This window comes from Xyrauchen texanus, chromosome 44, assembly GCF_025860055.1.
Source record: "Xyrauchen texanus isolate HMW12.3.18 chromosome 44, RBS_HiC_50CHRs, whole genome shotgun sequence".
NCBI classification, from domain to species: domain Eukaryota; kingdom Metazoa; phylum Chordata; class Actinopteri; order Cypriniformes; family Catostomidae; genus Xyrauchen; species Xyrauchen texanus.
The window spans coordinates 2,840,404-3,123,213 of record NC_068319.1 but is presented as its reverse complement, the minus strand read 5'-3'; the positions used below and the strand labels follow the sequence as shown (position 1 = coordinate 3,123,213).

Genomic DNA, 282,810 nt, shown 5'->3' with positions numbered 1-282,810 from the left:
GTTTGCTCTCGGTGGGGCACGTGGTGAGTGGTGCGTTGATGCCGCGGTGGATGGCATGAAGCCTCCACATGTGCTATGTCTCCGAGGCAACGCGCTCAACAAGACACGTGTTAAGATGTGTAGATTGATGGTCTCTGACGCAGAGGCAGATGGGTTTTCGTCCACCGCCATCCGGATTGAGGCGAGTCACTACGTGACCACGAGCACATTGGGAATTGGGCATTCCAAATTGGGTGAAAAAGGGGAAAAAATGATGACTAAATTAACAACTTGTGTAAAAATGAACACTGGCATGCATCATTGAAATGCAATAGTTTTCATTTACCGATTCCATTGTAGAAATAAAAATGTCACAGTTAACCATAATTACTTTAATCCATGAGTGAAAGTGTCCAATAACTGGGCTGTTACTGTGTAAGAAACGAATTAAGAGAGTAGTATTCGGCTGGTCATGTGATCATAACATGGCAGCCGCCATGACGGGACCCTCTCCATGTAGAATAAAACTGCTTTTAGAAGGTCACTGATTTGAATGTTTTCATCTCATATATACATACTGTATATTTCAAAGTTGCTATTCAGTTCATTTGTCGTGAAAGTTTTTAATGAGGAAAATAAGTATTGAGTGCACCTTTAAATGAATAAATAGTTTTTTTTTTTTTTTTTTTATATATCATATTCCTGTTGCTACCATTATAGCACCAAGCCATGACAGCTAGGGCATTACCATGATTTCAACACAGTAAAGGAGATTTTAGAAATTCCACCTCACATAGGCACCTAACAACACCACTTAACCATGGTAAAATCACTGTAATAGCCTCTAATAGCACCTCATCTTTACCTCGCGTGACCCTTGTGGACATTGTATTTTGGCTTCGCTATATGCAACGGATAATTTAAATTAATTTATATCGACTGATCTCAGATCAGGAGCCTCAGTGCTGTCAGTAAAGAGTTAAACTTTCAAGGTACAGAGTCATGTGGCCGAACAACATGGCGCTGACCACAGCGGAGTTTGTCTTTGGGAAAACCGCCAACAAAACTACATCTGGTAAGAAACCGGATTAAGTTTTTACATCGAAACCTGTTTGAGTCAAATGATAAGAGACTCTAGCTTCATCTGATATGCCTAATTCTTTATTTGAGCAATGTATTGCGAAATGGCACGCTGCTAAACACAAGGTACACGGTGTATTTCAGCGCATCTTTTCCTTAGATGTCCTATCTTTATTGTGCATTATCACATTGAGAATAAATGGATGCATCTAAAAGCTGAAAATGTTGCTTTCAGAGGTTTTTTTATAGAGTTATGATGAAAATAAGATGCATTTTAAACTGTTCTGAGACCAGTGAAGACAGACCACACACTGGAAGTTAAGCCATTCACTAAATAGGGAGCAAGGGAGCATCCTATATCTTTCTATGCAAGTGTATTCAATCCAAACTTCCCATCAAAAGTTCAGTTTCAGGCTGCAGATGATGTTTGGATCACTCAATATGTTTGACAGACATGAGACAATGATAATCAGCACATAGATTCACTATATTATAATGTATCATTTTATTTTAACATGGTTGGCAGTGATTGGATGATACTTTGAATCTGAATTAATTATGCTAATTTATTATGTAATATCTGTAACATCTCAAAAACATGAATAACCAACACTCCTGGAATTTTTCTGGGGTCTCAAGAGGTTTATAGTTTCTCTTTTACAAAAAATAAATACTGTGACAGTCCCATAGTAGAAGGTACTCTTAAAGGGTTTCTTGCAACCGGGCCCACATGCCATGGTGTTTACATGGTACTCTGAGGTACTTTAAAGAATAAAATGGTCTTATTATCAAGGTCGTGTTCAAAAACAACGCTACTGCCTTGGTACCATGTCCAACAACATAGTTTTTTAAATATTTAATCATGTTTAAAATGTTGCAAATTCATGTAGCTAATGAGAATCCCTGAAATGATCACATCACATTATCACATTTATTTTGAGCCCCGTTGTACCCCTTCAAAACCAGCATACGTCGAGTGTTTGAAAGAGAAACGGCTCTCCAACTGTGGCACAATACATGCTCCAAGAACCCTCACAGTCTTCAGGATCATTCCACTTTCACATCCATACATTAGTCGGAATACCGGATTGCCATAGCAACAGCTCCCTCAGCACTTGGGGATGGGGGAGGTGGGCTGCAATAAAAAGGTGCTGCCACTGATTTCTACCATCTCCCGAAACATGCCCATTTATTCAGACAGGACAAATTTCAGCGAGCTCAATTTAACCCCACCCTTCCTCACTCTGTCCCTCCACCCAACTGTGATATGACTGGAGGCTGTTTGGGCAGGAGCAGGTTTTTGCTATTGCATAAGGAATGCGACTGAATTTGTTGCATTGCTGGTTTGTGGAGTCCAGAGAGGATTCATTAGTGTTGCTCGAACCGCATTACCTGTGATTACATTGCACTGCGCTTATTCCGATATTGAACCACAGCAAATGGAGCATTATATTGAACAGATTCAGTGAATGACACTCTTAGAGGGAATGGCATGATTGGATTGCACTGGACAGGAGAGCGGTGCATGCTTTAGTGAGACCATTAGTACTGCTACCCTCATTTCTAATGAGCTTAGAGATTATGGGCTTTAAGGTGTAGTTCATCATCATGACAACGTGCCAAGAATACTTTACACTTGCACACTGAGTCCGAGGTGCCAAATGCATGTAAAGATATATGTCATGGTACTGTACATTTAATATACAGTCTATACCAAGTTATTTACCTGGTACTCCAAAGTAATTTAAATAAATACAAACATTTAAAAAATACAATGGGTCAATGATGTGAAGCTCATTTTTTGTCCAGATCTATTAAATTATTTCAAATACAATTTGCACAAAATTTAAATACATATCTTCTATGTTGAGCATATTTTCAATTTCTGAGTTCAAAATCATTTTGATATTTTTTTCTGGGATTTAAACATAAAAATGTTGGGGTGTTACCGCCCGGAGATAGTAAAGAAAATCTAAGTACTATTAAAAGCTAAACAATTTTACTTTGTTTAATTATTTTCTTAAATAAGCAGTAACAAAAATAGTATTTTTATATATATATATATATATAAATAAACTTTTGTCCACCAAATAAAATGTATGTGGTAAAACCAATATACAAGTAGACATTTTATTATGAAAAATGTTTCTTAACTTTTTTTTCCCCAATTAGTGACTCGCCTCAATTCGGGTGGCGGAGGACGAATCTCAGTTTCCTCCAAGTCTGAGACCGTCAATCTGTGCATCTTATCACGTGGCTTGTTGAGCGTGTTACTGCGGAGACGTAGCGCATGTGGAGGCTTCATGCTCTCCACGGCATCCACGCGCCCCACCGAAAGCAATCCCCATTATAGCGACCCCAAGGAGGTTACCCCATGTGACTCTACCCTCCCTAGCAACCGGGACAATTTGGTTGCTTAGGAGACCTGACTGGAGTCACTCAGCATGCCCTGGATTCGAATTCGTGAATCCAGGTGTGATAGTCAGCGTAAATACTCGCTTAGATACCCAGACCCCCAGTATGACTGTGAAGTTCTAAAAATAACAAAAAACATTATTTTGTCATATCATTAAATATTAATATTTTGACATTTTATTGAAAAGTACATTTAGTTCAGGTCATATGGAGTAACTTTTTAGAAATGAATTGAATACACATGAGTACACTCGTGTATTCAAGGATCAAGTATTTGAATACATTTTACTTGGTTACACCACATGACACTTTTAAAGTCATTAAATACCCGAATTCCATGGTTTAAATAGTCACATACACATCCTTACAATAATGTGAACGAAGTGAAATGGAGTGGTGGTGGTGTAGTGGTCTAAGCACATAACTGGTAACCTGGTAATCAGGTAGGACGCTGGTTCGATCCCCACAGCCTCCACCATTGTGTCCTTGAGCAAGACACTTAACTCCAGGTTGCTCTGGGGGGATTGTCCCTGTAATAAGTGCACTGTAAGTCGCTTTGGATAAAAGCGTCTGCCAAATGTATAAATTAATTGAAAATGTAAAGTTAAAAAGTAAAGATCAAATAGATATATTTACAATATTGCAATGCTAAAAAAAAAAAAAAAAGTAGTTTATTTAAAAATTATCTTTGAAAACAACTTAAATGAACATGTAAAAATTGCACATTTACAAGACAGGAAACACAACATCACAAAAGTGATAAACTGAAGTATATAGGATGGATGGGGTAAGATATGAAGGCACTAAAGAAGACTGTTCCTCTGTGCAAATATCTATTATTTTAGTGCAAAGTTCCAGTCCAAATATCTATTATTTTAGTGCAAAGTTCCAGTCCAAATATCTATTATTTTAGTGCAAAGTTCCAGTCCAATATCTATATTTTAGTGCAAAGTTCCAGTCCAAATATCTATTATTTTAGTGCAAAGTTCCAGTCCAATATCTATTATTTTAGTGCAAAGTTCCAGTCCAAATATCTATTATTTTAGTGCAAAGTTCCAGTCCAAAATCTATTATTTTAGTGCAGTTCCAGTCCAAATATCTATTATTTTAGTGCAAAGTTCCAGTCCAATGTCTATTATTTTAGTGCAAAGTTCCAGTCCAAATATCTATTATTTTAGTGCAAAGTTCCAGTCCAATATCTATATTTTAGTGCAAAGTTCCAGTCCAAAATCTATTATTTTAGTTCAAAGTTCCAGTCCAAATATCTATTATTTTAGTGCAAAGTTCCAGTCCAATATCTACTATTTTAGTGCAAAGTTCCAGTCCAATATCTATTATTTTAGTACAAAGTTCCAGTCCAATATCTATTATTTTAGTGCAAAGTTCCAGTCCAAATATCTATTATTTTAGTGCAAAGTTCCAGTCCAAATATCTATTATTTTAGTGCAAAGTTCCAGTCCAAATATCTATTATTTTAGTGCAAAGTTCCAGTCCAAATATCTATATTTTAGTGCAAAGTTCCAGTCCAATATCTATTATTTTAGTGCAAAGTTCCAGTCCAAATATCTATTATTTTAGTGCAAACTTCCAGTCCAATATCTATATTTTAGTGCAAACTTCCAGTCCAAATATCTATTATTTTAGTGCAAAGTTCCAGTCCAAATATCTATTATTTTAGTGCAAAGTTCCAGTCCAAATATCTATTATTTTAGTGCAAAGTTCCAGTCCAAATATCTATTATTTTAGTGCAAAGTTCCAGTCCAAAATCTATTATTTTAGTGCAGTTCCAGTCCAAATATCTATTATTTTAGTGCAAAGTTCCAGTCCAATATCTATTATTTTAGTGCAAAGTTCCAGTCCAAATATCTATTATTTTAGTGCAAAGTTCCAGTCCAAATATCTATTATTTTAGTGCAAAGTTCCAGTCCAAAATCTATTATTTTAGTGCAAAGTTCCAGTCCAAATATCTATTATTTTAGTGCAAAGTTCCAGTCCAATATCTATTATTTTAGTGCAAAGTTCCAGTCCAAATATCTATTATTTTAGTGCAAAGTTCCAGTCCAATATCTATATTTTAGTGCAAAGTTCCAGTCCAAATATCTATTATTTTAGTGCAAGTTCCAGTCCAAATATCTATTATTTTAGTGCAAAGTTCCAGTCCAAATATCTATTATTTTAGTGCAAAGTTCCAGTCCAAAATCTATTATTTTAGTGCAAGTTCCAGTCCAAATATCTATTATTTTAGTGCAAAGTTCCAGTCCAAATATCTATTATTTTAGTGCAAGTTCCAGTCCAAATATCTATTATTTTAGTGCAAAGTTCCAGTCCAAATATCTATTATTTTAGTGCAAAGTTCCAGTCCAAATATCTATTATTTTAGTGCAAAGTTCCAGTCCAAATATCTATTATTTTAGTGCAAAGTTCCAGTCCAAATATCTATTATTTTAGTGCAAAGTTCCAGTCCAAATATCTATTATTTTAGTGCAAAGTTCCAGTCCAAATATCTATTATTTTAGTGCAAAGTTCCAGTCCAAATATCTATTATTTTAGTGCAAAGTTCCAGTCCAAATATCTATTATTTTAGTGCAAAGTTCCAGTCCAAATATCTATTATTTTAGTGCAAAGTTCCAGTCCAAATATCTATTATTTTAGTGCAAAGTTCCAGTCCAAATATCTATTATTTTAGTGCAAAGTTCCAGTCCAAATATCTATTATTTTAGTACAAAGTTCCAGTCCAAATATCTATTATTTTAGTGCAAAGTTCCAGTCCAAATATCTATTATTTTAGTGCAAAGTTCCAGTCCAAATATCTATTATTTTAGTACAAAGTTCCAGTCCAAATATCTATTATTTTAGTGCAAAGTTCCAGTCCAAATATCTATTATTTTAGTACAAAGTTCCAGTCCAAATATCTATTATTTTAGTACAAAGTTCCAGTCCAAATATCTATTATTTTAGTGCAAAGTTCCAGTCCAAATATCTATTATTTTAGTACAAAGTTCCAGTCCAAATATCTATTATTTTAGTGCAAAGTTCCAGTCCAAATATCTATTATTTTAGTGCAAAGTTCCAGTCCAAATATCTATTATTTTAGTACAAAGTTCCAGTCCAAATATCTATTATTTTAGTACAAAGTTCCAGTCCAAATATCTATTATTTTAGTACAAAGTTCCAGTCCAAATATCTATTATTTTAGTGCAAAGTTCCAGTCCAAATATCTATTATTTTAGTACAAAGTTCCAGTCCAAATATCTATTATTTTAGTGCAAAGTTCCAGTCCAATATCTATTATTTTAGTACAAAGTTCCAGTCCAAATATCTATTATTTTAGTACAAAGTTCCAGTCCAAATATCTATTATTTTAGTGCAAAGTTCCAGTCCAATATCTATTATTTTAGTACAAAGTTCCAGTCCAAATATCTATTATTTTAGTGCAAAGTTCCAGTCCAATATCTATTATTTTAGTACAAAGTTCCAGTCTGTCTATTCTGTTTCTTAAAGTATTTGAAACTTGAAAATGTTTAATACAAAATATAATAATTTTTTTCACATTAACATTATATTTACCCAGCAAGATCAGAAATTCAAGTATTTCAGTTGCTCTTGAAAAACAGGATATCTTGTAAAACAGTGGGAGGAATATGATCCATTTTATATTTTTACTAACAGCCACTTATGCACCCTAACATTAAAGGAATATTCTGGGTTCAATACAAGTTAAGCTCAATCGACAGCATTTGTGGCATAATATTGATTAACACAAATATTTTGACTCATCCCTCATTTTCTTTTTAAAAAAAAAAGTACAAATCAATGTTACAGTGAGACACTTACTATGGAAGTTTTAAACATTAAACATTTTTAAACATAGGAACATTTAAAGTTCATTAAAAAATATATATATAATTGAGAAAATGTAGTTTCAGCACATATATGTTGCAATTGCATTCAGCCATTCAAGACATTTAAGCCAACAAAAAATGATTCCTGTGCAAAATAATAATATCCAGGTCATGGTGAGTAAAGGGGACAATGGTGTGTTAGGACCTGGCTCATCCCAGTATTACCGTAGTATTATAATCAGAAGCTGCTACAGACCTCATTGTATCCTCTTAAGCAAGGAAGGAGGACAAGGGGGTGGCAAGTGTGATTTTCATCGCATAACCCCTGCAACACAAACACACAAAGAGAATGCAACATGACAGTGATGAATCGGTCCAAAGCGGCGCCTGAATTTAGATGCGCTGATGCCATGTGTGCGTTGGGGTCGGTTTAATGTTCGATCCTCATTGAATCTGCATATATATGGCAAAGGGGCCTGGCCCACGTGACCCATTAATGTTAGTCAAATGCAGTCGACAGCTTTTGATTTAAAAAAAATCGTACCGTGGGGGCAGGTAAATTCAGTGCATTTTAAAACATGTCTGTCTGATAAAATCACCTTTAAAATGATGTTAAAATACTATTTAATTCTCCTTTCTCCAGTTTTCTTCTGACGGGTCACGGCACCAATTTTTTGCATCTTTCAAATCAACTGTATGTTTGAATTACCCAGGCTAGCATCATTATGTTTAAGAATAATAAAAGAGGAAAAAAAGGCACCAGAATTTCACATCAAACCTTCCTTTCTTACATCTTTTGTGGCCCTGGTCCCTTCAAGCCCAGGCGAAGGAGCCCATTATGTGTTGCCCTAAAGCCTGTTTTGTATAGCACCATGGCACAGTGTAAATAAAGAGCGGGGGGACGGGGTGGAGGTCCGGTCTTTCTCTCCCTCTCTCTCTCTGAGGGGCTGCTGTACTGTTCAGTATGAAAGGATCAAGATGCTAAACTCTAGCAGTGCCCACCACCTGTAGGGCCGTTTCTTTTGGGCCCGTCAGCCTGGCAGACTGTGCCATTACATTCAGCCCAGTGAAAGAAAGAAAGAAAGAAATAAAGAGAAGAATAGATTCAATTCTGCTGGACAGACTCACATGTATCCCCCCCTTCCTCCCACTCTGTCCTGCATTAATCCAGGGTTCGAGGGGCAGCTGCTGTGGTCATGAGGGAGACACCTGGTGCAACACTTTATGTAAACCAACGACAAAAAAGGGTGAAAAGCATTCAAAGAGTGTTGGGCAAACATTTTAAGATATTGCATCCAATTAAATCAAATACAGCTACTTTGACTAAATATGTGAATAAGTTAAAGTACACATAAAAGTAACTATAAACTAGATTTATATGTTTTCTTATGAAAATATGAGTGGTGCTTGCCAAACCTGTGGCCACGATGCAAGGGTGTTGTTGGTCATTGCAAGGGCACGGCTATGTGATTGCTAATGCTTTGTCCACAGTAATCATTTAAATTAGCAAACTCTGTTTTGCAGTTTGCAGTAACGAGTGCATTTTTGAAACAGTCCATTTTCGGTGATGGAAAATGGTTTTCCAGTGACGATGAGAGGTGTAAACGTAGCGAAATCAAACATAAACACATTAGTATGGCCTAAGATGTTATGAATGTTTTAAGCTTGTTGCTATGTGGTTGCAAGTGTGTTCTGAGTGGTTACTAGGTGGATACTTACTGGCTCAAATCACAAGAGTTTATTTTAACCCGGTCAACTAATAACAAGTTGCAAAAATTATTACGGGAAATCGTAAGATATCTACAGAAACCAGATCCTGCAACAGAATAAATAAAAAAAAAGAAATTATATCTATAAAAGTCGTAATTTCAAGATATGAAGTAAAAACTGCGGTATATAAAGTCGAAATTGCAAGATATAAAAGTAAAAACTGCGAGATATGAACTTGCAATTGTCAAAAATAAAGTTGAAATTGAGAGACAAAGTTGAAAGTGCGAGAAATACAATTTAAATTATGGGACATAAAGTCGAAATTGCAAGAAAGTTGAAATTGCTAGACATAACATTGAAATTGTGAGAATACAATTTTAATTGCGCGACAGTCGAAATTGCGAGAAATAAAATTTAAATTGCGAGACAAAGTTGAAATTGTGAGAGTCAAAATTGCGAGACAATGTTTAAATTGTGAGAAATACAATTTAAATTGAGACAAAGTTGAAATTGCGAGAAATAAAATTAGAAAAATAAAATTAGAATTGCAAGACAGTCAAAATTGCAAGACAATGTTTAAATTGCGAGAAATACAATTTAAATTGAGACAAAGTTGAAATTGCTAGACATAACGTTGAAATTGCGAGAAATACAATTAAAATTGTGAGACAGTCGAAATCGCAAGACAATGTTTAAATTGCAAGAAATACAAATTTAATTTGATACAAAGTTGAAATTGTGAGAAAAAGTAAAAATTGCGAGAAAAAGTTAAAATTGCAAGACAAAGTCAAAATTCCAAGCTAAAGATTCACAATTGCAAGAAATAGACGAAATTGCGAGAAATAAAGTAGACGTTGTGAGATATAAACTCCCAATTGTAAACTAAAGGCCTGAATTTGCTATTGAGAGTTTATATCTTATAATTTCGGATCACAATCGTGACTTATAAAACACACAATTAGTACTATTAAAATCACAAATGCGATAAAATAAATGTATAATAATAGTTTAACCCCTAACCACAACCTAAACAGAACCGAACTGAATAGGGAAATAACATCAGGATTTGGGACGAGATGAGGGAAGCCTATGACTGGATATCGACGTTTGTATCGCAGAAATAAATCTCAAACAAATAACTAAATTAGTTTACAAGCGTTTCCCTTCTTACAATGATGTGTTGGATAAAATCTGAATGCCTGTATCGTTTCGATTGCTGCCAATGGGAATAAAAGTATTTTTATAAGAGCCAAATCGTACGATATTTTACGATTTAACCAACTCGTACAAAATATTTTGAGTTGTCATGAGACTATGTTTCACCCCCAAGTCTCAATGATATTCGGGTCTCTAGACAAAGCTCAGGTGCCTCCGTCAATGCAAGTCTATGGGATTTTTTTGGCCCAATTGACCCGTATCACCTGCAAACTGCAAGGCACACATCGCAACAAGCCACAAAATGTCAGTACTTTAAGTACAAAAATGTAATACTTCAGAGTTAGGGATAGTAATACTGACGTTTGCCTTAGAAAACACCCCTAAAAACGTTGAGAGCAAAATTTAAAATACGAATTTGTATCATGCAGCAGATGCCACAACCATGGGCATTAGATGCTGAATGGCCTTTCATGCATTTAAGTGTTTGCTGCAAGATCTGCATATGATTTTGCCTCTTCACAGATGTGTCTATAGTTAATCTATACTTAGCAGACGGGGGAGCGGGGGGAGACGGCATCAACATACAACTCATTGTGCCTGAAACTGACCCCATTCAGGGTCATTTGGCATGTGACACCACTTGAGGCGGGGCTTAATAGCCCCCGTAGAATCAACCACACAAGGGCTATAAAAATGCCAACCCTCTTTTCCCTCGAGGTAGGGAGGGGCATGCTGGCCTCTTGACATACACTGGCAAGCCTGGGGGTGAACAAAAGGAGGGCCGTTCTAAATGGCCCCGCAAATGTGGAGCAGAGGGCCAGGCAGAGGGGAAAGAAAAGGGCTGGTGAAGGAGCCAGTGGCCACCTCTGATTGGTGAAGCTCTGAAGGGGCTCCCAGATGGCAGACGGACCCCTTGTGCCACGACCGGTTAGAGCCAAGCTGTGGGGGTGGGGGGTTCCTTCTCACCCGCCCGCCATTAATCATCGGTGACCCCCGGGCTCTCAAACGCAACACGTCCTGCAGCGTTTAGCCTAAATGTTGGACTGCATGATGGGCTTTCCACAAAGCAAAATGCATTTGGTTTAATGTAACTAGATTCAGTTCGTTTTAACTAGGCATTGTGCTAAAGAGCATAAAAATCATTCAAATAAGTAGTTTTTTTATGCTAGTGCTATCCTAAACATTGGCAAAATTCACTTTCTAGCAGATATTTGCATTAAAATGTATTATTCAGTCTGATTTAATGAAAATTACATAATGTCAAATTTTGCAAAATGATATTACGTGGCTTCTTGCATGTATGGCAGCAGTTCAGAGGTGAAATGTCCATTGTGTGGCACCAAAAACGATTCAATTTTCTCCTAAACAGATGAATTTTATCAACAAAACTGACCTCCCTTCCCTAAACTTTAAACCCAACCGATAGTGTAAAACAAACATACAAACAAAAAAAGCTCATTTAAGGTGAACAACAATTGCGTTTAAGCATCCATGCAATTCTGTGGTGCTTCTAAAGCCCCTTTCTCACATACAGACTTTTCCCCAAAATTTACTGCAATTTTCAGGTCAGAGGTCAACCCTCTTAAATACTGGTAAATTTTGCTCTGGCAGTTTCCCTTAATGAGAAGTTGTATCATCACCTATAAAGTAACTGAATACATGTAACGGAATATGTATTTAAAATACAAAATATTAGTAACTGTATTCCATTACAGTTACAATTTAAATAATTGATAATTAGAATACAGTTACATTCAAAAAGTATAACTGAAGAGATTCTTTGCATTTTATTGTCATGTTATAGACATTCATCCATATAAACGATGTGATCAAAAGTGCGTTTGAACATCGTTGAAACACTTTCTGATGATGTGTTACATTCATACGAGCAGACAGAGAAGTACGTTTGAAGTAAGTTTGGAGCAGAAGAAATAGAAATAAACCTTGTGTAATTTGTTAGCTTTATGCTAAGCTAAAATGCTATTTCTAGCCATTTTACATGCACATTTTACCAGACACGTTCATATTTTCTTTATCAAGATCGTAATTTATTTTTTCTAGTAAGCCCTTTGAAATTAGGGCAACGAAAGTATTCTTGATGATAATTTTTGTATTGTTTTCCTGTAAAAATATCTAAAAATCCACATTTTCCTGGACAACAATTTTCCTGATGGCATGTGTGAAAGGGGCTCAAGACACTTTCGGCTCACATGTCAGCTCGCGCTCTTCAGGACTCAAATACCACCTTTACAAAAAACTAAGCTTGGTGCAAATTTGCCACTTGTTATTTTCATATGCAAATGAGCTTTTGATTCACAGAAAATGTTTGCAGCTCTTCGCCAGTAGTGGTGAACCTCCGGCAAACCTTTTGCAACTATGGACAAGTTGCCGTAAGTTTGCCGCAAATCTCATTTACTTGTAAAAATTATCAATGGCAAATTTGCCATAAACTCTCAATTTTCACAAGGGCGGTCCAATCAGTTGTTTGAGCAAGCTTGTAAATATAGTTGGTTATGTAATGCAAATATAAAAATTAGGGCTGTCGATTTAAAGCGTTAATTCAGTGCAATTAATTTGACAAAAAATAACGCAATTAATCGCACCATAATAAGGAAGATTCCTGAGAAATGCTAGCTTGTAGTACCACCCGTTTACTCCAGAGGGCAGTAAGTGAAATTTCAGCTGTGTGAGCAACACACAGTTTATACAGTGAACAAAACACAAACATGCGTTTGCATTTATTGCAAGTCATAAGATTGCATTGTTTGAGGAACAGCAAAAAGTACGTATTTATAACTGAACCTGCCGCTTTATTCGTGATTTGTGTGAAAGAAGTTGTTGTTGCAGAGCTTATGTTCATTTCACCAAGAAACTGCCATGATACGTGCAATAAACCTTGTAAAAATAATTTTGCTAAAATGTTGGTATTGTAACGGGATTCTATGACACCAGGATGCAAATATTGATGAAACAGATTTTTGTCCAATCAAATGCTCTCTGGAATAAGACTGTCCCTCCCCCTAAAAACACCTGTAACTGTCTAGCATGAATTTTTCCAAGGAACACAAAAGAATAAAAGTAAACTATGTTAGGCAGATGATGTTAGGGACTGTTCCCATTCACTCTGATTGTGTATATGTATATATATATATATATATGTATATATATATATATATATATATATATATATAAAGAGCATTATTGAAATTTCCCTTTTGACAAATTTAGACAGTTCAAGCAGGTTAGGAACAACAAGAGTAAATGACGACAGCATGTACATTTTAGTCTGAACACATTTAAACTCAACTAACTGGTTTGAGTTTATATAATAACAGAAATCCATGGAGAAGAAAACAAAAAATTAGCAATTTAATGTGGATGCACACAATAAAAGACAAGAGAAAACGGCTTGTTTTGATCAAGATTTTAATGAAAAGGTTCTAAAATGAGTTCTCGTAGCTGTACATTAAGACCGTGAATGTAAGATGAGCTCTGTACACAGTGTTTTATTCACATGACACAGAATTTGAGCTGCATGCCGCATGTAGCTCTGACCTGAATACAAGCTCTTTGAGGAGTTGGAATGTGAAACCGCGGTGTTGTCTGCGAGCCGTGTTCAAGGCTGACCACAAAACACACAACAATTATTTGAACTAATAATCAACAAAAAGAGTGACTCGTCTTTATACACATGAGCACTAAACTTCTAAATGTCTTAAAATACTGACAAAGCTGTGAGAATAAATATTTATGTATACATGTATGTATGAAGTTGTTGGAATGCTTATTATGACCAAAATATGGATTCTGAAGGGGTTTGAATAGGCTAGCATGACTAGCGCTAGTAGAGCGTTTCAATGTGACATGGCATACAAGTAAAAGCATATGGAAAAATGCCCACCTGCTATGCACATGCTTGCAAATCTGGCTTTGGTTTAGTTAGTTTGATTTGGTAACTTGAGGTCCCACTGAATGATTTCTTACCAGTTATATTGACGAAGGCAATGTTCTGAATCATAATACTCTACGGGATATGTAGAGTAATCAGACAAAACTTAACATTAGCAGCAAACAAGTGTGAGGTGTTGTATATTCGGTCGTTAATCTTTGAGTTTACTTAACCCTTGTGCGTCAATAAAAAAAAGTTACTCGGAGGTCTTTTGAGGACAGAAATGTCCACGTCAAAAAACTGACATAAAAATATTATTTTCCACTTTTACAGACTTAACCATCATCAGCCTGGATCATAACTATCAAATATTCAGTTTCAGGATTTTAACCCTTTAAATGCCAGTTTGTTTACATAATGCCACTGTTGCTCTCTCGCTCTCTCTCTCTGCTGCATTTATTCAATTGGCCTGCATAAAATAGGGTAAAAGCATGTATTTGCTCCATAGGCTAAACATGAGAATAATGGTGCCATCTAGTGGAAAATATTAAAACTGTAAATTGTGAAGCCAGAGCTCCAGAATGAAAGCATAATATCATATAATTCATGATTTTATGCTTTAATGGCACTGGTATCAAATATTTCAGTTTTAATGGGTTTCAATGGGGACATTTTTGTCCTGAAGGTCCCGAGTGTAAATATTCTGTGTACGCAGAGTATTATAGGAACTGAGGTTGAAATATCAAAATTCCCCTAAAATACACACCTTTGGCTAAATGTATGCCTTGGCATTAACACAGCCAAACTGAAAAAGACAAAAATGTCCCGAAGGTCACACAAGGGTTAAAGCTTCGCAGCTGAAGTAAACATTTTCAATTTAAAACAACTGATAAAAGGTGCATCGCCTAGATCTACAGGTCATCAGAGTGAATGTTGAAAGTGCATTTTTATAAAGCTTAAAGATATTTGATCTAATAGTTACAAGACATGGATATACGTATTGTTCGATTTTGAAACCCTTTGGCTCTCTTGGGCATTAGATAAACTCCCCCAAAGAAAAAAAATCTGAATTGGACAGCCTTGAATAATAATAGCACGTGACAACACAGCAGCCGTCGGTACAGAAAAACATAACCTTGAATGCCTTTGACACAATTCTAAACGACACCTTCCTGTATCAGCAGGCAGAGGCGTACAGACACACAGATCATTTAAAATCAACAAACAGACTTTTCAAAGTGTCCAAGACAAGAAAAACGCACGATTGAGAGCATATGCATGCTTTGAGCGAGTGAAGATTACAAAACCATGTTTATTATGACGGACACTTCATGGGAGAAATACATTCCTCATGTCTATATCTTCACAGGTTTGAAAATGTTCTAAGCTTTGTGTCATTTATTTTTATTTACCGCTCGGCTTACTACAACAGAATAAACTCAGACCCTGAAAACACCTCGTCTCACCCAAAGTGAAGTCTTTAAAAAGTGAAAACAGGATCAAACAAATAAATACATTCATCACTGACAATAGACATTTGATATAAAAAGTGAACACTGTCAGTAAGTGTTTGCACCAATGACGAGAGAGGAGAGGCCAGTCGCTTTTTGAACTTCTTTTGTGGACAAATTAAAAACAAAAAAGACAAAAAAAGGAAAACAAAAAACAAAGGGAGATTAATCTCTCGAAAAAAAGAACATAAAATATATTTATTTATATATACTATATATGCAGCAAGTCCTAAAAAGTTACTTTGAGGTAAATGTGTACGTAGTTAATCATGCGTATTTACATATTTAAAAACAAAAAAGCAGCAGATTCATACAAATACTGATTTCAATGACGATATGATTTTCATAAGGGATGTCTCGGCACATTTTAAAGGGCCAATCGTAAAGCGAGTGGTCAAACCTATAATGTAGCAGCCAAATCGAAGCATTTAGCTACGTTCGCAGGGTAAGACACTAATACAATTCGTTTAAAACTGGTGACCTACACAGAAGCACATTTAAACTGGCCTCCCCTCACCTGAGGTCTGCAACTGTAAGAGTTTATGTAAACAATGAGATATTATACACAAGTATCTTTATGTCAGACAAGCTGTCAATCAATCAATCATTCAAAATGTGCTTTGGTTTAGAAAATAGTCTGAAAATTTGGGTATGAGCTTTTATCTTATGCGTTTATACATTTTGCACTTACTAGAATTTTTTACAAACAAAAAAAAGAACAACTTAAAAGTGAAAGTTTTCCATGTACATTCCATGTTTTTTTTTTTCTTTTTTTTGTGTGAAGGCGTTTTGAAATGGGAACACACTCGTAAAATTTATTTTGTAGGAAACTAGTGTTTTGCTTTTCATTCATTAAAATACAGAAATTGACACAGTATTGACAGTCTTACAAATGTAGATGAAAGCTCCACATTTCAAAATATGCAGAACTATCCCTGAAGATTTGAAGTAGAAACATTATTGTCACAGTATGAAACTTTTTGCCATCCTTTTCAACTCTCCCAGTTCTGTTCAGCTATAGTCACAAACGCTGGAATCGACAATAGAGCATCTTATCATCCCAAGACATCGGTTCTTATAAGTTGTTCTAATGAAGTACTTGTAAATTAGCAAGATATCAATGGGAATCGTTTCCTGGAATCCTATTTAGTACATCAAAAGTGATAAAAATAGTCTTCCTGAGTTGAGGGGTGTATCAATGCCAGAGCGCACTTATCATTAGACTGTAACAAACAAACTCTGAACACTTTAATATCCAAAAGAAAATTAAGACTTATTGGTGACCAGAGGTCAACCAAAAGTGGATTTTGTGGATACCGATAACTAAAGGTGGTGGGAAAGGCTGACAAATGGCTGATAAAAATGTGATTTATAGAATGTCAAAAATTTTTCTTATTTTTTGTACAACGGCGGTCACATAAAATCCCATATTGTTCAAACAAAACCCCAATAATAACGAGCCATCCATCTTGAACCGCTTATCTGGAGTCGGGTCACGGAGGCAGCAGCTCCAGCAGGGGGCCCCAAACGTCCCTATCCCGAGCCACATTAACCAGCTCTGACTGGGGGACCCTGAGGCGTTCCCAGACCAGTGTGGAGATGGATCTTCCGAGGCCTCCTCCCAGCTGGACGTGCCTGAAACACCTCCCTAGGGAGGCGCCCAAACCACCTCAACTGGCTCCGTTCGACGCAAAGGAGCAGCGGCTCTACTCCGAGCTCCTCACGGATGTCTGAGCTCCTCACCCTATCTCTAAGGAAGAAGCCCGCCACCCTGCTGAGGAAATCCATTTCGGCCGCTTGTACTCGCGACCTAGTTCTTTCGGTTATGACCCAGCCTTTATGACCATAGGTGAGGGTAGGAACGAAAATTGACTGGTAGATCGAGAGCTTTGCCTTCCGGCTCAGCTCTCTTTTCGTGACAACGGTGCGATAGAGCGAGTGCAATACCGCCCCCGCTGCCCCGATTCTCCGGCCACCTCCCGCTCCATTGTCCCCTCACTCGTGAACAAGACCCAGAGGTACTTGAACTCCTTCACTTGGGGCAATACCTCCTTCCCAACCCAGAGTACGCACTCCATCGGTTTTCCAATAATAACCACACAAACAAAAAAGAAAAAAACATTTGGTGCATAACGCCAGAATTTAAAGTATAAACAAGCTCAAAACACAATGGGGGCTCTTATTTTGAAAATCCAAAATGATAAAAAAAAGATTATATATCAGCAACTATCGGCACAGATTTTTGCCGATAACCGATAGTTCCAAAAAGCAACTATTTGCACCGACTAATCGGTAAAACCGATATATATCGTTCTAACTCCATTGGTGACCATTCACTTAAAGTTAAATATGATTGGCTATTTTGGTTTCCTTTGGTGCGCAACACTGTAATGAAACATCTCTAATCAATAACAAATATTTTGACCACTTTTGTACATGTGGCAATCAGCAATATTTCGTAGAAGTGGAATCAGGTGAAAAAGCACAGTACAAATGTCTCCAGTGTTTTGACTTTATATATATATATATATATATATATATATATATAAACTAATAACATATAAACTAACTGAGACTAATTTAAAGTAAAAGGAGAATAATAATAATAAAAAAATAAAAACAAAACATTTAAAATCGGATTCCAGGAAAAAGTGTAAACAATGCTCCATTTAACATGACTATAGCTTCACCCCGAAGTTCATTGTTAGCGAACCCAAACACAGGACTTTATAGAAAAACAAAACAAAACAAAAAAGGAATGCCATTAAGACTTTAACATTAAGAAGGCTAAGATTTACAAATGGAATGTGATACACTTGGATTGGCGAAAATAACGTCATCTGTAACTAATGAAATGAAGATGGCAGCAAGGAATTTCAGCACCGAACGATAAATACATACATCAGCGTTTACCTAACACTGACAATGTAACATTCACCCATCACAACTACCAGCATTTTTAATAACCTAAAAAATTTTTCTCAACATGCAAACTTTACATAATACCAATATCTTGAATGAATAAATGATAATTTTTTTTTATGCGATGCCATGTGACAGCATCATTTTACAACAAGGTTTTTTTGGGGTTCTAATGGATACAAAGCAATCCAGTGCATTATTTCCTCATTCAGTAAGCTTTCCAAGTATGGTCGACATGTAACACAATAAGCTATAACACCTGCTACTCGTAATTATTGTTTTCTCTTGGTCTGAACTAAAATTAATTAGTCCTTCTGAAGTTCTTCAAAGTCCCTCTGCAGACAAAGAAACAGAAAGACGCTATTGAGAAACTATTGTAAACTTCGAAAAACGGAAAGCCACCGGCCCACCAGAAGTAAGTTCATTGGTTTTCTTTAAAGTAAATGTCAAGTACAAACTAACGCCTCAATACATTGCTCTCTGTCAAGAGCTAAAAGACAAAAATTACATCCTTACCTCCTGCAATGTAATCTAAAACCTTTGGTAGGGATATTCTACAGGAAACATCTGTTGGTAAGCCATTCTCCCCAATATTACAATTTCTCTTTGGATTTCTCTGACATAAAATTTTTCAATACCTTAAATACATATGCCCAAATAAGCTAAATTCTATGTTAATGCTTTCAAAATTTAAAACCTTTGTTGATGGGTACGTTACAACTACTTTGAAAGCCTCAGCAAACTTTATACATCTATATTCAGAGACCTCCATATGTCCAATGAATGTATTGTTCTCAAGAATTAAGAGGTAGCAATGTGACAAGACCATACAGGCTTGCCTTTCTTTTAGTGAAGGGAAAAACGTAACTAAACAAAGTGTAAATTAACATCACCAACAGAATTTTGAAGATAAACATCACTAAAATGAATGCCACCCGACCCATCACTACAACCAACCCAACCCTCTCTGATCCCAAAAGAAATATCAAAAGAACTTCCAGTTAAAACATTCACAGAAGCTTATCAATAAGTTATCTAAAGACAATCTAAAAACAAGTACCTTTAAGTTTGGCTTTTCTTTGAGAGTAAACCTCTATATCCTATGACCGTAAACGAAGTGGCTTAAAAGGACGCCCATGGCCTTTCGTCACCACGTTGCCTTTGGCTTACGTCCAGATGTAGGTGGGACACAGCAAGGTTACACCAGTCTCAAAAGCTCCAATATCTCTGTTGATGATCCACAGAAGCTCACGTAACAGTCCAAAACTTAAAGATAGTTTCCCAGCTACAGCCAGAATAAGCCAATGGGTACGAGGTACAGAGTAGGCATATTGGGAAATGTTTGGTTGCATATACAAAGCTTTCATGAAATACCACACAAATGATTACAGACAAGCTATCTCGCAAGTCTCACAAGACTATTTTTGAGATCCTTAGAGACACTTCAAAGAATTTTAAACACTTGAATTCACAATACATTGATGCGCACAGAATAACTTGGCCGTTGCCTAAACTTGTTGAGAGTTCTACATAATATATACCACCAGAACTCTCTGCTCAGGCCATGAGCGATATTCTTTAAACAACCAAGAATGGTAAGACAATCATGACAGACCACATAGACTTGAGACTTATAAAAGCAACGCATAGATTGCTGTGGTTGACAGTGGTCAAAACATCCCATGGAATCATACAATAGCATCAGTATCCCAGTTTTACATTCACAGCTAAATTAAAACAAAAATAAAAAGCCTATCAAATCATACCGATTGTTTTGATCTTTTAATCCATTGTTGGGGCTCCTTGTTTGAATGGCTCCTCTAGTCTAGTTAACAACAGATGAGAATCCAGCTTTGGGTTATCTGTTCCTTACAGTGTACTTCAAAGGAAGAGGTGTGCGTGGTCTCTTTTTGCTGAGGGTCTCCTTTTCAAGGTGTCTTTGGCTTATGATGGGGAGGTATGCATTCGTAGGTGGCTAATGAGGTTACGCTGCTGGGTAAACTTGCCCCCACATAGCTGACATTCGTACGGCTTCTCACCTGAGTGGACCCGCATGTGCTCTGTGAGCCGGTATTGCCGGGTAAAGCGCATGCCACACTCATCGCAGGCGAAGGGCTTCAGCCCCAGATGGCTGCGCATGTGGCGCGTCATAGTGCCACGCTGGGTGAACATCTTGCCGCAGATATTGCAGGGGAAGGGACGGGTGAGCCAGTGGGTCTTCTCGTGTTGACGGAGAGTGGCAGGATCTTTGTAGCTCTTGTTGCAGACAGAGCAGCTGAAGCGACGCGACTCGGTGCCGTGGACATGTGTTATTTGCGAAGACAAGTCTTCCGCTTCTATTTCATCTTCCTTTGGATAGGAGTCATCATCCTCCTCTTTGATGTACAGCTCTTCCTCTGTATGGGTCTCCACATGGGAATTGAGCTCCTCAGAGCTTGGGAACCCCTTACCACAGGGTATACAAACGTAAAGGTTGTCACCGAGGGCAGGCTCGAAACCTTCCTGGCGATAGACGTAATTGGCACTATTCCGCCCACCTTCGCTCCCACTTTGTCCACTCTCTTCACTGTGCTCTTGCCCATTTTCTAAACCATCTTCCTCATCTTTGCACTGGAAGGACATCTCGGAGTTGCCATTTCCACCAGGGAGTCTTTCACCAGCCACATTTAATCTTTTGGCAACTCCATTGAGTAAAGGCCCTCGATCCGGGTCTTCACCTTTTTTGCCTTCACTCTTGGGTTTCCGCCTCTGCCGTGCAACCTGACGGGAACTTTTCTGCTGGTCCCTGTCCGGAAGTGGTTGGCTCTCTTCACGTTCTCCTCCACCAAGCTCCATGGGTTCTCCACCAGTGAGGTTCTGTGTGTTGGTGTTCTCATCGAATGAGGCACTGTTGGCTGTGGATTCTGAGGCAGACTGAGGTGATTCTTGTGGGATACTGCTGGGACTTACTTCTTCGGTGGCTGTGCTCCCTGAGGGGCTTTTCTTGGAAAGGTCCAGGCCAAGTTCCTGCATGCCACAACTGCTGTTACCATTGCTTCCATTTTTACTCGTAGAGGGACTGAGCGAATTTGCAGAGTTTCTCACAAAAATCTCATCCTCAGACAACTCATCTTTGAGTAGCTCCTTGTGCTCCTTTGTCTTCTCATTGTCCTTTAACCCAGACATTTGGTTTAGAGTTACAGGAGTAGAGGACAACCTTTGGTTCCTAGAAGTTCTTCCATTGGTAGGAGTTGTGGGTTTATTAAGAAGGGATCTTCCATTGCGCTTAAGCTCCTTTCTGCAGAGAGCAGCCAGGTCATGAAGTTGGAGGTAGCTTGCTGCTGTGAGAAGGGCATTGAAATTGTGGTCACTGAACTGATCAGAGGACAAAAGCTTTCCAGTGTAAATGAAGTCTAGAACCTGCCGGAAAACCGACGGGTTGACCATGTCCGTGTCGAGGTTAATCAAGTTGTCATGAAGAATAAGGGATTTGAAATAAATACTGCTGGCGGCCAGGATGTTCTTGTGTGCCCGAAAAAGGGCATTTTCTACAACTATGATCACATCACACAGATAACCTTTGGCTCTTTGTTGGTTCAGCTGCAGCAGCAATTGTTTGGCATGATTTGGCAATTCCATTTCCAACTTCTTTTTCTTCACCTAAAAACCTAAAAAAAATAAAAATAAATAAAAAAATCAGTTAGTCATTGTTGAAAATAAAATTCACGGTTTTATAACCTGTAAACACTTACTAGAAAGGTCACATTTAACTGGCACAGAGTAGTTGCATGTGTTTAATGTCTATTGCAGAAAGCTGCCAGGCTACTGAGGCCCTAACCCTGCCCCCACCTCTAATCCTAACAAAATTGGACATGTTGCCTGCAAGGCACAACCTAAAACACCTTTCAGGTATCTGCATGTTTCTTGATGTGTTTAGAAGGTAAACCTCTGGTTACAAAAGTCTTGCAAGTCACACACAACACCGTGTTTATTTGGTGTGCCACAGAAACCACACCTATCCCTACCCCTAAACCAAACCCTAACCTGACGAAACCTTAATAACAGCAAATTGCTCTCTCAGGAGACAACGCAACCAGAGGGTTCACTTCAAGACGTAACCATGTTCTGCTGACACTTTTTCGTCTTCCTAAACAACTCTGCTGCCCCAAACAGCTTTGGGGGATCCGTGACTCTAACGTGACTCTACAGCAGGTTGATGAGTGTACATAATAAGTGAATGTTCTTTGGACAATTTGGAGTATGAGGCAAGTTCATGTAAGATTGTTTATTTCATCAGTCAAATTACAAGACATTTATGTAGTTATGTGAATAAAATGACTCCTCCTTGGGCACTCATTGACTAGAGTCTTCATCTTATGCAAGCATACATTTTAAACATTTGTCCAAAATACTATTAATTTCTTTTTGGATTAACAAGAATGTAAATGGTATACTTTTAATTGAAATCTACTCTGTTTTCGATGTATTCTTATCCATTTACTATAGCATCAATTCACATTGAATATATTCAACCAGAATAGGGTCCACAATGGTCTAAAATAAATCCTTAAAGTATTCCATGGCCTTAATTTAAAATCCAAGCACAAACCGGCACTGCAACCACTAGATGCCTGCTGTCAGAGCATGCTTGTAAAAAAATAAAATAAAAGAGAACTGAACCTCTATTGCTGGAACCTAAATGCTGGCCTCATATTCTGATTCAAGTGTATACAAATTTTCAGCTTAAAGCAGAGAAGGGAAGAAAGGCTTGAACAGTAACACAATTTCTTTTCTTTTATGGGCGTCCACAATGGCTTAACGTTCCTGCCAGCAGTCATTAATGCCAGCCTCCAGGGTCAGACCCTTTGTTGTGACATGGGGGTTGGGTGAAAAAGGCTAGTGGACTTTACCGGCTGGCTTGTGTGATGGACAGCTTGAAACCAGAGCTGGGTAAACACCATGGGTGTGGTGGGAATCAGGTAAATCAGCACCCTTTCCAGTGGTTGAACAGGTCCCAACTTGCATCTTTGTAATGCAGCAAAGAAGACTTCTGCCATTCAACGAGACTTTATCTAACAAGAAATTATATGACTAAACACATCTTTACATTCGCATGTAATGTTGTGATTGCTCAATGACCCATTTGTGAATGTTTGTAACAAGAAAGAGCAAAGGTGGAGTCCTGTCATTGCAGTATACCGAACTTCAAGCTACTCACGTTAATGCAAATGGTTATCCTTGTATATTAAGATCCACTGAAATCAATAAATGGCACAGATTTAAATTGAAGCCATATTTTCAGGGACCAAAATAGCAATTAGTGGTGTAACTCGGATGTTTCATCAAGATACGAAGATCACATGTAAAATTCAAATGGGTCGCATGTGCAACAATATTGATGGAAGACAGAATTAATCGCGCATGTGAGCTGCTCTGCATTTGTCATTTTAAGGAGCACCCGGTTGACGCGCACGCATGGATAGCAGAGTGCAATTTGGCTTTACAGACCCTTGCACAACCTTGTCCCACATGAAGAGCATATTTAGCGCTCATAAAGTGAAATTAATGTAATAAGGTTGCTTCATCGCCTGACGGAAATGCGTATAAGGTGCATCTTAAAAATAAATGTCTATATCGATATTTACGCATTGCATCGATAACATTGGATAGTTGGTTATTGGATCGATGCATTGATCCAGATCAATGGATCGTTACACCCCTAATAACAATATTTCCATAGTCATCTGAAAATGATATATATGATGCAATAGGGAGAGGTCAGGGAGAGTTGAGAAACTCCTCATTATCATAAAAAACAGATCCATTTTTGTATCAACTACAATGAATTTTTTTATCAGCTGTTGCAAAGACATCTAACACACATGAACTATTTATAGCCAGTTCATGACTGGTGTGTGCAACTGAGCCAAAACCAATAATGGGGTCAGAATACCGCTCAGTCAGCAGAATGATGAGCTCAAGACTACTTGACTCTGGAAAGTGTGTGATAAATAAACATGGAATGAGATATTTCACTAGATATTTAATTTCTACCAACACAGCAATGCAATTAAAAATGGCACAGAATGCACAGCTAAGAAAGGCTCATTTACACACTCATGTGCTCGTGCGCGCGCACACACACAAATAAATATCAAGTAACCATTGACAGCTAACCCTCCAATGAATGGTATCCACTACAACTGACAGATCTTCACAAGCTGAAGAAAAGAAAATTAGGGTGTAATGTTACATCAGAACCTCTATGGGCGATTACCATGGGCCTTTAATTCTATATGACTGTCCAAGTCTTTGTTTATGCTTGTTTTATGAGAACATAAATTCAACATGGTTGATGAAACTGGTGATGCACCAAGTAACTCTAGAATATTTAACATTATCTTCTAATGGATGGATGTTTAAAACGTTGTAAAAAACACTGGAAATGATCATTTTCAATGACAACATTAAGGAAAACTAAACATGCAGGTTAATTAATTTACTTAAGAGAAAATTATTATTTTTTAACATCATTCACCTAGTCATGCAAACATTGCTCACATTTACATTCTGAACAAATTTTACCGTGAAAAGTTAAATGTTCTTAGACTTAGTTTCAATTACGATTTTGGCATCGTAATTAGCATGGTGACAGATGATAATAGATTTTGTTTGATTAATAATTTTTTTAAAAAGGCTTCTCTACTTTTCATTCACCAGTAATAGGGCTGCGATTATTTTGAAAAATATTGCAATTTGAACAGCAGTTATGGGGAAAAAAGGTCATGTTTTTTAAATTCACACACAAATAAATAATATAAACACTGTCTTCATATTCAATTTGTACCCATCCACCGGGTACCTGTTTTTGTCCATTTTGTGATGGTGTTTCAGGCCACTGATCATCATCATTATTAGTTTATATAACCCAGTCAACATGAATATTAAGCTCCAATTTTCCTTTCATCTAATCGTCCGATGCCAACAACACCACAGTGACTGCTCGAATCTCTGCCTGACTGGCAGACATCTTGGCCTGGATGAAGGAACACCACCTGCATCTTAACCCAGCCAAGAACGAACTTCGTCTTTCCAGCCAGCCCTGCTGTTGAACACAACGTCACCGTGCAGCAGGGTGCAACTACAGTAACGCCTTCCAAAACGGTCAGGAATCTAGGGGTAACCATCGATTATAAACTACATTTCATGGACCACATCTCAAACACCGTAAGATCATGTAGATTTACACTCTACAATATTAGGAAGACCCTTCCTCTCTGAACATGCCACACAACTGCTCGTTCAGTCACTTGTCATAACTAGACTGGACTACTGTAACGCTCTCATTGCAGAACTCCCTGCATGCACAATTAGACCCCTGCAAATGATCCAGAATGCAGCAGCACGTGCAGTCTTTAATAAACCAAAGAGAGCACATGTTACATCACTCCTTGTCTCTCTCCACTGGCTGCCTGTTGATGCATGTATTAAATTCAAGGCTCTGATGCTGGCATACAGAACAGTCCTATAATAATTTCTGCAGAGCTACACGCCCACCAGAAGCCTGCGGTCGGCTAAGGAACGTCTCCTTGTTGTACCAACACAAAGAGGCACCAAAACACTTTCACAGACTTTTGGCTTCATCACACCACGTTGGTGGAATGACCTTCCCAACTCCATCTGTGAAGCTGACTCACTTTCTGGCTTCAAAATATGGCTAAAAACACATCTACTGAAAATCTGATGCTAGTGCAACTTTGTAGTATGGCACTTTTCGTATCACTGTCTCCTTTTGTAAGTCGCTTTAGATAAAAGCATCTGCCAAATGAATAAATGTCAATGGAATTGAACTCTGAGCACTTCTGTTACTGTGAGTGAGCATGAGATGTTGTGCCGCCCTAACCTGTAACATAAAAACCATTATGCCCAGCCCTAAAACTAAACCCCATTAGCAGGATGCCATCTCCCAAGGAGTATTTATAGGCCTCAAGCACATCTAGTACCCTTAAAGAACTGTATAGAGTAAATAAACCATTTATATTAGGGCAAACTTTTATTGCACCTTAAACCTGCTTCCCCTAAAAAAAAAAAAAAGAAACAAAAATGGAGAAAACACACAAAAAGACAAAAACACTTGAAAAAATGCATTTATCTAAGGGTTCAACAGAAGTCTTGATAAGATGCTGCTGGTCTGCCAATCACTTTCCAGACATTTTGACCTCGCCTCAAAAATGACTCCTCCTGACACGGAGATGAAACAAACTGCTCTAATCAGAGAGATTGTTGTCTGAAAAAGTCAAAGTGCAAGAGGGGCCGGTAACAACACGGGTCAACAAGTCTAGCAAGGAGTATACTTAACCTCATATACAAGCTTATCCAGTGGCACGGATCCCTGGGGCCCAGATTTTAGTGCCTTAATGCTGTACAAAACCCAACAAACTTGTCTTGTTCTTATGAAAAAGTGCATTGGTGAAACAAAATATTATGGTGGATTTTTATGGGCAGGAAAAGGACCACAACATCAAGATATATAGCATAATGTTTGCGTAAAAGATTCAAGGTGACTTCTCGAAATAGTGAGTATCTGGGAATTGGGACCATGTGATCTTAGTTATAATGACATCAGGTGAGTTAACATGATCAGAGACACTTCCATAGACTGTGCCTACACACATTAAGATCTAAGTGTTTACTGTAACCACCCACTAGCCTCTGGAGATCTCGGTTAAACCTGGAAGCCAGAAGAACCTGATGCAACAACCTAAACCAAGAACTCTGATAACTCAGTATACATGAAGAATTCAAGGCCTTGGCTCAGTGCACATGTCCACTTTATTCAATGTTATGCCCTATTTGTGCTAAAAGATGTTTTCTTTTTATTCCAATCAAAAACTAAATTAAAATCAGTGTGCAAACCAAGGTACTAGTCTGGATAGCAGTGTGTGAAATGATCAGGGCTGGATTGGTAATCTGGTATACATTTTCCAGGTGGGCCGACGCACTTTGGGGCTTATCGGGGGCGGACTGGCCATCGGGATAACCGGGCGGGCAGGTGGGCCAGCCGCGTTATGCTGAACAGGCCACAAAACGGCGCCGCAATATACTGAAAAGGACAGCGAAAACAACCCATTATACTTATGCAAGATGCATATGGAAGATGGGACTTGATTTTATCAATTGATTCAGTTACTGAAAAGTGGGTGTTACATACTAGAATGAAGCCAGGTGGTTGAATGGGAGGGGTTAAAAAATTATATAATAATAAGCCAAAAATAAGTAATTTCAACGGCCGGCGCACACACACACGGAACATTTATTCATAAAGTAAATAGGGTAAATTTTGATTTTATGTTGACTAAAATTTTAATTTCAACTAAACTTACACTATTGATTATTGAAATACACTCTTTGAAATCAGCGTCAGATTTCGGACATTTGTCCAGTGTTGCCCAGATACAGTTACTGTATTTTGTGAATAAACTAAAAGATGATTTGGGTTCACATTCACATCATGTGATGTTGAACCTGGATGTAAAGTTCAGAAAGAAGACCCAATAACCCATAACATTTATCCCATTCTAAAGGCTGAAACCTTTACAAAGTATGTGGACGTAGATGCGAGTGCTTGACCTCTGGTCCGGTTGAACATGCTTAATGTGCGTTCTTCCATTACCGTGGCAAGAACAAACCTCAGTACTGAAGGGAGCGATAGAGTTACCTTGAAACATCTGTCCCATTAAACTGGATGCGTTATTCTGGTAATTGCTATAAAAATACGGACTTTAACTTACTTGCGCAGCAATATTCTGTTCGAACTGTTAATCCATTACAATAGCAGTTGACACTAATGTCGCTATAGCGCCCCTTGCGTCAACGTTGCATAGTTGAATTAAGTTATGATTTGCGGTTTGACACATTTCAGAATGCAATGACGTGTGAAATCAAGCTTGCATTGCAAGATCCGTCTTAACTTCTGCTTTAAGCGAACCCAAGATCACAAAACATAAAATGCTTCACATAACAGAGCAGCCATATCACAAATTCATTAATCACTTTGAGACCAGATTGAGCAACCCACGAATAACCGTTAATAGATAAAATCACTTTTAAACTCTCCAACACAATCAAATAATATCTGCTAAGTTTTACTTCTTGTTTTGGCATTTTAGAGGGGTCTCGTCAACAAATAGGCCAAGTGTGTTGGACAGGATTTCAGACAATGCCTTCAAGCAACACGCACACAGTGCATGCATGCAGACATAGGAATGCACGCCAAAACACGCCTAAGAAGATTAAACTAAATCAAATTAAAAATCAACCTATATTCTGGTCAAGAACAGCAATAAGCTCATGTGGAATAATTTTGTCAATCTACAAAACAAGGTTTACAGCCTTTAACATTTTCTTGTTAAAAACATGAAGGGAATTCGACGTGTAGCTAGTCTGACATACTTTCCCATCATTAGTTCAAAGTTCCAGCCAGACAAGTACAGATGGCATGAATAGATGAACAGATAAAGCCATCATAAACATTGTCAATTTAAAGGGATAGTCCACCCAAAAATACCAATTCTCTCATTATTCACTTACTCTGACGCCATCCCAGATGTGTATGACTGTCTTTCTTCAGCAAAACAAAAATGAAGAGTTTTAGAAGATAGAGCTCTGTCAGGTCCTTATAATAGAAGTACATGCGTGCCAGCACTTTGACGGTACAGAAGTCATATTTAGGCAGCATAAAAGTAATCCACATGACTCCAGTCGGTCAATGAATGTCTTCTGAAGTGAATTGATAGGTTTATAGCAGGTCCATATCTAAAGCTTTAACTTAACGGCTGTGGCTCAGGTGGTAGAGCGGATCGGCTGCTAATCGTAGGGTTGGCGGTTCGATTCCCGGCCTACATGACTCCACATGCCGAAGTGTCCTTGGGCAAGACTCTGAACCACAAATTGCTCCCAATGGTAGGCTAGCACCCTGCATGGCAGCTCTGCTGTCATTGGTGTGTGAATGAGTCACAGTGTAAAGCGCTATATAAGTGCAGACCATTTACCATTTTAAATTTCCGCTTCCATCCAGGGCTCCGATGCGGTTTCAAATGGCCAAACCCTCATGTTCGTTCTTCTGTTGTAAAGAGGGGGTGCTTCGAATTCTCGCGTGAACTTGTCGATGCACTTACGTCCCGCTTTATGTCAGCTGCTGGCAGAAATGCTTTTTAAAAGTTAATAACGTTTTAATTATTGATTTATTTTTTACAAAAACTTATTGATTTGCTTCAGAAGACATTCACTGATCGACTGGAGTCATGTGGATTACTTTTATGTTGCCTAAATACACTGATCAGCCACAACATTAAAACCACTGACAGGTGAAGTGAATAATATTTATTATATCATTACAATGGCACCTGTCAAGGGGTGAGATATATTAGATTCTAACATTTCATGTGTTGGAAGCAGGAAAAATGGGCAAGCGTAAGGATCGGAGCGACTTTGACAAGTGGTCCAAGGAAATACAACCGGTGAACCGGCGACAGGGTAATGGCGCCCAAGGCTCATTGATGTGTGTGGGCAGCGAAGGCTAGCCCGTCTGGTCCGATCCCACAGAAGAGCTACTGTGGCACAAATTTCTGATTTAATGCTGGCCATGATAGAAAGGATCGCAGCTTGCAGCATATGGGGCTGTGTAGCCGGAGACCGGTCAGAGTGCCCATACAGACCCCTGTCCACCGCCGAAAGAGCCTAAAATGGGCACATGAGCATCAGAACTGGACCATGGAGCAATGGAAGAAGGTGGCCTGGTCTGATGAATCATGTTTTCTTTTAGATCATGTGGACAGCTGGGTGCATATGCGTCGTTTACATGGGGAAGAGATGGCAGCAGGATGCACTACGGGAAGAAGGCAGGCCGGCGGAGGCAGTGTGATGCTCTGGGCAATGTTCTGCTGGGAAACCTTGGGTCCTGGCATTCATGTGGATGTTACTTTGACACGTACCACCTACATAAAGATTGTTGCCGACCACGTACACCCCTTCATGGCAACAGTATTCCCTGATGGCAGTCGCCTCTTTCAGCAGGATACTGCGCCCTGCCACACTGCACACATTGTTTAGGAATGGTTTGAGGAACATGATGAAGAGTTCAAGGTGTTGACTTGTCCTCCAAATTCCCAAGATCTCAATCCAATTGAGCATCTATGGGATGTGCTGGACCAACAATCCGATCCATGGAGACCCCACCACGCAACTTACAGGACTTAAAGGATCTGCTTGGTGCCAGATACCACAGGACACCTTCAGAGGTCATGTGGTGTCCATGCCTCGATGGGTCAGAGCTGTTTTGGCGGCACAAGTGGGACCTACATGATATTAGGCAGGTGGGTTTAATGTTGTGGCTGATCGGTGTGTTTGACTTCTGGACGGTCAAAATGCTCGCACCCTTGTACTTCCATTATAAGAACCTAACAGAGCACAATCTTCTTCTAAAAATCGTAATTGGTGTTCTGCTGAAGAAAGACAGTCACACATCTGGAATGACATCGGTGTAAGTGAATGAGAGATTTTGTATTTTTGCGTGAACTATTCCTTTAAATGAATGAATGGGCATAGATTTTGTTCCACTGAAAGTGAAACTCTCATTCAATGAAGTGCCAAATTAGGTTAAGATCAAAATCTAAACCCACTTCATGACTAATAATGAAACTCTCTCAATGGTAATGACTTTATATATACTGTCTTAAAGGGAAGTCCCCGCCCCATTCACTCAACAGACCTGATCATCTGCATTATTCAAAGCAGAAACCAAGAGCTTCCTTTCATCCTCATATTGATTGGATTTTAACATGAATGCCACTTACATCTGTTAAACTTCTTTTCATTCTCAGTTTCTTTGACTCAACTCCAATACCTTCGCGATGGACAGCAAAACAATTATGACAGGGCCAGTCTGAGCTCGCTGAGAAATTCAAAGTTAAGCCACTCTGGACCATGAACGTAAACAACAGCACCTCACGAATCACTACCAACAGAACCATCCTTGATAGCACACGTCTATTAGATGTGTGCGTTTACATCTGTATGACGTATTTTTTAGGTTGCATGCTAATCTGCAATATGTCTGTTTGTAAAGCTGATCTTTAGCAGATGTTACACAGACATTTCTGAGATGTGTGTGAGCTATCTGGGATGTTTCTGGTTTGCTTCCCATCATAAACATTCATTAACACAGCATGCACAAGAGTAGAGATAGACTAATGTTTTTAAAAGTGCAACCATTTAAATCAGAAAAATAACTTTGCATAAATATAATGGCATACATGTTATTTTTTTAAATGTATCAGAGAAGTTAAACACAAAAAATGTACGCATGAGCTTTGATGTACCACGTAGTGTTCCAGTATACAAATTCTAGTATGCCTCTTTCAAGCAAGCTTTCACCCAGAAAGGGAGATACTTTAATAAGATGGCACAGATCAACCCAGCAACCACTGTAAAACAAGCCCCCTCCCCCAGTCCATTAAAATGGATGAGATAAGGTTCCTTAGGTAACGTCTTCAAAGATATAAAGGAGGCAAAATCATTTAATAGAAGAATCGTGCATCATTAAAATGCAATGCAAACCAAGACAACAGATGCATTAAAACACCAACAACCCTAAATCTGTCATAATGCAAAACCAAAGAAACCAAACGTTTACTTTTAACAACAAATGCAACAATCAACACCCTAATAAAGAAACACACACAAACCTCACAATCACTCAACCAGTGTTGCTTCATAATGCAACAAAGTCATAATCGAGTCTATGATGTGAATGTACAACAACCACATAAACACAGCAGAAGACTCAGATTCTCATTTCTCACTCTTAAATAGTGATTTGCGTCCATGCATTTAGTGAAACAAACATTGAAAAGCTCAACTCTTTATTATAATATAATATTGCACGCATTTATGCAATGCACAAATATTATATACGAGTATAATAATTGTTAAAAGGTGAAACGCACACAGGGAGGGGGTGAAACCAGAGTGCCGTCCACATGAGTATTGAATGAACCTTTAAACTAAAGTATAAACATACACTAAACATTTATTTCATGTCTTTCAAGATTGCATTCGAATATTGCATGCGCCACATATAAGTAGGCACGAGCCTTTTTGATAAAACACACACATGCCCCTGCCAGGCTGCGCTCGCGCTGTGTGTGTGTGCATTAAAAGCCACAGTGGGCACGCGATAAAAGCAATATGTTTGAGCAATCACTGTTTCTTTAAAAATACAAGAAACTTGATCGCAAATTCGCCCGTTCATGCGTCACTAACGAGCGTTTAAGGCGAAATGTAAAAAGCAAATGTAAATATATATGGTAGCTCTACCTTGATGCATCGACAGAAGCTCTTCAAACAGCCATCCTGTTTTCACATCTCACAGCTTTCCAAACGCCATCTTGCCTTGCGAGCTCGTGTGACGTGAGAAATCCTCACCCCTGACCCACATTTGAATAAGAGGCAGTAAAGAGAGGGGGAGAGATGGTGAAATGCCCTGCCTCTGCCAGCCAGACTCGCTCATTTGCTTAAGCATCTGCCCTGGGCTGGTGAGATGGTGTAACGTGCCATGACCTGCTGCTGCCAGATTTGCAGGACAAATGCGCCCTGTGTGGGAGTCTGTCATGTGCTTCATCACGTTGTTGGGCTTCTCAGATGTCGTATGCATGGCTCATTAGTGCAAAAAAAAACATTTAATTCTGATATCAATCATTGATTTTGGTGCATATGCATGAATTCCTTATATTTGGTGTAATTGATCAAATGCCATACAGATGTGGACTTGGATTATACTTTCAAAATATCATTTCAGAATGATCTTCCTTATTGAATTGACTTCATTTGTGGCTACCATATATTCAACTATTAACTGGAAATGTAAAAAGTTATTTTCTAGTATGTGCAGCTATACGTATAAAATCTAAATCGAAATGGATTTATTTGTATTACAAACACTACTTCGAATAGTTTTTTCCTGATAAAAGTAATAAAATATCATGCTTCAGAACAAGGCTGATTTTTGAATGCATTGTATTCATTTGTAAGTGCATATTAAAAATTGTTTGATTTTTTTCCCCCTGAGATGAAATAACAATACTGACTTTTTCCCATACCATTAAAAAGCTTAATGTTAAAACCACTTAGACAACATATGCTGAAACCACACCAACGAAGTGTCACTCCACACCAGACATTGTCTTACTCTTAAGTATGTTCCCTGTGGGTTTGATGGACCAACAAGAAAAGCATGTTTGTAAAGGTACTTCTTGGACTATATGTTAACCTATACACTCTCTGGTGTTACAGTGGATGAAGTGAAGCAAGGTTAAAATGTGGAATGCGTTTAGAAAGAAGAAATAAGTGTAGAACAGGGAAAGTTGTATTTATGTGATTTAACATATATATTAATCTTGCATACTTCTCTATATTATAATTATTTGACTTGAAGGCACATTTAAGTTAATTAATTATACATGCATACTTTGCAACAGACATGTGTAGCCTAAAATAACCAGAAAAGCCTTGCGATCAAGGTGATCAACACAGTGAAGCAGAACCTTGAGTTTGAATTATAATGTGCAGCACAACCAAAGTGCTCTTACGCCTCACAGTGGAAGAATTTATGAATTATATTTTCTGTGTTAGAAGTTTCATTTATCTTTTTTATATTGGAGTTGATTATTTGTAACATGTTATATAATATATATATATATATATATATATATATATATATATATATATATATATATATATATATATATATATATTCTTTTTTGTAAACTGACATGTCTGATTTAATATTATTTGCTCTCAATATTATACATACATTTCCAGCCTGGTGGCCAAAAGTTTGGAATAATGTTCAGATTTTGCTCTTATGGAGAGAAATTGGTACTTTTATTCACCAAAGTGGCATTCAACTGATAACAATGTATAGTCAGGACATTAATAACATGAACAATTACTATTAAAATTTGAATAAAATGTTCAGAACTTATTAAACTACTTCAAAGAGATCTCATTAAAAAAATCCTCCATGTGCAGCAATGACAGCTTTGCAGATCCTTGTTATTCTAGCTGCCAGTTTTTCCAGATACTCAGGTGACCTTTCACCCCACACTTCCTGTAGCACATGACCTTTCACCCCACACTTCCTGTAGCACATGACCTTTCACCCCACACTTCCTGTAGCACTTGCCATAGATGTGTCTGTGTTGTCGGGCACTTCTCACACACCTTACAGTCTAACTGATCCCACAAAAGCTCAATCAATAAGATCCATAACACTCTTTTCCAATTATCTGTTGTCCAATGTCTGTATTTCTTTGCCCACTTGAAACTTTTCTTTTTGTTTTTCTGTTTCAAAAGTGTATTTTTCTTTGCAGTTCGTCCCATAAGTCCTCCCGAGTCTTCTCTTTACTGTTGTACATGAAACTGGTGTTTAGCGGGTAGAATTCAATGAAGCTGTCAGCGGAGGACATGTGAGGCGTCTATTTCTCAAACTAGAGACTCTGATGTACTTATCCTCTTGTTTAGTTGCACATCTGGTCTTCCACATCTCTGTAGAAGACTGTAGTTACACCTTTGTATGAAACCTGCAGTTTTTTGGCAATTTCAAGCATTGTATAGCCTTCATTCCTCAAAACAAAGATTGACTGACGAGTTTCTAGAGAAAGCGGTTTCTTTTTTGCCATTTTTTACCTAATATTGACCTTAAGACATGCCAGTCTATTCTTCTTCTTCTGTGGATTTACTGGTAGGTTACAAACCAACTAAAAAGTTGCATACTGCCACCTACTGTGCTGGAGTGTGACAAGGATGGAATACAAGGAAGATTTTCTATATTCTACATTTCAAACCAGTTTTTCTCAGGAACCTCATTATCGCCATTATTGTTCTACCCGTTTCTGGTCCAATACTTAAAATGTGGCATATAGATACAATCCTGACACATATTACATAAACCCGTGTTGTGTTTGCCCATGATGTGAAGTGTTGAGTTAAGTTTAGTGTGACCCATTCTTAATCTTGTAAACATGATATATTCCTTTCTATTTACGTTATGACTCATTTGACTTCATTTTATGTTACTTTGTATTTTATGGAAATGTCTGCCTTTCTGACATGTGTCCCAGTACTTCTGCCATTTAATACAACATGCTTGTTGAATCAGACACTTTCCTTCTACCCTACTTAAATGGACTGTTAAGTTACAGTAATGTTATCCAAATTAAGTGCTTCTTTAGCCATTTTGTCTTCTTTTTAATTTCTTTGCACCCCAATGTGTGCTGGAACCACAGAAAGTGTACTAAAACTCTTATATGCCTTAGTCTGTGTAACATAACCATTACTATCAATATATCACTTCGACATGACTGGAATGTTTGAAGGCTTGAAAGTGATGCTATTGAGTCCGAGCAAATTCAATCTTGCATTTCAGACTCTGTCATCACTTCCTCAACCCATCCAAGTGCCATTTGTATGGCGGCTAACTCTGCAGTGTACACTGAAGTTGCATCAGTCCATCTCCCTGTTTCCACTTTTACATTTTGGGACATAAAATGCTGCACCTGATCGCCCTGTATCAGGGTTTTTTGATCCATCGGTGTATACAGGAGTAAATGCATAATGAGCAGTATTAATATGTTTTAATGTTATAGATTTAATATCCCTTCCACTCTTTCCTTTTTGGATCCTGTCATGTAATGCAAAGTCAATTTGTGGTTCACTAATTAACCACGGGGGTACTGGAGATATTGCAACAGTTGGTCCAAATACTCTTGAGTCCAATTTCTTTTCACATCTCCTTAGATTTCCATGCAAATCCTGATGATCTAAATGAACCAGCTCCTAAAATGCATCTTAATGCTCTAGCTTGTATAACATCCAGTTTCTTGAGCAACGATTGGGATGCAGACTCATACACTATACATCTATAGGAATTATTACAGCCTGTTTACATTCCCTTGGCAATCTACCTTCCACCCACACCTTATTAAATAGATCCAATCCTGCTTTATGCAACACTTCATCAGCATATTTCAACATAATGTAACACACTCTATCTTTTCCTGGGGCCGTATAGCCAACCTGTTTTTCCGTTTGTGTGTAGCTTGAACCTGCGACCATTCCTTGCCATCTATGAATGAGGAATCATCTTCCCCATCCATACTTCCTGTATCCATCCTCTTCAGTCACAGCACAGCCGTTGCTATCCTGCCAAATCACAATACGCAGTGTCCAAACATCAAGCATGCCAGTTTATTCCATACTGTGGCAATTCAAAAACAAACACAAAGACAACATTAAGCTTAATTTAACGAACCAAATAGCTTTCAACTGTGTTTGATATAATGGCAAGTGATTTTCTAGTATTAAATGATCAATTTAGCAAGATTACTCAAGGATAAGGTCTTGGAGTGATGCTGCTTTCTAGATTTGATAAAAAATGACTTTTTTCAAATAGTGATGGTGACGTTTTTTTACATCAGTAATGTCCTGACTATACTATATTATCCATATATGCTAGGAAATCAGAAAGCAGTGCAATTGTATACATTTTGTGATGGTATCTCTGTAAGAACCTATTCAATCACTTAGTTATGCTTGTCAATACTGTATATTAAATATAAAATATGCTTATGTCAATATCTCTGGCAGTGTCACTTTCAAAAAGGCTGCCACTATACACCATAGTGTACAACAACATCAATTATAATTAATGACAAATCATAATCATAATCACAATAACAACAACAACAATAATAATCATAATTACAAATAATAATATCAATAACAACAATAACAACAACAACAATGATAAAAATAACAACTACAGCAATAATAATTACCAATAACAACAACAACAACAATAATTACAAATAATAATAATAATAATAACAATAATAGTATCAATAACAACAATAACAATAACAACAATAAAACATTACAATAATTAGAATAACAATAACAATAATAATAATAATAATGTAATAATAATAATAATTATTATTATTTTAATGTTTATTTTTTTTAAAAATTGTTGTATGTGCAGTGTGATATTAATAAAAAAAAAAGACATGTATTTTTTTGAAAATTATTACATTTTCCCATATTTATTTCGAGGCTGTCACTAATTCAAGATGTGGTTGGAATAAGACAATTAAACTAGACGTTTTTAGAATCCACCATTCAATAGTTTGACATTAAATATTCTCATAATTTATGAATTTATCAGAAGCGATTCGAAGTAAATTCAGTGAGCGGTGCATTGTGGGTAACAGCAAATCCAGGATGGCGGCGAGCAGGCGACTGCACAAGGTAAATATCAGATTTTATTCTTATTAAATCAAGATTTTACTCGTTTTACCGTCGTAAACATACGCGTTACAGACTTAAATAACTGTCGGACGGAAAGATGAAACTTTTAATCACTCTTGTGTGAAATCAGAATTATGAGGAAGACGCTAACTAGCCTAGCTTTAGTTCAAATACTCACAAGGAATTAAAATAAAACAGTCAAATAAAGTAAACAGTGTCCTTATTTAGTCTAATTAATCACGTCGTTTCGGACGTCTATTAAAGAGTGTTCACGATGTATGTTTGATAGATGAGATCTTTGCGTTTACTAACTAAGAGCTAGATAAATAAAATAATCGTTTTAGAGATTAATGACTAATAATTAGTTTAATATGACAGATGGAGGCCTGGATGATCATAATGTTTAAGTTAAATGATGGTATTATCAGTAATGGGATTAAATAGACAACCAGGAAGTATGCATGTTGTCTTTGTTTAAAGAGTTTGAGTTCAATTAAATATGTTATTTGTTAAATTAAGTTATGTTACTATGATAAATACATTAATTCTTTCAGTTTTGTGAGATTATATTAGTTATATTTCAGACTCTTGGGCTTGTCAACCCTGAAGTTAAAAAATTATCTTAATACATTTTGAATGAAAATGACTTGAATGTATACAATGTAAATGTAACTATAGAGTTCTGATGTGTTATTTTGTGTTAATGTATTGAAAGTACTGCACGTCATGATCAGTAAAAATGAAAGCCCAGGTAGTTTCATTCTCATTTGTTTTCTCACATTTGAGGAGTGTCAGATTTCTTGAAGGGTCATATTCTATTTTTCAGGAACTTGATGAAATTCGCAAATCTGGAATGAAGAATTTCCGCAATATTCAGGTGGATGAGTCAAACATTCTGACTTGGCAAGGACTCATCGTTCCTGTAAGTATGCAAACATGTTGAATGCAAAGGTCTTTCTCAAGTTGAATTAAAGGTGCTGTAAATAATTTTTTTTGGCACAATAGCAATCAATAGAATCACCCTTTTTTTTTTCTTCTTTTTTTAACCAATCAGAAAAGCTCTCAGGATGTGAATAATTTTTCTATTTTCATTCTGTCAAGTTTGTTGGAAGTTAGCAAGAAACATAGAATTTGCGTGGAGCACTTTTTTTCTCCCAAATTTGGAACGCCAAATTCCCAATGTGCTCTAGGTCCTCGTGGTGGCATAGTGACTCGCCTCAATCTGAGTGGTGGAGGAGAAATCTCAGTTGCCTCCACGTCTGAGACGTCAATCCGCGCATCTTATCACGTGGCTTGTTGAGCGTGTTACCAAGACCTAGCGTGTGTGGAAGGTTCACGCTATTCTCCGTGGCATCCACACACAACTCACCACATTATAGCTACAATGAGGAGGTTACCCCATGTGACTCTACCCTCTTTAGCTACTGGGCCAATTTGGTTGCTTAGGAGACCTGACTGGAGTCACTCAGCATGCCCTGGATTCGAACTCGCGACTCCATGGGTGATAGTCAGCACTAATACTCGTTAAGCTACACAGGCCCCCCGTTTAGAGCGCTTTTAACCAGATTGTTGATTATGTTTGTGGGTTGTATTTGCTACAATCTTGGTTCTATGCTAGCAACCACCCAGCAATGCCCTAGCGACCACACAGAACTCCTAGAACTGAGGCAAAAACTGTTTTAATCTACCCTGTTTTTCATTTTCAGGACAACCCTCCATACGATAAAGGTGCATTCCGTATTGAGATCACATTCCCTGCAGAATATCCATTTAAACCTCCTAAGATCACATTTAAGACAAAGATCTATCACCCAAACATCGATGAGAAGGGTCAAGTGTGCCTGCCGGTCATAAGCGCTGAGAACTGGAAACCTGCAACCAAAACTGACCAAGGTACAGCGCTGCTTCTGACATATTAAAGAAACTTCATCATCAAAATTCTGCCATCCTTTACTCATGTTGTTCCAAACCCATATGACTTTTCTTTTGTCCGTGAAACACATAGGGATATTTTTGGCAGAATGTGTAGTCTAATAGGGCTGGGGGATATGCAAAAGTATTTTCACAATATTTTATAGACAAAATATCTCAAAATATTAACATCAACCCACCTGCCGAGGGTCATGGGGGAATATTTTTTCTTTATTGATTTTGCTTTAAAAATTTTATTCATTTATTTAAACACGAAAAACGTAAACAGAAGATATTTTTTTTTTACTTTCTCCCCTTTTCTCCCCAATTTGGAATTAACAATGCGCTCTAAGTGGTTTTGGAACAGCATGAGGCTGACTTAATGACAGCGTTTTTATTGTTAGGTGAGCTATTCTAAACTATATTTTGATTTTGCCCCCTCTGAACAGTTATCCAGTCACTCATTGCCCTCGTCAACGACCCCCAACCAGAGCACCCGTTGAGGGGCGACCTAGCAGAAGAATATTCAAAAGATCGTAAAAGATTTTTTAAGAACGCAGAAGAGTTTACAAAGAAACATGGTGAGAAGCGGCCAGTGGAGTGATATCACATGGGCGTGTCTCCCTCGTTTCTTCTTTGCCCACTCCTCTAAAACGTCTCCCCCAATCTGAGTCCCCGCCAGCCAGCGTGCCCTCTCTGTCACCCTGCATTGAGCCCGTTGAGCCCATCGTCCCTTCGGCAGAAAGACTTTTGGGTGTTGATTGGCTGGTGTAATGTGTGTAAATGAGAACTTAATAAAAGTGGTAAGATGTGGGGGCGGGGCTAAGAGAGTGCAAGGTTGTTTCTTTTAATTTCTTCTTAAATTGCACAGAGATGTGTTCAAGTCTTGCAATCTGCTGTGCGATTGAATCTTGACTGTTTTCATAGCAGAGTACTACAGAGTATAATGTTAAGTCATTTCACTTTCACATTTATGACAAAGTAAAATCCAATAGTTCATTGTATAAAAACACAATACATCAATGTTCTAAAGGTGAGTTTCTTTAACTGTATATTTCATCTTTTTTTGTTGTTGTTTTTGCTTAGGTTGCACTGTTTTCTCTGGAGTGAGTTTTCATGTTCGGCATAATCTCAGTTTGTAACTAGTTAAATCACAGCTTAGTTACTGTCACCAACATAATGTTTATGATGTCATAAAAAGGAAAGCAAAAATTACCTTTATGTGTGTGACTGAAACTATGTATGTTTTTAAATGCATTCACAAATGGTGATACTTTTTTGGAAAATCACAAAGTGTTAGGAGTCTTTAAAAAACAAAAAAATAGTACACATTTCTGCCCAGTTGACTCTCAAAGATGGGCAATAATGGAACAGTTGTGGTCTGAAGTTCCCCTTTATAACTAACTATGGGGTAGTACCAGGCCACAACTGAAGATGGCATTGTAAAATAGTCTTGACACACCCGATACTAATGCTAATTCATTAGTATGTAAATGCAATAGTATATGAATGTATTAATCATTCAGTACCGTGGTATTGCCATCTTTTAACCACTGTACCATGGTACATCAACAGAACTATTTGTTAGGGTTCCAGGGACCCAAAGTACTGGATTTTTATATTTTACTTTTAAATGTGGGTGTTGAGCCAGTTAATATTAAAGTAATACAGTAGTGTCATTGTTTATATTTAAAATTACCCTGTGCACTCTGATAACTCCAAAATCAAACAACATTTAAATAGAAAAATGCAGTAGAAGAAAAAAATATATGTTTTAGGATTTTTTAGGTAAATTGATGAATTTGTGAAAGGTTTATTCAAATTCCCTTTAGGAAAAGTTATCGTGATGACCGTTGTTTCCACCAAAGTGCACTAGTTAATAAGCTGCTTTGTTGTCATAATAAAAATCTGAAAGGCTGGTTAACACTGGAGATCCCATTTTAATATATGATTTTGCCATAGCAACACTAACTGAGATGTTTTGATTGAAACTACAGTCGCATGTCTTATTTTTGGTACATTTTTGTTTTTGTTACCACAAGTGTTGGTTTGCACACAAGTTAAACTATTCTAGTTTTAACATGCCATTGGTACTAATTATTGCACAATTTACAGCTGTAGCCTTTGCCCATAGTAATCAGTGTTGCTATTTAGTTCTATATTCTCTTACAAAAAAGTACAGTGATGGCTGGATGGTACAGTGATGGTGTCAGATGAATATCATGACATTACCATGGTATATGTTCACATTTGTATTTTATTTATGTATCAAACGTAACCTCTTGAATTACCCATCTCTATTCTATTTCAGTGTCTTGTGCATCCAACACAATGACAAAGCAGCTTACACTTTACAACCGATTGCACAGTCATTTACCGTTCTGGTTCCTGTAGCCCATCCTTAACCCACTTCTCTCTTAAGTATAGAACCAAGATTAGCATGATGAGATCCCGCACTAAGTAGCTCTAAATGGGGAAATTAGCCCTACTGGATTAGACTGTCTAATGCTGAGATGCCAGTGTCTGGCATTAAGGTAAATTCATTACAATTTAAACCATCATGGAAAAGGGGGCTCGGTCAAAAGACATTTCAACATAAGATCTGGACTAATGGAACAGCCGACTGTTTCTGCATGGTATACAAATGTGCTTTTAAAACGTTCCACAATGTTAAGTATTTTTATTTAACAAGATTGTTATTTTAATTGACTCAAACTCCTTCATCTCCTATATGTTATTTAAATTAAAAATTCTGTTGTACTTGCATGGAATGATAGGGACTGACTGCCCCGTATACCAAAATATGCAGTGAAAGTGAAGGAGGACCGAGACTAATATTTTGCCGAAGATCTCCTTTGGGGTTCCATGGAAGAAAGTCATACCGGGTTGAATTTCCCTTTTTGAATGAACTAACTTAATGAATGAACTTTAAGGAATTTTCTGGGTAAAATACAACTTAAGCTTTATTCGCATTTATTCGATTACCAGAGAAATAAATAGATTCTTACCTGAGTTTGACTTCCAGTGTTGGCACATGATTGTCGATGTTGATTTTACAAACTAGTAATAAGTCAAAATAATTTCCTGTGACATTCCACAAATGCTGTCAATATACCTTAAGATGTATTTTACCCAGAACATTCCTATAAGAACTTGGCAAGTATGAAATGTAAAACAAGACAGTCTTGGTTTGGCTGACCAGATAAGCGCTTGGACCATGTGTCTTGCCACTGGCTTCCTAGAAGCCTGGCTCAGTGTTGTTATGATAAACCCATTACTGTCTGTGATGGTAGAGAAGCTGTTTCTCTTTTGTTATTGGTACCCTGCAGGTAAATACCTTGAAAGAGTAAAATGCTTCTGACAGCAAAATAAGGCGATACCTTGAATAAAATAGCATGCACATATACTTAATTACTTTTGGACTTTGAACTTTCAAACATTTGGCTTAGTGGTTGGACAGGAATGAGGAACCATTTGTAGTTTTAGTGTTCATTTTATTGAGCTTTGTGTTTACATAAGACCTTCTGTTTTTGGGATTGGTGGAAGGCGTCTCCATGCTTAACTGCTGTACTGGGTCCAGTCTTTAGCAGAGGAGCGTTGCTCACTTCCTGAACTGTTGGACGGGTGCAGGGATCTTGATATCCTGGCCCTTCTCCAATCTCTTCTCACATTCGATGAGGTAGTTGACACCATCAATTACACACTGCACCAGTTCCACCTAGTAAAGAAAAGCAGGCTCACACCAGAGTTTGAAAATAGCATGCAGAGGAGACTGAAACATTACGTTTTTGAATGACCTACCTCAGATTTTCCCAGGCGGTCAAGGTTTGAGATGTCAAAGATGTCGCCCACAGCAGCGGTGTCCACTCCACCAGTGCCACGCTTCTGCAACCGCAAGTTATCCAGGATCTTGCCAAACCGAGGGTCCTACAGGCAATGATTTGGATTAAACATCCATTTCAACATCCGTTACACACTTTAGATACCTTAGGGACATTGGTGGAATTGCTGCCTGTTGCTTCATTATTTTACCATAGTTACATTTCTTTCTTTCTGAAAGCTTTGAATGAAAAGAGAAGGCTAATTGTGGTAACCTTGCTGAGCTTTGGCAAGCGGACATGCACTCCAGCTCTGAGACCGGTACCCAGATTTGATGGGCAGGTCAGGATGTAGCCAAGATGTTCATTCCACATGAACTCCCAGCCTCTCTCCTGAATCAGTTGTTCCACCTGTCCAACAGAGAGATAGCCAACAGATGGAAGAAATCAACTTTACAGGACAGATTATCCTTTATAAATAAGCTTTATGAACACTCAACAGTTTGGGTGTTGCTTGGTTAATGGACAGGTGTGTTGTTACCTGTTTGAGACCTCGGCAGAACCTCTCAAACACGCTCTTCATATTGCCACCCTTCTCCATGGAGATGACACGGGTGTGGTCTTCTTCATTGACCCATATTAAGAAGGTCTTCTCGTTGTTGTGCCTTGAAAATGATTGCATGTTTAAATTATGAGAATTTCTTGCTAAAAACCCATTTCCATGTTATGTGGGAACCATAAGCATGGATAATACACTGGATCATTTTTGTATTATCACCCATACCAGCAAGTCCCTTTCTCATATTAGTATCTTGGTTTAGTATCCTATGCCATGCATTCAGGCTAACGTTGCATTTAGTTCTTGACTGTGCACATGTGAGAATTTTTATAATGTTCTTGGGTCTTGTTAGCAACACAAATGTTAATTAAGACATGCTAAGAACTTCCTAGAACCATACCAGATGCCTCTTGCATCTGGCCAGTCACGGGCCATAAACGCACAAGTCAACAAAGGGGACACAGGTTTGTCAAACAGGAAGTGGTCCTAAGAAATAAATAAAGAAAAGAAGAGTAGGTGGAAGAATGGTGGAGGATGGTGGAGAACTGCAGATAAGGGGAAGACCAGAAGAAGGTTGGTACATTACAAACCCAATCAATAAAACACTCCAAAGATATGAGGATGGTCTGGAACTAAAGAGTGAGGTCTGATTGGGTGTACAAGTGTTGTAGCTCATTCTCTTTCCCTCTTGTCTTACCAGATCCCACGAGCATCAGGCCAGTCCCTGGCCATCCCAGCTGCAGTGAGCAGGGTAGACACAGGCTTGTCAAAGAGAAAATGTTCCTAAGCCATGCCAGCATGAAAGGGAGGGTTAAGATTCATCATGTCATCATTTGGCAAATGTTTAACCGATAGCCATGTCATGGTCTAAAACAGGGTGTCCGACTCTGCTACTGGAGGGCCACTGTCCGGCAGAGTTTAGTTTCAAACCTTGCTCCAACCAAAAATGCCTACATTTTCAAGTAATTCTGAAGACCAAGATTTGCTGAATCAGATACAGTATGTTTGATAAGGGTTGAAGCTAAACTCAGCAGGACTGTGAGCCTCCAGTTTGGCACCCAAGGTCTAGAACCAAAATATCAAAATATATAAAGCAACTCACATCGATGAGTCTCTGCTGCTCATTTTCAGTCATTTCAGTGAGGCTGTAGTAACGCCCAGTAAGATCTCCTTTTAGTCCAGCCAAGGCTTGGTTCACCACCCTCTCCACCTCACGACGCTCGGAGCGGCTGCAGGCGGGGGGCAGACTGAGGCCACGGATGCTGCGGCCAGTGCGCACGCGGGAGGACAGGACGTAGCGCTCGTCAAACATGCCTGATGTGATCTGTGATTAAGATCAAGCAGGAAATGGAACTTTCATAATATTTCACTTTAAAAAAAAAAAAGGTTGAGAAAAAAACAGTCATTTACCTTGGAGGCATCAAGGTCAGTTGGATGCTTCATGGTTTTTGGGTCATAGCCGTTGTGTCTGTCCTTGATTACTGGATCAAAGATTTCAGCAAACAACTGCAAAATAAATGGTGTTGCCTCATAATAATTGACATTCTGATATTTTCTCATGGTATTTTCTTGAAATAAGGCTGAGGCAAAACCAGACCCATACTGAAAAAAAACACCTTAGACCAGCACAGATTTCCATGCTGGTCCAAGCTGTTTAATACTGGTTAACGCTGGTCAGGTGCTGTTCTGGCTTTGTGGACCAACGTAGTCATGCTGTTGACCAGTGAAGCTGGTTGACCAAGGGACTTTTGCTTGCAAAACTAGTTAAGAAGCCTAATGGCATCATCAGCATTACATGATGGGGACTAGCATCCAAAACACATTTGGCACTTTTCCACCATCAGGCAGAATGGTTCTTGTTGTGGACCTATTTTTTTCTGCTGTGGTGCTGCGAAAGAAGGATTAGAATGGATTGAATGGGCAAGTGACCAATCACCAATGGGCACGTCACTACAGGCGTACCACCAGCATGGTTTTCTGTCCTGAGCAGGGTTACTAATTCCAGGCGGAGAACAGTTTGTAATCAAACCATACCAAACGGTGCTCAAGTAGAAATGGTACTGGAACCTGCTCAGAATCATTCAGACCGATGATGGAAAAGTTCATAATGTATGCTGGTAATCTGATGTGGTGAACTTTTGTGGAGAGACACAACTGTCTTAAAGAAGAGAAAGCTCAAATGTCAAATTAAAAATGTACATTTACATAGTATGAATGTATTGCTGTACCTCATAGCTCTCCTCATCACCAGCAACCATCCCCACTGTCTTGATGAAGGGATGACCGGGGTTGTCTACACCAGTCTGGATGCACTGGTCAAGAGTCCAGTTGTTTGGGGTGACCTTGTCCCTCAGCTTGGCATAGATGGCAGGGGTCAGTGCACCGGCCATACAGTTGTTGTGCTTGCGAAGGTCAGGAAAGTCAGCACTGTTGGGAAAAACAGTAGCCTATTACATCCCCAGTCAGGTTCTGTTATTAGGTTAGACCCTTTAAAGTTGGTGGACAAAAGAAGAATGATGTCCACATTGTCCTCCATGAGCTGCTTGTTGGAATGAGGAGCACATTCTGTAGTAGGCTGATCCAACCTCTGTGCAACAGGGAGCTCTACAGGTCATTTGTGCCTAATGCAATTAGACTGTACAGATTATCCACTACAATTATGGGCATAATCGTTATTGACTTTGAATGGTGACTGGCTGATTAGAAAAAGTGTGGTTAATGAATGGATATTGGATTAGGATGTTGGTCTTGGATCTACCGAAAGGGTGTTCATTGACAGCAACAAAAAAGTGACTGGAAGTCATTCATTTTAAAATGAAAGTTAAGGATTTGAGGTGACAGAGTTTTGGCGAAGTGACAAAGTTTAGCAGAGTTGGACTTCATGATCATGCATAGAGGCACGATGCAGGTACTACCATAGGTGTGTAGACAGTGAAGATAATGTGATCCTATAATGTGTACAGCAACTTGGCGACTTCAACCAATTTAATCGCTCAGGGTGAACAGCCCTTCAAAAACCAACTGTGGTTAAGACTCTGAGAGACATAATTAGATATATAAAGAGGTGTGGATTTGGGTGAGAATGTTGCCACATAAAAAAAGGGAAATGCTACCATTTCGCAGTCAGCTCTGTCAAGGAGCTTAAACCTCAGACTGCTGATCTGATCTGATCTTTGGCATCTATCAGTGTGAGAGAGTGTAAAAGATGTGACGTGCAGGACAGGACATAAGCTACTTAAGTTTCATGTTCCTACACTTTTACCTTTCACTCAGTTACGGTGTGACACTTCAACATCATGACATATGACCTATGTGAGTGATGGTGGCGTAGTGGGCTAAAGCACATAAGCTTAAGCACATAACTGTTAATCAGAAGGTCGCTGGTTCGATCCCCACAGCCACCACCATTGTGTCCTTGAGTAAGGCACTTAACTCCAGTTTGCTCTGGGGGGATTGTCCCTGTAATAAGTGCACTGTAAGTCGCTTTGGATAAAAGCATCTGCCAAATGCATAAAATGTCAAATGACCTCTATTGAACAGGTGCCCCTGATGCAATAAAATCATAGTTGCACCCTTCTTAGTATATTTGATGAATGCAAAAAACATTATTAGCTTCTCATGTTAAAGCAAATGATAGTCTCCCAAACAAAGAGTATTGCATGGAATATCATCTATAGGTTGTAACTGATTGTATCTCTCTGGTGGGTACCTGGGAGGGTAGAGTTTCCTTCTCTGCTCTGCGGAGATAGTGCCATTGTAACTCATCAAGTAACCGGTAGCCATGGCGCCAGCCCCTAGACTTGCCATGAGTAAGCCAGTTGTTCGGCCCGAGAACATCTTGGTGAATGAGCTTGCCATCTTCACACCGTTTCTGATTACAAAATCCAGATGGAGTCAGCACTGGTAGAAGAGGGTGGAAAGGTTTTCACAGACTTACTTGAATGTCACTGTGAGTATCTAACAATCTTCATCCTAGAGTTGACAGATGGTCACCTAAGCTGAAAAGTGTCCCCTGATCTAAGATGGCAGCTTACTTGCTTTTGACTAGTCACCTTATTGAGACATTGGTTTACTAACTATAACACCAGTGTCCTTCTCAGTTCCTTGACATAAAAATAAGGAATATCTGTGCATGAACCCTCGTGAGTTTATGGAGTTATACAGTAGGTGTTCATGACCTTAGGAGACAGTTCTCATCTTCAGGATTTGTCCTTCACAGGCTTCTAAAGGACATTTTGGGAGAAACCGTCATATTCCTGAGACTTTTCTCAAGTATTTGTAGGCAAACCAAGTCCTTCTGTCAACCTTTGCAAAAGTAGAAAAAAGCTCAACTGTAAACGCAATACTGTGGTTTGAAATCCCTAAATTGCAAAAAAGATGAGAACAAAGACCAGGGTCATAACCACCATAGACACTGAGGAGGACACGTCCCCATAAAATCAAGCATTGGTTGATCAGTGACAGATTCTTAAACATTTACAAACTTGAACATTTCATTACATCCTTGATGATAGCAACCCTTACGACTGTGTAATCATGACTCTGTGAAAGTGTAATTAATAGACTCGCAAACTGCACAGACTGTTTGGAACTAAGCCCCAACTGGCACCAGTCTACCCTTGGACCTTGTGCTCAGCTGTGACATTCTGAACCGGTCACAAGAGTACATGAGACCTGGCTAGAATCTGGCCGCCTCATTGAGGCTTTCACCTCAATGATTTGCCTGTAATATTTCTAGAATGCTGTCAAATAAGATTCTACAACTCTAATGACCTTAAAGACACCTCCGAATTACCTACCAAATGATGCTTGTTGAAATATAAACCAGTGATTTATATGTGCAGTATCTGAAATAAATTTGAAAGCAATTCAAAAAATAAACAAGTAAATATTAACACATACCTAAATCACATTTGATAGTTTATATAGACTTTTCTACAAACAGTTTGTCTAATGTTACAGATGGAAATTATTTCTTACCAGTCAATGGAATTCCTTAATCTTCAATTTTCCTTTGTTCTCTCAAGAAAAACATTTACATTCAAGCTCAGATTAGTGATATTTATGAATTAGAGGGGTGAGAGAAGATAGTTTTACCTGTAGAGTGTCCGGAGTTACTGTAGGCTGTGTCAGGACATACACAGTCTGTGAGTAAAGCTGATGCTCCTCTCTGCCTCTCTGGATATGGGATTAGAAGCCAGCCTGATGGCCAATCCTCTTCCATTTAAGTGGCAGGTCATAACCAATGTTTGTCGTCCAGCTTACCCTTGAGACCTGTTTCCACAGTCCAGCATTCTGCACTGCACGCACTGGTCTTAAATACAGTCAGCTCTTTAAAACTTAATCTTAATGTCTATCCTCTGCCTTGGTTTATGTGCCCTCAGCTCATCTACACTAACCAGATGGTTAGCTAGCCAGACAGACAGACAGACAGACAGACAAACAAACAGACAGACAGCTAGACAGACAGACAGAAAAAACAGACAGACAGCTAGACAGACAGACAAACAAACAAACAAACAGAAAGACAGACAAATAGACAGCCAGCTAGCCAGACAGACAGACTGACAGCTAGACAGACAAACAGACAGCTAGACAGACAGACAGACAAACAGACAGCCAGACAGACAAACAAACAAACAAACAGACAGACAGACAGCTAGAAAGACAGACAGACAGACAAATAGACAGCCAGCTAGCCAGACAGACATACTGACAGCTAGACAGACAAACAGAAAGACAAACAAACAGACAGACAAACAAACAGACAGCTAGACAGACAGACAGACATCCAGCTAGCCAGACAGACAGTCTGACAGCCAGACAGACAGATAGACAAACAAACAGCTAGACAGACAGACAGACAAACAGACAGACAGCCAGCCAGCCAGCCAGCCAGACAAACAGATAAACAGACAGACAGACAGACAAACAAACAGACAGACAGACAGACAGAAAGACAGACAAACAGACAGACAAACAAACAGACAGACAGCTAGACAGACAAACAGACAGCCAGGCAGACAAACAAACAAACAGACAGCTAGACAGACAGCTAGACAGACAGACAGACATACAAACAGATAGCCAGACAAACAGATAGCTAGACAGACAGCCAGACAGACAAACAAACAAACAGACAGCTAGACAGACAGACAGACAGACAGACAGATAGCCAGACAAACAGATAGCTAGACAGACAGACATCCAGCTAGCCAGACAGACATACAGACAAACAAACAGCTAGACAGACAGACAAACAGCCAGCCAGCCAGCCAGCCAGACAGACAGACAGACAGACAGACAGACAGACAGACAGACAGACAGACAGATAGATAGATAGATAGATAGATAGATAGATAGATAGATAGATAGATAGATAGATAGATAGATAGATAGATAGATAGATAACACAAAGTTTTATTTCACATTTTATTTAAACAGCTAATTCATGGATGGATGGACGTTTGTGGCAGTGGCTTATAAAGAAAATGTACGTATTCATTTCTTAAAGATGAAAGTCCACCAGGAACTGATGTTTTATGAATCTAAAGCATTATTTAAACAACAGTTTTTTCACTAACTACAGTTTCCATGTCAAATAAATAAATGTATAAAAAACTAAATGAATAGGGCACTGTACATATTCAGTTGTTCTTATGTAAATGTTTGTATTAACCAAACAATAATGTATCTTTGTACACAAAAAACATCAACTGACAAACATATTATATAAATACTGTCATGATACTCTGCTGGGCAGAGTATTTTTTCTGAAAACAACCAAAAGTTGTAAACTGGGAATAAATTATTCCCTGTTTAAACACAAAAATTTAAAATATTTAGCAAATATATTTTTTTTCTTGAAGTCAGTTCATACATTATATTCAATGCAGATTCATGCAAACATGCCAAAAAACGTCAAATATTTCTGCAAACTTAAACATGCTTAACGAGCAAATGCAATTTCATGGCAAAATACAGCTGACCTGCTGTTCAGAGTGCATACTAGTTTAAACCCTTGAATTAAAACCAAGTTTTAACAAAGAAATGAAGTAAAAGAATGTATTTTTAAGTAAACAGTAAAGTGCTTGGTTGAGCTCATCTCAACAGATATTATTTGACAGATAATTTATCTCCGGTATATGGAGGTATTGTCCTGATTGTCATTTCCTGGCCAACATTTCCTTGGCCATTTTAAAATGGAGAGATGATCGGGATACATGTTTGTCAAAATAGGAACAGTATCTAATAAAGTCAGCCCCATTGAACATCCATCAGGACATAATGTACAACTGAATGCATACAAAACCACTTTAATACGATTCTTATTTTACCAAAGGAATGACTGTCTTCTAAAGTCAGTAAGGTAAAAACATTTCCAAAAACTATCAAATTTATATTCAAATGTATCATGCTAGAAAAAAATGCACTATGAAATATCGCAACTGTACATAATATTTACAAAAAGGCACATTTAAACCTGAGTTTACAACTCATAATACCAGAATTATATCAAAAAGTGTCCATTTCGATGACAAATCTTCCCATTCTCTACACAGAATATATATATATATATATATATATATATATATATATACTAAAATGGAAAGATGTTGAATCGATATAAGGATATCTTGTTGTTTCCGTACTGGATGGTAATTTCATCATATTTATCTTACGTTCAGATGTATGTATGGATCTTTTATTTGCTATAAATAGCTTCTTACTTGATATCTGACTTTGCATTTGAGTCCAGTGTAAACATAATTATTTAGTTGGCAGGGGGAATTCTTGGCTCAATCTTCAGAGATAATTCATAAAGTGTGTCTTCATCCATTACAAGAGTTTTGTCGAGAAGGAACTGTGTTACCTGCGAGAAAATGACAAAAAGGTGAACTGGTTTTCACACTTGATTTAATTGCCTAATCCGAATTCGAGGAGTATGATGCCAACATCTCTTCTCACATGGCGTTATTTGTCTCCGAATTGCTGTATATTTGCGTCATTAATGTGAGTGGTGCCGTTAGCACCAGTGGTAGCTGTTTTCCGCTATCAACAGTTTTCCTGAGCAATCACTGGGCGGCGCCACAATGATTCTGATTGCCGCTGGACTGATTTCTGGTTCCGGTCTCCATAACTAGCCATGTAAAAACTACTGAAACAAGCGATCCAGATGGAGAACAACAACCATTACAAGTGTTAGTTGGAGTAAAAGTGAGATCAAGCTCAACTTCTGCAGTTGTTGACTGTCATAGCAACTTGAAGTAGTTAATGATATCAACGTTACCAAACCTCGGGCCATCATCTACCCAACTCTGACGGGTGAGGCACTGTCAAAACTCTGGAGCCCGGAAAACACAAACATGCTTCTGTTATGAATCGTGGAACATTTTCGTGTTCAGAAAAAAAGTGGATGGCTAGATAACCACACATCAACAACAATTTACTTGCACGAATTAAGCTGGATTGCTTTCCTACCAATTGCGATCTGTTGTATAGTCCACATAAAAATTAGACTCTTGTTTTCAAGCAGACTCGGGTGAGGACTTGGGTTCAGTGACTTGGTTTAGAAAACACTTTTTACAGCAACCAAAGATGTCAATTGAACTTTGGTTCACACTAAGTTTTTTGTGTGAAAATGCCATTAAAGCCATTTCCACCTCTTCCAAAAAGTAACTGTACCTCATTCATGGAACTTTCATAACTATACGAGTACATTCAGAGTCATTTGCACGTTTGAAGATTCACAAACACTTCGTCCTCCCCAGATTTGTTAGTAAAATGTATATTATTGAATTACAAACCTTCGTAACGGGGCGTGTGCACGTTTATTCACAATGATCATAATCCATGGCCATGAAAACGCCATATAAGGAATGCACCAGACTCTAAAATCTGGTGGAACAGTAATTAAATCATTTTTATGAATGTGAAATTTATGAAATCAATTTATGAAAGTGCATTCACATCGTAAATGATTACCAAGCTTCACAGAGTTCACAGCGCATCGCCAGCATTATTTGTGTAACTTCCCGGGTAAATCGTGATGGTAATCGTGATATACACTGTTCATGCATCTGGAAGAATCTTCAGAGAAATTGAAGAAAAAATGCCTTAAGAATGTCTTTGACCGAAACGCTGTATGGTATTACCGATTTGCAAGCTATACAACAGTGTGCGCGCTTTTTCTATTTTTTACCCATTTTATTGTGTATGCACTCACCCACGATGTGTTTTTTATGGGTTTAACAGCATTAGCATTGACCATACGTTATCAGCTGTTTAAGCAATTTACCGATGCCTAAATTATGACACAATATAGCTCATATCAAATAAAAAAAACTGTCCAACCAGTCACTTTAGAGGACATTAATTGTTTCAAGAAAAATGCAAACTGCATCTTTCCATGAAACTTTTGCCCCATGTCAAGCACATCTGATAGAGCTGGAATTTAACATTTTTTTTTTTTTTTTTTTGTACTAATTAATTTTTTTAAGGTTACCTTAATTTTACCTTAATCTTAATTTTAAGTAACTTTTTTCATTACTTATTTAGTTTCACTTTACTCAAAATGTAGTCATGGCAGTTTGCACAGGTATAAATAACGTTTTGAAAATACAAAAATTTTCATGAGTCTGAGAATTTACGTCAAAGTGGCTTTATGAACAATTTGCTCAAAAATGAGTTCTGCTTGTGCTTCATGAATGAGGCCCATTATACGTAGAGAACATACCTTGGGTTGCAGCTCGATCCTGTACGGTGCTTGCTGAAACTGACGGATCTCTCTTATTATGTGTGAAATCTGTGAATAAAGTAGCAAATTATGTTGTTACATTGAAAACATGTTAAAGGCTTTCAAAGCTTCATGATTACCAAATTTGAGCCATGTCTTCAAAATCCTCAAAGTGAAATTCTACAAAATGCCATACTTCAAGAAATTGGTTAATTAGAATAGGTTTAAGGTATCAGACGTTTACCATCCTCATTTTAGAGAAGTTGACGAGACCCTCCTCCGTGAAGTTAGGCGTTCCTTCCTCAATAAATGCCAAATCCGTCAGATACATCCCCAGATATGGTACACATGGAGGGTTACAGCTGCGGATTACACATGACCCCAAGTATAAAATGACAGGATATGTTTTCTCTATATTTTGAGTAAAACTAATAAACGCAACCTTACTTTTTCAGAGTTTCTCTCAGATTTTTAAACCTCCCTTCAGATGAAACGATCTTCTGTAGTCTGTCCATGAGCGCTTTGGTCTGAAAGCAAACACATATTAATTTCCTGTGTTGAATTATTTCTTATTGAAGCAGGAAGATGCTACTTGGTGGCAAGTGGTATTTTAGAGAGCATTTGATTTAAAACTCTAATTTTAGGTCATTTGGGTCCTTCAAGCGTAAGCTGGCATCCAAACTCACCTGTTTGCAGACCTTGACCCATGTTTTCTTTAACCTGTAGATGGCACTGCGGTTCAGAGCAGACGTGATCTCCAACACTCCATTGTAGTTGTTGAGACAGCGACATATATCTGCGACTGCGAGCCACTTCTCAATGGAGCTGGCCCTGGAGCTTACGTCTGAATGGGCCATGATTTCAGACGCTACCAGGTTACTCATCTGTTGGGAGAACAGCGAAAGAGTCTTGGGAATGCATGATAATGTGATGATTTTTTTGTTTGTTTTCAACACCATTTAAACATTTAGACAAACTTGAAAGTATTGATTTCTCCTGATCTTAAAACCTTTTGATCTAAAGGCTTAAATCAGGGTTCCCACCATTTTTGACCACTTCAATGATATTCCATGGTCTTTCCAGACATCCATGGACTGCTGGATACAATTGATCCCAATTTGGAATGCCTGATTCCCACTACTAAGTAGGTCCTCGTGGTGGTGCGGTTTCTCGCCTCAATCCGGGTGGTGGAGGACAAGTCTCAGTTGCTGAGACCGTCAATCCGCGCATCTTATCACGTGACTCGTTGTGCATGACATCGTGGAGACTCACAGCATGTGGAGGCTCATGCTACTCTCCACTATCCACACACAACTCACCACATGCCCCATTGAGAGCAAGAACCACTAATCACCACCACAAGGAGGTTACCCCATGTTACTCTACCCTCCCTAGCAACCGGGCCAATTTGGTTGCTTAGGAGACCAATAGGTATATTGTTGTTTATAATTTTTGCCCACATCATTGAAGTGTTGACTGGTCTTCATGATGTACGGTGTCCTTTCATTTTTGTCGAACTTCATCCAGCCTTGACCAAAAAACTCCCTAAAAAGTCAAAGGTTTGATTTATGAAAACATAGTCTTTTTCCAAATATTACTCAATAATACTAATAGCAATCAAAAATGGCCACTGGCAAGAAATCAGTTGTACTGCTCTACTCTAAAGTTACTATTTAGTTTTTACTCATAGACACTCACTCGTATGGAATATTCCGGAACACTATATGGTCCAGTAGGGTGATTTGTTCTGCAAGCTCAATGGCAGAGAGCGACTCAAAGCATTCAACCTTCGGACACTCAGACTAAATAAACACACAGAATTAAACAGAGGTGGAAGGAATACATCCATTCACAGGAACTTGAACCAAAGACACTCACCATTTGGATAATGTCCTCAATCTTGAGTTGTGAGTCGTCTTGTTCCTCTTGTGAAAGAGCACTTAAGGAAAAAGTTGAATATTATTAAAGGAATAGAATCCCCCAAAAATGAAAATTGTCATTCACTTATTTTCCCAACACAAAAAGCGGATGTTGACAATCAGCTCCAAGAAGGACAAAAAATTACCATTAAAGGATCATAATATCTTGTGAATCGTACGCTATATTCCAAGTCTTCTTAAGCCATACGAGAGCTTTGTATGGGAAATATGCTGCCTTGGAGTTTTGAGTGAAGGTAAACTTACATTTTTCCCTTTCATTTGAGAACCAAATCTAGCAAGTCAATGACTTGTGCTTTGTGAGCACATGAATGCAGTCTGATTGATTTCGTAACAACTTTCTCATCTCAAGTGCTTTGAGAGCTGTGTTCTTCACCTCAGTATGTTGGCGGTGGCCTTCCTCTCTTGAGGCAGCAGATCAGGGTCTCTCAGCACTTCCTCAAGCAGAGCGATCACGGCCGATGTCAGTTCTGCGTTCATCTCGAAGTCCTGCAAAGCACATACAAACACATGGAGTGGAAATTACTGGACATAAAACAGGGTGGTGTGGTGCCTTAAGTTCAGGGCTGATCACTGGAAGGTTGCAGTTTCGATTCCCACAAGGTCCAAGCCACTTAATCCAAGGTTGCTAATTTACCCACTCAGTTTTACTTGCCGTCCAGTCGTCCAGAATATTAGTGGACTAATCTGCGGATCAATGCTAACCAAATGTAAATGACTCCGGTCTTTCAATTCCAACACAACAGCATATGAGTGCAGATGATTCATTCATATCTCCATCGACAGACTGCATGTTCATTAACGGGGCAAAAATCAACCCACTTGCTGAACCTTGATTAGTTTCCATTGGTTCAGAAGAATTTTGGCTTGTGTATGAGCACACTAAATCAGTGTTTCTCAAACTTTTTTCAATACAGCGCAACAGTCAGGTTCTTAATGTAAAATCCCATTCACTTTCTCAATAAGCGAATTGATTCATGAACTTGTAAACTTGTGAAGACAGGCCTACCATGAACTTTAAGGTAGTTAATCTATGGTCTATGCTTCTGCTGAAGCCATAAGTCTGCATTATTTCAACTTCATTTAAAAAAATAAATAAAAATGTTATAGTGGAATTTGTGCTGAAGAACTACACTACCCATGATCCTATAGAGAAAAGATGGCAAGCAAAGTGCAGCAAAAGTGCTCTGCGCTGACTGCCCACTCCCAGTGATGCAATTCATTCACTATCCCTACTCTCTCAAACTACTTATATAATTGTATATATCTGAATATTTTCCAACATAATTCATTTGCATTGATTTATACTTATAATGAACTACTTTAACTTAATAGTATAATTTTTTTCCGCCGTTTTAACTTGATCATGTCACTCACAATGCTTCATGGGTGATTCACCTCAATCCGGGTGGCGGAGGACAAATCTCAGTTGCCTCCGCTTCTGAGACAGTCAATTGGCGCATCTTATCATGTGACTCGTTGTGCATGACACCGCGGAGACTCGCAGCATGTGGAGGCTCATGCTACTCTCCACGATCCACACACAACTCACCACACGCCCCATTGAGAGAGAGAACCACTAATGATGGAGTTTTTTGTCAGCCTCACAAACTGCTTGGAATCCCTCGAGCACCAAAGTTTGAGGACCACTGCTCTAAATGAACTCAGATCATCTCATATTTATTGTATTTTCACAACAAATTAACCTCAAATTTCTTTCAGAAATGCATTGCAGATGAAATGATGGAAAAGTTTTGTCTATCTGAGATGAGTGGCATCACATTTAAGGCTGTAGTAGTACAATGTGCCATCCCACCCTGCAGCTGACATGCGTGGACACTGGAGCTCACAGCACGGCACACTTGGGGGTTCGGTGACATTTCAGCGCAGTCACTACGGTGCACAATGAACGACTGAAGCGCAAAGCAGGTCTGACAAAGGCCACGCTGTGGAGGTGTGAGATCACATCATCTGAGCTGTTTATCTAAAACAATTATTTTCGTCTGTTGGGTCACAGGTCTGTTCCGATAGGGTCGCGAACAGCAGGCAAAAACCAAGGGTGGAAATGATACAGGTCACACAAACCTGAGAGTGTTTGGAAACCCAGTGCCGCAGAACATTCAGGACTCTGTTAGTGGCGGCTCTGCGAATGAGGAACTCTTTATCGTATGATTTCTCCAGGTTGGTAAAACCTGAATAAAGGAAAGTAGGAGAAAGTTGTGAGCGTAGATGTGACGTTCTTCTCAGAGCGATGTCATGACTGAACACAGACACCATAGGAGATCTGTTTCAGTGGCGAGGGCAGCTGTCTGACCCAATCAGTGTCGTCTAACCTTGCAGGCTGCTGTGTCCAGCTGCTGCTGCTGTGGCGATGGCAAACGCAGACGCTGGGGACACGGCGCAGCGGGAATTCTCCGGAGACTGACCTGTTAGGACACAATGAGAGAGATGAGCGTAAATGAGTTGACTCACAAAGAAAGTTCCCTCAATGACATTAGCATTAGCATAGACATCTACCAACTGCGTAAATATTTAAAGGGGTCATATCATGGAAAACAGAGACTAATTATCACAACCATGAGCTCATTTACAAATTGACATCGGCCTTTTTAATAAAAAAAATTAAAAGCAAACATTCACACACACATAGCTACCTACATATGAATCAAATGCTAATGAAAAAAGTTCTGATGAAGAACAATGTGAACTGTGCTGGTATGCCGAGGTTAGCCAATTGAAATAGAGGTAATATACAAATCTACCTTAGCAAAAACAGATTGTGGACTACAACTACAATTGTTTAGGTGCAAGCAAACTTGACTGACATTTTCAGTGGAGTTCGTGAAAAATATAAAATGCTACAAACGTGTAAAATCTATTAAAAACGAGAGAGCTCGTACCTGCAAGCTGTCGGTAGCGAAGGTGTCGAGGGGTGGATGGGGACCGGCATGGTGACATGTCTGCAGAATCACTCGATGCAGGCGTCTCAGGAATAAACTTGTCCAGTGATATTGAGTCCAGTACAGCTGCCAGGAAGATAATATAATATTATTATTTGGGTACAAATAATACAGTATGGAATTATTATTAATAATCCATCCTTCCATCCATCTATCCATCCATCCATCCATCTTATTCATCCATCTATCCATCCATCCATCTTATTCATCCATCCATCCATCCATCCATCCATCCATCTTATTCATCCTTCTATCCATCCATCCATCCATCCATTCATCCATCCATCCATCTTATTCATCCATATATCCATCCATCCATCTTATTCATCCATCTATCCATCCATCTTATTCATCCATCTATCCATCCATCCATCTTATTCATCCATCTTATTCATCCATCTTATTCATCCATCCATCCATCCATCCATCCATCCATCCATCTTATTCATCCATCTCATCCATCCATCTTATTCATCCATCTATCTATCCATCCATCCATCCATCTTATTCATCCATCTATCCATCCATCCATCCATCCATCTTATTCATCCATCCATCCATCTTATTCATCCATCTATCCATCCATCTTATTCATCCATCTATCTATCTATCCATCCATCCATCTTATTCATCCATATCATCCATCCATCCATCCATCCATCCATCCATCCATCTTATTCATCCATCTATCCATCCATCTTATTCATCCATCTATCTATCTATCCATCCATCCATCTTATTCATCCATCTATCTATCCATCCATCCATCCATCTTATTCATCCATCTATCCATCCATCCATCCATCTTATTCATCCATCTATCCATCCATCCATCCATCTTATTCATTCATCCATCCATCCATCATCCATCTTATTCATCCATCTATCCATCCATCCATCCATCCATCCATCTTATTCATCAATCTATCCATCCATCCATCTTATTCATCCATCCATCCATGCATCATCCATCTTATTCATCCATCTATCCATCCATCCGTCTATCCATCTATCCATATTATTCCATCCATATTATTCATCTATCCTTCCTTCCATCCATCCATCTATATTATTCATCCATCTATCCATCCATCCATCTATCCATATTATTCATCTATCCATCAATATTATTCATCCATCCATCATCTATCTATCCATATTATCCATCTATCCATCAGTATTATTTATCCATCCATCCATCCATATAATTTATCCATCTATTCATATTATTCATCCATCCATCAATCAATCTATCTATTCATCCATCCATCATCCATATTATCTATCTATCTATCTATCTATATTACCCATCCATCCATCCATCAATCTATCTATTCATCCATCCATCCATCTATCTATATTCATTCATCCATCCATCAATCTATCTATCAGTATTATTTATCCATCCATCCTTCCATTTATATTATTCATCATCCATCCATATACACATGATATTCATTCATCTATTCATCCACCAATCTATCCATCTATCCTTATTATGGATCCTTCCTTCCATTCATCCAACCATCTATCTATCTGATATGAACAGCTTAAACAGGCAGATTGAAAGAGAATCTGTGAAAATTGATTGAATTCAAGCCTATTAGATCTATTAGTCTGATCAGAACTGAAGCTCTAAAGACCTCCCATCCCATGTTTAATGACAGGGTCAAATGAAGCTCATACAGTCATACCAATTGGCTTCCAGAATAAATTCTCTCTATCCATTGGTAGAGCATTAAGTATTTTGAGACTCATTTCAAAATACAACAGAAACAAAAATTAAAATGTATCTCACTTCACTGTCTGTTACATCTGTGAAATAATAAGTTATTGCAACTTATCTGAATAATAACACATCCAGTCAAATGGCCCATACTTTTGAAGGTAACTCTATCGCCCCCTTGAGAACTGTAACACAGTACTCACAGAACATGTTTAGCATGTTCAACCTGACCATACGTTAGCAAAAGCCACACATCTGCATAAATGTACTTTGTAAAATATGTTTCTGATGTTAAGCTCACCTCGTCGAATACTCCGTCTCAGCTTTCCACAGAAGGCATCTAGACGTGGCAGCTCCCCGCCCTCCTCTGGGGTTGTGGGGCCGGGTTCGGGGGAGCTAGGTCCTCGGCTGAGGTCCAGCGGAGCTTTGGTGCACGTGGGAGGCGGCGAGGAGACGAGAGGGTTGTAGGTGGACGTGGGACTGCTGGCTGCAGAGGATGTGGATGGCGACAGGTCCAAAACTCCACCCTTACAGCTCACAGGGGAACTGAGGGACAGTTTGCGGGAGTGGATGGGGGAAGACGTGCGAGACGGGATGGAGATGGGCGGAGGGGACGAGAACTTGCGCGACAGCCGAGGGGATTTGTTGTTGAGGTGCTCTCCACTCCAGGGGCCTTGATTAGTGGCAAAGAAAACCTCGAGGGACCTAAGCGGTTAATGCAAGACAGAAAGTGAATAAATGAATATCAAGACCTCATGTGCCCTTCTAGAAATACAAATGTATGCTTAAAAAAGCACATTAAACTTCACAGAAAGCCCTGCCTCAGGACTTCCCGTGTCTGAACAGTCAGTAAGCACTGGCCGCATAATATATCTACCGCTTTATTAAAGATACAGCAAATCTACACCATTTTCCTGATTGTCTCGTTTCAAATTTGTCATGTTTACAGCACATCAGTACCATGAGCTCATTAACATATGACAAGCTCAGATTTGCATATTAACACCTAACATTATTACTCATTTCACATGAGAAGAGGTTCACCAATCACACACAAAACTCTTAAAGGTATAGTTCCCCCAAAAATGGGTCTTTTGTGATCTATGGAAGTCATACAGGTTTTGAAGAACATGAGTGTGAGTAAATAATGACCAGAATTATCGCTTTTGGGAGAACTATCCCTTTAAGAAAACAGCATGTTTAAAAAGGGTCATGAAGAGGGTGGAAAGTGTTCATGAAAAACTAATTTGCGAAACAAACTTTGACTAACATTATTAGTGGACTTCTGGGGAATAAAACATTCGACCTAAAATTAAAAAAAGAATTTCGAAAGTGCAGAATATGACCCCCTTTAAGCATGTAAAACAAAGGAAAAAGGTAGAGACGAGTGATGAGTTACTTGGACTGGTCCAGCGCAAGCCTTTTGATCTTCAGACTGTAATCTGGACAGATGGACATTATGGACAAACGATCAGATGAATGATACTGAACCCTGTAATCACAGTGACGGAGAGGACAGGAGGATTGTGGGAAGTACAGGACAGAGGGAAGAGAGTGAGGGTGAGTGCTGTGCGCCACATTTAGTGTAAATAAAAATAGTAAATAAAAGCAGGGCATATAGGCCGAAACTAGATTAATTTCCTTCCACATGTGTAATTATTTAGATTTGGTCATAAATGGCTCTGATCCATAACTAGAAATATACAATATAAACTAGAACATAGAGAGAGTCCTCAATTCATTTGATTCAATCAATATGTAAACTGAATCTATACATGCATCTCAATCACAATGACAATTGTTATGGATGGGTGATATGTCCATTAAAACGCTAAACCTTGTGTGTACAGTTTCTAATGCATTTGTTTATGTTTGGATTAAAATGACAATAAATACATAATTTTTCCTTTTAAATGATAGGCACCCCTTTACCTTTAAAATGCATGTCACCTTTGACCTTTCTCAGTAGTTTTTTTTAATCACTTTTTGGTCAAATGTTATATATTGTGATATGATTAGGAGTTTCTTCAACTTTAGGCACTAAAGGAGATCACACATGCCCAGCGCTATATACGGGTCTAAACGGGGTTTAAAATGTTTTGTGATCGGGTCACAAAAACCATGTGACTGCATCACATTTGAGGTGCAAACGCTAATCTGTCCAGTATGTGTCCCGGCCTCAGTGAAGCTCCACCCCTCACCTGTCAATCAACCGCTGTGCTAAAACAAGACTTTAAACTTTGCCGTTTACGAGCGGCTTTAAAAGAAAATAAACATCCCATCTGAAAAAGTTAAAAAGCAGACATATACACAATAACAAGAGCTTCACGGATCTTCTTCAGCGTGTCCGGTTTCAAAACAGACGAGAAGCACGAACACATGAAGCTCCTTTAATACATGTAATCCACTACAATAACAGATAATTACGCGTTGCGTTTGTGCTTGGATTAAATTTCAACCGCATCTGGGAGAAACAGCGCATCATTGTTTTCATGCTTTCTTTGTCTTTTCTGACTTTCTTGCGCTTTATTATCATGCAGTAACACACTGACATGATTGATGTATGTCATCATGAGACCCTCCCCTCCAAATCTGATCACAAGTGGTCACTGGAGACGCATGTAAGTGACCAGGTGTAAACAGTGAAGTGTATCACCTGACCACATGTGATCAGATCACCTGAGACGCATCGTAACACCAGGTGGAAACGGGGCCTATTAAGTAAAATCTTGTTCAAATATATTTCACACTCTCACTAGTTTGTTTATTTAATTTGACTATTAACAATGTTCAGCAATGTATGTACATGCATCACAGGAGATTAAATTGTTGAAATTCATAGCTAACCATTTCTGTATCCTAAATGCACACAAATATATAATATTTTCACACTTTTTGTGTAATCTGGCAAAATTACAGCTTGACTGGAAATGACCTGTCACATATTTCATCTCAAGCATGCTCTTCATGACACTTTTGTCCACTTGTTTAACAAGAACATTAACTTTTGAAAAAACGTTATGAGGGGCGACATTTTTGGTGTGTGGAAATGACACTACAGCGGTGGAGAAAAGTCATAATTAATTTTTTATTTAATAGAAATAATTTTCACACAAATATTGAAATCATTTATGTTTATTTCACTGTTTGTTTAGATGATCGTAATTTTAATAATTAAAAAATTATAATGGATTTTCATAGTATGTCTGGGTCTAAAGGCCAAACAGTGAAACAGTGAAATCTGTACATATAAGGCATTTGAAAAGTAACAAATATAGATGAACCAGACCTTCCAGAAACCTTCCAATTCAGTTTTAATGACATTTTCATATAACGAAAAGTAAAAGTTAAGAAAATCTGCGCGTTTTAATAAAAATCAACCCTAGAGACATGAAAGTGCCTGAAGGTGAAGAAACTCCCATGTACTGTATATACAGTATATACTTATATGTGTGAGAGAGGAATAGAGAGTCATTTAAAAATATATATATATATATATAGTTAATGACCACATATCGTAATATACATTTTGATTGCTTATATGGCCCAACCCTAATGACTGGTATATTAGGCAATGAAGAATTGGTTTCAAATGATTGACAACCAAACAGTATCAATCACAGTAACAGAAACGATTAACTTTTGCATTTCCAAATCCAAATCCAGATGAAACTGCTGCCGTGACAGAAACCGGATGTGTGCGCTCTCACCTGACAGGTATAGATGTGAAGGGTTTCTTGTAGATGTCGGCCAGTTTGTCCATCACCACAGAAGAGGCGGTAAAGATTCGGTAGGTGTGCAGAAAGGTGTTGAGGAAGTCTATGGACAGGAAGCGCAGGTCCGTCAGTCTCTCCAGAAGTCTCTCCACACTGGCGTAACGGATCTGCGGTACCTTGCAAGAGTTGAGGGTCTTACTAAAACAGATGTCCACGTCGTCTTTGTGCAGTCGAGCATCAGACCTGCAGATCATATTTATGGGCAAATAGTTTACGTGTTTATGTGGGAATGTGGTGTAAGAACAAAGTTGATCGAATGCCATTGAAATTGAATCTAAAGTCTGGACTGATCGTGTCTTACTTGATCATGTGCGGCACAGTGACTTTGGAGTTGTCTTCAAAAACGCTGGTCATCAAGCCGTTGCAGCGAATGTTGTCAATGCACTGTGTAAACAAATAAATACATATTAAAATGTCTTCATTCTCTATACAATGTACTATGTAAAAGGAGCAAGTTTGGGCAAACTAGGCGTGCACGATATATTATTGATTGTATGAGCCAATATTAGTGTTTTTAATTATCATCATTAGGCTGATATAGCATGACTTATGTTTTCCAATTAAAATATTTGGCACTTTTTATACAAAAGTATCAAACCATTGCTCGTCTTTACTGTATGTTGTAATGTTTTGATGCATGATTTCACTTGTAAAGCATGTACAATTATAGTGTGGAGTTTGTTGTAGTGTGAATGCTGATTTTAACCTTGTGAGGCACAATACTATTATATTCATTAACATTAATAAATGCATTCCTAAATATTTACTGTGCATTATCACATGGTCATAAAAAGCTGAAAAATTTTGCTTTCAGAGGTTTTATATGGAGTTAGGATGAAAATGAGGTGCATTTCAAACTGTTCTGAGACCAGTGCAGATAGACAGCACACTGGAGGTTAAGTCATGCACTAAATAGGGAGCAAGGGAGCATCCTATAGCTCTCTATAACTGTTCTGAGACCAGTGCAGACAGACAGCACACTGGAGGTTAAGTCATGCACTAAATAGGGAGCAAGGGAGCATCCTATAGCTCTCTATAACTGTTCTGAGACCAGTGCAGACAGACAGCACACTAGTGGTTAAGTCATGCACTAAATAGGGAGCAAGGGAGCATCCTATAGCTCTCTATGCAGAGAGTTTAGGAGTGAAGTGCGTTCACTCCTAAAATCTGATCAAAAGTTCAGTTTCAGGCTGCAGATGATGTTTGGATCACTCAACATGTTTGACACACATGGGACGATGATCGTCAGTACATAGATTCACTATTTTTAATGTAGGATTTTATTTTAACATGGTTGCCAGTGATTGGATGATACTTTGAATCAGAATTAATTATGCTAATTTCTGATGTATCGTCTCAAAAACATGAATAACAAACACTCCTGGAAATACACCAAAAATCTGAATTTCTATAGCTTTGTATTATTTAAAATGTCACAACTTAGTCTCGCTGTCCACATATGTGGACGTCCATTTTCAGAAAAATGATTTGCTCTGGAATTATTATTTTTTTGCATGTTTATTAGGTGCTACTAGTTACAAACTAAAAAGGGAAATGGAAAAATGCACGCATCAGTCACGCTCGAGTCTCAGGAGGTTAAAGTTAAAAAAAAATATGAATATAACAAAATACAATAACAGGCTTTCAGTATCAGGAAAAAGTTCTGATATTGGTGCATCCCTAGAGAAAACTAAATATAGTATGCAAAATCCTTTCTAGTAAAGTCAGTAAAAATCTACTTATGTCTATGCAAATATTATGAAAACTTCATGTATGTTGCTTTCTATCTGAAAACCCTCTTAAACAAGAGGGCGTATGAACGACTCCACAAATGTCCCTAGAGTCTCCACCACGTACACCGTGACAAAACAAATGTTTGCCCTTTTTTGCTTGTTGTTGCCATCTTGGGCATCTTAAAATCACTGTCTGAAACTCTCCCTGAGCAATATATGTCATGTATATATGTGTGTTTTCACCTGGCTGATGTCGCTGGTCCAGGCAGCTTTCTCCTGTCGAGACGGCGCGAGTAGCACGACTGAAAACGGCGGCCCATCGGCAGGTTCAACCACGATTTTGAACTCCAAATGGTTGAATCCTTGACCAGCAGCATTATCTGAAGAGTGCAAGAACAGAGCAATTTATATCGAACGGATTGTCTACGTTAAAATTTATTTAACAATATTTATTATTAAACAAGCAGCCTATTGAAACTTAATGGAGTATTCTGGGTTCAATACAAGTTGAGCTCAATCGACAGCATTTGTGGCTTAATGTTGATTATCACAAAAAGTAATTCTGACTCGTCCCTCCTTTTCTTTAAACAAAGCTAAAATCTAGGTTACAGTGAGGCACTGTCAATGGGGCCAATTTTGGAGGGTTTAAAGACAGAAATGTGGAGCTTATAGTGTTATAAAAGCACTTACAATAATTCTCCTGTTAAAACTTGTGTATTTTTTTGAGCTGTAAAATCATTTTAGGGTTTTAGAGTTTGTTGACATTACATCGTTATGGCAACAAAGTTGTAAAATTGGCTATAACTTTACAAAGAACAGGTTGCATTGTATAGGCGAGTATTTTAATGTTTACCGATTGGCGCCAGGACTGGCCTGGTAATCAGGTGTACTAGGCATTTTCCCGGTGGGCCGACTCATTTTGGGGCCGATCAGGGGTGGACTGGCCATCGGGAGAACCGAGCGGGCCAGTTGGTCGGCTGCAAAATGGGCCGAATGGGCCGCGATAAGCTAAAATGAGCCACCACATTATGCAGAACGGACCACAAAATGGTGCAGCGATATGCAGAAAAGGACAGCGAACACCCCCGCTCAACGTTTGGGCCAGTTGCTATGTAAAATCCTGGGCCGATTTCTCTTCCCAGTCCAGCCCTGATTGGCCCCATATCTTAACAAATGTTTCTATTCTTATTGTGTGCGATTCAGCCATTCACATTGATTCATAATCTTTCATCAGAATGGAATAACTTTCTCTACCTCTAAAATGACTTTCAATGCCGTGTGGGCGATGAGAGATATATTAACCAATAATATCATAGCCTAACTTTTCCATCCAATCAAATATCTCTCTGAGATTATTTTTCCATCCAATCAAATATCTCTCTACATTAGTTCCGGTATTCCCAATTTGGATTGCCTAAGTCCTCGTGGCAGCGTAGTGACTCAGTGCCTCAATCCGGTTGGTGGAGGACGATTCCCAGTTGCCTCCTTGTATGAGACTGTCAATCCGTGCATCTTATCACGTGACTTGTTGAGCACGTTACCGCGGAGACATAGCACGTGTGGAGGCTTCACGCTATTCTCCGCGGCATCCATGCTCAACTCGCCACATGCCCCACCGAGAGCGAACCACATTAAAGCGACCACGAGGAGGTTACCCCATGTGACTCTACCCTCCCTACCAACCGGACCAGTTTGGTTGCTTAGGATTGACCTGGCTGGAGTCACTCAGCACACCCTGGATTCGATCTAGCGAACTCTAGGGGTGATAACCAGCAGCTTTACTCGCTGAGCTACCCAGACCCCCAATAAAATTTTATTAAGCTTTATGGGTGTTTCTTCAACTGTCTTATTAAAACATTTTTACACTCACACTAATTTTGGAAAAATGTGTCTATTAACAATGTCCAACATTGTCTGTACATGCATCACTTTTCCATGAAAATTCCCAGCACTGTGTCATTTCCGGCACATCTCCAATTCTGTATTGTGTTTAACAGAATTCTGTGCTGGACATGATGCTGATGGAAATGACATTTAAAAAAATAAATTGATAGAAATAATTTTTACACAACAAATATTGACAATTTTTATGTTCATTTGACTCTTTGTTTAGATGATCATTTTTATGATGGATTTTTTAGAGTTTAATTTTCAAAGTCTGGATCTGGGACATCGCTAAAACAGTGAAATCTCTACATGAAAGGCATTTAAAAAGTGACAAAAATAAATGATGAAGGCCTCTTCAAACCTTTCCAGTTCAGCTGTAATGAGACACTCGCAGAACAAAAAGAAAAAAGTTGAAATCTCTTCGTTTTAATAAAATCAACGCTTAAAGAATTTACGAGTTAAAGAATCACCCGTATAAACTGTTGGTCTGATGTCACACTTACAGTCTTCATCATTAGTGTCGAGCTCTTCGATGAGCGTGCACTCAATCAGAGATAACGTGCCTCCTTGCTGTTGTTCAGAAGGAATGCAGGTACATCATTATTAAGCAATAAAGTTCAATTCCATGAAGTGTTGATGAAAAAAACAACTATTGTGTATCTAGTCAGAGCAAACAGTTAAAGGAATAGCTCACCCATGTAGGAAAATGTCAACATTTACACATAATAACCAGATATCATTTTCTTTCTGATATGAAACAAAAAGGAACATTTTTATTCACAGAAAATCTTCACATATTCTGCCGATCATCTCATTTTCATCTATGGGTGCATTATTTCTTTAAGAAATACAAACACATATTTTATTGTTATTTTTGGTTGACTCACTTTGAGCAGGTGCAGTTTCCCACCGGAGGTGCGTGTGCAGATGAGGAAGTGTTTGGTGAACAGAAAACACTGCCGTTCACCCTCTTTCCTGAGAGACAGCGAACCCAGACGCACTTTACTGAGTTTACCCTTCTCCACAGATGGTATCTGAATCAGAGAACCTACAGGAGAACCACACACACATTAGACACTCATTACAGAGAGGAAACAGAACATTAGAGATCACGGAGGGGTCGCTGCCAGCCGCTGAGAGCCAGAGGAGCCGCGGCCATCCATCGAAGAAGGGGAGTAGTGGTTCCATCAGCCAGAAGACTCGCTGCAGTCCGTCAGGGGAGGAGCCAGCTGGCATCCGCCAGAGGGTGGAGGAGTGTTTGAGGACGGGGCGACACTGCCTCACTCTGTCCCTCTCACCTTTCCCTCCCCTCATCTCTCCCAGGGCTCCATAAAGGCGGGAAAGTCATGACTGGTAAGACTACACCCCCCACCTCCAGGAAGGGAGGGAGGGGATGGGAGTGTGTCTTCCAGGGGTTTCCCCAACCTGAGTCGGGTGATGGAGGAGTGTGACGAGGAGGAGGGCCTGAATCGGGCTAATCATCCGGGAGGCAGGTGAGGCAGAGGTGCCAGTTCGAGAGAGAGAGAGAGAGAGAGAGAGAGAGAGAGAGAGAGACGCACTTGGAAATAAAAAAATAAAAGAATAAAAAAACGACCCCCCCTGACCATTAAAAATTACTTTCATTAGTGCAACCCAGTATAATCAGGTTTACTCAGTAATATTACTGAAGCAAAACCACATAATGTACATTTCTGTTAAATGATTTTGAAAAAAGGATTGTATAAATAAATGATGGGTTCCTTTAGGGCAGGGGTGGGGAACGTCAGGCCTCAGGGCCGTATAAGGCCCGCGAGATCATTTTACCCGGCCCGCGAATCCATTTGAGAAATAATTTGAAAAGCAAAAAAATGGCCTTGATTCAACTAACCTGAAATACAAATTCCTTTCAAATAAAGTTTAAAATAATTTTAAATGATAACAACACAAAATATTGTATAATAGACAAAGCTTTTTGGTGTTTTTGGTGTGTAAGCATGTAATGGAATGCGTAAATTAATTTCAACCCACAATCAGAAATTGCAAGCAATTGTATGGCCCGCAAATAATTTCGTAAATACTCAAATGGCCCTTAATGGAAAAAAGGTTCCCCACCCCTGCTTTAGGGAATGCATATATTGATCAAACACATATCTTGAATGCATAATAAGTCATTTTGCATACAGTTGTGATATATATATATATGTCACCTGAAAACAATGTGTTCTGCAACTTAAGCAACTGCAGCTTCATGTGACAGTACTGAATTACTGTATGTGTCTCACCCTGTCGTACAAATGTCTGACTGGTGTCCAGTAGAATATCACATCCCTCCACGATCATTCGCTCAATCGCAAGATTCTTACGAATATTTTCAGTGTCACTCACTTCATCATGCATCATTCTGAGAATAAATAAACAAGCATTAAACATCAGTCTCATCTCAATAAATCATCAAGATATTATACATGTCGTTTCTGTGTATTTTTAGGTGATTACTTAAAATGCATATGAGACAATATTTTACAGTGACTTGTTCTAGATTTGAAAGCAAGTGTGAGCATTGTCTCGGTTGCATGCATGTTAATAATGAAACTCAAAAGCCTTGTTTGCATTTAAAAGCATCAGTGTTTCTATAGAGAACGCGCTCACACACTGAACACTGCGTTTGATATCAGGGTATCAGCTGTTTAGTGGCTGAAATCAAAAACGAGTTTTACAATGTATTGCTTCAATTATAGAAATAAGATGGTCGCAACCTTTTGGTTTTCTTAGAAATCTTATCACAGAATATATAATGCTCGGTCTGGTTTCTGGTTTTGTGGTCTTTACTCACTTGGACAGTTCCTCCAGTTTGGATTTGGCGAATTCCAGACTCTTGCGCTCCACGTGTTCGTAAGGCGTGTGGGCCAAAAGCTCATGAAGGGTGATGATGTAACGAGGGATCTGGATGACAATTATGATTAAAAAGATATTCTAAAAACTCTAGGTTTGTCTGGAGTAGTATGCTATCATACTTTAATTATTACTGTACATTTGTCGAAATGATTAGGCTGTGCACTATGCTTTTATGAACAAAGTCTGTCTCTGATTTTATTCCTTTAAATACACTCTCATCATTGAAAGGTCAGAGGTCATTTGTTCACCTGAAACATGGGGTAGGTGAGGAAGGTTTCCAGCATTCTGCTTTCACATGCAGCGTTTGCTTCATACTGCTTCAGAAGTTTGTCAAAGTCTCGGTTCTGTTTACAGTTCGCCAAAACCTGCAAACTGTACTGATGGTTGCGCACAAACTCTTGGTAAATGTTCAGCATCGGCAGCAAGATGTCGAAGAGATCCGCTGGAAAATGACAGTTCGGTTATCAGGCATTGATCTTAAATTGACTGATATGTTTGAACTGATAAAGGCATGTAGTTCATAGTGCACATCAGCATTTGGTGGAAGTAAAACTACACATTTTATTTGTCTCGGACAGCATTGGGAAAATGCTTACCTAAAACTAATGTTGGCCAGTTGGCTATCCGCGCCTTCAAGCCTTGATGGAATATCTCATGGAGAAACATTATTGTCTCGCTTGGAAATAAAGACAAATGCAAAAGAAAACACTGATGAATGAAGGAATTAAATGAGAGAAATGGATGGTGAGCATCTCAAGTTAACAATTTCTGTAAAAAGGTTCCGAAAAAGTTCAGAAAAGCCTCATAAGCTTCCGGTAGCTGCGGATTAGACCTTCACAACGTTCAGGAGGAATTTGTGATCATTCGTCCTTACAGAACTGCTCCAGCTCAGACATATTTTTAGGATGTCTGGTGTGAACGTCTCTCTTGAGGTCATTCCACAGCATCTCTATTAGGTTAAGATCTGGGCTCTGACTGGGCCACACAAAATTGAATACATTTTTTTTTAAGACATTCTGTAGTGGATTTAGTTCGATGTTTAGGATCATTGTCCTGCTGCATCACCCAACTTCTACTGAGCTTCAGCTGGCGCACAGACACCCTGACATTATCCTGTAGGATATCTTGATAAATTTGAGAATCAATTTTTCCCTCGATAATGGCAAGCGGTCCAGGCCCCATTGCAGCACAACAGCCCCAAATCATGATGCTCCCTCTACCATACTTCGCCTTTGGGATGATGTTTTAATGTTGGTATGCGGTGCCCTTTTTATGCCATACGTAGTGCTGTGTGTTCTTCCCAAACAATTCAACCTTAGTTTCATCAGTGCACAAAACATCTTTCAAGTAGCATTTTGGAGTGTCAAGGTGGTCTTTGGCAAATTTAAGGCACACAGCAATGTTTTTTTTGGAAAGCAGCCGCTTCCTTCGTGATGTCCTGGCATGAACACCATGCCTGTTTAATGTTTTCCATGTAGTAGACTCAGAACAGAGATGTTAACCAGTTCCACTGATTCATTCAAGTCTTTATCTGTCATTCTAGCGTTCTTTTGTACCTCATTGAGCATTCTGCGGTGTTCCCTTTGAGTCATCTTGGCTGGACGGCCACTTCTAGTGAGACTACCTATAGTACTAATCACTAAATCAGTACTAAATCATCTCCATTTATAGACAGTTTGTCTAACTGTGGACAGATGAATATTAAAGCTCTTCGAGATCCCTGTGTAACCCTTTCCAGCTTTATGCAAAGCAACAGTTCTTGATCGTAGGTCTTCTGAGATCTCTTTCTTGCGAGGCATGGTCCACGTCAGCAGATGCTTCTTGTGAATATCAAACTCAAAATGTTTGAGTGGTTTTAATAGGTCAAAGTAGCTCTAACCCACACCTCCAATCTCGTTTCATTAATTGGATGCCAGGTTTGCCAACTCTTTGTTTGAATGATGTATTCAATATGTACAAGGACAGTACAATAATTTGTGTGTTATTTGTTCAAACAGATTGTGTTTGTTCAATGTTGTAACATAGATAAAGTTCAAAAGCAGATTTTAAGACAAATTTATACATACATGCACGTAATTCCAAAGGGTTCACATACTTTTTCTTGCCATTGTAGACAGACAGACAGGCAGACAGATAGACAGACAGACAGACAGACTGACAGATAGACAGACAGACAGACAGACAGGCAGACAGATAGATAGACAGATAGATAGACAGACAGACAGATAGATAGATAGATAGATAGATAGATAGACAGACAGACAGGCAGACAGACAGATAGACAGATAGATAGACAGACAGACAGACAGACAGATAGATAGATAGATAGATAGACAGATAGATAGACAGACAGACAGACAAACAGATAGACAGACAGACAGATAGATAGACAGATAGACAGACAGATAGATAGACAGACAGACAGACAGACAGGCAGACAGATAGATAGACAGATAGATAGACAGATAGATAGACAGACAGACAGATAGATAGATAGATAGATAGACAGACAGACAGACAGACAAACAGACAGACAGACAGACGATAGATGATAGATGGACAGACAGATAGATAGACAGACAGATAGATAGATGGACAGACAGACAGAAAAACAGACAGACGATAGATGGATAGATGGACAGACAGACAGACAGACAGACAAACAGACGATAGATGGATAGATGGACAGACAGACAGACAGACAGACAAACAGACAGACAGACAGACGATAGATGGATAGATGGACAGACAGATAGATAGACAGACAGATAGATAGAAAGACAGACAGACAGACAGACAGACAGACAGACAGACAAACAGACAGACGATAGATGGATAGATGGACAGACAGACAGACAGACAGACAAACAGACAGACAGACAGACGATAGATGGACAGACAGACAGACAGACAGACAGACAAACAGACAGACAGACAGACGATAGATGGATAGATGGACAGACAGACAGACAGACAGACAGACAAACAGACAGACAGACAGACGATAGATGGATAGATGGACAGACAGACAGACAGACAGACAGACAGACAATTAATAGATTGATAGATTTTATTTACTTATTGGTGCTGCTGCACTCTTGCCAAGCTTCTATTGTAAGTGTATTAATATAATATACAGTAAATATAAATGTACAGTATTCTTCATAAACGCATGAAATATACCTATTAAGGAAGATACTGCTGACATCATCGTGACTGATGGGGGGCTTTTTGGAACTGGCTGCCATTCGGAGTGGCCGCAGAAAGCAGTTGACCAGGATGGACAGTTGGAGAACATACTCAGTCTCAGCCTCCACCATGTTAAAGACAATCTGGTTTCTCTTTCTCATGCTCTCGGCATGAGGGGAGCAGATGTAGTCCTGCACGATAATCTTCCACTTCCTCCTACAGAGCCAACCACGCATGAAGCTCTGCACCTGCAAGAAAACATGTGAGGAGATTCTCATATGGATGCGGTTACAATGGACAAAATCTAACGTGGACACAAAAATACCATTTATTGACAATAAATTTGCTTGCAATGAATTGAAGATGTATTTTAGACAATATTTACTCAAAATTCAGTCATGAATATCAAAACAGAACTGAAACTGAAAATGTGCATAATCCATTGACAAATAAAGGGGTGTACAGACTAAACGTGTTCTTGTGATTAAAAAAAACACTAGGGTCAAAATCAATGTGGACGGACGACAAAACATGATTGGTGTGAACGGTCCCTTAAGATTAGAAATTAAGAGGACTTTAAAACTGGTTTTTTATAGAAATAAAGGAGGCACATACCATCTTGATTTTCTTGATGTCTGAGTCTTCTTCCTCTTGATTGGACTGATAGGGTAACATTCGCTCTTTTGTTTTGTTCAGAACAACAATCTATCAGAACATGACATAGTTAACCTATATAGTGCATTGTAGGAGAAGTCACGAGATGCACATGAAGATGATCTGACCTCTGCTTTGAGTCTCTCAATCTCTGTGTCCTGGTCTTCCAGTTGCAGCCGCAGCTGATTCGCTGCCACCTTCTCCGTCTCCATGATCTGCACCAGGTGAATGTACTTCTGCATGAGAACTTCACGCTCGATGATGAGATCTGAATAGCTGCCAATGACAGAAGATGACAATAACAAAACAGACACATTTACAAAGAGAAGGATATAGGTAAAAATGATCGAACACTAGAGAGATAGATTTGGCCTGCTCCTCAGTGCATATGGACTACTTTTATGATATTTCTATGGTGATTTTTTTGGTAATTTTTGGACCCTGACAGCCCCAGTTTCTATTTATTGTCATTGTATTGAAAGGAGCACTTTGAACTTTCTCCTTTTGTGTTTTACGGTAGAAAAAAGTAGTCATATGGGTTTGGATTGATACAAGGGTGAGTAAATAATGACAGAATTAAACTTTCTGGGTGAGCTATCCCTTTTAGTGTAAGACACTGAGAGTTACATTGATCTTGCTTTTACCAGGCTCCCGTTCTTTACATCAAATCCATGATAAATACTGTCCGTGCTGTCATAACAGAGCTTTCAGTTAAAGCCGGTTTAGTTAAGCCATCACTGAGGTCCTGATCTCTGAACCGCACTCAAATCTGTGACATAATATTCAAACACTGTGCAAGCGTGTGACCCGAGTATGAACTTCTTAAGTGCTGGAAATTACTGAGAGTAGATATACAGAATGTGAAAACAGTGGGATTTGTGCAAAATTCCAAACTGCTGGAATTCTCACTCTGCCCTATGACTCAAAGTTGATATCAAGCCTCATCAAACTAATCAATTAAGTTGCTGGATGAACAGCGTGCTTTAAAATATGGCACAAGCCATTTCTATATTGTTTCTATGGTTTAGGGTTTGTTAAAATCCCCGACTCTTTTAAGTATGAGCAATAGTAGAAGTGACGCCTTCCTCAGCAAACACCACTAAGTAGAAATAAAGGAGTCAATTGTTGACATGCAGTAAGAGAATAGAGAAGTAAAATGAATGTGAATAGCAGAGCTCAGATCATTTAAATGCAAACTTCGCTTTCTTTGCAAATCTGAGCAGAGTTTGAGACATTGTGGAGATCTCTTCTGAAAATCTAGAGGAGACACGTGTGAGAATATTGGGGTCATTTGTTCGGGAGAAACATCTGAGAATCTGGAAACTTAAGGGTTAAGTGTGTGATGTATGCACCGCTAGCGTCACCCAACAAAATTGGAAAAATAATGACAGGCTGTTCGGAATCCTCAAACAAACAAGCAAACTAATTTACAAACTAAACAAGTTAACTAAACGAACGAACTAGCTAACTAACAAGCAAATTCAGCTCACTAAACTAGCTAACTTACAAAGTTACAACGTAACAAATAAACTAACTATGAACTAATTAACAGACTTACAAATATACTTAACTAAACAAGTTGAACAAACTAGTTAACTAATTAACAAACTAACTAAACTGACTAACTTACAAAGTTACAACGTAACAAATAAACTAACTATAATTAAACTAACAAATAAATTCAACTAAACAAGCTGCACGAACTGACTAACTAACAAACTAACTAATTAACTCACTAAATTAGCTAACCTAAAAAGTAACAATTAACTAATAAACTAACTATAAACTAATTAACAAACTAACATTAAACTATACAAGTTAAACGAGCAAATGAATGAACAAAAAACTAACAAACAAATAAACAAACAATCTAACTAACTAGCAAATTAACAGACTCACTAAACTAACTAACTTTCAAATAAACTAATAAAATAAACAAAATAATTATCCAACCAACTAAATAAACTAACAAACTAAAACTAACAACTAAACAAACTAAACAAAATAATTAATTAACAAACTAACTAACAAATAAACTAATTAAACAAATTAACCAACCAACTAACTAACTAAACAAACTAATTAAGAAACGAAACAAACCAACTAACTCGCTGACAAACTAACAAACTAAAACTAACAAATAAACAAACTAATAAAAATAATTAACTAACAAACTAATTAACAAACTAACTAACAAATAAACTAATTAAACTAATTAACCAACTAACTAACTAACTAAACAAACTAATTAAGAAACTAAACAAACCAACTAACATGAACAAACTAAACAAAATAATTAACAAATAAACGAATTAAACAAACTAACCAACTAACTAACTGACTGACTAACGGACTGACTAACTAACCAACCAACCAACCAACCAACCAACCAACCAACCAACCAACTAACTAACTAACTAACTAACTAACTAACTAACTAACTAACTAACTAACGGACTAACAGACTGACTGACTGACTAACCAACCAACTAACTAACTAACGGACTGACTGACTAACTAACTAACTAAACAAACTAATTAAGAAACTAAACAAACCAACTAACTCACTGACAAACAAATAAACTAAAATGAACAAAATAAACAAAATAATTAAAAAATAAATGAATTTAACCAACTAACTGACTGACTAACTAACCAACTAACTAACTGACTGACTGACTAACGGACTGACTAACCAACCAACCAACCAACCAACCAACTAATTAACAAACTAACTAACTAACTAACTAACTGACTGACTAACTAATGGACTGACTGACTGACTAACCAACCAACTAACTAAATAACTAACTAACTAACGGACTGACTGACTGACTAACTAACTAACTAAACCAACTAACTCACTGACAAACTAACAAACTAAAACTAACAAAATGAGTTAACAAACTTAGAAACCAACTAACTAACTAACTAATGGACTGACTGACTGACTGACTGACTGACTGACTAACTAATGGACTGACTGACTGACTGACTGACTAACTAATGGACTGACTGACTGACTGACTGACTGACTGACTAACCAACCAACTAACTAACTAACTAACTAACGGACTGACTGACTAACTAACTAACGGACTGACTGACTGACTGACTGACTAACTAATGGACTGACTGACTGACTAACCAACCAACTAACTAACTAACGGACTGACTGACTGACTGACTAACTAACGGACTGACTGACTGACTAACGGACTGACTGACTAACTAACTAACGGACTGACTGACTGACTAACTAACGGACTGACTGACTGACTGACTGACTAACTAACGGACTGACTGACTAACTAACTAACGGACTGACTGACTGACTGACTGACTAACTAATGGACTGACTGACTGACTAACTAACTAACTAACTAACTAACGGACTAACTCACTGACAAACTAACAAACTAAAACTAACAAACTGAGTTAACAAACTTAGAAACCAACTAACTAACTAACAAAACAAACTAACTAAATCATGCATCTTTTGAAAGTCTTGATTTGTGCACACATTGTAAAACACTGAAGTTAATATACTGTTGTGGTTTATTGCTGTACCTGCCCTGCTGAAGTGCCTCCACCCACTCGCTGCAGTCGGCATCCTCCTCCGTGCGCAGTTCCAGAGGCTTCTGTCCATCATGGCCAAAAATCACCTGAAAATAATGCTAAATAAGACAAGAAATTATACATTAGAGAGTGTAGGTCATCAATCAAAATTAAGTATCACATTCAGCCGATGGTGGGGCAGAATTAAAACAGTTCTGACCTAAATACAGACGCTCCCTGCGGCCACTGGCATAAACTAGCATGCGCTTATTAAAATTAAGTGACTAAAACGAAATGAAGTGCTACAGAGTTATTTTGCCCTAAAATCACACAGAAAGATATGACTGTCTCTATTGTGTCTGGTAGGGGAGAAAATAAATCTATTTTGGATTAAAGAAAATTGGTGCAAAAATCAATGTAAAGAGACCAAGAGACTTTTTGTTACTATTAAAGGAAGTAAAAGAAATATTACCATGGTGTATAAACACTTATACTGTATGTGTGTATATATATATATATATATAATAAAAGTAAATGGAAATTTCATTTTGGTGAGATTCACTACTAAATAAGCGCTGGTGCATGGAAATTAAGAGTGTAAAAAGGATGTAGGCTTAAGGGCTCGTCTGTGTATTCCTGATGCATGGCTGTGTGTGTGTGTGTGTGTGTGTGTGTGTGTGTGTGTGTGTGTGTGTGTGTGTGTGTGTGTGATTATGTAACCACAGAGCTTCTCCTCTCTGTGTTTAATGCACTGTCCTCAGCCGCAGGCCATGTTTAAACCGACAGATAACAATAGACATGACCGTCCCACAAATATTTCTAAATCGGTTTCATTTTCACCGACCCACAAAACTATAATCAAAACTACCACATCCATCGATTCTGTCAGTGTTGCCATGTGCGCTTTTTATGAGTGACTTTGGGCTTGTTTTTTTGCGTATTAGTCACATATACAGTATATATATATATATATATAGGGCAGTCATGGGTTGCGTTTTTATACAGTATATAATAAATATATATATATATATATATATATTTTTAAAGGCTATAACAACTGAAAAGACAATATTTTGCAGCAAGTTGCAATTTAGCTTTGTTTTATGTTTTATGAAATCTTTAATTTTGCTTTGAGGAAACTAATAGGGGTTGCTCATTTTTATTTATTTTTGGTGAGGCAAGTCATTTACTTGGGACTGTATATGACTTCTTTTCCTTGCAAGATCTGGCAACAATGTTTTCCATGATAATTTACAATAACATAGAAGTGTAAGATTCAACACTTCTATCTGCTTTCTTTGCATAATCTTTCACGTAGCGTAGTTTGTTTTCCCGGTGTGCATGTGTTTTCTTGGTTTACGCACACAAATGCACCCAGATCGTCCTTCTGAAGTGATGCACTGTAGACTTTTATCCAAACGACCCCGTCTAAGAGAAACACACTGCCACTGGCACTACTATTCTTAGATGGACAATCCTCTATTGTGCAACAGAAGAGCACTCACAAATGTGTGCAAACCGTTTATGGTCAGCAGAGCTCATGAAATTGCAGTTTTCACTGAAAGCTCTTTCTCCAGATGGGCTACATCTGCAAAATCCACGAACTAATAGGACAAAATATTGTAAAGTCAACATGAAACGGCTTTCACACCCATTTCACTTTCATAATATGATGCATTTCTAAATTGTGCATGATATAACAAGGGAGAAAAAGTAGGCTGGGACTTGTTTTTATCCATTAAGAGTTGACTGGATTATGAAAAGTGGGCGTTCCTTATCAGAATGGAGTCAGGTGGTTAAACGGGAGGGGTTGAAAACATTTGAGAGATTTGTTCCGATTTGTTCTTTTTGGCATAATTTTTACAGTAAATATTTTTAGTAAAAACACTTTTTACACCAATTGGCAACAGATGCACGTAATTTATTGGTTTTGAGTGAGTTATTAAACCATTGATGAAGTACATGACCAAAATGACTCTAATTTTACTTTAATTAATAATAAAAGTAATTAATAATAAAATTAGCAGGTCTACAAATCTACTTAGAGACTTCAGCAGTGTTTAAGCATCACAGGGCCGTTTGTAGGCATAGGCAAACTATGCGGTCATCTAGGGCGCCACCCAGGGCTGGACTGGTAATCTGGCATTCCGGGCATTTTCCTGGTGGGCCAACACACTTTTGGGACAATCAGGGGCGTAATGTCCATCCGGAGAACCGAGCAGGCTGGTGGTTCAGCCACGAAACGTGCCGAATGTGCCGCGATAAGCAACAATGAGCCGTCGCGGTATACAGAATGGACCACAAAACGGCGCCACGATTTGCTGAAAAGGACAGCGAAGCCAGTTGCCATGTAAAATCACGGGACGATTTCTCTTCCCTGGCACCACAAAGGGCTGGACTGGTAATCTGGCATACCGGGCATTTTCCCGGTGGGCCGATGCACTTTGGGGCTGATCAGAGGCGGACTGGCCATCGAGAGAACCGAGCGGGCTGGTGGGTCAGCCACAAAACGGGCCGAATGGGCCGTGATAATCTAAAATGAGCCGCTGCGTTATGCAGAATGGACCACAAAACAGCGCAGCAATATTCAGAAAAGGACAGTGAAGTTGTCAGTTGCTAAGTAAAGATGGTATGTAAAATCCCAGGCCGATTTCTCTTCCCAGTCCAGCCCTGGCGCCACCTGCTGGGAGGTCGCCAAAGGAGAGGCCTCTGCCATACCCCCAACGGTATTCAGATCTTGCATAGGGTGCCAGAATAGTCTGAAATGGTACTGAAGCATCATAAGCGTCTTCCCCACAAATGACAAAGCAAATCTATCATTTGGTGAACTGTTGTGCATGACTACCAAGCTATACAAAAGGCCAACTATATTAGCCTAAAAAAATGATACGTTTCAATTACACCCTGATGTCATTATGATGTCATCATCAGTCACTTTTACTCATAATTTATCCAGCCCCTTTCTCTGCATGTTAAACGAGATTACAGAACTAAACCAATGACTCTCCTCCTCCTCTTTTTCAGTCAGTCAACAGACACTGATCCTCACTTGGTCATGAATCATCTCATTGAAACTCAAATGACCGACTAATTCATTGAAGGGGTGTTTTAGTGTGTCAAACCAATGATATGCTCCATCACAGCCTGCACTTGAATGCTATTGGCTCGTGCTATAGTCAGTCTTTACAAGTGGGAAAAGCCACCAAAGCACTCTTTTATACTCATTTAGAACAAAGTGCACTGATGCTTCATGCACAAAAAGACAAGATACTGTACATGCATTAACAAAGTACATAGCGTCAATTTTGATTTCATGTTGACGTTGAACTCCAGGCTCTTGTTGAAAGTCAGCTGATTCGCTAGCAGGCTGCTGGTATACATTGCGTAACATTTTAAAGCAAGTACTTTAAGCATAATACAGTGGCACTTCAACACGACATCAAACCTGATTTCCATAGTTACACAAGTCATCAGCTCGATGGCTCTGTCGAACATATTTAATTTGCATCTCAATCTTTATCAGGTACATTCAAAGAGGCAGATTATCTCTGCACGGCCCAAACCGTAGACAGAATAAAAATCATCAATCAGATAATGGAGTTATAAGCACTAATAATGCATTTGCAGAAACATAGCAACTAGAAACTAGAAAGTACAATCACATTTTAAAAATATTACAATAATTAATTGTAAATGCATTCTCAACTAAAAGCAGCCATTACATACAGAAGTTTTTTGCACCAATAAATGAGTGTTTTATAAAAATGCAGGTTACTTTGCACATCACAAAAACCTGCTTATTTAAGTTAGCCCTGAAATCATAGCACAACCCGGCTTCTTCTTTATAATTCTGTAGGAGCACATTGAAACTCTATGATGTTTTGCATTGTTTGAAGTGTCCAATACATCATACGGCCGAGAAAGAGACACTGTAATGGTGCAAAGAGGCGTCTGATCCACGTCAAATGCTACTACAATATATGTCAATATCATTAACAGTAATTCTAAACTTTGCGAATGATGTTGATCATCTCCTATCAAGGCCACATGTCAAGGTCTGGGTAGATTAGATGGTAAAAGAACAATCAGTTCTCATAGACATTGTGTTGAATGCAGGAGAAATGGTCAGGAGTAAAGACCTGAGCGACTTTGACATGGGCCAGATTGTTATGGCATCTCTGAAACGGCAAGGCTTGTGGGGTGCTCCCGGTCAGCAGTGGTCAGAGGAGGAACAAACCACAAACCGGCGACAGGGTGTTGGGCGCTCAAGGCACATCGATGCACGAGGGCAACGAAGAATATCCAGTCTGGTCCGAACTGACAGAAGGTCTACTGTGGCACAAGCCACAGAACATTTTAATCATCGGTACGGGTGGAATGCGTCACAGTACACAGTGCATTTCACCCTGCTGAGTCTGGGACTGTGTAGCCACAGACCGGTCAGAGTGCCCAAGATGACTCCTGTCCACCAATGAAAGTGCCTACAATGGGCACACGAATGTCAGAACTGGACCTTGGAGCAGTGGAAGAAGATCGCCTGGTCCCGATGAGTCCAGTTTTCTTTTACATCACGTGGACGGCCGTGCTTACCTGGGGTAGTGATGGCAACAGGGTGCATTATGAGAAGACGACAAGCCGGTTGGAGGAGTGTGATACACTGGGAAATGTTCTGCTGGGAAACCCTGGGTCTGGACTTTCATGGGGACGTCAATTTGGCACATGCCACCTACCTAAACGTAGTTGCAGACCAGGTACACCCCTTCATGGCAATGGTAATCCCTGATGGCAGTGGCCTCTTTCAGCAGGATAATGCGCCCTGCCACGCTGCACACATTGTTCAGGAATGGTTTGAGGAACATGATGAAGAGTTCAAGGTGTTGCCCTGGCCTCCCAATTCCCCAGATCTCAATCCGACTGAGCATCTGTGGGATGTGCTGGAACAACAATCCGATCCAAGGAGACCCCACCTCGCAACTTACAGGACATGAAAGATCTGCTGCTAATGTCTTGGTGCCAGATACCACAGGACACCTTTCAGGGGTTTTGTAGAGTTAATGCCTCAGCACGTCGGCACTGTTTTGGCGGTACGTAGAGGGCCAACAGCATATTAGGCAGGTGGTCATAATGTTTTGGCTCATCAGTGTATGTGCAATATATAATGTAATTTCTTATTTGCTTCTTTTGATTTTGAAGTAAATATGACCAGGACATTTTCTCGACACAGATTTCATGGCACATTATATTTGTGGCCACATCAGTATCGGCCAATGATTGTGAAATATTAATGGTATTTAATGATACTGCATAATTCGAAGAATCTCATGAAACCTGTCAAGAACATGTCTGGATCATATTTCAACTCAAAAGAAATAAATCAGAAATTATATTTTTTTCTAAAAGAATATTACCATTTAAGGACCATTAAGATTTTAAGACAATTGTAATTTAATTACAATAAAGCACATTTTCCCTACAATTCTCATATATTTCAGTAACAAGAGTAAAAAAAACAAACAAACTCAAAAACCTTTTCACACATTACAGAAAAAAGAGTTTGTGGTTTAAATGTGCTTCATTGTCATAAAATTATGTCACATTTAAAAAGTCTAAATTGCCCTAAATATAGGCTTTATTTCCTTTGTTTAAAACATAATTATGTACTTGGACACAGGGGCGAAAATTTCATCAAAATGTTGGGGGGACAATAAACGTAACAATTCTCAAGAGAAGGGGTTTTTGTTGTTGCCCCATTTGCATTTGTATTATTTTATTTCTTAAACAATTATTTTAAGAATATATCATTATATTATTTACAATACACATATTTTAATGATATTTTGGGGGACAACCCTCAGATAGGTGGGGGTCCTGACCCCCCCGACCCCCCTGCAATTTCCGCCTATGCTTGGACAGTTACAATGTTACACATCGGACACACATTACATTTTACTGACAGATTCTCCATCATATAATGTGTGAATGTTCTGTAACATTAGTAACACTTCAGCCTGCAGCGGTGCACACATGAGCGTGTTTGTACAGAATGTGTTTTTGAGTGACAGCATGTGTTTGCTCAAAGCCAATGCTTGATAATCTCAGAGATGTGTGTGTGTGTGTGTGTGTGAAGGGGGAGGGGAGAAATGTACAGCCACATCTGCTATAACATACAGAGGAGATTGTTTGTGTGTGTGTGTGTGTGTGTGTGTGTGTATGTGTGTGTGTGTGTGTGTGTGTGTGTGTGTGTGTGTGTGTGTGTGTGTGTGTGTGTGTAGACAAGCCAAACTGTTACAAACATGTTTAAGGCACAAGGTTATATAAGACCATCTAAAGGAGAGTGTACCAAAACCTGTCAACAACATGAGTGGGTCATATTTTACCCCAAAATAAAACATATTTTTTTCAGTGAGACACTTACAATGGGGGCCAATCCGTAAAAGTTCAAATACTCACTGTTTCAAATGTATAGCCACAAGACATAAACAATATGCGTGTTTACATGATTTTACTGTGATAAAATCACTTAATAACCTTTTCTGTGGAAAGTTATATCCAATATTAAAACTTAATTTTCATGACAATGTAACGCTGGTAAATCCCTTATTTTATTGCACTAAAATCATATTTATATGTATAATGTTTACGTTTTTGTGGCTACACTTTTGAAACAGAGCGTATTTTAATACTTATGAATCGGCCCCATTAACTTCCATTGTAAGTGCCTTCCTATAACTGTGATGTTTACTTATTCAAAAATAAACATGGGGAATTATTAGTTGTGGTAATTAACATTATGCTTAAATTGCTGTCGATTAAGGTAACTTTTTATATCATGACATTATTTTTTATAATGATATTATAAAATTCACATTAACGAATGCATCTAGATGTTTTACTTGGAGTTAGAGTTTACTAAAGAGTTTCTCGGTACTACAAAACAATAATATTTACTGTATGAAATGTAAAAGATAACTGTACATAATATACAATATATTTTTTAATCATCATAAATTAACAGCACTACACTAATACTATAAATACTTCACTACTTAAAATATAATGATTTTAGGGGAAATGTGCTTCATTGTCATGAAAATTATGCACAAAATCTTTAGCATCCTAAAATTAGGTTTCATGGGTTTTTAACTTCTTTTTTTCTTTTGCTTTTTGTTTTTTTGTGGCTGAAATATGACCAGGACATGTTCATGGTTTCGTGAGATTCACCTTTAGACTGATCAGGCTGCAGCTGGGAACTGCAGACCGATTTTGCTCATAAGTACAGTCATGAAACTCTTAGGCGCAACAGACAACAGGCCTTAATCTGGACAAATCTGGAGTGCTGGTGTACTGACAAGGGGCTTTCATGTCTCGTGTGGTCCGGGGATCAGAATATATATCTGCTTCATACGCAGAAGATCAGAGCATATAATCTGCAAGATGCTTCTTACACGAGCCGTGACTGCAGGGCATGTTGGTATATTGCTCAGAATGGCATGTGCTTCCTCTTAGTGCTTTTTATTTACTGTAAATAAAAATATTTTTAAATAATAGCTGTTGATTTAATGGCTTGTTGTTTATGTTAGAAACAGTGACTCAAAATGTACTGCAAGTCACAGTTAAAGGACTATTTTGAGTTTAAAGTCAATCGACAGCATTTGTGGCATCATGTTGATTACCAAGATAATTAATTTCGACTCGTCCCTCCTTTTATTTGAAAAAGCACAAATCTGGGTTACAGTGAGACACTTACAATGGAAGTCAATGGGGCTAATTCGAAAACATTAAGATATTCACTTTTTTAAAAGTATAGCCGTAAGAGGTAAACAATGTGTGTGTTAACGTGATTTTTAGTGTGATAAAATCGCTTAATAACCATTTCGGTGTAGTCACATCCAGTTTTAGAACTGACGACATACACCTTAAAATAAACAAATAAAACAGAAGAATTAATGTGTGTTTTCATAAAATTATAAGCTTCACATTTCTGCTTTAAACCCTCCAAAAATGGTCCCCATTCACTTCCGTTGTTCATTGTTTACAAATGCAAATGTCTTTAAATATGAATAATTAATCATTTAACATATGTTGCCAGTGTTAGATATTTGGTGATACTGCAAAGACAAAGCAGCCTCTGATAATTTGATTACTTTTAAAAGGGGTTTTACTTTATGCAGGACACTTATTATCTTATCCAAGTACAATATATAAGATTTTATGGCTTGGTAGAACATAATTACACCAACATGTACTGTGTTAAAAGTGACACATAAACACAAACACGTGGTACAGAAAACAACTAACCCCTTCATATTTACAAACTGGCACGCTCTTTGATCGTAACATTAATGAGCAACTAATTAGTATGCATAGATGCAACTCTGGTCAGACTCATACCTGCTGTTTATCTGAACTCTCTTTCCCGATGGTGGAGACTTTTGGAGCTTGAATCCTCTCGCAGGTGCATCCCTCCAGTAGATAAATCCCTGATGGTCTGGCGCTCTGCTCGTTCTCAAAGTAAAACAGCACATTCTGGTAAAGCGCGAAGTATTTCTCGTTCCAGCGGCTGTTTTCTGCGGCTTTTTTACTCAAGATTCCGCGCTTGACGCCTTCTTTACGCGCAACCATGGACAGATAGAGCGCGTGTCCTTCATTATAGCGCACGCTCTTCTGCATCTTACAGTCCTGCTTCTCACAATGAACACATCATCATCATCTTCATCATCCTCACACTCTGACGACACCTCCAGCAGCCAGAGATGATCTAAAGTTCAATCCAAACCGCTGATGCTGCGCGTAAAGGAGATTCCAGACGCGCATGACGCGTAATTACGCACAGAGAGGAAGGAGCGCACGTCCAAAAAAGCGTCCCTAACAAACAAAAATACAGTTCAAAAAGTAAGAGACAGAAAATGTCGATAATAATATATATATATATATGCCCCCAACTGCGCGAAGCGACGTAAACAAAAATAGAGCCAGTGAACAGACGGTACAACAGAATCACGTCCGAGATCAGCGATAATCGGCTTTCACATTAACTTAAAGAGACAGATCTATTTACCTTCACGGTCTCTGTTTACCACCACAGTATGAAGCTAAAACTCTTTAAACACACAATAAAAAAGTAAAAAATATATATAATATTTGATGGCCATTTACGTCTTTTATGTACCAAAATATTTAGTTTAATACTGCTGTTCTTTGCTAAGTTTTAGACACGGTTTTATAAATTGATGACGTTACTAGTTTTATTATTTGTTCTTAAAGGGACAGTACACCCCAAAATGACATTTCTCTCATCATTTACTCACCCTCATGCCATCCCAGATGTGTGACTTTCTTTCTTCTCCTGAACACAAATTAAGGTTTTTAGAAGAATATTTCAGCTCTGTAGGTCCATACAATGCAAGTGAGTGGTGGAAAGAACTTTGAAGCTCAAAAAAGCACATAAAGGCAGCTTAAAAGTAATCCACAGGACTCCAGTGGTTTAATTAATATCTTCAGAAGCGATATGATAGGTGTGGGTGAGAAACAGATTGATATTTAAGTCCTTTTTTTCCTCTAACCCTGCGTCCGAATATCCATCCTTCCCTACTATATAGTATGCCCAAAACAGTATGCCAGTGGAGTACTATGTCCGAATCCATAGTATTCATTAGACAGTAAGTGAGAAATGCACAGAAGACCTACTACTTCTGGCGGGAATCTGAAGTGTGGATCGGTTGAACACTTTCCTATCCCACAATGCATCGGGAGCTGAGGAGACCTCACGTTCAAATGCTGTATTTAAAACAAACGGCGGAGAACCACGGTGCTGTATACACAAAGAATGTTGCTCACTGTGCTTAAATGGCGTTGTTTAACAGAACTTGCATGGATTATTTTCACGGTTGTTGTTATCACGTCATATATTCTAGTCACAGGACCGTGCGTATGTTCTCGTATGTTCCCGTATGTCCGATTTCCAGTCATATTGCCTCTTGCATATCTAAAGAGCGTACTGTTTTACCGGTCAAGAAGTGCGTTTCTCATCAAATAAATTACGTACTATGACAGTACACGGTTTCGGACAAAGGATATATCTCCACTTTCACATTCTTCTTTTGTTTTTGGCGATTCGCATTTTATGTGCATATTGCCACCTGTTGGGCACGGAGGATAATTTTTTAGTAAAAAAGGACTGAAATACTAATCTGTTTCTCACCAACACCTATCATATCGCCTTTGAAGACATGGACATATTTAAGTCCTTTGTACTAAAAAAATTATCCTACAAGCTCAGAAGGTGGCGATATGTTGCGCTTATGGGTTGCTGTGGCTCAGTTGGTAGAGCGGGTCGGCCACTAGTCGCAGGGTTGATGGTTCGAATCCCGGCCCACATGACTCCACATGCTGAAGTGTCCTTGGGCAAGACACTGAACCCCAAGTTGCTCCCAATGGCAGGCTAGCACCTTACATGGCAGCTCTGCCACCATTGGTGTATGAATGTGTGTGTGATGGGTGAATGAGTCACAGTGGAAAGCGCTTTGAATACCATTAAGGTTTAAAAAGGCGTTATATGAGTGCATTTACCATTTATGTACTAAAAATGTGAATCACCCAAAAAAAAAAGCCAAAAAAAAAAAAAAACATAAGAATGTGGAAGTGAAAGTGGAGATTAAAGCAGCGGATGGTTCATTTAAATGAACTAGCCTAGAAAACGATTCGCCTGTTCATCTGAGTTCCATTTTTGTATAAAAATATTCAATTAAATGTGGCTGTTCTTCACCATGTTTTCAGCTCATTTAAAGTAGGGTGAGTAATTACCATATAAATACATGCTATTTACTGTATATAAATATGTGGTATATACCATATAAAACAGAGTGCCACATAAATACCATATAAGGTACTACAAATAATGCTATGGTAAAACCACGGTACATGACCAACAAAATTCATGGCACAATCCCTCTGTGAAACGCTTGTGTCAGGATGTCCCAGAGGAGTTAAAGACTGCGATAGTTCAACCACTTCTGAAGAAACCTTCATTAGACCCTTTGGTGACAAATAACTATACAGCACTAGCGACGCAAATGTCGGAGGTAGTAAAGTATAACAATATTTAAAAAATTTCAGTCAGGTTTTATAGAAAATCACAGTCCAGAAACTGCCCATCTTAGGGTGACAAATGACTTATTGAAGGCAGAGGATGCTGAAGAGTGCTCCAATTTAGTGTTGCTTGATTTAACTGCAGCGTTTGATACATTAAAGAGAAGGGTGGGAATATCTGGGGTGGCTTTAGACTGATTCGTTTCATATTTGTCGGGAAATTTGTGGTGTCTTCTGGAGATGAGATGTCCTCCTGTTCAACTATAAATTGTGGTGTTCCGCAAGGATCCGTGTTAGGGCCAGTTTAGTTTTTTCGATATACTGTATGTCTCCTCTTGGTTCTGTGATTCAAAAATACAACATTAATTTGCATTTCTATGCAGATGACCTACAGTTATATTTGTTGTTGAATCTGTCTAGTTTAAATGTTCTTCAAAAGTGTATAGTAGATATAAAATAATTGGATGTGATGTAATTTTCTGCAGTTAAATTCAGATAAAACAGAGGTTGTCTTAATCGGTCAGGGTTTAACATAAAAATCTGATTGAGTCAGCACTTAATCAGGTGGTCCCAAAAATATTCAGGAGGTGGTGAGAAATTTGGGCATCACAAAAAAATGTGGCGACCCATGTTTCCTCATAGGGTAAGAGCGGCATACTCATAAATCTGTAAAATAGGGATAGTATGGCAATCTGTTTCTTGATGTTTTGTTTTCATACACATGCAAATTGAACATCAATTACATTGGAGTCAATCCTATTTCCACTACAGTTACAATTTAAATAGTTGATAATCAGAATACAGTTACTTTTAAAAAGTATTTTCATTACTGAAGAGATTATTTTGCATTGTATAGCTTTTGAACAGAGGTGAAACACTTTCTTGATGCGTTTCATTCATACAAGTTCACAACTGTTGTGAGTGAAAAGGTGTGATTAATGATCTTTCACTTTTATCCAAAGCGACTTACAGTTCACTTATTACAGGGACAATCCCCCCAGAGCAACCTGAAGTTAAGTGCCTTGCTCAAGGACACAATGGTGGTGGCGATCAAACCAGCAACCTTCTGATTACCAGCTATATGATTTAGCCCACTACACCACCACCACTCACTGGACAGATGAAACATAAACCCAATAATTTCACAATTGCATGCCTTGTCAATGTTTTTTATGCAGTTAGGTTATTTTTACAAGAAAGGCTAACCAAAGTAGCCTTTAGCATTGAACAGAGAGCTACAGATAATATATTTTCTACCTCATTCTATGAACAGAATCCACATAGGATCAGAAAAGGATGTTTTTGTGTTCACTCTGGGGGGATTTGAAAGTATGTTTGGAGCAGCAGAAATAGTTAACCTTGTGTAAATTGTCATGTGAACATTTAGCATCATGCTAAGCTAAACTAAGCTATATTTCTTGCATTTACATTCATCTGTTATCAGTTGCGATTATATATTATAATGAATAACAAAAATGCACATTGGAGCATAACTTTTTTCTCTAGTAAGACCTTTGATTTTAGAGCAAAGATGTACTGCAAAAATCTTACTCGTAATGAGAATTAAATATTGTTTTTCTGTAAAAGTATTAATTTATTAAAAGTATTAAAAGTTGATTAATTTACTTAAAAACTGCATCAGATATTTAGGAGATTCAGAAGTGAATTTTCTTTATTTCAAAAAACTTCCCAGTGCTGAAGAAGTAATCCAAAGTATTTGGATTACATTACTGACCTTGAGTAATATAATGGAATATGTTACAAATTACATTATACAGCATGTAATACTTTTTGAAAGTAACCTTCCCAAACATGCACATATTCTTATAAAACATTAAAAATCTAGCTCCTTCATAAACTCCTATTGCTTAGTCTCAAGTCACTGAAATATCGTCACATGATCCCACATATAAAGTTTGAATTAAATGAGAGCATTTATTTGTGATTAATAAATGGGGCATGTATCACAGCCTTTTAAAGTAACAAAAGAACATATTCTCTTCACAACTGGGGTTTTACGTGCTATTATTATGAAGTATCATGAAATCCAGAAAGTTTAGATTAAATAAATGAATACATTAAAAGTAAATATTGCATTTACCATGCCCTCAACCAAAATTAGAAGTGTTAAAATTGCTCATGGAGCGCCCTCTTGTGGCATTAAACAATCATTCATTAAAAAGTGAAAAAAATGGTCATAATGTGGATTTCACACGTGTGTCTGTCATTTGTCATGAAAATCAATCTATGAGCAGACAGTGTCTGAGTGCATATAAAGCATTCACTAATGCCAGAAAGTTGAATAGTTGCCATGGCAATCACTAAACAATTAGACTGTCCACTGTGATGATGCAGGCTCATGGTTAACTGTCATGTGTGTAAAGCAGCCATACATATATATATATATATATATATATATATATATACAGTGAGGAAAATAAGTATTTGAACACCCTGCTATTTTGCAAGTTCTCCCACTTGGAAATCATGGAGGGGTCTGAAATTGTCATCGTAGGTGCATGTTCACTGTGAGAGACATAATCTAAAAAAAAATCCAGAAATCACAATGTATGATTTTTTAACTATTTATTTGTATGATACAGCTGCAAATAAGTATTTGAACACCTGAGAAAATCAATGTTAATATTTGGTACAGTAGCCTTTGTTTGCAATTACAGAGGTCAAACGTTTCCTGTAGTTTTTCACCAGGTTTGCACACACTGCAGGAGGGATTTTGGCCCACTCCTCCACACAGATCTTCTTTAGATCAGTCAGGTTTCTGGGCTGTCGCTGAGAAACACGGAGTTTGAGCTCCCTCCAAAGATTCTCTATTGGGTTTAGGTCTGGAGACTGGCTAGGCCACGCCAGAACCTTGATATGCTTCTTACAGAGCCACTCCTTGGTTATCCTGGCTGTCTGCTTCGGTCATTGTCATGTTGGAAGACCCAGCCTCGACCCATCTTCAATGCTCTAACTGAGGGAAGGAGGTTGTTCCCCAAAATCTCGCAATACATGGCCCGGTCATCCTCTCCTTAATACAGTGCAGTCAGCCCTGTCCCATGTGCAGAAAAACACCCCTAAAGCATGATGCTACCACCCCCATGCTTCACAGTAGGGATGGTGTTCTTGGGATGGTACTCATCATTCTTCTTCCTCCAAACACGGTTAGTGGAATTATGACCAAAAAGTTCTATTTTGGTCTCATCTGACCACATGACTTTCTCCCATGACTCCTCTGGATCATCCAAATGGTCATTGGCAAACTTAAGACGGGCCTTGACATGTGCTGGTTTAAGCAGGGGAACCTTCCGTGCCATGCATGATTTCAAACCATGACGTCTTAGTGTATTACCAACAGTAACCTTGGAAACGGTGGTCCCAGCTCTTTTCAGGTCATTGACCAGCTCCTCCGTGTAGTTCTGGGCTGATTTCTCACCTTTCTTAGGATCATTGAGACCCCACGAGGTGAGATCTTGCATGGAGCCCCAGTCCGAGGGAGATTGACAGTCATGTTTAGCTTCTTCCATTTTCTAATGATTGCTCCAACAGTGGACCTTTTTTCACCAAGCTGCTTGGCAATTTCCCCGTAGCCCTTTCCAGCCTTGTGGAGGTGTACAATTTTGTCTCTAGTGTCTTTGGACAGCTCTTTGGTCTTGGCCATGTTAGTAGTTGGATTCTTACTGATTGTATGGGGTGGACAGGTGTCTTTATGCAGCTAACGACCTCAAACAGGTGCATCTAATTTAGGATAATAAATGGAGTGGAGGTGGACATTTTAAAGGCAGACTAACAGGTCTTTGAGGGTCAGAATTCTAGCTGATAGACAGGTGTTCAAATACTTATTTGCAGCTGTATCATACAAATAAATAGTTAAAAAATCATACATTGTGATTTCTGGATTTTTGTTTTTAGATTATGTCTCTCACAGTGGACATGCTCCTACGATGACAATTTCAGACCCCTCCATGATTTCTAAGTGGGAGAACTTGCAAAATAGCAGGGTGTTCAAATACTTATTTTCCTCACTGTATATACTGTATATATATATATATATATATATATATATATGGCATAGAACAATGAAATAGAGAAGACTGATATGAAAATTAGATATTTTGCTTCTGAAAACACACCCAAAAAAATTTGAGCATATTCTTTAAATTTTTTATTTTATTTCACTTTGTTACACTTGTTGCATTCCGGTCAAAAATGACCGCCCATTTGAAATCAATGGATTAGACAAAAAAATACAGAAATATGAAGCGTTCAGGAGCATCTCAGTCCAATAGATGAGCATATATGTGGATGTGTGTTGGCACACATAATGTTCTCAGGCACGTGCGCGCGTGCACACACACACACACACACACACACACACTTTGTTGAGCGCCCTTTTGTGCATCGTCATTCCATTTACTCTTTGAGGAATATTTAAAGATCTACTATTCATATTATGTTGTGTTTGGGCTAATTTGAATCGGGATAGTCTGCTGTAAGTAACAATATGTCATTGTCTATGTTATATGTATGTTTCAGAAAGTAATAAGGAAACATTTGACAAAAAGACACTCCTGTTTATTATATTTGTGTGTGTCTGTTGGAATTTCATACACTAAAACTCACTGCAGTTTGGCCTCGGCGTGAAACACATTTGCTCATTGCATTCTACAGATTGAGACCTTTCCAACAATATATAACACATGGCTCTCTCATCTTCTTATGGTTTTACCAACTCTGAATATAATTGTTGTGATGACAAATTTGCATATTATGAGAACGAAACAGCCAATTAAAAAGCATCATTTAAGAGTTGGTAGGACGTTTAGCTATATGCATTATAAAGTCCAGAGTCTAAGCTTTAAAATGACAAGCGATCATTAATTATGTAAATATTATTTGTTTTGTTTTCAGCATGGAGTCCCTGAGATATTTAAAATCACAGATGAGTTGCTTGTAACTACATAGTTAATGTTACTTAAAACATTAAGTTCAGTTTACTTGAACAAAACCAGTATGTTTACTTAGAAAAAGCATGCAAACCGGTTGCCTTGAAAAATCAAAGTAAGGTCAACTATTTAGATTTTACAACAGAGTATTAAGCATTCAGGGGGGGAAACGTGATTAATGGTCATTAAAATTATGTCAATAATGCTTATCATCAATATTTATTCTTATAATTATTACTATAATACTTATTTCTTTCTTTTGATTTTGAGTTGAAACGTGACGGAAATGTTCTTGATAAGTTTTATGAAACTCTCCAATTTAAAGTATGCTGGTGATATATTTATAGTCTTGTGACTGGACCCTCTTAAAACAATCAGATATTTTAATTATTACTTCAGCGATCTCTCAAATGCTTTAAAATTGTTTGCATAAGAATACATTCTCTCAACCCTGTATAGGGTCCAAACGTGCATCTGAAGTTCTTCAGAGTCAAGGTTAGTTAGAATATTTATTATTATTTTCTCTCCCTCTCTCTCTTCTGCATTCCCTCAGCTTCTGCAGGTTTTCCCAAGGATGCCAAGACCAGGAGGATGCTGTTGAGAAGGCACTCTATGCAAACCGTGCAGCTCAAACGACTGGTCACCGATCATTAAATGGTTGTTTCTAACAGACTAATTCATCGTCTGAGATTCTGAACAAATAACATTATCTTGTGTCCAGGGCTGGATTGGTAATCTGGCATACCGGGTATTTTCCCGGTGGGACGACGCACTTTGGGGCCGATCAGGGGCGGACTGGCGGGCTGATTGGTCGGCCACAAAATGGGCCGAATGGGCTACAATGAGCCGCCGCTTTATGCAGAATGGACCACAAAACTGTGCCTGCCGTATGCAGAAAAGGACAGTGAACACCGTCCCACTCAATTTTTGGGCCAGTTGCTATGTAAAATCCCAGGTTGATTTCTCTTCCCAGTCCAGCCCTGCTTGTGTCTAGTCTAAAAGGCGGTGTTGGTGGCGGCGTAGTGGGCTAAAGCACATAACTGGTAAGCAGAAGGTTGCCGGTTTGATCCCCACAGCCACCACCATTGTGTCCTTGAGTAAGACACTTAACTCCAGGTTGCTCCGGGGGGATTGTCCCTGTAATAATTGCACTGTAAGTCACTTTGGATAAAAGCATAAATGTAAAATGTCCATGAGACCATGCTTCAGTTATGCATCAGTGGAGACAACTTCCTCTAGAAACAAACCGAACGTTGACTAAACGGCAATGACAAGTCAAAATAAACAATTTCACAGGTGGTTGATCTAATAATGGCAACGAAAAATGGCTTGCCACCATACATTTGTAGAGGACATACCTTTGCTTGTAATTTGTGCTTGATGTAAAAAATTAAAACAACCATTATTATGGTTCAACAACCAACAGGAAAGTGTTTATACAGTTTTGGTACATTTGCTACGGAAACGCAATCATTAACATCCTCCAAAACAACAACATAAATAAAATAATAATGTTAAGAAAGTAGCATGACAATGATTACGCATATTTATACAAATTTTATTCTACATGAGATACATATTAGAAATGAATGTTGTTTGAAGAATATACTTCGGTCCCATACCAGATTATTCATCAAATAAATCTGGTTTTCATGAATAAATAGATATACATTATGCAAACTGGTACATTTTAAGAGCTTTATGTAAAGCATAGAAATACTTTAATTGTAATGATTTTAATCAATAACAGTGAGAAAATAATTTAAATTCCAAAAAATTCCACTAAGCCCAAATACACGGGAGCAGATCTGAGATGCCTATAAACTCATTTCAAATACATTTAAATCACAATCATCTGTATTTTATGCACATGTGTATTTGTTACGCATTTGTATTTGGTCTGTAAAAGTGTAGAAGCCTTCGGGTTATTTAAATATGCAAGACAAAATATCAAATAAACGGAGTCATCACTGTTTATATTGTTTTATCACTATTATGAACAAAAATGAAATCAAAATAATGAACAATCACTTGTCCTGTCTTTTGTTTCACGAACAACAGTAAAAGTGCACTTTCTAAATTAATGAATTTAATTTAGATTTTCGTTGAGCAGCACATGAAAATTTATGATTTTAGAAACCATAATTCACCTGAAAGAAAAAAAAAAAAAAGAGACTTTCATTTTTAAGCCGATTTACAATTGGAGAACCGCACAATTATGGACTAGGGACACAAAAAGGTTAACCTTATGACCTTTTATTGCATTTAGAAAACTGCTACTTAAGTTCAGCAATATCATCCAGCATAGGAAGGTGTTCTGGATTCTGTCAAACTCATTTAAAGTGACAGATATTTAGATACTTTAATGCTTGGAGTATGGTGTAGATATTTGACTGCCTCATTAATTGGCTTGACCAAATTTTTGTAATATTATTATAATAATTATAATATTATTAATAACACTAATAAAAAAAATTAAGTGTTCAGATGTGTTGAGAAAATTATTTTTCATTCCACGTTGTTCACTTTCAAGGCACATAAGATTTTTCAATACCTTGAAAATAATATACTACGCTTATTTGTAGTGTTAATATATGGCTGGTTTTCATTTTTCCCCCCCAGTAAAATGAACTAACGGGTCACTCACATATATATTTTGCTGAAAGTAAAACAAAGTTTATTTTAGGCCCATAAAGATTTTGCATTGTGCCATTTAAACCCCCAAATTCTCATTAAATTATCAGAAAATCATCCTGTTTGCACACAAAGACAAATACATACAATTGAACTTTACAAATGTACTTTCAAATTTAAATATGTAATCTTTTTTCCACATTAGAGTAATGAGAATATAGGGGTGCACAAGTACTGTATCAATACAAAAAATAATAATAATAGTGGACTGAAAATGCAAAATTTAATTTCATAATGGTGTCGTTTGATTTTGGGGTGAAATATGACCAGGATTGTTCTCGACAACATCCAGGTAATAAATGCAGAAGCATGTGAATAAATATATTAATGTTAATGCAGAACGGTCATCATATTCTGTACTATTTATTTATTTTTCGTTGTTGTTCGTTTCTTAATATGCGGTTTGAAACTAACAACCGACAATCTTTCCAGACGCATGATATCGAGATATGCGCTCGAATGAGCTGCAGATTAAAATCAACGGTTGTGGGCTATAATTGAAGACATTTAGCAAAAATTAATTTCAAAAGCCCTATCAAAAATATCACTTTTAGTCACCATGTGGAACTGTTCCAAAAATAGAATTTAAGCTTAATAAAAGCTTAATCGAATTAGCAGATCTATATGATTTAAACAATCAATCCAAGGTCTGTCCTACCCTCAATATGCTTGACAAACCGAGACAAATTACCAACCATAGGACGCTGTACTTAGAAAGTACAAGACTCAGTACACAAACTCTTCATATGGATCCATCAGCCCATATGAAGCGACTTCATATGGTAACAATAAATGATGACTGATGGACAAAAAGCACCGCAGATTTGCGATTCCTGCTCAGGATAAACAGACATATGCACAGTGCATCACAAGCTCTGATGTGCTGCGTGTGCAATCAAGTAATTATTATAATTCTTAGTATATCTGACATCACCATTTGTGTTCAAACTTACATTCATCGACCAGCATCCGACTAACAGATACCTGCAACACAACTGAAGATGTTCTTGTGTCTTTCACGGATTGTTTTTACACCGATTCAAGACCTCTGCTTTAATCTAAAGTACCAGGATCTCTACAACGTTTCCACTTCAGTGAAGTGCCTTTTTATTTCCTTTAAAATGCATCAAACGGTCCTAACACAGATAGATGATCAGATATGGGACTGTCTCTTCTCATCTGCAATTCATTGGCTTCGATCAAAAATGTCCCATTGGCTGCCTCCAGAAAAAGTTTATAAGTCACCAGCTTCAAATGCTCTGAGTGATGTAGAAGAAGAACTCCATGTCCATGGCCTGGTGGGGGACACAGGAGCTTCCTCCGTGGATGACAGGAATCAGGGCCCCGTCCAGATCATTCATATACTTCTGAGGCAGGAGGCAGCCACCAGAACCAGCCTGGTACTCAACCTACAAAACACAATGACAAATGGGTTATGAATATATTTTATTAATGAGTATGTAATCTATATAACAGCATTTGGGTGGTAAATATCAAAAAGTAATGATGCTACTAACTTAACATTTTTCAGTAGCATTATTACACTAACAAGCTTTTTTTCCGATAAACCCTGTGTGACCCTTTAGATTCGCTATACACGACACTATAAACCGATTGAATATTGTTCACAAGACTCTAGAATGTCATTTAAGGGTTAAACTTCTAGTGCACCGAATCATGTGACAGAACAGCATGCCGTTGATTTCCGTGAAGCGCTCCTGACAAAAGTGTCTCTAGTAAGAAACCTCATTACAATTTTTTCAATGAAACCTGTTTGGCTATAAAGAGTGGCATCTCTATTTTTGTTTGAGATGCCGTTTTTAAAATTTCATTCATTTTTCGCATATCAGTGCGCTGAACGATTTTGGGACATTATTCTATCAAAAGTTGAAAAAACATGTTTCTGCAGTATATTTACTGTATATTATCACATTGAGAATCAATGGATGCATCCAAAAGCTGATAAATGTTGCTTTCAGAGGCTTTATATGGATTAGGATGATAATAAGGTGCATTTCAAACTGTTCTGAGACCAGTGCAGACAGACAGCACACTGGAGGTTAAGTCATGCACTAAATAGGGAGCAAGGGAGCATCCTATAGCTCTCCTATAACTGTTCTGAGACCAGTGCAGACAGACAGCACACTGGAGGTTAAGTCATGCACTAAATAGGGAGCAAAGGAGCATCCTATAGCTCTCCTATAACTGTTCTGAGACCAGTGCAGACAGACAGCACACTGGAGGTTAAGTCATTCACTAAATAGGGAGCAAGGGAGCATCCTATAGCTCTCTATGCAGTTAAGTGCGTTCACTCCTAAAATCTGATCATAAGTTCAGTTTCAGGCTGCAGATGATGTTTGGATCACTCAACATGTTTGACACACATGGGGCGATGATCATCAGTACATAGATTCAACATTTATTATGGATCATTTTATTTGAACATGGTTGCCAGTGATTGGATGATACTTTGAATCAGAATTAATTATGCTAATTTCTGATGTATTGTCTGTAAGGTCTCAAAAACAGGAATAACCAACACTCCTGGAAATACAATAAATAATTTGATGAGAAAAAAATATATATTTTGATCTAATTTCTAAAGCTTGGTATAATTTAAAATGTAAAAAAAAAAAACAGAACTTTTTTGTAAAAATATTTGCTTTAGAAATTTATTTTCTTTGTTTATTAAGGGCTACTAGTTATAAATAAAAAAAGGGAAATGGAAAATGCACACAGTAGTAACACTCGGATATCAGGAGGTTAAGTCTTCGTGGTGTGGTGACTCTCCGGGTGGCGGAGGACGAATTTCAGTTGCCTCCACGACTGAGACTGTCAATCTGCGCATCTATCACGTGGCTTGTTGAGCACCTTGCCACGGAGATATAGCACGCGTGGAGGCTTCACGCCATCCACTGCAGCATCCACGCTCAACTCACCACGCACCCCACCGAGAGCGAGAACCACATTATAGCGACCACGAGGAGGTTACCCCGTGTGACTCTACCCTCCCTAGCAACCGGGCCAATTTGGTTGCTTAGGAGACCCGGCTGTAGTCACTCAGGACGATATTTCAAATTTTAATAATAAAATATTACGATTTTTGGTGTTTAATGCCTAATGTTCATCAAGATCCTGACTGTTTTTTTTTTTTTCTTCAATTTTTGGAATGTCCAAATCACAAATGACACACCAAGTCCTCGTGATGATGCAGTGATTCGCCTCAGTCTGGGTGGCACAGGACGGATCCCAGAGACGGATCGCGGCAACCATGCCCAACACACCATATGCCCCACCGAGAGCGAACCACATTACAGCGAACACAAGGAGGTTACCCCGTGTGAATCAAAACAGGCCAATTTGGTTGCCTAGGAGACCCGGCTGGAGTCACTCAGCACACCCTGGGATTCGAACCAGCGAACTGGGGTGGTAGCAGCATCTTTACCACTGAGCTACCCTGGTCCCCGATCACAAAGTCTTGTTTTTAAAGAAAATAAATACTTTGATAGTTATACAAGTAATTAGATGCTGCCTTCTTAAACTAATAATTACTATTTGAGTAACTTGTAATGTACCTACATTTTAAAATAAGTTGCTTGAATACAGTTTAAAGGCCACTAGTGACACCAAACCAAATTGCAATCAATTTTCAAATGAAAAAATGAAATCAGATTCGCAGGGTCCCTAAGCAGTGTTCACTGCTCCCTATACCCTGAAAACAGGATCCCTGTTGAAGTTCACTTCACTTGACAAAATTAGTTCATTTGGAATACCCTGCAATGTCATCAAACACAGACAAAGCTTGAGTCACATAGGTTGAGTTTCAAATTCTGCTCGAATACACTTCTGTAAATGCATGAGGTGAATTAAGCAGAATAAAAACGAATCTCAAACTCCTTTTGTTTATTTTGGAGTTTACATCATCCAAACATCCTGTAGTGCTCTGATAGTTCGCAATGACTGGTGGGTCTCCACTTCCTGTAATGTAGCGATGTTCCCTTGAACTGAACAGTCGATTAGAACGCACCTTTTGTCTTAGAAAAACGGGTAGGCACGCCCCAAACTCACATCATGGGTGGAGCCAGTGTTGTAATGTCTGGCAAAGACTGGCAGGATAAATAGACTGCACACTACAATGTAGTTTCACTTATTTAGATTAGCCAAAAATAACTACCATGTCCGAGTCGGTGGAGACTCTGAGCGCAAGAGCGTTGATTCCATTGGCCATGAGCACAGAGAGGTGTGGACAGAGAGCTGCACAGCTGGCAGTGGCGATCTCTCTCTGGAATTGAGCGGATGACGTGAGAACAGCAGACAGAGAGATGTTTGAGGACTTCAGCAGATAGAAGACCTGATGAGAGAGACACAGGATATGATCACTGACACTGAAGAACAATATGCGCATCCCTCATTGTGTCTTATGACACGAACAGCATAGGGGACCCACCTCAGTACACCTGATAATTCTGCCATCCATCTCAAACTCAGAATCCTGCTGGATCTTTACACTGGATACACCCTCTAGAGATCTGCCATCTACTGGACTGGTGATGCTGCAAACGTGTGTAAACAAACACAACATCAGCAAAAGTTTGCAGTCAAATGTTCACTTTTTCTCATTTGTCACTATTTTGATGGGGTGTTTTTAATTGCACAAGACAAAAGTAATAACTAGTCCGCTCTGACCGATTCAGACAGCGAGTTAGGCCAAAGTATACTGTGGTCAGATGCGGATGCTCGTACAGGACATCATCAGCAGAGTGCTCGAGAATTAAACATGCACACCCCGATGTTTCTAACTGCCCATACTTCAAAATTAATTACTGGGTCCATAATTTGGCAACACTCACAACTGCCCCAAAGAAACGCTAGAAGATGATAGCCACTAAACAACAGTAGACAAAGATGGAAACAACAACCGTGGATGTGCACGTCAAGAGCACGTGTGTGAGGAGATCTGGAGATACCTGCATTTGTATAACTCCAGTCTGAAGGAGTGTCAGGTGTTTAGCAGCATTGTAAAGAAAACCTTTCACATTTTTTAATGATATAGATCATAACTAGTTATGGAGAGACTCTCCACCTAAGAAACTGCTTGAAAAAAAAAAATCTTTTTTTTCTTATTTGATATTATATGTCTCTGTGTACACATAAGGTAGCTCTGAAAAACTGCTTTTGTGTTGTTCCCAATCATGTCAACTGTATCTGTGTTGATACGACAAAGCAATCAAAAGCTATGGCATTACAAATATATTTTACTGTCCAAAAGCCTCTCCAAACAAATAAAACATAATAATTGCACATAAGAACTAATTATCAATGCAAACACAACAATGACTGAAGGTTTTCATAGCATGCAGACATGATTTTAGTCATGAGATTTCACAGAATGGAGTTTAATTCTGTGCCATTTGAGTCGTCATTGAATCTGTGTCATGTATTTGGCGCCATCTCCTGGTGGCCATATGTAACATTGTGCTTCATGTGGATTATATAATGATCTATACATCAGATTACCTTGTGTGTGAGCTCATTTGAAAGATAATCACCTCCTCTAAGTAATGTTATGTGAGATTTTATGTTCCGTTTATTTTTCGTGAAATTATAAGCAAAAACGTGGCATATAAGCAACACCAACATAATTGTCAAAGACATATACTTCGCTGTTAATTGCTATATTTTTGTCTAAGTATTCAGAGTATTTGGCTGGTTGTATTCTACTATTTGAGAGCTTTCAAACAACATATGACACATGGCTATTTGATGAGTTTGATGTTTTTATTGATTGCAATAATATGTACTGTGCAATTTGTTTTAATATATTATCAAAACAGAACACTGCTGAATTGATATTTGTAAAGTAGAGCTTCTAAGGTTTCAAACGATACAAGTTTTGTGTTGGTCAAGACTGTAGTTATAAATATTTTTAAAGTAGTTTTTTTCTCGCGGACCCGCGCGCGGCCTTAAAGGGTTACTCTACATATCTTACTGCATTTAACAATAGTGCTTTATCATGCTGTGCATTTATAATTCAGCACAGTTTGAATGTATAACACTTCCATGAGAAAGTGTCTGATCAATATTTAGTACCCAGTGTTGAAGGGTGCTGTCCAGTCGACCCAGCGTACATTCACATTTTCCCGTGTCTCTTCAGAATCCACCTTTCCACAAGGGATCTTGAAGTCTGTCTGGTCTCGGAGCGACTGCCGCAAGCCCTCCATGGTCGCGGGAGGAATCTGCACCATTAACCCATCTAGATAAAGAGAAAACATGATTATGCAATAGTTTCAAAAGCTCCCTAAGAGAAGCTGAGAAACATTGAAAGTATTACCCTCCACGATGCTTGATTTGGCAATAAATCCTGATGAAGCTTTCAAAGCACCATTAAACACCACAAAACTTGCTCCAGTCACTGCAAGAGAAATATGGGGTCAGGCCAAACACACATCCACTGATGTATCACCTTTACAGCAAATGAGAACGGTTTCTCAGACAAAGTTCAGACTCTCAGTTCTAAATAACAATGACATTTGTGACTCTCCATCGGAAATGTATTTGGATCTAGATGACATGCCTCTCCTGGTCTTTCCTGGAATACTGTTGGCTTGTGTCTGGTAGCTTCCGTCCTCATTCTGCATGCAAACCAGATGAGAATCTGCCTCTGTACTGAAACAGGCACCAAAACTAATCACGTGCTCGTTGGAGGAGTTCACCACTTTCAACATCTGCAACAGACAGACAACAAAACAACAATCGACTAGATTTGTATTTCCGAAGAAAACATCAATGCTTGCCAAGCAGCAAAAGAAGTGTAATAGCTGTACATAAAATTAAAAAAGATAAATGTATATTGAGATTTTGGAGTAATAAATTAGTATTTGGAAGTAATATGCAATATCAAATGGAAAAGCTCAAGAAAGGCCAGATCAGAATTAAAGGAATATTCCAGGTTCAATAATAGTTAATCTCAATCAACAGCCTTTGTGGCACAATGTTATTTACCACAGAAAATAATGAATAGTCTCTCATTTAACTCCTGACACCGGTGTGACTCCCGTCTGCATTTTCCATTTCCCTTTTTGATTTTGTGAGACTTAGTTGTGGCATTTTAAATAATGCTAAGCTATAGAAAGTCCGTTTTCTAGAATTTATTTTTTTTTGAGTGTTGGCTATTCATGTTTTTGCGATGTTACAGTCAATACAGTAGTTTTGGAACAATAATACTTGGAAAACCAAGATTATGGCAACAAAATCTCAATGTTCTTTCTTTGCACTGTCAAACAAACAAGTGATAGTGCTGAAGCATTTTACGAATCAGAATTAATTCTGATTCAAAGTTATGTCCAGCATCATTCAATCACTGGCAACCATGTTAAAATCAAATTATACATTATAAATTCTGAATTCATGTACTGATGATCATCGTCCCATGTGTGTCAAACATGTTGAGTGATCCAAACATCATCTGCAGCCTGAAACTGAACTTTTGATAGGAAGTTTGGATTGAATGCACCAAGCTTCATAGGAAAGCTATAGGATGAACCATTGCTCCCCATTTAGTGAATGACTTAACCTCCAGTGTGCAGTCTGTCTGCACTGGTCTCAGAACAGTTCAAAATGCACCTTATTTTCATCCCAACCCCATATAAAGCCTCTGAAAGTTAAATTTTTCTCTCTCAATGTGTAAATGCACAGTAAATATAGGATTTTATATATAGCGCTATTGTACAATATAGTGTACACTGTTTAACAGTGTATTGCAAAACGCCACATCACTCACATTTTTTAAATGGCATATTGGATGAAGCTAGAGATCTTCTGACTCAAACAGGTTTGGAAGTAAAAACTTAAAATCAGGTTTCTTACCAGATGTATTTTTGTTGCCGATTCTCCAAAAGACAAACTCTGCTGTGATCAGTGCCATGTTGTTTTGTCACGACTGCGTCAAAAGTTTAAAAAGACAGCCCAGAGTGTCCTGAACTGGGATCAGTCAGTTTAAATGAAATTAAATTATACGTTGCGTATCGAGAAGCCAAAATAAGACGTCCACGCATGTAGACGCGGGGTCACAAGGGGTTGGAAAAAAAAACGACTATGGAAATGAATGGGGCCAGTCCATAAATGTTAAAATACTTAGTTTCAAAAGTATAGCCACAAGATGTAAACATCTTAACATGATTTTAGTGTGATCAAATTTTAGCTATACTTTTAAAACAGTGTGTATTTTAACGTTTATGGACTGGCCCTATTCACTTTTTTGTAAGTGCATCACAGTAACTGGTATTTTTGCATCAAATTTTTTTTTGTTTTAAATAAGAGGAATGGGCCATAATAATTTTTTTTGTGGTAATCAATATTATGCTACAAATGCTGTTGATTGAGTTTAAATAGTATCAAACCCAGACCACAAGTATGTTAATAGTACAACATACACCAATCAGCCACAACATTAAAACCACCTGCCTAATATTGTGTAGGTCCCCAACAAAAATCCATGCGATTATCTAATCAGCCAATCGTGTGGCAGCAGTGCATAAAATCATGCAGATACGGGTCAGGAGCTTCAGTTAATGTTCACAACAACCATCAGAATGGGGAAAAAATATGATCTCAGTTGATATGGACCGTGGCATGATTGTTGGTGCCAGATGGGCTGGTTTGCGTATTTCTGTGACAGTTTCTAGAATTTACTCCGAATGTTGCCAAAAACAAAAAACATCCAGTGAGCGGCAGTTCTGTGGATGGAAACACCTTGTTGATGAGAGAGGTCAACAGAGAATGGTCAGACTAGTTTGAACTGACAAAGTCTACGAGTAACTCAGATAACCACTCTGTACAATTGTGCTGAGAAGAACATCATCTCAGAGGATTGGCGCTGTTTTGGTGGCATGAGGGGAACCTTTACAATATTAGGCAGGTGGTTTTAATGTTGTGTCTGATCAGTGTAAGTACACATAAGTTCGATTTTTTTTTACGCCAAACACCCTACCAGTGAAGTCATTGAGAGATTTAGTTGTTTTTACTTAAATGTTACATGTTCATAAAACCCAAAAAACACAGCATACTTAAAATTACCTAAAGACAATTTTATCTACAAAAAGAATGAAGTCTGTGTCTGTAAAAATGAAATGCAGGAAATTGTTGAAAGGAAAATATCTTTGAAGAATTGAGCCTGACTGCTGCAATATACCAGTATAACTGACCTCATTAAACCTGGTCTTGGGAATGTCAATATAGCTGTTGCCCATCTCCATGTGTACTCTCAGACTGTCCACCACTGGTAAACTGTACTGGTAGTTCCTCAGGTCCTGTGACAAAATCAACACAATGCAAGAATAAAGGTGATTACAAATGATATGTGATTTAAAAGCAAAGCATGTTCAAGTTTAGCTTTAGACTAAAATGGATTTGCAAAGGAGAATCACCTGTTAGGAGACAATTTAGTTAAGAATTTAACCTTATCTGCAACAGATAGCTCCAACACATTTCCACGTCTGTGAAAAGGAAAGTGGCCATGAAAGTAAAAGTACTTAAAAGGATAAAATGAACTGAAATGGAGATCAAAGGCGGCAGACTCAGACCAGAAGTAAACTGAGATCTCAGGCTTGAGTCTTGAGCACTCTCTAATCTCTTTCCTCAACTGTCCTGAGCTGAACCCAAGATGTCTGCTGAGACAGGCAGGAAAACAGATTAACCAAACCACCTTCCTTTCTAAAAGAACACAGCTGTATCTACTAATAATGTGGTAATTCCTGCCGTGCTATTCTCTTAAAATGTTTAATTAAGACCATAATATTTCTAAATCCTACTTCCACTGAAAACAAAATCCAAAACTTTTCAATGATACCACGACAAACTTAAATTAAATTAGACATCAACCCATATGAAAGGGTGAATTAGTATCTGGTGTGAACACATGGTGGTTTCTTAACGTGTCAAAGTTCATATGAAGTGCGAACACGTACAGTGAGCAGATTCATGATGGTGTGTCCCGTCTCTTTAAATACTGACTCACGGAAACGCACGCTCACCAGTGGGCAGGGATAAACTGTAAAGAATAAACAACAGATTAGGGATGGGTGTTGATATAGATTCCAGTTCACAAGCTCTAGATTACAAATTTGATTTGGATTCATTTTGATAAATTATTTTATTTATAATGTCCATTTGGCTTACGAATGAAGAAATGATCTCTCAGCTTTTGCTGTTAATTATAGAGGGGACCTTCTACCTTTATACATTATGAATATATTAACTCATTTTGTTAGTTATTTATAAATAGTTACATTATAGCTTTTTAAAAATGTACAAATTCCATGTAGACTATCAGTCATCCATTGGTCTGCATATAAAGGTGCTACTAGCGATGTTTTCATGGAAAGGTGTGCAACATATTTTACTATTCTCTGAAAGATATTAATGAAATAAGAGACCCGAGATCTCACACTGGTCTCATCGTCTCTGTAAACAGCAGACAAAAATATGTCTTCGGGCCGCGGTCAATGATGCTTTCTGCATCTCATAGAATTGTAGTTGCGGCAAATTATTGAGGCTTAATGCCAATTTTACAACATGTTGCTTATAAGAGTTGTCAGTTGAGGGCGCTGTTTTTCTGCTGTTGTTTTAACAACCATTGCTGCACAATGTCAGTCTCATTTGGTATCTTTGGAGTGCTGGTTTTGGGGAAAGGGGGCGTGGCTAATCCAAAAGCTCAGTTTGACAGCTTGTGGAAGTTCTACAACGGCTGAAATTGCTTACAGCACCTTTGATTTGAGACATTTTGTATTTTTTGGTCTTACTAGGTGGGGACATCTGTACATGAAAATATATGCTTGTTTAAATCTATTCATTTCAAAGACTAGTACCGGAGTTACACATCAATCTGTGCATTCTCATTCAAAATGATGTAATAAAATGTTCTCTCTTATATTCACAAATGATTATGATTGGTCAATCTGGTCCATCTCTGCCTGCGCCGAGAAAAATAACATGTAGTACGTGACCACACACTTGTAAATGTTTGCTTCAGCAGTGGTCTGAATGACAACGGTGTGCAATAAGGAGCCGTTCACAAGCGCATTTGTCTATGACGTTTCTGAATTGTTTTTCTATGCAACTACGCATTAGACACACGTCTTCGGCCGTTGCAGCATGTCTTGTTTACGCAAATTATTTTAGTTGCGGTGACAGGTTAACAAGAACGTACATTTACACAAACGTATCTCTGGACACTTTCATTCTGATCGATTTATTGCATTGCATCTAGCTTTTTAAGCGCAAGAACACATTCAGTCTGAGTGGCCCCTCTAAGAAACTATAATATGCATTAAGTTAACTGTATAGTTAATAAAAGTTTTAGCTTGGACCATGGTAGTTTAGCGAGTTTTGCCGCTGACTACCACCCCTGGAGTCGTGAGTTTGAATCCAGGGCATGCTGAATGACTCCAGCCAGGTCTCCTAAGCAACCAAATTGGCCTGGTTGCTAGGGATAGTTCATAGGGATTCTCGCTTTCGGTAGGGTGTGTGGCGAGTTGTGCGTGGATGCGCGCTACGTCTCAGACATGGATTGACGGTCTCAGGATGCAACGGAGATTCGTCCTCCGCCAACCGGATTGAGGCGAGTCACTACGCCACCACGACGACTTGGCGCGTATTGGGAATTGAGTATTCCAAATTGGGGAGAAAAAAAACTTTATAGCTTTTTCCTTTTCTATGGAGGTTATACATATTAATTAAATGGGACAATACAAGCATTTCCATTGCAATGAAGGTTCTACTGAGGTTCTTCATGTTCTGACGAGGGCTCACCGTTGTATTGCGCCCCCATTGCAAGCAGCAGTCGAAGGGGAAACACTTTGGCCCAGGGCACTTCGAGCTTCTGAATCAGAACCCCACAGAGGAAAGAGACCTCTGGCAGAGCCAGACCATCCACCGGTTGGAAACTGGGAGAGAAGAACACCACGCCGCCGTGATCTTTACTGCCCAGAAAACTGTCAGTGAACGTCACATTGCTAAGGTGCTCGATGAATTTCCCTGTGGTGAAAAAAACAAAAAGACAAGCGCCACATTAAAACAACTAAACTACTTCATATCTAATGTTTTGTGATCTTGTTAAACAAATTGCAAGATTATCATCGAACATTTTTAGTTTTGTGGTGTCATTTGTTCAATTTATTATCAATGGGGTGATATCGTGAAAAACAAGATTTTTCTTGCTTACTTTAAATAAACATTTGATGTACTTTGTACTGGTGCAATCTCTTAGTACACACTCCTTAGTGTATCTTTAGCTATATAAATGGCCATGAAATACTAAATTCAAAATGTTTTTTTTGTATGAGAAACCTTGCCTAACATTACTATCAAGAAAATATGGGGAAAAAGTATAAAATTGCCATTTCCAGGTTTTGGAATGTGGAAGTAGACTATAGCAGAGTAAACAAACACCTATAATAGGAATGGGAGACTACAGCAAATATTATTTTAGGGAACAGCTGAATTTGTACAGATGCTTCAAAGTTAAATTCAAGGAATTTCAAGCACATTTTTATTTGTTTTCAAGGACTATGATCATGATGTCATTAAAACAAATTATTTTTGTTAATTTTAAGTAACAATATCTAATTCATTCATTGCATTTTTACAGTACAACATCTCTCAATGAGCATCTTTAACTACATGTTCTCACAGTAACGATTCTTGGTTCATTCATGATGGAATTGATGTAGTGTGCTCCCTTAAAACGCACTTTGCTTTTCAACAGAAAGCAGTAGTCCATATGATTCAAGTGCTGCGTTTCAAGTTTTCTAAATTCACAACAGATTTACGTTAGGAACTGACCCAAATTCCAAATGGGTCATTCTCAAAGGTAAACTTGAGTCTCATGTTTTGACACTAGAGAAAATATAGGATAAGGCCACTTAGAGGTTCCAGATGTTCCCTTCTGAAAAATAACAGACTGAAGACACAGAACAAAATGTATGGGATGTATTAGCCACACCTTGGTAGATGATATGGATTTAAGTGAGAACAAACTCAAATTCGGCAGTTGTATCTGCAGGACAACTCAGCTTGTTATCTCTGATAATAAAGTCCATCTTCTGACATCAAAACTCCAAGTCTTTGAGAGTGATTTTTCACAAAATATTAGTTAAAATGTGAATGAACAACTGCTGGGAAAAATCACTATATGCGCATTTCAGCAGCCTCTGAACTTTGGCCATAAAAATTATTTTCCACAACTTTTTGGTTTATAAAAAACAAACATAAAAAAGTGAAACATTCTTTATTATTTAAATTATTGAAATTATTTAAATTAATAATAATAATTTTGTTTTGCTTTTTTGTAGACTTGTTCGGCCTTGAACTAATGCTTGTATTAAAAATAAGTACAAAATAAATACAAATAACTTTCCATGTCATAGAAATAGTGTACCAGATGAAGGGGACAAGTATTTTTATCAGGCAATTGACCATTTCAAATAATCCTTCATTGATCAGCATTAAAATCTCATTTTACATCTCATATAATGTTTTCACTCTAGAATGTAATTTTTAATTAAAACTGATAGTTGCAAGGATTCATACTTGTTAAATCCACCACAGCAGTATCTATAAAATATTATATATTTTTTGGACCATTCTGAACAGCGCTGCCAAAAGTAACAAGTGCCGCGTGACAGCACAGTCCATGCATTGCCTTCAGCAGTGGTCTGGTGGCCTGTCGTTGCGTTTTTCCGAAAATACAAATACATTTCATTTATTAAATGATTTAAGCAACATATTTTAAGATTTTCTGTAATTGAAGAACTTTAAGCACCTCTAAGTAAAAATGGCTATTTTCAAAGGTTTTCCAGGAGTTACATTTGAAAAAGCTAAATTCAAGTACTTCAAGCACCTTGTCCGAACCTGTAGAGAGTCCATACAGCTTCTGTAAAAGACTATGTCAGTTTTGAATAACGTACCTTTCTGTGCATCCTGGTATATACTAACATACAGATTGACTACATCTTTAGGCAGACTGTTTTCTTCTGGGAGACACTCAATTATAAACACCAGTTCCTTCTGTCCAACTCCCTGAAGACCATTAGAACTCAAGCACCAGCACCTTTGCCCATAATCTACAACACCAACAAAAGAGACGAAGAGAGCAATGATGTTTGTCAAAGAACAGGTGGCATATCCTCTCATATTTGAACTATTTTCAGATGGTGATCTTAAAACATACATGTGACGAGCTTGATGTTCATCAGTAAATTGGCATTGAGCACAAAGGTCAAAGGTCGTGGGCCTCCCTCCTCCAATAGCAGCAATATCTGGCAAACAGCGGGACGTTCCTCAACTAATAAATCTGTGATGAAATCCAGAGAAAATCATTTATTATTAAGTGCCTTGGAAAGTAAAGCCTGCAGTCTGAATCGAATGCGATGAGATAAAAGGACAGAGTCCCACAAAATAATACAAAGACTTGGAAGATTTAGGATTACCCTTTCAATCTTTACCAACTCACATTGTTCCAAAACCGATATTACTTTTTATTCTTTCATGGAACATAAAAGGAGATGTTATCTGTTGTATGGAAATAAAGATGCAAAGAAAGTGATTGATTAGTGAGAATAACATTTAATGTCTAATGTCTCCTTTTGAGTTTCATGAAAGCAAAAAATGTTTTTGAATGATTTGGAACAGACTGAGGGTGAGTAAATGATGACAGAACTTGCATTTTAGGGTGAACTATCCCTTTAAATGTCCTCACCCCCATCTTCCTCCTCTCCTGTGGTAATGAGCAGTGGAGGTAGACCTTCATCATCCTCAGGCACCAGACTGACCCCTCTCTGCACACAGCTGCCCACCCCACAGAGCAGCGCGTAGTCCCACGGTCCCCTGATGGGCGGGCGTCTCACCTCAGCAGGACTGTCGTTACAGACCTGAGCACCCTCACCACCCTCGCCAGTCTCACCAGGGAATATAACATCAGTCTGAAAGGCAACAAATCAATGAATGACTTCAACAGTCTTTATCAGTTATCTTAAGCCGATTAGTAAAGAGGATTTATCCGGCTCACCCCCGGCGGATCTGGTGTAACTGGACTGGACTCCTGAGAGGATCTTCGGGTCTGTACAGAGAGTTTGGAGGTGTCCGCTACCTCACCGTTAGGTAAAATACCATCAGCAAACCACACATGCTTCTGTTCACGTGGAAAACCTACAAGAACAAATACAAAAACAGAAATGGCAGCTTCATCAAGATTACATTTAAAATGTTCCAAATAAAGTTTGCCTAAACTGTGACTTCATACATGCCTATGTTCACATAGTAACCCCCCTTCAAAAAATGAACGGAACCAGCTGAGGACCGTCCCAGAGAGCCCTATCCAGTTTTCCAATCTGTCTAGGAGAATGTTGTGGTCAACAGCATCAATGGCAGCACTGTGATCTAGTAATACCAACACTGATATTTTGACTGAATCACAAATTAGCCGAACACATTAAGTATCTTTAGGATCGCCGTCTCTGTGCTTTTGATGTCAAGTTTAAGGATGTGTTTATCTAAAACAGATTAAGCACAGTTTCTTGCTTGTATACAGTACAGATGGTATCCAAATTGGAATGCAGCCACCATTTCATTCATGAACTAATTATAGAAATTGAGGTCATTGGGACTGTCCTATAACTCTATGTTCTGACTTCTGCAGTGCGTACCGTCATTACCGGGGTGCTTGAGGACAGACACGGGGACCATGACGGTGGGTGGGGGAGAGTTCAGGGTTCCGGCAGCACGGGCCTGTTGCATGGGTGGTATGGTGGAACAGTACTCTGATGGGATGTTGGGATTGGGACTGGGCCCAGTGGGGCTCATCATCCTCTCATGGGCTTGAGCTGCACACAAACACAAAACAAGCATCAGCAATCACAATCAGTGGTGTCTACACAATTAGTTTAATGTGGTGAATGGAAGGTGGAGAAACTAGGAGGATGAGAGAAAGAAAACATAGATAAAGCAGTAGTCTTCACACCATCAAGAAAACAAAAATCTAAAATGGACCCTTTTTATTATTTTATATAATTTATACACAAAGCGAGCAACAGACAAGCCTGTGATTGGTTACAATGCACAACTGCTGATTTGACATTATAATGTATATCTCAGTGTAAATTAGGTAGCTCAGAAAAACTGCTTTTGTTCCCAATCATGTCAACTGTAACAAGAGTAAAATTTTGTGTCGATACAACAAAGCATTCAAAAGGTTATAGCATTACAAAAATAATTTGTTGTCCAAAAGCCTCTCCAAACAAATAAAACATACTTGTATATAAGAACTAATCACACATGCAAACACAACAATGACTAAAGGTTTGCATAGCATGCAGACATGATTTTAGTCATGAGATTACACAGAATGAGTTTCATTCTGTGCCATTTCAGTCATCATTAAGTCTGTCATGTACTTGGCGCCATCTCCTGGTGGCCATATGTAATTAGAGTGATTGACCACATGACTCTCTGCCCAAATACAGCCGTGGCCAAAAGTATTGGCAGTGACAATGTGTTTTCTGCTTCAGTTGTTGTGGTGTTGATTCGCATTGTTTCTAGATTATGGTGCAGAGTGATCAGATGCATTTTAAATAATTGTAAAAAGCGTCATTGGCCAAAAAAAATGAACCATAACAAAAACCCAAATTTCACTGTTTTTTGGCCCTGGCACAAAATGCCCAGCTAACATTATTTCACTGATCATATCAGCAGGACCTGGGAAAGTGTGAACGAGTACTAGTCAGGTGACATCACTATAATTATGGTTGTAAAATGGTTACCTCTAAAGAAAGACGTGCAGCCATCGTCGCTTTGCATCAAAACGGCCTCACAAGCAAGGAAATTGCTGCAAAAAATATTGCACCTGAAAGAACCATTTACCGGATCATCAAGAACTTCAAGGAGAGGTTCAACTGCAGTGAAGAAGGCTTCAGGACGTCCCAGAGTGTCCAGCAAGCGCCAGGACCGTCTCCTCCTGAGGAGTCAGCTACAGAATCATGTCACCACCAGTGCAGAGCTCAATATTGGCAGCAGGTTGGTGTGAGCGCATCTGGACACACAGGGAGGCGAAGACTTTTGGACAATGGCCTAGTGTCAAGAAGGGCTGCAAAGAAGCCACTTCTCTCCAAGAAAAGCATCAAGGACAGACTGAAATTCTGCAGGAAGTACAAGGATTGGACAGAAGACTGGTGCAAAGATATTTCTCTGATGAAGCCCCCTTCCAACTGTTTGGGACATCTGGAAAATTGATAGTCCAGAGAAGAAAAGGTGAATGCTACCATGAGTCCTGTGTCGTGCCAACAATGAAGCATCCCGAGACCATCCATGTGTGGGGTTGCTTTTCATCCAAGGGAGTGGGCTCTCTCACAATCCTGCACAAAAACACGGCCATGAATAAAGAATGGGATCAAAACGTCCTGCAAGAGCAACTTCTAACGACCCAGGAGCAATTTGGTGATGATCCATGCATTTTCCAGCATGATCGAGCACAATGTCACAAGGCAAGAGTGATAATGAAGTGGTTTGGAGATCATTACATTGACATTTTGGATCCGTGGCCAGGCAAATCCCTGGATCTTAATCCCATAGAGAACCTGTGGTGAATCCTCAAAGTCAAGTGGACAAGCAGAAGCCCACAAATTGCGATCAACTCCGAGCACTAATAAGGCAAGAATGGATCGCAATCAGGCAGGATTTGGCCCAGAAGCTGATATCCAGCATGCCAGAGTGAACTGCAGAGGTTATGAAGAGCAAGGGCCAACACTGTAAAATATTGAATCTTTGCATATAGAGTGTTTTTGCCAATAAAAGCCTTTAAAACTTATTAATTGCTTATCATTGTTTTCCAGTATACCATAGAAACATGTGAAAAAAATAATCTACAAATACTGAAGCCGCAAACTTTGCGAAACACAATTTAAGTCACTGCCAATATTTTTGGCCACGGCTATATTGAGTACTATCACCACTGGTTGGCGCATTCCATGATGCTACAGCATTTCTGATGACATCATCGGATACAGGACAGCTAACGGGTTTGTAGCCCGATAGCAAGATGATGCGTGCACATTGTGCTTCGTCTGGGTTATATAATGATCCATGAAAACGATTACTTTGTGTGTGGGCTTGTTTTAAAGATAATCGTCCTTCTCTAATGGTTTGGAATATTTTATGTTCCGTTTAATTTTCGTGAAGTTTTAAGCGAAGGCGCAGCATATACAGTCATAAGTCAAAAGTTTAGATACACCTATACAAACTAATTTTTCACAATTCCTGACATTTAATCATAGAAAACCTCGTAGGATCACTACTTCATTTTAAGAATGTTTAATGTCAGAATAATAGTAGAGAGAATGATTTATTTCGGCTTTTATTTCATTCACCACATTTCCAGTGGGTTAGAAGTTTACATACACTTTGTTAGTATTTGGTAACATTGCCTTTAAATTGTTTAACTTGGGTCAAATGTTTTAGGTATCCTTCCACAAGCTTCTAGCAATAAGTTGCTGGAATTTTGTCCCATTCCTCCAGACAGAACTGGTGTAACTAGAGTCAGGTCTGTAGGCCTCTCTGCTCGCACACGCTTTTCAGTTCTGTCCATCGGATTGAGGTCAGGGTTTTGTGATTGCCACTCCAATACCTTGACTTTGCTGTCCTTAAGCCATTTTGCCACAACTTGGAGGTATGCTTGGGGTCATTGTCCATTTGGAAGACCCATTTGTAACCCAGCTTTATCTTCCTGGTCTTGAGATGTTTCTATATCTACATAATTTTCCTTCCTCATGATGCCATCTATTTTGTGAATTGCACCAGTCCCTCCTGCACCAAAGCACCCCCACAACATGCTGATGCCACCCCCATGCTTCACGTTTGGGATCGTGTTCTTTGGCTTGCAAGCTTCACGCAAATATAACGATAGCAATTACGGCCAAACTGTTCAATTTTGTTTCATTAGACCGGTGGACAATGAAACAAGATCTTTGTCCCCATGTGCACTTGCAAACTGTAATCTGGCTTTTTTATGGTGGTTTTGGAGCACTGGCTTCTTCCTTGCTGGGCAGCCTTTCAGGTTGTCGATATAGGACTTGTTTTACTGTGGATATAGATACTTGTCTACCCGTTACCTCCAGCATCTTCACAAGGTCCTTTGCTGTTATTCTGGGATTGATTTGCACTTTTCGCACCAAACTACGTTCATCTCTAGGAGACAGAATGCGTCTCTTTCCTGAGCGGTATGATGGCTGGTCCCATGGTGTTTATACTTGTGTCCTATGGTTTGTACAGATGAACGTGGTAAGTTCAGGCATTTGGAAATCGCTCCCAATGATGAACCAGACTTGTGGAGGTCCACATTTCTTTTTCTGAGGTCATGGCTGATTTATTTTGATTTTCCCATGATGTCAAGCAAAGAGGCACAGAGTTTGATGGTAGGCCTTAAAATACATCCACAGGTACACCTTTAAATCAGTACACCTCCTATCAGACGCTAATTGTCTAAAGGCTTGACATAATTTTACAAGCTTCTAAAAGGCACAGTTAACTAAGTGTATGTAAACTTCTGACCCACTGGAATTGTGATATAATCAATTAAAAGTGAAACAATCAGTCTGTAAACAATTGTTGGAAAAATTACTTGTGTCATGCACAAAGTAGATGTTCTAAATTGCTTGCCAAAACTATAGTTTGCTAATATTAAGTCTGTGGAGTTGTTAAACTTCACTTGTAACATGTAGGACAAAGACGTGTACTTGGCTATTACTCGCAATATTTTTTTGTCTGTGAGAAAAACAAATAGGACGGTTGTATTCTACTTTGAGAGCTTTTCAGCAACATATGACACATGGCTATTTGATGGGTTTGATATTTTTATCCATTACAATAATATAATTTTTTTATAAATGATCAAAACGGAACATTTCAAAGCACTTGTTCAGTTCTGATCATATTGACTAGATACATTGTAAAGTATTGTAAAGCTTTAAAACAATACCCATTGTGTTGGTCAAGACTGTAGTTATTAATATTTTGCTAATTACTTTTTCTCAAGGGCCCTCTTAAAGGGTTAAGCTGGGACATTAGAAAGTATTTAAACATAAAAAGTAGTTACAAAATTCAGCTTTAATTGTGGCAGCTGTAATTGAGGCTAGTGGAACAAATAATAAAAATGATGATCCCAGAGAGTTGTTTATAAACCGAAGGGCAATCTGCCACCAAACTGAACTGAAGAAACAGGACGTCCAGTGCAAACTGCAGCTCAGTGTGCTGATACCTTCTCTAGTAGAGTCAGGCTTGATTTGCATTATATTGATTAAGATTCATAGACACTCATCGAACTGATTCCATTGGCACTGCATCGGACAAACGTAAACATGTCAGCTATCAGCACCAAACTGTAAATATGCTGCAATGTAAACAATGACTGTATTTTTATAGGTAAAAGACTGCAAAAATGCTACAGAAATATAACATTGATTAACGACTATAACTGTAAAATATACAGAATTTTTTTTTAATATATTTTCAAAGACAATACAGTAGTTTTTACAATAAAATGTTGTACAAATTAAATGATTTAGAAGTAAAAATTATGATTTCCCTGTATAATTAAATGGTAAAATTTTACATTGTTTAACAAGCGAGTATGTGTATTTTTTACATGTAAATTATTATAAAAATTAGTTAAAAAAAAAAACAATAAATCGGGCATTCCCACAATTCCCTGCATGACCCATCATATTTTATATGAATACTTATGCTTCTTATTTTAATATCAGCCGATAGTGGTCGACCGATAGTGGATTTTGCCGATACCGATAACTGAGGTGGGAAAAAAAAAAACAGGCTGATAACGGATTAAATCGCCCGATAGTTTTTAAAATGAATAATATTAATGAACATTCATAAATATGTAGAGCGGAGGAGGGCAGGGCAGGGCTGGAACAATGCACGCCTGGTCCCCAATCAGCCTGATGGGTGCGCACGAGGGATAAAGGCAGCCGGTGACGATGGTTCGAGAGAGAGAGAATTACAGGCAGCTGCTCTGTGCGTTTATGTTTGCGTGTTTTTGGTTCAGTTTTTCATTAAACTATTAGTTATATTTCTCGCCTCCTTTCAATTGAACCCCTTTACACTGGGGCCGAATCCCGGAAAGGAGGTGGCAAGAACCGGCTTGGAAATATAAATAATAGTTTAATGAAAAACTGAACCAAAAACAAACAAACAAACAAACAAACAAACATTCTCTCTCGAACCGTCATCTCCGGCTGCCTTTATCCCTTGCGCGCGCGCGCCCATCAGGTTGACTGGGGGACCAGGCCGTGCGTTGTTCCATCCCGGCCCCGCCCTCCAATATATAATTGTTGATTTTTGCCAATAACTGATCCAAAAGCAACCTTCAGTGCAGATTAATCGGGAAACTGATATTTAGGTTGAACTCTAGTTAAAATTAATAATAAAAACAAAAACTAGCTCGCATAATAAAGCTCCAAAATGTACAATTACACTTTTAAGGCATAGTTCAGCCTCAGTCACCATTCACAGTCAATGTCGTTGAAAAGAAAAGTGCAATGAAAGTGAATGGTGACTGAGGCTATCATTCTCCTTAACGTCATCTTCTGCATTCCATGGAAGAAAGTCATCCAAGTTTCAAACAACATGAAGTTGAGTACAAAATTACAGTATTGTCATTTTTGGGTGAACTATCCCTTTAAGTCCCAAGAGATTTCTCTTTGGTCCCGTGTTGTCCTAAACTTACCTCATCCCAACTTAACTCCAAGCTAAATTCTTTTTCAGCTTCATCACAGGTTTCACGTTAGTCTCCAAGGACCGTGTTAGTACATGCTGAGCAAAGGATGAAGTGTCGCCCATGCTGATACACAAGAGAGAGAGCACGCATGTGACAGAAGGATGGGGGACGGCCCAGTTCTTGCCTGTCCTGAAACGGGATCGTCATACGAATGTAACTGGCTCCAACTGAGCTCCTAATACAAGCTCTGTCCATCGAAGAGACGGACAAGGTTGTATTAAATGGCTGCCCCAGGCTGAGGGGGTGACGAAACCCTTGTCTCCTGAAATGCGTGACGAAGCAGGAGCCGTGTGTGTGTGTGTGTTTGTGTCTAACTCTATTTCTCAAACAGGGAGTGAGTAAGAGAGTGGATCACGAATACTGCACCAGGTGGGTCCAGTACCACCACCACCACACACACACACACACACACACACACACACACACACACACACACACAAACACAAACACACGCTCAAGGACATGCACCACTGCCCTGGCTCCACCCAGCCCTGCACCAAACCCTGCGAGAGCTGGCTGGTGACTCGCAGCTCTGACACACAGCTTTGTGACGAATGTCCTTTTTTTAATGTGCAAATAAACCTCTCGCTTGGCCACACACTGTGAGCAAACCTCTTTTTACAGAATATCCAGGACAAAAAAAATAATTATACAAAGCCTTGATCTTCATTCAGCCCTTGAAAAATAAGAGCTTCAGATGCTTAATCTGAAAAGGTTGGACATAAATAAAAAAAAAAATGGTAAAGGGTATCTCGGCTGCTTTATTTCAAAAGGTGCACAAGAGGTCCAAGAGTCCTAAATTTAACATAACAGTACATCCATCTAAGGACATCTGTGTCACCTTTGATTTAGGCTACTTTACAAATAAACATACTGAAAACTTGAGCATTGGGAGACATGATTGAGAAGGTATAAATCAAGTTTAAAAAGGACGGTTTAACAAAAAAAGGAAAATTGTCATCATTTACTCACACTCATGTAGTTTTGAAACATAACTGTCATTCTGTCATGGAACACAAAACTAGATATACATACATAAATAAAATAAGAGGAAAAGCCTTGAGCTCCAAAAAAACTCTATATTGGTATATGTAGCTTTGTTTGCCTTGTTTAAACTCGACAGATCTTGTACACTATATGCATTAATTGTATGAAATGAGCAGCTTTAGCAAAAAAAAATTATGTCATCTTTCATTTTTGCATGAATGATTCTGCACTAATATCAAAGAAAATAGCTGGACCAAAACTGCTGTAGGTTTTGATGGCATCACGTTAATCTCTTAAAGGAGTATTCCTGGTTCAATACAAGTCGGGCTTAATCGACAGCATTTGTGGCACAATGTTGATTACCACAAAAATTTATTTTGACTTAGCCCTCCTTTTCTTTAAAACAAATAAATAAAAACAAATTAAATAAAAAGCACAAATTTGAGTTACAGTGCGACACAATGGAAGTAATATGATTTTAGGGTGATAAAATAGCTTACAATAATAATAGCTTAGGAGTGTAAAAAAAAAACATATTGTATTGTACGATATGACTCACTATACAATACCACATGTATCGTACAATACATAAAACACATTATAATGTAATTAAAACCAATCAGCGCAATATTGAAAGCTGCGGGACAGTCTACTCCCTGGAGGCGCGAAAATTTGTCAAATTTGCCAAAAAAAGGTGTCATGTCCTGGTGCTACAATATATCAAATATGTCGTTTTATGTACGCCAACATCACCACACAAATTGGTGGATTTGTGAGGCACAAACAGCAGCAGTAATTTTGAGTGACATGGACAACAAAAAGCTCATAATTTATGAGTCATAACTATAAAAAAAAACTGCTTATTCAAAAAACAGAGTACGTAAGAAACCTGCGATTACATGACTTATATTAATCTGCTTTCGACTTCGAAATGTTAACGGTTTTGAGAACAACAATTGTGCACACGTTATAAGCTCTGCGTTGAACACAGAGTACCATGAGCCTCCACACGCTGCGAGTCTCCGTGGTGTCACGCACAGCGAGTCACGTGATAAGATGCGCGGAAAAGCCACTTATTAACATAGTCCTTAAAGATGCACTATGTAAGATTTTTTGGTTATAAATGAACAAATTGCCATTATTAAGTACATAAACAATCAGTGTTCAAAACAATGTCCTTATCTTCCCCCAATTAATTCCGGTAAGCCTATAAAAATAATTTGTATTATGAGCTGTTGGGTTGGATTTGGCGTGAAATCGCTGGCTTATGTCGTTCCTCTGTGTCATGATGTCATGTCCGTAAACACAAGAAGTGCCAGCTGTCACATGTTCTGGCTGAGGATGTGGTTCAGTTCAGTCAGTAACACTCATACAGTTTAGGACAGCATTGCTGCAGTCTGGATGGATGTTTATTTGTTATCCGTTTGGCAAAGTTGTTTACCTGCTATAATGCTTTGAATTGGATACAGTATGTTGTCTGGTGGGAGTAATGCTTTTATGAAACGAACATTACCCATGTGTTTTCCGATCATGATCCGTTGTCAGGGTAAGTTAAACGTACGATTTCTCTAATGGACTTCTTATAAGCTACATATTATTTATTTTTTTAAGTACATTTTAACCCCATTATTGCTCGTTTTATGTCTTATTAGGCCAACAGTTTAACTTGCTTTATCAACTGCTGTGTTCATTTTATCATTTTAGTCAGTTTTACAAAAATAATTTATTTTACTTGACATGCAAAATGGACAAAACATTTTGTAAAACTGTAACAGACGAAACTTTAATCGAATATTTTAAAAATATTGTTTTAAGTATTGAAACGGACTACCACACCTCGAGTCATGAGTTCGAAACCAGGGTGTGCTGAGTGACTCCAGTCAGGCTTCCTAAGCAAGGTTGCTAGGGAGGGTAGTGTCACATGGGGTACCTTCCTCGTGGTCGCTATAATGTGGTTCTCGCTCTCAGTGGTGCGTGTGGTGAGTTATGCGTGGATGCTGCTGAGAATAGCGTGAAGCCTCCACATGTGCCAAGTCTCAGCGGTAACGCGCTCAACAAGTCACGTGATAAGATGCGCGGATTGACGGGTTCAGACGCGGAGGCAACTGAGATTCGTCCTCCACCACCCGGATTGAGGAGTCACTATGCCCCCATGAGGACTTAGAACGCATTGGGAATTCCAAATTGGGGAGAAAAAATTATAATGAATATTCTGAAGTTTTAGCTACTTTTTAGAAGTTGGCCTACTGTACTCTGAAATCTTCATGCTTGAGACATTTTCTATGAAAGGATATTACATGGCGCGTAGCGTGTTTCTTATGGAAACAGTGCATTCAGAACACAAGTTATGGTTATTCTGACTAGCGCATCATTTAATTTATGTTCACCTGTTCAGTTGTTTCATTGTGCAGATGTAAGTTGTTCCATTAATGTTGTGGATATACATGTATTGATGTATAAATAGGATGCGTTTGAATGAGGTATCTACCCCGTTTTAAAGCGGTTCATTTTGCCGGTGTTAGCATGTTCAACTCGTGCAACTCAAGCGGATAAATGCCCAACACATTGGGATGTTTCTTCGGTTTATATCTTGCATGGTTAATATATAGCAGTATAATTTTTATCATCATATTTTCATCAACAGTATGCTTTAATAAAATCATTTAATATTCATGATGCGCTTTTTCCATCTCGACTTCTTTATTGTAATCAAAAAACCTTTCGTCAACAAACGTTTTAATCATTGATTTTGTTGACGAGATTAATAATGTAAAAATATTGGTTTTACATTGAACTCGAGTATCACTAGTTTAACCTCTTAAATTGAAAAGTATAACACAATACAAACATTAATAGTCAATAAAACACTTAAATAATCATATTAAAATAATCTTGTAACTGGTGGTGATTCAGGAGAGTCCACTGTTCTCTATGTAAAAGCACTTTGAGTTTAGTGTCAGTGCAATTCATTCATTCAACATATGTAAATAAGAGAGTTGTTTATCTTCATCGAAGCAAGTAATATTTAATTTTGAATCGTTTAATCATATAACATAATTATATCAACGTGAAAATAACACGTTATAACTCCGACTCTGAATATCTTCCAATCATGATCACACGGGCGATGTTCAGGTAACCTCAAATCATGAGATTCGTCCGCCAGAAGAGCAGTGTCGAAACACGACGGATGTAAAGTAGTCTTGCGCAGATTGCTTGCAATTTTACATTTCAACCACAGATGTCGCTAGAGAGCACAAAGTTACGTCGTGCAGCTTTCAGTAGCTTTTATTAAGACAGCGTACACTGAATTAAAGTGGTTTAGCACTCACCTCTCTGTATGGTAACATGGCAGGTGACACAAACTCTGGCCTCTTTCTCTAGATATTTCAGTCTGCATTTACGGTTACAGCAGCCTGCACAGTACACCTGCAAACCAGACCACATTATACACTGAGTAAACGCAGTACTTCATCTCTGCAAACAGCCATACACTCTCTAGTGTCCTTTAGCCCATTTAATTTATTGTCCCAGTATGTCTTAAGAGCAATTCAGTGCAGCAGTTCAAGTGGGAAACTAAACCAGCACTAAAAATACACCCTGCTGACCCAGCAAATCCAGCTCTATATTTAGCAACTCCAGAGCAGAATAAACTACACACCTACATAATGAAAACAAAAAGACTCCACACCAATAGATAAAATGAATACTTTTGCAGTCTCAGGAAGAGGACTACAGGTTAAGACTTTCCTGGTGTTATAAATCAATGTAAACACAACAGCAGGTCTTAGTTTCAAAATCACAGCAGCTGACTGCATGTTAATTTATTGATTCACACTGCGGTTATTTTCCATTCGCCTCAAAATTCAGGACAGACCCCCCTCCTATACAAAGTCACTTTCAAAATTGAAGTGATCTGGAACACATTACTAAGAAACTAAGTAAGGGATAATGTCCAGTCAGTCACTGTTTTACCCTGAAAGGGTTTATATTACAATAATGATTTCCCAATCTGTAGATTTCAACATGGGAAATAAATAAATAACGGGCATTAAATATTAACTTGAGTTTAAATTATTTTACTACGCAAGAAGAGAAAGCACAGAGCAATTTGACAGACATGAAACAAGCACAGCTATGTTTTTATGGAAATACTTGTCTGGGAACAGAATTCTGGAAAGTGGGATATTTATTATTGCATTTTTAATGATGAAATTGTGTGAAATGTTTTCAATTGAAATATTCACAGCTTAAATATACAACTATTTGAAATTGCATCCCCAAAAAATGCAAGCACCTTACATTACAAGGACTACATCACTTGTCTTGAATAATCTTATTTAGTACTTAAAACAATGTTTACTCAAATTAGCTAATATTTTGTTGTGTAAATTACAATTTTAAATGAAATGTACCCAAATTTGTCTGAATCAAATCAGGAAAACTGTAACAATATCCAACGGATACATTTTATTTATCATACATTTAAAATCTGATTCGATAAGCCACATTAAAAGCTAATGAAAAAATTACTTTTAAACATAGTGGCCAAAAACAAATAGGGCCACTGTTTTTGATTGCTCATATCTTAAAAATGCATAAAAGGCGTTTACGCGATTTTTGGCCAACTTCTACGACTTTTTTTAAACAACAAAAAGGCATCACTGTGATGACATTTTAAGCAACAATTTGATAAGAATAAATAAGTAAATTGTTTAGCTAAGTTTTCAATAGCAGCAAACTTACGTGCTTCTTAGCTAAACAATTTACTTATTTGCAGCTAAGTTTTGCTTACGATGCCATCAGTGATGTCATTTTGTGGTTTAGAAAAAGTCATAAAAGTATGCCAAAAATCGTGCAAACACCTTTTCGCATTTTTAAGAAATGAGCAATCAAACATGGTGGCCCCGGTTTTTCTTGGGCACCCTGCATATACGTCAATTTAATTCTATAAATTCTAAATTAACTATTAATTCTAAGTGGCCTGATGACCATAAACAACCTTCATCTATGTTAAAGGATTAGTTCACTCAAATTTTAATCCTCTCATGATTGACTCACCTTTAAGTCATCCCAGATGTGTGTTTTTCCTTCTACAGAACTGAAATGAAGATTTTTATAAGCACATTTCAGCTCTGTATGTCCATTCAATTAAAGTGAATGGGTGCCATGAGGCTTCTGGCTGTGTGATGGCTCAAAAGGCATATTTAGGCCACATAAAATTACTCCACATGAAGCCAGTGGATCAATGTGGCAGGGCGTAGGGCAGGGCCGGGTCATGATCATACACACCCGGTGCCTTATCAGGCTAATCAAGCCTCTGAGAGGAATAAAGGTCAACTGCGAAGGATTGTGCGGGAGAGAGAGATAGTTTACGGACATGACCATCATGTGTGTGTGTTTGTGTCTGTTTAAGTTTTATATTAAAAATATTATTTATATTGACAAGCCGGTTCTCGCCGCCTCCTTTCCATCGGACTACGTTACAATCAATTAATGTCTTCTGAAACAAATCGATAACAAAAATGTTTTAACTATAAATTGTTACTTCCTGCCAGAGCTGAGAAACTGTTTGAAATGGCCTAACTCTCGCATGACCTTCGTTCCTCTGTTGTATACAAAGCGCGCACTTCTCTTCTCACGTGAATGCGCCATCACGCTTGCGTCACGCGACAGCTCTGTAATGGGTTGACTGGAAGCAGGAAGCTTTCTTTAAAAGTTTTAATTATCTATTTATTTTTTACACAAACCTATCGATTTGCTTCAGAAGACATTCATTGATTGGAGTGTCAAACAGCTAGCAGCCTCATGGCACCATTTCACTTTAATTACATACAGAGATGAAATTTGCTAATAAAACTCAATATTTCAGTTATGTAGAAGGAAAAACACACATCTGGGATGGCTTAAAGGGGAGTCAATCATTAGAGGATTTTCATTTTTGGTTAAACTATTCCGTTAATGAACTACAATACTTGGCAGAAGTTTATTGTTATTACTATTAATACATCTATGTAATTCTATGCAAGCACCTTAATCTATATTATTTCTATTTTAAATTAAACAGTTAGGCTAATGAATAATATTACTTGGTGGAATAACTCTACTGTATTTATTAATATTAATATTTGTAATTTGTATTGAACATTGATATCTTTTATATCTCACTTTATAAACACAATGAACCACTTGTTATTTTATCACATTAAATGAGGTAAACATCCCTTAACCATGGTAAAATCAATGTAATGCACAGCCTAATACTGCTTAAGCATATTTCAGACAATACTGACTACTGACACTAAGAGTAAATTCAAAAACAGACTTACTTTTCCACATGCCCGGCAATGGTGTCTCCTCTTGGTGAAGGTAAACTTTTGCCCACAATTCATGCAGTTGGGAGCCTCAGAATCTGGGACCCATGGAGGTTGCTTTGATCCCAAACCATCTGCCTCATTTCCTGGCTGATCTAGAGAAGCTTCCCCATCCTCCAGTATCTCTCCAGGATAAGGCGGAGGTTCTGAGAGCTCGTCGTGACCATAACTGGCCTCATATTGCGGATGAGAGGGGTGATCAAAGTTATGTTCATCCTGGTTGGGGGTTGGGTGCACCATAGATGAAACTTGAGTCCCAGTCTCCGTCTCAGGGCTAATCGCTTCGGCTTCAGCTTGGCTGGTTTTGTGTCGTATGGTTTGATTGGACAACTGCTTTGGTCTTGCACCTCCATAATTTGACTCTTGGTTGGAGGAGCAATCGGACTGAATTGCAACAGGGTTGGTTATGCTTTCATGGCTAACTGTTTGTGTGGAGTCTGTTCTCAACGGACTACTGTCCTGAGAAGAAGAAATATTCGAGCCTTCACTCTCCTCTAAATATTGAAACGAACCATCACTCTCAGGTGAAGCAAACGTCTCTACTTTACAGCTCTGCAACTCCCCATGTAAAAAGGCATCTCCATCCACATCTCCATTATATTCTGAAAAACCATCATCTACAAATGTTTCTGTGGCCGTGTCGGAGTTGATTTTCACACCTTGACCCATTAAAAAGGCATCTAGTTCTTCGTCCGTTACCATCCTACTGGTCTGGTCACTTTCAGGAAGGTAATCGTTGGCGATTCCAAACTCGTATGAATAATTTGGGCTCTCTGAATAGGGAGAAGAATCTCTACAAGTTATTTTCTCTGTTGGGGATAAGGTGCGCTTAAAGTTTCTTTCAGGGTAATGACCCAAGACAGCAGTAGCCCCTTCAGAATTAGACATAATCTGGACCAGCTCAGGTTCATCTTCAGGTGATGAATCAGGCCTAAAGGTGGAGAATGGAGTTACAGGCTCTTCTAACGGAAGAATTAACCCTTCAGCCTCCTTAATGGCTGAGGTTTCTTCCGGTTCAGCCTCATCTTTGGTTTCAATCAATGTTGTCTCCTGAGGTTCTAAATATGCCACAAGAGACCCACACATAGATACGGCCATTGGCAAGCAGGACAGAGAAGGTTCCATCTCCAAGGGGGGACTTCCGGATGGATCTTCTGGATTTTTGACATCGTCATCTTCAGAAGGTTGTGTATCCATTGAGTCAGGCTGGAATGACACAGTATCATTGGTTGCTAAAATATCCTCGTCTGTAGTGTGAGAACCTGAATTACTAACAACTTCCTCATTCTCTAGACTGCATGGAGCACTGCTTGGAGCAATACTTGGGTCATCTGAGTTGGAGTCTTCAAGACAGGTACTTTGGATGTCTGTTTGTTTGTTTTCTAAAGGTATTGCATTAACTGAAGCATTCAGAGGTTCTGTAATCTTGTCTGAACCGGCTGGTAATATGACATCAAGCAAGCTAAAGGAACTTGGAGGAACCTCAAAGACATGTTTCCGTTCAACATGGTTGGACTTTGGAACATCATCTGAAAAAGATACAACTGGACTCTCAAAGTCCACTAGAAGTTCCTCATCAGTTTGTTTCTCAGTAACGTCCAGCTCTTTAAAGTCTTCATGACCATCAGCCTGCTGGAGCTTAGTAGATCCTGTATCGTTCACCAGGTCACACACAGGTTTCAAAGACCTGTCTGGACAAGGAGGTGCAGAACTTTTGAGACCTCTGCTGTCAACAGAGGACAGGAGGTCCACGCCTGTGAGCGGCCTTTCAATGGAGTAAGAATCATTTTGGTTTAAGGAGATACTTTGCGATGTTAATCCATAGTGTAGTGCATTGACATCTGGGAGTATTTGTGAGACTGTGTGTTGCTCTTGTTTGAAGATCTGAAGGCCGGCATGATGACCAGGGAAATGTGCGGAGTCCAGATATGAAGGACTTGCAAATGTGGCAGGCTTGTTATCAAGCTCCTCTGAAAACGAAGTATTAAAAACAATAGTAAAATACAGCAGTTATCAATACCTTAAACACAACAAATGAAAGAAATATATTTTACATGGCACTCTGGAATACTTTGTCCCAGGCAACTGATTTCCTAAATAGCTGTTCAAGGATTAATGTATCTGATGCACAAATTTTAAATCATGAGAAACAGCAGAATTCTCTGTGTGTGTAATATACACACACACACACACACACACACACACACACTTATTAGGAACACCTGTTCAATTTCTCATTAATGCAATTATCTAATCAACCAAATCACATGGCAGTTGCTTCAATGCATTTAGGGGTGTGGTCCTGGTCAAGACAATCTCCTGAACTCCAAACTGAATGTCAGAATGGGAAAGAAAGGTGATTTAAGCAATTTTGAGCGTGGCATGGTTGTTGGTGCCAGACGGGCCGGTCTGAGTATTTCACAATCTGCTCAGTTACTGGGATTTTCACGCACAACCATTTCTAGGGTTTACAAAGATGGTGTGAAAAGGGAAAAACATCCAGTATGCGGCAGTCCTGTGGGGGAAAATGCCTTGTTGATGCTAGAGGTCAGAGGAGAATGGGCCAACTGGGCCGACTGATTCAAGCTGATAGAAGAGCAACTTTTCCTGAAATAACCACTCGTTACAACCGAGGTATGCAGCAAAGCATTTGTGAAGCCACAACACGCACATCCTTGAGGCGGATGGGCTACAACAGCAGAAGACCCCACCGGGTACCACTCATCTCCACAACAAATAGGAAAAAGAGGCTACAATTTGCAAGAGCTCACCAAAATTGGACAGTTGAAGACTGGAAAAATGTTGCCTGGTCTGATGAGTCTCGATTTCTGTTGAGACATTCAGATGGTAGAGTCAAAATTTGGCGTAAACAGAATGAGAACATGGATCCATCATGCCTTGTTACCACTGTGCAGGCTGGTGGTGGTGGTGTAATGGTGTGGGGGATGTTTTCTTGGCACACTTTAGGCCCCTTAGTGCCAATTGGGCATCGTTTAAATGCCACGGCCTACCTGAGCTTTGTTTCTGACCATGTCCATCCCTTTATGGCCACCATGTACCCATCCTCTGATGGCTACTTCCAGCAGGATAATGCACCATGTCACAAGGCTCGAATAATTTCAAATTGGTTTCTTGAACATGACAATGAGTTCACTGTACTAAAATGGCCCCCACAGTCACCAGATCTCAACCCAATAGAGCATCTTTGGGATGTGGTGGAACAGGAGCTTCATGCCCTGGATGTGCATCCCACAAATCTCCATCAACTGCAAGATGCTATCCTATCAATATGGGCCAACATTTCTAAAGAATGCTTTCAGCACCTTGTTGAATCAATGCCACGTAGAATTAAGGCAGTTCTGAAGGCGAAAGGGGGTCAAACACAGTATTAGTATGTGTTCCTAATAATCCTTTAGGTGAGTGTGTATAATATATATATATATATATATTATTGAAGTGTGTCCAATATATACTTATATAAAAATGACTAAGGGTGTGTTCACTCTTGGCAGGTTCGGTTACATTAAAATGAACTCTGGTGCGATTGGTCTGTTAGTGCGGTTCATTTGAACAAGTGTGAACGCTGCCATCTGAACCTTGGTGCGCACCAAACAAACAAACTCTGGTGCGGTTCCATTGATATATGAACGCAACATTGACCACAGATGTCTAAATGGACCAAACACAGGAAGTAATTTGGCTAATACTGACCTCAAGCCCATTATAGTTTGGTACAGGCGTCGGAACCGCCATCAGCTGTCCTTGCAGCAGATCTTCATTCGTGTGCGCAACGGAGGAATTCCTGGTGCTGTTTTGACTCCTTTACACATTTTATTAGCTCTTCTTTTGTGTGTGTGTGTGTGTGTGATATATAATATTATATATATATAAACAAATCCAACTAGCGCATTTCGCACAGCAGCCAGCATTGTTTTGGATGTTCAGCAAGTTCCGTCATCGACAAAATATACATCATAAAAGCGGTCCAATCAGGACGTGACTTTTTCCTGATGGCTTTTGATTCGTATCTTTTGGTTCAGTGTTAAAATTGCCAGTGTGAACGCTAAGCAAACCAGGACTAACTGTATAATTTTCTTTTTTTGGTACAGACCAAGAGAACCGAACTACAAGTGCGAACACACCCTAAGACAAAGCCATAAATCTAATGACACCCATCTATAAATATATCACAACATGCCTGACATACATCACAAGATCATGAGTCTTGCATATATATTTAAGATTAAGAAACATTCTACATTAAGCAACTAGCATAAAAACCTAGAAACGTAAATACATTGTGAAATGAAATGATAAAGCATTCAACAATTTTCCGTTTATCTTTTTTTCTCCCAATTAGCAAAAAAACAAAAAAACAAATTTCCAACCTGCATTGAGTTCAAAGTCATCCAACAGCTTGTCCAGGTCACACACAGCAGCCTTAAAATAACTGTCCATCCTAGGGAGGAGTACGATACACCTCACTCACCCCTGCAAGAACATTTGGGGCAGTTGGGTCAAAACCACAAATTTAAAATAATCACATCCTACAATCACATTTAAAATATCTTTCTTATGAGGAATTAGTCTTGGCAGCTGCTGATATTGGACAGACATAAGAAAAATAAGACAGAAATAGATAGTAGCATCCTTAAATACTTACAAATAAGAAACAGGAAAAAGAGCAGTTAAAAAGACACAGAAGATCTGTGTTTTGTTCAGGTCATGTGGTATAACCCTGATAAACTAAATCATGATTCTTCAGTTAAGTTTGATTTACGGTCAATCCAACTATAATCAAGTATATTGCATTGACACCTTTGTCCACAAAATTAAAGTCATGTGGCGTGACCAACATCTGTTTAGCCATTTTGCTATTTATGTTGACAAAATCTATTGAGTGTGAAGATGGGGGGAAAAAACAATCGGTTATTTTGACATTTTTATAAAAAGGCACATTTTGTTCAGGTCATGAGATATAACCATTAGAAACTTTTTTTAATATTTCTGACTTAAAAATTAATTATAAAACAAATATACATGTTTTACCTTTGAAAATGTGTTTGAAAACTTAATGATCAAGTTGTTTATACTCCCTTGTCTTCAAGAAAAGGATTTTAATTCTTTTGATGTTTACACCACATGACATTTTTAAAGTCACTAAATATTTATTCATTTTTTGTAGAAAGTGCTAGAAAACGTTTTTTCAATAACGTATGAAACCAAACTGAACACAAAGAGTACATTTCTAAGAACACAAGTGTTTTAAAGATTAACACCTTAGACAACCTTATATGTCAATGACCCAAATACATGCACAATAAACAGAAATATAACACACAATGCAATAATGTAATTATTTTCAGCAGTTATTAATTAGCCTGTCTACTGTAGGATAGATCTGTCATGTGCTAATATAACATGTCTGTTAATCATTAATCTGAGTAAACTAGACAACGCTCATGTACTTACCATTTGTCATATGATTGCCAATAACAATCAAAATCTTAACATTATTTAAATAAGCTGAGCTGAAGGGTCACAAATTAGCCATTAGACCGTAGTTTACCTGATTATTTTGAACTTTGCTCACAAAAAAATGAAAGCCTTGCAAACCATTTTAACATACAATAATAACATTCTCTCATCGTCAAAACCGTGATTTATTATTTCCATAAAGTTGTATTAGCTCTTCGGCTATTATTAGCAATCTGCTAACTCGCTAGCTATTAGCGTCTAATCACACAAACACATAAATAAACCGCAGGAAACTGGAAAATTAATGTTAACATTATTCCGATTCATGAGCTACCTTAATATACGTCATAGTTCAGTCGTTGTCGATGAAATATTAAAGCAGCAAGCTTATGTTTTCTTTTTCCTCAGTAAATTCCACAGTTGTCTGCGCAAACGACCATTTCAACCTCTCTTAAAGGGGCCGCACCGCTCTCTTACTCTTAAAGGGGCCGCGCACTTATTTTTAGTTAATTGGAATGGGAAACCTATATTGACCATTAGGGGTCAATAAATTAGTGTTGTACTGTTGATCCCCAGTGGGCTATACAGTTTTGTCTATACCTAATTAAACAGAGACAGGTTCAGGCGATTTGTATGATTGTTTAGGATCAAAACACAAACTATATAGGATTATTTAATAAACAAATATACATTTGAAGGAAAAAAGGTTAAGAATAATACATATCTAAAACTATGATTATAAATCATACAGAATTGATGCATTTTCATACAAATACAGAACATTAATTATAAACACAAACAAATAAATAAGCAGAAATTGAGCATTTCCAACCCAGAAATGCAGAGAAAGTCCTTAATAATAGTTTTTCTAACAATAGATAGAAGCTATTTTATTACATAGTTAATTAGTGCCACGAGTAGGTGAAGGTTAAATAAAAAGACACTCTAGTTTGTGTTTCAGCATGACACAAATAAGCTGTGTTTAAAACTGTATTCCTACTCTTAAAGAGACAGTTCATCCAAAAATGAATTCTCTCATTACCCAATTCTTACTCTCATGCCAAACCATATGTGTATGACTTTCTTTCTTCTGCAGTTCTTCGTGTTCTGTAGGATGTGACCAAAACTTTGAAGCTCAAAAAAGAACAAAAATGCAGTATGAAAGTAATCCATAAGACTCCAGTGGTTAAATCCATGTCCTCTGAAGTGATCTAATTGATTTTAGATGAGAACAAACCAAAATGTTTCTAATTTTTCACTTTATATCTTGCCATTGCACTCTCTACGAACGATCATGATTTCATGCTTGATTACACTTCCTAGTCCTTGACGAATGTGTAGAGCACTAGATGGCGCTAGGAAGTGTGACTGAACTTGACATCATGATTAACAAGAGTTATAGTAAAACTCTTGTTACAAACAAGACTAAAAAAACAAATGATTAAAAAATGCTCAAGAAGACATGGATTAAAAGTCACAAGAATTACTTTTATGTTGCCTTTATCTCATTTTTTGAGCTTTTGGAATTCTGGTCACCAGTCACTTGATTTGTATGGACCTACAGAGCTGAAATATTCTTCTAAAAATATTTGTTTGTGTACTACAGAAGAAAGAAAGTTATACACATCTGGGATTGCATGAGGGTGAATAATTGATTTATCCGCATCATCTGATTAAATGTGATTAAGCAAGGACAGAAATTTAGGGTGGCTCAGGGCAAAAAATGCCACCAAAATAACAAAAAAAGCCCCTTGAAATTCAAAATGCCCTTAATTAACTAATGAATGAATTCTATTTTTAATTTGTAACACCTTAATTAGTTCTTAATGTTCTATAGTTATACATTTTATGGCAACTGATGTTCATTTTATTTTTAGGGTTAAAGGTCATAACTTCTTAATAAAGTATTTGGCATAACGGATGAGGCACAGTTTGTTTAAAATGGTAAAAAAAAATATGCCCAACAAAAAACATAATCAAGAGGGTTTATTACAGTTATATTGTTCATTTCTGATACTGGCATAAAGAATATTTTGAATTGCTCTTTGATTTTGTGTACCATTTGTATATCTGTACAAGTAAGACTGGCGCCAACGGGAAGAGAAAGAGATAATGACTTTCAGTTGACATGTAAATAAAGTTTCATCCAGCAAATTGAGGAACTAAAGAAGCATATCTATAGGAAGAATCCACGAGAACATGATATATATCTAATTTAAATAGGGTTTTTTGTACAGGTGAAAACAAAGCTATTGACAGTCGAGATATTTCTCTGTGGTTCATTTGAGTAATAGTTTTCCAAAAAGTATTAGTTACTAAGACTTCAACTGATTAATTACATTAGAGTTGACTCTTGCTAATAATTACACAGTTAAAACAAGATTTTTTCCCCCAACAATAGACGCTGTGTAAGGCATGATTGCCAAATGCAGCATTTCTATGCCAATTTGCTGAAATGAAATGTAAAATATCAATCACAGAAATTTGGGTCAATAAAGATTATTTCAAAGTCACTTAAAAAAATATCCTTGCTTAAAGGGATATTTCACCCAAGCATGAAAATTATGTTATTATTTACTCACCCTCATGTTGTTCAAACCTGTATGAGCGGGTCATAAAAAGAGATGCTTGGCAGAATGACAGCCTCAGTCAATATTGTTTTTCAATGAATGGAAAAAAGTTTTATTTTGGGGTGAATTATCTCTTTTATTGCACAAAATAATTAAACATTTGTACTACTGTTCCTAGTTTGCATTATTGTTATCCTACTACTTTATTCAGTGTGTGTGGGGACTGGGCATGGTCATCAAAACACATCTACCTGACCATGATAAAGATCATGTAAATAAGGTCACCTGGAAGTGTCTGCAATATAATCATGACATATTAGTCACCAGTTTCAATCAATGCCGTCATAAACTTCAAAGTGTCTGTGGCAAGGAAAATAAGTTACAGATCAAACATTTTATCTCCCTCTTCAGGTAAAGTGTGCAGTGCAAGTCTCAGCTGACGTCACACTCAGGGATCGGCTGCGTCACGTGGTACGACTTTCCAAACCTGTGTGTGTTTTCCGAAGGAAATTTTTTTTTTAGAGAAACAACAAAACCCTTTTGATATTAGAAAAGGTAAGACCAAACCATCCTTAAAGTTTATTGTCTAAACCTTTCTTTTCTTCCTTTAACATATCCAAACTAAGCTACGTTTCTAAGGATCTATTCTTTGGCGTATTAATAATATATCCACATCTGTCTGTCAGTGCTTATGTCGTTTATTTCCCCTTATTAAACTTCGTTTTATTTGTCTTATATATGTCGTAAGTAAAGCAGAGATCTGAGTTTTGAAAGTGAATCTTCTCACTGTTTGGGATCATTTTAAAGATAAACTTTTTTTTGACCTGTTGAATCCGCTGTTTTTCTTCAGGAACGCATGTGTGTCTGCAGTGCAACATTGTTTCCGTTCTAAATGGAATGCGGGCTGACGTTCTGTGCAGAATGTAACAGTTTCAATGGCGCCAACACTTTTATGTTGTTCCGTTATGGCTGATCATATTATTTTAAGGAATGCAATGTAATAAGACGTTTAAAACGTCTCATGTACTATGGTGGTACCATGGTACTTTGATATATATATATATATTCGTATATATCATGATACTGTATTTGATCATATTCATGTACCATGGTATTTACATACCATGATACATGACATGTCTATAAACATGGTAGTACCATAGTACATATTTAAAATGGGATTACAAGAACATGTTACCATGTCAAATAGGCATGGTATTGCCATGGTAATATAGCAAAAAACATGGCATTTGCATGTCATTATGTAAAAAAAAAAAAAAACGTGGGATTACCATGGTATAGTCTAATGAAACATGGTATAATTACAGTATCATGTCCGAAAAAACAAAAACAAAAAACATGGTATTACCATGATATCATGTAAAAAGAAAAATTGTATAATTACAGTGTCATGTCCAAAAATAAAATGGTATTGCCATGGTATCATGTAAAAAGAAAAAACATGGTATTACCCTGGTATTATGTCTTAAGAAACATGGTATTATTACAGTATCATGTCCCAAAAAAAAATGGTATTACCATAATATCATTTAAAAAAATAATGGCATAACCATTGTGTCATGTCTAAAAAAACCACCACATAGCATTATCATTGTATGATGTAAAAAAACAAAAACCACGGAATTACTATGATATCATGTCCCCAAAACATGGCATTTACATGTCATTATGTAAAAAACAAAACACAAAAAACGTCGCATTATCATGGTATCATCTTTGAATAGACGTATTGTATAATTACAGTATAATTTCCAAAAAAACAACAACAATAAAAAACATGGTTTTACCTTAGTATCATGTCCCAAAGACATGCTATTACCATGGTATCATGTCTAAAGAAACATGTTATTATTATAGTATCATGTCCAATAAAAAAATTATATTACCATGGTGTCATGTCCGGAAACAAATCCCCTTAGCATTAGCATGGTATGATGTAAAAAACAAACAAACATGGCATTATCATGGTATTATGTATAAAGAAACATGGTATTATTACAGTATCATGTCCAAACGAATCATGACGTTACCATGGTGTCATGTCCGAAAAAAATAAAACATAGCAAAAACATGGCATTATCATGGTATTATGTCTAAAGAAACATGGTATTATTATACGATGATGTCCAAAAAACATAGTATTACCGTGGTACCATGACCAAAAAAACATTGTAATTCCACATATATTTTCACAAGTGTGATGTGGTGAAAAATACAGGATACATGTCATTTGGCTTGTCAGGCCATTTGATTTATTGATTGATTAATTCTTTTTTTAAGATTGTTTAATCTTAATTGTTTACATTTTTTTGTCTTGATATTGTTCCAGGCTTTGGATTCCCACATACTTAATGAAGTTTTATACACTGAACTCAAGGCCAATGTAAGTCTTGCTCAGTGACTGCTTGTGAAAGGTATCATTTAAAATGCATTTTCCCCCTTTGTTTTTTTCTCTAATTTGTAATACTTTTTTATACTGTTTCTCTTGTTGTTTCATTAGGTAAACTATGAATAAGGAAGAACGTAACATGGAGATGTTGTTTTCCATATTTTATGGTGTTGACGCTGAGATAATAGTTAAAGTCATATGATTACCCAATCAGATGTCTAGTGCTTGAACAGGCATGTTCATTTCTGCATTTTGTGGTTCTCTTGATTCTATCTGTGTCGTGAATGTTTGGGTTGCAGTCGTATGCTCTGTAGGTTTAGACACCCTTGCTATTGGACAGGTTACTGTTACAGTCGCTGCTGTGTTCAGGTTACAGAGTTGAACCGTCTGACCTGAGGAGCACCATTGTCCAAGCCACGTCTCTTATATATCTTCTACACAGAAAAGTTAATATAAACATTTATTGCCTGGCTGTCTGGAATACTTCATTTTGATTGGCCAATCACAGCATTTTATGGTCAAATTGTAGCGAATAATGACCGCTAAACTATATCCTACATAGCTATGCTAATTTAAGTTATTTCTCTTCTCATATAATAAAACAATTTTAACTCCAAAAACGGTCATTATCGCAAAACAAACCCCTTCGGGGTGATGGAAGGCCCCTCAGATATACATCAGGGTTTATTTTGTAATAATTAATGGCTGACTGTACATTATCCCTTATACATTGTACATACTGAATATATCATTTCATTGAGTGAGTTTTCTTATTAGACACTGTTGCTCCTCTGAGTTTAGTTTCTTGGTGTCCCGAGTGGTAGTTATTATTCATGAGGGCCTTTATCTGAACTCTTATCTGCTTTGGGGAAGGTGTTTTTTTTTTGTTGTTTTTTGCATGATCTCATAATGTCTTCTTCTTCACTGATTACAGTCATTTCGTGCAATGTAAGTTGAATTTTCCTAAAAAATCTGCAAGATCAGTAAAAGCCAATATGTCAGCAATAAACAAGCAGATAATATTGCATATTTTACTATAATTTCTGTCATATTTTGCATCTCTTTTAGTACACAATGACTATAAATGCTCTACAAAAGTGATTCTCAACTGGTTTTACTTCAGGACCCAGATTTTGTCTTGGACCTTAAGTAGCAACACAACACAGTACCAAAATTGGAATAAAAAGGTCTTTAACGTTTTGTATGTCATGGTTTTGACATGTTTTTCAACCTGCCCATGTTGGCATCTGTCTTTGGCTATCTGGCTAGCTTCAACCAATTGACGAATTAATTTGCACCAAAACACATTAGAGTTCGATTTTGATGCATCACCCATTGATGTCAAAAACTAAATCTATTGGAAGCGTATTCTCCTCCCTTTTAAAAGTTAATAAGCATATTTATTTCACTATCCTGACTAGGGATAGACCGATATATCGGCCTGACCAGTTTATCTGCTGATATTTGGCCACCGCGTTCGCTTGGCTGATTGACAAGAGTGTCAACTTTCACTCTGGTTTTAAATTTGTCTGTGGATAGTCAACACTTCTTTTTTGAGGAACTATTCCATAAAATAAGTGTTTTTTCACTTTAGAAATGTTGTGTACATCTGATTTGCTGTTGTTAAATTGTATTATGTTTATCTGCATATTTATCGGCCATCCTGCTCTCTAGATATTGGCATCGGCCATTGAAAAACTCAAATTTCGACCACTAATCCTGACTATACACAGTCAAGCATCTGCATTGTTTTATCCTAGATGTCCGTGACCCTATCAGAACAGTCCTGCGACCCATTTTTGGGTCATGACCCACCAGTTGAGAACCACTGCTCTACAAGAACTAAAACCAATGTTTAGATCTTTTGCATATCTTTTCTCAAATGTTTTTACATGATGTTCCACTAGGGATAATTGCATTAACCTGAGAAGACTCGACTGGACGTTGAGTCCAAAACATGCCCCACTACGACGATGTGCCGACGGGCTCGCTTCCGAGTCTACACAGCTTGAATTATCTGGCTTCTGAGCACTCTTTAAGCTCTGAACCTCTACCACCTCCTCCCCTACCAGACCAACCACCGGTGGGACCCGAATTTGACCCCAGTGGAAACGATTCCGCCATCGACATCAAACCCGTCCACCGTTTCATCCCAGACTCATTGAAGAACTTCTTCAGGTCCAGTAGTGGAAGCAGCAAGCTGAAATCCATGCTTGGCTCAAGCCACAAAAGCTCCACCACTGAGGGTGTCCGTTGCTCTCCACCCCACTCGCCAGTTCCTGGCTCTTACCGTGACCCATTCGGAGGCTCCGGGGGCAGTTATAACTCACGTAAAGAGCGCGAAGCCATACTGTTGGGCGATCTCGTAGAATCAGTCGATGGCCGCACGGTACGCACAGCTTTGACGTACAGTGAAAAAGTTGAGGAATACAATCAGCGTTACTCCTACATGAAGTCCTGGGCGGGACTTTTACGTATTCTGGGTTGCATCGAGCTGCTTTTGGGGGCGGCAATTTTTGCTTGCGTTTGCGCTTATATTCACAAAGACAATGAGTGGTACAACATGTTTGGATATTCGCAACCTGGCGGATTTTATGGAGGAGGTTATGGAAGTGGTTATGGAGGGGCTTATGGCAATGCAAATTACACCGGACCCAAGACGCCGTTCATCCTAGTGGTGGCTGGATTAGCGTGGTTAGTTACCATTATTATGTTAGTCTTGGGTATGACCATGTACTACCGAACTATCCTTTTGGACTCAAGTTGGTGGCCTTTAACAGAATTCTTCATAAATCTCGCTCTTGCTGTCCTATTTTTGGCGGCTGGTTCTGTTTACGTGAATGACACTTTACGAGGTGGACTTTGCTCTTATCAGGTATTCAATAATGGCATCAATGGCGCTTTCTGTCGCACTGAGGCCGGACAGACAGCAGCCATAATTTTCCTGTTTTTCACCATGATTGTCTACTTGATTGGAGCAATAGTGTGTTTGAAACTGTGGCGGCACGAGGCAGCTCGGCGATTCCGAGAACAACATGGGCATGTGGTGAGATGAATGATTTTTATCAACTTCAGTGTTATACTGCAAAAGTTTTTGTTAATTTATGTACCCATTTTTATAATACTTCTAATACTAATGTCTAAATTTGTTCTAAATGGAGACCAGTCAAAGGTTTGGATACAGCTACTCTTTTTATAGAGCGCAACAGTCTGGTTCCGGAAGTGAAATTTCCATAATTTCTTTTTTCCCATAGGCGAACTGTTTTTTAATGATAACTTACTGTATAAACATTTGAAGACAGATCTACCAGGAGACCTGAGGTTGTTAATCTCTGGTGTATGCTTCTGTTGAAGCCATCAGTTAGCTTTATTTCATAGATTATTCGTGGAATATCTGGAGAAGAACTACACTACCCATGACCCTGAGGGGGGAAACCCACCAATCAGAGAATCGCAGCCAACAGAGTGCGCCAAAAGAGCTTTGCAGTGACCGCTCATGCACAGTGGGTGATGCAATCGAGTCGCTCTCCTTACACTCTTAAAGGTGCTGTAAGTTGACAACAGGCTCACCGTCATTCCAAGAATGGGTTACTGAACTGGGGAAAGTGGTGGCTTATGAAAAAATGTATTACAGACTAACTGAAAAATGGATGTCTATATGAGAAATATATGAGAAAGGACATGACCTATTGGTGAGATGCAATATCAGAATGTAACTATTTTGATATTTTTGGGAGAGAGTTTGATATAATGTTTATGTATGTAAAATTATTAAAAAAAATGTTGGTTGAAAAAATTTAAATTATAAATCATAAAAAACAAATGTGCTGTAAGCAATTTTAGCCATTCTACTTCCACAAGACTGAGCTGTTGAATTAGCCACGCCCCTCTTTCCAAAACCCCGCCCTCCAAAGATACCAAATGAGCTTTTATTGCAGAAATGGTTGTTAAAAACAACAGCAGCAAAATAGCGCCCTCCGCTGACAACTGTTATGAACAACGTGGCATAAAAATGGCATTAAACCTCAATAATTCGCTGCAACTACTGAACAATACTATGAGAAAGCGCAAAATTATTGACAGGTCAAAAACGTCAGAGACCGCGGACACATTTTTATTTGCTGTTTACAAAGTCTACCACTGTCACAACGATCAGTGAGAATGATTTCATTATTATCTTTCAGGGAGTAGAAAATGTTTTGCATACCTTTCCATGAAAACATCACTTACAACACATTTAAACTACTTATATCTGACTTTTTGCTATATAATATTTATATACTTAGCTAAATGCTATATTGATCCCATACTTTTGTTCTTCATTTTTAATTCGATTACGTCATTCGCAGTGCTTCATCATGGGATTGCAGTTAATTCCCTCATTAAAGACAGTAAGAACACAGTTTTGCATCTTTGCCTTTTTTTTATTTTAACATACTTTTTGGCCTCAAAACAAAGTTTGTAATGTTGTGATTCACCTCAGAGCTGGTTGATTTCTTTTATGGCTTACAACTCTTTTATGAAGAATTTTATGAAATTCCTATGGAAAAAGTGAATAGGAAAAATACTTCCGGAACCAAGGTGGCTGAAAAAGTGGGCAGGTGTTGTTACACTCGATTAATAGTATTTTCTACATTTAGAATTGTATTAAATATGTAATTATGAAATATAAAATTCAAAAAACAAAACAAGAAACAGTAGAAATTTAAAAACATGGATTAAAGGGGAAACATATTTTTATCATAAATATAAGTTGATTCAAACTTTTGACTGGTAGTTGCTTGCAAAATTATATATATATATAAAATCAATAAATAAATCGGCACCACTTGTGATTACAGATGCACCCAAGAGAATCTCCTGCCGATGTGCATTTGGCAAGTTTTTTTATTTTTTTTCATGTTTCTCTATAATGTCGTGCGTGTTCTTTGGCCTGTAAGTACAATTTTTGACACAGGTCAACAGTATATTGCTTCTTATTTTGTATCCTTTCTTCACGCTAGCAGGTTGTTGATGGCTCGAGGGTCCCAGAGCATGTTTTAGCACCAGTACAGCACGCAGCCGCCACTGCTATCTCTAAGCCCAAAATCGTGAAAGGTCATATTCCAGCCGGACACGCCCCCAAACCTGTCATCATGCCGGACTACATTGCGTGAGTACCTGTTAAAAGGACTGACGGTTGCATACTGACATACCTCACAAAAGGGTATTTATTTTTTATTCCTTGGGTTTTGTTGTGGCTTTTCCCTGCAGTAAATATCCAGCTATTCGAACGGATGAGCAGCGTGACCAGTATAAAGCTGTGTTTAATGACCAATACTCTGAGTATAAAGAACTGCACGCTGAGGTTCAAGTGATTCTGAAGAAGTTCGATGAAATGGACGTCATTATGCGGAGTTTACCTCAAAACCCCACCAGTCAGATGGTATGCTAAAAAAAAAATATATTTTTATTTTTTATTTATTTAATGGGATATTCTGGGTTCAATACAAGAGAAACAGCTCAGTCGACAGCATTTGGCAAAACCACCAAAAAATATTTTGAATCGTCTCTTCTTTAATAAAGTTGTTAAATTGGCTATAATTGAACACAGAAAAGGTTATTAAGTGATTATATCACACTAAAATCATGTTAACACACATATTGTTTATGTCCATATTCATACAGCCTTTTATTCTTTGTTTTATTGTATTAAATAGTTTTCAAAGCTCTTGACATCTCTTCCCCCTTTGTGCGGAGGATTTGACTGCAGATTGTATATGTTTATTCAGAAGAATGATGTATTCCAGTTCATGTTGGATACGCTAATATAATGTCTCCTGTTGTGTCTCTTAGGAGCGAGACCGGATCAACAAAATTCATCAGGAGTATCAGAGGAAGAAGTTGGTTAGTTATTGATGTCTTATTTCCATTTGGTTGCATGCCTGCTGATAATAAAAAAGCAATGTTTGTTGTTTTTTAAGTTTGTACTATTTTTAAGCAACGTTTGCCTTCATTAGTTCATTTTAAAATATGCTGCACAGACCTACAGGGAATCTGTGGCAACAGAACTTTGCAACATTTCCACGGATTTCTGCAGAATTGGAACGCCTGTTATTTACCAATTTCTACACATGCCGCGTCTCTTTCATGTTTGTTTATTTAAAAATGTAGTTTGATTGATCACACTTTCAGAATGGGGTATTCTCTGCTCCGTTTTACACATTTGACCATGTTTAAATCTATTCCACAGTATTTTACAGATTTTCCCGGGCAAATCAGCACAGAAAATGCAAAGAAAGAAAAGTCTCAGATTCTCTCTACAGCCGTGGCCAAAAGTATTGTCAGTGACATAAATGTTGTGTTTCGCAAAGATTTCTGCTTCAGTTGTTGTGGTGTTGATTCACAATGGTTCTAGATTATTGTGCAGTGATCAGATGCATTTTAAATAATTGCAAAAAGCTTTATTGGCCAAAAAGTACAACTGCAGTGAAGAAGGCTTCAGGACGTCCCAGAGTGTCCAGCAGGCGCCAGGACCGTCTCCTCCTGAGGAGTCAGCTACAGAATCGTGTCACCACCAGTGCAGAGCTCAATATTGGCAGCAGGTTGGTGTGAGTGTATCTGCATGCACAGTGAGGCAGAGACTTTTGGACAATGGCCTGATGTCAAGAAGGGCTGCAAAAAAGCCACTTCTCTCCAAGAAAAGCATCAAGGACAGACTGAAATTCTGCTGGAAGTACAAGGATTGGACAGAAGACTGGTGCAAAGTTATTTCCTCTAATGAAGCCCCCTTCCGACTGTTTGGGACATCTGAAAATCGATAGTCCGGAGAAGAAAAGGTGAACGCTACCATGAGTCCTGTGTCGTGCCAACAGTGAAGCATCCCGAGACCATCCATGTGTGGGGTTGCTTTTCATCACAGGGAGTGGGCTCGCTCACAATCCTGCACAAAAACACTGCCATGAAGAAAGAATGGTATCAAAACGTCCTGCAAGAGCAACTTTTCCCAACGACCCAGGAGCAATTTGGTGATGATCCGTGCATTTTCCAGCATGATGGAGCACCATGTCACAAGGCAAAAGTGATAATGAAGTGGCTCGGAGATCATTACATTGACATTTTGGATCCGTGGCCAGGCAACTCCCCGGATCTTAATCCCATAGAGAACCTGTGGTCAGTCCTCAAAAGGCAAGTGGACAAGCAGAAGCCCACAAATTGTGATCAACTCCGAGCACTAATAAGGCAAGAATGGATCGCAATCAGTCAGGATTTGGCCCAGAAGCTGATATCCAGCATGCCAGAGTGAACTGCAGAGGTTATGAAGAGCAAGGGCCAACACTGTAAAATATTGAATCTTTGCATATATTGAGTGTTTTTGCCAATAAAAGCCTTTAAAACTTAGGAAATGCTTATCATTGTTTTCCAGTATACCATAGAAACATGTGAAAAAAATAATCTACAAATTCTGAAGCAGCAAACTTTGCAAAACACAATTTATGTCACTGCCAATACTTTTAGCCACGGCTGTGGGCCCGTACAGGCCTACAGGTTTTGTCTAGATGTTGCTGGCTGATTTATTAAGCTGAATGTGGAGAACAGCGAGTGGAGGAAAAAAGGAAGGAGGACGAGGAAGGGGGTGGAGGTTGTTTATTCTCTGAGTATCTATTGTGTCTTTTCATGGGCAGGAAACAGCCGTAGTCACCCAGATGCTCAGTGGCCCCTCTATAAAGACATTAAGCTATGATTTGAGAGATGAAAAAAATAGATTTGTAAACTTTTCTTTAACTGCATATTCAAATCACTAACCATAAGTATGAACAATAGTAATAATGATGCTTGCTTTAATTAGCGAACACAACTAAGACACACTGAGAAAGCTTAGATAATAATCTTATTTATGTGTTTATGTTGTTTTTATTTTTAAGGATCCTTCATTTCTGGAGAAGAAGGAAAGATGTGAGTATCTGAAGAACAAACTCTCGCACATCAAGCAAAGAATTCACGAGTACGACAAAGTCATGGGGTGGAATGACGGTTACGGGTGAAACAAGCAGCGCTAGATTCTAGCGGCAGAACCGCCTGTGATGGTCCTTCATTTTCATGAGATGTCTTGTTACATCTTCAGTGTCACGCATGAAGGGATGGTATTGCATATATTGCTAACAGTAACAGTAACGAAATGGGGGAACAACCAACCATGCATGCTCTTAATATACGCTCTCTGAGCCTTGACCAACGACTGAAAAATATTCGTTTTTATTTCTTATAAACTATATTTTCATATCGTTGTCTAAAAGTGCATCAATTGCCTTATGTTTAAAGAAACACTCTATGATTGTAAATTCAACTTGTGTTTAACTATAGTTTAAGTCCACTATGATTATCTGTTTATTTACTGAATTTATCTACTGCTGTATTGGAGTTGTATTTTATTATTTGAACAGCTAAACCTTTGAAAAAGCCTGTAGTTATTGACCATATATTTTCAGTGTTGTGAATGCATTTTAATGAGTTGATAAGTGATTTATACATTCAGTTTGTTGTGCTAATGCTATAAAGATTAAAAAGTCAGACCATTTCATGCTAATTTCTATGCAATCTTTTAATAATAAAAAAAAGAAATGTATTTCAGACTGCAGAGTGAAATTATCCTCATATGTAATATTTCAAGTCAGGTGATGATAGTGCAATAAATGCATAAAAAGTCAATAAAAATGTTGATTTATTTATCAGCTAAGAATGATAAACAATGACATTATAAATAATGAGGAATTGCACGATATTGCTTTAACACTTTATACACCTGTACAAACCTTTAGTGGTGGATTGAAAATATTTATGCCAAAAATGTATTTCACATTCTCACCATGTGGTTGCAAGAAGTTTTTACAGTAGCTTTTGTACTTTCTTGCTACCCATTTTCAAAGTAAATATTCGATTGAAATAATCCCCACAGATATGGCCAGGTAAATTTCACTACAATTTTTTTTACTTGCACGTGTGTGTGTTTGTTGTGCTTTTGTTTGTTAGATATTTGTCTCATCAATTACCAGACAATCTAACTAGTGTGCTGCCTACCTAGACAGGAAACAAAGGACATTATTCATAATTCTTTAAATATTTTTTGAGTAATAATGTATTGAATTATATATATATATATATATATATATATATATATATATATATATATATATATATATATATATATATATATATATATTTATTTATTTATTTATTTATTTATTTATTTATGTATTTTTTTTTAAATTAATTTTGGGCATCATATACCTAGTAAGCTTCCTGCCTAGACAGCATAGTGGGCATCATAAAGTTAGTGGGTTAAGTTAGCTAGGAATCTATGTAGGCTCTGCGTTGCTGACAGCGACACGCAGTGACAAAACTAGCTGGCGACTTCCGGCAACACGACCGACGGTGACCGTTGGCGACCGGATGTGGGCGTGTCTAGGGACGCGACAAAGTTGAGAAACTTTTAACTTTATTCAAATGAAGAGCGACTTTCGGGAGCGACAGCCAATACGAGAGAAAATAGTATAGCTCACGTGATCCTAATATTTTAATAAAATTAATTGTAAAGAAAAATGACTGTTTAGACAATACATACACACTAGTAGCGACCCAACCGCCAGCCACATGCGACAAATTAGCGGGCAGTGTGACCGCAGGTTAGGCAGCATAACCTTAGTGAGCTGCATTTTTCTCCATCAGCAGCATTGCTTATCTGGAACGAGTAAATAAAAGAAATGCCGCTTTGTGGGCGGGGTTTATTCATCTTAAGGGCAGGTTAGTCTCACCTGAGTGTCACATCGAGAGAACTCCTCCGCGAACAGGTGAGACTCAAACTACAATCATCACGCTCATCATTTATATACTTTAATCCACAACACACAAAATCCGAAGACTCTGATTTAATTATACAGTAATTAATGTCGAAAATGTGAGTTTTATCTGATAAACAATGACATCGCTTGAGGTGATTTAAATTTGGAGAAGTATTTCAAATCGCGAATCACTCAAAATCTATAATATGTTTACAGATATATTGTATTTCTGTTGGGAAATTGAAATATAACCTACATTTTTATATCGTGTTTGAGTTTCACAAACTAATATTGTCGTTTTAATCAGTGCAGTCGAAATTAAGATTGCTTGTTACATCGTTTAAAATATGGAATGTAGATTAAGTGCTTTTAGATTTATTTATTCTTTCAGATCTTTTGTATTTTCTCTTTACAGAATGTCTTCTAAGATGAATGGGAGTCCGCCGCCCTATGATTATGAACACACTGAATATGGATAGTGAGTATCGACTGTCACCTCACTGTGTTTCCTGAGTAAACGTTTTAGGGGGGTTGTAACCTTTTAAAAATATATTGAAATCGGTCTGATTAGGCCGAAATTGGAAGCTGATAATATGAGTGTTTTTTCAAAGCCAAGTGGACTAATCGCCTTTAACTGTAGAATAAAAAATATAGCACCATATAATCAGTATCGGCATGATTTGCATCCATAGATGGTGCAAATGCACCCACTGCATTTTATTCTACAGGTTTATAATATACTTAATTTTTTTTATAGAAGGGGTTGACTGTTAACCATTTTTTTTCTATGACAGTTTTCAAAGTAACTAATCTCTTGTACCGAGTATAAAAATAAAAACTTAAATTTAATAGAATTAGGGATGCTTTTGCACCATGTATTGGGGAAGTATGTATTTAAGTGTGTGTGTGTGTGTGTATATATATATATATATATATATATATATATATATATTATATACACACATGCATATATATAATATATATTTAAATAAATTTTTTACATTTGAAAGGTTTCAAAAGTACACAATATTTGTATTTATCTTTTGAACTTTACTTTAGAATTACTTGAAACTTAAAACTGCACTGTTCTTTATAGTTTGGACACTAATCATTTTTGTAATGGCCGATAAACAATTTAATTATCAGTTATCGGTATCTCCCAAAATGTATCGGCGCCTTGATATTTATAGTTTGGCCGACATAACATTTTGTTAAGGCCAAAAACCGATGTAATGGTCGATTTATTATTATTAATCTATAATGTTATGCTTTCTTTAAACAAAGTATGCTTAAAAAGCATACAAAAAAAAGTGAACTTTTAATTATCGGTATCTGCCAAAATGTATCGGTGTCCGCCATCTTTTCTACTGTACATTATCATGTCTGATCTTACTAGAAACTAAGAATATTTATATATTATATTTATAGTTTGGCCGATAATAATTTGTGTTATGGCTGATAACCAATATATAATGGTCGATGTATTATTATAAATCCTAATGTTCTATTTCTTTTTTTTTTTTAAACAAAATATGCATAACGCATGCAAACAAAAGTGAACAAAATTCATTATCCTGTCTGCCAAAATGTATTTGTGCTTCCCTAATACGATATGCGTTTCTAAAACCGTATTCGTTATTTTCTTCCCAGCAATGTTGCACCACAGCCTGCATACTCGATTTATCCCGATGATGAGTTCCAGCATTTCTACCGCTGGACGTCTCCACCGGGCATCATAAAAATCATGTGTGTGATCTCTATTATATGCTCTGTGGGCATCTTTGTGTGCGTTGCCTCCACTCTGGCCTGGGATACGGATGCAGGCGCTGCTGGGTTCGGCTCCTATGGAGGATCTTATGGAGGATCTTATGGAGGCTCCTATGGAAGCTCTTATGGAGGGGGCTACGGAGGAAGTGGCTATGGAATGGGTGGATACGGCGGGGGCTATGGATACGGTATCCTTGGCTCTCAAAATGACCCCAGGCAAGGCAAGGGCTTCATGATCGCCATTGCGATCATCACCTTCATCGCTCTCCTCATCATCTTCATCATGATCATTTCCCACCAGAAGCTGTCCAGAGGCAGGAAGTTCTACCTGGCTGTCATTATTATCAGTGCCGTTATGGCCTTTTTCATGTTGATCGCCACTTTTGTCTACCTGGTCACAGTGTACCCTATGGCCCAATCCTCCGGGTCTATGCAGTTTAATCAATTGTACAGCATGTGTGCAGCTTACCAGCAGCCTCAGATGTCAGGTGCGTTTGTGAACCAGTACCTGTATCACTACTGCGTTGTGGATCCACAGGAGGTGAGCACACTTGCCTGTGTGTGGTTTTACTCATCTCTTATTCTATCAGAGTTTGCCGTTGGCTTGATTCAAGGTGTTTTCCATTCAGAACTGATCATCCCTATGCCCTATTCCCTTAAGACTTTACCTTCCACTGTGAGAGCTTTGGAAGGCTGAATGGTGTGGGGCCATTCGTAACTCACTTTTAAGTAATTTATAAAGTAATTCTGTTTGAAACAACCCTAAAGCTTGGCTACCATGATTGTTCTTCCTTCGAAGAGCCCTGCGATTGAGTGTCATGACATGAAATTTGATTTATTCTGCTGACACCCTTAAGAGTGTTTTTAACTGTCAGTCCAGAATCAGTTTGTGTTTTTATTAAAAGTGGATCTTAAACATATAGGCTTTCAGTGTTTGTTATATTTTAATCTGGATTTCGCCATGAAAGTAGCCATTGAAATTGGCATGATGTTGAAAACAAGTTAGTGGCATAATTAAAATGACATTAAAGGTGCTGTAAGTGATTTTAGCCGTTCTATAATTCCCCCAAACTGCGCCGCTGAATTAGCCACGCCCCCTTTTTCCAAAACCCTGCACTCCAAAGATACCAAATGAGCTGTACTGAGACAAACACAAGCAGAAACTTTTCAGCTGTAAAACGGCGCCCCCAACTGACAACTGTTATGAGCAACATGGCATAAAAATGGCATTAAGCCTCAATAATTTGCTGCAACTTCAATTCTATGAGAAAGCGCAAAATGATTGACAGGTCGAAAGCGTCATTGTCTGAGGACACGTTTTTATTTGCGATTTAGAGAGTCTAGAGCTGTTACAGAGACAGGTGAGATATCTTAAAGACGTTTATTTCATTAATATCTTTCAGATAGTAGGAAAATGTTTTTTGCATACCTTTCCATGAACGCAATCTCTTGCAGCACCTTTAAGCGGTATTATGGCATTGCATGAAAAAGAGCTGAGTGAAAAATGATTTCAAACATTTCTTTTTGTATTACACATAAAAATGTAAGTCATACGGGTTGAAATGCAGTAAATGTTGACAATCTTCATTTGCTCTCTTTTTTCTCATTCAGGCAATCGCTCTTGTTTTGGGCTTCATCGTCACCGCGGCCCTCATCATCATTATGGCCTTTGCCATAAAGACCCGTCAACGGATCAATTATCACGGGAAAGACAACATCCTGTGGAGGCGTGTGAAAGAGATGGAAGACCCCAACTCGCCCCAGGATGTGGAGGATTGGGTGAGCATTTTTATTGCTCATAGATTCATCGCTCTGGAAATGTACAGATGCTACCAGCTATGTAATAACGGTGTTTCTCCTAAAAATTCCTTTGAAGCGGGACCACTTTATATATTGAGATTCAAGGTCTATCAAAATGGATTTTTATGTGACCGATTTTTGGCTGTCTGTCCCCCAGTCTGAATGATTTGGTTACATCATTGCTTGGGAGATTTAAGAGATCTCCTTTGTCCTTAAACTCATTGTGCATTGTGACTTAGTCCCGTTTCATACAGAAGGTCTATTCTTCACACCATGAAGTAAATGTCTGGTTAAACCTCTACACCTGTTGCCAAACAAGCAGTTCTCAGTCGATGTATCTTGACGTCTGGTTGTGACTATAGAAGAGCTGTGTTGTTTTCTGTCGCTGTAGGTGGTCAGACCCGTTTGACAGTGTTGTATGGGGGAGGCCAGCTCTCGTCGTTGGTTTCTAGGTGTGGTTTGTTGTGACAGTTTGTCATAAATGTGTATTGGCACATAAATGTGCAACTCTGGCAAGAGATCAGTAGGTTTGTGTTTTGTCAATACAGATACAAATAATTATTTATTTGATGTTTTAAGAGACATCATCTTTTCTTTAAAATTTTCTTTTTTATTATTATTATTTTTTTTTTTTTTATAAAAGGTCAAATTAAAATGTGATTGTCACACAATTTTAAACTTTTCCAAGCAAAGATAGATTTTTATTTTTGTTTTTATGTTTTTGTCTTTTATATTCTTTTTATGATGGCATTATTTGCTTAAGGCAGACTGGTTCAACCAGAAATGTGAATCTACGGTATGTAGGACAAATGTGGTTTTAAATGACATGCTCACTGTGTTTTGGGGGCTGTGCTTCATGTATAGTAACACAGCAATTCACATTAAAATATGTTGTAGTTCTTGGAAAATTGGCATGAGTAGATTTTGTGCAGGAGTCTTTTACAGAAGTGCTGCATGACATTTGTCGGCTACCTCACGATAGCAGCAAATAATCTATCAAACATCTGATGAATCCACCTCGGGCTTTGAGTTTGTACCAAAACATATGGATACTTGAGGAGTATTGAGAAGTGCAGTTCAGAAGTCGGAGACCAATGAAATGATTGTTTTTATCATTTTAATTTTTTGCATTATTCTAATTTAATAAGTTTTTAATTACAAATTATATCATCATTAGAGCTGTCAATCAATTAAAATATTTAACCAAATTAAAGATTAATTAGTCGAATAATTCCACAGATAATTAAAATACATCACATTTATATAATTTCTATATCGCTGAAAATAACCCCTCTGTGTTTTTTTCTATATACTCATCATGCATCTTACTTTCATTGTCGCGTCTTGCTAGTTTTCAGCATCTCTAGTCACGTGAGCTGTGCTTTGCACATGCTGTGTCAAGGTAAACATACAGTGCTGTGAAGTAGTATTTGCCCCCATCCTGATTTCTTCTGTGTTTGTGAATATCTCATACTAAATCTAACATAAAACAAAGGCAATCCAATACAAACTGGGCCTGTGTGAAGAAGTATTTGCACCCTTAGTTACTAAATCCCCAAATCTATGAAACTGCATTTATAATTGGGTTCATCTGGACTAGACACACCCAGACCTGATTACTTCCACCCATGTTCAACCAAATCAACATTTAAATACAACTGCTTCAGCAGCATGAAGGCACACTATGACAAGAAATTATGAGGAAAAAGGTGATTGAAATATATCATGTCTGGGAAGGGTTACAAAGCTATTTCAAAGGCTCTGGGACTCCAAAAAACCGCAGACAGAGACAGAGAGTCATTATCTCCAAATGGAGGACTTTTCACAGTAGTGAACCTTCCCAAAAGTGGCCGTCCTACCGAAATTCCTCCAAGAGCACAGCGACGACTCATCCAGGAAGTCAGACAAAAGCCAAGGACAACAAACTGCAGGCCTCTCACATCAATAAAGGTCACAGTTCATGACTCCACTATCAGAAAGACACTGGTCAATAATGGCATCCATGGAAGAGTGGCGAGGCGAAAACCACTGCTAACCCAGAAGAACATTAAGGCTTGTTGATTTTTGCCAAAACGCACCTTGATGATCCTCAAAGCTTTTGGGAGAATGTTCTGTGGACTTGAAAGTGGAACTGTTTGGAAGACGGGGGTCCCGTTACATCTGGCATAAATCAAACGCAGAATTCCACAAAAAGAACATCATACCTACGGTCAAGCACGGTGGTGGTAGTGTGATGGTGTGGGGATGCTTTGCTGCTTCAGGACGACTTGCAGTAATTGAGAGAAACATGAATTCTGCTCTTGACCAGTAAATCCTAAAGGAGAGCGTCTGGTCATCAGTCCAGAGTTGAAGCTCAAGCGCAACTGGATTGTGCACAAGACAATGATCCAAAGCACAGGAGTAAGTCCACCTCTGAATGGCTCAAAAGAAGCTAAATTAAAGTTTGGAGTGGCCTAGTCAAAGTCCTGACTTGTACCTGATTGAGATGCTGTGGCAGGACCTTAAACTGACAGTTCATGCTAGAAAACCCTCCAATGTTCTGAAATTATATCCACAGCGTTATGAAAGACTGATATCGGAAGCGTTTAGTTGCAGTTGTTGCTTCTAAAGGTGACGCAACCAGCTATTAAGTGTAACCGGGCAGTTCGTTTTTCATATGGGTGATATAGGTGTTTGATTGTGTGTGTGTGTGTGTGTGTGTGTGTGTGTGTGTGTGTGTGTGTGTGTGTGTGTGTGTGTGTGTGTGTGTGTGTGTGTGTGTGTGTGTGTGTGTGTGTGTGTGTGTGTGTGTGTGTGTGTGTGTGTGTGTAAACTCTTGTATGAAAAATAGAAGATATCAGGAAGGGGGCAAATACTGCTTCACATCACTGTAGTTTGAAACTTGATCCTTGCATTCTGTTACGCTCGGTCCAGCTGTCTTTCAGTATAAAAGTGTGTCTGTGGAAGCCTGTAGGGCTTGGTAAAAATATAGACTGTAACGTTATCGATTCTTAAATCCCAACATGGATCATTCACTCTGTGGCAACCGTCTATAATGCAAGTAAATTACTCACATGTGCAACCAGATCTCACGCTATGCGAATAAAAATGGCTATGATGCGCCGCTGGCTAGTAGATGTTACGATTTCTCTCACCAGTCATTTAGTATAGCAGAGAAGTTATTAGCACAGAGGTCTTTTCATGTCGTGTTGAGAGTAAAAGTTTGGTTTATCTCGTACAGAGTGTCCAAAGACGAGATCCATATGTGATTTGAATAATGTCTCTTTTTAATAACCTTTCTGGTTTTTGTACAGTCAGTTGTTTATTAAAAACAACAAAAGAGACAACATTGAATTATAATCACACATGGATGCACATATCTTCTCTTGTTATATGCGCTTACTGGCTGATGCCGGTAGTCTTAAAGAGACAGTACAGATTAAGCACATGTTCTACATATCAATGTTAATACAAATTATGCAAGTAAACAATAAAAATGTAACAAAAATATATATGCAACATAATACAGTATATGCAATTCCAAGACAATAGTTGATGGCATAGACTGAGTTTCATCAAATATATAATTTGTAAAATTAATATTTTTGAATTGTACCTAGAATTTGACAAAGAGCATTGTTTTTTTTTTCCTCTACTCTTTATTCCACAGCTTGCTATATATATATATATATTTTACATAGTGAATAGAGGTGTACACACCTCACACCTACAATTCACATAATCGCATGCAAAACCTGTTTTGTTTGTTTTTGTTCTAATTAAAAGTATACTAATCTCTTATATAATTAAGATAATTAGCTGAGAAAGGAATTCTTTTATATGCAAGCATAACAGAAATGTATGAATCGTGTGCTTGTGAATCAGAATCGATTTGGGAAATCCGTATCAATACCCAGCCCTAGTTGCCCGTACAGCTGGAGGCGCGCTGATTGCCCCCTACTGCCACAAATTCATACAAATGTCAAGATGGAACATCAAGTTTGAATTGTTCTGATGGTAGGACAATTCCTTATTTTGGGAGTTGTGTACAGATTGGGGGCATGTATGGGTAATTGTTTATCGAAAGAATTGTACTAAATTAACGCATTTAAACGACAGCCCTAATTATCATCATAAGAATTTGAGAGAAAAGGGAAATTGCCCATTTTGGAAGTTTATTTAAAACTTAATGATCATGTTATCCAGCATGATTTGAGACCGTTCCGATGAGCATCTTGTGTGCTTCAATGGATTGTACAAAGTTCTCATGTTCAATATCACTAATTTACTTGCATTTTGTTTAGTTGCAGAAAAAGTCCAGCATGTCCAATCTTTTTAATTTTAAATCAAAATATGATACTTTTGAGGTTTAAAAAAAACAGGCAAAATATATTCTATGTTAACTCTGACTTTGCACCCCACTATAGCTGTTGATTTAGTTTATCTGATGGTTTAAATGACTAGTTGTCATGTTCTCTCTCAGGTAAATGATGTCAATGGAGTTCCTGATCCACTGTTGTCTGACTATCCAGTGAAGTTCGGTGGCTCTAGAAGTTATCTAGACGACAACAGTACAAATTATGACAAACCTCCTCCCAGTGAAAGCCCTGTGTGAGTATAACCCTCATGCTGTGTTTTTATATGCTGTAAGAAAACATTTATTACAGTCACACTCTTTGCAAACCTTTTTTTGGTAGCCTATAAAAGTCTCTTCTGTAGCTTGAAGATGATCATATGCGAGCTTGTCAAGTGAATGCATTAAATATTCTTATAAGCTTCCTGAAAGAAACAAACTGAAACTGATTAGAGCGGCAAAACCGGTATTACAGAGATGTTAAATAAAGATTCATCAGATGAAATGTGAACAAGGAAGTTTTCACATTGTTTATTCATCACTTCCTTGTCCGACTGGGTTTCTCTCAGGGCTGCACCATTTTTTGAAAAAATGAAATGTGTGTACTTTGAGAGTATTAAGAGAGTTTAAAAACAATATTGATCTCCATATCTCGTTGTCGAGCTAAAATCGAGGTTACAGTGAGGCACTTATAATGGAAGTAAATGGGGACAATTTTGGGAGGGTTTAAAGGCATAAATGTGAAGCTTAAAATTGTATAAAAACACTTGAATTTGAGTTGGCACAACTTTTGCATTTCTCACCAATTTTTGGTAATGATCATTTTCACCCTGTAGAGCTGATCCTGGTGGTCAAATCAAGGTATTAGTAAAGTGTCTGTTCTTTATAGTGAGCAAGAATTTATGTCTTTTGCAAATATTTCAAACTTGGTTGCAATTTCTTCAATTACGCCATTTCAATCAAGACAAGGCCACAACCTAGCCGAGCCCCCTCTCTCTACCTTAAGGTTACACTTAACTATTAGAAAGGTAGGGGTCAAATATCTATATCAGGGGTGTCCACACTTTTTTTGTGTGATGATCTACTTTTAAATGACCATCTCAATAAGATCTACCAACTAAAAAAACCAGTTTTGTTTAAAAAAAAAAATGCTTGTTGGGACTACTGCTTTTATGACTACATTGAATTAATCTTCTAATTAATTAAAAAAATATATAATAATGTTCAATGTTGATATCATTCAGTTTTCAACACTAAACCCAAAACACCTACAGCACAATATAAACAATAGCCAGGGCATTTACCTTATTCTGATGACTTGCACTGAATTAAATCAGACAGTTTTGCATAATCCGAGCAGTAGCTGCTGGTAGCTAGCCTCAAACACTGCTCACTTCGCAATTTCACGCTCTAAGGGTTGTTAATCGATGGTTTATGCTTCTGTTGAAGCCATCAGTCCATGTTATTTTATCATCATTATTGAATAATACAAGAAAAATCCACCAATTGCAGCGAACAAAGTGCGGCAAAAGAGCTCTGCAGCGACCATGACGCTCTGCGAATGATTCAATCGGTGTCCCTACACTCTCAAACTACTTATCTATTTGTAAATATCTGAATATTTAGCCATAACATTTTAATACATTGTTTTTATACTTGTATCCAACAACTTTAAATCAATAGTTTGGCTGTGGCTCAGGTGGTAGAGCGGGTCGGCCACTAATCGCAGGGTTGGTGGATCGATTCCCGGCCCACATGACTCCACATGCCGAAGTGTCCTTGGGCAAGACACTGAACCCCAAGTTGCTCCCAATGGCAGGCTAGCACCTTGCATGCCAGCTCTGCCGCTATTGGTGTGTGAATGTGTGAATGAGTCACAGTGTAAAGCGTTTTGAATACCGCGAAGGTTAAAAAGGCACTATATAAGTGCAGACCATTTACAATGGAAGTGAATGGGGCCGAATTTTGGAGTGTTTAAAGGCATAAATGTGAAGCTTAAAATTGTTAACCCTAAAAACACTTGAATTAGAACTTGTGTATTATTTGAGCTGTACGGTTCAAAATTGTTGTTTTTGTGGGATTACAGGATTTACAGCGTACAGCAATTGTAAAATCATGTCAGCACACATTGTTTACATCTTGTGGCTATACTTTTGAGATGGTATTTTAACATTTAATAATTGGCCCCATTCACTTCCATTGTAAGTGTCTCACTGTAACAGATTTATTTAAGAAAATGAGGGACTAGTCTAATTAATTACAGGGCAAATGTGTTTCCATTGTACAGTGAAACTGGCAAGTAATTGTTACAAACCATTTTGACTATGGGTACATTTAGTAAGGGGTGTAAAAATGTATTTAAAAACCAAAAGAAATCAAATGTTTTGTTATTTCAAACAAGTGCAGTCTTCTGTGAACGTACACAACTTGAGTGTAATGGTGCTCGTGTTTGTGTTGTTCAGAGAGGTTCTTCGTGTACTCCCCGTTCGCAGTTCGGCTCCTCTAAGCAGTGCATCAGACATTACCAGCTCTGCAGGACGACCCAAGAGATTGCGCGCTAAACGACCACGACCTGCCGGCGGACCGGATTATGAGACGGACTACGGCTCCTCTGGAGATGAGCTGGACGATGAGGATTTCTACAGGTGGGTTCACTTGTGTGCAATAAACCAGAGTCAGCTCAACAATTAATTTTAAGGAGTAGACTAAATGTTTTTCTCGGTCCAATTAAGTCTTTTTGTTTTCAACAGTGAATTCCCTCCAATTGCTAATATTGATGAGCGAGTAGACTACAAGAGTCTGTTTGACAAAGACCATCAGGAGTACAAGAAGCTTCAGGCAGAACTGGACCAGGTCAACAAGCGTTTAGCTGAAGTGGACCGTGAACTCGATGACCTTCAGGAAGGCAGCCCACAGTTCCTGGTATGAAAAGTCATCCGGGTTTTAAAGGGGGGACGTGTCTTGTTTTTGTTCTCGCAGGACTGCTTGAGTTGGTGCTGAGTCGAGCATTTTCTCACCTGTTTGGTTTTGTTTGCCTTACAATGGCACATTTCTGTCCATCACGCTGTATTGTTTGAACATAATTATCATTAATGTGGAACACTACGTTTGACTCTTGTTGCTGACTTCAGTTATTCTCGTGTAACAGGATGCCATGGACGAGTACAACATGCTAAACGGCAAAAAGAGGGTAAGAATGGGCTGAATCCACGTTTTCTCACAGAAATGGACTACATTGAATGATGGTATCTTTAAAGTAATAAAACTTGCCATTTGCAATCCATTTAAGTGAAAACTCAGAAGTGAAACAGGATATTTAATGAGAAGGGAAAAGTAGGCCGGGACTTTGTTTTATCAATTGGGAATTGATTGTGTCATGAAAAATGGGCACTCGGTTAAAAAGCAAGAATTTCCATTTAAAAAGTCAGGAACCATGTGATTTTCATGACTTTTGTTTCTGTCAAAGGTTCTTGAACATGCGGACAGAACACCATATTTAAATACTCCTGACGGTGTTCCTGAACAAATGACTCTTTATGAGCCGGTTCTTTTGAATCTTCAGCACGACACAATCAGTGTAATTTGATTCCTGAACAAATGACTCTTATGAGCCGGTTCTTATGAATCTTCAGCACGAAACGAACAGCGCAATCAGTGTAATTTGATTCCTGAACAAATTACTCTTTATGAGCCGGTTCTTTTGAATCTTCAGCATGACACAATCAGTGTAATTTGATTCCTGAACAAATGACTCTTATGAGCCGGTTCTTATGAATCTTCAGCATGAAACAAACAGCGCAATCAGTGTAATTTGATTCCCGAACAAATGACTCTTTATGAGCCGGTTCTTTTGAATCTTCAGCATGACACAATCAGTGTAATTTGATTCCTGAACAAATGACTCTTATGAGCCGGTTCTTATGAATCTTCAGCATGAAACAAACAGCGCAATCAGTGTAATTTGATTCCCGAACAAATGACTCTTTATGAGCCGGTTTTTTTGAATCTTCAGCACGACACAGTGTAATTTGATTCCTGAACAAATGACTCTTATGAGCCGGTTCTTATGAATCTTCAGCATGAAACAAACAGCGCAATCAGTGTAATTTGATTCCGAACAAATGACTCTTTATGAGCCGTTTTTTTTTAATCTTCAGCACGACACAATCAGTGTAATTTGATTCCTGAACAAATGACTCTTATGAGCCAGTTCTTTTGAATCTTCAGCACGAAACAAACAGCGCAATCAGTGTAATTTCATTCCTGAACAAATGACTCCTATGAGCCGGTTCTTATGAATCTTCAGCACAAAACATATAGCGCAACTAGTGTAGTCTGATTCATGAGCAAATGACTCCTTTTATAGGACATATGTTTTTGCAATAACGTACATTTTGAATTCGTGTTCACTTTAATGGAAGAATAAAATGCAATTCTCACTAATGTCTCTGCAGAGTGGTGATTACCAGGTGAAAAAGAAGAGATGCAAATATCTGAAATCAAAACTGAGCCACATCAAAAAGATGGTGAGCGATTACGACCGGAGAACCTGAAGATCACAGACACAGAATCCTGTGTGAAGTTCCCATCATGGTAGGAAAAACAAAGACACTGGACAGTATTTAACAAACACCCGCAGGTATTGGTGTCTGTCCAGGTGCATCATCACAGTTAGTGGGCCGGGCTGTTGATTTATTCATGTAGATGTTCAAGGTACACAAGCTCATAATGCCGAATGCAATATTTTTTTTTTCCATAATGAACTGGCTTCAAAATCAGGGTTCAAACCGTATGTCTTTGTTTTGTAGTTAGTTTAAATGTTTGAGTAGCTGTTACATGTTCAGTTTTAAAGTAGATTGAACTAGAAGTTTCGAAACAACTGTTTGTTTTATAGATGTATTTTATTTAGCTATTCAAAAGTTTCTCAGAGGATGAAATAAATGTGCCATTTGATTTTACATGCTGGTGGTTTGGAACTCTTCATTCTTCACTAAACTGTGATCGGTAACCAGTTAAAGGTTACAAATACAAATTTGTCGTTTAAGTTGTATTTATACCTTTTTTTTTGTGTGAATGTTTTTACATGTCTGATGTGTAAATATCTAATTTAATGTGAACCTCATTTCTTGTTTTACTCTAATAAAACCATTATTAAAGCCATAATAAAAAAATAAAGAACACACCATTTTTGAAAGTGTTGTTGTTTTTTTTTCTCTTTGTAAAAATATTTATTTGAAATCCACAACTTTTATTGAAACCCGTGACATTAATACAATACTCTTGGCTCTGCTAGCTTCTAAACATCACAATGTAACAATATGGGTCATCCGTTTTGCTATCTGAAGTCTGTTTCCTATGAACACTGTTGTTGTATCTTCTTTCCTGAATGTTTAAGATTAGCAGGACATTTCCTTCAGCCAAATATGCTTCCAGTGTCAAGGCTTGTGTAAAGAAGACGCACACCCAAGGTGAAACCAAGTGCAGTCTGGGGGTCAAACAAAAGATGCACACTTTCAAAACCATCTGGATTTGTGAAGATACTCATGGACTGTGTGTGTCCAGCCAGGCTTTTAATAGCGGAACGTTTTTATCCATCCAGCGAACGTTTTCCTGGATTTTCTCCAGGGCCTGCTGAATACTGCGAAGTCTAGATCCCTGATCCTGAGCTAGTGAACTAAAGAACGACTGCACCTACAGGAACACAAATTAAGAATACTTGAGTTCAATTTGCATTCACACTTTTAGCAAGAATGAATCGATCAAGTACCTCTTGAAGCATTTCCCTGGTAGAATACTGATCCGTAATTCCAACTGCCATGCGAGATATTGCGGATGAACCGAGATCAAACCTGGAAGAAAATTCAATGATTAATATAATGATTCGTTTGAAAGTAATTCGCAATATCTCGGAATACCGATACACTCTGGAAGTTGGATGTTGGGGCACACTTTTTCACAAGTTTCCCCCAGTTGGTCTTCAGGAACTCCCATGCGAGTTTGTATCCTTTGGGGTTTTTACTGACACTGATGAGGAGTGACGGGAGATCTTGAGTTTTCAGAATCTGTCCTTTAATACTTCTTTCCAAAAGCCTAGAAAACAAGACAAAGAAAAGCTAAAGGGTCAGACAGTACCATTGTTGTACTGACACACTTATTATGATCTAAATAAAACTGCAATTTCAAAAATAAAATAAATCTTTTTGGGAATTTCTTCAAGTCTCCAGCATACATGAGAATTCCTGCAATACTGTTAAAGCATTCTAGGATGCACCGAATGAATTAGCTTGAGCTGAAATACAGGGGAGATTTAGTTTGGTCACTACATAATTCCTTTAGTGTTGTTTCTTAGTTTTGATTATTTTACTAGAATCAATTGAGGGAAACTGTAAAAATAAAAAAGACTTTTGATTGGCAGTTATTCTGACAGTTAATCTTATTTTACCACAGAAATGTGACCATGATGAGTTAAGAACTGATTCACCTTCACCTGTTCTATTTAAATGAGATGTTTAATTAGAGGTTGACCGATATTTCGTTTTTACAGATTAATGATGATGTCTGCAGACAGTTGCCGATAGTTTTTGTTTTTATTCCTCCATTCACACACACACACACACACACAAATATACACACACTCACAAATACACACTCACACACAAATACACACTAAAAAATATACACACACTCTCACACACACACACACACACACACACACATGTTGTGTTTCCATGTTTTCTGGGGACTTTCCATAGACATAATGGTTTTTATAATGTACAAACTTTATATTCTATCCCCTAAACCTAACCCTACCCCTAAACCTAACCCTCACAGAAAACTTTCTGCATTTTTACATTTTCAAAAAACATAATTTAGTATGATTTATAAGCTGTTTTCCTCATGGGGACTGACAAAATGTCCCCACAAGGTCAAAAATTTCGGGTTTTACTATCATTATGGGGACATTTGGTCCCCACAAAGTGATAAATACAGGCTCACAAATACGCACTAACAAATATACACACACACACACACACACACAAATACACACTCACAAATACTCACACACACACACTCACAAATATACACACAAACACACACACTCACTCACACAAATACACACTAACAAATATACACACACACACACACACACACAAATACACACTCACAAATATACACTAACAAATATACACACACACACACAAATACACACTCACAAATACTCACACACACGCACTCACAAATATACACAAACACACACACACTCACTCACGCAAATACACACACAAATATACACACTCACAAATACACAAACACAAATACAAACACACACACTCACACTAATACACACTAACAAATATACACTAACAAATATACACACACACACACTCACACACACAAATACACACTCACAAATACTCACACACACGCACTCACAAATATACACACAAACACACACACTCACACAAACACACACTAACAAATATACACTAACAAATATTCACACACACAAATACACACTCACAAATACTCACACACACGCACTCACAAATATACACACAAACACACACTCACAAATATACACACTCACAAATACACAAACACAAATATAAACACACACTCACTCACACAAATACACTCACACACTCAAATACACACACTCACAAATAAACACACACAAATGCACACATGCTCACATTCACAAATTCACACTCAATCACACACACACACAAATACACATACATACAAATACACACACACACATAAGCACACACAAATGCACACACACACACACACACACACAAATACAAATACACACACTCACAAATAAACACACACAAATGCACACTCAATCACACACACACACACAAATACACACACTCACAAATAAACACACACAAATGCACACATGCTCACATTCACAAATTCACACTCAATCACACACACACAAACACACATACGCTCACACACACTCATATACACACACGCACTCACTAACTCACGCACAAATTCACACTCACTCACTCACACAATCGCTGCACAGAGTAATTAAAAAATTATTTGTAATACGTGTCCAAACACAACAACAACATAAATGCAAGACAACACAAAGATGCAGTGTGGTTGTGTGTCTCCCTGCTGACATGCATGTTATGTGACACGTGTTCATGCGTGTGGTGAGTTACTCTCTCATCACCATGGCAACAGGTCGGCTGTGTATTGACAATATTCATCCATATTGTTTTCCTCCCAGTACATGCAACGCAAAATGCTGCTATATGGAAATGTGCTGCCTCAGCACATACATCGTGTCTCCAACTTCATATCTTTATAATAATAATAAACCTTATTTCTCATTAAAGCTCATCGGGTCAAGTATGTGTGTGTGTGTGTGTGTATATGTATATATATATGTGTGTGTATATATATACATATATATATATATATATATATATATATATATATAAACCATAAAAGCTTAAGTTGGTAAATAGTCAAATATAGGACACTGTAACGGAGCCAAGTCTCTGTCATTTCAAAATAAGAGTCCCTGGTTGTTCCGAGCTTCTTTATAGTTAAAAGTCCCACGTTATGCACCAAATCAGATTTCTGTGTCTGTGCCCAGCATACACTCTATTAATTGATTTTAAAAACGAATCGGCTGATTAATCGGTTATCAGCCTTTTCCACCAGTTTAGTTAACGGTATTGCCAAAATCCACTATCGGTCAACCTCTAATTCAAATGCTTTTACTTTTTAAGTAAGGCCTTTATTTATGCAATACAACTGTCAAATAGTTCACCTTCATCTGTAAATTAAAGGCCGGTCGCACAGGTTTGGGTGAAATGCCAATATCGCATGATGTCTCTACAGCTTCACGAGTGCAGCTGGCGTTTGTTGTGAAATCACGACTCACCAGTGAAGTTTGTGAGTTAGTGGACTGTACGAGAGAGACGCTTTTATCAGCCTCTTCTCAGACGGCGAGACAGACTGCTTGTATTTCTCCAACAGGAAGTCCCAGCCCTCATCCGAGCGTGCTCCTTCAGTGTACACCACCAAACTAATGTCAGTAGGCAGCCTGAACAAAAGGCATAACAATGGGTATGTTCAAAGTGGCATACTCCCCTCTATTCTTGAAAGTAGTGTGCAAAATAATTTCATGTTTTTACACAAAATTGGATATGAAAGGCAAAACGAGTCAGTGAGTAGCGTCTGAGGTAACTCGACACTACTCACTGAATTGAACATGCAACATTGTGAGGTCATGTGATACAAAGTAGCATTCTACAGTTTGAAATGCGGAATGTTGCATTCTGCACATTGTTTCACATTCCATGTAAAAAAATAAAAAAGCAGGGTGTTACAAATCAGAAAATGTAAAAAAAATGATATATATATATATATATAAAGACACTTAATACAAAATCTATATTTTTTGGAGTAGTTTTTTAAATAAATAATTTATAAAAATTTTACAAATGGGGGTCTGTCACAAGGGGATCATCATATTTGTGGAGCTATGTATAGAAAACTACACTGTGCAGTATTCTAGTATTTAATCCTGAACAAAACCCAAACTAAATGTGTTATATTGTGGTATAACTCTTACCACATTTTGCCGTCTGACTCTCTCCACTTCTGAAAGAGTTCTGTCGCGGTTCTGACGCAGGGCGGGTAACGGCGCACACATGCGAACAACAGCAGATAGTTCCTGAGCACCCGCTCCGATACAGACCCTTCATCTGTCCAATTCTGACTGTCAATCAATCTCTTGAATAACTTCACTAAATAACCCTGTTAAAGAATGTGCCAGAATATTTCAAGTGTACTACAGAGGCCCCAAAATGTATCTGGACATTTAAGTCACACTTAGAAATGTCTGAATGTCATTGCATTGGTGTTTCTTATAGAGCCAGAAAGCACAAGCAAAACATTTGACCAAAATACATTCTTGAAATGAACAATAGATGATATACTAAAAATGGAAACCATACGAATTGTTATGGAGGACAAAACCTGCAAAAATAATAAATAAATACATAAATAAATACATTTAATAATAAGAAAATAAATGTCTTGATAAAACAAATATAATTCGTTTTTAATGAAAGTTATTCCTGAATTTATTTTTGTAGACTTTGTTTCCTTTATTTATTATTTTCTCCTTTTTATTCTTTCATTTGTTTTTTATTATTATTTATTTATGCATTCATTTATTTTTATATTTTTTTATTCCCACATGTATTTATTTCCATATTTAAATATTCCCACATGTATTTATTTCTATATTTAAATATTCCCACATGTATTAATTTCTATATTTAAATATTCCCACATGTATTTATTTCCATATTTAAATATTCCCACCTGTATTTATTTCCATATTTAAATATTCCCACCTGTATTTATTTCCATATTTAAATATTCCCACATGTATTTATTTCCATATTTAAATATTCCCACCTGTATTTATTTCCATATTTAAATATTCCACCTGTATTTATTTCCATATTTAAATATTCCCACATGTATTTATTTCCATATTTAAAAATTCCCACCTGTATTTATTTCCATATTTAAATATTCCCACATGTATTTATTTCCATATTTAAATATTCCCACATGTATTTATTTCCATATTTAAATATTCCCACCTGTATTTATTTCCATATTTAAATATTCCCAACTGTATTTATTTCCATATTTAAATATTCCCACATGTATTTATTTCCATATTTAAATATTCCCACCTGTATTTATTTCCATATTTAAATATTCCCAACTGTATTTATTTCCATATTTAAATATTCCCACATGTATTTATTTCCATATTTAAATATTCCCACCTGTATTTATTTCCATATTTAAATATTCCCAACTGTATTTATTTCCATATTTAAATATTCCCACATGTATTTATTTCCATATTTAAATATTCCCACCTGTATTTATTTCCATATTTAAATATTCCCACCTGTATTTATTTCCATATTTAAATATTCCCACCTGTATTTATTTCCATATTTAAATATTCCCACCTGTATTTATTTCCATATTTAAATATTCCCACATGTATTTATTTCTATATTTAAATATTCCCACATGTATTTATTTCCATATTTAAATATTCCCACATGTATTTATTTCCATATTTAAATATTCCCACATGTATTTATTTCTATATTTAAATATTCCCACATGTATTTATTTCCATATATAAATATTCCCACGTGTATTTATTTCTATATTTAAATATTCCCATGTGTATTTATTTCCATATTTAAATATTCCCACGTGTATTTTTTCCATATTTAAATATTCCCACATGTATTAATTTCCATATTTAAATATTCCCACATGTATTTATTTAAAATATTTAAATATTCCCACATGTATTTATTTAAAATATTTAAATATTCCCATGTGTATTTATTTCTATATTTAAATATTCCAACATGTATTAATTTTTACATTTATTCTTACATTTCTGTCTCTTGTATGATAATTATGTGGGCGTGTCCTGCTCACCATTGGTTTATTGTAGACTGAAGCGTGTGCTCGATTACGCTTGACTTGTTTTGATGTGATGTCAGGTCATAGTCATATCGTGTAAACTAAAGCTTTTTGTGGGGCTAAAACATAAGAGCTTTAGTCAATCCAAGATGTATTGGTTATACTACAATCACAAAATAAATGGGGAGCTGTTTCTTCAACAAAACCACAAAATGAGCAAGTTTCATAAATGATATGATTTAACCTTATTTTTCAACTTAGCGAATGAAGTCGATAACAACACATCAAATGACTATGTTTCATTTAGAGTAGTGATGCTTATTGATGTTTTAGGAGAGCTGTAGGCCGGTATGAATGTCGAAGCACATCCTAAATTCTTAGACTCTCTGCAAAACGTTTCCCTGCATATTCTAAATCTGTGCGAGTCAGAGTGTGCTACGGTGGGACGTCCATCTTATTTACTTTCGATAAGTGCTATTGAGCTCTCAACCAATGATGCACTGGAGCTCCACAAGGACCGCCTCCCTCATTTCCATGTTGCACACAGAAAAGTCAAAATAAATACATGTATAAATACATAAATATATATGGGAATATATAAATATGGAAATAAATATATGTGGGAATAAATAAATATAAAAATAAATAAAAACAATGCAAAATAAATATAGAAAATAATAAAGGAATAAAGTCATCCGATAATAAATTCAGGAATAAATTTCATTAAAAACGAATTATATTAGTTTTATCAAGACATATATTCCTTTATTTATTTTTTTATTATTACATGTATTTATTTATTATTTTTGCAGGTTTGGGCCTCCATAAATTGTGGCACCTATTGTGCAAATGCAATGACATTTTTAGGTGTGCCGTGCATGTACAAATACGGCTTTATCTCAAACTGGAAAATGCGTCACTTTTAAAAGCACAACCTTCAGCTGATTCTCCAGTTGCACCATGTCTCTCTTCTCCATCAGTTTGTAGAGTGGCACCAGTTCGCTGAAGCCCTGTGTTACTGGCACGATCTCAGTCTCTTCACTGAGATACACACTCAGATCCAGAGCTTTATCCAGACCGACTTTCTCAACGCTGAAGAAAGAGTGGGAACATGAATTTGAATGTCAATGACATTATATATCATACTGAACTTCTCTCACCTGACCAGCTGGAAGATGTCGTGGATGAGGCTGGCTCTGTCGTTACTGCTGAACACAGTGTGATCCAGCTGGAGTTGGTTGATCAAAGCGTCCCAGCCCCCCGACTCATAATGTACGATATAATACCCCCGCAGACCCACGTTGAATTTGATCCATTCCACCTCCTCTGACAGGTATAACACATCTGCGAGTAAAGCATCAGCTCAGAAAGCGTTTCTGGAGTGCAAATATTTGGGTTGGTTTAATGTTTGTTGGTGAGGTACACACCTTCTTTACTTTTCAACAGGAAACGCTGGACTGCACGACTGTGACTGGTGATGTAAGTCAAAGGGACTTGCCAAAGGAATCTTACAGCAAGAGATTAAATGTATACAAAAAAATGAATATTAGCCTTAGATCAAAATAGTATACTACCAAACTACTGTAAATGGTGGTGGTGGGTAAAAATATAGATTTCCCGATGCATCGCAATGTGCAACCTCTGATACAATGAGAGGAAATCACTCGCTTTTGCAAACAAATTTCACACTATGCCACTAAAAATGTATATATTTGGCAACCGGCTGGTAAATGTTCAGATTTCACTCAGCAGTAATTGTAAATATAGTGGTGAAGTGTTCAGCAGCGAGATCCTTTAACTGCATGTTGAGAGTAAAAGTTGTTCCATGTCCAAAGACGAGATCCACACAACCCATTTGTCATTGAATAATGTCTCTTTTAATACCCTTTCTGTTCTCTGCAGTCAGTTGTTGATCAAAACAACCAAAATAAACATTTAATTCTAATCAGACATAGGACTGATGAGATAAAGCCGTTCGAGTCTCTCTATAACTTGCGCTAATTTACTGATGCTCTTAACAGAAATGCTGTATTTCCTTAAAGAGACAGTAGCGGTTTTTAGCACATGTTCAACAAATCAATGTAATCACCTGTAAATAGTACAAATTAAATAATATATGCTATATAATAACATACAAACTGAATACATTGATTTGATCATTTTTAAAAAGCTAAAATTTGATCAAAATGATGAAAAACTAATCAAATATAATTATTAAAATTAACTGTACTCCTGTATAATTAACAGCATTAGCTGGGAGATCATTTATTTCATATATAAGCAAAAGGGACATTATAGCGGAAATATACCCATATGAATCGATATTGCTTGCGAATTGGAATTGGATCGGGAAATCTGTATCGATACCCAGCCCTAGTAAATAGTAAGCTAATTTCTGAATGGCCAACTACATTTGCCAAAATGTGCGACGAATGAACCAGAAGTAAATAAACAAAAAAAAAATTTTTTTTTTTTTCATATTATTTGTAACTTATTTATATTTTTGTATTAACATTTTCATATGATTATTATTATTATTTTTGTATCTTATTAATATTATTTTAACATTTAAAATATATATATTTAATAATTATAATATATTTTATAGGGCTGTCAATTTAACACGTTAATTCAGCGCGATTCATTTTATTAAAAATAACACGTTAAAAAAATTTACGCAATTAATCGCACTTCCCCCGGACCGTAATAAGGAAGATTCCTGAGAAATGCAAGCTTGTAGTACCACCTGTTTACTCCAGAGGGCAGTAAGTGAAACTTCAGCTGTATGGCAATGCGCAGTTTATACAGTGAAGAAAACAACACAGACATGCGTTACGTTCTTGCATTCAAAACACTTGATGTAGCATAAATTCAAACTAAGGGATTGTGATCATACACACCCGGTCCCTTATCAGGCTAATCAAGCCTCCGAGAGGGATAAAGGCCGACGGCGGAGGATTATGCGGGAGAGAGAGATAGTTTACGGACATGTCTGTCATGTGTGTGTTTTGTCTTTTTAAGTTTATCATTAAAAATATTATTTATATTGACAAGCTGGTTCTCGCCTCCTCCTTTCCATTGACTTATTTACAACTATATTTAACTTGACACAGTGACCTAAAAATTTTTTATTTTTATGACGCAACGCACCCGAGACACTGCACAAGCATGTCTGATGCAGGTGTAAATTCACGGGTCCTTAAACAAGCCCTCATAATAAATCACCAACTGATTATGATCAATAATATGGTAATAAACAATACATTGTATTCTAAAGCCGCTTTTTATATTGTCTTATCAATGATGAACTCTTCTGCCACAAGAATGAAATGCATTTTAATTATCTGAATATTTTGTATTATTTAAATAATATATAATTTTGTAAATATTTATAGATATCTATGTATAATTATTTCATCATTATATATTTCATTATTGTTATATGAGGGCCTTTCTCAGCAAATATATGTATATGCGATTAAATGCACTTAACTTACCGGGACACCATGTAATTAATTTGATTAAAAATTTTAATCGATTGACAGCCCTAATTTTTTACAAAAAACTGCATTACAAAAAAAAGCCAATATGTATGTATTTCCAGGATGAACTAAACATGCAACATAATGAGGTCTTCTATTCCAAACATAGTCTAAAACAAATAACAGTACCTACTTTGAACTATTTAAAGACTTTTCTCCTTTAAGGAAGCGCTCCTGCTTCAGGCTGACTTCTCGACCTTTGACCTCAACAGTGATCAAAGGAAACCCCTCTTGTAATGTCCAGGTGTCCATGATTGCTCTCACGTCGACACTGTCCTCCATGAACCATTTCTGCGGATACAGGATTTCTTATTTATAAGGTTTGATCAATTAGTTGTTTGGTTTATGGTTCATATTTAATGTAAATGACTGTTAATGGATTGTGCACAGAGAGATGACTTACAAAATGTTTTTTAAAAGGATGAGAATGTTAAGCTTTCATAGTGTAGGTACTTAAAATTGATAAAAACAATAAATTATTACTACGGGTAAATTATTTAATGCATCACTCACAGAGGCCGGAGTTTCAGCACTGTTTTTGGAACAGAAGCCATCCATTTTTAGCCGTCCAGAATCCGTTCCATCAGAGGTACAGATCTGAATGCAAAAGAAAATTCTGTCACCCTCATGTCATCCCAGATGTGTATAACTTTCTTTCTTCTGCTGGACACAAATGAAGATTTTTAGAAGAATATTTCAGTTCTGTAGGTCCATATAATACAAGTCAACAGGGTTCAACTTTGAAGCTCAAATAAGCAAATAAATGCAGCATAAAAGTAATCCATAAGACTCCAGTGGTTTAAACCATGTCTTCAGAAGAGATATGATAGGTGTGGGTGAGAAACAGATCAATATTTAAGTAATTTTTGACTGTAAATCTCCACTTTCACTTTCACATCCTTCACCTTTTGTATTTGGTGATTTGCATTCTTTGTGCATATCGCCACCTACTGGGAAGAGAGAAGAATTTATAGTAAATAAAGTACTAAATATTGATTTGTTTCAGAAACATGGATTTAACCACTGCAGTCATATGGATTACTTTTATGCTGCCTTTATGTGCTTCTTGGAGCTTCAAAGTTTTGGTCACATTCACTTTCATTGTATGGACCTACAGAGCTGAAATAGTCTTCTAAAAATCTTTGTTTGTGTTCAGCAGAAGAAAGAAAGTCATACATGTCTGGGATGACATGAGGGTGAGTAAATGATGATACAATTTTATTTTTAGGTGCACTGTCTCTTTAAGTCTTCTGAAGCCATACAAAACCTTTTTGTGAGGGAAAAACTGCATCAAAATACATCATGCATCAAAAAATGTCATATGGGTTTACAAAATCATGAGGGTGAGCAAATGATGACAGAATGTTAATTTTTGGGTAAACTAAAAATGCAGTGTTATGACACAGTAAGTACATGTTTACTCACATTTGTCAGACTTTCCCAAAGGTGAGTGTTCACAGTGTTCTGGTAGCTGTGTCTCTTCAGGTAGAGTATAATACCATACTTGAAAGCCTCAGGGGTCAGGAAATCCCTCAGCATGTTTAAAATACAAGCTCCCTTAAGAGATGATCAATTACAAATTAGTTATTTTCAAACAAAGTCACAATGGACCCTTTTCAAATACTGTGATGAAGCACTTCCGCCTTATTTAACATAAATCTAGTACACTTTTGTATTATTTATTAGGACTGGGTATTGATAAGATTTCCTGATCCATTTCATTTTGATATCGATTTATATGGATGGGTATAATGTCCATTTTAGAAGGGACCTTCTAACTAGGTACAGCATTAATTATTTTTGGACTATTGTATTATATAAACAATTATATGTAATCAATCAATGAATATGATATATAAATATGATTATAATGCATTTATTACATGTTAATTGTTTAATTTCATACTTTGTACTATTTACAAGCATTTACATAAAAAAACCGGTACTGTCTCTTTAAGAAAATCGGCATTTCTGTAAAGAGCTTCTATAGATGAGCGCATGTTAATGAGAAAAGACTCAAACGGCTTTATCTCATGCCTGCACACAGAAAGAGTCAAACCAAACTTTTCTCTATTATTTGTTTTCTTTTGGAAAGTCGTGGAAATGTAATGGGTGGAAGCAGATTTTTCCTTTTGCTGTTGGAGCAAATGGGATTGCAAAAATAATATTTGCTGTGGTCTCTCATTCACCACTACAGAAGTTTGGCATGCTATACTTTACTTCCGCGTTCTAACCTAAGAAATGTGAAAAGGGTCCATACTGTGGACCAAATCATTCAGGAAGACATCAACTATAAGACTACTACAGGGAGCCACATTGCCGGTGTACCTTCTGGTAGGAAACATCATCAAACATCTCACTGATTTCTGCAGGATTCTCCACCGGTGTGGAAATGGGGTGCGAGGAGCTTAAAGAATCCACTGACATGGCTGTGAAGCACTTTTCCAGGAAATAATCATCCTGAAACACATTTGTGCACCATTATTCCATTTCAAACATGCCAATGACACATTATATATCAGCCATTCTCGCCTACAGCAGGGGATTTCCAACTTTTCCATGATCCACTTGCGAGGTCCCCCAGCTATTTATTTGAATGTATAATGTTACATTTATAATGTGTTACAAAAAGTAACTTCATAAGTAAGTCATCAGACCCTAGTTTGAAACCCACTGTTCTACAATACCATATCACAATCTCAACTGCTGTATTAAAGGAAGAGTTCACCCAAAAATGAAAATCCCTTCCACGGAAGAAAGTCATTTGAGTTTGGAACAACATGAGGGTGAGTAAATGATGACAGCATTTTTATTTTTGGGTGAACTATCCCTTTAAATTAATTTGTAAATATTGGTGGTCTCACCACTTGCAGTTCAGGGTGGGTGATGTTGACAGACACAAATTCCATGAACTTGGCAAATCCCTCATTTAACCACAGGTCATTCCACCAGTGCATGGTTACCAGGTTTCCAAACCACTGGACAAAAGATGAATAAACATAAACAACAACAACAACAACAACGTTCACCTTCATGTTGAATCAGTGCCTTTATTACAAGGCTCTCTGGAGTACTTGATTCTGACAGGTCAATCACAGCAATCTGTGGTCAAATACAGTATTTTTGAATCATGGTGCTAAACTGTGCAGTGCTGTGAAAAAGTATTTGCCCCTTCCTGATATCTTCTATTTTTTCATACTAAATTCTTTAGATCTTTAAACGAGATATAACATAAAACTACGGCTACATGGTAAACACAAAATACAGTTTTCAAATATATATATATATTTTGTAATTGCAGCAAAAATGTTATCCAACACCTATGTGAAAAACTAACTGCCCCTTAAACTTAATAGCTGGTTGCGTCACCTTTAGCAGCAACAACTGCAACAAATGCTTCCGATATCTGGAGATCAGTCTTTCACAACGCTGTAGTTTTCATTTCAGAACATTAGTTCAGCCACATTGGAGGGTTTTCGAGGATGAACTGTCCATTTAAGGTCCTGCCACAGCATCTCAATCAGGTACAAGTCAGGACTTTGACTAGGCCACTCCAAACTTTAATTTAGCTTCTTTTGAGCCATTCAGAGGTGGACTTACTCCTGTGCTTTGGATCATTGTCTTGTGCACAATCCAGTTGCGCTTGAGCTTCAACTCTGGACTGATGACCAGACGCTCTCCTTTAGGATTTACTGGTCAAGAGCAGAATTCATGTTTACCTCAATTATTGCAAGTCGCCCTGAAGCAGCAAAGCATCCCCACACCATCACACTGCCACCACCGTGCTTGACCGTAGGTATGATGTTCTTTTTGTGGAATTCTGTGTTTGATTTACGCCAGATATAACGGGACCCCTGTCTTCCAAACAGTTCCACTTTCGACTCATCAGTCCACAGAACATTCTCCCAAAAGCTTTGAGGATCATCAAGGTGTGTTCTGGCAAAAATCAGACAAGCCTTAATGTTCTTCTGGGTTAGCAGTGGTTTTCACCTCGCCACTCTTCCATGGATGGCATTTTTGCCCAGTGTCTTTCTGATAATGGAGTCATGTGACTGTGACCTTTATTGATGTGAGAGGCCTGCAGTTCCTTGGATGTTGTCTTTGGCTTTTGTCTGACTTCCTGGATGAGTCGTCGCTGTGCTCTTGGAGGAATTCTGGAAGGTCGGCCACTTCTGGGAAGGTTCACTACTGTGAAAAGTCCTCCATTTGGAGATAATGACTCTCTGTCTCTGTCTGCGGTTCTTTGGAGTTCCAGAGCCTTTAAAATAGCTTTGTAACCCTTCCCAGACTGATATATTTCAATCACCTTTTTCCTCATCATTTCTGGAATTTCGTTCGACCTTGGCATGCTGAGCTACTGGGTGAGACCTTTTAGCCGACTTCATGCTGCTGAAGCAGTTGTTGTTATTTAGATGTTGATTTGGTTGAACATGGGTGGCAGTAATCAGTTCTGGGTGTGTCTAGTCCAGCTGAACCCAATTATAAATGCAGTTTCATAGATTTGGGGATTTAGTAACTAAGGGGGGCAAATACTTTTTCACACAGGCCCAGTTGGTATTGGATAACCTTTTTGCTTCAATAAATAACATTATAATTTAAAAACTGTATTTTGTGTTTACTCAGTTTGCTTTTGTTTGAATTTTTGAAACAATTCAGTGTGAAATATTCATAAAAACAGTAGAAATCAGGCAAATCATTTTTCACAGCACTGTAAGGTGGATTTCCTAAATAGATGTGCTTGTTTCATGTCTCTCATATTACATGGTCTCTTGGCACATAATCAAATAATTTAAAATATAATCAACATTTCTTTTTTTGTTCTTTTGGTAATAAGCAGTGTACAAAGTGTGATAATGCACAGTCAGCCAGTCATTTTCACAAACCTTCAGGGTGACACATCAGGGTTTATTTTGCGATAATAAACACAGGCTGACTGTACATTACCCTGTTCTTATATTGAATCAGTAATTGAGATCTCAACCTGGTGGGCGAGTTCATGGGCAATGACTTTGGTGATGCCTTGTTTGTCAGAGGAAGAGGATTTCTCAGGGTCAAAGAGCAAACCAGACTCTCTGTATGTCGACAGCCCCCAGTTCTCCATGGCACCTGACTGGAAATCTGGGATCGCTGCAAGATCTGCAAGGATAAAGGGTATTTATATCCAAAAACTGAGGAGGATGAATATTCTGATTACAACTTCTAACTGCATTGCAGATTAAAAGCAGATATTTTGTAATATTGTGTGTGTCTCCAACTTCATATCTTATTCCTCATTAAACCACATCTGGTGAAATATCTCTATATTAAAAACTCTTCATTTGGTGAATATATAGGCTATAAAAAGCATAATTTGGTTAATAATTCATTTTAACTGTAACTAGAGCAATTAACTGTAAATAAAGCATTGTAACTAGACCAAGTCTCCATCATTTCTTAATAAGAGTCTCTGGTGTATTTTGGGCTTGATAATGGTTAAAAGCCCCGTGTTATTTACCAGATCCTAATTTTTTCTGGTTGTTTATTGAGACATTGGTTGAACAGTAAACTGGCAGCCAATAAATCAGTTATTGCCTTTCCCACCAGCTTAGTTATTGGTATAGGCAAAATCCACTATCGGTCAATCTCTAATATGCACACTAAAGTTTTACCATTTTGACTAGTGGTCGGCCGATATGGGATTAGTCATCAGTATCGGCAAAATCCACTATCGGTCAACCTATAATATGCACACTAAAGTTTTACCATTTTGACTAGTGGTCAGCCGATATGCAATTAGTCATCGTTATCGGCAAAATCCACAATCGGTCAACCTATAATATGCACACTATTCATGGCCTCCTTCTTGGTAGCTGAGAGCGAATACAGCCGTCTCCGAGAAGGCGAGGTGCCAGAAAGCAATTCAAACACACAGTCATACAGGCGATGAGGAGGAAGGGTCGCGGTACAGGACACTACCCTTAAGTAATAGTATGTCAACGGTACTCTGGATAAATCCACCGGTTCATCCTGTAATGAAACACAAGACAGGACAGGGGAGACAGCAAAAATAAGACAGTAAAAAAAGAGTAAGGACTCCAAGCAAGAACAGTGTTGGTTGACCAGGTTGTACGTTACCAAGCAAGAATGCCCCAACACTACCAATGGAGATTGGATCAGGTAAAAGGACAACTGCGCCGTATGATTTCCAGAGATTAAGGTGACTGGGATGGTGGAATGGGGGATGTTAGACAGGGGCGTGCCACTGAGGGTGTGGGCGGTGATAGATTCATCCAACTAGACCGAAGGAAGCCGCCATTTGTAAGCCAAGTCTATGACCATAATGTTCCATTTGGCTCTGGAATCTACCTAGACTGTGTGACGGTAGATCCATACTGCAGCCGGGCAGGGAGAAGTGTACAAGGTCCGGCTTTGTCAAAGGTGTTGCAATCGCCAGTAATCCCCTTCCCACTGACGAGTGGTGTCTTTTACCAGACAGGGAGCAGAGAAATTACCAGCCGGGCACAATGAAATTGTAGTGTATTAATGAGGCGTCACTGCTTCTCCTTACGTGAAATCTGAGTTCTCCTGACTTGCATTGGCTCTGTGTCGGCCGTGACTTAGCTGAAGTAGCGGACCGGACAGCATGGCCAGGCTTTGATCGACTCGGATAGACAGATCCACCAAATTGTCGAAGCATGGAGGCTTCCAAAGGATAGATTTCGTCCTGGATGTCGTCGGAAAGCCCATGCAGAAACCGGTCCCACATGGCGTGGTCATTCCACTCACAAGAAGCAACCAGGGTGTGAAACTCGATAGCATAATCTGAGACTCGTAGATCTCCTTGAGACAGTCTGAATAAGACCATCGCTGTCTCCCGACCTTGAGCTGAGCGATCAAAAACTCGGCGGAGCTCTGTGGAGAAAGCGTGTAAAGAGGCGCAACAGGGATGTCTGTTCTCCCATATGGCGGTCCCCCATTCACTGGCTCTTCCGGTGAGAAGTGTGATCACCCAAACCAACTTCATTGTCTCCAAAAGGAAAGCAGAGGGCTGTAACGTAAAGAACAGGGAACATTGTGAAAGTAATATACTACAGGATCCCGCCTCACCTGAAAAAGGGGTTTGAGGAGGGATACGAGCCACTGAGCGCCCAGAAACGTGGAGAACTGCCGGAGCCGGTAAGGGTGCTTCCTGAGTGGGACCAGCATCAGGAGGTAGGCGGAGTTGTTGAACGACAGATTTGAGCTCAGTGAGCTGCAACACCATCATCACCAGAGCCCAGTTAGAAGAGGAGATTTGATCCTGCTGACGTCCCAGTAAAGCTCCCTGCTGAGAGAGGGTGGAGCGAAGAGCAGATTTCTCCGCTGGGTCCATCGGGGCTACATTTTTCTGTCAGAGTGCAAGAGCGAGACAAAGATACCCAAGAGCAGAGGAACAGTTCAAAGGATTTATTAACAATAAGTAATAACTTCCACTGTGCTGGCGAAGACTGAGGATCCTGTCACCGGCTGCAGTTGCGGGGAGGAGTTTGAGGATGTGTGCGCGCCATGGCCAAGCAAGGAGCGTTGTGGAAGTCAGGAGCAGATTAATTGGAATCCTCCATTGAAGTTTAATGAGGTGCAGAGAACAATGCCCCGCAGACTGGAAAGCAATCACTCTCCCAACACTCACAGACAAGGAGTCCTCCGTTGAAGACTCGTGAGCACAGAAAGCAAGCGAACAGCAAACTGGAAGGCATCCACACTCCCGACATGCGGGCAGAGATGGGCAACTAAACAGATACACGAGACAGGACCAACTAGGCAGAGAGAGTGAGGTAAGTTACTTCACATCAAACAATAATCTAGCAAAGATACTGAGAACACGAAGGGCATAAGTAGGGAGTCAATCAGTGGAGAAACAGGTGCTGCTAGCACACTAATAAGTGGCATGATCAGTGTTCCCCTAGAAACATTCAATGTTCCCATGGAAACATTAATCATGCATGCCAGAAGCACTTGCGAGACATGAGAGAAAATAAAAAAACACACAGACTAAACCGACAAACTCACAGGAGCCGTGATATGAAATGAAAATGGCCTAATATCAGAGATTAGTCAGTTCTGATAGATACTGATTAGTCTATCAATTAGTTTGACCAGTAGTTATGATACCCTCACACTCACCGTGTTTAGGAAGTGGATACGGGATGTCAAAATATTCATCGTAGAAGTCCAGGAGTGTGACGGCCGTGTTCAGGGCATATTCCGCCTGATTGATCTTCTCAGGAACCGTGTACACTGATATCTACATTAAGATTCAAGTCATTATTGAGTAAATTGAATGGGCAGTTTTATTAAGCCTTGAGCTTAATGATAATATAATTAAAATGCTAATGGGAAACTTGCCTCGACTCCATGTTGGCTTTTCTTACTAATGGAGTGGAAGTCGCAGATGATGAAGGCCACTAGGTAGGTGCTCATCTTCACAGTTGTGTCAAAATGATCCTCCAGTAGACCGTTACCAAGTTCAACAGTTCTCAACTGAAAAACATAGTGGACAATGTAAACATTTTAACATCAGCTTCTGTTATAATTGAGAAACCAGAGGATTTAATTATGTGTACCTTGGGCATGTTGGATATGGAAATGTGCCTTGACTCTCTTTTTATGTGTATGGTGAAGTTGGCTTTGAACGCTGGTTCATCAAAGCAAGGGAAGGCAGCCCGAGCATGTGTTGCTTCAAACTGAGTGGATGCCAATGTCCTGTAGGTATAAAACTCTTAAATGTGAAGGTTTTTGACCTTCAAAGTAAGGAGTATGATTATTGTTAGTGATACTATGCAATGAATCACCAATGTAGAGGTTGTCTTACCTGACCTCTCCACTGCGTGTGGTGTATGTGCTTTTATAAAACCCATGAAAACTGTCAGACAAGTTGGCCGAGAACTCCAATTGCACTACATGGCTTCCTTTCTCAAATGTGAAGCCACTGAAGAAGAGAGCTATCTGTTCATAGGGTTCAAACCCAGTGACTTCAAGTTCTTGAGGATGTACGGGACCAAAGAGCAAAGCTCTGGAGATCTGGAGGTTCTTACTGTGGAGGATGATAGCTCTGGTGTCCTCTTCTACCTCCAGGAGGATCTGAACTACTCCAGTGTAGGTCAAAGAGGTCAGGTTAGGGTGTATGAGGAGGTCATAATGTTGAGGTTTCACAGTTTCAGCCAACCTCATCTTGTCCCAGGGGAAAGGCAGCACATTTGTGTCCATGTTGACAGATGCCCCATGGTTGCCAACAACAATAACACAGAATAAAATAGCAAATCTGAGGCAGCTTAAATACCAAGACTTGGTGAAGTGCATCTTGATGCTAGAACTGATCGTTCAAATGACGTTTAAATGGGCTATCAATGGCACACATAGACACTGTTTTTTAGTCTTTGCACGTCACAAAGGGGGAAAAAAAAACACAAAAATGATACAATACGTTTAACTTTGCAACTGAGTTGTGCTGGGGGGAAAAATATATTAAAGTTTCGAACGAACGAACCTGTGCGTGATTTCCGGATGTTTAAATGAAAGTGAAACTACGCAGCTGCCACTCGAAATATCATATATCCTGGTGTGTAATAGCTATAGTTTGCATTTTACATGCTAGGAAAAAACAAAGTTTCAAACACATTGCATTGTGTATATGGGACGTTAACTTTGCGTATATACCGTATGTGCTGCAAGTAAACTGCGACTTCTACTATGACGAAGGTTTGGCTCATGAATATTAATTACGCAACTTGACGTTCTCATGGTAGGTCTATTGGATTGGCTGAAAGCGGGCGCTAGACCGCCACGCTTTTACAATAGTAGAGAACGTTACGTTACGGTCAACTAGCGAGCTACGACAGTAAGTCACCGTTTGCGGATACCATACAAATTAATGGAGAGCCGTAAACTGACACCTACATGTCGGAAAATTGTCCGCGTCTTCTCTCATAAAACAGCAATGTTATTGTAGTAAACTCCACACATAGTTTACTCCAAAAGGATTGTTTAGTGTAAAGCATGTTAAAGATGGGCGGACAGGCAGTCAATTCATTAATTGACGAGCTGTTTCCTCACAAAAGTAGTTAATTGAAGCATCTCCTCCATAGACATCCATTCAAAATAAACGCCATCTATGATATTATATGCCAAGTATGTAGGCCCACCTATGTAGAAGAGTTGTGGCAATGTCCGCCTGACCTAACTTATATTCACGAGGACATCCTTCTTCATAATAGGTTTAATAAATTCACGTTACACTACACTTATACTCGTTGGTTACAAAAATAGAAGAACACTCTATACCATAATATAGACTAATGTATTACATGAGAAAGAAAACTCCATATTAATAATGATGGGGAGTGGTACTTTTTCACATTTGGAGTGTGGTTATCAAAGATAATAATAAAAGAATGATAATTAAATCATTAAATCCAGGCAAAAACATTTTTAAACATGAGGTCTTGAGATTTATTGGACATGTATACATTGTCAACAAAATGTAGTGAATCAAAAAGGGAGAAAAAAAAAGATTTGTTTTAAGTCTATTTGATCAACTTACTCATTAGCATGTTAGGACATTTCAATAAATAATCTGTTTGATCCTGGAAGACGGTTAAACATTTTATGCAATTGTTCAACAATAGTACCTAAATGGTCCCTGAGGAAAATATAACAACAACGTTTACAGTTTTGCCAATTATATCCAAATAAGTTGACATCTTTGTTTGCAAACCATTATACTTTTGTTTGAATTGTTTTAGTTTTAACCTTTGGTTAAATCCTCAATTCACAGTAGCCTAGATCATCAAATTGGGGTTGTTGGATGGAGTCAGCAGGAAACTATTTTAACTGCAAGGGGTATTAAATTTAGGCAGTATTTTCTGAATGACTGAACTCTACTGTTTAGTCTAGACTAAATACCAGACTATACTCATACAAACACTGAAAAGTATGTATGTATGTATTTTGATGGTTTCTAACAGTATGTTTATGCTTTATTACACAATAACAAATCTATAATCAAATGTAATTGGAGCAGACATCAACTGTTTCATCCTAACACATTTTGTTAAGTGTTTAAACTTTTAGAAGAACAAATCAATAAGCAGGATGGCCTTTCTTGTCAAAACCAAACCAGCATGAAGTAGACATGTCTTTCTAACTTACAGTTTGTTTTAAATTCAGAGTCAAATTTCACTTGGATACAGAACAGGTGTCATTTAACCACTGTATGGGATTACAGAGATTGTCAGGTTTATGGATGGATCATACTTTGATAGCTGCCATTTTCCCAAACAAAACTAGAAACATACAATTTATTGAAATGAAAAACAACTAAATAAATAAAGATCACCTCCCAAACAAACCAACTAATCAGGGATCAAATCGTACAGCTGGGATCAATGCATATACAATTTAAAATAAACGATCAAAGCATTTTGTTTTTCAAATAAAACCAATTTTTCATGAACGTCATAATGAAACTGAAGGATCTAATTCTTTCTATCTCTATGTGCAAGAAAACACACTTCCTCTTTAAATGAGAACCTGATTTTTTTTTTTTTAAGCATATAAACAAGTAAGTAGAGACACGCTAACGTCCAGGACTTCTCATTGGTCCAAACACTATTGCATCGGCATGCAACTCCAGTTTCCGGCGTTCTACACCTTCTCATCCTTTACTTCCTTTGTATTTGCGAGGACTGTTGTCTAAAAAGCAAAGACATTGTAGATTAATAAAAATCAGTACAATGAATGTACTGTACAGGTCCTTCTCAAAAAATTAGCATATTGTGATAAAGTTCATTATTTTCCATAATGTAATGATAAAAAAATACTTTCATATATTTTAGATTCATTGCACACCAACTGAAATATTTCAGGTCTTTTATTGTTTAAATACTGATGATTTTGGCATACAGCTCATGAAAACCCAAAATTCCTATCTCAAAAAATTAGCATATCATGAAAAGGGTCTCTAAACGAGCTATTAACCTAATCATCTGAATCAACTAATTAACTCTAAACACCTGCAAAAGATTCCTGAGGCTTTTAAAAACTCCCAGCCTGTTTCATTACTCAAAACCGCAATCATGGGTAAGACTGCTCGACCTGACTGCTGTCCAGAAGGCCATCATTGACACCCTCAAGCAAGAGGGTAAGACACAGAAAGAAATTTCTGAACAAATAGGCTGTTCCCAGAGTGCTGTATCAAGGCACCTCAGTGGGAAGTCTGTGGGAAGGAAAAAGTGTGGCAAAAAACGCTGCACAATGAGAAGAGGTGACCGGACCCTGAGGAAGATTGTGGAGAAGGACCGATTCCAGACCTTGGGGACCTGCGGAAGCAGTGGACTGAGTCTGGAGTAGAAACATCCAGAGCCACTGTGCACAGGCACCAGAAACAGCGGCAGAAGCGCCTGACCTGGGCTACAGAGAAGCAGCACTGGACTGTTGCTCAGTGGTCCAAAGTACTTTTTTCAGATGAAAGCAAATTTTGCATGTCATTCGAAATCAAGGTGCCAGAGTCTGGAGGAAGACTGGGGAGAAGGAAATGCCAAAATGCCTGAAGTCCAGTGTCAAGTACCCACAGTCAGTGATGGTCTGGGGTGCCATGTCAGCTGCTGGTGTTGGTCCACTGTGTTTTATCAAGGGCAGGGTCAATGCAGCTAGCTATCAGGAGATTTTGGAGCACTTCATGCTTCCATCTGCTGAAAAGCTTTATGGAGATGAAGATTTCATTTTTCAGCACCGACCTGGCACCTGCTCACAGTGCCAAAACCACTGGTAAATGGTTTACTGACCATGGTATTACTGTGCTCAATTGGCCTGCCAACTCTCCTGACCTGAACCCCATAGAGAATCTGTGGGATATTGTGAAGAGAAAGTTGAGAGACGCAAGACCCAACACTCTGGATGAGCTTAAGGCTGCTATCGAAGCATCCTGGGCCTCCATAACACCTCAGCAGTGCCACAGGCTGATTGCCTCCATGCCACGCCGCATTGAAGCAGTCATTTCTGCAAAAGGATTCCCGACCAAGTACTGAGTGCATAACTGAACATAATTATTTGAAGGTTGACTTTTTTTGTATTAAAAACACTTCTTTTATTGGTCGGATGAAATATGCTAATTTTTTGAGATGTATGCCAAAATCATCAGTATTAAAACAATAAAAGACCTGAAATATTTCAGTTGGTGTGCAATGAATCTAAAATATATGAAAGTTTAATTTTTATCATTACATTATGGAAAATAATGAACTTTATCACAATATGCTAATTTTTTGAGAAGGACCTGTGTATAATTAAATAAACACAAAAACAACAACACCTGTTCGACCATTTTCTGCATTGTCTCAATGACGGAGGTCATTTGACTGGCGTTCTCTCTCAAACACTTCTCATAGATTTTGTTAAATGTCTCGGCTTTCTCTAGTTTCTTCTTCAGCTCTTTGTGTTGGATCTGTTCCTGTTGTTCAGAGGCCTGTTTTGCTTCTGCTGCCTCTGAATCATACGGATACACAAAATGCAAGGGCCATACATTAGAAAACAAACTCAAACTTAAATATGATCAATCCAATCCATTTATACAGGTGCACATAGAACGTCACGTACTGATGATCCAATACATTTTGGCTCATATCAATAAAAATTGTGGTTTCAAAAATTTACGTTTATATAATAATTCATGTGTAATATATTTAATAATAGATAAATTGCATTCATGTACAAACACCTCACTTTTACAAACACGTATTAGCAAAATGAGGTCGACAGAGAATGGTCAGACTGGTTTGAACTGATAAAGTCTACGGTAACTCAGATAACCACTCTGTACAACTGTGCTGAGAAGAATAGCATGTCTGAATGCTATTCTGGGATGCATGTTGGCGCTGTTTTGGCGGCACGAGGGGGACCTACACAATATTAGGCAGGTGCCTTTAATGTTGTGGCTGATCCGTGTATGTATATATATATATATATATATATATATATATATATATATATATATATATATATATATATATATATATATATTTATATTGCATAGATACAAATATGGATGAATATTGTTAATGATGAAAGATTGAACTTCAGCAAATCCCCGTACTATGATATAGTGTCTAAAAACATCTCCAAGTGACCAAAAGCCTCTCCAAACATTATAATTGTCCATAAGAACTAATTACACATGCAAACACAACAATTACTAAAGGTTTGCATAGCCTGCAGACGTGATTTTAATAATGAGACTTCACAGAATGAGTTTCATTCTGTGTCATTTGAGTCATCATTGAGTCTGTGTCATGTATTTGGCGCCATCTCCTGGTGGCCATATGTAACATTGTGCTTCATGTGGATTATCTTATGATCTATACATCTGATTATCTTGTGTGTGGACTTGTTTGAAAGATAATAGCCGCCTCTAAGTAATGATATGTGATATTTTATGTTCCTTTTACATGGCATATAAGCAACACCAACATAATTGTCAAAGACATATACTTAGCGGTTACTTGCTCTATTTTTTGGTTGTATTTTACTCTTTGAGAGCTTTCCAGCAACATATGACACATGACTATTTTGATGTATTTGATGAACACGTGTCTGCAAGTCTCAGTTTTGGTCATAATGTCTACATGAGTTTCTAAACATTCAAACGACACCTATTTTGTGTTGGTCAAGACTGTAGTTATTAAAAATTTTTCCATTAGTATTTTTTCCCATCCGAGCTTTAATGGTTAATAAATATTTGCAAACTATGGCAGTGTGCAATACATTTCTTTTATTATTATGGCTGTATTCCACACCTATCAACAGCCACCCAGGTGTTCGAGGGGTGTTTATTTATTTATTACAAATAACAGATATAATGCTCTATATTATTAACCTATACTTTTGACCCGTTTAGAAAAATGTAAAAATAAATAAATAAATGATATTCACAATAAAACTCACAATCTGGAATTTTAAATGCATGACATCAATCAGCAAAATATCTGAATGTACGAAAAAACTGTGAACAACATTTTCCTAAAAGCAATCGGTCTACCTCTATTATTATTTATTAACACCTAATTAACTATTACTATAAAAAAACCTGTATCATAGACAAAAAATTCACGAAATTGGCGTAATCAAACTGATGCCAATAATATAAAAACAAACTATATTGGCTGATGCAGACATGGTCAAGCAATATAGTGTGCGCCCCTCGTAAAACATGACAATATTTGAGTCATATCACAGGTCCTATAAGACAGAAGATTGCGCTATTTATCTGGCTTTGTCTTACCAAGTCTTGATTGTAGTGTGGCGATACACTTCTCTAGATCACGCTGACTGGCTTTGCAGCTGTCCAGAGACCCCAGTAGGTTTGGTATGTTAATGACATTCCCTTTGTAGTTAACTAGATCTGTGTTACTACTGGCACTAGAGTGTCGGGCGGAGTTTCTCTCTTTGCAGGACGGACCGGGAAACAGCGCTTTATTTCCTGAGAGAAACACACAGTGACATTTGTATAATGTTACAGACGAATATGTTTATATGTGTATTTGATGACTGTATTTACAGTACACACACCCTCATCAGTGACGCTGCTGTCGGTCTGATCGGTGTCTGTCCAGCGACTGCAGAGATTTCTGTAGGGACAAAGACCACCGACCATCGTCTTTTTCACTAGATGCTGCGCCTGATGAGAGAAGAGAAATGAGGAACAGATAGAACGAGCGAGAGGACAAGAAACAGAAATGAATAGGGGCAAGATGGGACAAAAATGTCCCTAAATTGAGAACTAAATAAATAGATTAAATTGAAATATTTGACATCAATATTTGACAACTGAATATACATAAATATCAAATACAAATAAATATTGGGTGTCTTTATTCCTTTATTCCTAATCCGTGCAAACAATTCCAGGCACATGCGCAGTCTGCCGGTCAAAAACGCGCGGTTAGAAAAATCGGGCTGCAGGCGTTCAGTGCTTGAGCGCTCTGCTGATGACAAAATTTGTGTCATGCGTCCTGTAGGCGAACGCTGACCGAAGTACACTTTGGTCTTTAGAATGCTCACTATGTAGGCAACTCACTAAGTGTAGGAACAAAGCTGAAGTGTCCTTCTCTGGGAATAATGACTCCAAAATTTGGGGAAACATTTAAATGGAAAACAAACCTGAGCAGGACTGAGATACAGGCCGAGAGACAACAGGATGTTGAGCAGATCTGACTCTCTGAGACTTCCTGTGAGCTGCCGATCAAAGAACACCCACGACAGGAGCACTTTACGAGGAAGTTCTGCAGTCCAGCCCGGAGGACGCTCCTTAAACCAACACAGACATAGTGACGTTTTGAGGAGAAACATTAGACGAGGCTCAAATACAAACACAAACGAAAACAAGTCATTTCTTACATTGTTCTTGATCAGCTGATTGTCTGACGCGCTGCTGGTCTGACCGTCTCCTCCAGCGCTTTGAGATTTACTGTCCTTCTCAGGCTGTTTTTCAGTTGAGATCTCATCTGTGTCTCTCTCCTCGTCCTTCTCTTTCGGTTTTCTCTTCTTAACATCAGTCGATACTTTCTTTTTTGACTGCTGCTTCTTGTCGGATTTTTTAGGCTCATCGTCCTACATAGAGAAATGTTTAGAACGGTGGTAAAAACAGTCGCCTGTTTAAGTGTAAGGGCCAGAAAGGGGGTGTAAAATGATCATTAAAATATTGCAGTGTACCGGTGCTGTGCTGTTGTCCTCTGTGTCAGAGGTCAAAGGGTCACCGGGTCCCTGCGGTAGACGGCGCAGACACTGATACAGCTGAAACCCGAAATCTCTCTGCAGCATCTCACTGAACATCTCCGCCATCAGACATACCTGATATAAACCGTCACATGACAATAAACACAATGCACACATGACAGCACATCTGAGCCAGTTTAAAAGCATGCAAACTATGTATTAAATGCATGATATTTGCTGCCTTCAAGTCAACTTGAAACAATCTGCAACACTTTAACTTCTGAAATATGACATATTTTGTTGTGAATTCGCACAGCAGTATTTGTTCTCTCTTTATGGTATAATTACACACCTCATAGCTGTCCCTCGTCTGGGGCGATTGGGGCTCCAGTAACGATGACAGAGACACCACAGACAGATTCAGTCCAGCGTAAGGGTGAAAAACCAAAGACAAGGACTCTGGGAGTGATTCATCATCCTGAAAGACATATTTCAAACACGTCTCTTAATATTTATGAACTCTGATATCACTGAAAAGCAGAATTGCCGTCCGTACCGGTTGTTCTTGTCGTGACTTCGTCCACTCTTCCTCAGTCGGCACTAGATTCCAAACATCTGGCATCAAGACCACGACCGTCTCCATTTTCTCTCCAGACAGATATCTGAACTCTGCCATCTTGTGCCTTTAGATGAAGGAAAGAAAGTTCATTCTAGTCCAACATCTGCCACAAACCCAACCAAAAAAATACTTACTTAATTTCACAATAAATGTCTTTCATCAAATATTCTCACAAAAAATGCTTGTTTTCATAATCTTTCATCAACATATATAGTAACAGCATTCACTGCCTTTAAAACACCTTTTCTTTCCTGATCCTCAAAATACTAATTCAATGGTAAATAAAGGTAAATGAGCCCTTTGTTTAATGAATACATATTAGATAAATATAGTATATAAGATTAATATTATAATATTAAATAAATAATACGTAAATAAAATGTCATTATTACATAAAAATTGGCATAACATCAATTCAGTGGTAAATAAATGAAAATGAGTGTATGTTTAATTAATAAATGTTAGATAAATATTACATATTATATTAATTACTACTATTATTTAATAAATATGAAATATCATGATATGTAAAATATTACAATATTAAATAAATAATAAGTAAATAAAACATTTAATTAATACATAAATATTGGCAAAATATCAATTCAGTTGTAAATAAATGAAAATTAGAGTTTGTTTAATGAATAAATATTAGATACAGTGAGGAAAATAAGTATTTGAACACCCTGCTATTTTGCAAGTTCTCCCACTAAGAAATCATGGAGGGGTCTGAAATTGTCATCGTAGGTGCATGTCCACTGTGAGAGACATAATCTAAAAAATAAAATCCAGAAATCACAATGTATGATTTTTTAACTATTTATTTGTATGATACAGCTGCAAATAAGTATTTGAACACCTGAGAAAATCAATGTTAATATTTGGTACAGTAGCCTTTGTTTGCAATTACAGAGGTCAAACGTTTCCTGTAGTTTTTCACCAGGTTTGCACACACTGCAGGAGGGATTTTGGCCCACTCCTCCACACAGATCTTCTCTAGATCAGTCAGGTTTCTGGGCTGTCGCTGAGAAACACGGAGTTTGAGCTCCCTCCAAAGATTCTCTATTGGGTTTAGGTCTGGAGACTGGATAGGCCAAGCCAGAACCTTGATATGCTTCTTACAGAGCCACTCCTTGGTTATCCTGGCTGTGTGCTTCGGGTCATTGTCATGTTGGAAGACCCAGCCTCGACCCATCTTCAATGCTCTAACTGAGGGAAGGATGTTGTTCCCCAAAATCTCGCAATACATGGCCCCGGTCATCCTCTCCTTAATACAGTGCAGTCAGCCCTGTCCCATGTGCAGAAAAACACCCCCAAAGCATGATGCTACCACCCCCATGCTTCACAGTAGGGATGGTGTTCTTGGGATGGTACTCATCATTCTTCTACCTCCAAACACGGTTAGTGGAATTATGACCAAAAAGTTCTATTTTGGTCTCATCTGACCACATGACTTTCTCCCATGACTCCTCTGGATCATCCAAATGGTCATTGGCAAACTTAAGACGGGCCTTGACATGTGCTGGTTTAAGCAGGGGAATCTTCCGTGCCATGCATGATTTCAAACCATGACGTCTTAGTGTATTACCAACAGTAACCTTGGAAACGGTGGTCCCAGCTCTTTTCAGGTCATTGACCAGCTCCTCCCGTGTAGTTCTGGGCTGATTTCTCACCTTTCTTAGGATCATTGAGACCCCACGAGGTGAGATCTTGCATGGAGCCCCAGTCCGAGGGAGATTGACAGTCATGTTTAGCTTCTTCCATTTTCTAATGATTGCTCCAACAGTGGACCTTTTTTCACCAAGCTGCTTGGCAATTTCCCCGTAGCCCTTTCCAGCCTTGTGGAGGTGTACAATTTTGTCTCTAGTGTCTTTGGACAGCTCTTTGGTCTTGGCCATGTTAGTAGTTGGATTCTTACTGATTGTATGGGGTGGACAGGTGTCTAAAGTGGGAGAACTTGCAAAATAGCAGGGTGTTCAAATACTTATTTTCCTCACTGTAAATATTAAAAATTACATTAACTACTACTATTATTTAATAAAAATGAAATATCAAAATATGTTAAATATTACATAAATAAAAAATATCAATTATTAAATAAATGGTCAATCATGAGGAAATGAGCCATCATTTTATTGAATAAATATTATATAAATTACATATTAGACAACAACTATTATTTAATAAATATTAAAATATATTAAATATGAACATTTTAAATAAATAATATGACATAAATAAAAACTATTCATTATTAAATAAATATTGGAAAACATAAATTCAATGGTAAATAAGGGGAAACGAGCCCTCACTTTAATTAATAAATATTACATATTAGATTAAAATAATTATTTAATAAATATAACATATTAAAACATACTAAATATTAAAATTTTATATAAATAATATTAAATACATTTAAAATATAGATTATTATTCAAATATTGGCAAAATATCAATTGTATGGTAAATAAAGTGACCTGAGCCCTTTGTTTAATGAATACATATTAGAAATATACCTATTTATTAAATTCACATATCAAGAATCATTCATCTGAAGTAAATGGGTACATGTTTAAATACAGACCATTGTGTGCAGGCTGACAGATCCAGAGCGGTTTGATTCTTTATGCAGCGCACTGCAGTGTTGATTAGAGTCGAGCTGTCCTTCAGTGGGTTTGATCCGTCCAGTTTGAGTGACCAAGAACCTCCTGGGAGCTGCAACTCACCTCCACCGTCCACCAACATGAACTACACCACACACAAAAAAGAGAGTAAAGAAAACGGCTTGGTTTTAAGAATTACAGCAGTTTGGTTGCTTCAAGTGAATGTGCGATGATTGCGATGAGCGCAGAAGGGAGGCGGCAGACGAATCTCAGTTGCCTCCGCATCTGGGACCATCAATCTGCGCATCTTATCACGTGACATGTTGAGCACGTTACCGCGGAGAGATGCGTGTGGAGGCTTCACGCTATTCTCCGCCGCATCCACGCTCAACTCACCACGCGCACCATTGAGAGCGTGAACCCCTAATCGTGACCACGAGGAGGTTACCCCATGTGACTCTACCCTACCTAGCAACCGGGCCAATTTGGTTGCTTAGGAGACCTGGCTGGAGTCACTCAGCACGCCCTGGCATCGAACTCACGACTCCAGGGGTGATAGTCAGCGTCAAGCTAGTCACCCAGGCCCCCTCTAAAACGTTTTGTTTTGTTTAATCAAGTATAATTTCGGGTGAAGAGCTACATAACCCACATCTTGAAGCAAGACTGAACAATGAGAAAGCATGCTCGATAGTGAGTGGAGAATCTCCAAGTGAGTTTTTGCAGGCTAGCTACATAACATAAGCTAATGTTAGATGATAAATGTGAAAAATACCTTTCTGACCTCACTGAAAAAAAGGGTGGCAACTATTGCACTCTATTTAGGGCGGGATATTCTTACTTTGAGTAGTGTGGTAGGATGTACAGCCTCCTTCAGTGTCTGACCGTCCTTTGAAATGTTACAACACTGTGAATAAAAGTGTTCAACGCATGACATAGAGAGTAACAGAACCTGTAGAGAAAAAAACAATAACAGCATTACACTCTGTGAGAATGTTAGGTCAGTTTAATTATTGACCAAATTCGCTTATAAGCATGAAAACGTTGAAATGAAAAAACGATGGTTGATTTATAATTAGTAACACCCTTCGTAAAAACAGAAAACTGTGAATTCAAATGCACAGTCCAGAAATAATAATAGCCATAATATGTAGAAAGGTTGGCACTCCTAAGAATATGTATTATTTAATTAAAAATGCCATAAACAGATGTGACAGTAGTGAAAACGGCACTTATCTATAGGCTACATGACGAGTGAAACCATTCAAAATGCTTTGAAACCAGCAGAATTTGACTTCTGAGATATTGGTATGATATCCATTAAAGCTGCATGACTGATTGAATTAAGATTAATCGCAATACGGTCTTGCACGATTACTAAACCTTAAAAGGTTCAGTTTCTGCATTCAGCGCTGTGTGAGCAAGCGGCGCCCTCTAGCGGTCTGGACCACATTATCCATTGTCCATTATACCACTATAAAACAGAAATTAAAAGGGGTTTTTGTTCCTTGATGTGGTTGATATTTCCGTGGAATTGCCCAACATATGCATAGATGAATTTGTAATGTACTATTATATATATATATATATATATATATATATATATATATATATATATATATATATATATATACAGTGCATACAGTACATGCTAAATGTGAGTTCTGTTGTTTTGAACTGAAAAAAATGCTAAAATATTTTAGAAGTCAAAAATAACGTTTTTTTTCATATAAATCATCATGTTACCATATTTAGTTATTTTTTGTATCGTTTTATCTTGTATGCATCTTTCATTGTGGCTCTCTTACAAATGTTGGCCTATCACGTGTTCGACAGATTGAATCCAATGTTCAATGGAAATGATTTATTGTTAAAACTGTACTCTTTGTACATTTTTAAAACATAACTCCAAAGTAAAAAAGTGAAATAAAGTAAGTTGCAAAATATCGGTTTCGGCCAAAATTTTTCCTATCGTCGCATCCCTATTTCAAAGTCTGTATAAACATTCGCAAAACATTTGTGAAATCTGCTGTGCCATTATTAAATGTTTTCATACCTATCTATTTTGTGGTATCATTGATTTCTAAGTAGGTGGATCTTGGCTGGAATAATCTGCAGTGTGGACCAGACTTTATGCTGATAGTCAAAACACAATTGTTCTGTCACGCCAGGGCTGAGGAGGGTTCATCTCACATACCTTAACGGCGAATGTAGAATCTGTAGACTCACAGACAGCAGTTTCGGTCTCAGGTTGCTGTGAGCCCACGTGAAACAGACAAGGTCCTCTCAGAGACAGAGGCTGTGTGAGCGGGAAACTCTCTGTCCAGGACAGCTGAATGTGGATCAGGTTTAAGGGCACCTGAAGGTGAGGGTACCGCCGCTGAAGCTCCAGACAGTCACAGGCCTGGCTGGAAAAATCAAGAGGAGACGTGAAGGATTTCAAGAAACGTCACGTCGAGGGTTCTGGTTAAGAAGCGTGCCCTCGCCTTGTTTCTAAAGGAATATTGCGGGTTCAACAGAAGTTAAGCTCCATCGACATCATTTGTGGCATAATGTTGATTACCCTTGTTTCGTCCCTCGTTTATTTGAAAGAAGCAAAAATCTTTGTTACAGTGAGACACTTACAATGGAAGTAAATGAGGCCAATCCATAAACGTTAAAATACTCACTGTTTGGGGGTCTGGGTACCTCAGCGAGTATTGACGCTGACTACCACACCTGGAGTCGCAAGTTCGAATCCAGGGCATGCTGAGTGACTCCAGCCAGATCTCCTAAGCAACCAAATTGGCCCGGTTGCTAGGGAGGGTAGAGTCACATGGGGTAACCTCCTCGTGGTCGCAATAATGCGGTTCTCGCTCTCAGTGGGGCGCGTTGCGAATTGTGCGTGGATGCCGCAGAGAATAGCGTGAAGCCTCCATACGCGCTATGTCTCCGTGGTAACACGCTCAACAAATCATGTGATAAGATGCGCAGATTGACGGTTTCAGATGCGGAGGCAACTAAGATTCATCCTCCACCACCCAGATTGAGGCGATTCACTACACCACCACGAGGAATTAAGAGTGCATTGGGAATTGTGCATTCCAAATTGGGGAGAAAATAAAAAATACTCAGTTTCAAAAGTATAGCCACAAGATGTTCGATATATTGGTTTTACCGATTAATCTGTGCCGATAGTTGCATTTTTGGAACTATCGGTTATTGGCAAAAATCTATGTTGATAGCTGCTGATAGTTTTTTCATTATTTTGTCATTTCAAAATAAGAGTCCCAGGTGTGTTTTGGGCTTGTTTATACTTAAAAGTCTCACATTATGCACTAAATCTTCTGGTTATTATTGGGGTTTTGGTTGAACAAAAACTGCATCTGGGATTTTATTCATTTTGGTCTATTTGTCTTTGCCTGCCAAGTAAAAAAGAATTTCTTTTTTTTTTACATTCTATCAATCGATGTTAAAAACTACCGGCCGATTAATCGGTTATCGGCCTTTCCCACCACCATAGTTATCGGTATTGGCAAAATCCACTATCGGTCGACCTCTATGTGTGTTAACATTATTTTAGTGATTTCAAAACATTCTTTTAAACATTATACCTGTGAACATACTAGTGTGATAAATGGCTTACTGATTGTGTTTGTGTAAAGTTACTATATATCCAATAGAGGTTAACCGATAGTGGATTTTGCCAATACCAATAACTAAGGTGGTGCATAAGGCCAACAACCGATTAATCGGCTGAGAGTTAAAATAAACAAGTATTTATAGAATGAAATAAAATGTCTTAATCTTTCCATACTATGAAGGGCATTGAGACATACAAAGTAGGTTACTCGCCTCAATCCAGGTGGCGGAGGACAAGTCTCAGTTGCCTACGCTTCTGAGATGTCAATCTACGCATCTTATCACATGACTCGTTGTGCATGACACCGCGGAGACTCACAGCATGTGGAGGCTCATGCTACTCTCCACGATCCACACACAACTCACCACACACCCCACTGAGAGCGAGAACCACTAATCACGACCACGAGGAGGTTACCCCATGTGACTCTACCCTCCCTAGCCACTGGGCCAATTTGGTTGCTTAGGAGACCTGGCTGGATTCACTCAGCACGTCCTGGATTCGAACTCGCTGTCTACCACCCCTGGAGTCGCACCAATACACGCTGAGCTACCCAGGCCCGCTAATATTTGTGTAAGTTATTACTCCACCCCCTACGAACGTGATTAATGACAGCTATGTTGTTGAACCATGGTGGTTCGAACAATGGATGTGCGACATAGTTACTACGGTTTCCGGAAACATTTGTGACTAGCTAGTTAATTTCTCCAACGATGCATCAACTATGGTGGTTACACAGTGAGTGACGTTGTTGTATGGGAAACGCACCCCAGATGAATCCTTCTCTGAATGAACTCACTCAGTCCAACAGAAATGTTACTGAATTCATACCCGACTCACTAAATTTCATGTAAAAGACATGAATATAATTCCTTTAACTGTCCACTGACTTACATGTCCCTGGAGAAACAGGAGAATAAAGGGGTGTTTTGTGTGGTAATAGAGGACGTCTTTTTAGACACGTCCTCATCTGACACGGCCTTCCATCTTTTCCTCTTCTGGTGCATGGCATCTCCTCCCCACATACCTACTCCTCCATCCTCCCTGAGTCACGCAATGGTCAACAAGGACAAAAAGCATGCAGAACAACAGAATGAGCAGTTGTGCATAGCTGTGCATAGTATGTGAATGATCTGTTTGCATTAAATACCCAGATGAATATGCAATGCAGAAGTTGATAGCTGTGCTCAACTCACCGAAATACTGTTTTTTAAATAGTATGCAGTATATACTGTACAGAAAGCTACTAACCCATTCAGAACACAGCCACTGAACAAGTGATCTGACTCACCAGCGTCCACCTCTACGACCTCCCATGACCTCAGCGTGTCTCTTCCGACCTCCACCCCAACCGTCAAATGGACCGCTCCACGGCATCTGCTGGTGATGGGCCATCTGGATCATACCACCTGTGACATTAAACAGAGTAATTTGAAGATTTTAAGTAAACAAAACAACAAAACAGAAAGCCTGATGATTACAGATGGATTAATAATGGACAGTCTGTCACATACCTGGATTTGGCTGCATGCTGGGAATTAGTGGTGGTATCTTTGGGGACTTCAGCAGTGGTTGTGGTTTAGTCCCTAAAATCCCAGGCTTCAGATTTGAAGACATGGAGGGCAACAGCGGAGGAGGAGATTTAAAGGGCTGACAGAGAAGAACATAAAGAGAACTAGTTTTGAGAACCCAAGTTCCTTAATATTTTTATTTATTACAAAATGCATTACAAATTTCAAGTAGACGCTAATTGATTAGCTAAATAACATGCACTAATTTGCATGCATCCTGCAAACATCAAGCTACAGTTTTCTTAATGTTAAATGCAAAAGCTGATTTCACTTCAACACTTAAGTGAACTGATTTAAATACAATTTAAAGGGGCAGTTCACCCAAAAATGAAAATTCTCTCATCATTTACTCAACCTCATGCCATCTCAGATGTGTGTGACTTTCTTTCTTCTGCTGAACACAAATTAAGATGTTTAGAAGTATATATCAGCTCTGTAGGTCCATACAATTCAAGTGAATGGTGACCAAAATTTTGATGCTCCAAAAAGCACATAAAGGCAGCATAAAAGTAATCCATAAGACGCCAGTGGTTTAATCAATGTCTTCAGAAGCGATATGATAGGTGTGGGTGAGACACAGGTCAATATTTTAGTGCTTACTATAAACTATCCTCCCCGGCCAGTAGGTGGTGATATGCATGAAGAATGTAAATCCCAAAAACACAAGAAGAAGAATATGAAAGTGAAAGTGGAGATTTATATTTAAAATAAAGATCTTAAATATTGATCTGTTTCTCAATGACACTTATCATGTCACTTCAGAAGACATGGATTAAACCACTGGAGTCATATGGATTACTTTTATGCTGCCTTTGTGTGCTTTTTTGAGCTTTTGAGAAAGAAAGTCATACACATCTGGGATGACATGAGGTGAACTAATATTTTTGGGTGAACTATCCTTTAAGAAGCATAGTATAGACTATAGAGAAACTGGATACTTTGTTCAACAGATGTATTTTGTTACACACAGTGCAACAGTGGCAAAAATGCAAACACATTCCTTTTGGATCAGTGTTAAAGAGGACATTTTGCTGCTTACCTGTCCATTCAGAGCCTGAACTCTCTGTGCGGTCCAACCCACGGGCTTCATGGGGTCCTGAACAGCTTTCACCAACACTTTCTCGCCCACCAGTGGCACACGACCCACCACAACACTGCAGCACAACACACAAACACAGCATTATATTGCATATCTCACGTCATATCAACCTGACACTATTACAGAACAAACCAATAATAATACAAACCTCACTGGAAAATGAACCTCCTTATCAACAATGCCATGATGCTCCTGCATCTGTGTGACCACCCCAGTAAACACACGCTGCCTCATCTAAACACAGATATCAATAAAAATGTAACACATAATAATTAAGAGACTGTGTATCCTTTTTATCATATACAACAATAAGTCACAAAACCCCATCAAATATAGCCTACCTGTGTCTCCATATCAGATCTGGTCTTCTTTACATGTACAAAAAGTATTCTGAGTGTGTTGGAAGACATGCACACACAATATAAACGCATAGTAAATGAAATATTACAGCATTCATATTAGAAACATCAAGTGCTTTGTGCAATGGTGTGTTGTTGTGTAGGTCAACAGCAGCAGCATATTTACTTCCGACTGTATCTGCGTGACGTTAATGACAGTTTAATGCTGTTTTCCTTGTCGCACAAATCATTGTTTGAACCTGATCTAGTAGGAGAGATATTAAATGATGAAATGTGATATTTAAAAGGACAAACTCACTTGTAATTTGTGTCCGTGTTCTGTTTTTTCTTCACGTTGACGCTTTTGTTTGTCCTGTGTCAATTGGGCGTTAGAGACATCAGCGACACCCAGCGGTTACTCATAGTAACTACATGTGACAGGGTCAAACGACAGAAACTGCGTTTTACTGAAAATACAGCATCAGATGCTGTTTAAATGTTTTTATAATTATATAAAAATACAAATATTTTTTTCTAGTATTTTTTGTTCTATAAAGGTGGCTATATTAGCATAAGTGGTGCGTGGTTTGGTTTGACCTGCAGTTCTCCTCCAGTACGGCAGATGGCGGGGAGGAGTCAGTGGAGTTTAACTTCACGCCTGACTGTGCGCAAACACACGTGTGAAGATGGAGCCTGCCGTTTCATGAGATGGGATTAGATGATCGTATGTTAAAAATCACAAAATACCAGCAGTTTGTTTTGTGCAGTTGTTGCTAATGACTTAAGGCAGTTTGCAAGACTGTATTTAGTATGACTACACTTACCTGAAATGTTCGATAGTCTCCCTTTTTCTGTCCCATATATATATATATATATATATACATACATACATACATACATACATACATATATCTCATGATATTACCATGTGATGTCATCACCTATACATGTCTATCTGTCTGAAGTATTTTCATCAGACTTGATAGTCTTGTATGCTGCTCTATGACATCAGTCAACATATTGATTGTTGTTTTTTTGGAGTTGTCTCAAGTGTCAGTATGTATTATTTGTGCTGTGTATTCCTGTCAGACTATGGCTGGTTTAGGCTGGGTTCAGCCAACCCTCATTCAGGAGAAAGCCATTCCACTGGCGCTGGAGGGGAAAGATCTGCTGGCCCGAGCTCGAACCGGATCAGGAAAAACTGCAGCGTTTGCCATACCGCTGATCCAACGGATCCTCGCATCCAAACAGGTGATTTTTAATTGTTAATGGGTTCGTTTAAATGTAAACACGTGGCTCAGCGTGTCTCTTTTGGTCTCATTATGTTTCCTTAAAGTGACAGACTGTACGTGAGCAAGCCGTCAGGGCTGTAGTTCTTGTCCCGACTAAAGAACTGGGTCAGCAGGTGCAGACGATGATCCGACAGCACACAGCATACTGCAGCCCAGACGTGAGAGTGGCCGAGATCTCAGGACAGGCTGATACATCATAATTAATCTCATGTATAAATATAGTGAAGGAGGCCAGACTGAAAGAGATCAAACAGGAGCTGCTCAACTCAGAGATACTCAAGGTTTAATCGGTCGCATGCTCTCTAAACGCAGCTCATTTAAGCAGTTAGTCTCTGGTGTTGGACGACTGTAGTAACTGGATTGAGTTATCTGTGACAGACGTATTTTGAAGACAATCCTAGAGACTTGCAGCTGCTACGACACGACAAAGACCTTCACCCTGCCGTCATCAAACCTCACCTGAAAAACATGCCCGATTACTTGAGTAAGGAGGGATTCTCTGTTTTATTAAAGGAATAGTTCACCCAAAAATGGGTTTCAAACTGTTTGATTTTCTGCAATGGCCCACAACAGAACACACTTAGCAGGATGTTGATGCTGCCCTTTTCTGTACCATTTAAAAGCACCATAAAAGTACTCCATATGACTTGTGCACTTAAGTGCACAATTCATATTTAAGTCTTCCACTGAAAAGCTTGCCCTCTGCCTCTTGTCATTAATTATGCATTAAACTGACATTAATTAATTGGCCTGAAAGATTGTTTCCTTCATGTCTGTTTAAGTCCTGACAGCTTTGAAAGGTCTCGTCAATCCTCTGAACAGACGGAATTACAGAAAGCAAACGCTAAAGGCAGGAGCTGTGATGAGAAGCAGTTTTAAGGTGAGATCTAATCTTATTAACCAGTAAAAACTTGACGTAAAGCATTATTACTAGCGTTATTCACAATGATAATGGTGTGTTGACAGGAGTTACTAGTGATTGGGAAACCATTGGAGACTACAGGCAGACCGATATATTGGTTTTACCGATTAATTGTGCCGATAGTTACCTTTTGGAACAATCGGCTATCGGAAAAATCCCAATTCCCAATGCGCTCTAAGGGTGGGTTCACACTTGGCAGGTTTGGTTCGATTAAAACAAACTCTGGTGCGATTGGTCTGTTAGTGCGGTTCATTTGAACAAGTCCGAGACCGCCTGTATAGTGGGGTCTCGGTCCGCATCCAAACAAACTCTGGTGCGGTTCCATTGATATATGAACGCAGCATGGACCAAAGACGTCTAAACGGACCAAAAACAGGAAGTAATTTGCCTAATACTGACCTCAAGCATACAATACCTGGTTCTTTTACAGTTCGGGACAGGTGTCGGAACCGCCTGTCAGACGTCCTTGCAGCATATCTCTGTTTGTGTGTACAACGGAGGAATTCCTGGCGCTGTTTTGACTCCTTTACACATTTTATTAACTCTGTTAAAGGGTAACTAAACCCTAAACCAACCTTTTTTAGTTAATGATCTGTAAGCATGGGGCTTTATTAGTACTGGTCATTGATTCAAGTAATTTATTTGACATTTGTGTATAAAGTGTTTTAATTCTACAATATATGGTGTAAAAACGTCTGAGTGCTGCCCTCTTCAGGTTGAACGGTGGCTACTGCAGTTGAATTTTCCTATTGGCTGTTGCGGTACTTCGTGACGTAAGCGGTGACAGCTGACGTAAGCAGGTTCCAGCTCACCACGCCAGATTCATGTACATGTCGTCTTGCGACCGTGTGAGGAATAATAATAACATAGAGTCTGACAGCAGCTGTCAATTAATCCGTCACTACGAGTCTCAGGTGCCCCCACGCTCAGCCCCGCACTCGGTTCGTTCCCTCTATCCCCGCCGGGGTCTGCCCACTTTTCCTGCATTTTCAAATATTTCTAGTGGGTGGAGTCAGACTCTGAGCAGGTGTTTAGTTACCCTTTAAAAATACCACCATATATACATCCAACGAGCGCATTTCGCCCAGCAGCCAGCATTGTTTTGGATGTTCAGCAAGTTCCGTCATCGGCAAAATGTACGTCATAAAAGCGGTCCAATCAGGTTGTGACTTTTTCCTGATGCCTTTTGTTTCATATATTTTGGTGGTTCGGTGTTAAAATGGCCAGTGTGAACGCCAAGCGAACCAGGACTAAATGTATCATTTTCTTTTTTGGTCCGGACCAAGAGAACCAAACTACAAGTGCGAACCCAAAGTCCTCGTGGTGGCATCGTGACTCGCCTCAATCCGGGTGGCGGAGGACGAATCTCAGTTGCCTCCGCTTCTGAGACCGTCAATCCACACATCCTATCATGTGGCTTGTTGAGCTGTTACCGTGGAGACATGGCATGTAGCGAGTATTCACGCTAATCTCCGTGGCATCAACGCACAACTCGCCACGCGTCCCACCGAAAGCGAGAACCACATTATAGAGACCATGAGGAGACCCCATGTGACACTACCCTCCCTAGCAACCGGGGCAATTTGGTTGCTTAGGAAACCTGACTGTAGTCACTCAGTATGCCCTAGATTCAAACTCACGACTCCAAGGGTGGTAGTCAGCGTCAATACTCGCTACCCAGGACCCCTGTACCCGTCATTTTAATGTCTTTTTTACATTCTATAAATCTATCTTAAAAAAGAATCAGAAGATTTATCGTTATCAGCCTTTCCCGCCACCTTATTTATCAGTATCAGCAAAATCTTTCGACCACTATTGGAGATGCACAATTCTTCATGGTCATTAAAATAGTACTTATGCAGCATGATTAAATGTTTTCTATTTGTGTTGTCCTTTTGTATGCAGAAGAATTTCAGAGGCAAAAACCGCCTAAAGAGTTTCTGCTACGCAAGAAAGAAACCTGCAGAAAAGAGGAGCCGGTAAATCCTAATGGCAAAAGATTTCCAGGAACCTGCTGCCAACAACTGACTCGGAGAGACTTTGGGATTGGGAGGGACGTTTTGTGGATATCTGGACAGAACTAGTTGTGTGGACCGTGTGTTTGTCAGCTGGAAATTAGACCGTTTTGACAAGTGTTCACTATGACGGACATGAGAAGACTTCCGAGACTGTAACGTATGTCTGAATCAGACATGCAGGTGGATGTTTGTGTCACACTGTATGTTTCAAATGTTCTTTATGCATATTCAAAATATTATATTGTATCTTTCATCTTTAATAAAGATCTACTTCATAGATTGTGTTGTGGTCTCAATCGTGGACATTTTGGTTTTCAGTAGGGACGTTTTTATCTCTTAAACATAAAATAAGTTTTGGGGGAAAATGGGAGTACAGAACTAGTGACCAAAAATAATCAACAAAGTTGATTTCTAGGTTTTAAATAATAACCATGTCCTGTTGCGAATGTATTTCATGATATGCAGTGCCCTGACAGGGTTTAACATTAAGTTTTAATTGTTGATGTCCCAGGCAGGTCATTCATGCATCAGTCATTTTCAATCTTCAGCACATTCCTACTGATGACTCCAAAAAATACATAAATATTCAGCTAGATAATGTTACTTTGTAGATCATTTAAAATTAACCAGATTATGCAACAAATTAAACACTTTATAGAAATTCACGTTTATTTGGAATGCACAGAAACACATTTACAAGATCAATAAATGCCACACTTAGCAAAGATTCAACAGTGACCATTTCACCAACCGTCCTGTTGGCCTTGATTGCCCAGCAAAACTATATGTCAGATATATATTAAGGTAAATTTGACATTGTGAATGGCCCATTTAAATGCACTCAAATGTAGTTATGCATAGATTCATCCAATGCAATGCAATGCAATTTCATCCATATAAGAGATTCAGGTCTGCCAAACAAAGATAATTTCTCATTCAAATTTATGCACATTGTTCAGGTAATTTTTATTTAATAGAATTAATTCATATTATTACAACACATTTAATAGTTAGAATACAAATATCTGCTCAACTTTGTGCAATGGTTCTCAAATGGTTTTGCTTAAGCACCCATTATATGCATTTGACAAAGTGGTGGTGAATGATCCTGACTACATAAGGTTACATCAACCAAATTAATTTTAAGGGTCGGATCATGGTGGGAGTGAGGGACATGACTAAAATATATACAGTGCCTTGCGAAACTATTCAGACCCTTGACCAATTATATATTAATTAAAATTCAGATTTTTATTTAAAACACTTAAACTTAAAATCAGGTATTGTCGCATTTTTTGGTTGGGAAATATTTTTGGATTATATATATTTATGCTTGCATAAATATTCATCCCCCAAACATTCATATTTGGTCGCGCCACCTTTTGCTGCAATAATTATTTTTTTAGTATTTTGGGGTACAGAAGCACCAGTGCGATATCCAAACATTTGGATATTATTTTGTACCCATTCCCTAATCTATACATTTGTATTACTTTATCTCTAACATGTAAAACAGGTTGAAGATCGCCAGACAGGCGGTTAATTCATTAAGTGATGAGCTGTTTCCTCACAAAAGCAGTTTATTCTTAGTTATTTTGCTTGCTAGCTAACATTTAGCATGCGGTACAAACCCCGGCCACCAGGTGCCACTGTCATTAAGCATGAAATCTTACAAGGGTGACAGATGACTGCTGTTACTTGATCTGCTGATTTATTGCTGTACAATAAAAACAAGAATGTTTTGCAAATCTTAATCAAGTAAAAAACAAAATATATAGTATGTTTGAGAGTCTACTATTGAGCTTAAAAAATATATTAAAAACCTTTTTTAGAATTTTTTTTTTTTTTTTAGGACATATGCTCAGGAAGTTACGGAAGCCCTGAACCGCAAGGTGAAAAAAAAAAGAAGTAGAAAATAAATAAATAAATAAATGTGTCTCAGTTCCATCCAAGTGTGCCGCACAAGCCCTCAAAAGTGAAGCCAAAACGTCTCGATCGCCCCCCGGTGACTGGTCCTAGTATAGGTCATAAACCCCGCCTCCCCATCTTATTCAACGGGACGTGAGACCAACTAAACAATTAAATTACACTTCACATATCTTTTTTCCAAAGATAGTTTCTGTCATTTACTGTCGTTTCTATCACGTTGATGTAATTTCAAGTGTTTGTTTTCAAAATAAGTTTGTTTTTAGTTATTTGATGCTATAAAAACGCTGCTGTGACATCATGATTGACAGTTGTGATTGACAGGAGTGAAGTAGTCACTGAAGCACCAACTGAATTTTTTTCGGGATCTTCGGAGGACTGAGGAGATTGGAGCTTTAAATTTAATATCTAAATTTCTATAATTAATTATTTCACACCATCAAAAGTCAAAAGTGCAGGGGCGTGTGCTTGCGATTGATTCAGCGAGAGTGAGGGCGGGGCCTCGATTTCGCGGCTTTACTTCCTGCTCACTACTGCGCAGGTCTGGTGCCGAAATCGCAACTGCGCAGACTCAAGTCCCAAGATGTCAGCACCATATCGGGACACTGGCGGCTTCAGTTCTCACCAATGGAAAAGAGCGAAGGGGCGTCGTCCATCTTTTTTTTTACAGTCTATGGTTCCATCCTGAGCCTAAGTCTTAAGTCTTAATTTTTTTCCCCTATTCAAATGTGTTTTCTCTCTTCAAAAATGTTTTTTTCCCTCTCTTTTAATTTATTTTTCTCTCTTCAAAAGAAGGAATGCGGTACCAACCTTGGCCACCAGGTGCCACTATCAGTAAACATATAATCTTGTGCTTTTAATGCTTTCTCTTAATTCTCACCTTAAACATTTCATTTTTGATGAACTGGGTGGAAAATGTTTTAATGTGATACAATTATATTTAAAAACGTAGTTTCTTAAAAGTCTCTTTTAATCTCTGAAAGTATAACCCGGGGAGCGATACTATAGGTGATTCCTCACCCCTCACCAATCTCATGTTTAGACAGACCAACAATATTTGGATATTTTTGACATTCTTCATCTGGAACTCTTCACTTCTGCAGTAGTTTCTAAAGCATAGACAACTTCTTATAATAAAATATATTACCATAATTACATTTCACCATGAAAGTCTGCACATGACATATAGCAACAGAGAAAGCATTAAAAGCACAAGATTACATGTTTACTGATAGTGGCACCTGGTGGCCAAGGTTGGTACTGCATTCCTTTTCTTTTCTTTTTTTTTTCCCAAGAGAAAAAATATATATTTTTGAAGAGAGAAAAAAAAATATTTTTTGAAGAGAGAAAAACAAATCTAAGACACAATTAAAAAAAAATTTTTTTCCAACTTGTGGTTCAGGGCTTCCATAGGAAGTCACTAAGACACCTAAAAAAAGGGTTTTCACCTAGTGATATTTTCCCCCACAATGCATTTCAGGTCTTCTGAATATCTCCTCCATAAACATCCATTCAAAAAGAACAGCCTATTTTTTCCTGGACAGGCATGTCTATGGGACCGCTGCATTATGCTATTCTATGCTAACCTTGTAGGCTCCCCCTTCAGATGGGCTTAATAATCAAACAAAGGCATATCACGATTTTAATTAGATTAATTGTGCATTATTTTTCGCCCAAATATGTCAAATTTGTGTGTTAGCATTTAGAAGCAGGAGTCTATACTATACCGGTACCGCAGAAATACTGGTATCATGACCTCTTTTTTTTTATTATTTTAGTATCGACTTTTGAAATTCTTCGTTTTCAGCTAAAGATCCAATAAAAGAAGGTAGCTTTATATTTAAGAAGCATAGGCTAGACACTTGCATTCATTCACAGTAGAATGATTTATTGCATTAAGTTGTATGTATAACTAAATTAAATAGTCAAACTGTAATAAATATGGCAGTTTTAAGTTAAAATGACCCATACAAGATTTAAATAAAAAATGAAAGACATGTTTTGTTAATGCCAACTATTTATTTGCACGTTACATTTTAGTACATTTAATGATTATGTGATAGGGTACCATTTTTTTTTTATACAACATCATTTAGTGCTTTGCCACAATGGCAAGCTAGTAAAATGAGCCGGCAATGCTTTGGCAAATACCAGAAAAAGGCACCTCTTCAACTATATCAACAGTTAGTTACATTGCGGAGGCAAAGAGGAGACACATACATTGAGCACACAAATATTCTCAGTACAACACTTTTCTATTTCCTGTATTATCATGAACACACGGATCACACCTGTGCTGAAATCTCAATCACACATGCACACCAATGAAACTGCAGTACAAACGTTTACTGAAGATTTACACGCAACATTTCATGGAGTGAGAAATTATAATCCACGTCTGGTCCGATGATGTATAAAAACCACAACATAAGTGGTCGGGATGAATCGAAGTATGTGCTAGTATGAATCTAGTTTTAGCTGGTTTTCCAGCTGCTTCCACCCCAAACTTTTGTGCATGGATTTTAAAAGCATTATAGAAAAGAAAAAGGTTAACTCTGAACCACAATACAAGAATTGAGCCTTGAGGCTGTTAGCAGCAAAAGCATCGTTAGATCGAAAAGGTGAATCTCAGGAAACTATCTCAGCGAGTATTGACACTGACTATCACCCCTGGAGTCGTGACTTTGAATCCAGGGCGTGCCGAGTGACTCCAGCGGGTCACACCAAATTGGCCCGGTTGCTAGGGAGGGTAGAGTCACATGGGGTAACCTCCTCGTGGTGGCGATTAGTGGTTCTCGCTCTCAGTGGGGCGTGTGGTGAGTTGTGTGTGGATCGTGGAGAGTAGCATGAGCCTCCACATGCTGTGAGTCTCCGCGGTGTCATGCACAACGAGTCACGTGATAAGATGCGCCGATTGACGGTCTGAGAAGCGGAAGAAACTGAGACTTGTCCTCCACCACCCAGATTGAGGCGAGTAACCACGCCAACACGAGGCCCTACTAAGTAATTTGAATTGGGCATTCAAAAAATTATACAAATTTGCATCAAAAGAATGAAGCCTATGTTTAGGACTATTAAGATAATAAAAAATAATAATTGTATAACATTTAATATGTAAAGAATTTGTACATCATGGTGATATTAGCTGTACGAGCTTACGGCGATCTAAAGAAAACATTGTATTACAGTAGTCATCCTGAGAATCACCACCGAGAGTTAAGTAAATCATGAAGCGTTACTAGTGTTGGGGATGAACCATAGACTGTAAAAAAAGATGGACGACGCCCCTTCGCTCTTTTCCATTGGTGAGAACTGAAGCCGCCAGTGTCCCGATATGGCGCTGACATCTTGGGACTTGAGTCTGCGCAGTTGCGATTTCGGGACCAGACCTGCGCAGTAGTGAGCAGGAAGTAAAGCCGCGAAATCAAGGCCCCGCCCTCACTCTCGCTGAATCAATCGCGAACACACTTTTGACTTATGACGGTGTGAAATAATTAATTATAGAAATTTAGATATTAAATTTAAAGCTCCAATCTCCTCAGTCCTCCGAATATCCTGAAAAAAAGTCAGTTGGTGCTTCAGTGACTACTTCGCTCAGAGAACCTGTCAATCACAGCTGTCAATCATGATGTCACAGCACCGTTTTTATAGCATCAAATAACTAAAAACAAACTTATTTTGAAAACAAACACTTGAAATGACATCAACGTGATAGAAACGACAGTAAATGACAGAAACTATCTTTGGAAAAAAGATATGTGAAGTGTAATTTAATTGTTTAGTTGGTCTCACGTCCCGTTGAATAACATGGGGAGGCGGGGTTTATGACCTATACTAGGACCAGCCACCGGGGGGCGATCGAGACGTTTTGGCTTCACTTTTGAGGGCTTGTGCGGCACACTTGGGATTAACTAACGTAGCAACGCTACTTAACGACATCGTTCAGAAGCGTTTCACTCCATAAAGTGCTACATTTTCCGAGTAGCGCTTAAGCGTTACAAATTGCTACGTTTGTCATGTTATATTTTAAAATTATTCAATTTGTTAGCATCAGTAAATGTATGAACTGACAATGAACAAATATATTTTAACAGAATTTAATAATCTTAGTTAATGGTAATTTATGAAAATACAGTTGTTCATTAATTCATGTTATTTCATAATGCAGAAACATTAGTTTCAACTTATTATAATATTGATTAGTATATTTTGCAACCAAGATGAATAACTGCTGTAAAAGTGTTGTTAACTTATGTTGTTTACTAATGTTAACAAATGCAATGTTATTGTAAAGTGTTACCATATTTTCTATTTTTAAATAGCTTCAATGACGTTAGCTACTTTTGGTTAGCAACTTGAAATGTAGCTATTCACTTTTAATTAAAAAAGACTAGCTTGACTGGATTTGTGACTATTTTAACCCTCCTATGGTGTTCGGTCAATTTTGACCGAAATAAATTTCCTTTATCTGAGCAGTACAAGACTTGGTGATTTTAACTCCATTTGCCATCTGAAATAGAATTTAAAAAATGGGCTTGATTTGATGTCTAAATGGATGTAAAAAAAACAACAACAAAAAACGCCACATTTGGTATTCGCAGTCAAAATTGACCGACCATTGAAAATGAATGGGAAAGGCAAAAACAAAACAGAAAACAGACAGAAATTACAGGGTGAGACTCTAAAACATCCTCAGTATAAAACATACTGTACACACCCACTCAAACACAAATGAACTGGTGAGACTATTACAGAGCTTTTTTTTTTTTTTTACATTTGTCAAAAAAATTAAAACAAATCAGTCACAATGCTAAACACACACACTCAGAAATGAAGGGGTGAGATGATAAAACAATTCAGAAAACACACACACACACACACACACACACACACACACACACACACACACACACACACACACACACACACACACACACACAAGGGCATCAATAAGGAGCTCAACAGCCATCTTTTGTAATTGTTGACAATACAGTCATCTGATGTTTTACAGCTAATCTGACACACACACACACACACAAACACTTTTACTATAGAAAGTTTTAAATTGCTAATTGTTTACTGTGATTCTTCTGTTTTGGACTTTAACTGAATTTAGCATATCTTGACATTATTATGCATTTACTTTCAATGTTTATGTTTGAAATAAATTATTGGTAGAAAAATGCTTATTCTGTGTTTTCTGTTTGTAACACCATGGTCAGGTTTGATTGCAGCATAATGACATTGAAGTGTCAGTTTTTGCAGTTAAATCAATTTTAAAATGCTAAACTTTGACAAATAATAGTTTGATAATGTCTTAATATATATTCAAATGCAGATCTTGTGATAAAATATTAAATCAGGTTACGAGTCATCAAACACACAGTTTGTGTTACAGTCATCTACTGGCTGTTACTGGCATCACATGATTTTCAAGTCGTGTTATTTATATTTTGTTGCAATCTGCCTCCAATTCATGTCACATTCTCATATTTTGCTCATGTTTCAACTTATAGATAGTGTAGGTTATAAAAAAGTTTTTTTATTTCTTAACTTTTACAATTTGCTTATTTGTATATGCAAATTAATGGTAACATTTAGAAATGTAAATAAGATCAAAATAGCATCCCAAAATAAATGCATAATTGTTCTTACTTCAGGGAAGAAGAAATGGTATCATCATCATCAAAAAATGTACACATCTGACACTTCCGGTCAAAAATGACCACGAATACCAAAGGCAGGTGCCACTTTTCAATGCCATAGGAGGGTTAAGTTATGAGTAGTTTTAAGCTTGGAAAGCAACTGTTTTAAAGTTGCTTCTCCAACAGTGTGCATTACGGCAAAGACACTTTTGGAGGAGTTGTGTTTAAATGTACATCAAAATAGTCACAATTCAAAAATAGGCTTCATTTTTATCATGCAAAAATTTTTTTTTTTGCCGTTTTCATGAGATTCATGTGAATACAGCATTTACGAGATCCAGCAAGTTTCATTTAAACAAAGTGAGCACAACCACAGAAACGGCACTGATTTACACACAGGATTGCGGAGATAATCTGCCATTGCACAGGGGTCAGGGAGGCTGATTTCAAAGCAAACCACACGTTAAGGCTTTATTAACATTTTCAAATATCACATATTTTTTATAAATCGCTTGCTGGTATATTTACAGTATAACGTGTGGCAGCGGGGGCGTGGTCAACGCCCTTACCGCTTTTCTCTCCCGGACGGGCGCTTGACCACGCCCCCGCTGCCACATAACGTTTTAATCAAAACTAAATATTGCAGGAATGTTTTGTATGTGCGTTGACAAAGTATTAAAACCCGAATTGCAATAAAAACTCCCGGAAATGATGCAGGAAACCAAAGTCAATATGATCAATTATTTATTTACATTTTCAAGAGAGAAAAGTATAAGAATTGTACAAATAATTCTAGAAACAGACTTGGAAACATTTAATTTGGTCAGCCACTTACACGGTGCACAATGTTGAAGATTTATGCAAATATCACTCCAGATAGTCATTTAAATCCAGTAGTTATTAGCACATTATTTTGCATTTTCACATTTAAAAAAAAGGATTCACCCAGGACGAAACACTACATTTTCACTCTAACAAGGCGCTTCAAAACTGCCAAAGCCGAATAATGAGCACTAAATTGAGATTGCAGCATTTTCACCCAAAACGTCCTTCGTTTATAAGGCTAAATAAACAGTCTGAATAGCTGTCTAATATCAACATTTTTGTCGACTACAAGTAAGGCACAGCGGGGACATGTATCGCGACCCCATCTATGCTTTTATCGTATCCTTTGCGTTTGGGCCAGACCCTGAGGAACCGTCGAGAGCTTCACGTACCCTTCAAAGGGACACCAAAAACAACATCAAAACGGATGGCAGAGTAAGTGTGGTGCATGATGGGAAATCAGCCCCCTCTGAGCCTTTTATCGTATAATGTCAGTTCAGTTCCCTCTGTTCTGCATTTACCATGACTGATGCACAGTGAGCGCACCAGCCCAGACCAAAAGAGAGAAAGAGAGAAAAAAACAGAAAGAGAGAGGAAGTGTGGCCAAAAAGAGTCCAGTCCAATTAGATACTTCATAGTGATCACATGACCTCACAGCACGAGTTCTGCTTGCGTGCCTAGAAAGGTACAAAACACAACCGTTCAACATCATCCGTAAAACATCACAAAACTCTATTCCGATGAAACTTGCGATTGTGTAACAAGAATGATATCTCAATACATATAAAGACATTTCTGTGTAATCACAGTAAAATTTAAATAAGAAATGAAAGGCTGTTTTGTGTTTTATTATGGGGGTGAAACATGGCCTGTACAGATTGATTTACCCAAAGGCAGATTAAAAGTAAAATTCCAGTTAATTTGAATATGGTCTGTACTTATATAGCGCCTTTTTTTAACCTTAGAGGTTACCAAAGCGATTTACACTGTGTCCCATTCACACATTCACTTAAACTCGTACACCAATGATGGCAGAGATGTAATGAAAGGTGCTAGCCTGCCATTGGGAGCAACTTGGGGTTCAGTGTCTTGCCCAAGGACACTTCGGCATGTGGAGTCATGTGGGCCGCCAAACCTGCGATTAATGGCCGACCCGCTCTACCACCTGAGCCACAGCCGCATAAAACACGCATATGGCTCGTTCTATAATTTAGGGTACATTCAATGTCAACTGATGATAAATATATATTTTCTAACTAGTTTCTTCAGAAATATACCATTTTATCCATTAAGGGAAAGCATGTTATAATATCACAACAAATATTTTGTGCACCCCAGTTTTCGTTTTGCTTGAAATTGCCATGATGTTTTTTAATTGACCGTTTTTGCATTGAAGTGAGTGGGTCTTAAATTCAAAATAATGTATACAAAAAGTCAATATTATCTATCTATCTATATATATATATATATATATATATATATATATATATATATATATATATATATATATATATATTTAATTCTAAACACTTCACTTTTTTTTCACTCATGTCCACAAAAGTTCTGTCAACCATGTTACCAAACAAACACCCCCAAACAACTAAATCATGGTATATCCCAAAACCATGTGACCAGCATTATGTGAAGACATTTTGAACACAATGTCGAGTGTCCTTTAATTTATTTCAATTTTAATAAAAAAAATGAGTCAATTAATTTAAAATTACAATAGCATAGTGTCAAGGTTTATATTAACTGACGTCAGGGCTGAACTGGTAATCTGGCATACCGGGCATTTTCCCGGTGGGCCGATTCACTTTGGGGGCGATCAGGGGCGGACTGGCCATCGGCAGAACCGAACCGGCCGGTGGGTCAGCCGTGAAACGTGCTGAATGGGCCGCGATAAGCTAAAATGACCCGTCGCATTATGCAGAACGGACCAAAAAACGGTGCTGCGATATGCATTAAAGGACAGCGAGCAATTTTTGCCCTGCCTCACTCAACAACTTTTGGGCCAGTTGCCCTGTAAAATTCGGGCTGATTTCTCTTCCCAGCCCTGCTGACCGTCAACTATGTTGAGTACATTGTTATGGTTTGCAATATTTGTATGATTTTAACTCAAATATATATTACATTTTGAGGTTAACCTGATCAAGTATATGACATGTGGTTGGCCAGGCAAGGCCACTGACATTACAAGTCAAAATGGGGGAGTTGTCAACTATGTTACATGTCAACTAATGCCAACTACGCGATTTTAAGCCCGATGTTCACTCGCCGACAGATTTGTGGAGATCGCTGACAAAAGCTTACAATCGTAGGCAAATCGGAGCTCGCTCCCGTGAGCGACGAACGCAATGTAGGAACTATCAAAGACGTGATTTGAGAGACGTACCGACGTGTCGCCGATGTCAGCGAGATATCTAGAATGTTAAATATCTGGACCCGTCTGCGACTCCAAACGTGCAGTGTGAAATATGTTTTGACTGAATACAACTGCAGAGTTGACCTACAGCCAATGAGAGAGCAAGAAACGTTTCAGTGGGAGGAGTCCTGATGTACCTGCAACAGAATATCAACTAGCATGGCTGCGGTCTCAGAAAGTCTCATTGGACCGAAGAAATGGAGGAAATATTAGTGGAGCATTGGCAGGAGCATCAGTGCCTATTTGATGTTTCCTCTGAACTGTTGCACAACCGGGTGGAGAAAGAGAAAAGTTGGAGAGAAATCGCCAATTCTCTCGGACAGTCAGGTAAGAAAGATTTTTCAGTAGGAGCTACTTTTTCATATTGTAACCAATAAAATATATGATTAAAAACATGCACATCATATTCTGAAATGCATAACATATGATCATGCATTTGTTTTCGTATATCGCATCACTTCTAACGTGTACTCGGTTGTGAAATGTAATTTGGAGTTCAGGAAGAGTTGTCGGGGATTCGTCAATAGTGAAATGTTTTGTAATGTGTTCACCCCTGTCGCAGATTCCTCGTGCAATTTGAAAACACCACGACTTTAATGACAAGACAGACAGTTGTGTGATATGAACGGTACCGCGATCCGACGTCTTTGAAAGTCGTGTAGTGTGTAGGAGGCATAAGTTACCATTACCATATAGGGTCAACTCTTGGGTAATATAGTTGACGTGATCCTACTGTGTCAAATATCACATGAATATCTACACCTACTTGAAATGTAGCATTTAATCAGTGTCTGTAATGTCAGGCAGTTCGTCTGTAACATAGTTGACAAACATGTAGCGAAAACATCCTTTCCTTTATAATATCAAAAAGAGGTTTAATGCTAAAGTTTTGCATTGTTAAATGCTAAAGTTGTTTTATTGAGAAAGATCTTTGTTTTTGTACATTCAAAGTACCCACAATTATAGAATGAGGCATATGTTCAAAGCTTTGTTTCATGTCAATGATACTGACCGTTTTATAAAAGGCTTTCGATTGGTTTCCCAGATGCTCAGATTTCTGCACTAAATCATCCAGTTTCTCTCCTCTATCTAGGAGTGACTCCATTGTGTTGTGCTACGGGAAGCACAAATAAAAATACAAGTTAAAAACCAAAAGCAACTTATTACTTCAGTGCACTGGAGTTCCATAGGTGTCATTTTTGCTCACCAAAATAATTTTAGTTTCATCCAGTTCAGCTTGCACTTTGGTCATAGCGTCCGCCTCACGAGGATTCTGGAAAAGCAAAACATTTGAAATGCAGTGCAATCGTAATTAATCAAGCAGCCTTAAAACTGTGCAGTACCCATACTTTGAGGATTTCCAAACCTCACCTGGTATTTTGCCAGGTGACTGTCCAGTGCCGTGTACTGTATAGTCGCTGGTGACCCAGACGGCCAGTCGATGCTGTTCACCTGCCTGGAGAACTCATCCAACACCTGCAAACAACCACAACACACTGTGATACCTCATCATTAATACAAGTATTTACTGGCTGGATGTATCATTCAATGATTAAATGGAAATTAAAAAAGTGTAATGCAGTTTTAGCAGGAGTGGCATAATGCAAACTAGGGCTGGGTATCGATACAGATTTCTCAATTCGATTCTGATACATAAGCAAGGCTGGACTGGTAATCTGGCATACCGGGCATTTTCCCGGTGGGCCGATGCACTTTGGGCTCAGGGGCAGACTGGCCATCGGGTGAACCAATTAGCTGCATTATGCAGAACGGATCACAAAACGGCACCGCGATATGCAGAAAAGGACAGCGATTATTTAATGACAAATGGGTTGTGTGGATCTCGTCTTTGGACATGGAACAACTTTTACTCTCAACACACAGTTAAAGAATCTCGCTGCTGAACACTTCACCACTATATTTACAATCACTGCTGAGTGAAATCTGAACATTTACCAGCCAGTTGCCAAATATATACATTTTTAGTGGCATAGCGTGAAATTTGGTTGCGACTGCGGGTGATTTCCTCATTGTAGAGGAGGGTTACACAGAGTAAAACATCGATCTTGGGTTTTAAGTATCGATATCTTTCAAACGAAAATCCATGTTTTTACCCACCCCTACTGCCAACTCCGGTGCACGTTTTGTCTGCCGCCTGCACACCCAAATTTAAAAGCTCACCATACACACATTCATTGGTCTGATTGCATAAATTTTGTCTCATTTTTACAGGAAACCTCAAAAATTTTAAGAAAAGGTTACAATTATTCACAAATAATATTGTATACGTTTACAATCTTATTATAAACATATATCCCCAAGTTTGCCAGCATGTAATTCTGGTTATGTTTGCTCTAAGTCTTATTTCATTCCACTAGATGGCAGCAAGTACTTACTTTAAAGTAAAATAATCTTTTCTCTATAACCTTCCATCACAATATACAGAACTGAAATGTAGGTGGCGCTCTAACGCAGCTGAGCAATAACATATGCGCTCATCCATAGAAATCAAGTGTAAGTGAAGAGTGCATAGACCTTCCTCACTATGTTGTCGAACATCTCGAAGCTCAATCCGACGATTCTTTATCAACAGTTGAGAACATATTTTACCAAAGATTTGTGTATCATGCTTTTCTACTGGACTACAATTTTTGTTCTGATCTTATTAGACACAAGCTCACAGAAAAGTAAACAATGGCTCATTTGAAAGAAAACAACCTAAGGTAAGAGTTGATATAGAGCTTGTGGTTGTTTAGGGCTTACAGAAGCAGTGGTAAATGCAGACTAGAGACGTTTCTCTTTGATGACTCATATTTAACTACATAATTATTTTGATTAACATTCAAACTATGGTGTTATGACAACAAAATAATGTTTGAGAATGAGAGCTTTCTTTTGAAATATGACATGTCTATTTACAGTATGTGCTATATGAACAACTTTCATATTTATATTTATATTTATACATCATTATCGAAAGGTGGCGCTCATTTGTGTCATGGAGGTAACAAAAGTAACAAATGCTAAAGTGATGGAGTTCTGTGGAAAGTTCAGATTCTAAGCTTTCAAATGGAACCACACATGGTAAATGGTCTGCACTTATTTAATACTATTTTAACCTTAGCAGTTTTCAAAGCGCTTTACACTGTGAACTCATTCACCCATTCACACACACATTCACACACCAATGGTGGCAGAGCTGCCATGCAAGGCACTAGCCTGCCATTGGGAGCAACTTGGGGTTCAGTGTCTTGCCCAAGGACACTTCGGCATGTGGAGTCATGATGGCCATGAATCGAACCACCAACCCTGGGATTAGTGGCCGACCCACTCTGCCACAGCCACCCCATGACTGACTCATCATAAACTTACTACACGCTCCTGGCCGTGCCCACGTTGAAGTGGTTAAAAAAAATAAAAGTTACTTTTGCAATAATCAACTGATCATAAGAACAGGTCAGGCAGGCCACAATTATTAAATATTGTGAGAAGAACGGATTATTGCAACTTTAATGCACTTCCATTAAGACAATGATTCATGCATACCTTATCGAGTAAAGTAAAACCCACTCTGGAGGGATATTCACTGTCTGCGATCACCACGCCTCCAAGATTGTCATTGCGCACGTATACATGACACAAGTACTCTAAAATACACAAAAACAAACAGTTCAACATATCAGCATTCTTCTTAACGTGCAGGCACCACAAATGTTTTCTGTACTTAAGATGTGATGGATCCGCTGTAATTTTCTGTCCTGATTTCTTGGCATACAAAAGCACGGTTTCTAATTACATAGCACAGGGGGGTTTCAAACTGGGGTCTGGGGACCTGCAGGGGGTGCTAGGGGATCCTCAAAAAATTTCAGAGAAGAAAAAGAAGTGTACAAACGTTGACACTATTTGACATTATTACCATTACCATTGATTAATTACGATTATAGAAAGAAATTCAAATAAATCGCATATAATTTCATTTATTATGAAATTTTTTTAATTATGACAAGCATTGTAATTCACTATTCTCTCTAAAGCTGCTTTGAAATAATATTCAATGTGCTACTGAGTACTTTTACAAATGTATATAGCTTTACACAATAACTATAAATAGTTCAAATAAAATGTTTTCTATTAAAACTGAATGCTTTTCTTCGCGTATATACATTTAGCATTACTCCAATTTACATTTACATGTATGCATTTGGCAGATGCTTTTATCCAAAGCGACTTACAGTGCACTTATTACAGGGACAATCCCCCCGGAGCAACCTGGAGTTAAGTGTCTTACTCAAGGACACAATGGTGGTGACTGTGGGGATCGAACCAGCAACCTTCTGATTACCAGTTATGTGCTTTAGCCCACTACGCCACCACCACTCCAATAGAAGAAAGGTACACTGTCAACTTAATAAGAAGTCAATATTTTCCAGATAATATTTTAATAATCTCTTTTGACTTTAGTGCAATAACAATATATAAGCCAATTAATCAATTTTGCAAACAAGAAGTCTTTTTAATATCATGTTTACTTCTTTTGTCACACAGGGAGTCCCTCAAAGGGATCATAACATTTTGGGGGTCCTTGGCATCAAAACGTTTGAAAACAACTGACATAGCCGACTTAAAGGAATATTTCAGGTTCAATACAAGTTTAGCACAATTGACAGAATTTGTGGCATAATATTGATTACCACAAAAATTTATTTTGACTCGGTCGCTCCTTTTCTTTAAAAAGAAGCAAAAATCTGGGTCACAGTGAGAGACTTACAATGGATGTGAACGTGGGCCAATTTTTTTGGTGTTAAAATACTCACTGTTTCAAAAGTATAGACAGAATACATAAACAATGTGTGTGTTAACATGCTTTTACTGTGATAAAATCACTTACTAAGTGCATCTGTGTAAAGTTACAGCCAATTTTACAACTTCGTTGCCATGACGATTTAATGTCAACAAAAACGACTATAATAATGATGATTTAAACAGATTTACAGCTCGAAAAACACATGAGTTTTAGTAGAGGAATTAATGTAAGGGCTTTTATAAAATTATAAGTTTCCATTTCTGCCTTTAAACCCTCCAAAATATTTGCCCCATTGACTTCCATTGTTTTTATCTCCCCTTTTCTCCCCAATTTGGAATGCCCAATTCCCAATGTGCTCGAAGTCCTCGTGGTGGCGTAGTGACTCAATCCAGGTCGCGGAGGACGAATCTCAGTTGCCTTCATGTCTGAGACAGTCAATCCGCGCATCTTATCACATGGCTTGTCGAGCGCGTTACCGCGGGGACGTAGCGCGTGTGGAGGCTATACACTATTCTCCGCGGCATCCACACACAACTCACCAAGAGCGAGAACCACATCATAGCGACCACGAGGAGGTTACCCCATGTTACTCTACCCTCCCTAGCAACCGGGCCAATTCAGCATTAATGCTCACTGAGCTACCCAGGTCTCGAGTTTTGCTTTTTTTTAAAGAAAAGGAGGGACGAGTTGAAATTACTTTTTGTGGTAATAAACATAATGCAACAAATGCTCTTCGATTGAAATCAACTTGTATTGAACCGGGAACATTCCTTTACAACTAGGGATGCACCAATGTTTCATTGACCACATTTAAAAAATCGTCATATCGGTTTCAACCATGAAAATGCTAAGATGAATAACTGATGGCTTATTCATAATTAATAAGTAACACACTTAATAAAAACTCAACTGAATTCAAATACACAATAATCCAGAAATGATAATAGTCACAATATTTAGAAGGGTTGGCACTCCTAAGAACATGTAGCATTTAATTTTTGTCTCGTTCTCACGCTAATGCGGAAAAAACGCCATAAATAGACGTGACAGTTGTGGAAACGACACTTATTTAAGCATTCCTAAGTAAAACAGTGATCTGATGACAAAATGGGAAGTTTTAAAATATCGGTATCAGCCAAAAATGTTCATATCGGTGCATCCCTACTAATAACTAGTGCATCATCCTGCTCAAACTACAATTAACCTAAACAGCTACAATCAGGACCAGCGAGTTGCACACTCCATGTTGACATGTAATCACTGACCTTGTTCTTTGACAGACGCACGAGTTCCTAAAGCTGAACGTTCAACAATAAGCGCGCTGGTAAACGTCATAAACTCCTGCAGACTGGAAAATAAACACAGAAATTATCACAAATTATGGCAACACAGACGTAAGTGCCTGTTATTTGCAATAATAATCAGTGTTGGGTGTAATGCATTACTTAGTAATTAAATTAATTTTTCATTGAAAAGGATTACTCTTAATTTTTTCAGTAATTTAATCACAGTTACTTCTGATGTAATTGCGTTGAATACTGTATAGACCATTGAATGATTCTATATAAAACAATAGTGAATTTAAAATTGATATTTAACATCTAATGTTAAAATATATGTTTTCTAATTTCCCGCTGCCCCTTTAAATTCTTTGGCCCGTTCATGAACAATTTATATTATTTATTTGAAAGAATTAAAAGAACAGTTTCAAGTCTATCCGTCTATTTTTCATCTGGTTGAAGTTGATAAGAGTCTTTAGAAAGTAATTAGTAATAAATTACTTTTCAGACACAGTAATAAGTACAGTAATCTGATTACACTGTAGAAGATGTAATTAGTGGCTAGTAATTAATTACTTTTTTAGAGTAACTTACCCAACACTGATAATAATAATAAACAGATTTGTGACCAATCCGTTAACCATCTAAAATAATGTAAAAAAGAATAAAAAATAAATAAATTATAGATATATATATTGATAAAACCCACCTGGATCTCTGGAAGAAACTAAAGGATGACAGATCATATGCGGCTTTAAGCAGGTTGGCCTTCGTTGAACCTTTATACAACACGCTCAAACTGTAGAGTTTCATTTTGTCTCCGCGCAGGACCTGAAACAAAACAACACCAAAAATAAAAGACATAATTTATCCTATATAAACATCAGAATTATCCTGGCATCCTTGCAATTTCACTTTATTCTCATCACTACATTTCTACATCTATTTCTATCAATTATACCTCACATAGGCCACAAACAAGAAATGATAAGTAAAGATATGCTTTCATCCAAAGTGACATTACATTACAACCTTTTAATAAGCAGCCCAGATCTTTAATAATTACACCACATCACCTTTTAAAATATCAATGGTGAGATATAATAAAATGTAGGAACTCTGGAACGGGTCCTAATACATGGAGACATTGAATGAGATTTTTTGCTAATTAAAGTATAATGTTTTATTGACGTTTTATTGATTACACACAGTGGTGTTACTATAAATCACTATAATTTAATACAACTCAACAGTCTTGTGGCTAACAGCTGTTTAGCTGTCATACTAGCTCTGAAATAAAGAGATTGGGGGAACCCAGATGATCAATCCCTTTAAAAGACCATCAGGTTTAATTATTGTGAAATAATCGAGATTATTTTTCAAAAGCAGGTCACTTACCTCCTGTGTTAAACAGCCTGAAGCTAATCCGCTAACAGCTAATATGAATAACTTTTTTTTTTTTTTTCGTTTAAACGGACTACAGCACCTCTGGGGTAATGTTATGGAATCTGAAGTATTAATAATTATTTGTATTATGGTTTATGTAGTCGTTTGGCATCAAGGATAGGGAGGAGATTTTCTTTATTTATTTATTTTCAGAAACTTGCTAGCTGGCTGTCAGCGGCATTTCAAAATAAAAGTCCCCCGCGAACGCCCATAAGCGCTGACGTGGGCCAAACAAAAGTCTCCGACTTCATAGTTGAAATCTGACAGGGGCAAAATAAAAGTCCCTTAAAGCCTTGATAAATTCGTTTTATTAACCCTTGTTCGACATTCGTGACATTTTTCTCTGTTTCATTTATGTTATATATATATATATTTTTTTTATATATATTTTTTTATCATTTTGGCTGTGTTAATGGCAACGGCATATATTTTGCCAAAAGTGTGTATTTTGGGGGGAATTTTGATATAATTGTATAATACATCTATAATATTCTGTGTACACAAAATAGTTACACTCAGGACCTTCAGGACAAAAATGTCCCCATTGAAACCCATTAAAACTGCAACATTTGATCAGGACAAAAATGTCCCCATTGAAACCCATTAAAACTGCAACATTTGATCAGGACAAAAATGTCCCCATTGAAACCCATTAAAACTGCAACATTTGATCAGGACAAAAATGTCCCCATTGAAACCCATTAAAACTGCAACATTTGATCCCAGTGCCATTAAAGCATTATGCTTTCATTCCTGATCCCTAGCTTAAAATTTTAAATGTCAATATTTTCCAGAAGATGGCGCCATTTTTCTCATGTTTAGCCTATGGAGCAAATACATGCTTTTTTCCTATTTTCTGTTTGCTGTATTATAGAGCACAGCAGGCCAATTGAATAAATGATGCAGCTAAAATTGTGTGGGTGTGTTGGTATGAATGTCAGAGTGTGTTGTATGTGTGTATTAAACAACAGTGGCATTATGTAAACAAACTGCCATTTAAAGTGTTAAAATACTAAAAATGAATGAATATTTGGTAGTTATGATCAGGACTGATGTTGGTTAAAAAATCCAAGTTAGTGAAAGTGGAAAGTCAGGGGTGGACTGGCCATCAGGGGAAACGGGCGGGCCAATGGGTCGGCCGCGAAATGGGCCGCAATAAGTTAAAATGAGCCGCCGCGTGTAAAACGGACCACAAAACGGTGCCGCGATATGCAGAAAAGGACAGCGAATCCTTCACTGAATGAATTTACTGAATTACTCAAATTGGTTAATTAATTAACTTCTGACTCACTTGTTGAAACAAGTCTTAACTTTAATTCATGTCTGACTCTAAATTTTTATTAAAAAGTTATTAAAGATTCGTGAAACAAAAATCTGTCATTAAACTTGTTCATTTGACAGTGTGTAGTTTCACAAGTTTGTAGACGTAGGCCTAATCTTTAAGCCCATGTAGTTTTTCTACAAAAAAAAATATTTAATTAATTGAATTAAGTAAAAGGTATCAAAATAGTTTCCTAATGATATTTTGTGTGTGTGTGTGTGTGTGTGTGTGTGTGTGTGTGTGTGTGTGTGTGTGTGTGTGTGTGTGTGTGAGCGTGTATTTATCACTTTGTGGGGACCAAATGTCCCCATAAGGATAGTAAAACCCGAAATTTTTGACCTTGTGGGGACATTTTGTTGGTCCCCATGAGGAAAACAGCTTATAAATCATACTAAATTATGTTTTTTGAAAATGTAAAAAATGCAGAAAGTTTTCTGTGAGGGTTAGGTTTAGGGGTAGGGTTAGGTTTAGGGGATAGAATATAAAGTTTGTACAGTATAAAAACCATTATGTCTATGGAAAGTCCCCATAAAACATGGAAACACAACATGTGTGTGTGTGTGTGTGTGTGTGTGTGTGTGTGTGTGTGTGTGTGTGTGTGTGTGTGTGTGTGTGTGTGTGTGTGTGTGTGTGTGTGTGTGTGTGTGTGTGTGTGTGTGTGATTTTCTCACCTTTTCTCACCACGGAGATGTAGCGCATGTGGAGGCTTCACGCTATTCTCCACGGCATCCACGCACAACTCACCACGCGCCCCACCGAGAGCGAGAACCACATTCTAGTGACAACGAGGAGGTTACCCCATGTGACTCTACCCTCCCTAGCAACCGGGCCAATTTGGTTGCTTAGGAGACCTGACTGGAGTCACTCACCACGCTCTGGATTCAAACTCGTGACTCCAGGTAACCCAGACCCCCCATTTTTTTTAAGATTTTAGAAATATAAATAATAGATTATTCTGCATTCTCATAACAACACTTCTTTTACAAGAATTTCAACTTTTAATGAGATTTCAAGTTTTATTTTTACCGTCTCAGGACGGTTACTTTGGACAACACTCACCCTCAGGCACCGCCCCTGATTGGTGGGGGCCTATTCATTTGGATGTAATTGTTTTCTCCGGTTTAAGGCAGTGAGAGAGTGTTGTTGTATAGTTATTGTAATTATGTTTTCTGATTTTGCAGATTAGCTATCTTTCCCCCCTGTTTAGGCAGAGTATATGTTTATTATTCTGGCCTTGCCCCATCCCGAAGAATGAAATCCTCCCATATTTCCAAATAAAAGCCCATCTTGTTATCCTCTAAAAAGTCATTTTCTGGCATGTTGTGGAAAGCACTGGGGCTGGAGGTAAGAAAAGCTCTCTCTTGTCTGATGACGTGACAGTATGTATATATACAGTATATATAGAGAGAGTTCATACACATACTGTATACAGTTTTATTTGAAAATATGAGCACATAATAATATAAGTGTACACGAGCATGTAATGTGAAGGCAGTTCAGAAATTACATTTATAAATGGCTAATTTGTTTTGCCATATTTTAATAGTAATACCTCATTCTTGTGACAAGATATATTGAATTAAATAGCCTAACTATATTTGTTCTCTCTTCTATACTCTGTTCCACAAAGAGCATGTTGTAGGCTATTATAATACCCTGCAAGCTTACACATTTTAATCTCTATGGCAACTTAAAATACTAGAAAACCTGTGATAAACACAATGTTCCACACAATTTCATTTCTTTAAAAGCAACACCTCAGTAAGCATCTATGCTGTACTCAAAGTTATAGTCTTGACTGGTAGTAGTACTGTCCACTTCAAACCATGTGTCAAACCATGAGGTTGTAGTTTCTGTTGGCATTGTTGTGGTAGGGGGCGCAGTGGTGGTCGTTGTAGTTTTCATTGTGGTACTGCCTTTCATCTTCTCCATTCGCAGTTTGCGCAGGCGCAGCAGTCGCATGCGGCGCTGACGTTCATTCTGTGGGACAGCGGCGGGCCCTGTGCTCTCGACGGTCACGCGGCTGTTTGTGCTGCCTGTGGTGTTAGTAGGCATTCTTGGTTTCTTCCCACTCTGTGCCATGATTTGTCGGATCCGAGCCCAGTTAGATTTAGTTAGAGTGAAGCTGCAGGGAGTCGCGCTGGCATCATAGCCCACAATGCAAAGTCGCGTCTGCGATGTATACCCGTCCGCTCTTGCTGTCACGCGATACTCGCCTGGGTTCAGAAGACGCCAGTAATCACCGGTGGCAGCTGCAGCAAAATAAATAAGTAGGCTATGGTTCAATTACCTTTAATTCATATGGAATAATTCTATATAATAAACACAGGTTTAGTGCTGGGGTAAAGGAATTGTGCACACAAAAACCGACATATTCCAAGTCTTCGGAAGTCATATAGCTTTGCGTGAGAAACAGAAATCTTGGTGTCTCAAAAAACAATACGCTAGGTTTGATGTGTCCACAAGTGCCATTTGTACTACATGTGCACCAGAAATAATTTATTTTGAGAGCTGCGGAGTGCACGATTTCAGTGAATAACAACTTAAAGGGATAGTTCACCCAAAAATGAAAATTCTAGTGAATGGTGGCCAGTAGTGTTGTCAAAAGTACCGACTTCGGTACCAAGTCGGTACTGAAATTTTAAAAATGTGACACTTTGAGCGCTGTTGAGCGGAATCGTAAACATCTCTGATTGGCCATTGTGTTCTCGCGCTCATCGGATATGTCTGTGATTGGCTACAATGATCAACGCACGGGAGCGTTTGAGAGTACACGGAAGTGTTTGAAAGTTTTTAAAAAAAAAACGGGAGTGGGAGCTTTTGAAAGCACAAGCAGCAGTCTATCAGCGGACCGGTCCTGCTTTCAAACGCTCCCGTGTGTATCTGTGCAAGCGCTGTGTGAAGAGCGCCATTGATGTATATTTACATGTTTTGAAGCGCTGATCATTGTAGCCAATCACAGACATATCCGATGAGCGCGAGAACACAATGGCCAATCAGAAGTGTTTACGATTCCGCTCAACAGCGCTCAAAGCGTCACATTTTTAAAATTTCAGTACCGACTTGGTACCGAAGTCGGTACTTTTGACAACACTAGTGGCCAGAACTTTGAAGCTCCAAAAATCATATAAAAGCTGCGGAAAAGTAATCCATACGACTCCAGTGGTTTACTATATATCTTCTGAAGCGATGCAATCACTTTGGGTGAGAAACAGATCAATACTTCAATACTTTTTTACTATAAATCTCCACTTTCACTTTCAGAATGTGAAAGTGAAAGTGGAGATTTATAATAAAAAAGGACTTAAAGATTGATGCATTTCTCACCCACACCTTTCATATCACTTCTGAAGACATGGATTATACCACTGGAGTCTTATGGGTTACTTTTCTGTAGCTTTTATATTATTTTTAGAGCTTGAAAGGTCTGGTCACTATTATTTGCATTGTATGGACCTACGGAGCTGAGATATTCTTAAAAGTCTTTGTTTGTGTGGCATGAGGGTGAGTAAATGATAGGTTTTGAGTTAACTATCCATTTACATTTTAGGTATTCACACAAATCTGCGATAAAGACGCAGCAACTAACAAAAATATTAAACCTTTTAAAGGAAGAAAATATTTGTAATTAATATACCTTTAAAAACTATTTAGCCTATTTTTAAAATTTACAAAATTCAATTTAAAAACAAAATTCCATCAGACTGAAATGTGTAATATTAAACCAAATGTAATTAATAAAACATATTATAAAACGTATATTAACGTATTTTATTTTGAAAAAGATTAATCAATTGAATTTGATGGAATTTTGTTATGAATTTGAAACGCGTAAATCTTAAAATATTTTTTGGGAGTGTAGCCTACCTATCAAACGATATACCTATTTTGGACTACAGAGAGAGAGAGAGAGAGAGAGAGAGAGAGAGAGAGAGGGGGATGGTTTACATACAGTAAATGCATTCGCCTTGGTTTGCTCGAATGCTACATTGGGACAAAAAGTAATTAACTATGTAATGTTAGTTCATTTTCAACACTGATGTGGCTCGACATGTCAGCTTCGTTCCACAGAAGAAAGAAAATCACACAGGTTTGGAACAAGTGTCCCATTAATACCTACAGGTTTATCTGTTACCTGTTTTCACATCATGTTTGATGCCCTCCACAGAAATTGTTGCATTTGCTAGAAGATTCCCATCAGTGTCTCTCACAACTCCTTTAATACCTCGATGGACCTGCAGGTCACATGAAGAAAATGTGTGTTTTTTTGGCATTTCCTCTGTCGTTTAATGTGCATTTTTTCTTTAAAAGCTTTTTTGATGGGTGTAAATGCTAAATGATTGCATGTGTTTTGTAACCTGCTCAATGAAAGCTAGTAGAGCCTCTCGATTGTTTTCCCACTCCGTCGCCAACTCGCTCTCATGAGGAAACTTGTCACACCCAAGAAAGATAGAAATCTCGAAGCAGTTTGTGTGCAGGTAGCTGAAGTCGTTCATGCCTACATAAACACAAAATTGTGACTTATTATGAAAACAGACTGCAAAATTGTGAACAAAATGTCAGATGGGGAGAGTTTGGGAAACCAGTTTGAAAACAGTCATGTTTTTCACTTGTTTACTGCTAGAAGCCTAGAAATGATACACTTCAGCTTTAAGACAAAATTATTACATACTCCCCACGACCGGCTTCCAGCTGGCACGGTTGATGATGCCCTGGCCACCTGTGATATCATCGGTATGACAGGATCCACGGTGGGTCTCCGTCAGGGTCAAGTGACTGTGGGCGTACGTCATGGCCAGCCAGCGGAACAAGTTTTCGTCTGCCGTCTCGCGGAGAGCGCCCTCATTCTGGCGTTGAATCCTCGCCCATGTTTCCTCATTCATCTGGTGATACTCTGGCATGGTCTGGCTTCCCCTGCCATCCACGCCTGTTGCCCGGGGCGGTCGCTGCATGTCAAAGGGGTACGCAACAATCTTCTCTCCACCCTGTAGATTAGCACCCAGAACAAACGGCGTCCTTTCCATCCAAGTGATGATGGCTTTCGTTTCAACAGCGACCTAGATGAGATGAGCGCACATGAATGCCACCAAAATGTCAATATTGTTGTGCTAAAAGTGTTTTAGTGGCATGCCCAAAAATTGTAGGCTTAAAACTCTACAAAATAAAACCAAAGAGGGTCAATTGTTTGGTATCATTTTAAAGAAAATGTTTACCATTTTTTGAATGGCATAGATAATTATGAGACTTTCAGCCTAAGAAACTGCTAAACTTGAGCAAAAAATGTACTTTCTTATTTTTTTAATTTGACATATATATCTCAGGGTGTAAATAAGGTAGCTCAGAAAAATCAAATGTTTCCTGTAACTGAGTAAAATTTTGTGTTAATACGATAAAGTAGTCAGAAGTTATAGCATTACAAAAACAATTTATCCTAGTGTCCAAAAATGTCTCCAAACATCCAAAAGCCTCTCCAAACAAATTAAACACAATAATTGTGCATAATAACTAATTACACAACATTGACTAAAGTTATGCTCTCTCTCTAAAGCATGCAGGCACGAGTAACAAGATCTCATTCAGGTCCATTCTGTGTCATTTGAGTCATCATTGAGTCTGTGTCATGTATTTGGCGCCATCTCCTGGTGGCCATATGTAATTAGAGTGAACGATCCTCTCTGCCCGTATATGGATGACTTCCACTTCTGGTTGCAGCGATCTGAATCCTAATACAATTGGTTCCATAGCGTTTCATGATACTGGACAACGTATTACATCATTTACGATGAAGTCATCTGATCCAGGAAAGCTAACATGTTTTTAGCCAGATAGCAGATTATGTTCTGTGTTCATATTGTGCTTCGTGTGGATTATCTAATGATCTATGCATCCGATTACGTTGTGTGTGGGCACGTTTGAACAAGAATCCCCTCCTCTAAGTAATGGTGATATTTTATGTTCTGTTTACTTTTCATGAAATTACAAGAAATCGAAGCAACACCTGTTTACATGTAACATGTATGTCAAAGACATGCATTTAGCTATTACTTGCTTTATTTTTTTCTATGAGTAAAACAAATCTACTTGTTTGTGTCAAGTACAATAATATGTACAGTAGTGAAGAATTATTAATAAATTATCAAAACGGAGCACTTCTGATTTGTCAGCAAATTTCAAAGCACTTGTTCAGTTTTGATAATAATGTCTACATATATTGTAAAGTAGAGCTTCTAAGCTTTAAAATAATACTTATTAATATAGTTATTAATATTTTAAGAATTATTTTTGTCTCTGCGAGCGCCAAAATCTGGCAGAAGCAATTCGTATTTGTCATAATCACATTTTAATTGTGAATGTTGACACTGCATTTTATTTTTGTGTAATATTGAGGAAGAATAGTGATTACGCTTGCTGGAAAATAATACTCTGGGCTCTTTATTTTGTTGCACACTGCAAAAAATGTATTTTCATAATCAATATTTTTTTTCCATCCTTATTTTTATTTTTTTATTTTTCAAACATTCTTAAAACATTAGGCCAGATTCACAAAACAGTTTTAGAAATAATTTGAATCAGTTCGTTAGAAGGTATATAGCCATAAAATCACTTTTTTGCTTAAAAAAAAAAACATAAAATAAGAAATGATGGGCCAATCAGTTGCTTAATTCAAGAACTCTCTAAAAACAAGTTAAAAAAAATCTTAGGCAAGTTTGCTTCTCAAGTAAATGATTTTAAAGATATAAGGCGTAGTTTCTTCCGTTTCACTCACGGAGCCATTGAGGAAATTCTCAGGAATGGGAATGTGGTGATTTGGAACGACCCGTGGCACCCATCCCCTGTCCTCCGCGCCCCACAGAACACTGTTCAGGTCTGGGAAGTTCTGGAAGATGTCATAGCCCTCCTCTGTCCAGTGGCCTAAAGCCCAGTTGCCCATCTCAGAGCCCTGGAGACAAGAGCATCCGACCAGTAAACAATGAGTCTACATGATGAAAATAAATTAAACTGTCAGTAATTATTTGTTTTAAGTGTCACACCATTTCAAACGCCAACTCGTAGGCATCAGGGTTCAGTGACGGCACTAGATGTATACGAACTCCTTCAACAAGACGGCGCACTCGAGGATTGTCGTCGTTGTATTCCTTACACAAGAACTGCATAAGGAGAAGCAAAAGTTCCCGACCTAACACTTCATTCCCATGAAGCCCGGCGGTGTAACGGAATTCTGGCTCACCTATGAAAAAAGTGAAAAGTGTTTAATACTATACAAGACAAAAAGTTAGGGGTGCTCGATGACTTTCACAATTTAATTTAATCATTTAGCAGATGTTTATATTATAATGCCAGTGTATGTGTGTGTACAGTATGTACTATACAATATACATATATGTATATGTAAACATACAGTGCATATATACATATATACAGTATATCTGTGTAAAACTAAGGCAAACTCCCTTTGAAGATACCTTTCTCGTGTTCTCCAGGGTTATCGGAGATCTCCATGGCATACATCTTCAGCCCTTGAGAGCTTCTGCCGACGTTGTATATTCGGGTGATGTTTGGACATTCTTCATTTATAACCTTCATCATCTGTTTTACACACAGATACAGAACCCAAAGAAAACCAGACCACAGAAGAGCCGCAAATTAAAGTCCAAACTTCACACCCTGCATGTTCAGACGTGCATCTGAATCTTAGCTTTGACCTTGATGACCTTTAGAATACCTGTGTGCTGTAACAGTCTCACCTGACGCATCTCTTTGTAGTTGTGATGTCTGTAATCAAGGTCATCGGTAGGCGAAACGTCGTTCTCTGTCGGATAACTAGCTGTTGAAAAGTACAATTACACTTTAGTGATAAAATATGAATATGACATTTATTGATGTGATTGCCTATGCAAACTCATTCTGTTGCTAAGGTGCTCTAAGTGGTTGTTAATGAGTTGCCATGCAGTTACTAGGGTGTTCTGAGTTCTTGCTAGGAGGTTGCTTACAGGCTGAAGCAACAAAAGTATTAAGTCTGTGGGAGTTTTCAACCCGTTTTTGTCCACCGGGCTTATCGTTGCTTAGAAAAGTAATTACAGCTGAGGGCTTACTGGGTAACGGGCAGCCGAGGACCTCCAGTCTCATGCACAAACTGCCGTTCCAGCTCTGAGGGAGAATACGGATGTAACGCGCCACCACAGGATATGATAATTCAGCCATCACTGGAGTGTCCTTATCCACATTCCCATAAAAGAGCTGTGGGATACAGGATAACCAGGATTTAAACTCATCTATAGACTGAAACCGGAAGTATTTTTCACATTGATTTTTTCCCAAAGGGATTACATAAAATCCTTCATAAAAGAGTTCTAAGCCATGAGCCAAACCAACCATCTCCGAGGTGAATCACAACATTAAAAAAAGTATTTGAAAATCAGATATAATGACAAAGGTACAAGACTGTGTACTTAACGACTTAAATGCAGGAATTAACTACAATCCCATGAAGCAACATGACGTAATAGAATTAAAAGTGATGATAAAATCTAAAACTATTGATTTAAAGTTGTTATATAAACGATCCATTTGAAGTTTAGTGCAAAATGTTCAGATATATACAAACATAAAAGTCATTTTTCAGGGAAGTGGGTGGTCGCTGCAGAGCTCTTTTGGTGCACTTTGTTCGCTGCAGTTCTCTTATTGGTGGATAGTTTTTCCTTCAGGATAATTGTTCAGCACAAATTCCGCTATTAAGCAGGATTTTTGAAGAATAAAGTGTACTGATGGTTTCAACAGAAGCATATACCATCAGTTAACAACCTATGAGTTCAAGGTATGTCTGTCTTTAAAGATTTTTAATTTATCGTTTATAAGTAATGGAAAATGTATGGGATTTTTACTTCCAAAACAAGACTTGTTACACTCTATTACCACAAGAGAAAGTCTTGTAGAGACTAACATTTTAAATTATTTAAAAATAGTCAAACTTTCATTGTATTATTTGCACGTATGATCTTTGACTACAATGGAGATTAATGCTGTTTTAAAGTAGACTTTTGTCATTTCTACGCCACCAAATAAAAATGGTAAAATAATGACTGTTTCCGAGCAGGTTTCGCAGGTTTGTCCGCCCTGAACTCATGCTATTGGTTGATGCAATGATGCTGGTCAGGATGCTCAAACATGTCAAAAATATGTTATGATAACACCATAGAGTCACTTTGTTACACTTTCTGTGGGAATTAACCTGTTGCATAATACTTTGGGATACGAGAATGCTTTTTAACATCCAAAAGACTACACACATCACCTTTAAGTGTAGCATAAAGTGAATGTGAACTGACCCACTCGGCGTAACCATCATGCAGCACCATCCAATCACGGCTGTCGTTACTGAAGGCCATGAAATACGACGATACGAAGTCATTACTGGAAAATAATAAAATCAGAGAGTGGAATTATTATGGATTTGGTCTCCTTGTCTTTCTGCATAACTTGTTGCCAGGAACAGTTTGGCTCTACTCAGAGTCCAAATGTTTTTGTGCATGAGTCAACATCTCTTACTTAGATTCGGAATTCCTGCCCTGTGTGATGATCCCAGTGAACTCCACCTCTCGACGTGCGTCCATTTGAAACCAGTGCTCCTTCTCTTCTGTATCAGCACACCACGCTCCACCATAAACATCCTCCTCATCATCTGAACTCTGAAACACAATGACACAAGGCAGATTTGAACTTGCATTGCCCAAATGAGAACCACAGCTCAATGTGTCACGTACAATTAAAACATTTAAATGTTGAATGAACTTTTAAAAAAGCATTTCATGTAATCTTTTTGAAAGAACTAAGGCAGGATTGTGACAGTGTTCTCCGCCCATCTCTCAGGCTGTCCCATGTGCTGTTGTTTTCCTGTCTCCCTCGTGTTTCTCACAGGTGCTGCTAAGCAGCGCAATCAGCGTTACCATGCACGGTCGCCCTGTCATGCATGGGGAAGTTGGTCGTAACGGCCTCTGGTTGGGGTGTTGAAGAGACCATCCTCAAGCTTATTTTGGTGGCAGGTCTGGACGAGTCCATCCGTCCAGAGGAGCTGAGGCCGATTTTTCATTTGCCCTTTTAGGATTTGGTGGACCACCTCTGCCGGTTGGCAGAGACAGATGTCTGCTGCAGGGGTGGGGCATCAATTCACAAAATCCCGTCTCTGGAGAGGCCTGCCGAGCCCTCTGTTGGCCACCAGGAGGTGGTTACAGCTTCTTCAGGTACCTCTCTGGCTTCTTGACACTGTCGCCAGAGGAAGCATGCTACCAACCGGCAGGAGGCAGCTGCCGTTCACACTGCCAACTGCCAGGAGGTGGCGGCCATTCTCACTGCAGTTCCCCTACCGCTGCCAGCTCATGGCCATGGAGGCCGTCCCCCTGTCACTGCCAGTGCCCACAGCCACGGATGCTGTTCTCCTGTCACTGCCAGCACCCACGGCCATGGAGGACATTCCCCTGTCAAGATATTATGAAAAGTCAAGCTGTCAAGTTGCCATGCCAAGTCTAGTCACAACACTTTGTCAAATGGCTACACCTAGCCAAGCCACCATGCCGAATCAAGCCGCCAAGCCTAGTCAGACCACCAAGACAAGTCAGGCTGCCAAGCCAAGTCAGACTGCCAAACCAAGTCAGACTGCCAAACCAAGTCAGGCTGCCAAGCCAAGTCAGACTGCCAAGCCTAGTCAGGCCACCAAATCAAGCCACCACGCCAAGTCGTGCCATCAAGTCAAGTCACCACATCAAGTCAAGTTGTCATTGCCATGCCTAGTGAAGTCATCTCATCTATTCAAAATGTCACGCCAAGTCAAGCCGCCAAGTCAAGCTGCCAAGTCACGTCAAACTGTAATGATCCTGTCTCTTTGGTCTTGTTTTATTCTTGCTTTGGCTGGACTGTAACAGTTTCCTCCACCCATCTCTCAAGCTGTCCTGTATGCTGTTTTCCTCTCTCCGTCATTGCCATGGCAGTGCTGATTCACGCTGCTTGTGATTATTGGCAGCATTCTCTCCTTTGTCTTGTCTTCCCCGTCATATCGTTGTGTTTTGTTTCCAGTCCTGTCGAGTGTTCCTTTCTTTTCCAGTTTTCTCCAGTCGATTTGTTTTCAGATCTCGTTTTGTCTTGCTGTTATAATTGTCTCCCCTGTGAGAGTTTTTGTTTGTATTTAGTTGTGTTTTTGTTTCAATAAAAACCCTTTTTTTTATTGCTGTCCTGCATATTGGTTCCTTCCTTAAAAAAAAAACTTGACAATATGATTGCTTTGCGTCTGGGACCTCATTGCCATGTTGCAATATATTTTGCAATAATGACTATACATTATCCCTTACATAATATTTAAATTCCTCTAAACTGAATTTAATTGTGCATCTTCATACCTGCATGTTCAGGCGTCCTCTCAAAGCAGAATATCCATGATGAGACATAGAAGATGCCAAGATCTGATCATCTTCTACACGATGGGACTCCATGCCAAGTGGAGGACACTCTGAAAGATATGAAATACTGTGTCATTCTTTCTCCAGAAACTTCCATTTTGTTACAGACTCTTGAATCATCAAAGAGCCCTGAGATTTCACTCTAAACATTTGGATTGGAGAAGCTGACTGTTCTGAACAAAGGCTGCAGCTCAAGCCAACAGCAGGTCTGGACTGAGTCTGTCTGAGTGGTAATGTTGAGTCGAAAAACTCACTGTAGGACAGTTTCCAGTTAGAAAATAAAATCACTGTAAGGGATGTTGGTGCTGAGATTTGCTGCTTTCAGCTCAGACTCACTGAGCTGAAAGCTGAAATGCAGTACTAAATAATGCAAATTTCCATCACAAATGTCATTTCCAACACGTCTCAAATGATGTATTGTTTTTAATAAATTCTGTACTATGGGGTCTGGGTAGATCAGTGAGTATTGACGCTGACTACCACACCTGGCCTGGCATTCACGAGTTCGAAGCCAGGGTGTACTGAGAGACTCCAGCCAGGTCTCCTAAGCAACCAAATTGGCCGGTTGCTAGGGAGGGGGGAGTCACATGGGGTAACCTCCTCGTGTTCGCTATAATATGGTTCGCTCTCGGTGGGTCGCGGGGTGAGATGGGCGTGGATGCCGCGGTGGATGGTGTGAAGCCTCCACATGCAATATGTCTCAAGGGTAATGCGCTCAACAAGCCATGTGATAAGATGCAGGGATTGGCGGTCTCAGATGCGGAGGCAACTGGGATTTATTCCTCCGCCACCCGGATTGAGATTAGTCACTACGCCACCACAAGGACTTAAAGTGCATTGGGAATTGGGCATACCAAATTGTTTACATTACTGCTCTAACATAATGCATTCTTTTGTTTCCAAATCAGAAATAGGTTTTGTGAGGGGAGGTGGGGTGCTCCAAAATGTAATTTGTCAAGGGCCTCTTATTGTCTAGAACCGGCCCTGCTCTGTCATCCAATATCAATGTCAAATGTAAATAAAGTCAATCACTGACACATCAGCGCCACCTCAAGTAAGAAATAGCATGTATAATATGTACGTGTACACCCATGTGGCACGCATAAATTCAACATGATTATAGTGGTCATTGGTATGAATATATGTAGTACTAATTTCTTGTAATAAACTAAATATACTGTATATATATTTAAGTAATATCATACAAGAAGGAGTGCGATATGGCCCTATATCAGCACTGCTGTGATTCGGCGGCAGGTCGTGAGCCGTATATAATCACAGCAGTGCTGATATAGGGCCATATCGCACAATTGCAAGTGTGACATTGCTTATATATACAACAGTTCAATGAACAAGTAAATCTAAAACAAATTGGAAAAACCGAGTAAGGTCATAAAAACACATTTGTGCATGGAACTACTTACACGATGGATCAGAATCTGCTGTTGCTGGTTCAAAACAAATGATGCGTCCAAGCCTTCGTTAGTAATTCAAAAAGTTATTGGATAAACAAGGATGGATTGATGGGTGTGTGCGTGTCTCTCTCTCTCTCTCTCTCTCTCTCTCTCTCTGTGTGTGTGTGTGTGAGAGAGATAGGGAGAGACGGAGCGTGTGTGTCACCTGTTGCCACTCCCAAGCAGAGATGCTGTCCGCGTTCTGAAGGTCAGTTTTCTCAGTGGAAAAATAGCGTCCAAGCGGGGGTATTTCTCTCTATTTCGTGGTAGCGAAATGTCTAATGGACAGTTGTAATTGAATTTTCATGCAATAACTATTGTTTAGAATTAATTCACTCTTTGTTTAAAGTCTTTGAGTTTTAAAACGTTGTGATGGATTTTTTCTTTTTTTTTCTTCATATTTTAAGATTGAACGTCTGTTGGTTTTAATACAAATCCAACCATTGGACATAAAATTGGCTGTAGCTGAAGACCCATTTACCAGTCTAGTTATATAAGAGACTGTGTGCTTTTTCTGCTGTAATTCTACCGTGATTGGTGGTCGTCTTCCAGAAACACTCACTCTTTGGCTCAGCATGATGAGCTGTTTGCTTTCTCCTCTCCTCTTCCTCCTCTTCCCAAATCTTCCGGAGTTTTTCCGCTGTTATTGGGAACGAAGAAACATATTAGATGGATGAAGTAGCCTAGTCCAAACAAGTGTTCTTTGTTGTTTCTAGCCTTATGCCACAGTGAATCACATAAGTAAGGTAAAACTTAATATTTCAATGTATGGCAGAGACAAATCATAACTTTTACAAGATCAATGTTTAGTTTTTTTGCGAGGTTGATGACCTTTAATAATGATTTTTCTATCTGACAACTTTTAATAAATAGATCCTGTTTCTATTATATAACATTCTTAAAAGTTTATCTGACACAGCAAAAAAATCACAAGAACATTCCCAAAAGCACAGTTAATGACTTAATAAATCACAAACGTTTTTTTGTTACATATCTCATTTAACAGGCAGACCACCCAAAAAGCCAGTCAAAATACACAAGTAATAAAAGCAGTTTAACACTCTCTTCGATTAACACAAAGTCTTATTTTAATAAACGTGAAATTGATTTACGAACCCTTCTCCTCTTTGGCCTTCCTTGCTTTTTCCAGCTCTTCCTCCAACTTCTTTGCAGCCACTGATTTAAGATTTTAGAGAGAGGGTAAAAGTTTTCTCATAAAAGATGAAGAATTAAAAAACTGATTGACTAACTACATATTGATGTTTTCTGAATATAGAAGATTTAAATGGTACAAACGTACAATCAGAATAATCATATGCCTCATACCAGGGTGCAACTGTTTGAGGGGAATTGGAGGTTTCCTCTAGAAGAAAAGAAGTAAAAGAGAAGTTACATTTTTAGGCTATTAAAGTTTAAAATATTAACAATACTAACAGCGATGCTTGTTTTAGGGACCAACACTAATAAATAAAGTGGCAACTAATTTTCTTCCAGACACACTGATTATTTGGCCCCGCTCAAGATGGCGACGAGTATGGCTGCTGCGTTGTGAGCTCTGACCAAATGTTGCAGTTTTTTGTTTGTTTTTGTCTACAATTCTTATGTTTTTCATCTTAGATGTTGTCTGCCTTATGGTCTACGATAGACAAACACTTTTGGACACTGGTTCTGCAATAGCATACCGAAAACCGGACTTTAAATACCTCAATGCCGATCCGCCGTTTTCAAACACGACAGTGGAGCCCTTTGTCAAATGATACGGGGATTCATGAAGAGGATCAATAATAATAAATATAAAAATAAACTATTCTCCTCACCCTGGAAGGAGAACGCCATACTTAAAGGATTGTTTGCGAAGAAATTCCGTAGAATCGCTCCTGAAACTGGGGGAGCGAGACTCCCGTCGATAACGGAAGACAAGGAGGGGGAAAATGTCACGGATGAAAATGAAACGGGAGTTTATGACAACGATCTTCCTTTAAACAAAGTCAAACGTTACGGAGGTTTTCTTCGGAAATTCAGCCAAAGACACTCGAGCTTGTGGATCACAACAGCCGGCAGATTTTGCAGAAAAGATACGGCGGTTTCATGCGAAGAATTCGCCCGAAGTTGAGGTGGGACAACCAAAAGCGATATGGCGGCTTTTTACATCATCATTTTAAAATTTCTGCGCGCTCTGCCGAGGAACCCTCATCTTACGAGGACTACGGGTTATAGGTTACTTTAGCCCTTTGTCTGGGCAGCCGACTGCGAAAATGCAGCCGGAATAGGGGAAGGAGAGCCAGCGTTCTCATGAGACTTAAGACGTCACGCAAATCGACCTCTGCTACCCAGTATTCTACTGGCAAATGTTCAGTGTCTTGACAACAAACTCTGCGAACTAAGAGCGCGGAGCTCTTTCCAACGAGAGATGAGGGACTGCTGCATTGTCTGCATTATCTGCAGAAACAGAAACTTGGATATTTGCGGAGATTCCAGACTCAGCCATCGAACCCGCAGGGTTCTCAGTGCACCGAGCGGATAGAGCGAAAGACCTCTCAAGTAAAAGCAGAGGTGGTGGTGTATGTTTATGATCAACAAATCCTGGTGTGATCAGAGGAATGTACATTTTATGTACAGTAGTTCTGATCTCCTGATCTGGAATTTCTCATGCTTCTGTGTCAACCATTCTGGCTACCGAGGGAAATCACAGCGGTCATTATCACAGCTGTGTACATCCCACCGGGCACTCAAGGAGATGGTATGGGAGTATAAGTGAGCAGGAAACCACACACCCTGAGGCCTTTAAGGACTTTAACCAGGCCAACTTCAAGTCAATAGCACCGAAATAATACCAACACATCAGTTTCAACATACGGAGGTTCCAGGTTTTGGACCATTGCTACTCTCCCTTCCAGGATGGCTACAAATCCCTCCCCCACCCACCATTTGGCAAATCGGGCCACTCTTCCGTTCTGCTTCTGCCCGCTTACAGGCAGAAACTGAAACAGGAAGCACCCGCCCTCAGAACGATCCAGTGCTGGTAAGACCAATCAGATTCTGTGCTACAAGACTGGTTTGATCACGCGGACTGGGAGATGTTCCGATCCGCCTCTGATGACGACATCCAGGTCTACGCTGATAGCGTAACGTGTTTCATCAGGAAGTGCATAGAGAATGTTGTACTGACCAAAACAATATGGATCTACCCTAACCAGAAACCTTGGATTAATAGCGATGTCTGTGCGGACCTCCGCTTTTAATTCTGGGAATGCGAAGGAGCATAATCAGTCAGAGCAGCCAAACGCCAGTACATGGACAAGATTCAAGGACAGTTTAACACCACTGACTCTAGAAGCATGTGGCAGGGAATTATTATCATCATGGACTTCGAAGGTCCAAAAAAAACTCTGCCGTGAACACTGCCGCCTCTCTCCTGGATGAGCAAAATACTTTTTATGCTCGTTTCGCGGGAAATAACACAGCCCTCGTGGAGTGAGCTCTCACGGCCGAAGCTACAGATGTTAGTTCACTCTCCGTCTCTGTAGCGGATGTAACCAGATCCTTCCGACAGCTGCATATCTGTAAAGCCGTGGGCCCAGACGGCATTCCTGGTCATGTCATCAGAGCGTTCGTGAACCAGCTGGCTGGTGTTTTTACAGATGTTTTCAACCTTTCCCTCTCTTTGTCTGTAGCCCCCGCATGCTTTAAAATGTCCACCATTGTGCCTGTCCCAAAGCAATCCAAAATCACTTGCTTAAATGACTGGCATCCGGTTGCTCTGACCCCATCATCAGCAAATGCTTTGAGAGACTAATCAGAGATTACATCTGCTCTGTGCTGCCCGCCTCACTGGACTCACTGCAGATATCACTCAACAATCACTCCATACCACAACAATCACTCCACTAATGATACCATTGCATCTACACTACACTGCTCTCTCCCAACTGGAAAAAAGGAACACATATGTGAGAATGCTGTTTGTACGTTACAATGTACCAAGCTTGATGAGAAACTCCGGGCTCTGGGCCTAAATAGCTTGCTGTGCAGCTGGATCCTGGACTTCCTGTCAGGCAGACGTTAGGTGATTAGAATGGGCAGCAACATCTCCTCATCACTGGCCCTCAACACTGGAGTCCCGCAGGGCTGTGTTTTCAGCCCACTCCTGTATTCCCTGTACACACATGACTGTGTGGCAACATAGCTTCAATGCTATCATTATGTTTGCTGATGATACGGTGGTAGGTCTGATCACTGACAATGAAAAAACAGCCTACAGATAGGAGGTGCACACACTAACATGCTGGTGTCAGGACCACAACCTCTCCCTCAATGTCAGCAAGACCAAGGAGCTTGTAGTGGACTTCAGGAGGAAAGACAGAGAACACAGCCCCATCACTATCAATGGAGTACCTGTGGAGAGAGTCAGCAGCTTCAAGTTCCTCGGTGTCCACATTACTGAGGAAGTCACATGGTCCGTCCACACTGAGGCCATTGCGAAGGCTCACCAGCACCTCTTCTTCCTGAAATGGCTGAGGAAGTTTGGAATGAACCACCACATCCTCACACTGTTCTACACCAGCACTGTAGAGAGCACTGTTTAAATAATCTGATGATTATTGTAAATTGGTAGATGTCTCATCACTGTCATGACTGCTATATTGCTCAGAACTGCACCCAAGAATATCACCCTCTGTTGCACTTGTGTATATGGTTGAGTGACAATAAAGGGATTTGGTTTTGATTAGATTTTTAGTATCAGCTCTTGATTACCTGGGATGGGTAAGTATATACTTGGGTCATCTGTACTGGAGGGCTTCTTGACTTTCGGGATGAGGTCCGGTTCTGGAACTTCATCTATTAGGTAAAATAAACGTTTATTATTAGTGGTATTTTAAGTGTGTACTCTTGCTCTTACCAAAGACCATGATTGTTATGTATGATGTGGTAAACTTACATTTGGCATCCCAGTAATCTGGGTCATGCTCTTTGATTAAGGGGGGTGTTGTGGCCTCTTTCTTGTTGTGGACGTTCACTGAAATTAAAGTTAGAAGAGAGAGAAAACCAAAGAGAAAGATTAATTCGTAAGAAGGTGTATTTTGATGGTAAAACTGCCCCTAACATATGTAAATTTTAGGGATTTTCAGGATTGGCTCCTAAGTATTAAGTCAGGTCTGCAGTCGCTCTCTCGATCCGGATCCTTGCGAGGGGAGAAATGAGAGACACAGACACAGAGCATGCATCAAAGATTGTGCGTCTTTGATATTACTGATAATACTTTTTGTATTTTTTCCTGTAAAAATATCTAAAAATCCTTAAAACAAGATCAATTTGATTTATCTTGTTTTAGAAACAACACTGCGTAAGATATTTCATTTTTTCAAAGAATGTATTTTTAACGTGTATTTTGTCTCACTGTACTGGCAGAGTTTTTTGGCAGAGAAATCTACCAGTGCTGAAGAAGTAATCCAAAGTATTTAGAATACGTTACTGACCTTGAGTAATCTAACGGAATACTTAAAAAATTACATACGGCATTTATTCTGTAATCTGTAATGGAATACATTTCAAAAGTAACCCTCCCAACCCTGCCTCGTCTGCATGCATCCACCTCTTGCAGGCCGGACGTTTCCTTGTCCACCCTGGAGGAGGGGGATCACTGGTATATAGATCTGTCATGTTCATGAACCGAATGATGCTGTATACTGGTGTGGTTATGCCATAAATTAACTTCCAAATCGTATTATCAAAACATATTCGCTTCCATGCAATGTGCTAACATGTTTTATGGCATTGGTAGGTGATTGCTAACAAGTTCTTTGACTTCATTAGGCATTGCTAGTGCTAGCTGGTTGCTAACACGTTCTATGGCATTGCTAGGGGATTGCTAACACATTATTTGGCTTTGTTAGGCATTGCAATGTGCTAACATATTCTATGGCATTGCTAGGTGGTTTCTAACAAGTTATTTGGCTGTGTTAGTCATTGCAATGTGCTAACGTGTTTTATGGCATTGGTAGGTGGTTGCTAACAAGTTCTATGGCATTGCTAGGGGATTGCTAACACATTCTTTGGCTTTGTAAGGCATTGCTAGTGCTAGGTGGTTGCTAACATGTTTTATGGTGATGCTAAGCGTTGCGTGGTGGTTCATAACGTGTTCAATGGCATTGTTAAGTGGTTGCTAACATGTTCTTTGTCATTGCTAGGCATTGCTAGGTGGTTGCTAATGCGTTCTGTGGTGTTGGGAGGTCTTGCTAGGTGTTTTGGGTGATTAAACTTACTTTTTTAACCTCATTCTAATGTTTGACTGTACTTTATTGTGGAAAATATTGTTTGTTGTCATTCTATGAACTCCATCTCCATTTCCATCTTTTTTGGTGACACTGTTATAAATACTGAAGAAAAAATCTTATATGGAAAGACACATTTTTAGGAATTATGAAACACACAACCTCATGAGGATTTACTTCAAAATATAAATGCACTGGAAGTTTGTATGTACATACACGTGTCCCATCCCAGTTCTAAAAGAAGTTTTTCCTCCTCTTCCTCCATTGTTGTCTTTCTGGTTGGTTGAGTTTCTCTGGACTTCGGTGTTGTGGTGGGCTTTGGTGCCTTTGTCTTTTTGGTGGGTTTTGGAGGCTTTGGTTTCTTGGTGGGCTTTGGTGGTTTTGGTTTCTTTGTTGGTTTCGGTGGCTTGGGTTTTTTGGTGGGTTTGGGTTTCTTGGCTTTGGCTTCCTTCTCAGCCGCCTTTTTTGCTTTTGCTAGAGAGACAGAGTTGTAAAATGATTTCAGCTTCACCGTAATAAGGAGAACAGTAATATATATACTACTACAATTCAAGTTCAGTTTTAAGATGAAACAGATGTGTTTTGTCTCCCTCCAGCTCACAGGAAACCTGCTGTCCAAAATCTAGCACAACATCATTAATCCAGCAGAGTTAAACAGCTGAGGAAAACTCATGATGACTGAAAATTTCAAAGCTTTAGCTTCATTTTGGAAACATGAGGGAAACTTACACAGACACACTGGCCATTTGTAGTTATTTTAAAACAGTGCTTTGCCACAAACCTGTCAATAGTACCCAAAATGTTATTGCTATAGGTTGCTCTTTCATCGCTCACCAGACTCAAAGGATTGATGTCTGAGTTCATATTGAGATCTCTGACTTTTGATTGCAGACTTTTTGTATCTTGGCAAATCTGAGGACATTTTTGAAATCTGTTCTCAAACACATCAAAGAGAGCCTTTATAAGGTTTTAAAGCTTTTATAGTTGCCATAAACTACTCAAAATACTGTGACTGTAGAAGCAGCCTATGAAATACTATCAGATTAAAGCTGATTTGAAACGATGTGTGTTGTAAAAAGCACTATACAAATAAAAATGACTTGACTTGGGGAAAAAATGACTTGAAAGGTATCTCTCTTGTCCAAAACATCTAATCTTGTATGAATTACTATGAAAGTTTACATCCGCATATCTCTCCAGGTACGTGTAAGAAAGAAAGAACATGTTAATATCTTAGTTGTTTCTCCTAGACAGCATTTTAAAGAAGATTAAATGGAAATCCAATATTTTTTAAATGTTTCTCCCAATGTGCCTCCTCTAGAGTGTCAGAAGAGATCACAACAGCATCTCAAACTGTGCTCAGATTCGCCAAGATACCGAAGTCTGTTATCAAAAGAGATCCACATTCATTTTATAGATCTATAAATTGACTTTACACAATTGACTGAATAAACTCGCTCCCTCAATTGAATTGAGTTATGGCGTTTCCAAATCTTGTGTAATTAAGTTCACTTAACTTGAGGGTGGTATTGAATTAGCATAGCTATTTAAGTGAAAGGTGCTGTAAGCCATTTTAGCTGTTCTACTTCCACGAGACTGAGCCGTTGATTTAGCCACGCCCCTCTCTCCAAAACATGCCCTCCAAAGATGCCAAATGAGCTTTATTGAGACCGACATCGTGCAGAAACAACAGCATCAAAATAGCGCCCTCAACTGACAATGGTTATGAACAACATGGCATAAAAATGCCATTAAGCCTCAATAATTCGCAAATGCGCAAGAAGAACTAAAATAGAGATAACAGGGTCTAACTTGACCAAAGGGGACACAGATCACACATGAAACAACTATTTGCAACAAAACAACATAAATAATACCTCAAAACACTTTAAACCTCCATTCATTTGTTAATAACAACTATTTAAATTCCCTCATATGTTTCCTTTGACCAAGGAAACATAATTAAATAATTTAAGCGGAGAGGGAGATAAAGGGGAGACGGAGTGGCCGCTGTGTGTGTGTGCGTGCGTCTATATGTTTTATGTGTTTTAAGATTATTTCTGTAATATTTCTGGAAGGAGGAGGGATGCGCTGTCGTGGAGTCCTCGTCGCTTCCATCCGCCAGGGGACAGAGGAGTTGCGGCCGCTGGGAGTTGGAGGAACCACTGCCATCCACTAGGGGTCGGAGGACACACTGCCGTCTACCCGGGGAGGAGCGGCTGTCGTCCACCAGAGGGCGGAGGAATGGTTGAGTGGTGTCGGGGGACTGGCAAGCAAATTTCTCTCTCTCTCTCTCTCTCTCTGTCCCTCCCGCTTGCCCTTTCCCTCTTCCCTCCCCTCGTCTCTCCCCAGGTTCCCAGGAAGCGGGGTGGACCATCGGATAGCGGAACGGCCGGAAGGGCAGCGTTTCCCCTCCAGAGATGGGTTGGGGGGGGAGTAGGCCAGTCCTGATGGCGCCTCGGCCTGAATCGGGTGGGGAGACACCAGTTCGGGAGAGAAAGAGAGAGAGAGACACACAGGTGGCTAATGTGTGTGTGTGTGTGTGTGTGTGTGTGTGCGTGCGTCACACAGTATGTTTTATGTTATTTTAAGTTTATTTCTGTAATTCAACTTTCGTTGATGCTCAGCCGGTTCCCGCCTCCTCCTTGCCCATCCTTTACCCATTACAGAATTAAAAGATTTCTTTGAGTTACATTGACGTGTCTAATTTTGTTGGGTTTACCCAATTCAACTAGGTTCTTTCTACACAAAGTGTTTGTGTTGAGATTTCATAGTCATTTTAAGTTAAGAAAATCTTATTTCAAACACGTTGAAGCACTGTATCAAGTTCAGCCAAATAGCTGAATAGCTATGCCTCTCCAAGACCCCAAATTTCCTGTCCGACACCTTTACGTTTATCATGTAAAAGTCTGCAGCGACTAATGGAGACCCGTCATATACGCATGGCACTTTCAAATGGCTTCAGATCAGATAACTGTGACTGTTTCGATGCAAACCAAATGTGTGACCCCGAACCACTCAGCAAAACAGAGAGAGAGTAGGTGATAGGACGGAGGGGTTCTGGGAATGGTTTGTATTCAAGGCTCATAATGTTTTCAGAAACCATCTGTGATTCTCATTCAACACTTTTCTACTCCACAACTGTAATTTCACTTCCACATGGTTCATGTGTCACAGAAAAAAAACAGCATGTAGAAAGCGTGTCATTGGTCCGACCAGACGGTAAAGGGTTTGGCTGAGCCAGATATCTGACAAAAAACAGGAAGATTGGAGATTGGAGGAAGACCGCTCCAATCTTCTGCCAACAAAAACCTACAACTGAGTCATTAAAACCAGCAATGCAAAAAATATTTTCTTAATCAGATTTTTGTCCTACTTGACTTGTTATCAGAGAAAATACAGTATATTGAATTTTTATTAAAGTTATGCAGTTATGCACTGGGGACATGATTTTCAATGAAGCTGTTTACTGCATTGATTGTGCACTGATGCTAAATGCTATAGCTAAAACTATCCTATACGTTATACATTTTTATTTATTATTCTTTGCTATTGAAATATCTGAGGTATGCCTATGTGTAGGGTTGTCAAGATTATGAAATTTGGCCAAAGATTAATTATCAAGCAAATAATTGCGATTATGACAATTAATTGCCTGTTTAGGGCTTTCGCGATTAATTGGCACACAAACAGTTGTGCTTATGCCGATTAATTGCCTATTTAGGGATTTCACAATTAATTGTCAAGCGAATAATTGCGATTATGCTGATTGCTTGTCTGTTTAGGACTTTCGAGGTTAATTGTCAATGATAATTAATTGTCTGTTCGGGGCTTTCGCGATTAATTGTCAAGCAAATAATTGCGATTATGCCGGTTATTTGTCTGTTTCGGGCTTTCACGATTAATTGTCAATGATAATTAATTGTCTGTTCGGGGCTTTCGCGATTAATTGTCAAGCAAATAATTGCGCTTATGATGATTAATTTGCCGTTTAGGGCTTTCGCGATTAATTGTCACGCAAATAATTGCGATTATGCCGCTTAATTGTCTATTTGGGGCTTTCGCGGTTAATTGTCAAACAAATAATTGTGATTATGGCGATTAATTGCCTGTTTAGGGCTTTCATGCTTAATTGTCACGCAAATAATTGCGATTATGCCGCTTAATTGTCTATTTGGGGCTTTCGCGGTTAATTGTCAAGCAAATAATTGCGCTTATGATGATTAATTTGCCGTTTAGGGCTTTCGCGATTAATTGTCAAGCAAATAATTGTGATTATGGCGATTAATTGCCTGTTTAGGGCTTTCATGCTTAATTGTCACGCAAATAATTGCGATTATGCCGCTTAATTGTCTATTTGGGGCTTTCGCGGTTAATTGTCAAGCAAATAATTGCCCTTATGCCGATTACTTGTCTGTTTAGGACTTTCGCGGTTAATTGTCAAGCAAATAATTGCGATTTTGGCGCTTAATTGCCTGTTTAGGGCTTTCATGCTTAATTGTCACGCAAATAATTGCGATTATGCCGCTTAATTGTCTATTTGGGGCTTTCGTGGTTAATTGTCAAACAAATAATTGCGATTATGCCGATTACTTGTCTGTTTAGGACTTTCGCGGTTAATTGTCAAACAAATAATTGTGATTATGGCGATTAATTGCCTGTTTAGGGCTTTCATGCTTAATTGTCACGCAAATAATTGCGATTATGCCGCTTAATTGTCTATTTGGGGCTTTCGCGGTTAATTGTCAAGCAAATAATTGCGCTTATGATGATTAATTTGCCGTTTAGGGCTTTCGCGATTAATTGTCAAGCAAATAATTGTGATTATGGCGATTAATTGCCTGTTTAGGGCTTTCATGCTTAATTGTCACGCAAATAATTGCGATTATGCCGCTTAATTGTCTATTTGGGGCTTTCGCGGTTAATTGTCAAGCAAATAATTGCCCTTATGCCGATTACTTGTCTGTTTAGGACTTTCGCGGTTAATTGTCAAGCAAATAATTGCGATTTTGGCGCTTAATTGCCTGTTTAGGGCTTTCATGCTTAATTGTCACGCAAATAATTGCGATTATGCCGCTTAATTGTCTATTTGGGGCTTTCGTGGTTAATTGTCAAACAAATAATTGCGATTATGCCGATTACTTGTCTGTTTAGGACTTTCGCGGTTAATTGTCAAGCAAATAATTGCGATTATGCCGCTTAATTGTCTGTTTCGGGCTTTCACGATTAATTGTCAAGCAAATAATTTTGATTATGGTGATTAATTGTCTGTTTAGGGCTTTCGCGGTTAATTGTCAAGCAAATAATTACGATTATGCCGCTTAATTGTCTATTTTGGGCTTTCACGATTAATTATCAAGCTAATATTTGCGCTTATGCCGATTAATTGCCTGTTTAGGGCTTTCACGATTACTTGTCATATTAATTGTCACATTTCTTAAGGTGGATGTGTACATTATTTACATATTTAAATTCAAATATATAATTAAAATAATACAATTGGGATATATAATTCCCTTTTAAGGATTTAAAAACGTACATAATCATATATCAAATATCAAATTATTTCTGAATACTATAAATACTATACTTAAGTTTTGGTCCGTTTTACCTTTACACTGTTGTTATTGGAACTCATATATAGTTTTGGATTAAAATGCATCTATTTGGGCATTAAAATGTGCTTTGAATTAGAAGTGCACAATAATCAGATGATTATTTAATAATCGCGACAGGCGTAGGTTTATGAACTAAAAAGATTTTTAAAAAAGTAATTGATGGTAATACATACAATTATAGTTTGATACTGTGATCTTTAGATTAAAAAGGAATTCACTGTAATTAATGAGTGACAATACAGGAAGTTTTCTGTGATGCAAAGCATGTTAAATATTGTTTGATGTTATTATTGGAATTGAATGGCCATTTTACTGTTATTATACAGTTATACCCTAAGGAGTACAGTAAGTGTTAACAGTAAAGACTCAAAGCAATAGTTCACTTAAAAATTAAAACAACTTCATGTTGTTCCAAACCCATGTGACCTTCTTTCTTCCATAAAACATAAATGAAGATGTTAGCCAGACAGCCTCAGTCACAGATGCAAACCACGAGAACAACAAAAAAAGAGCCAATATTTATAATTCTGCTCCTCTACTAAACTTTAAACACTTTGTAAACACTGCTTACCAGCTAATACCTCTTCAGGCGTCTTTTTACCCTTTGGTTTGTCTTTGTCAGACATCTCTTCTGCATTAGGCTCATCCATCTGAGTGTCTTCTGAAAATCCATCCTGTATTTCTTCTCTTCTTGAACTAATAGCACTGTTTTCCTTAATCTGGGTGCTCCTTGTTTTCTGGTTGGACCTCTCAGAAACTGCTGAGTCAACGTTAATAACAAATGACAAAATCCAGCACAGTGCAAACAAAATTGGCAACAGAGGAACCCTAGAAGTCTGCATTTTCATCGAGGCTCTTCTACAGACACATCAAGGTTTGGAAGGGTGTGAATTTGGAGTGGTCAGTGGTTCCTTCTTCAAATGGAAACTTCAAAGAAGACCTCTGACAAAGAGGAAACTAGTCGGCTGGGTTTCGTTAGATTGCCTTTGAAGGGTTGACCCAAATGTTTGGTGTCTTCTGGAATGTGCCGGAGATGGAATCAATGAAGATGTAACAGGGATTGAGGCTGTTGTTCTCTCTAACAGGGGAATGGAATTTCACTGACATCCCCCTCCAAGAATGAGTGAAGACAAACCCCACAGAAAAAAAGATCATGTTTAAGGGGAGGAGACTTAGAGAGAGAGAGAGAAAAATACTTGAGGACAGTTTGCGCTTCTTGGATGATAATAAAAAGGAAGCGCTCGAGCCCCTCCGTGATGGACAGCACTCCAAATCCGTTTACTTTAATGTGCACCAGGACTATATGAACTACTGAACTGGTGAATGAGGTGTATATAATGTCTCATTTGTTTTTCCTTGACAACAGTAAGATTAAATGGAGAACAAATGTAAACGTTCGCCAAAGTCTCCTGCTGTCATCTACATTTACATGTATTGATTTGTTAGTCACTTTTATCCAAAGCGACTTGCATAAGAGGAATAATACACCATAAGATATTCATCTTAAGGAGACAGTGGGACGAAAAGTGCTGTATTACAAAGTTTCACCAGCATTAAAATGTCAGTATCAGATGTTTCTCTTTAGAAAAGAAGACCCTTGAGTTTCCCTTGATCTCACATTTAACAGATAATATTTTCAAGTACACACTATTCTTGGTTGCTTTAACTAGAACTTCTCAAGGGAGGTTTATTAACTTTGCATTACAAGCATATTTGACTCAGTTTGTGCTTGTACATTTTACTCAAGCAATGTAGCACTGAATGAAGCCTTGCTTTTAAAGTATACAAGCAATTCAATGCTTTTTTAACATGCTTAATTATGTATCCATTTCATTTATGCATTTGGCAGACGCTTTTATCCAAAGCGACTTACAAAGTGAGCAACCTGGAGTTAAGTGCCTTGCTCAAGGACACAATGGTGGTGACTGTGGGGATCGAACCAGCAACCTTCTGATTACCAGTTATGTGCTTTAGCCCACTACGCCACCACTGCATTGACGGGTCAATTTTGACCCAGTGGCATTCAAGCTTATAAATCGTTCATAACCTGATGGTTTTCATCAGGGCTGGACTGGGAAGAGAAATCGGCCTGGGATTTTACATAGCAACTGGCGGGAGGGTGTTCGCTGTCCTTTTCTGCATAACGCGGCACCGTTTTGTGGTCCGTTCTGCATAACGCGTCGACTCACTTTAGCCCATTTTAAAATGAAACAGCTAAAAAATCGTAATAATAATTTAAATGTAATAATCACGCAATAATAATGGCAGAATTTAAATTCAAATGCAAAATGCTGTTTTAATTGTATTTTTATTTGTATCGTTTATTTTTTTATTTCATTTTCAACATGTAAATTCTGTGTCAACGAGTGGGTGGTGCTCATCGTTTAATACAGTGCTTCTCACACTAGGGGGCGCTGAGAGGTTAAAGGGTGATGTTCATTTCATGTGTCCTTCCGAGAATCCTCGATACAGCGCTTTTCGGGCCGCAAGAGTTGTGATATCAAGTATACATTTAAAAATACCAAGCATTACAGAAAAATGCATTACTGATATTTGTTGAGTTCATCCAAGATTGAAACTTCCTTTGTTCATAATTACATCCATATTTAGCCTATAAGCATCCCAATCAAAACGAGAGCACTGACTTGTGAAAATACATTCATCAGACACATTGCATGAGTTTGAGACTCTCTCTCATTACTGGATCGCCGCATGACATTGTTGGTGTGTGACGCTTATGATTATGCCGAATGGCAGATCCAAGCAGATCAAACGTTTCTGTAGTTTTGATACTATGATTTAGGGGCTATTGGGGTTTTAATTTGCTGTGGTGGGAAATAAACCAAATAGACTGAATTGACTTGTTTATGTTACTTGTATCATCTGCTGAATAAAGCCTGCTGGAAGTATGATGCACATATTTACAAGTGTGATTCCGACTGTTGTGAGACAGGTTAGTTTTACCCTACTGATGATGATGTGTTGAATAGTAATCCTGCTCAGAACGAGAGGAACCGCAGGTTCAGACATTTGGTGCGTGTGCTTGGCTGAGGAGCCACTGGTGTGAAGCCACCATCTGTGGGATTATGACTGAACGCCTCTAAGACATGATACCGCAGCAGCACGGGACTCCGATTGGCCTGTGAGGGCCCGGTGAGGAGAGCCGTTCGAACCAGGGCGCGCCCGGAGGAGTGCTGCCCCTCTCCCATCATGCACTGCACGTTTGTGGAGAACCTGGTGCTAAATGACTGGCTGACGAAACAAAAATCAATACAGTAATTTGTGTAATTTTCTGTAATGCTGGTTATTTTCAAATGTATACTTGATATCACAACTCTTGCGGCCCGAAAAGCGTTGCAGCTCTCAATTCACTGTCACGGAAGGACAAGAGAAATGAACATCACCCTTTAACCTCTCAGCGCCCCCTAGTGTGAGAAGCACTGTATGAAAGGATGAGCACCACCCACTCGTTGATACATTGATAAATAAAACATCAAATTTAAAATCAAATTAAAACTGATCTTTGCATTTGAATTTAAATTCTGTCACTATTATTGCGTGATTATTAAGAAAAAGCTTTGTAAAAAAATAAATTATAATTCACAATTGCCGTTGTCGTGCCTGGAGATTGTGGTGAAAATGTAATGTCAAATCATCAATTTTATTTAATTTTTAATTTGACAGGGAGGATGCATTATTATAGAGAATATCAAAATGAAAATTAAATCATTTAATTGAATTTTTTAATTTTGGCACATATTTTAAGGACACTTTTTAATAATGAAATGGTTAATCGGGTATTTATTTTCATTTTTATGAATTTATTTAAAATGGACAAAATCTGCCTTTCATACTGAAGACTTGTTGCATAAAACATGATGACTGGAACAAACAACCGATCAATTGTTTTGATCATGAACAGGTCATTTAGAGTAGAAAATTAACTTCAGACTTCACAAAACAAGAAGTTACCAAATATAACAATAAAATTAGTGTAAAACAGTGAAACCATTCAAGCTCATTAATTATTTAAAAAGTTAAGATGAGTTTTCTCCTTTAGGATTTAAACATGATGAAGCAATGTAAAAAAAAATCACAAAAATTAGCATTTATATTCACTTATAAGAGCGTTAATAATCTTTTCTGCTATATTTATTTCACCACAAGAAAAAAAATAAAAATTCAGTCTGAGCAATACCAAATAAGGCCTAAAAGGTGAAGTCATTTAGTTAAATGCCAAGAGTTTGTAAAAATAACTGATTTAGTCTGCTTTCGGAAAAACACACTATGTCAGTCGTTGTGTCATCTTATAATGTTTCAAATGTTTTGCTTGAAACCAACAAATGTATGATTCAGTTCCTGGTTAGACTTGCTTTACAAGGATTAAGCAAACTCAAATAGTGGAATGAAAGAATCTCTTATAAAACCATGAATAAGCAACTATTTATTGCTAGTGCCAACTGACATCTGATGTTAATAAAATCCACGTGTTAAATTACAGACAGATGTTTGTCTGCTGGACTCATTCGGCGTCATTTCAAACATTTCTTAATGTTCTAATGTTACTACTGTTATCATTTGCTATTTCATCAGTCACCTCTTTCTTCCCTCGATCTGTAAATTAAAAAAATGTTTATCCCCTTTTTGCCCCAAATTGTAACGCCCAATTCCCACTACTTAGTAGGTCCTCGTGGTGGTGCAGTATTCTCCTCAATCCGGGTGGCGGAGGACGAGTCTCAGTTGCCTCCGCTTCTGAGACCGCCAATCCGTGCATCTGATCACGTGACTCGTTGTGCATGACACCGTGGAGACTCACAGCATGTGGAGGCTCATGCTACTCTCCACGATCCACACACAACTCACCACACGCCCCATTGAGAGCGAGAACCACTAATCATGACCACGAGGAGGTTACCCCATGTGCCTCTACCCTCCCTAGCAACCGGGCCAATTTGGTTGCTAAGGAGACCTGGCTGGAGTCACTCAGCTTCAAACTTGCGACTCCAGGGATGATAGTCAGCATCAATACTCACTGAGCTACGAATCTGGTGCTGTTTTTTAATTTACTCTAAAAACGTTTCACTTTGATAATGAAGGAAGCAATCTTTTTATAAAATGTAGCGTAGAAGAAGTACTTAGAAATTACATCTTTGTATTCATGTTGGTTTCATACATTTTCGAAGGGAAAAAATAATATACAAATTTGAAATGTATAGCATAAAAAAACATTAATGACTCACTGAAGTGATTAAAATATTTTATTTTATAATACCTGAATGCATTTGAGTATCCAAAAATCATTGACCCTTAGTGCAAAAATATAACATTTATTGTTCGTTTTACACGATGACACATAAAATTACATACATTTAAAATCCGATATAAATAAAATGATCAAATATAATGACAATTAGTTCAAACAAAAACTTAAATATCACAGTAAGTTGCTGGTGTCCATTCTTAAAAATGGGAATATTGCTTAAATATATTTGCAGCATCTTAGAGTAAAGAACCTTTTCTTATCAAGAACCGATTTTGTTAAAACACTTAAAATCATATTAAAAATAATAATAATAATAATAATATATATATATATATATATATATATATATATATATATATATATATATATATATATATATATATATATATATATATATATATTAGCCTATTTTTAAGATTTACACATTTCAATTTCAAAACAAAATTCCATCATTTTTAACAATTAAATGAAACATAAAATATTTAGATGTCTAAAATAAGTCATTTTCCTGGACTTTTGTTATGAAGTTGAAATGCTTATACCTTAAAAAAAACATTTTTCGGTTTTTCAGATCAGTGTATTGGTTCATGGGTTCTACAGTAGTTTATTTAGGTGGTTTTCTTAATAATTGGAGACTTAAAAGTTCTTTGTGGAACTTAACGATTCTTCTATGGCTGTAAACCGCTGTTTGGTTCCTACTGGAAGGATTGTTTGCTCAGAACAGCATAAGGGTCTTGTGAGGGTGAGTTGGGTTCAGGTAAGGGGTTTGTGGGTAATAATGCACAGGACTTGTATGCTGTCCAGGCAGGGCATACAGAAACGCACTTTGCGCAATCGCCTGAGCGGTGTAATAGTTCTGCTCTTCTCCTCCATGTCCCTCACGTTCCTTCTTCCATTTGGTGCGTCGGTTCTGAAACCAGATCTTCACTTGAGTTTCTGACAGACGGAGGGCTGCGGCGATGCCGTGCCGCTCAAACACGGACAGATAGTGGCTGTTCTGGAAGCTTCGCTCCAGTATGCGTAGCTGATCCAGTGTGAACGCGGTACGGATGCGCTTCGACTTGCCCTTTGCGCTGGAACCTCTGTGGTCTTCGCTGGATGCGGAGGAAGGGACTATGTCCATGTTATTTTCTTTATTTGTTGGTTCTTCTGAAATGTAAGAGGAAAAGAAACGCCATCAGAACAATATTATGTTTAGGGTCTGGTTTTAAAAGAATAGTTCATTAATTCGCCCTCATGCCATCCCAGATGTGTATGACTTTCTTTCTTCTGCAGAACACAAATTGAAGATTTTTAGAAGAATATTTCAGCTCTGTAGGTCCATATAATGCAAAGTGAATGGTGAACAGAACTGTAAAGCTCCATAAAGCACATAAAGGCAGCATAAAAGTAATCCATACGACTCCAGTGGTTAAATCCATGTCTTCAGAAGTGATATGACAGGTGTGGGTGAGAAACAGGTACATTTTTAAGTCCTTTGTTACTATAAATCTCCACTTTCACTTTTACATTCTTCTTCGTTTGTTTTTGGCGATTTGCATTCTTCATGCATATTGCCACCTACTAGACAGGAAGAAGAATTGTGACCTAAACATTACCTAAATATTGATCTTTTTCTCACTCACACCTCTCATATCACTTCTGAAGACATGGATTAAACCACTGCAAATGTATGGATTACTTTTATGCTGCCTTTATGAGCTTTTTGGAGCTTCAAAGCTCTAGCCACAATTCATTAAAAGGACCTACAGAGCTCAAATATTCTTCTAAAAATCTTCATTTGTGTTCAGCAAAACAAAAGTCACACATTTGTGGAATTTTAGCGTGAACTATCCCTTTAAGCTGTTAGATGTTTATGGTTAGCTTTAAGTTTGGGTTAGACTTGAGTTACACCTAGGAAACCTTTGCACGAGACAACACTTTCTTACGATTGAGCCATCTCGTACTATTATTACGACTTTCATGATATCTGGTTTATAATAAGTATTTTAATTTTTTTTATAAATTGCCTAAATAGAAAGCGCGGGAAACTGACCTAAGGTTGTTTTCTGTATCGTCTGGTGTTTCCCATTAAATTTCGATGGATCCAGAATATCTGCGACCGAAAAAGAGGTTTTTCCTGCAGTGCAGAAGTCCTAGTTTCTTCATGCATCTTTATAGTAAGTTAAGAGAGCTGTAAGAAAATGTGTCCTTCTGTCTCAAAGTCCTCTGATATCTGACTGTCTCCATCACTTCATATCCTTTATATACACTTCAAACACACGCGTGTAAAATTAACATGTTAAAGGACTTCAGCAGATTTAAACCAAACCATCAAACTCCTCCTCACACACTTTAACATGTGAATGTGTCTCAGTGGGTGACACGCTTTCTTTGCCATTTATTACCCTGCAGCTGGTTAAAATGTCGTCTTTTCTGAAGACCCGTGTAGTTTTTTGTATCAGCGCTTGTTGTTATTTGCAATTGTGTGATTTTACGGTGGCAGAACGCGCGAGAGGCTGTTGTCATGGAAATGAATCATCTTCAGTTCTGCAGGAGAGAAGTGTGCAGTAAAAATAAAATAGTAAAATAAGGTATTTAAAATGCATGATTAAATTATTTAATTCATTAAAATGAAACGTTTAAATAACTGTAAAAAAAAAAAAAACAACAACAAAAAAACATATATATATTTTTTTATTATTATTATTATTATTATTATTTATTTATTTATTTAATTTAAATAAATTTCCAATTATTTAGGTGACCAAATCACAAGAAGGTCAAATAATAATTAGTTAAAATAAGAAAACACTAAAAATAAAATACACTAAAGAAAGCACAATATATATATATATATATATGTGTTTTCTTTTAGTGTATTTTATTTTTAGTGTTTTATATACATATTTATATATATATACATATTATGCAATTATTTAATTCATATTATTTATTAGTTAAATATTTAATTTAATTCTCTCTCTCTCTTTTTATATATATATATATATATAATTGTTTTTATATTTATTTATTAAAAATGTTTACAAATATTAACACATTTCCAATATATATAGACACAAACACATATATTTTATTAAATATATATATAGTGTTTGCTTTAGTGTTTTTAGTGTTTTAGTATCTATCTTATATTATCTTATCTTAATATTTTAACTTTTTGGGATTTGGTCACCTAAATTATTTAACCTTTATTTTGAAATATTTTCTAACCTACTGTATTCAAAAGTCCACAATGCTAAAATCAATTTCATACTATAAAATACTATATACCATTTAATTTACTTAAAATAAATATTTAATAACTGTTTTTGTATGTGTTTATTATATATGTATTGTGTCTGTATATATTGGAAATATGTTAAGATTTATAAACATTTTAATTAATAAATAAAAACAATACATATATATATATATATATATATATATATATATATATATATATATATATATATATATATATATATATATATATATATAATTATGGACTTTGGAATACTGAATGTTTGAAATTATTTCAAAATAAGGGTTCAATAATTTAGATGACCAAATATTTTATATATTATAATAACATATTTTAAATAATAATAACCATTAATACTTTTGTAAATAGTTACAATGTTATTTTACAAAATAAACACTATATTGACAAGAAATTGTGCAATTTAGTTTATTAAGTATGTACTTATGTAGGATTGTATGTACTATTCTGTTAATAAACCTACTGCAGAGCAAGTTGAGTAACAGTTAAAGTTACATTTTAAAATGCAACCTATGAATGTATGAAATAGGACAGTTTACTCACAAGAAGCTCTTTTAGTGGGAAATTTTGATACATCTCTTAAAGTCTTTTTTATGCATTGTTGGTGTGTTAATATGTACTGGCAGCGCAAGGTTTAAGGTTTTAAGTATTTGTGCACATTGTAGAAGTAACTGTAGTCTATGATGGTGATATGCAGTTAATGTGTGCTCCTCTCTTCCTTAATGACTTGTGTGCACGGTAGGAGTATGCAGACAAAGGCAGTATAATGTTGTAAATAATCTGTAAAGTCTCCAGAGGTGGCCCACCGTGACAGCTGGCAGCATCCTCCCAGGCGCCAACAACTACTATACTGCTGGTATTCAGGGAGTGAGGTTTAGCCGGCCCACCGGGACAATTAGCAGATGTCACCAGTGTCTCTGACCCTGCCTGACCTGCATCTTTGTCCACAGCGATGAAGATGTGGAGTAGCACCAGCAAGGGTCCTACAGAAGGAGCGTGCCTGCAGCTCTGCGGTTCTACAGCTCAATTACACAGAGGAACTTCTCTAGTTGTGCTGTTGAAAACAGATTAACCTTATTAACCTGCATTTCTTACTCGCAATCTTTTGAAGTAGACCTCACATTAATTATTGACCACTGCATGGGTTTGGAGTTGTACAACTGGCTGATGAAGAAAGGGTCTGATTTAAGATTTTGTTTAATCTTATGCATGACAATAATGTGGTTTAAAAAATACATTGAATACCAGACAGTGTGCTCCAAAACTCTGAGACCACATTAAAAAGTCTGGCTTTTTTATTATTCAAACTAAAACGAATTCATCTTTAATGTTTGCTACATCCTTTAGAGTTGATGGTAAATGACACCAAACTGAGAGTTAAACCGTATCATTGTATCCTGTAATAGACGAATCACTGTCTTTGATAGTCCTGTTTCAGAGTAAACATGCAGGGGGTCATTTCATTCCTGAAACACTCTGTACCTCACAGATGGCCAACAATACAGAAGCGAGAAGGATACAACAAACGACATGTATTTGAACAATTCTCAAGGGCCTCTTTACATTCCACCAACAAGGTCATTCAGTCTGTGGGTGTCTGGCCTCTGTGGGTAACAACAGTCAAACAGAAAATTGTCCTGCAGTTTCAGAGAAACAAAAGGACGTTTTAGAGGTAATAGATGTTTAAACTGCATTTTACAGGTTTACGATGGATTTGATGATTGTCATTGTCTATTGAGAGAAAGGGACACTTTGATTTGTGACAATACTGTGTTTACACTGTGCTCAAGCATCTGTGCTCATAGAAAGACACTAGATGAATATTTTGCTGTTTTGAAAAGTTCTGAAAAGTTTGCTTAAGTTTAATACATTATGACAAAAAGAATAAAATGTGTTTATACACATGGTTAACAACAATGCACAGTCCTTTTAACAGGTGAACATCTGGAGATAGATGTGAAACTGAACTATTTTATAATCTACTATATGTACTATACTCTACTATGCTATGCTATGCTACGCTATACTATAGTATACTATAATATACTATCCTAAATTGATATACATTTTTACATTGAAATTAATGTAATAATGTAATGAATCAATAACAAGCCCAGTGTACCTGAATTCACCCTAATTTACCATACAGCGTTGTACCAAAATTAATATCATAAATGCCATCCTATACTATGCTATACTATACTATACTATACTACTATACAGTGTTTTACCATATATCATATCATACATGCCATCCTATACTATACTATACTGAAATGGGACACTTGTTGGCATTAAGATTAGTCAATAACAAGCCCAGTGTACCTGAATTTACCCTACTATACAGTGTTGTACCCTATGTCACATCATACATGCCATCCTATACTATGCTATACTATACTATACTATACTATACTACTATACAGTGTTTTACTCTATATCATATCATACATGCCATCCTATATTATGCTATACTATACTGAATTTGGACACTTGTTGGCATTAAGATGAATCAATAACAAGCCCAGTGTACCTGAATTTACCTTACTATACAGTGTTTTACCCTATGTCATACCATACTATTCTATACTGTACTATACTATACTATAGCTACTATTCCTTTATCTTACTACTATGCTTTATTATACTATACTGTAGCTACCAACTGTATTCTATACTATACAATAATATTGCTACTATTACTATACTTCACTATACAATTATTTTCTATACTATAGCTAATATTACAATACTATAGTTACTATTCCAATACTTTACTATAATATGCGATACTATACTCTACATTACTATGCTATATTATACTATACTGTAGGTACTATTCCTATACTATACTGTACCAAATATACTGTACTGTACTAGACTATACAGTATACTATGTTCTGTAATAAACTATAGCTACTATTACTATACTTCAGCTATACTATACTACACTAAATTGGGAAATGTTTTGGCATTAAAATTTATCAAAAACAAGCCCAATGTACCTGAATTCACCATACTATACAGTGTTTTACCATACGTATGTCATATAATGCATGCAATACTATACAATACTGTACTGCACTTTACTGTACTATACTATAGCTACTATTGATTTATATGACTATACTACGCTTTATTATACTATACTGCTATTTGTATTCTATTCTATACTATACTATGCTATAGCTACCTTTGCTGTATTTCACTATACAATGCTTTACTATACTATAGCTAATATTACAATACTATAGCTTTTATTCCAATACTTCACTATAGTTTGCTATACTATGCTATATTATACTATACTAAACTCGTGCACTTTTGGCATTCAGATTAATCAATAACAAGCCCAATGCACCTGAATTCATCCTACTTTACTGTACAGTGTTTTACCATATGTCATACCATACATGCCATACTAAACTACACTATATTATACTATACTGCACTGTACTATACTATAGCTACTATTACCAGGGCTGTGTGCTCAGTCCACTGCTGTTCACTCTGCTGACTCACGACTGTGCTGCAATCCACAGCTCGAACCACATCAAGTTCACAGATGACACGACCGTGGTGGGTCTCATCAGCATGAACGACGAGTCAGCATACAGAAAGGAGGTGCAGCGGCTAACGGACTGGTGTAGTTACTGTGTAACAGCTTCTTCCCCCAAGCCATCAGATTCCTCAATACTCAGAGACTGGACTGACACACACACACACACACCTGTACACCATCCAACTTTTGCACAGAGTCCAGAGTTGCACTTTAATTCACTGTCACTTTATAACTGGCTGCTACCTCAATAACTGCTATGTCCATAGAACACTGTTTCATATGTTATGTTTACATTTGGCATTTTTAGATAGTGTCATCTTTTTGCACTACTCAGATTACAAATGTGCATTGGTTGGCGCTGCATTGTCTCTTACTGTGCCTATGGTACTGTTCCTTTTAGTAATTTATTGTACTGTCCCATACGTTTTTGCACACGTTTGCACATGCACTTTATATAGGTATGTTAATTAGTCTGTGTAGTCATGTGGTTCTGTGTTTGTCCTATGTTGTTTTTATGTAGCACCATGGTCCTGAAGGAACGTTGTCTTGTTTCGCTGTGTATTGTACAAACTGTATATGGTTGAACGACAATAAAAACCACTTTAACACATTATGCTATATTATATTATGCATTTGGCAGGTGCTTTTATCCAAAGCTGTATCTGTACTGTAGCTACTATTCCTATTCTATACTATACTATACTATACTATACTATACTGTACTATACTATACTATACTGTACTATAGCTACTATTACTATATAATAGCTACTATTCTAATATTTTACCATATTCTGCTATACTATACTATACTACACTCTACTACACTACGCTATACTATACTATACTGTATTATACTATAGTATACTACACTACGCTATACTATACTGTATTATACTATAGTATACTACACTCTACTACACTACGCTATACTATACTGTATTATACTATAGTATACTACACTCTACTACACTACGCTATACTATACTATACTGTACTACTCTACTACACTACGCTATACTATACTGTATTATACTATAGTATACTACACTCTACTACACTATACTATACTGTATTATACTATAGTATACTACACTCTACTACACTACAATATAGTACACTATGCTATACTATACTGTATTATACTATAGTATACTACACTCTACTACACTACACTATACTATACTATATTATACTATACCACACCACACTATAATATACTATACTATGCTATACTATACTGTATTATACTACACTACACTACACTACACTACACTACACTATACTATACTATACTATACTATCCTATACTATACTATAGGGGAGACCATGGCTAGCTGTCACATGAGTAACTTGTCATACATCTCTGTAAATATAAGGCTTTAAGTCAAAAGTCTAATTCCACAAATGCTTGTTTTCTCTAGTGGTTTTGTATGCTGGTTTCAAACATCTGTCTGAAATTACTGTTGAATATTTTGTGAATTCTCTCCTGCAAACTAAAATTCTTTCAAAGCATTGAAGAAGTTACCAAAAACAGACTTTTACACCAATTAACGTGACCCTATCGCAAAAATAGTAAGACGATATAAATTTACGAGATAAATAGCACAGAGCAGAACTTCATTGGCAATTAAAATGCGCATGTGTACAGAAAGCTTCCCTGAAATAGATTTCAAAACTGTTTATTACAACTTTTCTCAACGATGGAATTGCACAATTAACCAGCAGGTGCCAGTGAAAGTAATCACACTCGCGGAGAAGCCGCTGAATCATCGCCCATTGTACACTACAAAGAGGCCCCAGTCTGTTCCTGGAAGGCAGCAAATGCCCTAACCCCGCCCCTACCCTGAGGACCCTGCCAGGAACATACTGCGGCACCTTTCTCCCATCGCGTGAATCATCGCGAGATTTCATTCACTGGTCGTTATTTTAAGATGGCTGCAGAGGCGCGCGGAGAAACAACAGAAGGGTGAGAATCAATGAAAATGCGTATTTATCAACACAACACCGATATTAATAATCAAATAGACTCTTAACGTCTTATACACACGTATATATAAGACAGCTGAGGTAAAAAGATAACTGTTCAGAGAATAAACACCGCAACAAACTGAAATCAAGCGGTTTAATGAAGTGAATGTGCGAATTGTATGTCCTGTTTGATTTAATCTCTTGTGTTCTTTAATTTAATTCACGTGTTGTTGAAATTATTTCGCTTAAACTTTATGCTTACTCCGTTTTCTGTGTTTTACTTTATTTTCCCCGATGACCTTTGCCAAAACAAACGTATACAAATACTCTCTATATCGTATTATTGTGTTTAGATGAGTTATGCTTAAATTATTAGTATTCTGAAAGACATTTAGACTTCTTATTCATACATTATGCATTTTTTATTCCATAAGGTCCTCTTGCATCAAAAGCTGTCATAATTTAGTTTTGCATGTCAGATTTCCACCCTCTCCCTGACCTTAACAATGAAAAATATATATTTTCCTCTATAATTGATCATTTATGCTTCTAAATTATTTGTACTTTTGACATGTTTAAAAAAAAATGTACTCATTGTTGTGTCAGTATCCTTAAAAAATACACTTATTTCCAAAAAGTTCCATTAAGTGTGATCTAGTGAGCAGTTTTATCACTTTATATATCTCTTCTATATAATATGTGTTTTTCAGAGATGCTTCATTTGGTGATCTGACTACAAATATGGAGGCGGAGTCTTCCAGTGGGAAAGAGACTATGGTAGGTGTCCTGTGTTGATGTATTTACTATTGAAACTGTAAGTTGGGGTTGGACATCAAAAGGCCTTTCCCTTTGTTAAATAGCCTATAGACTTTGGTTTATGTCACAATCCAGCAAAAACATAAATTGCTACTTGCACTAACATACAGATGACTTCAAAGCTAACAGACCTGGACTAAAAGCCACAGACCTCTTAGTTTTTGTGGGGTCTTTTAGAATGATGTCATCAATATTTAACCCTGTTTACACCAGCTATACGTAAGTTACAACTTAGCCTAGTTCTGGAATAAATGGGCTCCAAGTCATAATTTACGCACTACTAAATATTTGAGCGTTGCACCATTAAACTTGGGACATGGACATGTCCCTATGTATACACTAAATATTTATGGCAGTCTCTGACCAGGAGTAACGGTTTGAATAAAAAGCAGACTGATATTTTATGACATCAGTGAGCTCATGTTTTGTGTGATGGGCATCAATCCTTTTGTATGATGCGTTCATACAGTATGATGTTTACCTTTACGAGAGCGAAAATACAAACTTTTAAGTGTCTCTTCAGCATGAAACTGATCTAACGGTGCAGTTATGTTATTATAGGATATTAAAATGAATAAACGTCTGTTGTATTAGTATTTATATATCACCCCTGATGTATTTTAGATACAGTTCCTATATATTGTTATTTACACAGGGCGAATACTATTTATCAAATCGACTTTTATCACGTATCGTATTTTAATGGGGATATCATTTGTAACAGCTCACAGTTACATGAGCAAACAAGGTTTGGGCGCTAAGCGTAACAAGATCAAACTGAAATGCATGGCTTTTTAATACTTCTGTGTACAAATTTGAAGGCTGTTTATTGGATCAATACAGGTAAACGTCATATTATGCGACTATGCATTACTTGAGATCTTACAACCTACTAGTTAAGTCTTGCATGAAGAACAGGTGGTGCAACAAAATTAAGCACCAACTTAGTTACAAACTAACTAGCTGTTACTAAGCCCTTACTGTGAACTTTACATCCTAACTGATGTGAGAACTTGGACACAGCTGGTGCAACCCTACCATGGTACTAAGATGAGTTTCGGGTGATCCGATCAGTGTTGGATGTAATTTACGGGTGTGTAGTATCACGACCCGGCCTCCGCCCTGCCACACAATTACTTTCAGACAAATTAGTGCAGTAATCTAATTACACTGTAGAAGATGTAATTAGTAGTTAGTTATTTATTACTTTTGTTAGAGTAAATTATCCAACACTGGATCCGATAGCAATTGGTTTGACGCATTTGATGTGTATCGGTCTTGAATGCACAACCCTTTACCTGTCAATCAACCACTGCACTAATACAAGAGTTTAAACTTTGCCGGTTACGAGCGGCTTAAAAAGGATATACAGTCTGATCGGAAAAATTGGAAAAAGACATAAGCTTGAGAAATTCACTGATTTTCTTCAGTGTTTCTGACCCTGTTTCCACCCGGTATTACGATGCATCTCGGGTGATCTGATCAAGTGTGGTCAGGCGAGACACATCACTGTTTACACCTGGTCACTTAAATGCGTCTCCTGTGACCACTTGTGATCAGATTTGGAGGGGAGGGTCTCTGTTTCATGATGACATACATTAATCACTATGTCAGTGTGTTACTGCATGAAAGCTTTTTCTCCCAGATGCAGATGAAATGTAATCTAATGCATAATTTAGAGCAGAATTATCCAACATTTTAGTGGATTACATGTATTAAAGGAGCTTCAGGTGTTCGTTCTTCTCATTTATGTTGATGTCAGACACACTAAAGAAGATCCGTGAAGCTCTCGTGGTTGAGTATGTATCCACTTTTTTCTAATTTTCCAATAGGACGATTATTTTTTTAAAAGCCGCTCGTAACTTGTAAAGTTTAAACTCTTGTTTTAGTGCAGTGCTTGATTGACAGGTGAGGGGTGGAGCTTAACTTCTGCCAGGGCGCATATAGGATGGATTACTGTTTAAACCTCAAATTTGATCCGATCACGAAACGTTTTAGACCTGTATTTAGCGCTGAACACGTATGATCGGATCACCCGAAACGCATCTTAATACCAGGTGGAAATGAGGTCTCTTATATCAACATGCAGTGAAAGAGATGAGTTGCACACACATCTGAAGCTCAGTTAATACAAGTACTCCACTGAAACAATGGATAATTCTGCTTGAAGTGTTGTGTTTGTGCTTTGATTGAATTTCACCTGTACGTGTTTTTCAAATTCCACTCAGGACATGGCAGGTGACAGTTCAGAGGCGGCTGACGCTCAGATGGGATCTGGAGACGACGAGAACGGCCGTCAGCTGGGTGAATTTGAGCTGCAGTGTGCGCTGTGCATGAAGTGGTTTACAGCCGACACTTTCAGCATTGACACGGCGTATGTTCGTCTCTTTTAATCACCTCACTTACTCTGTCTGTATTAAGAGAGAGAGAGATAACCCACACTCATGTATGTAACTGGTCTGTTTCCTCTTCCTGCAGAACTTGCCTCCCATTCATGACCAACTATGTGTTCCACTGCAATGTCTGCCACCACAGTGGAAACACTTACTTTCTGAGAAAACAAGCTAGTAAGTGGATTTGCTTTGGTTATACATGGATCAACTATTCACAGTTTTGTTTTCAGATGGTGAAAGTGAGCATGAAATCAAAGTTGACTGTTACTGTCATAATACACATTCCTTGTCTTATTGTGCAAACTTCATCAGTGCACATCAAACTCTTTTTCGTAAGCACATTTTCATTTGTGATGGGCTGGGTTTTTTTTCACAATCTAATTAAATCTCATTGGGTAACATAAAACCCTATTATAAGTCTAATTTCAGAAGTGAATTGAATCCAAATGCAGCTTCGTGTTGTCTTTTAAGGACTGCCCATCTATTCAGTAGTGGAACATTTTTACATCCACAGATCTCAAGGAAATGTGTCTCACCGCTTTGGCAAATCTGACATGGAGATCCAGAACTCAAGATGAGCATCCCAAAACAATGTTCTCCAAAGACAAGGTACTGTTAAGACATCTGAAGCTAACAGGCTATATTGACATGTTGTTTGTTTTGTGTTGTTGTTTCAGTGTTTCTGTTTGATATATTTTAAAGGACATCATACCGTTCATTGACAAATATTGGGAGTGTATGACGACCCGCCAAAGACCTGGCAAACTGACCTGGCCAAATAACATTGTGAAGACAATGGTGAGTGATACAGATGTTTACTGCACTGAAAACCAGGGACCAAACACGGTTCAAGGAACAACAAAAAACCGAAAACGGGAATCAAATCCCTTTCAATTTGTTCAGAGAACAACTTTGTTTTTAAGTGTTGGTAATCGGTTAATGACTGGTTAATTATTTCAATAATTGTATTCATGATTCCGTAGACCAAAGGGTTTATCACCGTAACTTTTCAGAACTACACTTCTTGTTGGTCACAATATGGTTTATAATGTTTAGCAACTTGTGTTTTATTTTTTTACTTAGTGTAAAGAGCGGGATGTTTTCCTGGTGAAAGAGCATCCAGATCCTGGCAGCAAAGACCCCGAAGAGGACTATCCCAAATTTGGTTTGCTTGATCAGGTACAAACTTTTTTATGTTAGCCATATGGACATAGTGGCTAATAATGAAAGACCGATATATCGGTTTTACGATCCACCGTGTTCCTCTGTGGCTGGAGGGTTCTACAGTATAACCGTGGCCTCTATAAATATTAAATATCAATAAATATTAAACCTCATCTGGTTAATATATATGAAAAACCTAATTTCGTTAATACATAATATAGAGATTTGTTTTTGTTTTATTTCGATTTTTAGGTTGTATTTTGGTGTAATAATAAGCTACATCTGTGATTTTATGTCTGTGCCAGTCACAGTTAGGAAAGTTTTTTTTTTTTTTTTATTTATTTATTTTTTTTTTTACATTCATTAAATCGGAATTTGTATAAATTTAGCAATTTCGGAAATTAGGAAAAATGCAAAATTAAGAAAAAAATGTGGCCAATTTTCTTTTCTTCTATAAATCGATTTTCAAAACTATCAACCGATTGATCGATAATCCGCTAAATCCACTAGTGGTCGACCTCTAGTGTCTAATATAAAAATGTTATACGTGCATAATGCACAATATACACTTCATATTTAAAAAAAAAAAAAACCTGTATATGAAATAATATACAGTATGCTACAATAAATACGGTAGTGTGCTTCATTAGCTGGGGTTTTTCATCCAACTATTTTTGCGCATTTTTAATTTTTGCATAAGAAATCCTGAATGGAAGCGCTTGATATGCGAATAAACTCAAAATATGGGAACAATTTAATGCGCTAGGTAGAGGTGGATTATCTAGAGTTTCGCATTAGTTAAAATGATGGGGATGGAAAGTTAATTAGCAAAACGGTGATGCGTTTTGACCATTTGTGCACATGTTATGAGTGCAATGGCTTAATGTAGTGTTCATTTTGTCAGCTGTTTTTTAATTTAGTCTTAGTCCTGTGTCAAATGTTCTTTTTAGGTTTGATCATACTTGGTCAACTAAGTTTTAGTTGACAAAGTATGGGCATTTTAGTCTTATTTTAGTCACATTTCGACTGATGCACTTACTGTGCTTGCTTAGTGATATGCTGCGTGCAGGACAGGAAAGGCTGCTCATACCATCCAATGAACAGGATATCTGGATTGTAATTTAAAAAAAAAAAAAACATCTTTAATATTTTGTCTCTTTTTTTTGCCAACAAAAATAAAGAGATTTTGGTAGTTACATTTTAGTCTCATCTTTTTTCTTCAACAATATTGCATGTTGATAGTCACAGTTCGTGTTTAATGACGTCAGTGCCGTCTCGTCATCGTCTGGTGGTATTCATGGAAAAAAAAGGTCGTTGACGAACATTTTCCGTCAAAGTTTTTGTTAACTAAATTAACACAAGACCCAATGAAAAGTCAGACCTCGGCTCACAATTCTTCGAACATAACCCTTGACATTTAGAAGTGTTTACCCCACAGCTGGTCATTAAAGTGGGTCTTCACATTATGCTAGAACAGTTTTGAGAGCGGGCGCTTGCAGGAATATGGAGGCTGGTGGCGTGTGGGCACAGCAGCCGTTTAAGCCCTCGTTATATCAGATATTACACTTATTCTGTGGCGTCTCTTGGCAGAATTTGAAAAAACGAGGTACAGCTGCTCCAAGACAAAACGATAATGCGAGTGACGTATCGGATGAATATGTGCATCGATTCAAATTTTCATTAGTCATATTTTTAGAAATGCACTTAGAAATGCTAAACATTTAGATGGAAACCCAGTTATTGTTGTCACATGACCTTACTACATTGCCCGCTAAGTGGTGTCCAGTTAGCTCATAAATAAATATGGCTGTTTTCTGTTTTTAATACCATTTTGTGTTTTTGTCTTAACATTTGGCAGTGCATTCTACTATTTTCAAAAATGGCATTTTGAACATACCCAGTGTTTTAGTTTTTCTGTGAATTTCTTTTTAAAAGACATTTTTTGAGTTTGTCGCGCTCTTTGTTTTTTCAGTATCTGGGCAATATTGGACCATCATATGACAACCAAAAGCAAATGACAACAATCACCGGTTCTGGAGGGTTGAATGGTGAGCTGAACTATTCTAAACGTATAAATCACAGATATAGTTGCACATTTCCTTCATTGAGGGAATCCTATTAAAGCTGTACATTATATTTCAGGTGGAGCAACTTTTTCAGGTGAATATGGAGCCGTTTTCATGTGCCGTTTAAGATGAAAGGCTTATGTTTGGTGCTTCTGTCACCTCCCCTTGCCTTGCATTTGATTTTAGCGCTCTCCAATTATTTGCTTGCTCCTTTTGGCCACACCCCCTAAACCTGCAGCCTGATATCTACCTAAGGTGTGTTCGACTCCACGCAGCATTTCACCGACCAATCAGCGCTTGACTTGAAGCAATGCATGCCAGCTAGGGAAAGTTTGACGACACCACTGCTACGAGAGCGAGTCGAGGCTAGCCGCCTGGCTTGAATGGTGCAGTTGCTCCAAAGCTTATTCACGATTGGGGGCTCTTTTTAACTCCTCCCCTGACTGCAACCGGCAAATCTAACCGATCGGTCAAGCAAGGCACAGTTGAAGTCGAACACACCTACTAATTCATGCTTCTGTGTGCTTGTGCCCCCTCTCTTACCTGTTGCACACAGCAGTTGATTTGAAATCTAACCGCCATGGCTTTTGGCCCATATAAATGAACTTTGGCGCTTCATAATTGGCGTGTTTTGTCAAACGCTGTGGCCGTTAGATTGAACTCAAGCCTTGACCAACACTCAGCAGGGCTGCTCGCGCTCTCCTGACTGCTAGGTTGTGCTAAATAAACTTGGTGTAGCTGAAATGTTAGAGGAGGGTTTGGCTGATTAATTGGGCTGAAAAGTTAACTTGACTAAATCGGAGCATGCAAGTTAGGTTGAATCTACGCCAATAGTGTTTGTAGAAAGGATGGTCTTCGAACTGTGTCTCTTACTTCCTGTGTGTCCCAGGTGGACTTCCTCCAGCTACTTCTGGTAAAGGCAGAGGAGCCAAACGCAAACAACAGCAACAACATCAACAGGACGGAGCTGCTGCTGGAACAGCCAAGAGAACACGCAGGTAAAAAAACAAAGCCAATATTAGGGCTTTAATTACTTCCCACATACAGTGGCAAAAATAGTATGTGAACTACGTGCATTTATTTATAAATTTGTCTTAATCTGGTTTGATCATCTAAGTTACAGTGCTGTGAAAAAGTATTTGCCCCATCCTGATGTCTTCTGTCCTGATTGCACTAAATACTTAATTGGATATATCTTGGTATAATTTGTCATTTTGACATAATACAAATTTGAGTTGAGATTCACTGAAATTTCAACCGCTTGCACTAACGAAATTATTACATTTAAGGAATGTTAGGGTAACCCTAACTCTAACCCCTGACCTAAACACCTAACCCTAACAAGTTAAGCTTAATCAACTGCATTTGAGGCCACATTAAACCATATGAGCGAATTCATCACTCTAAAATCTTGTTAACGTGTATGTTTAATTCTTGTGGCTATACTTTTGAACGGCCGTATTTGAATGTTTATATTGGACTCTTTCCACTCCATTAACAAAATACAATAGCTTAAATTTGATACTAGAACATGGGGGTTTTGATTGTGTTTTATTCTTTTTTCCTAGTGACCCACTGTTTTCCGCTCAACGTCTGCCGCCTCACGGATATCCACTTGAGCATCCCTTCAATAAAGACGGTTATCGTTATATCCTAGCAGAGCCGGATCCCCACGCTCCCGACCCAGAGAAACTAGAGCTGGACTGCTGGGCCGGAAAGCCCATTCCTGGAGATCTGTACAGAGCCTGTCTGTATGAGAGAGTGCTGCTGGCACTGCATGATAGAGGTACATCCACAGCATATATATACATTTACAATTGAATGCAACAGATAAGTATCAAGAGTATTTAAGACAACAACGAACCCCATTTACTTCCTATTGGTCTTCTTGTGTATGATTCACCTGTGCATGTTATTCTAAAGAAAAATATTTGAATTCATAGTCCTTCAAAATCAAATAACTACGTTTCACCATCCAATCAAATCCTGATGCATTAAATCTGTCCTACATTATTTCATACTAAATATTCACCATTAATCAATTGCATGAAAATTGGAATTGTGCGCTTTTTTGAAATAGTTTATTTTTGGATTATTTAAGTTATCCAAACATTTTAAAGTTACCATAAATTCAAAGTGAGCTCTTTTTTTCCTGTCTCTGTCTCTGTTCTTATTGTGCATAATTCATCAGTGCACATTATTCTATAGAAGAAAGTTAACATGAACAAACACTGAACAACACTTATTCTTGTTTAACCATTGTTTAATGCATACCTCTGATCTTTAGTGACCCGGAAACTCATTCCAACCCCTGTATCTCATCCATTGTTTGGAATTATGCCCACACCTCTTTATTATTCCTCAATCTTTCTCTTCTTAATAGTGTAACAAAACATAACAAGTGGATGTGGCCATTTAAGACCTGAGATTTTTGTTTTTGCGCTTCCTTAAAAACTTATTTTGGGGGATTTTTCTCCCATATCTTTCCCCCAAGTTGGAATGCCCAATTCCTAATCCGCTCCAAGTCCTTGTTGTGGCATAGTCACTCGCCTCAATCCGGGTGGCGGAGGACGAATCTCAGTTGCCTCCGCGTCTGAGACAGTCAATCCGCGCATCTTATCACGTGGCTTGTTGAGTGCGTTACCGTGGAGACGCAGCGCATATGGAGGCTTCACGCTATTCTCCACATCACGCACAACTCGCCACGCGCCCCACCGAGAGCGAGAACCACATTATAACGACCATGAGGATGTTACCCCCCTGTGACTCTACCCTCCCTAGCAACCGGGCCAATCTGGTTGCTTATGAGTCCTGGCTGGAGTAACTCAGCACGCCCTGGATTTTAATGTTAAATACATGAACATTGTATTAACATTTTTTACAGCATTTGCAATGTTCTTTATTGCCTACCTTTTATCAAAATAATCACAGCTCCGCAGCTAAAGATATCAGATGACCGCTTGACTGTGACCGGTGAGAAGGGCTACTCGATGGTCAGAGCGTCTCATGGGGTCAGGAAGGGGGCGTGGTACTTTGAGGTCACCGTAGACGAAATGCCACCGGACACTGCGGCTCGACTGGGCTGGTCACAACCACTAGGTCTGTATCACACTTGTTAAAGACAAACACCTGTTTATCTCTCCTATTTATTTACAGTGTCTGTTGTGTGGTATTTCAGGTAACCTTCAAGCTCCTCTGGGTTACGATAAGTTCAGCTACTCCTGGCGCAGTAAGAAAGGAACTCGCTTCCATCAGTCTATAGGAAAGCATTATTCTGATGGATACGGACAGGGCGACATTCTGGGCTTCTATATTGAGCTGCCCGACGGCACCGAAACCGCCAAAGCCCTGCCAGATACCTACAAGGACAAAGTAGGAACACACCAACTTCTCAATGCACCGTGTTTATTACTGCAGAAAATTTATTTTCGTCCATGTCTATTAAATTTGAGGTCATCTATATGCTAGTGGACATCAACACGTTCTCTTCTGGACCAAAAATGTTTGCGCACTTGGGCGTTTACAGGTTTTTATCAAGTGACAAATGTTGCTGTAAACTTACTGAAATGTTAACGTGTCATTTAATCTTTAAGGCGCTGATCAAATTCAAAAGCTACCTGTACTTTGAAGAGAAAGATTACGTGGACAAAGCCGAGAAGAGTTTGAAACCAACCAGTATCAGCCGAGTGAGTGTTTTAATGCACAATATTGATCCATTTTAATGTTGTTCAATTATGTTATTATGATGACATCACTGATGTGTAAAATGTTTTTTTTAAGATGATATTTTTCAAGAATGGAGTGAATCAAGGATTGGCCTATGAGAATCTGTTCGAGGGCATGTATTACCCCGCCATATCCCTCTACAAGAGCTGTACGGTACGTGATTATATGTCTTAGCTCTTTTGAGAAGCAAAAGTCGATATAAATTATTTTACAAATGTATGTCCCTCTTAAGCCTCCTACACACTACATGACTTTCAAAGACGTCGGATCGCGGTACCGTTCATATCACACAACTGTCTGTCTTGTCATTGAAGTCGTGGTGTTTTCAAATTGCACGAGGAATCTGCAACAGGGGTGAACACATTACAAAACATTTCACTATTGACGAATCCCCGACGACTCTGCCTGGACTCCAAATTAAGTTTTACAACCGAGTACACGTTAGAAGTGATGCGATATACGAAAACAAATGCATGATCATATGTTCTGCATTTCAGAATATGATGTGCATGTTTTTAATCATATATTTTATTGGTTACAATATGAAAAAGTAGCTTCTACTGAAAAATCGACCTATTTGCTTCCCTGACTGTCCAAGAGAATTGGCGATTTCTCTCCAACTCTTCTCTTCCTCCACCCGGTTGTGCAACAGTTCAGAGGAAACATCAAATAGGCACTGTTGCTCCTGCCAATGTCCCACTAATGTTTCCTCCATTTCTTCGGTCCAATGAGACTTTCTTGATACCGCCATGCCAGTTGATGTTCTGTTGCAGGTACATCAGGACTCCTCCCACTGAAACTTTTCTTGCTCTCTCATTGGCTGTAGGTCAACACTGCAGTTGCAGTCAAACTGTATTTCACATTGCACGATTTGGAGTCGCAGACGGGTCCAGATATTTAACATTCTAGATATCTCGCTGACATCGGCGACACGTTGATACTTCTCTCAAATCACGTCTTTGATAGTTCATACATTGCGATTGTCGCTCAAGGGAGTGAGCTCCGATTTGCCTAGGATTTCAGGCTTTTGTCGGCGATCTCCACAAATCTGTCGGCGAGCAAAAATCGGGCTTAAAATCGTGTAGTGTAAACTCGGCATTAGGTGTGTAATAAGTGTTGCTCTGTGGCGGAGGGCGGGGCCGGGTCGTGATCCTACACACCCGGTCCCGTATTAGGCTAATTATGCCTCCGTGAGGGATAAAGGTCGACTGCAGAGGATCGTGCGGGAGAGAGAGATCGTTAACGGACATGTCCGTCGTGTGTGTGTGTGTGTGTGTGTGTGTGTGTGTCCTTGTTTTAAGTTGTTCATTAAAATATTATTTACATTGTCAAGCCGGTTCTCGCCGCCTCCTTTCCATTGGTCTCTTTACACATGACGGACATGTCCGTTAACGATCTCTCTCTCCCGCACGATCCTCTGCAGTCGACCTTTATCCCTCACGGAGGCATAATTAGCCTAATACGGGACCGGGTGTGTAGGATCACGACCCGGCCCCGCCCTCCGCCCTGCCACACTCTGTTTATGGTGCTGTTTTAAACCAAATCGAACTGAAAGCAGTGCTGTCACTTACCTACTCAACTGAAACCGATGAAATTGTTTTACCTCATGCTACATTTTTCTCCCTCTTCAGGTGTCTGTTAATTTTGGACCACACTTTAAATATCCTCCAAAAGACGTCAAGTTTCAGCCAGTAAGTGTGAAATTCAAACATTTTCTAGACTGTGTGTTTTATTAATTGGGTGTTTTTCATATAGGAAAGATTTTTATCAAAAAGGTTGATTGTTTACATCAAATTCTAGGCTGCTAATCCACGTTTGATGTGCAATCAGGGTTCCCACAGTCATATAAAATGTAGAAATATCAGCCAATTTTCCAATTGTGATTTCCAGGCCTGGAAAAGGCATTAAAGTGAATGAGATCTTAAGAAAAGCTCTGAAATATCTGCAGTGTATACAGATGAAGGCAGAAGTTTACATACACTTAGGTTGAAGTCATTAAAACACATTTTTTTTAACCACTCCACAGATTTCATATTAGCAAACTATAGTTATGGCAAGCCGTTTAGGACATCTACTTTGTGCATGACATGAGCAATTTTACCGTTTGTGAAATTCTAGCAGTGCAAAGTTTACAAACTGCAACTCTGCTGTCAAAGTCATTTCACACTAGAGACATTTCATTAAATATCTCATTGGCTAGTAATGGCTCTATGGAAGGGCCGCCTCTATACAATGATTTGTATAAAATATCATGGAGTGGGGACCCTGTACAGAAATTCATAATGACACTAAATCTGTTCCATCATAATGTGCAGCATTTGTAATTTTTCCCTGTTGTTGTGTATGATCAGATGAGTGACATGGGATGGGGCGCTGTCACTGAACACACACTGGCAGACATTCTGTACCACGTCGAAACCGATGTAGACGGCCGACGCAGCCCCCCATGGGAGGGTTAAACCGAACCATCATCTGAGAACACAGACTGTCTTACAAGGATGCCAAATTAATTTCCCATAAGGGTTGAGTATGCAACTGCTCATAAACGCTCGTGACAACAGTTCAATAGTGCTTTACATGTGACTCGCAACCTTTTCGGTCATTTACTTGCATCTTTTAATCCCACACACACACTCTACCATACAGGTATTAATACTGCAGCTGAACTTGATGTAAACGGCTAGAATATGATGTGAATGCGCTTTTGAATGGTGTATTTGTATGCAAGTAGGGTTGATGTTGTGTTTTAGGTTACCCATTACATTTCCTCGTACTGCAGTTTTATCTTGGGGATCGGTCATGCTAGTTAATGTCCTGAATCTCACACAAAACCGGCCAAGAACATGTCTAGGTCCGAAATCAAAAATGATATTTAGCTTTGATGTAAATGAAGCCTATTTTTAGGACTTTTTTTTTTATTTTTATTTTTTTAACATTATTTTCATCTCATATATTTCATCAAAAATCTCATAACTGTAATGCAAAAGTTTAAATTGTAGTATTTATACGTGATGGTAGTATTTGCTGTACTGCCTTTGTTGATTTTAGTAATACAAATAACACTATTGGAGTAATGAAAATCATGAATGGAGAATTATTAAGGGGGTGAAAACATGCTTGATTGTCATGACAAGAAATTCCCAATGCAAAAAAAAAGAGGTCTTAAGACCTTAATAGTCCTAAAAACAGACTTAATGTTCTTTACGCAAATTATTATTTCTTTCTTTAGATTTTGGGGGCCCTTCCAGTCTTGCGATGGTTAGTTTTGTGTGGCATTTTAGTTCATCCTTTGCTAATCTAAACTGCTCAATTCCTGTTTTGGTTAACTGTACTTTAAACTGTGTACGTCTGAATTAATTCAGTTGTTTGAGAAGTGTGTGTCTGACCTGACAGTGTTCTCAGACATCATTTTTATCCAGTGTTCATTTGTTAATTGGTTTGCATTATTTGATTAGATGTAAAATATGATTTGTTCCCCCCTTAAACCATGTTTGATACATAAACTTGTTTTAATAAAGTTAAACCATAGGTTTATAAACCGCTTGAGCAGTTTTTATTTCCATAAATGTATGTTTTATGATATACCCACCCTTTGAGGCTTTATTACCATTCAAGAAGACACACACCATTTGAACATTGGCTTTTAGTCATTTATGTAAAAAAAGCAAACAACTGAAGTGAAAATCGTTTGTAATATAAAAGCACGGTTATATTAGCCAAACCCTGCCGACTGTAGGGTTCGTCATACAGTACATTTGTTTTAAAGTGTTGCGGATTGTTCTGCGAAGAATGTATACAGTTTATTTCCACTTGGCATGTCTTCTATTGAAGTTAATCTGCACACAGGCTGGCTGTAGAGAGGCATAAGGGTTCAGTGGACTGACCCCTGTGCTGCAACAGAACAAGTGGAGATGAAAGTTAAACACATACTATTGCATTTTAGGTGTATATGATATTAAACTAAAATGGGTTATAGCTTCATCTGGAGAGCTTCTGTTGTGGATTACCACTGACAATTTCGACTCACCCTTCAGTTTGAAGTACAGAAACATATTTACATTGTAGTTATTTATTTAAAATTGGTGTTAATGAAGCACTTCATGAATTAATGATTAATTAATGATTTGTTAACATGACATTTTTTGAGCGTGCATGTTTATTCACAGTCCGACATGTTTGTTTAGTGTATATTTTGTAAACCCGTTTCCCCGTTTGACACAGACGAGTCGAAATAATTTTTCTGTGGTAATCGACATAAAGCCACAGAAGATGTTTGTAGACATTAAAGGTGCTGTAAGTGATGTTAAAGGGACAATTAAAGGGATCATTTCCTCACCATCATGCCATCCATGTCTGCTATCTGGGTAGTTGTCAAAAAAATAAACAGCAAAAAAGCAATCTCACACGACAAACAGACAACTCTCAAACTTTGCCCATATACACTAGCGGCCAAAAGTTTGGAATAACGTTCAGATTTTGCTGTTTCGGAAGGAAATTGCTACTTTAATTCACCAAAGTGGCATTCAACTGATCACAATGTATAGTCAGGACATTAATGATGTATAAAACAGCACCATCACTATTTGAAAAAAGTCATTTTTGATCAAATCTAGACAGCAGCATCACTCCAACACCTTATCCTTGAGTAATCATGATAAATTGATAATTTGATACTAGAAAATCACTTGCCATTATATCAAACACAGTTGAAAGCTATTTGGTTCATTAAATGAAGCTGAACGTTGTCTTTGTGTTTGTTTTGAGTTGACAGTATGCAATAGACTGGCATATCTTAAGGTCAATATTAGTACAAAAATGGCAAAAAAAACGCTGTCTCTAGAAACTCATCAATCATTGTTTTGAGGAATGAAGGGGATAAAATGCTTGAAATTGCCCAAAAACTGCAGATTTCATCCAAAGGTGTAACTACAGTCTTCAAAGACAAAGAACAACTGTCTCTAACAAGGACAGAAAGAGATGTGGAAGACCAGATGTGCAACTAAACAAGAGGATAAGTACATCAGTGTCACTAGTTTGAGAAAATAGACGCCTCACATGTCCTCCGCTGACAGCTTCATTGAATTCTACCCGCTCAACACCAGTTTCATGTTCAACAGTAAAGAGAAGACTCGGGAGAACTTATGGGAAGAATTGCAAAGAAAAAGACACTTTTGAAACCGAAAAACAAAAAGAAAAGGATCGAGTGGGCGAAGAAACACAGACATTGGACAAGACATTGTAAGGTGCGTGAGAAGTGCCCGACAAGGCAGCCACATCTATGGCAAGTGCTACAGGAAGCTTTAAAAATGAGCTTTGCCATCCCAACTCAGACCCCGTTTGCGTCCTGGAGACAATGCACAATGGCTTAACCCGTCCGTGTCGGGAATGGTCCATAATGTTCCGCCTCAGTAGACAAACCCCCACCCCGCGTCAGACGAACATACTGGATGCCACCCCTTACTCTTCTCTTGCCACCCCTGGCAATAAATCCTGGACACACCCCTGGTGCTGCCCTGAATTATTGTTAGGTAGTGCTTCAAAGTCTTCTGATTGGCTAAACAATTAATCTGATGAGGCACCTATTTCAGTGATATCTGACAGGTAATAGAGACATTTTCTGTGTCATCTCTTAAAAAAAATAAATAAATCAATTACAGCACCTTTAAGCTCTAAAAACCCCATAAAATGAATTTAATAAAAAGCAGTGGTGTAGCTAGTGGGTAATAGAGTGCAATGGCATGATTTGAAATCATTTCTTACACGTCTCTTGAAGATTCTGTTCAGTAATCTGTGTCGAGATTTTTCCGGAGCACTGCATTTGTTGAGCTGCGTCTCTGAGTTGTAGCGTTGGAGCACCACACTGCGATCCAGATCAGGTGACCGTGTTCCACCCGGCCCGAACACATTCAGGTCCTTAAAACACTCTGTTTCAATGATCTAAATGAAAAGGATTGTCATTATGCACATAACACATCACATAGGGCCGTTTGTAACTTAAGCGGTATAAGCGGCACGCCAAAATAGTTTTTATAAAACATTTGGGTGTGTTTGTATGGGGTCAATAAGTTTGACGTTTTGATTTAAAAATACATTTGGATTGATTTGAGTTTCATTAAGCGCCAACATTCCTACCTCGTTCTGCCACGTGACGGGCACGTTACCCGTGTTAAATTTGGCGTAGAAATCATCATCCGACTCGTTGAGGATCACGCCTTTAACGGTGGAGAACTGGTCGATATCCAGAACATCTGCGCAGTAAACCGCTCTTGGCTAACAGAAAGATGAAAGTGAGATGAGAAAATAATTCGCACAATAAAAACATTATTGTTTTAAGTGTGATATCGCTACAAAATCACTCACATCAGGAACAAACTGTGGTTCTATCCTTCCGGCCTCCAGCCTCGTAAAGTTGATATCCTTGAAGAACGGATGACCTTTGATGACCTCTGCTCCGGCCTCTGCCTTGCAGCCAAGTCTCTCCTTTGGGTTCTTAGTCAAGAGCTAAAATAAAACACAATTGTTGCTCAACAACTACATACACGAGTTTTAAGGATAGCTGAGTGAGTTTGACTGACTGATGGAAAGGAACTATCTTTAATATCTAAAAAAAAAAATCAAGTGTTGTGGTGGTCGCCAAGGTGTTGCTAAGGTGTTCTGATTGTTATTAAGGATGTAGCTATTCGGTTGCTATGGTTACGGAAGTATATTAATGACAAATCTCATAGCAGGCTAAATAACACTAACTGGAACAGAAGCGCATTGCATTAACAGAGCTTGCATTTTTTGGGGATGCAATTTCATATGGTTGTTTATCGAGCCCTTTAAATTCTATAGACCCTCCGGTCCAAGGGGGGGCGCTATATCACAAAAAAAAGTGTACACTTACATCGATAAAGTCTCCGTATACATTAGTCAGGCATATGAGGGATCATTTGAAAGCTTAGAATCTGAACTTTGCAGAGATAACCATCACTTTTATGTTACTTAAAATAACAAAATAAGGCCTCAAAACATTCTACACCTTTAACTCAGGGGGGGAATTCAACCTTGTGCCCCCTAGTGGTGAAGACGAGTAGCAGAGAGTGAAGATTGTGCATTGGCACTCTACTGCTTCTCCTGCAATGCCAGGATGTACATGGTTGAATTTCCAAACAAATTTTACCACTGAAATATTAGAGGCGAATTTGCAAAGTTAAATATAATGGACTGAATGTAACCTGTTAAATAATAAAAGAAGAAATCAAAAAAATAAATAAAAATGTTTACTGAATTTTGGAAGTTTCATATTTATTATAGAATTTTTAATGATGAAATTTTGTGCAAAATGTTTTCAAATTAAATATTCACATATTAAATATACAACAATATGAAACTGCATTCCCCAAAAATGCAAGCACTGTTAATGCAATGCATTTATTTTTCAATCAGTGCAATTCAGCATGCTTTTTAAAGATATTTGTCATTAAAATACTTCCATAGGTATTCTGGGTTGCTATGAGGTCATTAAATGTGGTCTCACGCTTTTGCAGATGGACTTGGTATCCTCGTCAAATTTACTCCCGTAAGACTCTGTCATCTCCAGAACTCTCCGTTCCTTCTCCTGTCTGGGAAGTCGTTCTTTGAGATTATGGAACGGTGCATGTCCGGCTGTCATCTCGTATATAAGACACCCAAGTCCCCACCAGTCCACACTTACACTGTAGTAAGTGTTGGCGATGACTTCTGGAGCTGATGACATCATCATAAACAAGCCAAAAACATCAGGATTATACTTCAGTTTTACCAAGGAATGATATGAAAATGGTAGTACATTTATGAAACATACACACAGGAACTCAACCTACAGCTACATTATTTTGTCTGTCAAAATGATCAGAAATAGAAATTAGTCATTGCAAAACTCCTCAAGAAAATCTGGGCCGGATAAAGGAATATTCCGGGTGCAATACAAGTTCAGCTCAATCGACAGCATTTGTTGCAAAAAAAACACATAAATTAATTTCTTTAAACAAAACACACAAATATGTGTGTTAACATGATTTAAGCATGATAAAATTACTTTCTAACCTTTACTAACTTTGTTGCCATGACAACGTAACACAGTAAATGCTAAAATACTCACCGTTTCCAAAATGTAGCCACAAGACATACACAATATGCGTGTTAACATGATTTAAGCATTATAAAATAACTTTCTAAACTTTACTGTGTAAAATGATATAATTTGACAACTTTGTTGCCATGACAACGTAACACTGTAAACACTAAAATACTCACTATTTCAAAAGTATAGCTACAAGACATACACAGTATGCGTGTTAACATGATTTTAGCATGATAAAATCACTTTCTAACCTTTACTGTGTAAAATTATATAATTTGACAACTTCGTTGCCATGACAAAGTAACACCGTAAACACTAAAATACTCACTGTTTCAAAAGTACAGCTACAAGACATATACAGTATGCGTGTTAACATGATTTAAGCATGTTAAAATCACTTTCTAACTGTGTAAAGTAATATCATTTGACAACTTTGTTGCCATGACAACGTATCACCGTAAACACTAAAATACTCACTGTTTCAAAAGTACAGCTACAAGACATACACAATATGCGTGTTAACATGATTTAAGCATGATAAAATCACTTTCTAACCTTTACTGTGTAAAATTATATCATTTGACAACTTCGTTGCCATGACAACGTAACACCGTAAACACTAAAATACTCACTGTTTCAAAAGTACAGCTACAAGACATACACAGTATGCGTGTTAACGTGATTTAAGCATGTTAAAATCACTTTCTAACTGTGTAAAATAATATCATTTGACAACTTTGTTGCCATGACAACGTAACACTGTAAACACTAAAATACTCACTATTTCAAAAGTATAGCTACAAGACATACACAATATGCATGTTAACATGATTTAAGCGTTATAAAATCACTTTCTAACCTTTACTGTGTAAAATTATATAATTTGACAACTTTGTTGCCATGACAACGTAACACTGTAAACACTAAAATACTCACTGTTTCAAAAGTATAGCTACAAGACATACACAGTATGCGTGTTAACATGATTTAAGCATGTATAAAATCACTTTCTAACCTTTACTGTGTAAAATTATGTAATTTGACAACTTCGTTGCCATGACAACATAACACCGTAAACACTAAAACCTTCAAACAACTGTAAAAAGAACAGTAACACTTTCTATGAATCCCATATTTATAATGCATTTTAAAAGCATTATAAATGCACAATACTGAATTCATGATGTCTCATAATACACCTTATATTAAGTTATAACTTCTCATAATTAATTATAACCCCAGTTATAATACATTATAAGACTTCTGCTATTCATAGTTGTACTTAAGAGTATAATGCATTATAACACAAGCAACATCCAATTTGAATGCAGCAGAAGTTAATTTAATCATATAAGTGCTGTATAGTGTATTAATATAAAGACTTATAATATACAATACAAGTCAAACTTATATAGTGGTAGTTATTTATAAAATAAGATGCACAAACATTAAAGTTTATTGAATAGAGTCCAGTATAGAATCAGTTTGATTTGTTTTTGTTTTATTCTTGAGTGTGTTTACATGCTACATGTGTGATCAACATACATATTTCTTCATGAGAGAGAGAGAGAGAGAGAGAGAGAGAGAGAGATTTTAACATTGTAGCTACCGGTATATGAATGTGTGTTATTGTGTATTTTGTGCATGTGTAATGTATCGATCTTCCAGCATGACCTGTATTGTCTTACAACCACTTAAAAATATCTTATGGATACTTATAAGACATTTCTTTTGTCATTTTACTTAAAGCATACCTATTATACAGTATATTGCAAATATATTTAATACATTATATTGTGCATATAAAACTGGATGTTGCTTGTGTTATAATGTATTCTACTCTAAAGTATAACTATTAATAGGTAAGTATTAAAATGCATCATAATTGTGGTATAACATATTATAAGGTGCATTATGAGACATTACTAATGCATTATAAATGTGGCTTCATAGAAAGTGTTAGCTCAATAATACACTCGTTTTAAGAGAATAATTATTGTAAATGCTTTTATAAAATTATAAGTTTCACATTTCTGCCTTTAAACCCTCCAAAAATTGGCCCCATTGACTTCTAATGTAAGTGTCTCACTGTAACCTCCATAAAAAAATACAAATAATATTTTTGTGCTTATCAACATTATGCCACAAATGCTGACGATTGAACTTAAGTTGTTTTAAACCCGTAATATTTTTGTTTTGCTGTGAAATGTGACCTGGGCATGTTTTTGAGATGATAAGATTTTTAATTCACCTGGGAATGAAAATTCTGTCATCATTTATTCACCCTCATGTTGTTCCAAACGCACGTGACTTACTTTCTTCAGTGGAACATAAAAGGATTTCAGCGTTAATCACAAATCACTTTCGTTGTATAGAAAAAAGAAGCAATGGAAGTGAATGGTGACTGAGACTAACATTCCACCTAGCATCTCCTTTGGTGTTCCACTGAAGAAAGAAAGTCATACGGGTTTAGAACAATATGAGGGTGAGGAAATGATGTCAGAATTTTCAATTTTGTCTGAACTTTCCCTTTAAAAATGCTGATTATGGTGAATTATTGAGAAGATAATTTTCATACCCATGTACCCGGCTGTGCCCACTCTGCCTTTGACGGGTTTTCCTTCTTTCAAGATTACGGCAAGTCCCAAATCCGATATCCGAATGTGACCTGTCAGTAAACATGTCGATTAAAACAAGAAGACTTTTCAGTTTTTAAATCTGTGAATTATTTGCCATAATCAGACTTCCTCATCGAATATCTTTGAGACAGCGTTCCTAAAAAAGGGTTCATTATACAAACAATCTCATCTCAAAATCTATGACATTTTTGTAACTTATCCAAACAAATCAAGAGAACCATGAAAATACATCAGATTCTCATGTAGGTGCACGATAAAGACATTTTGTAAATTGTTTTGTTAAAAAACAAACAAACAAACATGCATTAATGGATGGCTTTTTTCTTGATAGTTTATAACCGTATTTATCATTAAATGACCTGCTGGTCAACCTACTGGAATTAGGTTACTTGCTTGATACATTTAAATGTACTGAAATGTAATTTTTTTTAAAGTTATTATAAGGTTATTCATACTTTTACGCTATTTTACAGTAATAAAAATTAGCTTTTTTTTCATTGAATATGGTCCAGTAATTTACATTTATACAATTAACAGGTATTTTATCATATTAAATTATTTTGCTAGTAAAATTAGAAAAGGGTGTTAATGTACCAACCTACTGAAATTACGGTAAATTACTCAATACTTTTAAATGTACTAATTATTGTAAAAATATTTGACAGAAAAGATACATTTGTATTGTATATTTAAAAAAAATGCCACCATTAATTATAATGTAATTAATACTTTTTACTTCTTACAAAAGTTTACACTATTTTACGGTAAGATTACATTTAATGTCTTTATTTAAATATAGTGATATTTTTCATTGTATATGATAAAGTAACTTACATTTATACAGTTAACAGGTATTTTATCATATTAAATTATTTTGCTAGTAAAATTAGAAAAAGGTGTTAATGTACCAACCTACTGAAATTACGGTAAATTACTTGATACTTATAAATGATCATTGTAACAATATTTTACAGAAAAGAAAAATTTTATCTGTAAATTTTAGATTGCAAAATAATTATAATGTAATTCATACTTTTTACATCTAATAAACGTTTACACTATTTTACAGTAAGATTACATTTATTGTCTCTAAATACAGTAGTTTTTTTTATTGGATATTTTCAAGTAACTTACAGATATATACAATTAACAGGTATTTACTTTATCATATTGACTTCTTTTGCCAGTAAAATTAGAAAAAGATGTTAACATACCAACCTACTGAAATTACGGTAAGTTACTTGATACATTTAAATGATCATTGTAACAATATTTTACAGAAAAGGTAATTTTTACTGTATATTTTAGATAGCAAAATAAATATAATGTAATTCATACTTTTTACATCTAATAAACATTTACACTATTTTACGGTAAGATTACATTTACTGTCTTTATTTAAATATAGTGGCATTTTCATTGTATATGATACAGTAACTTACATTTATACAGTTAACAGGTATTTTTCATATTAAATTATTTTGCTAGTAAAATTAGAAAAAGATGTTAATGTACCAAACTACTGAAATTACGGTAAGTTACTTGGTAATTTTAAATGATCATTGTAACAAAATTTTACAGAAAACCTACATTTTTACTGTATATTTTCGAAAATTGTACCATTAATTATAAGGTAATTCATACTTTTCACTTCTTAATACATTTTACACTGTTTTACAGTAAGATTACATTTATTTATTTTATTTAAATATAGAAGCATTTTGCATTGTATAATATAAAGTAACTTACAGATATATACAATAAACTGGTATTTTATCATATTGACTTCTTTTGCCAGTAAAATTAGAAAAAGGTGTTAATGTACCAACCTACTGAAATTACGGTAAGTTACTTGCTAATTTTAAATGATCACTGTAACAATATTTTACAGAAAAGCAAATTTTTTACTGTATATTTGAGAAAATTGCAAAATAATTATAATGTAATTCATACTTTTCACTTCTAATAAAAGTTTACACTATTTTACGGTAAGATTACATTTACTGTCTTTATTTAAATACAGTGGCATTTTCCATAGTATATGGTAACGTAACTTACATTTATACAGTTAACAGGTATTTACTGTAGCATTTTACATTCTCATAGTCATCCAGTAAAATGACCAAACAATTAACATTGTCTTTAAAAGTGTGACTTTGCATTTATGAAACAACGATACGATGTCAAAATGCAACAAAAAAGTGAATTCTGCAAATGTTTTATCAGACCCGCACAACATGCCCTTAAGAGCTTTCACAAGTTCCTTTTTATGATAGTGAGAATGGAAAATGTTTCCTGGTGTTGAGTGATCTACAGTTGATTGTGATAAAAATAGAAAGCACAAGGGAAATTACAGATAAAAATAGAAAGTTACAAAGCCGTAAAACTAGTACGGGCAGTTTGTCTTTTGTTTTAAGGGGAAGTGTACATACCATCATCATCCAATAGAATGTTCTCTGGCTTTAAATCTCTAGAAGAAATCAAACAACCAACACATAATTAGAATAAAGGCTTAGTTTGATTATTCTCACATGGGACAGTAGATCAGGTCACTTTACATGAGTGGGCGACCGATTACTAGACTGCAGGGTGGCCGATGGCCGAAAGTAAAATGCAGATGTAACACGAATACTGTAATAAATAATATATTTTAATGAGCAAATAAGATGCACAAAAAATGCTCAAATTACATAAAAATTTATTTACACAATATTTACTAAAATATTGTCGATGCAACAATCTTAAAACAGCCTAATATAAGCTTGGCTGATATATCAGTTATATTATTTACCATTATTAACAACTGCGTCCAAGCCACAGATTTCAATGCAAATTGTGCCATTTCTGCACCTCTAGCATCACCAAACAAAATTTAAACATTAAAAATACACACATCAGCTTTAATTAAAAGACTTTTTACCTATAAATAATTGACTTCTGATGCAGATGGTCCAATCCGCACAGGATCTCAGCTGCATAAAATTGTACTCTGTCTTTGCTGAGCCCCTCCGTGCCCATATTATAGATGTGAAATCTCAGGTCTCCTCCGTTCATCAGCGTCAACACCAGACAAAGAGCTTCTTTAGTCTCGAAAGCGTAAGCTAAACTGACCTGACACATTCAAATACAGATATAAATATATTATAAATATAAATATATTGCATAAAATCATGTTCAGGTCACAATTCACAAGCAAGAAAATGTTGCAATAGACTAAATAAGATTAATAAATTGTGTAAAAAGTTAAT

General features: G+C 38.0%; 14 protein-coding genes across 29 annotated transcripts in view; 4 read left to right on the top strand and 10 right to left on the bottom strand.

Moving 5' to 3' along the window:
* Positions 1-20,019: 20,019 nt before the first annotated feature.
* hic2 (hypermethylated in cancer 2) lies at positions 20,020-32,997 on the bottom strand. Its single transcript, XM_052117915.1, has 2 exons — positions 32,862-32,997; positions 20,020-22,153 (listed from the first exon to the last, which is right to left on the bottom strand). The coding sequence occupies exon 2, from the start codon at positions 22,122-22,124 to the stop codon at positions 20,451-20,453; it is 1,674 nt and encodes a 557-aa protein (XP_051973875.1). The 5' UTR covers positions 22,125-22,153; positions 32,862-32,997; the 3' UTR covers positions 20,020-20,450.
* A 4,785-nt stretch (positions 32,998-37,782) lies between these two features.
* Positions 37,783-40,591, top strand: LOC127636848 (ubiquitin-conjugating enzyme E2 L3-like). The gene is made up of 4 exons (XM_052117620.1): positions 37,783-37,850; positions 38,677-38,772; positions 39,557-39,743; positions 40,211-40,591. The coding sequence occupies exons 1-4, from the start codon at positions 37,824-37,826 to the stop codon at positions 40,363-40,365; spliced, it is 465 nt and encodes a 154-aa protein (XP_051973580.1). The 5' UTR covers positions 37,783-37,823; the 3' UTR covers positions 40,366-40,591.
* A 2,655-nt stretch (positions 40,592-43,246) lies between these two features.
* On the bottom strand, positions 43,247-49,650 carry LOC127637052 (creatine kinase S-type, mitochondrial-like). Of its 7 annotated transcripts, XM_052117905.1 has the most exons (12): positions 49,236-49,648; positions 49,119-49,159; positions 48,938-48,985; positions 47,848-48,038; positions 46,367-46,565; positions 45,549-45,644; positions 45,241-45,462; positions 44,836-44,921; positions 44,121-44,244; positions 43,856-43,990; positions 43,563-43,688; positions 43,247-43,479 (listed from the first exon to the last, which is right to left on the bottom strand). In XM_052117905.1, the coding sequence occupies exons 4-12, from the start codon at positions 47,994-47,996 to the stop codon at positions 43,363-43,365; spliced, it is 1,254 nt and encodes a 417-aa protein (XP_051973865.1). In that variant the 5' UTR covers positions 47,997-48,038; positions 48,938-48,985; positions 49,119-49,159; positions 49,236-49,648; the 3' UTR covers positions 43,247-43,362. The 7 variants fall into 7 exon arrangements, with proteins under 7 accessions (XP_051973865.1, XP_051973862.1, XP_051973867.1 ...); XM_052117902.1 differs by having other exon boundaries at positions 49,119-49,648; XM_052117907.1 differs by lacking the exon at positions 48,938-48,985.
* Positions 49,651-51,754: 2,104 nt separating this feature from the next.
* Positions 51,755-86,879, bottom strand: rasgrf2a (Ras protein-specific guanine nucleotide-releasing factor 2a). Of its 2 annotated transcripts, XM_052117691.1 has the most exons (28): positions 86,560-86,879; positions 78,181-78,287; positions 74,739-74,886; positions 74,572-74,661; positions 73,951-74,204; positions 71,364-71,443; positions 71,016-71,209; positions 70,706-70,815; positions 70,155-70,273; positions 68,781-68,941; positions 68,397-68,463; positions 66,250-66,386; positions 64,575-64,657; positions 64,208-64,456; positions 61,897-61,989; positions 60,799-61,202; positions 58,712-58,837; positions 58,145-58,237; positions 57,897-58,003; positions 56,188-56,300; positions 55,753-55,813; positions 55,573-55,676; positions 55,335-55,419; positions 54,561-54,758; positions 54,322-54,401; positions 54,119-54,236; positions 53,875-53,943; positions 51,755-52,011 (listed from the first exon to the last, which is right to left on the bottom strand). In XM_052117691.1, the coding sequence occupies exons 1-28, from the start codon at positions 86,836-86,838 to the stop codon at positions 51,913-51,915; spliced, it is 3,828 nt and encodes a 1,275-aa protein (XP_051973651.1). In that variant the 5' UTR covers positions 86,839-86,879; the 3' UTR covers positions 51,755-51,912. The 2 variants fall into 2 exon arrangements, with proteins under 2 accessions (XP_051973651.1, XP_051973652.1); XM_052117692.1 differs by lacking the exon at positions 61,897-61,989.
* An 8,801-nt stretch (positions 86,880-95,680) lies between these two features.
* LOC127636311 (zinc finger FYVE domain-containing protein 16-like) lies at positions 95,681-132,039 on the bottom strand. 2 transcript variants are annotated; one of them, XM_052116771.1, is made up of 18 exons: positions 131,908-132,039; positions 130,484-130,586; positions 126,051-128,065; positions 123,054-123,150; positions 112,598-112,774; positions 111,961-112,100; positions 111,652-111,874; positions 111,124-111,246; positions 110,861-111,016; positions 108,705-108,929; positions 106,862-106,944; positions 106,100-106,204; positions 103,471-103,621; positions 103,228-103,308; positions 102,987-103,149; positions 101,344-101,449; positions 101,071-101,247; positions 95,681-98,305 (listed from the first exon to the last, which is right to left on the bottom strand). In XM_052116771.1, the coding sequence occupies exons 2-18, from the start codon at positions 130,551-130,553 to the stop codon at positions 98,147-98,149; spliced, it is 4,251 nt and encodes a 1,416-aa protein (XP_051972731.1). In that variant the 5' UTR covers positions 130,554-130,586; positions 131,908-132,039; the 3' UTR covers positions 95,681-98,146. The 2 variants fall into 2 exon arrangements, with proteins under 2 accessions (XP_051972731.1, XP_051972732.1); XM_052116772.1 differs by having other exon boundaries at positions 112,607-112,774.
* A 2,515-nt stretch (positions 132,040-134,554) lies between these two features.
* On the top strand, positions 134,555-145,234 carry marveld2a (MARVEL domain containing 2a). 3 transcript variants are annotated; one of them, XM_052116773.1, is made up of 9 exons: positions 134,555-134,698; positions 136,494-136,547; positions 136,665-136,786; positions 138,461-139,599; positions 141,395-141,430; positions 141,560-141,705; positions 141,807-141,978; positions 142,389-142,439; positions 144,458-145,234. In XM_052116773.1, the coding sequence occupies exons 4-9, from the start codon at positions 138,511-138,513 to the stop codon at positions 144,575-144,577; spliced, it is 1,614 nt and encodes a 537-aa protein (XP_051972733.1). In that variant the 5' UTR covers positions 134,555-134,698; positions 136,494-136,547; positions 136,665-136,786; positions 138,461-138,510; the 3' UTR covers positions 144,578-145,234. The 3 variants fall into 3 exon arrangements, with proteins under 3 accessions (XP_051972733.1, XP_051972734.1, XP_051972735.1); XM_052116774.1 differs by lacking the exon at positions 136,665-136,786; XM_052116775.1 differs by lacking the exon at positions 136,665-136,786 and having other exon boundaries at positions 136,494-136,578.
* Positions 145,235-146,365: 1,131 nt separating this feature from the next.
* oclna (occludin a) lies at positions 146,366-159,450 on the top strand. Its single transcript, XM_052116777.1, has 9 exons — positions 146,366-146,380; positions 146,787-146,849; positions 148,022-148,679; positions 149,750-149,917; positions 154,401-154,528; positions 156,734-156,916; positions 157,022-157,193; positions 157,420-157,461; positions 158,726-159,450. Exons 2-9 carry the CDS (start codon positions 146,788-146,790, stop codon positions 158,822-158,824), a joined length of 1,512 nt encoding a protein of 503 aa, XP_051972737.1. The 5' UTR covers positions 146,366-146,380; position 146,787; the 3' UTR covers positions 158,825-159,450.
* A 29-nt stretch (positions 159,451-159,479) lies between these two features.
* On the bottom strand, positions 159,480-179,026 carry erap1a (endoplasmic reticulum aminopeptidase 1a). The gene is made up of 18 exons (XM_052116770.1): positions 178,155-179,026; positions 177,907-178,045; positions 177,689-177,823; positions 177,467-177,587; positions 174,306-174,460; positions 172,189-172,302; positions 171,653-171,784; positions 170,750-170,881; positions 169,838-169,921; positions 169,458-169,615; positions 167,210-167,289; positions 166,943-167,126; positions 166,718-166,874; positions 163,879-164,063; positions 163,186-163,347; positions 160,221-160,361; positions 160,039-160,120; positions 159,480-159,962 (listed from the first exon to the last, which is right to left on the bottom strand). Exons 1-18 carry the CDS (start codon positions 178,640-178,642, stop codon positions 159,813-159,815), a joined length of 2,799 nt encoding a protein of 932 aa, XP_051972730.1. The 5' UTR covers positions 178,643-179,026; the 3' UTR covers positions 159,480-159,812.
* A 758-nt stretch (positions 179,027-179,784) lies between these two features.
* LOC127637111 (cell cycle and apoptosis regulator protein 2-like) lies at positions 179,785-196,305 on the bottom strand. Of its 3 annotated transcripts, none has more exons than XM_052118021.1 (19): positions 196,221-196,305; positions 195,905-195,953; positions 195,712-195,797; positions 195,504-195,618; positions 194,408-194,543; positions 194,185-194,302; positions 193,788-193,937; positions 191,469-191,679; positions 190,113-190,223; positions 189,256-189,419; positions 186,606-186,732; positions 186,402-186,527; positions 186,047-186,184; positions 185,732-185,944; positions 185,495-185,641; positions 184,904-185,012; positions 184,617-184,814; positions 182,652-182,824; positions 179,785-181,033 (listed from the first exon to the last, which is right to left on the bottom strand). In XM_052118021.1, exons 2-19 carry the CDS (start codon positions 195,914-195,916, stop codon positions 180,986-180,988), a joined length of 2,382 nt encoding a protein of 793 aa, XP_051973981.1. In that variant the 5' UTR covers positions 195,917-195,953; positions 196,221-196,305; the 3' UTR covers positions 179,785-180,985. The 3 variants fall into 3 exon arrangements, with proteins under 3 accessions (XP_051973981.1, XP_051973982.1, XP_051973983.1); XM_052118022.1 differs by having other exon boundaries at positions 195,905-195,931; positions 196,221-196,235; XM_052118023.1 differs by lacking the exon at positions 195,905-195,953 and having other exon boundaries at positions 196,221-196,280.
* A 12,047-nt stretch (positions 196,306-208,352) lies between these two features.
* LOC127636593 (synaptobrevin homolog YKT6-like) lies at positions 208,353-218,649 on the bottom strand. The gene is made up of 8 exons (XM_052117221.1): positions 218,437-218,649; positions 217,748-217,869; positions 217,024-217,106; positions 214,501-214,601; positions 212,326-212,430; positions 212,162-212,227; positions 211,967-212,068; positions 208,353-209,206 (listed from the first exon to the last, which is right to left on the bottom strand). The coding sequence occupies exons 2-8, from the start codon at positions 217,849-217,851 to the stop codon at positions 209,171-209,173; spliced, it is 597 nt and encodes a 198-aa protein (XP_051973181.1). The 5' UTR covers positions 217,852-217,869; positions 218,437-218,649; the 3' UTR covers positions 208,353-209,170.
* Positions 218,650-221,196: 2,547 nt separating this feature from the next.
* aebp1a (AE binding protein 1a) lies at positions 221,197-245,712 on the bottom strand. The gene is made up of 19 exons (XM_052117219.1): positions 245,168-245,712; positions 239,195-239,452; positions 237,646-237,723; positions 237,462-237,545; positions 234,007-234,069; positions 233,823-233,882; positions 233,269-233,346; positions 231,193-231,302; positions 229,352-229,491; positions 229,132-229,216; positions 227,899-228,043; positions 227,551-227,630; positions 227,269-227,392; positions 226,837-227,033; positions 226,572-226,745; positions 224,478-224,862; positions 224,164-224,303; positions 223,941-224,040; positions 221,197-222,057 (listed from the first exon to the last, which is right to left on the bottom strand). The coding sequence occupies exons 1-19, from the start codon at positions 245,442-245,444 to the stop codon at positions 221,564-221,566; spliced, it is 3,072 nt and encodes a 1,023-aa protein (XP_051973179.1). The 5' UTR covers positions 245,445-245,712; the 3' UTR covers positions 221,197-221,563.
* A 4,773-nt stretch (positions 245,713-250,485) lies between these two features.
* On the bottom strand, positions 250,486-252,011 carry pnx (posterior neuron-specific homeobox). Its single transcript, XM_052116788.1, is given in 3 exon segments — positions 250,486-251,008; positions 251,895-251,981; positions 251,984-252,011. Coding segments are annotated over 3 exon segments (549 nt in total). The 3' UTR covers positions 250,486-250,574.
* Positions 252,012-258,616: 6,605 nt separating this feature from the next.
* ash2l (ash2 like, histone lysine methyltransferase complex subunit) lies at positions 258,617-272,343 on the top strand. Of its 2 annotated transcripts, XM_052117462.1 has the most exons (17): positions 258,617-258,652; positions 259,365-259,431; positions 261,699-261,844; positions 261,949-262,037; positions 262,378-262,472; positions 262,566-262,661; positions 262,947-263,042; positions 265,000-265,075; positions 265,170-265,187; positions 265,983-266,091; positions 266,662-266,879; positions 268,025-268,192; positions 268,272-268,465; positions 268,687-268,779; positions 268,874-268,972; positions 270,451-270,510; positions 271,171-272,343. In XM_052117462.1, the coding sequence occupies exons 1-17, from the start codon at positions 258,618-258,620 to the stop codon at positions 271,276-271,278; spliced, it is 1,767 nt and encodes a 588-aa protein (XP_051973422.1). In that variant the 5' UTR covers position 258,617; the 3' UTR covers positions 271,279-272,343. The 2 variants fall into 2 exon arrangements, with proteins under 2 accessions (XP_051973422.1, XP_051973423.1); XM_052117463.1 differs by lacking the exon at positions 265,170-265,187.
* Positions 272,344-272,461: 118 nt separating this feature from the next.
* grk5 (G protein-coupled receptor kinase 5) overlaps positions 272,462-282,810 on the bottom strand; it is a 16,798-nt gene continuing 6,449 nt past the window's right edge. For 2 of the 3 annotated variants that reach the window (XM_052117603.1, XM_052117601.1), the window contains 8 exons: positions 282,483-282,673; positions 281,995-282,032; positions 279,502-279,591; positions 276,339-276,547; positions 275,180-275,320; positions 274,952-275,089; positions 274,580-274,756; positions 272,462-272,710 (listed from right to left, as the gene is read on the bottom strand). In XM_052117603.1, the coding sequence (XP_051973563.1) occupies positions 272,651-272,710; positions 274,580-274,756; positions 274,952-275,089; positions 275,180-275,320; positions 276,339-276,547; positions 279,502-279,591; positions 281,995-282,032; positions 282,483-282,673 (1,044 nt within the window). In that variant the 3' untranslated portion in view covers positions 272,462-272,650. The remainder of the gene's footprint in view (positions 272,711-274,579; positions 274,757-274,951; positions 275,090-275,179; positions 275,321-276,338; positions 276,548-279,501; positions 279,592-281,994; positions 282,033-282,482; positions 282,674-282,810) is intronic. The other variant, XM_052117604.1, reaches the window with a different exon arrangement.

What these genes read in the sequence shown, in the direction of transcription:
- hic2 (XM_052117915.1), bottom strand. Translation starts at nt 22,124, where the DNA reads ATGGAATTGCCAAATCATGCCAAACAATTGCTGCTGCAGCTGAACCAA.
- LOC127636848 (XM_052117620.1), top strand. Translation starts at nt 37,824, where the DNA reads ATGGCGGCGAGCAGGCGACTGCACAAG. An exon ending in CGAGCAGGCGACTGCACAAG is followed by an intron (nt 37,851 to 38,676) that starts GTAAATATCAGA and finishes TCTATTTTTCAG; the next exon opens with GAACTTGATGAAATTCGCAA. An exon ending in GGCAAGGACTCATCGTTCCT is followed by an intron (nt 38,773 to 39,556) that starts GTAAGTATGCAA and finishes TTTCATTTTCAG; the next exon opens with GACAACCCTCCATACGATAA.
- LOC127637052 (XM_052117906.1), bottom strand. Translation starts at nt 47,996, where the DNA reads ATGGCAAGCTCATTCACCAAGATGTTCTCGGGCCGAACAACTGGCTTA. An exon ending in CTGACCTTGATGCCTCCAAG is followed by an intron (nt 45,463 to 45,548) that starts GTAAATGACTGT and finishes TCTTAATCACAG; the next exon opens with ATCACATCAGGCATGTTTGA. An exon ending in ACCGCCTGGGAAAATCTGAG is followed by an intron (nt 43,480 to 43,562) that starts GTAGGTCATTCA and finishes TTTCTTTACTAG; the next exon opens with GTGGAACTGGTGCAGTGTGT.
- rasgrf2a (XM_052117691.1), bottom strand. Translation starts at nt 86,838, where the DNA reads ATGCAGAAGAGCGTGCGCTATAATGAAGGACACGCGCTCTATCTGTCC. An exon ending in ACTGTGCCGCACATGATCAA is followed by an intron (nt 64,457 to 64,574) that starts GTAAGACACGAT and finishes TATGATCTGCAG; the next exon opens with GTCTGATGCTCGACTGCACA. An exon ending in GCCACCGCCAACATACTGAG is followed by an intron (nt 55,814 to 56,187) that starts GTGAAGAACACA and finishes TTTTTCCTTAAG; the next exon opens with TGCTCTTTCACAAGAGGAAC.
- LOC127636311 (XM_052116771.1), bottom strand. Translation starts at nt 130,553, where the DNA reads ATGGACAGTTATTTTAAGGCTGCTGTGTGTGACCTGGACAAGCTGTTG. An exon ending in CCAAGACCAGGTTTAATGAG is followed by an intron (nt 103,622 to 106,099) that starts GTCAGTTATACT and finishes TGTCTGTTGCAG; the next exon opens with ATGTTGAAAGTGGTGAACTC. An exon ending in CAAATCAAGCATCGTGGAGG is followed by an intron (nt 103,150 to 103,227) that starts GTAATACTTTCA and finishes CTCTTTATCTAG; the next exon opens with ATGGGTTAATGGTGCAGATT.
- marveld2a (XM_052116774.1), top strand. Translation starts at nt 138,511, where the DNA reads ATGCCCCACTACGACGATGTGCCGACGGGCTCGCTTCCGAGTCTACAC. An exon ending in GAGAACAACATGGGCATGTG is followed by an intron (nt 139,600 to 141,394) that starts GTGAGATGAATG and finishes TTGTGATTACAG; the next exon opens with ATGCACCCAAGAGAATCTCC. An exon ending in AAAACCCCACCAGTCAGATG is followed by an intron (nt 141,979 to 142,388) that starts GTATGCTAAAAA and finishes TGTGTCTCTTAG; the next exon opens with GAGCGAGACCGGATCAACAA.
- oclna (XM_052116777.1), top strand. Translation starts at nt 146,788, where the DNA reads ATGTCTTCTAAGATGAATGGGAGTCCGCCGCCCTATGATTATGAACAC. An exon ending in GCGTTGTGGATCCACAGGAG is followed by an intron (nt 148,680 to 149,749) that starts GTGAGCACACTT and finishes TTTCTCATTCAG; the next exon opens with GCAATCGCTCTTGTTTTGGG. An exon ending in TGCTAAACGGCAAAAAGAGG is followed by an intron (nt 157,462 to 158,725) that starts GTAAGAATGGGC and finishes ATGTCTCTGCAG; the next exon opens with AGTGGTGATTACCAGGTGAA.
- erap1a (XM_052116770.1), bottom strand. Translation starts at nt 178,642, where the DNA reads ATGCACTTCACCAAGTCTTGGTATTTAAGCTGCCTCAGATTTGCTATT. An exon ending in TTTGGGAAAGTCTGACAAAT is followed by an intron (nt 169,922 to 170,749) that starts GTGAGTAAACAT and finishes TTTTGCATTCAG; the next exon opens with ATCTGTACCTCTGATGGAAC. An exon ending in TGGGGGAAACTTGTGAAAAA is followed by an intron (nt 160,121 to 160,220) that starts GTGTGCCCCAAC and finishes ATTTTCTTCCAG; the next exon opens with GTTTGATCTCGGTTCATCCG.
- LOC127637111 (XM_052118021.1), bottom strand. An exon ending in CAGCAGCGTCACTGATGAGG is followed by an intron (nt 184,815 to 184,903) that starts GTGTGTGTACTG and finishes TGTTTCTCTCAG; the next exon opens with GAAATAAAGCGCTGTTTCCC. An exon ending in TGCAGAAAATGGTCGAACAG is followed by an intron (nt 181,034 to 182,651) that starts GTGTTGTTGTTT and finishes TTTGCTTTTTAG; the next exon opens with ACAACAGTCCTCGCAAATAC.
- LOC127636593 (XM_052117221.1), bottom strand. Translation starts at nt 217,851, where the DNA reads ATGAAACTCTACAGTTTGAGCGTGTTGTATAAAGGTTCAACGAAGGCC. An exon ending in GTCACCTGGCAAAATACCAG is followed by an intron (nt 212,228 to 212,325) that starts GTGAGGTTTGGA and finishes TTGCTTTTCCAG; the next exon opens with AATCCTCGTGAGGCGGACGC. An exon ending in ATGAAACTAAAATTATTTTG is followed by an intron (nt 212,069 to 212,161) that starts GTGAGCAAAAAT and finishes TGCTTCCCGTAG; the next exon opens with CACAACACAATGGAGTCACT.
- aebp1a (XM_052117219.1), bottom strand. Translation starts at nt 245,444, where the DNA reads ATGAAAATGCAGACTTCTAGGGTTCCTCTGTTGCCAATTTTGTTTGCA. An exon ending in GGCATATGATTATTCTGATT is followed by an intron (nt 233,883 to 234,006) that starts GTACGTTTGTAC and finishes ATCTTAAATCAG; the next exon opens with TGGCTGCAAAGAAGTTGGAG. An exon ending in CCTCGGCTGCCCGTTACCCA is followed by an intron (nt 227,631 to 227,898) that starts GTAAGCCCTCAG and finishes ACTTTTCAACAG; the next exon opens with CTAGTTATCCGACAGAGAAC.
- ash2l (XM_052117462.1), top strand. Translation starts at nt 258,618, where the DNA reads ATGGCTGCAGAGGCGCGCGGAGAAACAACAGAAGG. An exon ending in CCCTCTACAAGAGCTGTACG is followed by an intron (nt 268,973 to 270,450) that starts GTACGTGATTAT and finishes CTCCCTCTTCAG; the next exon opens with GTGTCTGTTAATTTTGGACC. An exon ending in AAGACGTCAAGTTTCAGCCA is followed by an intron (nt 270,511 to 271,170) that starts GTAAGTGTGAAA and finishes GTGTATGATCAG; the next exon opens with ATGAGTGACATGGGATGGGG.